General features: G+C 41.3%; 5 protein-coding genes across 11 annotated transcripts; 3 read left to right on the forward strand and 2 right to left on the reverse strand.

The window, feature by feature from the left end:
- The first annotated feature begins 24,075 nt into the window (after positions 1-24,075).
- atp11c (ATPase phospholipid transporting 11C (ATP11C blood group)) lies at positions 24,076-78,637 on the forward strand. 5 transcript variants are annotated; one of them, XM_080035002.1, is made up of 31 exons: positions 24,076-24,595; positions 46,199-46,318; positions 49,789-49,878; positions 54,822-54,902; positions 56,350-56,457; positions 57,272-57,400; positions 57,837-57,925; positions 58,590-58,640; positions 59,076-59,140; positions 59,253-59,334; positions 59,424-59,574; positions 60,360-60,557; positions 61,669-61,839; positions 62,518-62,729; positions 62,943-63,014; positions 63,132-63,205; positions 63,351-63,454; positions 63,789-63,970; positions 66,518-66,784; positions 67,379-67,556; positions 67,675-67,777; positions 67,869-68,014; positions 68,331-68,390; positions 69,341-69,468; positions 70,866-71,001; positions 71,109-71,174; positions 71,315-71,418; positions 71,538-71,694; positions 74,025-74,133; positions 75,523-75,554; positions 75,864-75,944. In XM_080035002.1, the coding sequence occupies exons 1-29, from the start codon at positions 24,569-24,571 to the stop codon at positions 74,127-74,129; spliced, it is 3,456 nt and encodes a 1,151-aa protein (XP_079891128.1). In that variant the 5' UTR covers positions 24,076-24,568; the 3' UTR covers positions 74,130-74,133; positions 75,523-75,554; positions 75,864-75,944. The 5 variants fall into 5 exon arrangements, with proteins under 5 accessions (XP_079891128.1, XP_079891130.1, XP_079891127.1 ...); XM_080035004.1 differs by having other exon boundaries at positions 74,028-74,133; XM_080035001.1 differs by lacking the exon at positions 74,025-74,133 and having other exon boundaries at positions 75,864-78,637.
- A 1,602-nt stretch (positions 78,638-80,239) lies between these two features.
- On the forward strand, positions 80,240-103,825 carry mcf2a (MCF.2 cell line derived transforming sequence a; the record flags this gene model as incomplete). Its single annotated transcript, XM_080035010.1, has 30 exons — positions 80,240-80,354; positions 85,334-85,402; positions 85,538-85,652; positions 86,011-86,101; positions 88,196-88,315; positions 88,773-88,889; positions 89,272-89,421; positions 89,559-89,674; positions 89,882-89,996; positions 90,239-90,358; positions 91,403-91,594; positions 92,105-92,296; positions 92,812-92,983; positions 94,404-94,480; positions 94,664-94,749; positions 94,916-94,982; positions 95,134-95,249; positions 96,103-96,172; positions 96,288-96,380; positions 96,580-96,672; positions 97,289-97,414; positions 97,515-97,736; positions 98,874-98,966; positions 99,445-99,523; positions 99,937-100,000; positions 101,383-101,483; positions 102,426-102,535; positions 103,015-103,127; positions 103,360-103,463; positions 103,574-103,825. The coding sequence occupies 30 exons, from the start codon at positions 80,240-80,242 to the stop codon at positions 103,612-103,614; spliced, it is 3,339 nt and encodes a 1,112-aa protein (XP_079891136.1). The 3' UTR covers positions 103,615-103,825.
- A 2,302-nt stretch (positions 103,826-106,127) lies between these two features.
- On the reverse strand, positions 106,128-112,768 carry f9a (coagulation factor IXa; the record flags this gene model as incomplete). The annotated part of the gene is made up of 8 exons (XM_080036059.1): positions 106,128-106,723; positions 107,084-107,207; positions 107,333-107,649; positions 107,740-107,874; positions 108,324-108,437; positions 108,781-108,805; positions 108,892-109,073; positions 112,711-112,768. 8 exons carry the CDS (start codon positions 112,766-112,768, stop codon positions 106,128-106,130), a joined length of 1,551 nt encoding a protein of 516 aa, XP_079892185.1.
- Positions 112,769-122,009: 9,241 nt separating this feature from the next.
- Positions 122,010-222,445, forward strand: fgf13a (fibroblast growth factor 13a; the record flags this gene model as incomplete). Of its 3 annotated transcripts, XM_080035814.1 has the most annotated exons (6): positions 122,010-122,058; positions 168,955-169,122; positions 202,819-202,929; positions 208,383-208,486; positions 219,120-219,318; positions 222,309-222,445. In XM_080035814.1, 6 exons carry the CDS (start codon positions 122,010-122,012, stop codon positions 222,443-222,445), a joined length of 768 nt encoding a protein of 255 aa, XP_079891940.1. The 3 variants fall into 3 exon arrangements, with proteins under 3 accessions (XP_079891940.1, XP_079891942.1, XP_079891941.1); XM_080035816.1 differs by lacking the exon at positions 168,955-169,122; XM_080035815.1 differs by lacking the exons at positions 122,010-122,058; positions 168,955-169,122 and adding an exon at positions 200,376-200,565.
- LOC307256729 (uncharacterized protein) lies at positions 182,515-186,965 on the reverse strand. Its single transcript, XM_080035813.1, has 10 exons — positions 186,960-186,965; positions 186,501-186,603; positions 185,952-186,092; positions 185,620-185,774; positions 185,375-185,511; positions 184,617-184,710; positions 184,164-184,499; positions 183,843-184,002; positions 183,565-183,692; positions 182,515-183,457 (listed from the first exon to the last, which is right to left on the reverse strand). Exons 2-10 carry the CDS (start codon positions 186,595-186,597, stop codon positions 183,134-183,136), a joined length of 1,572 nt encoding a protein of 523 aa, XP_079891939.1. The 5' UTR covers positions 186,598-186,603; positions 186,960-186,965; the 3' UTR covers positions 182,515-183,133.
- Positions 222,446-288,358: the final 65,913 nt, after the last annotated feature.

The raw sequence follows: 288,358 nt of genomic DNA on the forward strand, positions 1-288,358 counted from the left end.
GGACACCATAGTAGGGGACACTCTGACCTGCTGCACCCTCTATAGATACTTTAGAAGACTGCAGCTTTTGGTTCTTAAGGGTGGGGTGGTTGCACCAATATCCGTGCGTAATACTGGTTATCTGTGAGCCAGAGTCAATGAGAGCTTTGCACTTCATCCCATTGACCTCCACCTCCCCCTCGTTCCTCGGACCCACTAATGGGGTGTTCTCACCGCCAGTTTCCTTCGTCTGCTGTGGGGGGTCTTGCACCTTGCCCATGGTTGCCCCGGCGACCACAGGCTCTAGGCGTTTAAATGCTGAGCTGAGTTGGATGTGTTCTCCTCTGCAGGGGTCATAGGCTGTGGTTGGCGAGTCCAGGATGGATTTGGATTAGGGAGCACCGCTCTGCAGACACGGGCTGTATGACCTAGCTTTCCACACCGGTAGCATTCAAAACTTGAGTTCTGGTTTGCAGTGCCAGTAGGTGGCTGGACTCTTAATGGGGGAACAGTGGGTGGGGCAGCAATTTTTGATTCCAGGCGTGACAGTTTGGCCATCTGCTCTTCTTGGTTGAGAGCCAATCTCTTGACCATCTCTGTCAACTCTGACCACTCCGCATTATGCTTTGTCTTTTCTGTCCTCAGATGTGTGCCACCCTCTGGTGTAACATGCACTTGTGCATATGTTTTCTTTGCCTTTTGTTGTGACTGGAACTTATTTGTCTCTTTTGCTAGGTTTCTGAGCTCATCTTGTAGCTCTCGGAAACTGAAAAGCCTGGGCTTCATTGGTGCAATCCTTGCATAGACCACCTCATCATTAAGCCCTCTTAAAAACTGTCGGGTGAGTTTACTATCACGGTCAGGGAAAGGTTTCCCCCCTCTTTGACTTTCTTCCACAGCCCGCAGCTTTGCCTCCAGTGCAATAGCATAAGAGCAGGGGGACTCTCCTGTCCTCTGGCTACGCTCGTAGAAGTCAGCTAGTGGATCTATGGAGCCGTGTGTGTCCCCATACTCCGCCTTCAGTTCCTCAAATGCTTTCTCAGGGGTTTGGTCATTGGGATGTAGATTCAGAACCAGCTTTCTGGCCTCACCACTCAAGTGTCGCACAACAGTAGAGAATCGAAGGTGCAAGGGGAGCTCCACTGCCTCCAGGAGATACTGCATGTCACGGACCCAGTCCTCTACGAGAATCTTGCTGTCTGCATGGCCAGTGAAGGCTTGGACATTTTTCACCTGGTGAGTTTGCATGAAGCCACCATAGGCAGCCAGTGGAAGGCTCGGGTTGGTGAGAGCTCTGCTAGGAGGTCTTTGTAGTGGCTCAGAAAGACTGGGGTGCATATGTGGGGTGTAGGACGGATGTATGGGTGTGGGTTGGGGAAAGACATTTGGATATGTGCTGGCTTGAGGGTATGATGCAGACGTTGGTAGATATGCTGGGGCAGGCGCATGGGTAGGGGCTATGTGGTCAAAAGCTGCATAAATTACATCCAGTGGAGGTGGTCTGGCTGTGTTGGGGCTCCACGCACCGGTGGCAGATTGGAACATGGGGGCTCTTTCACTCCGGGCCAGGTCCTGTGGAAATTGAACAGTAGCTTGTGGTGTATGCATTTGGGGGTTTGGTCCATAATCTGACTTTGGGAGGGTCTGCCCAGCAGCATGGGGGTTACTCGGAATGTTAACTGTTTGAGGTGTTTGAAAACTTGACACAGGTACTTGGGGTGCAGGGGTGGGGAATGCATAACTGGTGTAGGCCAGCGAGTTAGGCTGAACAGTTTGGGTTGGATAAGGGGGGTTAAGTGGGAGATAAGTGGGCTGCTGTACAGTTTGCATTTCTGGGAAGGCGGGGAGTGAAAAGCTTTGAGTTGGCTGAATGGTTGTGGGTTCATGCATGCTTGCTTGGGGCTGGGGGGCGGAGGCCACCGTTGACTGGACCGCTGGCTGAGGCACTAGAGAGGTTACACTTGACAGGCTGTAATCTAACCTATTCGTTTGGTAACTTGGTCTCGCAGCAGGGCTGTTGTCAAGGCAAAATGGGGGTACCTGCATTGATGCTCCAGAGCCTGGTGGTGTGTACATATGAGCGGGAGTACTACAGTGGTCAGTATAAGGTGTTAGAATTGGGGGTTGTGGGGTAGGCTGCGAGCCTGAATCTGTGGAGTTCCAGCTGGCCTGATGGTCTGGAGTGTGAGACTGCAGTGGAACATTTGCAAACCTGATTGATCGGTTGGTAGTCTTTGGCCTCACTGATTGGTGATGGTTTGCTGGGTTCCCGTCAGCTGTTGCGCCCTGACTCAAAGGGGGGGTTGGAGGGCCATAGTCGTGGCTTGTTTCAGGCACAGTGGGAGTTTGGACACCTAATGCCATAACAGAGGGGCCCTCTGGCTTTGATAGGGAATCTACCCTAACACTCAACATTTTTTTTTTTTTTTTTTTTTTTTTTTTTTTTTTTTTTTTGAGTGTATTTCTTATTTTATTTTGCGTTATGCTTTTGTCAAAATGCTGTTTTTAGAATGTTGAAATGGAAGGGAGACTAAAAATGGTGCGACACAATTATCAAACCGTAACACACTTCAAGTCAATTCAATCAAAAACACAGCTCTATCACAGTAATAATGAAATAAATCACCAACAATTGCTCAACATCAGTCACAGAGAATTTTCACACAATATAAAAATTTACGTGGTTTGGATACCATGAATAAAAAAAGTCCTCAAATCACAGCAGACCAAGGTTCGTAACAGCCTTTAAAGGATATATTGCAGAAGGTTTGTATCCTGCCAACACAGCTTTGCAGGCGATAGTAGCTTGGTCCAACAGTGTCCACAGTGGCAAAACAGTTCAATTTTGTGGCAAAGTGGGGGGGGGTGTTGCCGTCAGTCACTTTCTTTGTAGGCTTGGGGCACCACAATCCGGGTCACGGCACCAAAGATGTAACCCAAATGTCCCGCCACCTCTCTATAACCCAGGGACTCTGCGTTGTGTTTTATTGGTTGGTGTGATGGGTAGAGAAGGACAGGACACAGAAGTTCTGGATTGTGGAAGCGACTGGCAATTTATTCCCCAACAGTGGCAATCTTCAAAAGCCGTCCTTGCATTCAGGACCTTGCATTCAGGACATAGTAAAACATTGAAACAAAGAGTTAAAAACACTCTTTTCAGCTGCTCAAATAAAATACTCTTGCTATGTAAAAATAAACCATAAACTATATAATTAAATAAATATTCTCTTTAGTAAAAAATATATTCTTGTGCAAATAAAAGAAAAGTATGAAAAGACTCAATTAAGCAGCACAGCACTGTTTTACAGTGTAATTCACGATCGCCATGCTAGCCAACACAACATATCAAAATTCTCATATAAAACGCCAACTCACACATCCCAGATAACACTCAACAGGTAACTAAACATTTCATGTACAATACGAACCAAACAAACCGACCGGATGGGTGGTTTAAACATAGATAATAATACGATTGTGCAAGACATGTAAACACTGCTCACCTTGCATTCAGGACATAGTAAAACATTGAAACAAGATGGCGCTCGCGCACAGAACAATCCTAAACTACGGTGGCTCACACAGGGCATACCATACAAATTGTGGTAAGACAGCGCCACACAGTGGCCTTTCTAGGTAACAACCTTACATTTACATTTGCAGATCCTGCAGACATTTTAGAAAATATATTTTCTCCAAATTTTATTCTTCTTCTTAAATCTTTATAAATCATGAGAAAATTATTTTGAGTCACTTGGAACCAAACGTGAGACTAGAATATGTGAGTAAACAAAACTATTTGCCCTGCTGATGTAAAAAACAGTGAATCAAGGAAATTTTATTTATTTTTTTCAAAATCCAGAAAGTGTTCCAGGGATCCAATATACCTGTGAGGAAAGTTTGTTTGTTCAGTTATAATAACAATTCTCATTTATAAGAATAGACCTTAGAAAATGTTCACTTATCGGACACACACAAAGTTACACAGTGAACCTTTAAAATGTGACTTAATATTGAACCATGCTGTAAAATTTAATAAGCTACCTCATTAAGGAACTTTTTATTTATTTTCACATTACTACAGTAAGTTAGACTTTCCTGTAAAGATAGTATTGTCTTTACGTTGTCGGTTTTTAAATTGTCTCGTAGGCAGTGGTGTGGGGTCACCGTGGCCACTTATAAACTTTTTTCCTTCCACTAGAACATTCTTTGTGTGTGCGTTCCCCCTCCGGTGCATTGACATTCTGGTCTTGCTTCTGGCTTCAGCCGAGTCCCCGGTTGCCATGCCGACTGGCAACTGGTCTCCCAAGATGAGTAATGATGTGATGTGGTTGTGCTCTAAAGTCCCAACAAAGACCTTATTACCGCTGCAGCACCTCATAACACACCATTGTTGTCAAGTGCTCCTGATATTAACCTGCCTGCACCGGGGCTACCTCCCTCCACACAGGAGATGTGAGTGTGTGAGTGCAATCCTGTAAGCATTTTGAGGGCTACCGCTGATGAGATTTGGTCAAAAAGAGCCACCTTCAGAAGTTTGCCCTGAATTTAGCTGATCGTTTTAACACAATAACAAGTCATAATTTTCTTTTCTTCAGTTTATCAATAGGGTTATTAGAATTTGGCCCCTCCTCATGCTTTAACCATCCCAATTCCAATTGCAACCTTACTTTTTGTTTAAATAGTTACCCATGATTCAAGTCTGCAGGTTCTCCTCACCTCAACGAACAGTATCCCTCCCAGGGCCCGTGAACTGTCCACAGTGGACAGGCCCCAAGCAAGTGTGAACTGCCACAAAGGAGAGCCGTGTGTGTGCATGTGTGTTTGTGTGTGTGTGTGTGTGTGTGTGTGTGTGTGTGTGTGTGGCAGGGGGTGCGGGGATGTAGGCTCTATATAGGCAGGGTGATGCCACAGGATGTTTGAGTGTTTGACTTGGTTTAACAACATCCTCTGACAGAGACACCACAGGCTGCAGATGAGGCGAGAGATAAGAAACAACTGTGATCCAGGCCTTCACCCCGGCCATTGTCCTGCTTATCTCTAATGCAGCGCTATCTGTTAATAACGGGGAGGAGAGAGGAGATAGAGGGAGGGCTTGTCATTGATAAAGAACAAAAACATAATTTTTCGGGTTAATTAAGGTGTGGGTTTTGGGGACACTTGCTTTATTAGAGCAGACCTTAACCTTCTCTGTAATGTCTAATAGGATTATGTCCAAGCAGGGAAGTTACTTTAATTATGCCAAATCAGTTATAAATATATGTTAGGACTTCAGAATGGGGAAATTAGATAGTAAATGTCCTCAAAATGGGAGCATTTTCTGCAACGCATATCTGCGCACTTACACATACATGTGCACACAAAATGGATACCTATTCATAACACTGTCACATTCAAGCACCAAAGTATTTTGATATGTGCAGATGTCTTAATGCGCTGCTTTTAGATATGCAGCCCTTTTTGTTTTAGCCTGATGAGGCGTACACTCAGGTGCTTCACACAGGATGTCTTGTCCAAGTCTTCTCCAGTCCCCCCCCTGTCCCCCCCCCCCCCCTGTCCCCCGACCCCCCCACGAGAAGGGGTGCGCCAAGCCAAGGAGGTTATCAGCACAAAATCACCACTCCAGCTCCAGACTGGGGGTTTCTGGCCATGCGTACATCACTGTCGCCGTGGGAAACCGCATCCATCAAATAAAGTCAAGCATTTACCTGGGTGGCTCAGGTGACAGTGGAGGAGGGGCAAGAGAGGGGGACTGGTTTGGAGAGAGAGGGGGGGATGTAGTCGGCCCAGGGGGGAGAGTAACCCTGACCCTGTGGAGGTAGTCGCGGTGGTGGTGGTGGTGGTAGGGGTGTTGAAGTGGGAGGGCGGGGTGGCCACCATTTGGGCCAGACCGGCAGCGACCTGTGTCCTGGAGGCAGACAGGGGGGATTGTGGGAACTTTGCCTATTTTCTAAACAGGGCCACCTGTCCCTTGGGAGACAGTCCCCTTTACGGGAGTATGAGTAGTGCCTCTCCTTCCTTCCTCCTCATCTACCAAAATAAAAACAGCAGGACTGGGAGAACAAGTTCAAACACACACTACTATGCCCTTTCTTTTTTTTTTTTTTTAAGATATTTTTTGGGTATTTTTATGCTTTATTTGATAGTGCAGAGAGACAGAGGTGAAATGGGGCAGAGAGGGGAGCGACATGCAGAGAACGACCGCGGGCGGGAACCGAACCCGGGTCCGCTGCTGGGCCCGGCCCGGGAGGGGGACGCCTTACCAACTGAGCCAAAGGCGCCCCCACTATGCCCTTTCTATCTTGTGTGCATAGGCGTAGATTTTGGGTGGGGGAACGCAGGGGATATGCCGCCCTCAATCTTTAGAAGAGGTACATTTGTCCCCCTCAAAAAATATGAAAGACAACCCCCTCCCCAAAAGAAGTCAAAATAACAATTCATTGGGTCGAAGCATTTATTATCTTACTTACTGTATGTCTATATTTCCAAACGATTCCAGACCCCCCCAAAGTGGATCATACTTTCTTAACCATCTCCACGGGCTCCGGCTGCTGTTGCACTGACTTCTGACTAACAAGCAAGGCAATGCAGACAGTGTAGTAATGTAAGTAGCTAGCTACCTAGCTTGTTTAGCCCAATACAATTCACTTTCTCATCTTCAGGGCGTTATGTCATATTCATAAGGCTAAACCCGACCATGTGCACCGTAAAATACCTGTGAAGAGTTCACAGGGAGGCGCCTAAGACCCCCCAATTATTGTCCCCCCATGTTGAAATTAAACCTACACCCATGCTTGTGTGATATATTCTGCACATTTAACTTATTGCAGCTCCATCTTTTTTTTTGTGTAAAAACGTCTTAATTTTTCTGTCCCCCTTTAATCAAGCCAATGTATAAGATATCAGTGACCACAACCATGTCCGTAAAATGCATGTCTATTGCAGTTGCGCATTCACACGGGTGTTCATGTCCATGAGGGTGCACATATCTCATCTGCAAAACGAGTGGGGAGTGGCATTTCCTTCCGCTGTGATCACTGGCTATGTCATATTTCATAGAAAAACTCTTATTTCAAAATTCTTAAGGAAGTAATTAAAAATAAATCACCAACCTCCACATTTATTAGAAAAGTCGGGCTACAGATACTGTAGAAGAATTAATTATGCTCCCAAGTCATTAAAAGTAAACTACGTCTCCATAATCATTGCTTAATGTGATCACTTTGAAAATTCATCATGTTTCTCGTTCTCTTCTAATTACAGCAACTTCCATCGCAAATAACGCGTGATTCTTGTGACACATGACATATTATTTATGTTCAGTGTGCCCCCCCCACACCCCTGAATAAATCACTCCTGTGACAATGCAAAAGAGAGCAGAAGACACCTCGGTTGATAAGAGGGATATTTGGTTTCACCTTGTGATATGAAGATAAGATAAAATTTGAGACGAAGGGATGAGGGGATGGGAGGAGGAGAGGGAGAAGGAGGAGGGGTTGAAGAGGATAAAGGTTTCCTCACTGGTGCATGAAGAACAACATCTAAGGTTGGTTTTGGGGCAGCAGCCATGGGGATGTTAGAAGACCTGGTTTGAACACACAGACTTTGGGCTGTAGAAGCTGCTTGGAGCTGGGTGTTTAAGGCTTGTGGGCGGCTGGGGCTAATCCTTGGTTTTTAAGACAGGCTTCAGGAGGTAGGGGGACAGGGGGCCACTGAGAGTGGGGCAGAGTGGATGGCCGAGGGGTCGAAGGGTCGTGTTTACCTGCGGCAGGTATTTCCTCTGGGAACTGATAAGACTCGGGGAGGGGAAGTGCTCTGTTCCAGGTGAGTGCAAAGGGGCCCGCAAAATGACACCATACACAATCCTCACCTACCTACTTCTTCCCCCCTCTCTCCCCTTCAGACTCCACCCCCACACACACACAAGCACACAAACATGCACATGCACATGCACGTGGACACAATCACACACAGACATGCATGAACACATGCACACACACGCGCACACACACACACACACACACACACACAGGCCACCTTTATGCCTCATGCTTTGACCTATTTTTCCGATGTTTGCCATTGCATGTGGGAACTGACTGGGTTGTTTCCTTACATCGCTGCTTTCACCTTCACCATGTCATACTTAATCTGTTCTCGTGCCACTCAAATTTGAAATCTTTGGAGTTTATCCTTTACTGTTAACGTGTATACCACTTCATGACCTAACATGGACTTATAGTGAAATAGTGCTGGGCGGGCCTTCGTTCAGGTCTGTCATTGGAGCAGGCAGCTGTGCTACGGCGGTAATGGAGGTGTCACCTTTTGTTTGTTTGTTTTCCCATTCTCCTTCTCTTCCACATCCTCACCTGGCTCAGCTCTAAGGCCCAACCCCTGGCTGCTGAGAGGAGTCAGTGAGCTAGAACATGTTAACAAGCACAGCCTCGACCACTGTATTGAAAGACACACACACGCTCGCTGCACAGGGAGAACAGGGCAGGGTGGGGACTGGGGAGGGTATTATTTTTTTATCAACAAAATTAAATTTTTGCAGAGTTTTAACCACTTACCTAGTCTGTTAATGTTGGATTGGAAAGTATATCTGCCAAAATGATTTGTTTCCTTCACCTCTATCCAGGTGTTTTTTTAGTTTAACCTTTTTATTGATAGTTGAGAGGAGAGACATAGTGTAAATGGGGAGAGAGAGAAGGGGGGATGACATGCAGTAAAGGTCCCCGGGTCGGATTCGAACCCGCGACCACTGCGACTAGGACTTAGCCTATATGGTACACGCTCCAGCCACTACGCCAGCCGGAGTGCCACCTTTTCAGTTGCTTTAATATGAGTTTTTATTCACTATTATTCAAGAAGCATTTACAGCATACTACAGCTGCACAGGAAAAAAGCTTCAACAATTGCAGAGAAAGATAGGAGCTTTGCTGTAAATAATGGTTTGATAAATGTTATATGGAAATATCAAGTAACCCAAAGATGTGTATCTTCAAGAGTAAGCGTTATCAGCTGAGGGGGTGAGAGTGGTGTGTGAGGTGGGTGTGTAGTGGTACACTCCTCTGTTCTCCTCTCCTCTGTCATCTCTCCATCTCTGCTGTAAGCCTCATTAGAGCCGAAGGAGCTTGCTGAGGTAGCACACGGCTGCCACTGTGGCCAATCCAAACACCAGGTCCTCTCCGATCCGAGCCCCCCACACTTCAGAACCTCGCCGACCAAATCCCATTTTCAGGCTCCGCAGCTGCCCTGCTCTGCCAGAGCACTTAGCCGTGTCATTCTATCCGGCTCTCCAGGCCTCTGAGGAAACAGGCCTGTTTTGTGCTTGGCGCTCTCTGATATGACTCCAGAAATGGAAATGAAGCCATGGATCTTCATTAGGAGAGGCAGGTGTCCGCGGAGACCCATGCAGCCCAGGTGAAGGAGCTGGGAGGGGGTGGCTCGGCAAAGCGAGGGTGAGGGGGAATTGGATTGGTGGGGGGGGGATGTGATCCTTAAAAAACCTCCAATGATGGGCCTTCCGTTAGCCCTCCATATACACTTATACGCACACACTTCCTCGCCATCAGCCTCCCCACCCCGAACCCGCTCCTCCACCCCCGGCACTTAATTGCCCATGTAATGAGCTGCAGTGAATGGGATTACTTGTGTGGAGGCACTTGAAGAACCCTGTGCATTGGGGGCACCTCCTGCAGGCCCTCATCTCCAGGGAATACATTTAGGGATGATGTTTTCTATGAAACGCAGGGGGCAAAAACCTCAGCTCTCATCGCTGCATCTGGCCTAGTTGCATTAGGGCCCTCCACAGCTTTCCCTTCCTCCCCCCACCCTCTAGCCCCCTCGGGGGCCCTTTGTTTCCTTAATTATTCATTACAGAGAGGTGGCCTTCGCTTTGAAACCTGTGGAGGTGGATGAGGCTTGGTGCTGACCCGCGAAGGACCGGAGCATCCTGGAGCCTGAGACGTGTCTTTGTGACAGGACACCTGTTATTTCTCCAGCCGCGCTCAACTTCGCCCCCTCGCCTCTAACCACACATTGAACAAATCACAAGAGGGAATTATAGCCACACATCTTTGTGTACGTTAATGCATTGCATATGACATTCAGATGATCTCCATCTGTCCTCTCCATTTATTTAATATTTGCTAAGCTGTTTTGAAACCAATACACTAAATGAACAAGGCTAGTTTTAATGTTTACTTTCTGAATTATGCTCATAGTACATGAGACAAGTGCAGCTTATTTTGAATCAGAAGCATATTTATAAGGCCTCTACTTTGGAGGTTATGCAAATGTTATTTTGTGAGCTCCATAGACAAACAGACAGTACCCTCCTGCTAATGTGTGTGTGCAAAGTGTGAAGGAACACCCTCCGTGGTGCCCGGGGCCGCTTCTCTTCTCACGCTGTTTCTGGTAAAATATTAGCCCCCGCAGCCCTGTGCGGGGCAGGCTGACAAATAGAGGGCTGTTGTCCCCCTTCTCTCACAGGGCTGAGGGTTAATGATCCCCAGTTTTTTTTGGGGGGTTAAAGCCTGCCAGTAGGCCCTTTCTCTTGCACCCCAACAGATGTTGCTAGGACTTTAATGTGGTTATCAAATCGGAGTGCCCTCTGAGCCCCGGGAGCCCATTGTGTGCTGGTGCATTCCAGGGCCTCGCCGTGGTGACGAAGCATCCCGGGGGCCAAGCTGGGCTCCCGCTGAGTCTTCCAGCAGCCCCTCAGAGCTGACAGCTAGGGCTGGTCCCCTCTCCCCACTCCAACCCTCCACCTCTCTCTCTCTCTCTCTCTGTGCCTTCCCCCTGATCCTGTCCCCTTCAGTGTCATAAAGTCATCCTCCATCTCCCCTCTATCCCACAGTGGTCCTCTCAGTCACGCTGCTCTCACAAATAAGCCCACTCACTCACTCACTCACTCTCACTAGCCCACTCACATTTTTGTTCACACATATTAAGCCCACTTACACACACAGGCCATCCCTGATCGCAAAACACTTATATATTTTCTCATAGCAAAGATCAAATGTATTTTATTATGTTTGCAGAAGTCCAGGTGAAAAACTTATTTTTTTATGTCCATGCTTGTGGAAGGATGTACAGTTTTACATTTTTCTAAATCTCAATCCCTTAAATGTCACTGCCCTACGTCCAGTCCAGCCTTTACAAAATCATTCTGTGCAGTCCAAGTTTGTTCAAGCCCCCATGATATTATTATAAAAGTAGAGCTCTCAGAGTTTTTTATTTTATTTATCAGGCTGAATTTCTGGGAAATCACAAAGTGCATTTCTAGGATTATTACTGTTGGAAGTAAAGGTGCCGCCTTGAAAACCTGTTAAACTATACGAGCAAACAATTGACAGTATAGTTAAAATGAAAAGCAAGGTGAAAAACTTAAGGTTAAGGGGCTAAATAAGCTTTTCTGGATATATCTGGGCTAAATGTTATGTTCTTGTAACCTTTTAATTAAAGAGATGCCGAATTAGATTTATGAGAGTAGAATATTTAGGCCCTTAATGATTTCTGTTACAACATTTACAAAATGTTTGTTAGCAAAACAAAGAGCACACAATGTGGTAAACATATTGCGACGGCTCATTTGAAATGGTAAACAGGTCGAGTGTCCATAGGTGTCACAAAAATCCTCCCAGAGGAATAGGTCATGGTCTAGGAGGTGATACTGGAGCCTCCGGGGTCAACCTGGGCTTTATCTACTCTTGCTCTGCATATACAGTATCAATGCCAGCAGCTGTGGGATTGTTTGTACACAGATGCAGGGGTGCTTGATGATAATTGCCTCGCAGCTGCACTCCGGGACTGGAACTGGGCCTTTTTCTTTATTCTTCTTCTTGCTTCCCTTTAGTGGCTCATATTGTGTGTGAAGCGTTAAGAGCAGGAATGTGGCAAACATTTGTAATTAAAATATTCTGTAAGTCAATTAAGAACTCTTCCTCCACACGACCCCACTGAGCCCTTGCTGTTATCCTACACCTATCCCCTGCTAGAGAAGATCCCAGTCTGTCTAAGTGTCAACTCTGCAGCCTTTAGTTGCCAGCTGGCCCCCGGGGCCTTTTGTGTTTAACTAATGTCAGGACTGGTTGCATTGAAAGAAAAGAGGGATTTGTTACGTGAAAATGTTGAAGGTAAGAAGGTATATGAGGTGGAGAGAAGACAGTGAAGTGGAATAAATGGGGAATTTCTGTTCCATGGAGGGCTGTTAGCGTGGTTACTTACCACTCAGAGGTGAGACACTCATTACAGCCATGACTCATTTTTCATAGGCTGTTATCAACTCACTGTGCACAGAAGATGGATGGATGACAATTACGATGATGAAAACCTCACATACCCCTATTGGCAGGAATAGAGCACTCCACAAAATCGTTATGGCATAATTTTTTAGCTACTTTTTCAAAATAGTAGCAATATTATGTTAAGACGCGTAAAGGAAGTTTCATTATCACTTTTAGCTTTTTTAGCATTTACAAAACATTTAGAATAGTGGTATTTATATAACAAAAAGTGTATAGGGCAAGAAAAGTCATGTCTTTTGTTCAAATTCTCCCCAAAACAGCCGCAGGCTGGCTGCGGGGCAATGTACCTGAGTACTTTGAACAATGACAGGCAACAATCAAGGTGCTCAATTAACTGTATAACGATTAAGACATCAATTACCAAATTGATTGATGAGGCCAAATGATCCGATTCATTTTCTCCATCAGGCGTAAAAATTGTGAGCAGCAATATGAGGAAAATTTGTAGATTAATGGTTCCAATGTGCAGGGAGCCCTTCACCATATTAATAAGTGCAATTAAATGTGATAGGAAATCACTGTAAACACTTTTAAATGATATGTGGAACATAATGTGCAAAAGAAAGTAAAGCAACAAAAAAAGTATTAATCAAAGAGACAATACACATAGAATTGTAGTCAGCAAAGTAAAATAGCCTAAATCTAATTACAATAAGCCATAAATATAGTTTGTATTTACTTAACTTGTTTTCACAATTAATGTTCTTATTGTATAAAAGTGGTTAATGTATCAGAAGAATGTTTTTCTTTCTCCATTGCCATTGAGGCTGACGATGTTCCTCCGCTGCGCTAACAATAGCCAAAACAATGTTTGAAGAGTGCCTTGAGACCAGCTTGGACTAAAGCTTTAGTTTTTATTCTGTTCATGTTGTCAATGTGTAGAGGGATAATTGAAGCGATCCTTGACTATGGGATCTATTTATACAGAGCATAATTCCCTCTGTATTCAGGCATTATCATGGTGTCAGAACAAGCACAATGGCACAATAAGGTCAATATAATGAAACTCCAAAACAATATGGTGTCATTCGTGTTATAAAAAAGCGAGCCACTCCCGGTTTATTTGCCCTTGTAACAGTGGTTGGGTTGTATTGAAACGACTGCAAAATTGTAATAATCACAATGTGAAAACTATTTTGTCAAATAAAAACACAGCTTACCAATAATGACTGTTTATACTTGAAAGTATAATGTCTAAAACTTCTTAAGAGAAATTATCAGTATTTTCTCACAAGTATTTTCACTTTCAGTTAACATGTGGGGAAATAATGCTTTTCTGTATTTCTTGGGGGTTTCTTCAAGGTTTAAAAAAAATGTAATTACATTTTTTACAAATACTGACATGCATTATATATATTATAATAATTTATATTATATTATATATATATAAATTAAATTATGATTCATTATTATTACATGATTATTATTATTAATGGCAGTTTTAGTAATAGTACTTTTTATTGGTGTATTGTCAAATATAATTACCATTTTACTACTAGTATAAAAACCAGTCCATAGAACCTAATTGTATTTATGCCACTATATGACTGCATTTCTTTGTTTTCAGTTTTTCAGTTATACTCAACAGCATCTGGAGCCGAAATTACATCAGTTATCCGCTTTTTCCCATTAGCAATTTGACAAAATACCCCCTTTACAACAGCCCCATATCATTCTGCTTGACTTTCCCCTGGGCCTGAATTCAATTATTGATTGCCCGTTCAGTTTCACTTGGAAAAGGTTGATAAAAGGAGGTTTTCACTTTCTCAATTTGATGTGACAGCTCCCTAACAAGAATAATGGAATGAGCCCATTCACAGGCAAATCAAGCTAATCCAGCGTGCCCCTCCACTCTCAATGGAGAAGTCACAGTCCTTCCCGACCCATTCCATCACAGGCCTCTCTCTTCAGTGAAACCTTCAGAGTAAGCCCAACTCCTCCAAAAACATCGCTCTTTGTATACTACTCTCACTCGCCATCAAATGGATAAATAGGTCAATAAATGTTTACAAAGTCAGTGGGGGAAACAAAACAGAAGCATAAAATAGTTTTTGTTTTTATGTGTAATCTGATTCCCACTTCTCGTTCTATTTGTTGTTAGCAGCTGATGGATAGATAGTATGGGACCTGTTAGTGTGAAAATACTCTTTTCTAAATGAGCAAAGTTGATTTTTCAACCACATAATAAATAAGATAAAGTGTCATATATTTTGTACTTCATTTTCATGATCATCAAGTGTTATTTTATATTCAAAAACAGAAAACTGTAGTTCGGCAAAAGTAGTGCAACATGTGTGATGCTAGGTATAGGTTCCCCCCTCCCTTCCTCATATTTGCTGTAATGAGCCACGGCTTTCCCTCTAATCCTTTTTGTGGTCAGAAACCAGGTGGCAAAGCAAAGGTGCGTGCGAGTTTGTATGAGTCACAATGAGTGAGCAAGCACGCAGGATGACTGCAAGCACGGCTTGTGTAAATACGTGCACGCCTGTATATTTGTATGTATGTATGTTGGTTGAAAAATATATATTCTTAAGCACATGTTTCGACTTATATTTTATAATGATTGATACTTTGTCATTTCAACACAGAGGCAATGTGAATCATCACATTACACTGAAAGAGACACAATGCTGCAGAACAGTTTATATTCTGTAGCTTAACCTTGCTAAGAAAAGTGCTTTTTATTATTATTATTATGATTATGTTTATCATTGTAATGGAAAGAATTATCTATATAATGTCCACAGCAGGCACAAATATAGGGTCCTTTCATAAGGTGAAAATAACATAGGGAAACACAATGTAACAGTTTGTTGCGGTGCTTATGTTTACATCCTTCGGTTTAGGGTAAAGAGACTGCAGAGGGCTCATTCACATTTGACTTAACAAGACTTAACAATGACTTTGGTTAGACCATTAAAGTGCCACAGGTTCACTCCCATTCTGCTGTTGGATGAGAGAAAAGGGAGATTACCATGATTCTGCTTTATCCACCACATACAAGCCTCCGAAACCATAAAACACAAACCCAAAGGCATCCCCGTCCTGCTCTGAATGTGCACTTGTTACCGCTCTCAATTCGGCTTTTCAGCCCCCTCTAAAGAGACAAGGCCCAATCACAATATTGTCAAGGCTCTGTTGGTTTTCTGGTTCAAATCCTTGTTCACGCTGTTTGCTGAGTACTCATCTGCTGTGACAGCCTTCAGACAAACAGTGAGTCCTGAAAGAGGTCTCCCACAACCAGATCTTTCCTGCTGGGCAGCGGCTGAAACGCTCCTTTCTCTCTCCATCAAGTGGAACCCGGGCTATTGAGTTGGCCCCTGGGATCCCTGCATTGAGGTGGGCTATGGGCCAGTGCTTTGCCCCTCCCTGCCCTGGGCCACCCTCATATACCCGGCACACCTGTACCCCCTAACACCCCTATACCGTGGGAACCACCTCGCTGACTCTTGCCACCTGAGCTGCTGCTTCACTGTGCCAGCTTGGCACATCTGACAACACCATTGGGAGTCAGAGCACACATCAGAGACCAAAGATAGTCACAGCGTGCCAGCTAGAATGAGCTCTCAGAACTTTTTTCTTACTGTCAGATTGTCGCGCTTGTCGAAGTCAGATTGAGTGAGGAACCTCAGCAGAAGAAGTTATGACTCAAATTTTGCATATCTGAAGAATACACACACACACACAAAAAAAAAAAACATTTCCAGTCTTGGATAACAGTTTTCTCTGCTTACACACACAACCTCCCCTCGTGCCCCTCGTGCCCCCTACCCTCTAAATCTCCATGGCACACTGCAAAAAAATGGCATCAATTAATCAACATTCATGAACCGTTTACTTGAGCTCCCCTTTGTGTGATGCAGGGCCTAATCCAGACAGAGACCAGGCTGTTCTGCGGCAGTGCAGACTGCGTCACTCCACCCTTTGTGGAGGAGAAACCCATCAACTGGTGTTTGAGGGAAATGTCTCCCCCCACTGAGAGCCTAACCTTCCCCCTTCTCTCACCCTCTTCCTCTTGTGCCCTTCTCAGCACTCAGGGCAGGAAGCTCTATCTCTTAGAGGAGGCCATCCATCCATCTCACCCTCTTCCAATCCAATTCACAGCCGCTCCACATGTATGAAGACATCTGTCCACATTTGATCAGATATCCCATTTTGCTGCAAATGATCCCACCCTCCATCCCCACCCGTAAGGGAAGGCAGCTATTTAAATGTGCGGATACTTTTCCCTGCATAATAACCTGCCAATTCTTTGCCGTGCAAGAAGAAGCAAATTTAATTGGGCTGCGTGCATTTAGAGCTCTTCTACAATTACACAATTACAGCGGAGATGCATTTCTGCATGTCGCGATGTTTGCCCCAATTTACTGCACTTTTCAAACAGTTTAACTCGGGTTTTCCCTTTTCAGGGGATGCAAATTTGGCTCATTTGGCTTCAAATGAAGCATAATTGCTCTGCTCATATTGAAATCTACACCTTTCTACAAGAGGTTCCTGCCAGTTAGTTCTCATTAAAACCTAAGGAGAACAAACATTTTCAATTCCATTTCAGCACACATGCCATCTGTATCATCTTGTGTAAAAAGCAAGGAAATTGGCGACAAGATGGATGCTGAGTGCATGGACGAAAAACTTCAAAATCAGTTGGTTCAAGTTAGTCAGCGGAGAATAACCTTCCCCCCACTTGCTGTTTTCAAAATTTCCCACAAGCCACATGAGTCGGTCATTAAATCTGAATGTTTTAGTTGAAAAAGATTTAAAAAAATAAAGGGACACAATGGATTTAAATTAAAGCTGTTTTCATTGCTGTCAAATACAGAATGTGTTTGCTGTGTTCAACCTGAAAAAGCATTCAATTAAGTGCAGCCTAATTAGTTCGAAGGGCATGTACGGCTGGCCTCTCTACATTCAAAAAACATAATGGTGCGTCAACCCCCGACATGTGATCGCCATCAAAGTGTTTTCCACTCCTTCCTCTTCTTTTATATCACTGTCTTAGAAGTTATAGAAAAATACTTGCTTTCTAAAAGGCCCTCTGAAGTCTGAAGTGGTGGCCTGAGCCCACTCCAAACAATGTATTACAAGATACTGTTTAAATTCATATCCGCTCTTCCTTTCTTACCGGGGGACAACACAACAAACCACTGACCCACTGATACACAATTAGAAGTGATGCGGCAGTTAAGGCTACAAGCAACTCTGTTTAACAGTCTGTCTTTGACCCTCCACCATTGAATAAATAGAATGCCCCCAGTGAGAGTAAGACACTGAGGTGGAGTGAAAAGGGAGCATGGGGAAGATTTTAAGCCACACATAAGTAGTTAAAGACCTTTATAGAGTATAACACCATTATCCCTGCTGAATAAAAATAGGATTTAGTGTTTTTTCCACTTAATTTAAATCAAAAGGAGTCCCCACCTTACATATTGCACTGGTAATGTAATGGAGAGAGACCCACAAAAAAGGCTTTGTGGCTCTGACACCTCCTATAGTGGGACCGTGTTGTCCTGTGAGCAAAAGGGAGAGAAAGGTTTTTTTTCTTCCCCAGCGTTGCTATCTGCTAACGCATTCTAATTGATGCCCGCTGCATTCCTCCACTGGATGCATTCAGTGAATAACGAGCCTTGGACTGAATGCCCCCATGAATTGGTCCCCACCAACCAAGCAAAGCAGTAAAGCCTTTGCACCCCCCCCCCCCCCCTCCATCCCTTAGCCTAGCACCATCGTAACCACCACCACCAAGCAGCCACCACCACCTCCCCTTCTAAAACTTTCCCCCAGAAAGCTCTAACTCTGGCTTCACCGCCCCATTAAAGCACGACCATTGTGCCCGAGGATGCCGTCCACAAAAGCTGTCAATCTTCGTCGGGGTCCTCCAAAAGCTTGGACTCACACAGACTAGAGTGACAGAACCCCCCCACCCTCCCACCCCTTCACCCCCAACCCACCCCTCTCCCCCCTAAAAATAAAATCCTCTCCCTGAAAACTTCTCAGCTAACTATCCAACACCAAACCTCTCTCTCTCTCTCTCTCTCTCTCTCTCTCTCCCTCTCTGGCTTTCTCCAGCCTCCAGTGCACAAAGCATCAATCTGTCTTCAGCCCCAGCACCCTTGGCCCTTTGTCCCATCTGCAGGTGCCTCTGAAAGCACCCACGGTCGCCCCAGCCTCTGCGCACGCCACGCCTAGTCCAGGGACAGGAACTGCTGACAAAGGCCCAGTGTGGGAATGAGGGATGCGTGGAGGCAGGGGGGGGGGGGGGGGGGGTTGCAGGGGGGGGGGGGGGGGGGTTTGGGGCTGCTCTAAGACAGATGGCTGGGGAAGTCTACCAACTCCTCCACAGGGGCTGTCAGTTTAAATTCACAACTACGCATGAGACACACACACACGCACGCAGGCAGGCACGCACGCACGCACGCACGCGCGCGCACACACACACACACACACACACACACACACACACACACACACACACACACACACACACACACACACACACACACACACACACACACACACACACACACACACACACACACACACACACACACACACACACACAGGGAAAGAACCAGTAAAGGAATGCCCACTAAATTCTGCAGCCATACTGTACACTTCGCTAAGGACCAGTGTGCAAGCCCCACAGTACTTTCTTGATATCAGATATATTGTTGTCTGATATAATTTGAAAAGGTTTTTTTTTTTCCTGGATTGGTTAAAAAGAATTAGCATAATAACAACAAATGCCTCATATGTTATATACAATACATTTTAAGAGCGTCTGAAATATTTTGTGTGGAATTACATTTATCAGTACAGAAAATATTCACGATTCCCTTGAGCCTTACTTTCACTTTTCAATAAAGCCATAAAGTTTTCGTGCAGTTGCATTGTGGTACTCTATTATGAGCACAGTCGACACTACTTAAATACATTATGGCATAAAGGACATCTATGTATTTAATCAAATTTTGATTTTTCATTCTTTTTTAATAAGCATTACTTTTATTGGTTGTTTATTTGTTTATTTGTTTTGTATTGTTCTTGTTTTGTGCATTCAATTAAAGATATAAATACTAAAGTCTTACCAAATGCAGCCTATGAGAGAGACCAGCCTGCAGAGATGTTTTGATGTTGTGAGGTCGCGTAACACAACTTCAATTCGACTCTTTAGCAGGACTTGTAATTATAATAGTTTCGTCCCTAAAGAAAACCCACCAACATTTCCAAAATACTGACCGCAAGGAACTTTGTGACATTTCAACTTGAGAAAACTGTGCTCTGCTCTGCAGCCTTGCTCTGATTTCTTTCCTCACTGCAACAGGTTTGTCAAATCTCATTGATGTTACTGGGCTGCCACCATGTGGACAAGCATTGAATCACAGCAACCACTTCATAAGTGAATGTCTGTACCTATTATATGCATGCAGTACTGAATGAAAGTGAAAAAGCAGCACAAAACATTCACGGCTTTCTGGTAATATCAGGCTATAGGAATCATATTTTTCTTTTTGTTTCTTTATATGTATGTATGTATTGATTGGTTGTCATATATCAGTATAAAAATCACACAAACAGCAATGCAGGAATCACCCAAGTCTCCAGAACAGCCTGTAGATTAGCTGTAGATGTGACCTGTAGATAGCACATTGCATGAATATTTTTACAACTTTGATTTAAATACATCAACATTTTTAGTCCGGGCCTGTTATATTTAACATTGTTTTTGTCAGTCACTAAAAAAGCTTTGGAAATGTGTAATGTATTAGTTATAGAATGTACATGGTATTTATCTAGGTGGAGTAAGCGATTCTGGAGGATGCATGTTGTCAAAATCATTGAATATCTCCTCATGATCTGCTACCTATCTGTGCTGTGTGTGCGCTGAAAAAATCTGTTAATAATATGCAGCTTAGGCTCTGTAAACAGGAATGTAAACAAAGGGTATGTAAACAAAGGGGCCCATAGTAGCTAGTTGCATGCTCATTTACAGAGCCTAAGCTGTGTATTAACACTGGATTTTTCTCAGCGCCCACACAGTATGGACAGGTAGCGGATCGTGAGGTGATACTGACTGATTTTGATAACAAGCTTTCTCGCTTTTTTAAAGGGTGAGAGAAAAAAGAATTGCAGCAGTCAGATAAAACCAGGCATTTCTTTATTTGGCCACAAGGTAGAGATAGAGTCCAGCTTAATGCCATGTATATTTTCATTGCCATGGCGTGGTGTGAAACATACTTCCTCAATGTAGTCATCACATTTCACAGACTCTTTTACTTTTACTTGAGTTTATTTGCCTAATTTAATACTGACATTTTAGAGAGATGTTTATCCCTTACTCTGAAATGCTGAAATGCTGTGCAAAGCAAAATGAGCATTATGTAAAAGCTAACCATGGAGACTGAGCCAGGAAATCCTTTTTAGCATTTTGACAACAATATTATAGGATCATTTACAACGGGCAAAGTGAATCTGCAAGTTTATGAACACAAACGTTGAGGAGTTCTCTCACACACACACACACACACACACACACACACACACACACACACACACACACACATACGCACGCACGCACGCACGCACGCACACACACACACACACACACACACACACACACACACACACACACATAAATATGTTGTCAAAGATGACTAACTGCAGCTGTAGAATAATTTGAATTCATTTAAAGTGTTGTTTCCGGCACCACAGCATTACATGAAACAGGTTACTTCCTGACTTAATGTCACTTTGAGGTGCATAACTCTCTGGTTTGATTGTAATACATTGTACTCAGTGTTCAGACAGTTGGAAATGTCAGAGGAAAAGTTGTTTGCCACCCTTAGCATGTTGTTATGGTAGGATGATTCAGCTTCTGAAGTGGTTGACCTACTATCCTCCATGCTAATGACACTGAACTGAAAATAAAACACCACTCACGTTGATGGTGTCTGTGTGTGTCCTCCTGTGTTTTGTGGTTCAGTACAATTCTTCACAGACAAATATGGCAATTCAGTTCACTTAACTGGCGTCCCTCAATGCTTGTGTAATCAATCTTTTGGATACACTGCACCCTGACTATACCTCCACTCTTTAAGTTCACTTGTCTCAGTTTTCAAAATGGCCACATTTCATTTTCAGCAAAGGAGGTCTCTGGGGCAAACATGCAAACAGGATGCCACATGTAAATAGCTGCCAAGGTCATGGTATGGCACATATACAAATTAGAACCTCAACGGTGTCACATTTCTATTTATGCTCTGAAAACACTCAGCGGCTTGTAGTTTGAGCATGTTTTCGGATTTCATAGTGCACCCATTGCATTTAAGGTTTAAAATCAAGACACATTCCTTTATGCAAACCTCTAGTGATTATGTCATTTCATTTATGACTCAGAATAATATCAATCAGTACTGTATTCTCATGTATTTTTTCAGAACGACACAGGACAGTAGAGTTTTACCGAAAGTTACCCATGGAACCAAACATTCCAACCACATTAAAAAGCTCTTTACAACCGTTGTATATTCTTCAGAAGCGAGCCATTAGAATAATCCATAATGTAAATTATCATGAACATACTAATCAACTATTCATACAGTCCAAAACTCTCAAATTTCCTGATCTGGTTGAATTCAAAACTGCCCAAATAATCTTCAAAGCCAGAAATTATATGCTACCAAAAAACATACAGGCAATGTTTTCTGAAAGGGAGGGACGTTATAAGTTAAGGGGACAGCTGAACTTCAAGGTCCACCACACACGCACAACAAAAAAGAGCTTCTGTATCAGCATCTACGGAGTAAAATTGTGGAATAAGTTAAGTGTGGAAGTACAGAAAAGCCAAAACATAAGACAGTTCAAAAACAGATATAAAGACATCATCTTCACAAAGTACAGAAATTTAGAAAAGCCTTTATAACATGGACATATGTAGACTGTAGTTTTGTAGAATACATGGTATTTGTATTTGTATTTATATTTGTAATATTTATATATGTATAGTAACTTACAATATACATGTATGGGTATTTATAATGTAATATAAATAGTTTATAGTATATATATATATGATTGTTTATTATATATATGTATATGTGTGTGTGTATGTATGTATGTGTATGTATATATATATATATGCACAAAATGATTCGGTACTCATGTATATATGCATTATTATAGCTTTTTATTATACTGACATGCTAATAACATAATCTATCCAAGCAAAATTGATCTGTTAAGGGGTAGGACTAGATAAGTTTTTTACTTCCTCCTACCCCCTTTCGAGCATGTCTGTTTTTCTTTTGCTTTTTTTAATTCTATTTCTTTGTTTTGCTTTTGTTTGTTTGTTATTTATTCATCTATTTTTTTTATTGCATGTTCGAAATAAAGACAATCAATCAATCAATCAATTATGCATCTAATTTAGCATCTAAATATTTAAGAGCACATGCATTAAAAAAATCCTCATTGATCTCAGCATGGCTTCTGATGACGCTTACCAAGAACTGTGATAAAGTTGACTTCAGGTCTAAGGAACATAGTTGTTTCCTTTTTCTTGTCCCGCAGGATTTCAGCTTATTCTGCATTTTTTTTTTGCTTTAAATTGTGCAACGATAGCACCAATTGTCCTTAGGTCTGCACATTGTAACCAATGACACTAATTCAGATGTATTTTTCTATATGAACCAAATTAAATCTGAATTCAAATGTTTCAGTCTCGCAAAGTTTGCATGCTATGCTTTTCTGCCAAGACAAAGCTGGTATAGCAACAACGGAGACCTTTAAGGATGGCAAAGTGGATGTCATCAATTCAATTTAAGAAGACTGACAATAGGACACTTTTTTTCCTTTGAGTGAGCCAACGACGATATTCCTGCTTAACCCCATTTACTCCAACTTTTACGAAATGCACAAGCCATGAGTATTTCCATGACAAAAGGATTGCATTTTTTTTCCAAACAAAGGTTGAGAAAGAGTCCCTTTTAGTTGTTGACAAGAGCTGACTGGACATTTGATGTTAGAGCTCATTAAGTCTAGTTAATATTTTGAGTTGCAAGCTCATTCATGTAAACTCATCTTTATGTAGGCCTAGTGATCTTTGCGAGCTGTTTTTGACCTCACTGTAATGGTTTACCTTTTATGGCCATGTTTGCCTTGGGTTTAGTAGGCTACTTTGATGATGAGAGCTCCTCCTTCAAGACAAGTCCTGGCAACACATTTCATATCCCTAAAGGCCCATGTGGCAAGAGACATTTCAAAGACATCACTTATTTAAGTAACAAAAACAATTGTTAAAGGCTGGGGTAACTATTTTATATAAGTTTGATGGACCTTCTAATTAATGGAAAACTTTATCAACCAATAATTAGGATAGGCTACCTTATTGTATACAAATCTCAATACATTTTAGATTATTTTTAAAGGATAACCTATTGCAAATGCTACAAGAACAACTGCATCTGTGGGTTCTGCTGAGATTCTCATAGGCTATATCCACTTGAAGCTTATTATCCATTATTCTATTATGAGGGTTGAGCTGTCAATATAGAAAATCCGCTCTGTATCATCTATCCAGAGGCTTCTACACAACACTCAGTGATCCTTGAAGTGCAATCACAAACTGCTATCTCTCTCCTGCTAATCTCCTGCATAAAGCATGCAGGGGGAAAAAAAATAGGAAAAGATTGTAGTTCTAATTTAGACCACGCTACCCAGAATGCAATGGGAGCGAAAGTCGCCGCACCTTCGCCGGGTGGAGCTTGTGAACGTGGGAACGCTTGTGGGTTGCTGCGGGTGGCTGGAGTAAAAATTGTTTGACAGGGAGGTGAGGCGACCTGTGCACAGGGGATAGAACGGAGAAGTTAGTTTCTCTCGAGTCGGAGGCAGTTTCCGAGTCAGCGGAGAGGCTCACTTGAGAGCGACAAATGATTCGCAGGAGTCCAAGCAACAGGGCACGGAGCGAAATGCCAGGCACTGTCTCAGCCTTGAGCAGGGGGAAGCGCGACTAGTAAGACACCGCAACGCGGAAAAAAATTCAGGGAGGTGAGAATGCGAATGGTGCGAAGAAGATACCGAAATCAAACGAAATGGGAACGATGTAGCGTCGCTGCGGCATTTCATATAGCTAGAACTCACGTTAGATAGCCAAGGAGCTAGCAGGTTAACTAACATTTTACATGTAAAGTTATCCCCCCGAAGGAGCTGGAGCAGAGCCCGGTGGCGTCTGTTGAATCACAAGAGTTCAACCACTATCAGCGAAACCCAAGAAGACAAATAGGAAGATGCTACGGAGAAGACTGAACCGCTTGGTATGTGTCTGGCATCTCTACACGCACGCACGCACCCGCACCCGCACACACCCCCCCACACACACGGTTAGCTTATGCCATCCTCCTTCTCGTGCTAGCGTTGTAATGTCTGCCGTTATTCTGCCCTGAATAATTGTTGCTGGAATTTGCACTCATTTCCCGTATTCGATGTAAATGCGTATATAAAAAAAAAACTTGGGTGACTTCACACCGCCCGACAACACAAACCAGATGTTGCCTCACTTCATTGCTCTAGTGAGCCAGTTAGCCTGACTGCTAGGCAAGTTCTTCTTGCCAAGCCAGGAAGTCACGACAGATGTTGACGTTAGCTAAACTCATAGTTATTATAGTGGGCTACACACTTTCGGGCCGCATGCGGGAAATTGTTGCTCTCCTGTGTTCTGTGTTAAACAGCCTGTGAACTACTCATGCATTATAAGTGTTTCTACCTGTCTCAAGAAACCTGGGCTGCCTTATATCTTGGGTCCCAAAATGCTAAAAATGTGCTCTATTTCTAAACGCGCTGAGACATGCATGAAGAGAATGTGTATTGGTATTTTCCTGTGCTGCCTTCCTGGTTAGCAGCAGGGTTGAAACAATTAGACCTACTTGTAAGATCGATAAAAGTATCTACAGAAAATCAATCAGCCTATCTGACACTTGATGAATTGTTTCGGCCCTTTCATTTTGCACTGGTTCTTACTACTTACGTTTGTGGAGTTGCTGTTGATTTCATTATGAATCATATGATCAAATAGAAAATCATCAATTGATCTAAACATTGTAGGGGAGCCCGGGGCTTGTTGGCACACTTTTTACTCACTGCCGTATTTCTCTGGCATAATTTTTATTTCAATATTCTAACCAGCAGAATATGAAAGGTTTAAGTCTCAGCTATACATGATTATGTTTTAATTGTTCACAAATATTTTGCAAAATAAGATGGTATATGATTAAAGCAATGTTGCGCATGTGTGCCAACCAGCCCCATCGTGGGGCTGGTTGGCACACGTTAGGGGGCTGGTTGGCACACTGTTAAAATGTGACACTTAAAAAGAATTAAACAACCAAATTAAAAGTTTGATCATTTAATTTAACCAATAAACAGTAAACATGAAGATTTAATAGATTATCAGCCCATATTTTAGAACCAAACAACAATTTGAAGCAACATATCAGTAGGATTATTGTTTCGTTTGTTTGCCCTAATGTGTCAGAAGTCTATTTATTAACAAAATACAATAATATACCTACTATGAGTGCTTTCTGTGTTTGTGAAAGGTAAAATGAGCAACCGCTAGCAGTCAAGCTAGAAAATATTAACTTGATTAGCATTTATTAACAAATATTATACAATATTATTAATTCCGATTACATTTCAAATTGCAATTTTGTCCTTATAGGGTAGGAATATTAATAAAAAAACATATATAGGCCTAGTAATAAAAATAACAAGAAGGTTTTAAAACTAAGGCCTATTTTTACCTAAGGATTACAAATCAGAAATAACAATTTTGTATGAGGTCAGGGGTCACACAATTTTTTAAAGGGACATTAACCACAAAAGCCATAGTATCCCCGAAACACATTAACAAAAACACACACAGACAGACTTGTAGCCTATACACACATAAGGAAACAAATATACCTTCATATATAATAGCCTACATGGCTTACCATCATTTTTTTACAGTTTTTGTCATGTGCCAACCAGCCCCCAAATCAGTGTGCCAACCAGCCCCGCTCACATTTTAACCAAATTTGAGATGGAATTGTATAAGCCAACTAGCATTCCTCATCACAGACTATGAAATCTTACATTAAAATGTAGCTGATTCTCATGTTTATAAACTATTTATAACACATTTACAATATCTCCAACTTTCACAGTTTTATTATATGTTTAGTCAAAAGACCACTTTTTTACTTTCGCTACTATAAAACGGAAATTTTACCCTCGCCAAAAAAGTTTGTTACTTTTACATGTTTTAACATAGTAGATGAGTGCAAGTAAAGAAAACAGACATTTTGATGTAAAAATTTTGTTTCTGTGACCTTCCAAGGACCAGAAAATAGGTGTGTGCCAACCTGCCCCGTGTGCCAACCAGCCCCGGGCTCCCCTAATGATCAAAATCATAAAAAAAAAAAAAATCAATACTGATGATGATTCTGCAGCCCTCTTCTGGATGAATAGTGGTAGTTTCTTATTGCTACAGTCCCTCCATGCTCTGATGCTATACTTTGGAGTTAGTGTTTTACCAGCGAGAACTTCTTTGACATCATATTTCATGATCTATTGCATTGCTTTCCCCTTTTTTAAAGTTATCCATTGGTTTCATTGCCCTTCTCATAAGTGTATCAGTGGGTTGGGGGTAAAGTAACTATCCCTGCAATAAGACCAGGTGACAGGTCTATATAAATGCATAACCGCATTCTCTGCTTCTTTATCATCCTCTTGTGCACCAGTAAGTAACCTGTTGTTGTTGCCTGTGGGGGCTGAATCCCCCGCTGCCAGGCTATATGAGGCAGTATAGATACTGACAGTGAATAAAGAGGAAGCAATATAATAATTATAGTGGCTGACCCCTCCTCCTGGCCTCTGCTAAGTGTTGCCAGGTCAGCTGATTTTTTCCTTGCTTCTGGGAGAGGATTGCTGCTATGATTTCTCTTGCTGTAAATAATATTTTGTGCCGGACGGCCAGCCATGGTATCCCGGGGACTCTGGTTTTCTGCCTCCTGATCCACACATCCACATCACGGGAGGTACATGTGCATCATAAGGTTGAAGAAAGATAGTAGGGAAGGTGCCTTAATGCCTGGTCTGCTCATAGCAAAAAAGGCTTTGTGTGTCTCACTTGACTCTCCCCCACCGTTTGCGCACTGTGCCACTAAACCCTTGAGTGTGTCTTTGGAAAATCATTAAAAGATGGCTGGTGGGAAACGAGTGGGGCTGGGGCTTTTCATATCAGAGAGAGGGGGGGCTCCAGCGGTTGTAATGCTCTGACAGGAATGCACAATCACACAGTTGCCTTTGATGTTGGTTCAAGCCCTTGAAGGCAGCAGCACAGCAGCATGATCTGTTAGCCTGGCGGAAATGTGATAGTACTATTCATTGTGGGGAGATCCCCTGTCTGCATGGACTGCTATAAAGGAGAGAACAGCAGCACATGCATGAAAACACCATCACCAAGGCAGCACCAACCTAGGAATCTCTTTTTTGGTACCACGGTAACATGTAACAGGCCTCCTCCCACTCACTAGCTCGGTTGAGAAACTGCATGTGTGACATTTCCTTCTTCATATTTTGACTGTGGTGGCAAATGCACCTTTTTTTTTTAACTCGGTGGCTAAGGAAACCAACGCTCCCGCAAAGTGACCCAGTCTCCTGGACACAACCCAGTTAGAGGTTGCTAGCTCGACAGGTGCTCTTACTTTGTCACGTTGACAGAAACATAATTGCTTTGAGCTTGGATTATATAGTAATATAACTTCATTCTTAAACAGTCATTCTCTAGTTCCTCCTTTCCAAGTCTGAGGACGTTTTTGTCGTGTGACATAGTAAAGTGAATATCCTTCCCATTTTATTTCCTGACAGTTTACAGTGTATATATACAAAACAGTGAATTGAAAAAATAACTGACTGGAGACGTGGGTTCACCATGTCACTTCCCATCATGCTGTTTCAAGACCTGAAGGCAATGTATTCATATTAATCATTTTCCGTAGTATACAGGGCTTCCCCCTCACCTCTCTGCCCTCCTCTCCATCGCTCTTCTTATGTCTATCCATTCTGCTGCAGGCTGCCAGTCTTAGATCTGTCTCTCGCTACTTGACTGTGACCCAGGCAGGCACCAGAGAGCATGCCCTTATACCCGACAGGAGATGTTGTTTGGTGTGAAGGATTACAAAGTCAAATGTGTTTGGAACTTGAAGCCCCAGGGCTATGCTAAAAAAACAAAACCTGTTTCTCTGGTCAGTTGAGGGCCCCCATTGTCTTGAGGTGGACAAACAAACATGTGCACACAAAACTAAGAAACTAAAACAAAACTAAGTGCCGACAATGCTGACGTGCATACAGACACACAACTGCAAGTTAAGGGGATTTTGAGTGAACATTAACCACACAATGGTTAAATATTATTAACAAAGGGGAAGTTAATATTTTGTTTAGCTACAAAAAAGGATGAGAAAGATTTTTACATGCTGCTGAAGTACAGTACAGTACTTCTGTCTGACCTAAAAGTATTATATATATATATATATATATATATATATATATATATATATATATATACACTCAACAAAATATAAACGCAACACTTTTGTTTTTGCTCCCATTTTTCATGAGATGGACTTAAAGATCTAAAATTCATTCCAGATACACAATTGTACCATTTCTCTCAAACATTGTTCACAAATCTGTCTAAATGTGTGATAGTGAGCACCTCACAGGTGTGCCACATCAAGATGCTGATCTGACATCATGATTAGTGCACAGGTGTGCCTTAGACTGTCCACAATAAAAGGCCACTCTGAAATGTGCATTTTTTTGCTTTATTGGGGGTCTGGGGACTCAGAACCAGTCAGTATCTGGTGTGACCACCATTTGCCTCATGCAGTGCAACACATCTTCTTCGCATAGAGTTTATCAGATTGTCAATTGTGGCCTGTGGAATGTTGGTCCACTCCTCTTCAATGGCTGTGCGAAGTTGCTGGAGACGGCTTATGGTGGAGAAATGAACATTCAATGCACGAGCAACAGATCTGGTTGACATTCCTGCTGTCAGCATGGCAATTGCACGCTCCCTCAATGCTTGTGGCATCTGTGGCATTTTGCTGTGAGACAAAACTGCACATTTCAGGGTGGCCTTTTATTGTGGACAGTCTAAGGCACACCTGTGCACTAATCATGATGTCAGATCAGCATCTTGATGTGGCACACCTGTGAGGTGGGATGAATTATCTCAGCAAAGCAGAAGTGCTCACTATCACACATTTAGACAGATTTGTGAACAATGTTTGAGTGAAATGGTACAATTGTGTATCTGGAATGAATTTTAGATCTTTAAGTCCATCTCATGAAAAATGGGAGCAAAAACAAAAGTGTTGCGTTTATATTTTTGTTGAGTGTATATGTACCTCATGGTTTTTTTGGTTGCATTATCTACTGTGTTTCAAAATGCTCCAACCAAAATCATTTTCCTTTTTATGCACTCAGGTCAGTCCTGCTATTAGATACTCATATGAGTGAGAAGCTAGTACAACCTGTTATGAACATAAAGGGGATTTTATACAAGGAAGAGTCAGCGATTCTGGAGAGTCCTTTTTGTCAAAATCGGTGAATATTTCCTCACGATCTGCTTACCGTCTAAAAAAAATCGAGTGTTAATACACGGCCGAAATTGTTATGTAAACAAAGGGGGCCAACCGTAGCTAGCAACATGCCTTTTTACAGAGCCGAGGCTGTGCATCAACACTATTTTTTTTCAGTTCATGCAGGAAGCAGCTGGTGAGGAGATAATCACTGATTTTGACAGAAGGTGGTTTTGACAACAAGCATTCTTTATAATCGCTGACTCCACCTTTGACTGATGAGATAAAAGGGTCCTCGGAGCAGATTTTCTTTTTTTTTAGGCGAGCGATTATTGTTAAGGGCACATCTGAAACCACTGTCCATTAAGGGTTTGGGTCATCTTAATTAGCCCATCTGTTTGATTAAGAGAGATGCGTATATCGATTAGAGCCGTGCTCAGTTTTTGTGCCGCCGTTGACTCATTGCACGGTGAACTGAGCCGGGCGAACGGAATTGCTTACTGTGATTTCCTTTTCTCTTCCTTCCTCTCTCTCTCTCTCTCCGTCTGGCCTCCTGCATTCTGCCCAGTAATGGAAACCCGGCCAAAGGAGCTCATCTGCAACACACAGCAGGATAATACATATATTCAGTGTGTGTGTGGGGAGGGAGGGAGGGAGGCAGTGTGAAAGAGTACAACGACCGGCTGTGGGAAAGAGGGCCTGGCGAAATACAGTACAGAAGTGCGGAAAAACCCTGCGTGACTCAAAAAAATTGAAAAAAAGTGGAGTGAAACCAAGAGAGGGTGGGGGTGGACCTGTACCCTCTTTGCGCCTCTCTCATCTCCTCCTCCTCCTCCTCCTCCTCCTCCACTTCTTAATGGACAGACTCTTTCATGGCTTCCTCCTGTAGTGGTTATCATCATCGGAGTGGGGGTGGACCATGTTTAGAGACGAGGGGGGGACCACGGATGTTTTTTTTTTTGTGGCAATTTTCCACTTTCCTTTTTAAAAGCTATGTTGAATTCTCAGTTTGTACCTCTAAATAATTCAGGTAGCTTCATTTATTTTTGAATTCCCCTCCACCCTATTCCTGCCTGACCCGCCCGTGTATATCTTCGCCAGGCTGCTGAAAATGCACCCTCATCATCCATATATGTATACACTAAAGGGCTCATCCAAGAGATTCTCCTTGTGCCATGCCTCAGCTCGAGCACTACACCCAGAGAGCGTTCGCAGTGAGATGTGAAGAGAATGCTGAGATGATTTTTTTTTTCTTTCTTCAGTGTGTGTGTCTGTGTGTCTATGCCTCACTCTCTGTGTCTGAGCACGTGGGGAGAAAGAGAAAACGCCAGCATCTGTGATGTTTTGTCATCCCGGTGTTTCATTGTCACCTGAAATGAAATGATAGGGTACTACCACTCGACGCGTTGACACGAGGAGAGGTATTTGCAAAAGCCCATGTTAGGAATTAACGAGTGTTGAAAAACATACCAACATGCGTGCAATGAGCCAAACCCATAGGTTAAGCAACAGCCTATGATTAGTATTTCTGCGGCACACTCTCTCTCCCCAGCCAGGCAGAAGGTATTGCTCAGTCACAGGGAGAAAAAAATTAGTATTTAATATTTTAAAAAATATATTTCCCAAATAAAACATTTACAATACCTACAAGACGAACACGAGACACCAGTACAACCCCCTCCCTCCCCAGACAGTGCTATGAAGCAAAACATACAGAACCCATATGATAACATATAGATGGATACTTTTACGTATACATACGAATATAGGTAAAAAGGGCTTTGGTTACACGTCTTCAATAAAAAATTTGTCTTTCGAAACGTGTTCACAGTTCATTGGGGAGGAAATGCTTGTTGAGAAAGCCCAAACCCACATCAACTGTGCCCTCCGTGCAGGGGAAGTGAAGAGCCACATTGATTTTCGTCATTAGTCTCGTTACACTCCTTTGCCTTGTCTATGGATAATTAATTGAATAGCAATTACGGTACAGTCAGTTAAGCCCAGTGCATTATTAAAGATAATGTCATCAGTATATGGGCTGTGGCTGAGATGGAGATTTTTTTCTTTAACGCTCGTCAGCATTGAGATGCAATGTAATGTGGTTATAGCAATGGCGCCCTGCCAGACATGTTGGGGTTGGGGTGTAGTGTTGTATAGTTTAGTTAAGTTACCAAACAGATACACCACGTCGATCAAGCACCTTCATCTTAAGAAGCTGAATGTGATTTGTTGCACACGAAAGAAGGAGCACTGAGAGTATGTGCATTTGGCTGGAAAAACCCTCATACTCCCATTTATGGCTACACCACTTTCAATTCTCTTTAATTATAGATTAAAGTGTGACTAGGCTGCCGCTTCGGAAATGTGCTCACTTTTCCTCGGTCTCAAAAACACAAAGTGTGGAAGAGGCTTTTTTCCTCCTCTCCGTAACAACCCTATTCACTTCACTTGGTTAATTTTTTCTCCAGGACTTACTGAGCTGGAGGATTTTCGCTGTGAGGACAAAGTTCAATCTGCAGAAGGTGGACTAACATGTAATCTCAAAACATGAACCACAAGCCTCCAGTAAATGAATGTTTTGAGCCTATAAGCCAGTTAAAAAATAACCTGCCAAGTGAATGTAAAAACGCGCTCCCTCAGTTTAGTTTTGTGAAGGTCGGGCTACATTCTTGTCTTCTATTTAGTCTTTGTGAGGTTCTGTTTTGAGGAACACTGTGCCTTAGATACACTCATTGAATGCTTGACTTGCTTATGCATTTCCTGTTGAGCTGTACATGGCCATCTTTTTTCCACAATATCTTTTTTTAATCATCGTCTTTGATGTCAAACAATAGCTGAGGTAAACTGTGCCCACGGTGGCAATAGCTTTCCCAACAGTGATCTACAAAGTTTGTATTCACATGAGCTATGGGACTTTCCCCATAACAGCAACTTTAGTACCAAGTCCCGAAATGTCGATGTTTTTCATAGGTTGTACATTTCAAACGTTGCCAGTAGACCTTGGGGCGTTGCACAATCGCTGTCTGTGGCTTGTTGAGGCGACCACATGAATGAGGAAGCAGCTCTAGATGAGTTCCCCCTCCTCCCCATTGTCGAGGGACACAGTGTAATGTAGGCCAGTACCAGCCCTACTATGGTACAGAGCACTCTGTGTCTCGTACAGCTGCGGGGATGCTAGTAGAACAATGGGCCTTTGCCTATCCCACAACAGCTCCTTACCATCAGCCCTCAGCTCAAGTTGGACTGTTATTTGCTCTGTGGGGCTCATTCATTGTTGTGAGCAAACAGCAGAGAATGACCTAGGATATTGGGACTGCAGACTATGCAGTAGGGCCAAGTGTTGGTCAACCCATGATGTGGGAACTTTTGTTAAAGTTTCACTGTAAAATAGTAATTAACTAGCCATATTCCATAGACAAATCAGGTTAGTCCAGGTCCCTTTTCACCACATTCTCTTGGACTTCAGTCATGCTGTTGTTTTTCTTTACAGTTGTAGCTGCTGCATTACCATACAGCCCCAGTAGATTTTTACTGTTCATACTTAAGAAGAAGCCATTATTGTTTACTTACTTGATACAATTTTACAATTTCTTTTGATATTTATTTCTCTGCACAGTTCTTGACCTTTAATTTAAAATATTCTCTTTGAAAATCTTATGAGGGAGTTGTCAATTTTGCCATCCCACTCTTTGAAACACTCTCATCATAATACTTTTCAACTAATGTACAGAAACTATTCAAAACAGCTCAAATGAATTGTTTTGGAATCCATGAGCTGGTGAAATTATACTAATAGATCCATTACACCACTTCAATAAAATATATGTTTTTTTACACTGGCATCAGCGTGTGTAAAATAGCTTTATTATTGACTTGTTTGTTGCAGAGGAAAAGCAATAAAGTGGTAAACACATTTTCAATCCACTGTAGTGACAAACATTGCAATTTGGGTTTGACGTGAATGCTTCTTTGTGCTCCATTTCCTTTAAAAAAACACGATGCAGCCTCTGTACATCTCCTGTAGCCTGGGCGATGAGCACTTGGATGTGTAATCAAAACTGAGAGAGCTACAATTAGTGAGACAGAGTGAGCACGCTGGAAAAGGACAGGTAAGTGGGCTGACCAGAAAAACAACAGAATGAAAGCGGGGCCAGATAGAGTACTGCAGCAGTGACTAACAGCATTGACTCAACACGGGCATCTTTCCCCAAACATTCATCTCTCCACTCTATCCAGCCTGTCATAACAGCAACTTTATGTCGCAAGTTAGGGTGTTTTTTTTACTGTTGACTTAACTGTTTTTTTCTTTCACTTGACCATTCCATTACTCACAGAATACCAATTGATGTTTAGGACTAGATTTGCTCTCTTGTTCTAGTTCTTCTCTTGGGGCTGTACCGCTTGCATTATGTGGTGAGAAGAAAAAAAGCTGCTAATAGCTACTGCATTCAGCTGCTGCAGATAAGGTTGACCTGTGATGAATCCACTTAAGCTGAGAGAAACATCATAAAACCTGATAGGACATGATAAGATGTTGTTAAGTAGTTGTAAAATGATGAAGGGGACTTGGGCCACTCACATGCACACAGCCCACTACTCTTCTCATGCACTGGTACAACCAATTGAGTAATTAAACAGTTGCAGTTGCTCTGTTCATTTTTTTTTTCGCTCAGCGAATTACATGAAAAGGACACAAAGGTCAAATGGCAACACGGAGTCTTAGCCACAAAGCTGTCGTTCTCTCCCCTGTGAAGCTGAGTAAGTAGCACACACACGCGCAGGACATAAAGGAGTACAAGCACAGGAGCCAAGTGCTCTCTCTCTCTCTATCTCTCTCTCTTCTTCTTCTTCACACAGCTCCCTCACACCTCATTAAGTGTCTTTAATTCGATTTTCTAAGGTTTTTTTTTTTCTTCTCAAAGCTTAATGGCATCCAGCTCCAACATTCCGTACTGAATGAGCCTGGTGATTTTGTTCCCTGGCTGCTGTATCCAAGTGTCAGTACCACAAGAGCAGACCAATCGGAAAACAAAGCCTAACCTACCGTATACGTTTGAGGCTTACTTTTATTTTATTTTTTTTCAATTTGCTTCAGCACTTTTGTGAAAAAAAAGTTATAGGGCATTGATTTAGTTTGAGCACAAAATCAATTTGTGTCAGGGTAAATAAGACATGCACTACCACCATTGGCACATCTTTTTTTTATTCTTCCCATTTAAGGTATCATCTCTATTTTCTGTTTGTTGAAGAAGAGATGCTTGTCAGATTAACTTGGCCTGCTGACACCAAACTCCCTTCCCCTGGAGAAGCACACTTGAGCTGCCGGAGAGACACACTTTAGTAATAAAGCTGAACCACTAAAGATGCCAGCAATATAACAAACGTTGCTGTCCAGAGCAGTGCTTGGAGCAAGAACTGCGTAACAGTATGCTCTGCCATTTGAAAGAGTTGCAGGCCATAAATGGCAACGTGCTTATGTTTATGAAGAGGGTCTTGGAGGCCACGTTGCGTCACGGAAACTGCATGTTCTGTTTTAGTCTTGTGTGTTCCACATGTTGGTCACCAAAGGTTCACGCATAATGACGTGTCTGACCAATGCAAAAACAGATTAAAATTCAATCAACTCCCAACCAATAAGGATACGTTAAAGATTTATTTTGGATTAGTGATCTGATCTTCAATAATAAAAAACAGTAAATTCAGTTGCCTTTAGATGCAGTGCTCGTAGATAACGTAGTTTGTTGTATGGGTGTCTTAAGGCTTGTATATCGTGCATGGAATCTGTTTGGTTTTTAGTCTGTTGTTGAAACAGATTATGTACAATCTTGCAGGTTGTTTACACTGAGTCACTACCAAACTACAAACACATGTACAATGTAGGGATGACCATGGTTAACCTGTTAACCGTTAACCGTTAAGAAGATCTTTAACCGGTTAATACTAAAGGTTAAACGGTTAAAAAATATTAAATCATCTTAATTCTCTCAAATCCGACTCTTATTTTGATATCGCTAAACCGGATGTAAGAAAGTGAACTGTGTCAAAATGCATTTACATAGGCTACTGGTCCCTGAATTGTTTTTAAATGAATATGCCGGTCCTTGGAACAAAGAAGGTCGGGAGCCCTGCTGTAATGCTTCAGGTATTTCACTATAAAGAGGCTACATTAAATCTTAACGGTTAACCGGTTAATAACCGTTAATTCTTGTGGTTAACCGGTTAAAGAAAAAATTCTAAATGGCCATCCCTAGTACAATGTTAATTGAACGCATTAATCTCACAATAAATGTTCACCTATTTAAAACGTTCGTTTAGACTTATTATACTACTTGTTTGATAGCCTTGATGAATTGTAATGCACTACAATACAGGACTACAGCAGCAGAAGTTAGTCGAATCGACACCTCTCTGATACAGTGTCAGACCTGGTTACATTTGAAAATTATACAAAATTCTAATTCAAGTTCCACAAAGGGTACACTGTTGTGTGACTGCCTTGCACTTTTCTGGTTTACCCAGTGAGTGTGTCTGATCAGCTAACAGCATGAATATTGTGACAAAGCGGCATATTCAGTGAATAGTGTTATGGTGTGACAGGACGCAATGTCATCAGACCAGAGTCATCATTGGGACTTTGGCAGTATCTGAATGCAGCCTTATATTCCCCCCTGCTCTCTGTGAAGCTCCTTACCCCTCTGTCCCATTCTGTGCTCAATTCACAATGTGTGCATACTTTAATTTAGACCAAATTTTATCTATGGTTTCAGGCCCCCTTAATTCTCTAATGCACCATTTCATTTCTGACTGAGCAATTACATCCCAGCTCAACAGAGCATGGGTTGTTATTTGCTTTATTGATCTCCGTCCACGTTTTGTATCTAACATTTTTTCCATCAAAGATGAATCTACTGTTTGGTATTGACATACTGGCACTGGAATCTTGGCCACTTTACCCGTTCACATCATTGGCATTGAGTGGTTTTGTTTGACCTTTGACAATGAGGCAAAGATAATGCAATCAGTTTTATTTTTTCCATCCATTAGCATTTCTGGTGTGGTCTTTTAGCCCACTATCTTGTAGATGAGCATGGCGATGACGTAACTGCGCAAAAATAAAGTGGGACCCCATGGTCCGACCCTCATTGTATTTAATAGTGAATCCGCTACTAAATCAATGGCCATTCAATAGTTATTTTCTTATCTTTAGGGCTCCAGGGCTTTGACCACTTCCTCCTTTTTATATAGAATCCCATTTTCAGTATGAATTATGTGTATTGTGTGGGTAGGTGCCAAAATATGTTTTTTGAGAATCATCTCTGAGGCCTAAAGCTTGCCTTAAGGCTACAGGAAAACCTGCGACCTTGAAACTATGTGCATCATTTGCATGGCTCGTGTGCACAATCATTCCTGAAGCGATGGGCTCAGGTGAAAGATTGGCACTAGCAGACGCCAGCCAACTAATACTGTTGACTTTCTGACCTGTTATCCTGAAATACAAGCTAGCAAAGACCTTTGCAGGTCCTTTGACTAAAGGCTCATTTGGTTTGTAAATAGTTCCTTACTTGCATTTTATGTTTAAGTGTGCACAGACTTTGTTGCATGATTGCTTTTTCTTGTCCTACATTGTTACTTAATGTCACGTCGGTCGTCCGCATTGTTTAATATCTGAAAATGCATTTGTAGATGATATTTTCCAGAGTAAACAGAGAAAGTATAGCTGCCAGGAACACTGCACCTGAAAAGAGAGGGTTAACAGTGTAGTCCATGGGGGTGTTCTTAACTGACCCCTCCTCCTGGGGGTTCAGTAAAGAAGAAACCTGGGCCTCCAGGTTTTTTGGATTTTAAAAAACCTCGATGTGCTTATTAAATCCTTGTATTCCGTACTTTCACACTCATTCTTCCTTCATCCCTCTCTCGCTTTCTCTCTCTCTCTCTCTCTCTCTCTCTCTCTCTCTCTCATCCATCCCTCTATCCTCTGGCAGCCAGTTCCAGCCGAGTGTCAGTGTGTGCCGAGCGGGTAGGGGATGGTGGATTTGACAGCCATACTGAGGTTTGAACATGGGCTGCTCATGCATAAGTGAGAACTATGTAAGACAGCCTTCTAAAATCCTGACCTGGAGGAGAGACAATGGTGAATTTCAAAATCGAGATGAGGATTTTTAGCCTGGTCCTACCAGACCATCATACTTCATTTCATTTGTACAGAAGGTCTGGAATCGCTCAATTGACAAACGTTAACTAATTTGAAGACGGGTGTCTGTTGAAGTTTAAAAGTACTGGATCTGCCCAGTGCCACTCTGGATCTGCCAACCAATCGCAAAAAGTTTGGTCGTGACTCCTTCTGTTCGCTGATTGGACTGGCACAAATTTGGCTGGAGAAAACCCACTAATATAGGGGAGAACAGGGTTATACGTCACACGGGTTGGTTGTCACATTTGTTATATCTCAACACCAGAAGGCACTGTCTGTGAAATTGTGGTATGGAATTGGGATCAGAGGTCACCTACATAGTCCTCCTTGGAGTTAGACAGCTGAATTTAAGGTGAGATAAAATATTTAGCTCCTAAGTATTTTTCTTCTAGGCTTTTACACAATGGATGTATGACAAAACACTTGTTACCCCTAAAAACAGTGAGGGGAAAGCTATAGTTTAGATTGTTGTTAGTTAGCTAACTAGTTGTTGGATGGTTGTAAGCCTTGATAATAGCGAGAAAATTCCAGTTTGGGTTGGTCGTCACATTTTTTGGGGGGTTGGTTGTCACATGTTATCCAAAGGCTGCAGCCAGGAAAGGAACCCAATAACGAAAGAAAATGTCAAGCTGTATCCTCACTGACACCCTAGAAAAGGAAATAATAGAGCAGGAAAAGGCAGCTAGCATGCAAAAGGAAAAAAAAGGCTAAAAAATCAAAACGACCCAGTGCATCCCAAACTAGACCAGCCCCAGTGCACTCCACCCCAACTGGGGAAGAAAAAAACGGAAGAGAAAGAGACGGGAGGAGAAGTGTTCATCAGATGAAGAGAATAGTTTGTTTGTGGTTTGTATGGAAACGTTTTCCAGCACCCGTTCAGGGGAGGTAAGGGAGAAGTGTTGTATGTGCAACCAGTGGGCACACAATCTCTGCTTAGTTGGAGTGAGCAGACCCTACATTTGCTATCACTGTAACTCAGATAGTGAATGTGTGAAGCCAAGTTGAGTAGGCTATCATTGTTAGACCTATTTTTTGTGTTCTTAATGTTGTTACCTAGGCTGGTCTTAATATGGCTTTCCTGTTTGTTTATTCCTTGCTCATTTTGTGTTAAGATGCATTAAGTTATGTAGGCCTATTTGTCAACTTGACAATGCAATTAAACTTTCAAATTTAGTTCTGCATTCTTGCCTTCTTTTTAAGATTGTTCCCATTAAGATTACATTGTGATTATTTACTATCTATGATTGTGACAAGCAACCCCATAGTGTGTGACAACCGACCCCTTGATGGGGTTGGTTGTCACAATGTGTCAGGGTGTCTTTGATGATTAATTTCTTATTTATTACAATAAGTTGGAAACTGAGAGGGATACACATTTCAAGCCAACACCTTGCTTCAATTTAATGTAGGAATGACTATTGAAAGATGCTTTGGTGATGAGCAATTCACACTAGAGTAAAAAGTGTGCCCTACCGCACCCCCAGACTGACTACTGAATGAAAATGAGTATGTAGGCGGGCTGTGCCAGGCTAGAGAATTTTGCCTATTTTTTCAGTTTTTTGTACCCTCAAAGGCGCACTATGTAACTTTGGGTCCGTCAGAGAAGTGAACATTTTCTCTTAATAACTGGATAATCAAACTTTCCTCACAAGAAAATTGGATCCCTGGAACACTGTTTGAAGTTAGAAAGAAAAAGACTCAGGAAAAGTTACTGTTTCACTGTTGTTTACATTAGCAGGGCCCACAGTTTGGTTTACAAACATATTCTAGTCTTACGTTCAAGTTCAAGTTCAAAGTTTTATTGGTCACATGTTTGCAAAAATAACATTTTACATACAGTGAAATTAAAAAGGGTTATCACTCTGTCATTGTGCAAATTACTGGAACCTGAATAAATAATAGGTAATCGTAATTTAAAAACGGACATCCCTTATAGGTCATGCCATACAAACAGTAATTTAATAAAAAAATTAAATGTTATATAAATATAAAAGTGCCTAGAAAGTGGTGCAGAAATTGCAAGACTGCCAGCTATAGTCCACCGGAGTTAAGCAGTCTAACTGCCTGCAGAAAGAAGCTCCTCCTCAGTCTCTCAGTCCAAGCTTTAAGGCAGCGTAGGCGTCTGCCTGACGGCAGCAGGGTGAAGAGGCCAGCATCTGGGTGAGAGGCGTCTTGCCTTATATTCCTGGCTCTTGCCCTCACCCTCTTGCTGTTCCAGGGTGGGAGGGGTACCCTGATGGTTCGCTCTGCTGAGCGCACCACCCTCTGCAGGGCAGCCTGGTCGCGTGCGGTGCAGCTTCCATACCAGGCTGATATGCAACCTGTGAGGATGCTCTCCACAGCCGCAGAGTAGAAGGATGAAGGAAGTACAGCTGCTGCCTTGACTTGGAAACCAAGTGTTGTGTATGGAGAGACCATGATAGATCCTGAGTGAGGTGCACCCCTAGGTATTTGAAACTGGGGACCCTCTCCACGGGCTCTCCACTGATGATGAGTGGGGTGAGCCCACTGCCCTGCTTCCTCCTGAAATCCACCACCATTTCCTTAGTTTTATTGATATTTAGGGCCAGGTTGTTGGTCTGGCACCACAGTGCCAGGTCTGCCACTTGGTCCAGGTAGCCCTGCTCGTTGTTTCCAGTGATAAGACCCAGCACCACGGTGTCATCGGCAAACTTGATGATGGAGGTTGAACTGCTGGAGGCTATGCGTGTAAATGTTGTAGAGCAGTGGACTCAGAACGCACCCCTGGGGGGTACCCGTGTTGAGGATCAGGGGTCCTGACATAACACCTCCTCCTACTCTGACCACCTGGGGGCGATCAGTGAGGAAGCTGAGCCACCAGTTACACATTTGGGTGTTGATTCCCAGCGACCTCATCTTCTGGATCAGGCGAATTATGGTATTGAATGCCAAGGTGTAATCTATAAACAGCATTCTCACATAATTCCCTCTCCCCTCATCAAGGTGGGTCAGAGAGACTGCAGATGGCATCATCCCTGCTCCTGTTTTCCCTGTATGCAAACTGGAGGGTGTCAAATGAGCTGGGCAGGGAGGAACTGATGCAATTCTTAATCAGCTTCTCAAAACATTTCATCACTGTTGATGTCAGGGCCACAGGATGATAATCATTCATGCATGATGGGTTATTTTTCTTAGCAGGCCCTTCCAGACTTGTGCAGGGTCACCCATATTGAAATCGGCTTCCACTTTGTCCTTATATCACTGCTTTGCCTCTTTCACAGTCCTTCTTAAGCCATAGGCTGCAACTTTATATCCAGTCATGTCACCTGAAATGATCCCGGCATTATAGGCGGAAGTCCGCACTGTTAATGCTGCCTTGACAGTTCCATCTACCCATGGTTTCTGATTTGGGAAGACTTTTATTTTGACAGCCTGTATGGTCTCGCAGTATAGCAGATTGACGTAACTCCCAACCACTTCTGCCATTTCACCGACGTCATCCGAGGACTTGCGGAACATTTCCCAATCCACGTTGTCTAACGCGTTTGGTTCCAGGTTCCTCAAAATAATTATTCAGTTCTAAGAATTACATGTAGAGAAAAATATGTTTTGTAAACTAACCATAGGCTCTGCAAATGCAAAAAAAAAATCCCACTCTGAAACTGCATAGTGCACCTTTTTTAAATGGGAAGCAAATTATTGCACAAACTGGAGTAATGTAGGCCGTGAGTTTGTCCCCGTATGCATACATTAGGCTTCCAAGTGTTTGAGGCTATTCTTTGATCTAACCTCCTCCTTGTCCGCAACAGCCTTTGGGGCAGCTCGCTGTCCAGGTGGCTGTAATGATCACATTCCCTGGTGTTTGCCCGCTGGATCAGATGTTCATTGTAATCTGTCCCCTTCAAGACACATGTTGCTTGCCTTAATATTAGATAAAGCAGGTCCCCTATCTGCATGGTGCAAAACCTTAACATTTACAGCCACACTGTAATAACTGCACAACCACACTGTAGAACTTGATGGATGTTACAGGAGCAGTGGGGGACAAACTCAAAAAAGGGTGATGAAGGGGCGCCCTTAGCTCAGTTAGATAGATAGATAGATAGATAGATTTATTGTCATATGCACCGTTACAGCACAATGAAATTTGCCTTTTCAGTACACACCTCTCCAAGAAACATACAAGACAGTGACAATAACATGGGTGGACAGGAGATAGTGTAACTGCAGGGTCGCAGCGGTGCCGCGCCCCTCTTAGTTGGTAGGGCGTCCCCCCTGGGCCGGGCCCAGCAGCAGACCCGGGTTCGATTCCCGCCCGCGGTCGTTCTCTGCATGTCACTCCCCTCTCTGCCCCATTTCACCTCTGTCTCTCTGCACTATCAATAAAGCATAAAAATGCCAAAAACAATCTTTAAAAAAAAAAAAGAAAAAAAAAAAGTGATGGTCAATAACAGCTTTAAAGTGCAATATCTTCAAAACCGTTTATTGAGCCATCAGTTAATTAACCCTTTAAAGAAGTGGGAATAATCTTCATCCATGGCGAGATAAGGAACATGCTCAAGGATTAGAAGGAAGATGAGGTTGAAGCAAAACAAGGCGGTAATAGCTAGCTGTTTCTGATTCAGTATATTGACTCTGTTGCTATCTGGATCCTCCAGGCCTTGTAGCTGTCTACTCCAAGCCAAAGTCAGCAAAGAAATTGAGGCCATTGAGAGTACAGTGGAGGCCACATTTTCTAGGCTATACACTTTTTCAGGACAGAGTAATTTGGTGTGTGCAGTTGGGATTCCTTCAGTATTACATTTAATGATGGTCAATCTGAACGGTAATGTCGCACTTGTTCCAGATAAACTAGACCTGTATTGGTTAAGCTACTGCTTTTATCAGAGTCTATATTGTAGAACATGACTGAGCCACATGAGCTCCTCATAACCACTGTTATTATAAAGTTGTAACACTGCAGCGCCTTGGTAACCTTTTGTAGAACAATTAATCACATATTTCACAAGCCTAAAAAGATTGTTAATGTATGAATGTGTACACTTGTAGTAATGGGTTAGATGAGGGAACCCACCCGGTCAGTGCAGGAAACTGACTTTGATGTCCTATCTGACAATTTCCTCATCATCACTTATACCAGTGATTCTTGAGAAGTGGGACAAAACAGGGTGCAATGTTGAAAAAAATACAAACCTTATGTTTAGGCAAATTAAATTACATGTATGTATCCAAAATATACTAAGCTACTAAGCTAAGGTTTGACACAACCTCACAGCTTTTGTCATTTTTATCAAAATGGGCTTTTTAGCTTGCCATTCCTTATTTTGTGTCAACTCCGTCAGACACCAAAACACACAAATTAATTTTCCCTCAATTTATGCTAGACCCAAGAGATGTATAATGATCACAAATATTCACCAAAACTGATAGAGGCCACAAAAATATTTTCGAAATGTATATGAATTAGGGCTGTCAAGCGATAACACAAATTAATCTAATTAATTACAGGCTCTGTGATTAATTAATCTAAATTAATCGCATACTTTTATGACACTTTTATACCTGTTTATAAACAGCTGTATAGCCTGCTACAGTCAGTCTCTCTCTCTCGCGCTCTCCTCCGTCTCTCGTAACTTCTGTCTCCACAACAGACAGCGCTGCACTGCCACAGATGCCTATGCCGATTCATTCACCATCGTCGTACTCATAGGCAAAAATATTGACACACACACACACACACACGGGGCGGGTGTCCGTTTATGCGGGAGACGAGACAGCTAGCAAACAAAATTGAGGCACACGGAGGAAGATTGAGAGATACTTTTGAACCTACATTGTTGCACCCGCTAAATCAATAATGCACACTGCGGAGAATAAAGTAAGATGTCTTCCTACCTTCATGCTTATTTGCCCGAAGCATCCCATAAACCGTCCATAGAGCCCTCGGCCCCGCCCTTTCCCCTGCTTCTATCTTTACTTTTCTCCCTTTTACCCGTGCGGGCTGTGTATGCAAGCTACAGGTGCAGCTCGGTGCAGCTGCGCACCACTTTTGCACTGGGTCAAAGGGCATTATAGAAGTGCGATTAATCTGCGTTAATTTATTTAATTTATTCTGACGGTGTTGACATATTTAACGTTTCTTAAACTGAACAAATAGAGTTTTTCTAGTAGCCATTTGGGGTTTCTGTTGATGATAGGTGCTAGAATGAACTACTTCAGGAAAATAAAATAATCAAAACATTTCAAATAACTTCTTCAGAAATTGTAAGTCGGTGTTGACGTATTATGGTTGTGACGCAGGACTTTCAAGATTTGTAATGTAAAATATTCTAAAACTACAACACTTATCAGAGCCTGTCTGACTCTAATGTACTCTGCAGAGGTAGAATGTGACAAGAGGTCCTTCAAAGTGACAGCTGCCCCTTATTTCGGCTGATTTTATTACATTTTAATGGATTGTCTGACGGTGGTGACAAAGTGTCCCACAACTTAGAAAACATATAAAACATGAATGTGTTGAAGAAAAACTGTTTTTATTGATATGAGAGATTATTTAGTGTTGCTTATGATGCAAAAGCACTTTTTAATCATTAAAGTACATTTTTAACAGGTTTTATTGCATATGAAAGATTGAAACCCTCTCTGTGGACACACTGTTTTGGACGTCGTGAGAAGATAACAAGTGTCATATATTTGACATAATAATGATAAAATTTTATTTAAGGGGATAATTGTGCTCCAGACATTCTATTCTTAATCCATCTACAATTTTCAATATTTTTATTTTTTAAGATAACAGCAGTTACATATGTAAGACGGCCTTTTGTCCCGGTTCTCAAGAATCACTGATACTATTGTTTGTTAGATTTTTTTATTATTTTTTTTTAAGATTATTTTTGGGCATTTTTTTTTCTTTATTAAACAGGTTTGGAGAGACAGAGTTGAAATGGGGCAAAGAGGGGAATATATTCAGAGAACTGACTTGGGTTGGATTCGAACCCTGGTCTGCTGCGAGGCCTGAGCCTCTAGTCTAGGGGGACGCTATAACCACTGTGCCACTAGCCCCCTTCCCCGTTTGTTAGATTTATGTAAGGAAAGCTCCTGTAAAATAGTTAAGAGTCCAGCTTTCACTCTACACCCTGTGTGTGTGTGTGTGTGTGTGTGTGTGTGTGTGTGTGTGTGTGTGTGTGTGTGTGTGTGTGTGTGTGTGTGTGTGTGTGTGTGTGTGTGTGTGTGTGTGTGTGTGTGTGTGTGTGTGTGTGTGTGTGTGTGTGTGTGTGTGTGTGTGTGTGTGTGTGTGTGTGTGTGTGTGTGTGTGTGTGTGTGTGTGTGTGTGTGTGTGTGTGTGTGTGTGTGTGTGTGTGTGTGTGTGTGTGTGTGTGTGTGTGTGTGTGTGTGTGTGTGTGTGTGTGTGTGTGTGTGTGTGTGTGTGTGTACACCGTCTTGGCATATGCATCCCGACAAGGTAGCTTAAACCTATATGTCTGACCACAGCATTTTTCTCCAGGCTGCCCGCATTCATTACTCGTTTATCATCGAGGAGCGACCGCCTGGGAGACAATACATTAAGTTATTGTCCTCCAGCAATCACCATTTTGACCCGTCGACCCATGTCATACTTTTTCTTTATCCCTTCTCTTGAGTTTATTGGCTTGTGCTCAACAGTTTTCCAGTACTGAGTGCTTTTTCAGGTCTTTTTTTAAGTGCCTGCACTACTGTAGAAATGTCTAATCAATCAATTCTTGACCTGTGGGTGGAATTCAGGCCTGATCAAGTTAAAAAATATATTTATGGTCACAACAACAAAACATTTTTTTTTTATCAATTTTATTTCTTATTTTCTCCTGCCCCTGAAATAACAGAGCACCATACAGCATTTTTTGTTTTTGTTTTAATGGATATAGTCTGGAAAGAACTTAAGGCCATCAAGCATTTCCACTCTGTAGACATTCCCCTGTGGAATCAAATACATTTTTTTACCTTCCAGTATTTCTAGTTTCTTGTAAATCTCCTTTTTTGTGGGATTACGCAGGGTTGATTTAATGTGTAATCTGTGTTATTAGCGAAGTTAATTGCCTAGAATTACATGTCTTCTCTGTCATTTCTCTCATTTTCTTTCTCTTCCCGTCTGCTTCCAGCTGGGCCGCGATGAGAGACGAGTAGACAGCAGGACTATCTATGTTGGTCATCGGTCAAGCTCTGTCACTGAAGCTTTCATCCCACCCAAGTTCTGTGATAACAGGATTGTGTCCTCCAAGGTAAGAAACCCAATCTCATAAATATACAGAATGTGTGTGTGTATATATACACTCAAGAAAAATATAAACGCAACACTTTTGTTTTTGCTCCCATTTTTCATGAGATGGACTTAAAGATCTAAAATTCATTCCAGATACACAATTGTACCATTTCTCTCAAACATTGTTCACAAATCTGTCTAAATGTGTGATAGTGAGCACTTCTGCTTTGCTGAGATAATCCATCCCACCTCACAGGTGTGCCACATCAAGATGCTGATCTGACATCATGATTAGTGCACAGGTGTACCTTAGACTGTCCACAATAAAAGGCCACCCTGAAATGTGCTCACTATCACACATTTAGACAGATTTGTGAACAATGTTTGAGAGAAATGGTACAATTGTGTATCTGGAATGAATTTTAGATCTTTAAGTCCATCTCATGAAAAATGGGAGCAAAAACAAAAGTGTTGCGTTTATATTTTTGTTGTGTATATATGCCACGGCTCCATATACCAAAATGAAATTCCATGCAACTCACTTCGCTTCTCCGCTCTTTTGCATTTAATGTTTCCCCTTGTCTCTGGGCATTTTCTCTTATCTAACACTCGGAATACAAAACCACCTCTCGAACAGTGCTGAGCATTCCCATGTCTTCCTTTTCTTGGTCCCTCCTCCCACTGCCTCTCCCCATGCTTGTCTTCGTTCCTTATGGAAGGCAATTATTTGTCTGTCAGGGAGCGCCGGCTGCTATTCACATAGTGGCAGTGTGGGCAATGCAGCGGTTTCCCTGTGGGCTCTGCAAAGGCCGCAGTCAACCCGCTATTTAACCTTAATCTGGCAGCATTGGGCACTGACTGACAGACCCCCACTCACTCACCTCACCTCACCTTACCTTACCTTACCTCAACCTTACCTAAACTCACCCCACTGTAGAGCGGCACAATTCTGAATGTGAATCATGATTTTTCTCCTCAAGAATCTATAACACGATTCTCTCATCCAATTATTATTATTTTTCAATAAAAACGTTTACTGCCCGTTAGAAACCCTAAAAACCTAGACTGTAAAGTAACAGATTTAGAATACATAATGTTTATTAATAAAAGCTAGAACCCAATCTGTCTGGATGACCAGCCACTGTACTAAAAGCTTCTTGGTTAAAAACTTTAGTCTACAGTTTCAACATGGTTGGGGCTTCAAAGAGGATTACTGCCAAGTTCCAACATCTGTTGAGTTGTTTGCGTGAATTATATATTAATAGCTTTTTTTTGTTTTTACATTGGGTAGCTAGCTAATTGTCACCTATCTAGCAGCTGGAATTGTTCCCAAGCAATTAAGTGAACATTCAGCATGACTTAAAGCCACTACGAGTAACTTTGTCCGTTGGCGGCCCCTTTGGACAAAAGCGTTAGTATTTTTACGATGCCAGCTGTCGTAAAGCTGTTTTCTAGCGCATGCCGGGCGTGCGATAGTCAAATGATCAGGAAGCAATATAGTGCATGTCCGTGTGTTGAAAGTGTGAGAGCACGGACTCTTTTCGGCTCCGTGAGAGTGGTGAGTGACACTGCATCAACTAATGCCAGTCAGTGCCACACACACCTGATTGCAATTGAGTTGATGCAGTGTCACCTAACTACTCTCACGGAGCTGGAATATTCCGTGTCCTCACAGAAAGCGAATGAACGAGAGACTGCAGTTAGTATGGATCACGATGAGGTAATGTACATGTTGTTGTAAATAATGACTATTTCAGATGAATAATGGTCATCTGATGATGGTGAAGCAAAGTAAACTTTGTTTTAGTACCGCTCATTCATTTAGGAGTAAACACTGCAGTCTAGTTCACTCCTGTGCAATTGTGTACACGTTGCTTGGCAACACCCTCCTCCCGCCCGTCTATCACTCTCCCTTTTAGCTATTCTTCATTGCATTTTCTTTTTTTTTCTTTGATGGTTCAGCCCCATTATCAGTCATTATGACAACAAATAACTGTCTCAAACAAGGCTCCCGCTCCCCTTCCCTCACCTGGAGGGATAGGCTTCTCAAATCGCGTTGCTGCGCTACACTGAAATCTGCGACCAATACGAATATGTGACCATAGAGCCTGCATGCTCAAACCGAAAATCGGACTGGGTGTGCGATCAGACCAAATGCAGTGATAAAAACTAAATAAAAACGTCTTTCTTTGCACTGATGGTGTTGTTTGCTGTTAAAGGTAATTTATGATTATCAGAGGAAACATGAGGCTGCTTAAAAGATATTTAAATGTTACTCGTAGCTGCTTTAAATGCATAGCGGAATATAAGCGAGATCATCATTTGCAAATTATATTGCGTAGATATATGAATTCAGATCATAGTTTTTTTTTGTTACAATGAATTATGCAGCTCTACCCCAGTCAGTGTCTGTGGCAGCAGCTGGCAGACAGGTTGGCGTATGGATATGAAGGGTGAGAGCGATGAAGAGGAGAAGGAAGGAAGCGGCAGGATGGCAGTGGGGATTTATAGTGGTGCAGAGAGAGAGAGGGTCCCAGCAGTGAGGACAGGACGGCCCAATCAATTGGCTTCAAGGGGGCCGGGTATGTCAGGGTAAACAGCCTTTAATTACCCCCGGCTGTAGTGTTTATGCTCCTCCATGCCTCTGCTCTCCATCATCCTGTTGATTTTTTTTGCACTCCGCAATGACCAATCTCCTCCTTCTTCTCCTCCCTCGCTCGCTCACTCGCTCCCGTTGCTACTGCACCACCACCACACTCAGCCTCCCTCACCCACCCTCCTCCTCCCCCTTTTTCTCATTACTTTCACTCTCTTCTCTCTCTAGCAAAATGAGATGGGTCGTTCTGCTGCCGCTGCATTTCAACACTATCCCTGTGCAGACCCCCCCGCCCCCCCCTTCATAAACACTGCCTTATCGCTGTTTTCCGTGTTGTGTTCTCCCACCCCGGTACTTTGTGTGGCATAGAGGTACCGGCGGGGGCTGTTGTTATGCTGTCTCTCAAGGGATTTAAGCAGATAAAAGTGTCACGTCTTCACCCCCACAAGGTATCGACAGTCATGGCCACTTTGAAAATAAATAAGCAACAAAACAGACCAACCAGATTTGTTTAGTGGCTTTCCTATGCAAGGGGTAGCCCAATGAAGGAGATACATTGCTAATCTCAATCAGCAGAGTACCTGTGGTCCCCCCCTCCTAAAGGCACCAGCTCCCTAGGCACTACAAAGACTCCAATCTACTGAAGCTTCCTTTACTCTTCCTCATCCCCTCAGCTCAGACATAATGCACATGCAAGAGACTGTGAATATTGATTACATCTAATCTCCCCATTTGCCAAGCCTTTCTTTAATCACCCTACATTTGGTCGAAAAACATCATGCCGGGATGGGAAAAGTACATAGAAAATAGCAGTGACAAAGCAATCAACTTTCTTTAACACCTATTCTCTGTGATATATGCATACATGTTTTTTTCCCTCTTTCTCCCCACAGTATACAGTCTGGAACTTCCTACCAAAGAACCTGTTTGAACAGTTTAGAAGAATTGCCAATTTCTACTTCCTTATCATCTTCCTGGTGCAGGTAAGGACAAGCTCTGTCGGCGCTCCAACCCAAACAGTGATAAGAGTTTGTTGTTTATACGACTCCACGGTCGGCTGCTATGACTGTGATGTTGTGAAATGAGGGCCTGTGTGTGTGTGTGTGTGTGTGTACACGTCTCAAACCACAAGGCCTTAACCCTGTTGTTGTTTGGTCGATGGGTCTCACCCAACTTAGATGCACAACCCCATGTTCTGTAGAACTAAACACTATGTGCGCGCCCTCAGAGTAAGAGATAGATTATTTGCATTTGGCCGGCGGCAGGCGTGAAACACTCGCTGGATGTGTGAACTTTACAGCCTCTTTGAGATGTGTGTGTGCACTGTGCAGTCATAGCAGGTGTCAAAATTGGTTTAGCTCCCCTTAGGGCTTGAGCAATGTGTGCGAGTGTGTTTAGGTGTCTTGAGAAAAAACGGATATAGTCCTTGACCCGTTTGTCCCACAGATTGTTTAAGATTTTGTTGTCTTTAAAGAGAAGCATTGGTTGTGTGTCTTGGTAAAAAATAAACATTAACACCGATGTTATAACCCAGGGGTCTGCAACCTGTGGACAAATTAACATGTGTTCTGATCCTCCTGCCATCCCTATGTCCAGTATAATATCCACATATATCTACAGAGTGGACCGCACAGTTAATCGTGTCTAGCTGCTCTATAGAATGAGTATACTATGTCCTCTTCTTAAAGCTTGTGCTGTGTGTGTGTGTGTGTGTGTGTGTGTCGCCCTATCCTCATAAGTGGAGACAGTGAGCTGGCCAAGAGCGCTCACTAAGATGCATTGGCTGGCATCCTTATTCCCCCTGCTCTGTGCTCTTAATTGACCTCTCTCCTCTCTCTTCTCTGACAGTCGATGATTGGAGTAGGGAACAAGAAAAAGAGATGATTTGTTGCTTGCACTCATGCTTGCTCTTCTGTCATCTCGTTCTTTTCTCTTTCTCTTTTCCCTTTTTTTCTTCTCTCTAATCTATTGGAGGTGGAAACTTAAGCGCTCTCCTTTTAGCAGCAACCTAAACTATGGAGCCAAACAGCCCTCTAGTGTAAACAGGTGCTGGTGTGTCAGGCCTGTTGCAGGAGGGGATGTGCTTTCTCTCTGGCCGCATACTCACTGCATTAGCTCACAGTACAAAGTGACTGAGACACACAGTACTGTACCAATCTCAGAATTATCTCAGCGCTTTCCCTCACAAAGTATTTCCATCATTCTCAGGTCATTCGCGTATCAATTGCTGAGTTTATTTTCCCCCCCTGGCCCCTTGTTTCTGCCTGTATTTACAGTTGACACTCCAACCTTTTATTTTCCCGTTAGTCTGCTTTTAACCACAGGATAATGGTTCCTGATTTTGAACAGCTGTGAGCTAAATATGTGGTAATGATCGTGAGCTAATGCAGCCAGCGCACTCATGTGAGAGTAAACTACCAAGCATGTTTGCATCACTCCCACATACAAGGATCATATCAGTGTGTGATGTGTGTGCAGTGTACTGTAGAGTGTTTATTAGTGTGTACATTTTATAGTATGGATGTGCTTGTGCTTGTGACTGAGTGTTATTATATGTGTGTGACTCAGTTGGTGTCCTCGGGTTAGCTGACGACTGTGTGTTTACTCCGAGCTGCGGTGTGGTTGGCGTTTCTCCACTAATCCAGCCTGTGTCTCTTGAGGGGGCTCCTTATCCTAACCACTCGCTTTTCCCCACGCATGCCTGCTATTATATCAGACGGAGAGATAGAAGGATGAGAGAGAATACAGGTACTATACGGAGCATCTTGTGGACTCATTTTGTTCGCACTCTAAATAAACCTTCTCGCTTCCCCTCATGCAAAGGCTCTTCCAAAAAAAAGAAATAAAATAAATCATTTGGTCTCCCTTCTTTCGTCTTTTGTCCCCCCCCCCCCCTCCTCACATTCATTCCACCCATCTCTCTGCAGCGCTGCACTGCTGACGTCAGCAGCAGCCCAGGAAGCCCTCTGTACTTTCGGAGTGCCACAAATAGACACGGGCTGCTGATAAAAAAGCACCAGCGGTCCTATAAATAGCCCCTGTATGTCTTTGCTCGAATTTGATCGAACGGGGAATGGAGCGCTGCGAGAGAGTGAGTGAGGGGGAATCGGGCGATGAGAGGGAATGGTGAGAGAGAGGGAGAATGAGAGGGCAAAGGGGGGTATAGGGAGGACGTGACGGCCCCACCGCCTTGTCCACCACAGACCCTGGGGGCATGCTTGTCTGTCGCTCACACTGACACACTTCTTCTAGAGCTCAGATGATGAAGGGCTTTGGGCTGCCACACTCTGATATCACACCAGCACATCAGCAGCAGCAGCAACACAGTTCATTCCTATTGCTGAGTTTTATTTATTTATTTATTTATTTTCACTTTGCATTTGGTGCAGAGGAGTAAAAGGCAATGTTTGGCCATGTTGAAGTTTTGGTGAGGATTGTTTTTTTTTTATTCATTGCAGATCAACTGAAATATGACAAGCTAAATGAGAGTTGTGTGTTGTTAGGCAGAAAGACAGTGTGAAGGGTTTTTGTCTTTTTTTTCGCTTTCTTATGAGTTTGCTGTCGCGGTATTTTCAATAATGACGCATTAAATGTGGCGTTTGTTTCCCCCCCCCCAGTGTAAACACAGTACAGACAGGTAGCCGATTGTGTGGAGGAGATATTCACTGATATTCTCAATAAGTGATCTTGACAACAGGCGCTCTTCAGAATCGCTGACTCCACCTGTTTAAAGAACAGTTTTGACCCTACCCCAATTCCAGAAGATTGCGGCCATCCTCAAACACAGCTATGTCTGTGAAGCTCGCCAAAGCCTGATTTCAAATGGCCTTGTAGTGTAAGTCGAAAGAAACCATTTCTTTTTTAGAATCTGCGGCCGATGAACTAAAAAAAGAAAGGACACCACCATTATTTGCCTCTTTTTATAGTCCTCTACTGAACAGTTGCCACCAATATTGTCATGGAAGGGCCAAAAATCAAATCAAAAATCAAACAACAGTTGGGCTTATGAAGAAGTTGGCTCTGTACAGCATTCTGCCTGCATTGCTGTGGTCACCCTTTGTAAGGCTTGGCCATCTGGCTGCTGCATCATAGGGACATGATGTCCTCCGTCCCTCCCACACTCTGCCTTTTTTGTTGTTGTTGCCATTCAGTGTTCAGCCAACCTTCAATCTACTCACATGAACAAGAGACGTGGGCTATTGACTTATTATAGGCACGAAGAAAGTGCTCCATCACGTTTCTCCAACTGTTCATCATGCAGTATCTTTGCTTAAGGACTACTGGAGGGCTCGTGTGTGACTGGAGTTAACCAAGCTTTCAATAACTCACTCGCTACATTGCCTGTAGCAATCTGTCAGGTGTGATGAGTGTTTTACACAGAGCCCCATATACCATCTACACACGCTCCACACGCTGCTCTTTTTAAAGCTTTTTTGTAGGAAAAATCATTTGGTACCCCTCACCTCTTCTTGCTCCCTACACCCCCAGGCTACTGCGGCAGAATTAATACCCGTTGCTTCTGTCTCACCGGTATCGCCAACCACTACAAATATAATGCAGACTCTCCTCTCCCAATGGTCGATGTGCACTAGTCCATCTCTGCTGGGTAATTGATTTATCCTCCAGTTAATTGTAATCACAGGAAAGCTTGTGTAGGCTAGTAACTCACTGCCCTTGTACTGTGTGTGTGTGTGTGTGTGTGTGTGTGTGTGTGTGTGTGTGTGTGTGTGTGTGTGTGTGTGTGTGTGTGTGTGTGTGTGTGTGTGTGTGTGTGTGTGTGTGTGTGTGTGTGTGTGTGTGTGTGTGTGTGTGTGTGTATACAATGTGACTGTGTGTTCACGTCTTGCTGTGATTATTGAGCGAGCAGCAGCAGGTCGTTTTCATTCTCAGACCGAGCACAGGTGAGTTTAAACACCGGAGAGACTACTTCGAAAGGAAAAGGCATCTCCCGGTCGTCTTAGGGGCTGATGTCTATCTGGCAGCTTGTAATGCTTCCTGATCAGAATAACAAGGAGCTCTGGATGTTTTGTGTCTTATGTGTGTGTGCTGGAAATACACACCCAGACTCAGGGTGGTAGAGAGGGAGACCAGCTTGCATTCTGCAGGATCAGAAATGCCAGGGGTAAATCCCGTCTTATGATGGTTTTAAGAAACATGTGAACACACACACACACACACACAAGGCCATTTGTGTTTTTAGCTGAAAGAGTGGGGGCTTGATCAGGTGCTGCTCCTGAACTGATTGTTCGGGATTACCTGATCACTGGTTCCACACTTATTCTTGAAAATGCCATACATACGCACGTACACAAACTCTGTGCATCTAGAGACCTTTGCACACAGCTCAGGCAGGTAAGGTGAGTCCAGCAATGGTTTGTGTTGGCCCGTCTCCCATGCCTTTGCAGAGACGCAGAAATGTTGGCATACCTTCAGATTAAACACTCTGTCCCTGGCCCACTTGATTAAAGGTTCTGTGGTCCAGAACATCCCTCCCCCTCGGCTTGCTTCCAAAATGTAAATGTCTCCCCCCGCGTGTTTGCTACTGATGAACACATTTCGCGGGCATAGTAGAAATGCCTCACATACTCAGACTACACCCTGCATTTAGAGGGCTAGCCCCGTCTTCTGAACCACGCTCGGCTACTGCAAGCTTCCAGCTGCAACCACAAACAGACATGTGCTGCAGGAAGACTTTGCAGTGATGTATAGTATTCAATGCATAGTGTTTCAAGGTCATTGTTCAAGCAGCCTTCAGGTATTATGCCCCCAGACTGTGGAACACCTCCCCCCCCCCAGAGAGTCTCAGAATGGCTGAAACTTGTCAGAAATGTGCTATAGAAATAAAGTTTTATTTTATTGTTATTGTTGAGGTATAACGGAATATTTCTCTAAAGTGATTTGAAATTGTTTTCTCCCCTCCCAATAGGTGATAGTGGACACCCCCACCAGCCCAGTCACCAGTGGCCTACCATTATTTTTTGTGATCACAGTAACCGCTATCAAGCAGGTAAGATGCCACCTAAAGAAGCCGATGAGTGCTACAATACAAGAACTGTTATGGGGATTTTTATTGTCCATGTCTTCATTTCACTGTATTGTCTCCTTTTGCATTACACCCTATCCTACCTTTCCATATAAGATAATGGGTCCCCCTGCATTCATAAGTCCCTTGCTGTGATTTTTGTATAAAGTATCCGGCTAATGCTCTCTTGGACTTCGTATTGATGTGCTCCGCTTGTGAATTCTGATTGGGCAGAAGACGAAATGAGCTCTGGGGGAATGTTAGCAAATGGAGAGAGAGAGAGAGAGCAAGATTAAGTCTATTACAGAGATACACATTTTAAAGGGAAGTGTCTGCTTCTTTGCCTCTGTCGCTGCCGTGTCCCAGCTTTTAGATCTTTTGTTTCATTTTGGCTTTTTAGTTAGACTACTGCTGGGTGCTTTGAAATGCACAATAGTGGGTGGTCGGGCTTCCTTCCCCGTAACAAAAATATGGAACCCTCTGATAGTGCTGGAACCGCCTTTCGGGCTAGCCTTTGAAGTGGGACAATTAGGCGCTCTGCCCGGCTCTATCATTTCAGGCTGAGGTGAACTGCATAGTTCAGCTGACCACTCCATTGAATGCCTCCCCCCCTCCCCTCTCTCGTCCACCTGGCGTTATTTCTCATCTTCACTCCACCAGTTCTTTTCTTTCTCCCCCTCTCACCTTTCCCGGTGATCCCACTCTCTGGCTGGAGCTCTGCCTTGTTGGCACGCCCTCCGGTTTCCCTCTCTCTACCCTCTGCATCTCTCCACCATCTCCTCCTCTATCTCTATTACTATCTTATCGTATATACTTATGAAGTCTGCACCAGGCTTTGTGCATCATGCTGCTGCTACCACAGGAATCATTATTATTATTTCTATTTTAACAGTCAGTATTTCATGGTATAGTGTTCCAATTCACTGCTGGACAATCCCCATCCTATTCTACTGCTGCCGGCACTCTTGTTCACATAATGATGGAATAAAAAATTTAAGCACTATTGTCGTAAACAAAAAGAAAAAAAAACTTTAGTTGGAAAGAGAGCTTTCGTACAGTCATGTAAATAATGGTTGTATTTTGACCATCCTTTTATCCCTTACATTTAACTGTATATACACCCATTGATTTGTTATGTGACCAAAGAGAAAAACTGAACAAATCAACAGTAAACAAAAAAAGACCCTGTATAGTAGCCATGAGTAAATAGCCTAGGTCACCTTATATGTACAAACATCCCAACCTACATATACTCATACATACATAAAAATAGAAAAATCTATGCACTTGCTTTAGCATGTTTGGGTCTTATACACTCCTTTACCCACCCTTCACTGTCTGTCAATAATTACTGATGTCACAACAATGTATTGGACTTTTTGTTGTGCTAAGCAAATTAACCTGTATCCGATTTTGATATTTGTTGCTGCAGGGCTATGAGGACTGGTTACGGCACAAGGCGGACAACGAGGTGAACAAGTACCCAGTGACTGTGCTAGAGGACGGCAGGAGGATACGGACCGAGAGCGAGAAGATCAAGGTAACCCCCTGTATTCCCTCAGAGGCATATCCAGAGAGAAGCCGCCGGTAGCTTGGCATGCCTGTGGTTGGAATATATGCACAAGGGAGAACATACTCCGCTGAACTGATTAGTTGTTCAAACATGGGTGTGATGGTTATTATTAATGTATCCAGGATGTTGTGTGCAGGTTAGTTATCCAATGCATTCTTATCTATTTGCTGGGCTAACTGTATTTTCAAGGATTTGTGGTTGTCTGAAAGGTTCAAATATGCATAAATCAATATTTTTCAGTGTTTCAAATTGAACCAGACGACTCCTGGTTATGCCAAAGAGCTGCTTGTGCGGCCGACACAACTGAGAATCAACACACAGATGTCAAAACCCAAAACAATGTTGCCTCAGACATGTATTAAACTGGACAGCTGCTCCCAGCACAGGAGCTCACACGAGCTGTGAGCTACCTCCAGGTGCTAAATGTACTAGAGCTAAAGTACACATTTAGTCAGCCAAAGACAAGCCTCTGCTTTTGTCAGTTGTGGCAGATCAAATATGAGCTTAATAGCTGCGAGGAAATTGACCTGTGGTTAGACAGAGGACTCTGCAGGGATGCGAAATGTCTCTCTGTTTATGCTATATGTTGAAGAAAGCACTTACTAACTTACTTAAATTAGCCACAACAACTTGATGAGAAATAAGCTGCAAGTTTAATTGGCTTGGTTCTGCTCCCTAGTGGTGAAATTGCTTAAACTTTTGATTGTTTCGTTTCACCTATGTCACTCACACTGACCCGTCTGTACAATTACCTTTTGTGTTAATTTTTTTCTTCGATCAGGTTGGCGATGTTGTGGAGGTGGAGGAAAATGAGACCTTTCCCTGTGATTTAATACTGCTGAAGTCTAGCCGAGATGATGACACATGTTTTGTTACCACTGCAAGTCTTGATGGAGAGTCCAACCATAAAGTATGATGGATTTTTTTTATTTTTATAACAGAATACTTTGGTTGTCATTTTTGGGAAGATTTTCATCAATGTTGGCTTTGAAGAATACACCTGACCTAGAAGTTGTTTCCATTAAAATATAATTATGCATAGTTATACTCGTTTTTATAACTGTAATGCTTTGCAGAAGAAGGCAAGAAAGTTAGATTATTCATTTGGAGTTGGTTTTCTCCATAATTAATCTATACTTCAGTTGTTCTTCATATATCGTGACTCATCAGCATTGCTACGGAGAAACATCCCCACGTTTCTCTTTTTGCTAGTTCCTCAGACATATGCGTTTGTGGCTTTTTGTTGTATCATTTTTCTTCCTGTTATCACATCACATCTGTGTTTGAGGATCAGGCAAAGGCTAAAAATGGTCACTCGAGCGTCTCACACTCTGCCTTCTTCACAGACACACTACACCGTGCCAGAAACAGAGAAGGATCTGGAATCTCTCAACGCCACCATCGAGTGTGAACAGCCACAGCCTGACCTTTACAAGTAGGGCCTTCATCATGCTGCCCCAACAAGTTTACACCACAAGCATGTGTCGCCCTGTGCTTTGTTTGGAGATGGATTAACTTAATGCCAGTTCAACAATGTCCTTAATGCATCTGTAAATTAACAGCTAGATTGTTAGAGGAGGTTTTTGGCAAGCTGTAGTATTACTTATGTTTGAATTGTTTCACATTAGGAATGGAGAGTGGACCTGGTATTTCCAGTTATTTTTGGTCACTCTGCACACAGCACAGAGCTGATTCTTGTAGACTTGTAGTAGCCTCATATCATTCAACAAGACAGCCTGTGGCTCCCCCATTCGGGCATGGAGTAGGGAATATTGTCATTCAGCCAGGCATCAGAATGGTGTTTGAGACGTGCTAAGTAAGCCGCGCTGCCAAACGCTTGCTATTCACAGTCAATAAAACTGACAGTGTGCTGCTGGCTAACCAACAGTAATTAACTGCCTCCAAAACTCTGCAACTGATTTTCAGCTCAGTGAGTACTCACAGGTTCATAAAGTTAATGAACTCTGCGTGGATTTGCATACTTCAAGTTCATTTCAACTCCAGTATTAACAGGTTGAAGAATATGATACTAGATGTACTTTATTTTTTTTTACGAATGATGTCGTCAGCTTCTGAGTACGTCTGTATTCTTGTTCCAGGTTTGTCGGACGTATGCACCTTTACAAAAACAATCAGGAGCCTGCAGTGAGGTGAGGGCACTCAATGTACAGCTATCTCAGCCCACTTTAAGTGAGATCAAAATCAGAACACATTTGTCTAAGCATTCATTTGTTTCCCTTTGCATTACCGAAAAATTATTATTCCCTTGGTCCTCCATTGCAGAAGAGCATTGAAAATTAAAACAGGCTGGCATGGCTTCAGCCACTGATTCCAAAGCACTCCCTCGGGCATTTATCATTGACTGTTTTATTATGGCCATACAAAACAAAATGCCAGCGTCCTTCTCAAGAACACCGGGAATGGTGCAAGCTCAGGCTGCAGTCATACTGTGTGTGTATTGTATGTGTATTTTAGAGTGGGTGCTAGCTCGCCTGCCAGGTTTCCATTTAGAAAATGGAGGAGTGTGCGGATTGCACAGCGCCCTTTGTGATTAAACTGTTTGATCTACTTATGTGACTGTGCAGGTCTTTGGGCCCAGAAAACCTTCTGCTGAAAGGAGCAACGTTAAAGAACACCCAGAAAATATTTGGTAAATCATGTGACTTTCTTTTAACTTTATTAGGATCATTTATATTGGTGACGGTCGCTCAATATCAAAAAAACAAACAAATCCTTATTCTTTAACTTTTTCCTTTCTCGAGGTGTTGCAATTTACACGGGCATGGAGACAAAGATGGCTCTTAACTACCAGGGCAAGTCTCAGAAGCGCTCTGCTGTGGAGAAGTATGCTTTTTAGACAAAATGCTGTCAAGATGGAAATGCATGCCATACCATTGGTTTCCCCTCACTAACTCTGTTTCTTTTGCTTTCAGGTCTATCAATGCCTTTCTCCTGGTTTACCTTTGCATATTGGTGAGCAAGGCCCTGGTGTGCACTACACTGAAGTATGTGTGGCAGAGCAAGCCTGGACAGGATGAGCCTTGGTACAACGAGAAAACGCAGAGAGAGAAGGATACCAATCTGGTGAGAACTGGTTTCAGCCAAGCGCCTGTCGTTGTTGTTTGAAACAGTCAACTGTGAGTTAAGTGTCTGATAGGCACCACAGCAGCCCCAAACCAAGCTTGTATCAAAAGTGGAATAGAAAATACAATCCAAAAATTGGGAACTTTCTTTGCTTGAGTGTAATAATTGGAATAATGTCTTCGTTATGGACAGGGATTACCATTGCTGGGAAAAGAGTAGCTAATAAGTCTTGATAGCATTGCAATAGTACTGTGTTATGTGTATTGCAAGTACTACTGCACCTAGAGGGACTTCGATTAATATGATGAATACTTGGGGGAGGCTTGTAGTTTTATTTCTGAGGTCAGAGTTTCTTTGTAGTAAAGCATTTTACAAGCCCCCTAGCCTCCTCTCATCCACTCTAATAAAACTCCTAGTAGCTAAATGAAATGGCCACAGCAGACCTATATTGTGATATGTCCCAGTTCATTAGTTGTTCGCCTTCTGCCCCCTAGCCCTCAAAGCACTGTGAACAATCTTATACAACCACGTGAATTTCCATCTTTGTTCCATATTTTTTTGCTTTGATAATCCAGCCCTGTTCGTCTCAATTTAAGCTCATCATGTATGTTGTGCACACAGAGTGCAATGGTGTCAGTTTATGGTAAAATCTGTCTTGCCAGCATTTTTTTCTAAGCCGGCTCATATTGCAGAGACAAGTGGTGCAATTCCCCAATGACAAGAAAACAAAAATACATTTAAATATGTGGCTCTTTTGACGTATTCAAATTTTTTCCCCCCAACAGTACCTGAAGATGTTCACTGACTTCCTGTCCTTCATGGTGCTCTTCAACTTCATCATCCCGGTGTCCATGTATGTGACGGTTGAGATGCAGAAGTTTTTGGGATCCTTTTTCATCACCTGGGACAAGGACTTCTATGATCCTGAAATCAAGGAGGGAGCACTGGTCAACACGTCAGACCTCAATGAAGAGCTGGGACAGGTCAGACAGACGGACAGACAAATAGAAGTCAGAACAACATTTTAACGGCACAAATGTTGTGTCATTTTGGGAATTTTGGAAGTGGAGTCAGCAATCCTGAAGGATGCTTTTTGTCAGAATCACCTTTTTGTCAAACTCAGTGAATATCTCCTCACAATCTGCTACCTGTCCATACTTTGTGTGCGCTGAAAACAAAATCCAGTGTTTATACATAGACATGGCTCTGTAAACTGGTATGTAAACTGAAAAAATTCATTTCTACCCATTTAACACTTTGGAAATCAATGTATAATGTTGTCTTTGGCTCTAGAAAGCTGAGAAAATCATTATCATACAAACAATAATTTGTGGACATTTTAACCTTAAAGTTAATATGCAGTGTCCATAAATAATCTGCCTGTGTAATATATGGAATTACAGCTAGCACATTACAAGTCAAACTCGGCCCAATACGGTGTGATACACAAAGAATACCAAACAGCGACTAAGTGTGTAAATGGAACACCACGCCACCGCTGTATGTCATATATGGCAAGTTGCCATTATATAACATTTACATTTTTTTTTTTGCATCTTAACCACTTAAATCTCATACTTTCAAAGGAATCTTTCACCGCTAAAAAATGAATGAAGTACATCTCTAATTCATGAAAAAAAGCTTCCTCTGTTATACTCTCTATATTGAGAAACACTGTTACAAAAAGAATATATTTTTTATCTTGATACTTGAAATGTAAAGAATAGGAAACATTACAGGTGAGATCAAGTTAAGTTAAATCAAACTGTTTTCTCCAAACTGACTTGACAGTTCAAGTGCTGCTGAAAAATAGGAGCTGCATAAAATGACACTAGATTAGCTGTGCTGTCCCGACCTTTTTTTTATGACACTTCTGGCTCAAAGGAGTGCCGCCATACATCAGTCACACTTGGTTTGCCAGATGATTACTTCAATTAAATTGATGCTTCGTTAAACTGATTAATGCGGTGTTAATTCTCTCTGGGAGTTAATTGCCTAGTCTTATTGTTAAAACCTTTTTAAATGGGCCGCTGACATTTTATGGGTTCTTGGAAGAGTCTGCCATTGTTTTTTTTTTAATCACGTTGCCTGCAGGTGGAGTATGTCTTCACGGACAAGACCGGCACCCTGACTCAAAACAGCATGGAGTTCATAGAGTGCTGCATAGACGGATACCAGTACAAGTACAGGGACGCCACCTCCGAGCTGGACGGCTTCTGTGTCACAGATGGGCCTGTGAGCAAACTGCAGGAGAAAGCTGGCAAGGTGAGTGTTGTGGTCTACCCTCCCATCTGTTGGTCAAGTCACACAAGCAGCAGCATACGGGCGATTACATAGCTCGCCTGCCCGGAAGGACCCTCCGTAGGTCACCCACATAGTATCCTTGACATGTCATGATGTCAACATAAGTACTCAACATGGAGGGGGTGGGGAGCAGAGTGGACATGTGCTCTTGACATGAGCCCTCCCCCCCTCCGGATAACACTGTTGCACTTCAGCACTCGTGTTGATAAGAAGTCAATTTAAACACAAATCAAGGGGCTAATCTCCGGCTACTGTTTATGGCTATATATGCGGCTATAAATTAATTTAGTAGTTGTAAATGGATGTTCATTAAAAATTGGTTTAAACAGTCATTAGATTTAAAGGTGCACGAGGAACTTTCAGTTTGTGTTCATTCTTGCAGCCCCTTCGGACAAAAGCGGTAGAGTTTCTAGCACGCTGTAGTTCCTGGGTGAGCGTACCCATCACGAAGGCATCAAGAAAAACCATACAAAAATAGCATTTTCTTTCACTGATGGTCTTGTTTGTTACATGTAATGTATGATCATCAGACTGTTTTTAAAAATATTTAAAAGTTCCTCGTAGCACCTTTTTAAAACAGCATTTACTGTATATATTGTTTTATTGTGTTAAGCCAATGCTCATGTTTTGTTTTCTAAGGAGAAGGAAGAGCTCTTTCTGCGCGCCCTGTGTCTGTGCCACACAGTGCAGGTGAAGGAGTCTCCGATGCCGGCTCAAGGCCAGGGGGACGGACTGACGGACCAGCTGGACGGTCTGGGGCCGGACGGAGAGGTGCTCCATCTGCAGCAGGAGCAGACAGGCTTCATCGCCTCCTCACCCGATGAGGTGGCCCTGGTCAAGGGTGCCATGAAGTAAGTTTTCTTTTGGCTCAGGGGAGATGAACTGACATTGTTAACAGCTGTTCAAACAGCAAGCAGCCCCGTAGTGTGTATGAGTATCACAGACTGTATTTAAAAAAAAAAAATCCTAGATGCTTTAGATTCCATTACTTACTACACTAATTCATATATCTCTATGAGTACACACAACTGGCTAAAGTGTAATGGTCTGACTCCATCTTGCAGGTACGGCTTCACATTCCTCGGCCTTGAAAGTAAAACCATGAAAATTCTCAACAGGAACAATGACGTTGAATTGTAAGTCATTCATTGCATAGGCCAAGTTTTTTTTAATGTATTTGTCTCGTATCCCAATTTTTCTATTTATATTTGAGCAACAGCTTTCATTTTTTGTCCATTGTCTGCTTCCCGAAGGTATGAACTGCTACACGTGTTGCACTTTGACCCCGTGAGAAGGCGAATGAGTGTAATAGTCAGATCCAAATCAGGTGAGCTTCAGTTTATTGCCAAAATGATTACATTGACCCGACTTTAGTACGTGCCCTCAACCCTTATCTTGCTGTGTGTGTGTGTGTGTGTGTGTGTGTGTGTGTGTGTGTGTGTGTGTGTGTATTTGTTTTTATTTGTGTATAGGTGATACACTGCTCTTTTGTAAGGGAGCGGACTCTTCCATCTTTCCCCGCGTCAGGCAGGAGGAGGTCGAAAGGATACGCATGCATGTGGAGCGTAATGCGACGGTGGGTGACCTACGCACATTGGCTCTCTCAATCCAGTAGCTTTTGACATATTAAAAAGTATATTATGCATGATTCTAACAATTCTAGGTTCAGACAGGTTTTGACTTAAGAGTACAGTGATGTTAAAAGTTTTTTCTTGGTTAATTTTCTTTTTTCGTTTATCTTTTCACAAAAAAACAAAATTTTTATTTTTTATTTGACTATTTTCTTTTATTTCTGTTTTTCTCACATGTTTCGAAACACACCAAACTAAACAATGATGTTACCACAGATTGTTTTGTGTTTTCTTGTGTTGTAACATTGTGTGCTGTGTGTTTGTGTGACTGTTTTTAAGGAGGGCTTCCGGACACTGTGTGTGGCCTACAAACGTCTCAGTGCAGAGGAGTACAGCCAGGCAGACGCGGGGTTGAGGGAAGCTAGGCTGGCTCTGCAGGACAGAGAGGAGAAGCTCATGGCAGTTTACAACCAAGTGGAGGCTGGCATGAGTCTGATAGGAGCCACTGCAGTAGAGGATCGGTGGGTGCACACAACCTAACCCATACAACCATATTATAAAGCTCTGGAAAAAATGAAGAGACCAGTCTGGATTTTTCTTAAATCTTCATCTCTACATTACTTAATGGAAATGCTCTTCATGACAATATTCTTATTGTGAATTTGGTAGAAATATTGTCTATAGAATAAAACCAAAATGTTCATTCTACTCAAACATATACCTCAAAATAGTAAAACGAGAGACACTAAACATTTGGAGTGGTCTCTTAATTTTTTTCCTGAGCTGTATTTTTCCATAAAGAAATCTCAAACTACACCTGAAATTGATTGTGGCAGACAGCAATCAACAATACACTATAAACCTCCTTCTCTGACTTAAAGGTGCTATGAATTTTGAAATATTTCTGAAACAGTCATTTTCCTCATGATTGTGAAGGAAGTTCTTTCAAGGTTAGAGGTCAACTCAGGTGGAAGAATATTTCAGGAGACTTGGATGAATTATGAAGCAATATTTATTACAAGCTTGGCCAAGGAGAACCGGGCCGCAACTTGGGGGACTTGCGATCCAGTTCTGCCAGACACTTCCAAAGAGCAGTGTATTACCTTGTGCTATCTCTAACATCTCCCTGGCTCGGGCACCAAGTGTACCAATGTTTTGGGTCAGAGCTGAACACAGTGAACCATAACATTCTGGGGCCGTATTCACAAAACATTTTATCTTAGCGCTAAGAGTACTCCTGAGGAGCACTAAAGTAAGTAGTAAGGAGTAATTTCTTAAAACCTATTCACAAAGCTGATAAGACCAACTTTTACTAAGGAATGGGAGGGACTCCTAAACTAAGACTAGAGGGCGGTGTTGACCCTGTTGCTATGGATGATGTCATGTTCATACCTTCTATGCCCACAGTGATTGGCTGAGAGGGAATAAGAGCTAAGAGTGAATTTATGATAGAAACACTGTGGGAGATATCCATATCGTTCCGCTGTATTAAAGTAAAGAGTTTTTTTATACAATTAATGACAAGTGACACTGATTTAACATGAAACCAAGATACTGCAAGGTTTCCCACACTTTCGTTCACAATTAACCTACAATAGCGCCACATAGGCCTATTCATTTTAAATTTTACAATGATTTGAATCAATTTAGAAACAACTCTCTCGTAAAGTGCATGCGGAAGGAAAAAGGCGAGACGCGCAACTATACAGTAGCGGACCTGTGGAACGGAGGAGATGGTGCGAAGCGCCACATATAGGTCTACTCTAGTAACAAATTAAACCCAAACGTGACACCAACAGTAACTTTCAGTGCATCGTAAACCCAAAGCAACTGCAGGAAAAGGAACTCAATAAATATTTTTCTAAATAAATATAATAAATATAAATATGTCTATACTTTCTAAACATAGCTTTACTAAGATCATTAAACCCTTACAGCTATTAAGGTACCTTTTGTAAAGCTCACTAGCATTAAATCTCTCCAAAACACCATCAAATGGCTGTCTGTGATTTACTCTTAGCGACTTAGAAGTCCTCTCGAGGACTCCTAGCTTTTCATAGATTTAGGAGCTAGTTTTAGCGCTAAAATGCTTTGTGAATTACACTTATCTTAAAAAGTGAAACGCCCCTTATTTTTGAGAGTTACTCCTAAATCAGCACATTAGGACCTACTCTTAGCCTTAAAATGTTTTGTGAATACGGCCCCTGGAGTCTAAGGAGATGAGACTATCTATACAGCTGGCCTGAGTGTCTCCTAACATGCTACAAGGCTGACATAGTGTCTGAGGTATAGACAGACACACAAGACAATCATAAATTACATGTAACAGCAAACGAGACCATGAGTGCAAAGAAAGCTATTTTTATACAGTTTTTCTTTATGCATTTGTCATGGGTACGCTCACCCAAGAACAACAGCTGATGTAATAAAAACACTACTGCTTTTTCAGATGGTGCAAGAATAAACATAAACTGATAGTTCCTCGGAGCACCTTAAATATTCTATAAATAGAAAGAGCGTCTATATTATCTGATCCATCCTTTTTCATTGATTCATAATGTTTATCTACGGTTAATGTCATCTCAACGCTTTGAGCAACACCCTTTTCCTGGTATATGCCCCTTTCTCACACTTCAACAGGTTCCTGGTAGTGTTGTATTTGGTTCCTTAAATCCTCTTAACAGACCAAAGTTCCTCTTTTTAGGAACTTTTTAATTCAAGCTCACACTGCCATCGTGTGGTTGACATTGGGTATTATCTCACAATCCAAGGTTTACAACAATTTAAAGTCAGAATGTTTTGTTTTATTATTCCTCCAAAAATGTGAAAATGCATCAGCTACCACAAAAGATATGATACAATTTATTGCATCATTTCATTTGATCTGTCATACGCAAATTAATTCCAACATGTATTTATTGTCTTTCTTAAATGATTGTAGATGAAATAATATGGATATCAAAAGATACTCATTTAAATATACTAATGCTTTTGGTTTAATTAAGTAATAGTGTTAATGTCTTAGAGTTAATTGAACACTCTTTCACCTGTCTAACTTCCCCCCCTAGGCTTCAAGAGGAAGCGGCAGAGACCATGGAGGCTCTGCAGGGGGCCGGCATGAGTGTTTGGGTTCTAACGGGGGACAAGATGGAGACGGCAAAGTCCACCTGTTACGCTTGTAGATTGTTCCAGAGGAACACGGAGCTGCTGGAGCTGACTGTGCGCACACTGGAGGATGGAGAGAGGAGGCGTGAGGAACGTCTGCACGAGCTCTTGCTGGAATACCATAAGAAAGCGGTACAGGATGCACCTCCAGTGAAGGCAGGCGTCACCAGGTCTGTACCTTGACTTACGTGATCTCAGGCTATGTGTTGAGGCGGTTATGTGATATTTATGTTCTGGTATTGTGTCGATCACAAGTAAACTTTATTGATGATTAAACTTTAACTAGGGCTGTAACGATAGACCAACTCAAGATTCGATTTGTATCATGATTTTTGACCCACGATTCGATACATACCACGATTTTTTGAATTTGAACATTAACATTTAACTTAATGTGACATTCAATAACACATAATATGAACAGATTTGAACACAAAGAACAATATAAGCAAAATTAATAAATAAATAACCAAAGATAACCCTCTTCTCTGTGACAAAATAATACTGTTGAAAATAAAAATAATTGAACTGTGCTGTAAACCAAAAATCAAGTTAGAAAACAAATGAACACTCAACAGCTTCCTTCACCAAACCTGATTGGTTTGACGACAGTTAAAAAAACGAGTGAGAAAAATAAATAATGAATGCAATTCTGCCTTCTCACGACGCGATACAGGATCGTGGCTCTGTGTATTGCGATTTTGGTTTTGATACGCATATCGTTACAGCCCTAACTGTAACCCATTCCCTGTACTGTTTGGTAGGAGTTGGTCTTCAACCAACCAGGACTTTGGTTTCATCATTGATGGAGCCACTCTGTCCATGGTGCTCAACTCCTCCTCTGAATCCAACTCTAATCGCTACAAGAACCTGTTCCTGCAGATCTGTCAAAACTGCACAGCCGTGCTCTGCTGCCGAATGGCTCCTCTTCAGAAGGCACAGGTCAGAACAACAACAGAGTAATTCAATGTGGAATATATTTATTCATTAATGGATTGGAATAATTGTTTTTATAATGGTCCGTAACTTAAAAACAACCATATCTTGCTCCGTCTTTTAGATAGTTAAAATGGTGAAGAACTCTAAAGGCAGCCCGATCACCCTTTCGATTGGAGACGGCGCCAATGATGTCAGCATGATTTTGGAAGCTCACGTTGGCATTGGTGAGAAAACAGAACTCTTAGTTATTGTTCCAAAGTGGAGGGAAAGGGGTAGATCTTTTGGTGATGGGATATTTGTTCTTTTGTCTTTCAGGTATTAAGGGTAAAGAAGGTCGGCAGGCAGTGAGGAACAGTGACTATGCCATCCCCAAACTCAAGCACCTCAAGAAGCTTTTATTGGCTCACGGGCATCTCTACTATGTTCGCATTGCACACCTGGTCCAATATTTTTTTTACAAGGTAGGTATGCCGGCACAGAGGCTACTCTCACTTTTACTTCACGCCATTCGTCTTGCTAAGAACCCTACGTTTTGGGTTTCAGCAAAGCTTGTATTCCCATAACAAAACCACACGCTAACTTGATTTGAGGATTATGAAGTGATGAGTTTGATTTCAACAGAATAAACCCGCAACAAATGATACAAATTATAATAGGGTAATATATTGCATTATTGTGACAAAATATTATAAGCCCATGGGAACATATGAATGCATTCTATGTATTGGTCCATCAGTGAGAGCCTGTTTTTTTAGTTTTTTCTCTGTTTCCCTGCAGAACCTTTGCTTCATTTTACCTCAGTTTCTGTTCCAGTTCTTCTGTGGTTATTCCCAGCAAGTGAGTATTTCCCTGAGGCCGTTTTGAGGTTCAAAGCCATGTTGAAAATGAAATGACGCAGTATTTCCTTGAATCCACACCTCCTCGTCCTCGTGAATTCCAGACTCTTTCCCTCAGATTGCTCCCCCTCCCCTCCATCACCCACCCCCTGGGATGCCTGTGCTCTGGTTCATATGTTTCTATACTGACCACACACACACAGTAATGATACAGACATGTGCCATGTTCTGCCACCATGCTACACCGTTTGTGGACATTATGTCATCATGGTGGCATGTGCCTTCGTGTCTGTGACTTTACGCTACATAATAGAAATTCAGGTATGGATTACATGACCTGATTTAAAGTTTTGAGCACATTGGATGAATTCACTTGGTTATATATAATGAGCAATATGTGGCACTTTTTTGATATAAAAACTGCTCCTGACATGGAAATATCTGTTAATAAGTGAATTAATTCATATGGATGTGGTGGAAATTATTCTAAGGTCAGAGCAAGTCAGCTCAGGTAAAAGGACATTCCAGGAGACTTATGCAGCAAAATTTATTGAAGCTGGATCGAGGAGAAAAAGACAGCTGCACAAGTACATGCAGTTCTGGCCGACACTTCCTGAAAGCAGAGTTTTCACTTGTGCTATCTCTAAAGGCACCAGGCTAGGGCGCCAAGCTAACCAATCTTTTGGGGCTAAGCTGAACACAGTGCACCCTAACAACCAAAACAAGATAGACACATACAACAGGAAATTGAGTATGTTTTGGCCACTGACATTTATCTTTCATGAGTCCATGAAAGATGTATATAAGCTTGCTTACATGACTGTATGTGTAAGTATGATGGTGTGTATGAGGTTTGTCCTCTCTCCATGATATTAACCCCTGGTTGCACCCCCCCCCCCCTCCTCCTCCTCCTCCTGACCAACCCCCGCCTCCTGCTCCCATCTTCCCCAGCCCCTGTATGACGCGGCCTATCTGACGATGTACAACATCTGCTTCACCTCTATGCCCATCCTGGCTTACAGCCTCTTGGAGCAGCACATATGCATGGAGGTTCTGCTGGACAATGCTACCCTCTACAGGTAAACCCGAGTAGTACCTTTGTTGACCTGCAATGTACCATGCTGGGCTTACACTAGAGGACTTTTAAAAGACTTTGAAAAGACTGAAGACTGAAACCCTCACACCTGAAGACAACTAGTCATTAGTTTTAAGTCACAGAGTGAGATTTTGAAAAGACAGGGGTCTCATATTGCAAGACTACAACTAGATTCCTTTTGAGATTAAAGGCCTGTGATATCACAGAAAGAGAAATGTAGGGTTAGACGGTGAGACCATAAAACACTCTTTCTGCCTTTTCTCAGGCTAGGATGATCCGATTTCAATTTTTTTTGCACATTTATACTTCATAGGATCTCCGAGTTCAATACACCTTCATATTCCAACCGGTGAAGTAGGCCTTTAATATCATTTCCGCAAACGCGATTGTGATTATTTAATTAAAAACAAGTTAATTCAATATTCCGAGCGGGGGACTTCCTTTAGTTATTTGACCAGCTTTATTTGCTGATCTCATACATACCCCAATAACTTTAACTCCTAACCCTGTATTTGACGGTAGAGGCGGCTTCTCTGAAAAAGTATCCGAAATAAGTGCCTAACTAGGCGGACACAGGTTGCGACTAATGCCGCTCCTCCTGTGTCGTGCTTGGTGCATGCGAGAGTGTGACAGTGTTTACGTCATTTCGCTTGAGCCAACCCCCTAAGACTAGCGATAATATCAAACATGTTTGATAATGTCGGAACGTCAAGACGGGAAGAAGACTGGCTGAAATCGGGACAGAAGACCACCATACACCAAACGACTGAGATTACGTGCGCGCGCCACAACTCCAGCACGACTCCCGTGATTTCTGTCCGACATTGGAAGATTGTCTGCGACTGTCAAATCGCGTGAAAAGTCGTGTAGTGTAAGCCCAGCATTAGTTGTAGATATTCTTGATAAATTGCTTGCTATTAGGTTAACATTACCAATATTTATATAAATTAAGATTTACGTCTTTAGATTAACTACATTGATTTAATGATTAATTGAAATTGGCAAATGGCAAAAATGTACCAAAGTACGGTCTCAAAATAAAGTCAAAAATAGATTATAGTGACCGAAAAGGAGCAATATCTCATTACTCTTAAGCCATAGACATTTATTTTATTTTTGTAATGATTTAATTTTAATTTTTATATCACTCTCAAGGCAAAATTTGAAATTCACTGAACAAGTTAGGTAGTTCTTCTACCAAAATCGTAGTTTACATAGGATTACAGTAATAAATTGGTTGTTTTTTATTTGTTTTTTATTTATTTGGAGCTGTTCACATTCCTCGCTCAAATATTTTCTGGCTCCCCTTTTCAGAATTGGATTATATGCACCACAGAGACATAGGAAAAATACATGTTTTTCTTTCATTACATTTTTTAGAGGGATTGCTAAGAATGCCATGTTGCGGTGGGGGCCATTCCTCTACTGGACTTTACTTGGAGTTTTCCATGGCTTGCTCTTCTTCTTTGGTGTCCGATTTTTGTTCAGTAACTCAGCACTGCAGGACAATGGCCAGGTTTGATTATATTCCCCCTTTAAATGATTTGGAATTTGGATGTTTGATTACTTGTTAAAGAATGATCTCGTAAGGGCATTTACTCATTTGTCCTATTTGAATTCCAGGTTTTTGGTAATTGGTCATATGGAACCATTGTCTTCACTGTCCTTGTCTTCACTGTCACACTAAAGGTAAATCCCTCCCCTGTTTAACGTATGAAGCGTGTATCATTATATCAACAGTTTCACATGGAGCAGATATATTGTCTTGCAGAACAGTGACTTTAGCAATGGATAATTGACATGTGTGTTTGGTGACTCTCACATTCTAGCTTGCTCTGGACACACGACACTGGACATGGATCAACCACTTTGTCATCTGGGGCTCCCTGGCTTTCTACATGTTTTTCAGTTTCTTCTGGGGAGGAATTATATGGTTAGAAAAACAAACTCTGGATGAAAATATAATCTTTATAGCCATTGTAGCTGGCCTGTTATGTTTAACCCCTGTTGCTTTTCCAGCCATTGTTAAACCAGTGTGTCCCTCTCCTGCAGGCCTTTCCTGAAGCAGCAACGCTTGTACTTTGTGTTTGCCAACATGCTGAGCTCGGTGTCGGCCTGGCTGGTTATCATCCTGCTCATTCTGCTCAGCCTACTGCCAGAGATCCTGCTGGTGGTGTTCCGCAAGCCCCTCGGACCCCACTCTCGACAGGTAGAACTGAAACACACACACACTTACACACTCTACTTCACATGTCTCTCTCTCTTTGTCTCTGTCTCTCTCTCTCTCTCTCTCTCTGTCTCTCTCTCTCTCTCTCTCTCTCTCTCTCTCTCTCTCTCTCTCTCTGTTCCAGATTAAGGAGGCTCAAACATAACATGTACAGTATTTTCTTGTGACAATTTAACAAATTGTTTTTCCCAAGGCTAATTGGCCTCCCACTCCCAAATTAATTTCCCAGAGTGGAGCCAAATATGTGGGTGCAACATAGTCCCAGTTTGATAATAGATCAAATCTGTCATATGTACGGGTCGCTTTCAAATAGCTTTGGTTTTGTTTGTACAGAGTAATGCTTCACTATTGACCGCCACCTATTGACAACTCCCTCAACTGTGTCGTTTAGATCAAGGGGAGGACGAAGAAAAAGTGAATACATTAGACATCGAACACATTTTCTGGGAAATCTAAATGTTTTTGACAGTTTTTGCTGTCCATTATTGCCCTCTGCTGGCTGCTATGAAACATGAGCCAACAGATGTATTACATGGTAGGTTGGGTTAGCTAGTCGCTGAGGAGAAATGTATCTATACACTCCCATTCAAGAGTTCAAGATGGGGCTTAACAAATATTTGTACGTTTTAAATTAAGAGAGGAGGACTGTACGATTTTCCTCCCTCTTCCTCCAGAAGACAACTCTCTCCCAGACGTATTTTGTCATTAGCTCTCCACATGAGGCTGATGTGTTTTCCAAACAGCCGGAAATGTTTTGGCTGTTCACGCTGTGCTTTTGGGTGTGTTCCACACTTGTTTTTTATATTTTATTTTATTGTGTCTAGACTTATTCTATTAGGGGAAAAGTAGTTAACCAAACCAACAGTTTCTTTTACACATATTCAAGGAGAGTTATTCTGCAACGTTGTACAATATGTACTTATTCCAGTGTTTAAAGCTTCTTGCGTGTTTAACTGTCAGTTAGCAAAGTGCCAGAATTGATACAAATTGGTACAAAATAAATAATTGGTGTAGAGCCTGTCTTACTCTGGATTCTGAAGTGTTCAGATTAAAAGGATAGTTGTTATTGTATGTGGTTTAGTGTAACTATCTACTACTTACCTTTCATTTGAAAACACACCCCCTTTTACACTTTATCTTTTTACTCGTTTTCCAACTTTGTTTCTCCTGACTAGTGCTCTGGCCTTTGAGCCTTTAACACATTCTACTTGCTCTGTCTCAACCCTTTTATTTCCTTCTTCCTCTTCATCTTACTCTCTGGAACCTGCCCTCCTTTAAAGATGAAACATCGGCTTCCTTCCTCGGGGACCTCCACTATCTTCATGTTGTCGCAGACCGCTAGCACTCACCGCTTCTCGTGGAGCGACTGAGGTCTCTATTTCTTTCTGTCCGCTCTTGTGCTTAAGTCTTTTTCACCGCAGAGTTTCTGTGTCTGCCAGCCTTGCTCGTTTCCTACCTGTTGTGTCCTTCCTCTCCCACTGTTAGAATCCTTCCCTTATCCTCTTAAAGTAACTGGGTAGGGCGCTCTGTGTGGCTTTTCACAGTCCACACTCGGTTGACAGACTAAGCCAGACAATTTAAGATGAAATATCCCATCACAAATGATATCCTCGGAGGGTTTGAGTGCTTTCCATTTTAGATATGTTTATTATTCAATTGGGGAGGAATGTTGTTCAGTGGGCCGCTGTGTTTTGCTCAACTCAACCAGCAGCAGTGTGGAGCAGAACCGGTTGTCCGTGCTTAAAGCGTGCCATGCCAGTCAGTCTTCCATTCTTGTCTGTCCAGTTGTATGAACCAATGTGTCCTCCCAGCTGCCTGTGCTGCTACAATGCCTGCTGCCTCCGCATGTCAAGTCAGGTGAATGCAGCACGTCAAAGCAAATAAAACAACAATAAAAAAACCAAATTAGCTGCATGAGGCTTGAATAAAGAAAAACTGAACCCTGGATCATCACCACAAACCTGTGGGCCACTGCATTTTGTGTGTGTGCGTGTGTGTGCGTGTGTGTGCGCGTGTTTGTGCTCATGCTTTGGAGAAATATGCAAGGATACCAGCCCTGTATTCATATGTACAAAATCATAAAGAGTCAATCCCTCTGATGATGATTGTTGCGAGGAACAGGTGTCTAAACAGGCACCTGGAATGATTTCCATTGTCCACCTGTCCAGTTTTGAAGTCTTTGTGTTTGTTCATATTTGTTCCTATGTATATGTGTGTGTCTGTGTGCAAGGGATAATACAAAATGGAGTAGGGAAGTGTGTGTTATTGTCAGCGTAGTGATGTCATTGGTGTCTCTTGCCTCACCCTTCTAGAAGACGCCTGTTCAGTCGAGCGCGGGGGGCCACCAGTCTCCCCGGTCTTCAGCCAGGCCCCTGCTCATGAGAACCTTTTCAGATGAGTCCAATACTGTCATTTAAACAGGTACCAGCCCACCCTTTAGGACATTTAAGCCACTCAAAGACCCCTGTATAGTCCCCAACTCTTGACTTCTCAGGAGATAATCAAAGGCACAATGTAATACAGGCCACATTCAACAGGACCCAGTGTGTTCTTATAGGTTGTGTAAGCTGTTGATGGCTGGCTGACAAGTTTAGTATCAACATAAAATAGTCAAACGGTGCATTTCTTTAACATTTGAATGCAACCCATGGCTAAATATTTGCAAATTTGAATGATTTTATTTTCTCTTTTGTGGGGGGAGGGGATACAGACATACTGCTCTCAGCATCCCTTTGGAAGCCAAGCTTATATTACCTTCTGCATGTACTTTAAAAAAACACAAAAAAAAGTGAATGTCCATCTCATTTTTGGAGCTAGAATGAGAGAGTGTAAGGTGTCTGTGTCAGTTTGCCTGGGTTTTCTTACTTGAAAGTGTGAACCAACAGCGCTGGTCTGTGATTGTAACTGACATCCATGTACTGTTTGTGACTTGGTGATTTGGCAGTGGTTGTGTTGTTTCGTCCTGTGTGTACGTCCAAACCTGTGTCGGTTGTCGCTGCCTGCTTATTTTCTTGGCAATTAATGGATGCAATTGTGAGTGCTGAGCTTAGCTCACTGCATGATGTGACTTTGCCTTAAACTCAGACCGGATGCTGCTGCATTACATACAGGGGGTGACAACAAAATGAACGGAAACATCACATGATATATAGGGTTAGTTATATTTAAAGAAAATGTAAGTAGGTAAATGTGCTATAAAACTGTTCAATGTTACATACATGAATACATCAATCAATAGGAGCCAGTTATGTGATTGGCTGTTAATTTGGTCCGAATAAGTTACATGATGAAAAAAAAGAAGCTAATAACATAGTGATTTATAAAGCAAAATAACACCCCCTTTTATATATATAAAAAAATGCTTGAATGATTTATTAGCCGAGTTAAAATGTGTTGTATTCTTTCACATTTCCATAGTTTACTATATAGTTTATGTTTACGTATTTATATTTATATATTAACACTTATTGGCTTCATTGGTAAATGACAAGAATACAAGTTCAATCCCCTTTTCAATTTCTACACGCTAGATGTGACTAGACATGTTTATTCATATCTAGGCAATTCGCCCATGTACTATATGGCATCAAGACCACAAGAGGTGTTCTGAGCTCAAAGTGCATCTCTACACCTTGTTGGGCACTTTGATATTGTTTTAAATGGTGTTTTCATTTATTTTCCTCACCCCCTGTAGGTAGGTCTGAATGTCTCACGTTCCCATCACTGTTGACCAGGGACCGATATCTATATAGCAGCAGGCTTTTTGCAACAGCTTTCACAGTTTAACCTGCCTTTCTATTCTCCCAATAGCTGTCAGAGGACGGCCTCCTGCAAACATCCAGGTAAAATGACAGCCAGACAAACTAAACTGCCTCTATCTGTTCAGTCAGTATCTCTGCTAAGCTTCAACAGATCTGTTGACCTGGGTGAAATTGTGAGCGTTTTCTTTACTAATTTTCTGCTTGTCTCTGGTGGCGGGGGGGAAGGTGTCTTTGAATTGTTTTTCATTGTATCGTGATATGTGGCCAATCACCGCTTATTCTCTGATGATTTTGGGTGATTTCGTTCTGCTCCTCTTTTTTTGACACATGTTCTTGAGGAAATGGGTCGGAAGTATAACAAAAAAATCTTGTCTGCTTGTGCTTATCCAGATCGCAGCTGTCACGCCACTATCCTACAAGCACATGCGGGAGCGTGAGTGAAAGTCAGCAAGGACTCGCAACAACAGTGGCGTCCGTCACTTTCAGGGTCCCGTGCCAGTCAGGCTGTCCGCAATCATGCCCGATCTGAAAAAAAGAAGAGGAAGAGGAAAAAAGAAAAGGAGAAAAAGAGAGATGTACTGACTGGGGGGGAAAAGCGATTAAAAAAAAGGGGTCTAGCAGTCTTTTGACATGCGTCTCTCTCCTCCGTCCTTCCCTGCCCCATCCAAACATCTCTTAACCCCCCACGCATGCCTGCAGAGCAGTGCCCTGCATTATTTAAAAAAACATATCTACTTGGATGACAGGCATGAGTTTTCTTTCTTTCTCTACTTTTTTTAAAAATACTAGCTTCGAAATGAATGCATACAAGTCTGCCTTGTCAGTCGCTCAACCCAACTGCTGTGTTTTAACAGGCAGTTGTATTATCCACTCCAAGAATGGTTCACCTGCATGAAAGAAGGCTTGATGGAATGCTTCACTCCACTCCTTTTCAGTCACTGTATTCTGTACAAGGGTTTTATGGCGACATAATGTTCTCTGCAGTTACACTTTAACACGTTGTTCTACTTTACAGTTATCACGCTTTTCAACGGTTATTCTTTAAGTTTTTATTTAATTTTATTTCGTTATTTAAGTAAATACACACGTCCATATTGCTCAAGATAGAAAGTTACTGAAGGGGATTTCAGTTGTCTACAGAGCAGCGAAACAGCCTGTTAGAACGGTTTTCTGGTTTACAGGCGATCATGTGATTGTTTGTTGCCAATGATGGGTCTGCATTCTCTGTCAAATACTAAAATAGTAGTGTTTAATGGAGGCCATATTACCACTCAATCCAAAAAGTGTGTATGTGTTTGTATGTAAGATTGAGAGATATAGATTAGAGATGTTATGCATATCCTGGCAGTGAAACATTGCTCAGAGCGTGACCTAAATCTTCCAGCCTCAGAAATGATTTAAGAGTCCAATTAAGATGAGAAAATTAATATATGTGCTGTACTGTATATAGCTTAGAGACGTATGATAGCATCTTGCTCAAAGCCAAAAAATATATAGAGAAAATTACGTTATCAGATTCTGTCCACACGGGTGTGACCTGAAAGTGACGAGTCAAGTGTGTGCAACTGTCCTGGACTAGAGAAAAAGCCCGAAAATGTCTGACATGAAAACCAGGATTACTTGAAACCTTGTTGATGTAGTTTAGTCAGACAATATTTTTCTGCACTATTAAGGAAACTGGTTTTCTTGATTAGCGAATGAATATATGCCTGAGCGCACGCACACACACACACACACACACACACACACACACACACACACATACACATATATTTATATCAGATATACGAGTTCCAAACGCACACAATAACCACACGCGTTGTACTAAAAAATACACACATGCACTAAAGCCCTAAATGAGGTATTTATGTTCATTATCCATTTTCTAGTTTGCAATATTAGTGTCGGGCAGGTTGAAGGAGTGTAAAGAAAGCCAACTTCAGTTCTCAACATAGTTAAGGCCACTGAGACTCTATGCTTTATTTAATTTTTTTTGTGTGAGTCAAATTTGCCAACCAACAGAATGATTGCGTGCGACTGTATGGCCATTTTTTTCTTCCTTCCTGTGTGTAGTGCTATATACATTCCATTAAAACATGCCATGAACACTTTTAGATATACTGTTTTTGAATATATTTTCCTTTTCTTATCCACAAACTTTTGTTGTCTTTTTGACATATTTATTGTTACATGTAATTTTACTCACAAATGTTATACTTTTATGATTGATTGATGATTTTTTTTTTTTTTTTGTGGAGAGTGGTCAGCTTTGTGCCAGTTGAGTGAGTCTGTGTTACTCCAGCCCTGATGTGAAACCATACCAATACCATTTGATAGTCTATGTCATAAATGCAAAAGGCAGGCAGCCCCCCAATACACTCCCAACACCCCAAAATCAACCTCTGAACCTGTTCATAACTCTTAGTTTACATTGATGAGTATCAGTCACTATTCATTTATGTTTGACTGTTTTGGAATCTGTTTGTATTTATACTTTACTAATTTACTGATCCCTGCACAAACAAGAGCTCCAGTACAGCAGTTTCTAGTACTGGCCTTGTATTTCACCTTACTGACTGTAGCCCAATATATCTGATCACCTTTGCAGAATAGCACATTCAGTCATAACGCCAAATTGAGATTTTAAAAGTTAAGTTGGTGTTGATTTGTACTTAACAAATGGTAATATTTTAATGTCTTTGAACATCATTTTCTACTAAAGACTAAAGCTTGTTTTTCTGATGGGTAGCAGGGGAAGCTGTTCTGTACTCACCTGCAGATTGAACCGTGCCTCTTGTGAGAGGGGCACACTGAGAGGGGCTGCCTGCTTCGTTAACAAATAATATCAAATAAAAAACCTTTAAGTGACATCAGAGATGCTATTTTCAGAGCTTAAAAAAATGTCTTGGAATCTAATGTTTTGCTTGTCTAAAATGAAAGTATAAAAATAATGGATTGTATTTTTAGTGCAACCTTTTTCCAGCCACTTTTTTGTAAGATAATGAAAAGGTCCAAAAAAAGCAGGAGAGGCTCTGCAGTTGTGGGCGCTGTCCCGGTCTGGGAGGGGGGGGGGGGGTGGTGGGAGGTGGACATATTCAGGCACCTCACCTCAGCAGGGACACCTCGCCACCTCCGGCCTCAACACTCCAAACCTCCAAGCTGAATGTACCTCTTTGAAACTATGTCTATTCAAAACCTGAAGATTTTCTGTAATAAAGCAGAATGTTTTGAAGATAAACCAACATCTCCGTAGTGCTTTCTTTCTCCGACAGTTAAAGGTGGAGTCAGCGAATCTGGAAAATGCCTCTTGTCAAAATCCCCCTTTTGTCAAAATATGTGAATATCTACTCACGGTCCGTACTGAGTGTGTGCTGAGAAAAAATCTGGTGTAAAAAGTAAATGCGGAAGGGGATCGTGAGGAGTTATATTTACTGAGCCCCTAGTTTCTAGTGTGCACCAGGAACTATCTAGTTTGCAGAATGTTTTTTTCTTTCTTTCTGCCATGTCACTTTAGGGGCTCCGTAGATATTCACTGATTTTGACAAAAAACTATTTTGGACAAGCATTCTCTAGAATAGCTGACTCCACCTTTAAGTCAGCATTTTTCTGTGTGATGTCAGGCTGTGTGGGCGGCTGAGAGTGTGTGTTTGTGTGCACTTGACCACACTAAGCAGATGCTGTGCAGTAATGAGATGGCAGAGAGGCTAAGCTGGATCAGCTGAGTGGCTGCTGCTCCACCATTGCAATTCAAGCCCTTTGAATCACTATTTAGAGAGATTTCCATATACTGTACATGCATATACAAGTTTCCTCCACTGTTAATGAGCACTGACCCATTCAGAGTAAAGTTGTGGGCTGAGCAGCGTTGGGAGTTGAGCTGAGAAAAGGCCCTGTGTATCAGTATGTACACAATGACACCCTTTCATATTTGCTTGAATGTGATTGTTGTGTATTAAGGGCCGTGCTTCGCATGGGGCCAAACTTGTTGGCTGAGGGTGCGGTAGATTTAGATTTTTTCACAAAAGATCTATTCTCCGTTGTGTTTGCATCTAATGTTAAAGCAAAGCTGGAGAAAGTGAGGACATGATTGTGGCAGCCAGACTGCCTAACAATCCAGCCTACTGTAGTACAGTCACCATTATACTGAAGGCATAGAAAACAGCTTTAAAAAAGGGAGCATGAAGGAGTTTAAAGTGAGAGGAAAAGTTGGGAGGGAGTGTTGGCAGTGAGTCAGGAGTAGACTTGAGCTCCACACGGTGCAGAGCTGACGCACTAAAGCTTAGAGAGAGAGAGGGAGGGAGGGAAGGAGGGAAGGAGAGAGGGAGGGGCGACAGTGGGACAGACAGCAGTGGCCAGATGGAGCACTGTTTGTTTTGAAGTAGCTGACTGCTGCTGAGAGCAGGACATTCTGCCTGCACTAGTGTATGTGTGTGTGTGTGTGTGTGTGTGAGGGGGGAAAAGCACATCACAACAGGACAGCAAACCAATGTTTTTTGTACTTATGTGGACATATCCTCTGTTCTAACTGTGTGGAGGCACCCTATGCAGCTCAAGGTCAGGAAGATCCAGCAGCCTGAGCCTGACGGAAGTGTCCCATCTGGAGCTGTGGGCCGGCAGAGGCAGGTGGTGGCTATAACTTCCCCTCTCTGTTGCTCCTAGCCTCCCCATCACAGGGACACTATGCAGGGCTATAGGACTCTACAGAGGATGTGAGGCCTGGAGCTTTTACTAGTCCCAGCCCGATCCCTTTGGAGTAGCAGAAGGGAATGGGCCCAGCCTCACTGCAGGAGGAGAGCGAGCCGGAGAAAGAGCCCAAGGAGAAGATGGAGAGCTACCGCTACCTCCTGCAGGCCGGCTCTCAGCTAGAGAGCACTCTGCAGCGTGAGTAGGCTATACACTATTCTGACAGCCATTATTTTTAACTTTTGGCAGGAGGCTTTCTGAATACTACTGTGCTGTATCTGCTCTAAAAACTGTCTCCCCATTGTTTCATGGCACAGTTCAGCAGACTGAATGGTAAAAAAGCACTGTAGCAGTGAGTCCATTAAGTTTGATAAATGGTGTTCATGTGGGACTTCTGAGAACCATTACAACTGGAGAACTGCATGAATCTCAGGCCAGTCAGTGTTATTGATGTGCCAGTTCCTGCAGCTTTTTTTTGCTCCCTTACGGTATGCCACCACTGCAGGGATTATGTCAGCTATTTTAAGCCACCACAGATGGATAGATATTTATCCATCTAACGATTTGTTACCAGAGTCTCTGCACTGACTGTTGTGTGTTGATCAGCGATGGAAGCTAAATCCACTGCTGTTGATGGCAACAAACCCCATTCCTAAGAAGATACTAAGTTTATTGCAGGTGTCATCATTTATTAGGGTGTTTTTGTGTAGTGTGTTGTTATACTGCAGCTCTAGTAAACAAAAGGAATACAAACAGGAAAGGACCATAAACGTGCCCATAACAGTGTGAATATATACATGTGTTTTTTTAAAGCACAAAAAACAATTTTATCCTCATCGGTTGGTACTCAAATTGGAGAGTGACGATAGGACGATTGACAGAATTAGTGCTGATGTGACCGACGGCTCTAAGCTAATGTAATTACTTTGGGGTCATGACAGCCTTAAGTTATTGTTTAATTGATGGGCCTTTGCCTCCTTATGTCTCGCGTGGTTTCATGACACCTGGTTCTTGTGTGTGTGTGTGTGTGTGTGTGTGTGTGTGTGTGTGTGTGTGTGTGTGTGTGTGTGTGTGTGTGTGTGTGTGTGTGTGTGTGTGTGTGTGTGTGTGTGTGTGTGTGTGTGTGGGGGGGGGTAACAGAGCCAAGCAGGGAAAAGGCCACACTGAGTTTCTATTTATAACAATTCTTTTTTATTCTCTCTACGTGTGAAACTTGAGCCTTGCCCTCTGGGTTTGTTGCTAATCTTCTTACAGGTGAGGCATTGGTGAGTGTAAAGAACACACTGCTGTATATACAATAATAACAATAGACTGATCATTTATTTCATGGGGCAATGATACATTATCCCTTCTACAGCTCACCTATTGACCTGCCGAATATCATTGTCAAAATAATATTCTAACGCTCTTGTTCCACTTATTCCCATAAGTGTGTGAGCCTTCTAATACAATCTCAAATCTGCTTTTTATGTGTGTTAAAATAATAAAAAAAAATCACTATTTTTGTGTCTTATATTTGACACTTATCTGACAGTTGAAACGCTTTATTTGGCATACAAATTGACCGACATTCAAGCTGCTTTCATCTCGTACTCTTCAGCTGATGACACTCACTGCTTTAGGGGCCTGAACTCCCACACTCGCTCACATGATGCAAATGATTGATATTTTAACCCTGAAGACAGGATTTTCACCATAAATGAGCTCATAAAATTCTCTTTATAAAAATGTACCCCGTTGTTGTTGTTGTATCTACAGCAGTAAGGTAGGTCACAAACAGCCTAATAAATAAGATACGACACAGAGCTAGGTGAATCATGATAACCACATCCCCGCATTACTGACAGACCGAATCCAAACCTCATGTCACGCATGCTGCAAAATCTGCTCATTGAAGGGCGTAAGGGCTGCTCCGGCGAAGATATGTGAAGCTATTGTGTAGGGTTTATCCATCAAGCCTTTCTGCTCTAAAACCAATCTAATTTTCATGTATCCCAGCAGGTCATCAAGCTTCTTCTACCATTTGCTATCAGAATGCAGCCACCCACCAGTCTAATCCCCTTAGCATTGGAAGCTTTGTTTAGCAAAATATCTCATGACCTAAAAGCAGGCCTCTGTGTACTATGAAAACGTTTGTATGTGTAAGAGGGGATTTCTTGCTCTGCAAAGGATTACATGTGTCCGCTTTTTGGGTCTGCAACATCCATGCTGGGTATGTGTGTACTCTGTACACTTCAAGCAGCCTCGTGTTGCTGTCATTCTGTAAGATACACTAGTTCATGGTACTATGTTGCACTGGACCATCAGTAAGTTAGCCATGATGGAAAATAAGTATTCCCTAAGAAAAGACTGATTGCTGATTTTCTGCATAGACCACTTTAGTTAATATACACTGTATATTCAAATAGCCTTAACATGTTTGGGTTTATTGTTTTGCCAGCCTATTTATATTGACGTCTTACTGTTTGAATGGCCTACAACACGTTTAAATAACAGGTTGACATCTTAGACACACTTCAAATTGAGAGATTTAATTTTTTTTTACTTTGACATAAAGTCCATTTCTGCTGTTCAATGCTGATGAAGTCTTGAAAAGCCCCTGTGATTCAAAGTACAGGAGGGTGAATGTTTTTTTTTTCATGAGCTGTATGTAAAGAAAGCAGTGTCGATGGTTATCACTGTTTGGACAACAGAGATGAGCTCCCTGCCTTCAGCTTTGTATGCAGACTTTAAGGATTGGCCTGGCTCGGGGTCTGTTTGACTGGCAGTAAAACCCTGTTTCCATTCCACAGCGGAAAAGATTTCCCCTTTCTCCCGCCTGCAAGAGCAGAAGAGCAAACAGAGGTTATTTGACATTGGCCCATGTGCACACTATGCTGCACGTCACCCGGAAAGGTCATGACGCAAACTCAACGGAAGCCAGATCGTTTCCTGTATGACATATATTAAGCACACTGGGATCGGTTTGTTTCTGAATATATTATGAGTATTACATGAGCTTTGATTACATGTAACTGCTTCAAATGCGTCTGTATTAAGTGAGTTAATCATGCTAAACACTGTCGGGGCACAGGGCATGCTTGACAAGGCATTTCATTTGGCAGTGTCGTATAAAAACAAATTCAGTCATGTGATGGGCTTGCAGTTGGGCAGAGTGGGTGAAGGGGAGAGTGCGGTTTCTCCACAAACTGACGAGTTTATTAACAGCGTTGCAGTTTGCTGCACAGACTGTTTCTGGGATCAGACACAGTGGAGGGCTGCAGTGTGCATGCTTTTTTCTTCCTTTGCCTGTTTTTTTTTCAAACTCCCAATTTAAATCCACTCAAAATTAGATTAAGTTTTTTTTGATAATCCCTATCAGTCATATACTGTGTATTATACAAATTTCACAATTTAAAAAAATGCCTGTTTAATGTAAAACACTCAATCATGGCATCTTCGGCATAACATTATATCACTTAATTTATGACCTGTTTCCACTTGCTGAAGGTATTGCAGCATGGGGTATTACTGGTTATATAACCATTCCAGTGTGATGGTAACTTTACCCTGCCTCTATATTGGTGCACAGTTCAGCCTTTGGTGCTGCTCTGGCCCGGCATGGCTCAGCTCCTCTCTGTTACAGACATGCATCAAATATTCAGCAGGTACCGGGAGAGTTCATTACCTGCTCCCTGATACGCCTGACAGACACTATTACTGCAGTGGGATGCATGGAAAAGTAACACTGGCTCCTCCCTTCCTCCCGCTCTCTCTCTACTTCTCTGTTTTGCCTGTTGTCATCATTTTCTGACTTAATTTTTTATGTCTCTATCCATTATGGATGAGGACGCGATGAATTGTGATCTTATTTACTGCCTTTTTGCAAAATCACTGAATATCTCCTCACAATCCACAACCTGTCTGTACTGTGTGCGCTCTGAAAAGAAATCCAGTGTTAATACACATCCTCCTCGTCCCCGTGAGTTTTGACAACAAGTGCTCTCCAGAATGGCTGGCTCTTTGACAGCCTCAACACTGTCTTTATTTTTGTTCCGATGCTTGTTTAGAGAAAGTTCCAGTTATAAGATCATCCACATCCTCTTCATGCATTACATATACTGCCAATGCAATGTGAGCATACAGTATGTAAATAGCCCAAACTACTCTGTGAGACACTGTGCACATCTACTATCCACTTAGAACAGAGCAGCAATGGCACCAAGCCTGAGACACAGGGCCCTCTGCCAGTAAACGTAATGCTTTAACAACATCAATTCATATGCTTCATAGTAAACGAGCTAATGCATTTTCCTGATGTCACTGCAGATGCAGGATTTGCTCTTGCCACAGTATGGCAGCACATACAGCCACAGCATCTGCTTTACTGCTATCATGAAACAACAGTTAAGAATGGCAGGAAGCAGAGAAGTATATTTTCAGATTAAAGCTGCTATTTTAAAATGTGGGCACTTTCATGTGGAAACTTCAGTGGCAAAGGCTTCAGGGTGGTTGTCACATTGGAAAAAGACTTTGAATTATTATTATTTTTTTATCAGGTTACTTTGTTTAAAGCCATACAACTCTAAGAGTATTGTTTAGCTGGAGTTTTGAGAATATTAAAGTTCTTATGAAGGATAAAAATAAACGGTGATGTCAGATTTATAATTATTCTTTTATTTTACAGTGTGTGGACAATATTGCCAATCTTTTGAGCTGTGATGGCTTTCTTCAGGAGCGTTAGGATTTTGCAGATTTCCATCTTTAGAGAAGTCCACAATATCTGCATGGTCTGATTATTTTTATTTAAACCTCCTACTAGGATCATTTAAATGTTTATGAAATAGTAAAATTTTTCATATATGACCTGAAGCAACAAACAACACCATCAGCAAAAACAACGCTATTTTCATATAGTTATTATTAATGCCTTTGCACGGGTACGATTTACCAGAAATGAGTTCTGGCAGCCAGACCGGAACATCCTGTGTTTATGAAAGGCACTAAATCAAAGTCAACTGGGGCGCTGGTGCCGTATAAACACTACTGCTTTTGCCCAAAGGTGCCGCTAGAATCAACAAAAACTAAGAGCTCCACACAGCTTATATAAATCTGTTTTCAGATTTACAGTGGAGGGCCTCAGTTTCTCCTGTACACCACTTCACTCTATTATTAATCATTTGTGTATCCTCTTCCAGAGGTGACTGTCCCTGTGAGCCTGAAGGAGGTGGGAGGCTACATAGAGAAGCAGGTAGCATACCTGTCAGGTGAGGCCTTGTTTAGTTATTTCCTAAGAGTTCAACTACTTTTTGTTTGGCGCCATGTTTACTCTCTTAAAGCATATCTGAACATATTTGTAATTTATTGCTTTTTTAATTCTTATTTTTTTTTCTCGCAACAAGGGGGCCGTGGGGATGACTCCAGTGTAATCATAACCATCCCAGAATGCTCAGCTTTCAGTGACATTCCAGAGGAAGCGTTAGCCAAAGTCTTCACCTACCTCACTCTCATCCCTCGGTGCGTCCTCCTTAATCTATTCCTGTTCCGACTCTCTCCCTCTCCCTTTCTGCAGTGCACCAAAAGCCCGGCACTTGTATTCTGAGCACAGCTGGCCTTCACTGCTCGCTGTGTCAAAATGTCCTACCAATGCCCTCTATGTCATAACAAACCTCACTCGCTGTAGGGATTAGGAAAGGTCTGATTGGACCCAGGGCTTCCCGCTTCATATGCCGTTGTATTGAACTTTAAATAACAAAGAACTTATGTATGTTAGTTGCAAAGCGCCTAGTAATGACATTAATTCAGATCTTGGCATGACCACAATGGCAGAGAATGACATTGCACATCAATACGATTGCCTAATTTTTTCTTGCAGAACAAGGCAACCCGGAGTCAAATTTATCATCATTTTGGACCGACGACTGGATACATGGGCCTCTATCAAAACTGCACTTGCAAGGATAGCAGTGAGTCTTATTCTTGATACGTCTTTTGAACTGGGCTTCTTGTACACAATCAATACTCCTTTCTAGACAATTTAGACATGCTGCAAAGTGGCTGTGCCGCCCATAAACTGCTGTTTAATGCATGAGCTGCTGTCCATGGTGCTGAAAACATGAGCACCACCCTCACAACACCCATAAGAGCAAACTTTCCCTGCATTCCAATTCCCATACTTCCATACTATCAAGTATGTCAGAAAAAGATTTAGGATGTCCCAATACGTGCACATCAATTGTAGTATGCTGAAAATACATAAATGCCCCACTAACTCCAATAGCATTTTAGAGTATTCGTCTTTATTCTTGACATTTCTCGACATAATGAAAGAAAAAACTTCCTCATCTGATTTTGTTTTCTCTCCTGTGGCTCTAAAACTCTTCTGTTCTTTAGTATGTAGTGTAGTAAAAATAAAGAGTATGTGATTTGGAAAGCAGGGTATGATTTTCTCTTAAATTCCAAGGGGTTTTCAGCTAGGTGTATGTAGGCTATGTGGTGGTAAGAGTAGATTTACATTGTGCCTGCACTAAAATGCCCCATGGCATGCTGCTGCAAAAGTATGAGTAAGCGAAAAACTGTGTGATGACGCGGGGCGGTGAGGAGAGGACAGGATGAGGAGGGAGACAGGGCGGGAGGGAAAACATTGCAGTCAGCGCTGCCACCCTCCGTCTGAGAGGCAGCAGCGCTGCGGCCCGGAGGAAGCTGCATAACTCAACTTGGCACCGATTTCAATTGGACTGGCTGGGACTAACGTTTCACCGAGATGGCTTCTAACACCATGGCTGATTGCTTTTACCGGCTGGAAACACCGAAGATGCGCCGGAGCCCGGTAACTGGCTTTCTGATTAGCTTCCTTCAACGTCCGAAGAGTTTAGGCGGAAGTTTTTTTGGGGGGGCTGGGTGGTGAATGCGGCATTGGCACTGCGGTGCAGCGCACGCTTCTGCTTCGTCATGCGATCAGCTGCGTGCGAAACCTGAACAGGAACCTAATCAGATAGATGTGTGGCTTTTATGAATGCATGTTTTACTGAAATCACAAGCTTGAGCTATCGACCCCCTGCGATGCAGTCAGGACCATTGAATGTCAGAAGTTGCGTCAAATGCAAATATATACATTGGGATATGTTTGAAGAAATTACAAATATATATGAGGCAATGTTGTGCATTGCCTGCAGACTCGAGCTGGCTTTTGCATTACTTAATACCTAAATCTTGTGATTGTGCTAAATCGAATTTAGATTATTATGGATAGGATTTCACTTCAAATGATTATTATACATTTTTACAACAGTTCCTACCAATAGTTATTTACAGTTCTCGTCGCACCCGCAGTAGTCTTTCCTTGACTAAAAATATGCTTCGTGTTGTGTATACTGAGCAGAAATATCAACACTGTCAGACAACGACCTCAAACGACCTAAAGATGAAACGCAGCATGAATCTATTAGGCTGACAGTCATCGCCTGAGTGACAGAAAGGTTGAGAGCGGAAGTCTCTCTTGTCAGACGTGAAGATGAGAGCTTGTTATTGTTTCTTTATCTCTTTCAGTGTCAGTATGCTTATAGGTCTGTCTGTGTTGCACTGTGTGAGAGTGCAGAGGTTGGAAAAGCTGACACGTTTGATGAGTGCGTGCCACAGCGAACTTAGATAAAAGTTTTAGTTTTATATCGAATCCGGTAACACTTTACAATAAGGGTAACTTAATAAACTGGTAGGTGATGCTTATTTAAAGCTTTATAAACATAAATTAAGCATTACCTAACCGTTAATTATTGCTTAGTTTCTGCTTGATAAGCATTAATTAAGCATTAACTAACTGTTGTGCGTAGTTAATGCTTAACATAGCATTAGTTAGCTAAGCATAGTTAATGCTTCACCAAGTATTGACTCAATGTTAATCACCAAGCATCAACAGTTAAATAATGCTTAATAAGCATTAAGTATACATTAACTTACGGTTAATGGCATTAACTAAGCATTAACTCACAGTTAAATAATGCATCCTTATTGTTAAGTGTCAGCAGTCAAGTTAACGTCTTCTACCCCTCTTTGTCAATTAGGCTTCCTTTCCCGGGAACCTCCACTTGGTCCTGGTACTCCGACCCACCAGCTTCTTCCACCGCACTGTCACTGACATTGGCTTTCGCTTCAGCCAAGAGGACTTCATGCTCAAGATGCCAGTAAGGCAGCTCCCCCCTCAGTTACCAAACATGTCCCACATCACATCAAGGTACACCCGCTTCTTGTCACAGCAACCCCTGATCTCCATGAGTCAAATGTTCCGTGTGGGAGGGACGCAGCTAAGAGTCAACGCATGTCGATTTCACTTTTGAACTTTTGAAAACAAATCCAATTCCACTCACAATAAAGCAAAGATGTTTCGTAATGTTTCTGCTATTCTTTAATTTGTGAAGCATAAGAGGTAAAAAAAAAAAAAAATCTTATGTTTGTCAGGCCATTTTCCACAGACTGATTATTATGGAAAGCCTTGTGAATATGATAATCAATTATGTATTTTATAAAAACACTCCTTATTGATATAGATGAAATTCATGGAAAACGGAACATGCCACACTCGGTAAACACTCCTTAAAATACAAAGTGTTCTTTATGAGTGTTCTTTGTCTGCACCTTTAGGTGGTGATGCTGAGCTCTGTCACAGACCTGCTGCGCTACATAGATGAGAACCAGCTGACTTCAGAGTTTGGAGGCACTTTGGACTACTGTCACAGTGACTGGATTGTATTACGAACAGTAAGCTCAATTCTAAAACATACCGGACCAAACAATTAACTCTATCTTTTTTATTTTAACTTTCTAAGGTTCAACCCAATAACTTTTACTTACCAATTTGATAACACTGCTGCTTAAAATCTATCCATATGGTAAATGAAATATACAATCACAAGTAAATGCACCTTCTCCACCAAACATAGTGAACATGCATGTAGATAGAAGTGCAGTGTCTTACTGAGAGGTGGTTGGTGTCTTGTTGCTGATGGAAATCCCCTAAGGGCTCAATGTATCTTAGTGATACTTTAAAAACACAAACAGTTTCATACGTCATCTACTAAACACCGGTGTTACAGTGCTTTCTGTATTTTTACGTGTCTTGTCCTTTACTTCCGCTGTACAGGCTATTGAAAGTTTTGCTGTAACGGTCAAAGACATTGCACAAATGCTCCAGGGCTTTGGCACCGAGCTGGCAGAGGCAGAGCTGCCCGATGACGGCAAAGCCATCGAGTATCTCCTGGAGTCTCACACCGACAAGTACAGGAAACTCAAAGTAAGGATTCAAAAACATGACACGCCACGGTTTTAGTAGTACATTCTTTGGGGCAAAATATATATGTATAGTATTTTACACAGTGCTATGTTGAATCTTACTCATGTATGATGTCGATTGTCCTTGTGTTTTTACAGGATGCTATCAGGTCTGTGTCGAAGGAAGGGCGCCATCTTCTCCTAAGCCTGGAGACGTCTGGGAAGGAGGATGACTCCCAGTGGGATGTGAAGCTTGACTGGGAGACGGTGCAGAGGTCAGACAGTCTTCAAGCAGCCCCTTCTTCTCCATTGTTCTTCACTATGTAGGAATTTGAATCTGTTACAGTAGGGGCTGTCCTCTATGGTTCAATAAAATACTTACATTTCTTCTATTTATACTTCAAGTATAAACCTCCTGAATACTTTACAGAGTGCTTTACAGCTGCAACACATTCGATCTATATGGTCCCTCTGCTTCTTAGGCTTCTTGCCCAGCTCAGAGACATGGAGTCGGCCTTCGATGGCTTCTTTGAGAAGCATCATCTGAAACTCCATCAGTACATGCAGTTGCTCAGATATGAGCAAAGCTTTCAGGAGGTGAGGACTGCATACATTTGCCATGTATCTATGTCTTGGTGGCTTTATAGCTGCATGAATGCTTGTATTCTCGTCATACCCCCAAGAGGATAACATATTTTCATTTTTAAGCACCTCACACAAGATATTTTCTAGTACAATGCACAGTTTCAAGTTTAAATGTGGGAGCCACCAGGTTGGCATTAGACTGGTCTTGTTTTTGTCAGTGTTCATCTAATGGTGTGTGTGTTTTTTTTGTTCAGATGGAGTTGTGTCTGGAGCATCTCACGGCTCAGGAGAAGGAGTTGTCGGGATCTGTCGAAACTCTGGCTCAAACAGAACAGGCTCTCAAAAGGTTGGAAGGTCTGGAATCAAATGCACAGGTCAGTGTTTCTTAGAGAAATCCTTATACATACAGTGGTTATAAGAAGACTGGAAGGTCTCAGTGACCACAGTGTGCCACCCCCCCCCCCCCAAAAAAAAACATTGGACTCATCCTTTGTGTGTCTTTATTGCAATGGTGGAGGAAGTATTCAGATCATCTACTTAGGTTAAAGTGGAAATATTATAAATTTTTCGACTTTTATGACCTATAAACGTTGTTATAATGATTTATAGTCATGCTTAACCATACTAGCGTATCAAATAATTATGTATATGCATTGCGGAGAAGCACAAAGCAGTGTGTGGAGAGTTACTGCTGTGCGCACATGGTTTTTTGTGATGTGATTCGAGTCAGGTTGCTCTATAGCAGTTTTTAACAAGAAATTAAGACCAGAAAAGTAGTATAATAGGAGATCTTTAAAGTTACTTAACTGTAAAAATACTCTGGAACAAGTAAAAATCCTGAATTGAAAACAAAGAATGAAAGTATAATATGGAAAATGTACTTGAAGTATTAAAAGTGAAAGGATTCAATGCAGAAGTGACTGTTCTACTTTTGTAATATTATAAATCATGCATTAATGTTCAGTAAAAGCAGGGGTTGTAGCTGGATAAGGTGGTGCTCATTTTGTATGGCCCTGTAAATAGTTTTATTTTCAATGTCGATATAAGTATTTTTTAAATAGATTGATTGTTTCCTTGAAAATGAAGATATTCAATAGCCAATGAATTTTTTGCCCAATCACATTATAGATTACTTAACTAATGTTTAATATATGCTTGTAGGCCTCGTGTATATAATGTTCGGGAAGTATACAATATTGTATAAACTCTTTTTATGTTCTGCAAAAATCTCATGTTACAAAGTAAGTAGTAACTTCAGTTATCAAATAGATATAATGGAGTTAAATGAACAATATTTCCCACTAAATTGTAGTGGAGTAGAAGTACAGTATATAAAGCAGCATGAAAAGAAAATTCAATGAAGTAAAGTGCTTGAGTTAATGTCCTTATCTCCATTCCACTTCTTGTTTCATTGGCAGGAGGTGATGGCTCGAGCCCAGATCCTCATCCTTCACGGTCACCAGCTATCAGCTGGTCACCACTACGCCATGGCTCTCATTATGCAGCGCTGCAACGAGCTGCGCCACCACTGTGACACACTCAATGCTGCTCTCAAGAACAAACACGCTCGTCTCCGGCAAACACACCAGCTGCTGCTATGTCTCAGACAGGTATGGACACACACTAGGGGTGTAACAATTCGTACCATACGAATACGTTATTATGGTGTAAATAGCTTCAAGATGCCTTTAATATGCCAAATGTTTTGATTGCAGTGCGGAACTTGTTCTATTTGAGAAGTATTTTATTCATTGGAGACATTGGTTGTTTGCAGCAATATTTTATTTTTTATACTTAAAAAAACCTATAAGCTGCGATTGTAGTAAATGCTGCATGCAGTTTTTTTTTTTGCATTTTTCCTCTTAACTGAGAACCGTACCTTGAAGGACCGAACTGTGACTTTTATGTACCGTTACACCCCTAACAGTGCTCACACACACACACACACACACACACACACACACACACACACACACACACACACACACACACACACACACACACACACACACACACACACACACACACACACACACACACACACACACACACATGCATCTACCTACGCACATAGCCTAAAAACATGTAAGGTTGATAGACATTTGGTGTTCATACTTCAGGCCCAAACATGGTGTGACGATGGAGCATATCTGCTGGCCAATCAGCTTGTAGATAGGTTCCAGTCTAAAGAGGGGGCCCAGGCTGCTCTGAAGGACATTGAGAGGTTCCTGGAGGGGGCGCCGTCTACGCTGAGCTCGGGACAGGACATCCTGGCCATGGAGTACGAGGCGGTCATCACTCCTCAGCTGCAGGTCAGTGACCACAGTTCCATTCATTTGTTTTTGGATAACAATTCAATACATTTTAGATTCAATATATACAATACATTCAATATATGTGGGCGGCTGTAGCGAAGCGGGTATGGCGGTCGTCCACTGGGTTTCAGGGTCAGTGGTTCGATCCCCCGTAACCCCGCCACATGTGGAAGTGTCCACGGGCAAGACACTGAACCCCAAATTGCGCCCAATAGTTAGCTTGCACCCTGCTTGGTAGCTGCATCTATCGATGTATGAATGTGTGTGAGATTGTGTACCAAACAATGTAAAGCGCTTTGGGTCTGTGAATAACAAGAGAAAAGCACTATATAAGTGGAGTCCATTTACCATTTACATCCAGCATCATCATTATCAGCATATTCAGACCACCAGCTGAAGCAGTAAAACTTGCGATGTCATCAAATTCTGTGATTATGTGTTGCACAATATTAGTAATATTTCTGCACAATTGATTATCCCATCCCTGTGTCCTCTCTCTCTCTCTCTGTTAGGTTCATGTAGAAGAAACGTTTGAGAAGCATGCGACAGTGCAGCAGATGATTCAGAACCGACAGGCTTGTCTCCGGAAGTTGGCGGATAAACACGTGCGACCCATCCAACTGGTGGCCCCTAGGCCGGAGAACCCGCCACGCTCCAAGTCCCCAATCTTCTCCCCAAAGCATGGTACAGCACACTAAAACACACACACACACACACACACACACACGCATACATGCATACACACACACACGCACGCACGCACGCACGCACGCACGCACACACACACACACACACACACACACACACACACACACACACGGATAATTATACCTCCAAACAAAAAAAGAAATAGAGATATTGTTGTATCAAAGAAAGAACGATCTTTGATACAACTGACTAATTAAACAGCATTCATCTTTAGTAAGCCACCCTAGTTTGCAGCAGGTACAGTAGGGTTTTCTACAAAGGAACTACCTCTCCACCACCCCTGCCCTGTTTTCCAGGCCCAGTACGTGGTCTCGTCTCAGCCCTCATGGCCTGCCACCAATCCCTCTCCGCCTTGCATCTTTCCTTTCGGCACCATGGCTAAATTAACACATCACAGAGCCCCACTGGTGTTCCTGAATGGGCTTCGGGGTTAGCGGGCCACCTTTACAAACAAGCTGTAACAGGGCTAGAAAGTATAATCAGTCCACAGGGAGACACCTGACTGCTCTATTAGTCAGGGGCTAGCCTATAGAACCATATGTGGTTCATATACATTAAAGAACCTTTTCATCTCCATGTGTTTTCTCGAGGGAGATTTCACAAAGCTAACACTATACAGTGATACCCAATTAGTATCTGGTGTATGGTTTTTTCCCCCATTCGAATGTATCATTGTGCCACTGAATGTGTCGCCATCCTTTGATTGAGTGACAGTAAAATAAAATAGATGGGCTTTTTTTTTCAATGTTCATTGCGTGGTTGAAGGTTTTGTTGGCCATGATATGAAGCTATACTACTAATGAGAGTAATAACGTGAAAGAGAACGAGAGTGAGTATGAATCCTCTGAGGCTCCCATCATATCTGGGAGAGCAGCCATTTAAGAGAGGATATGAAGGGGAAAGAGGCTAGCTTTGATTGATTTGATCCATGCATACATACATGCATACATACACACACACACACATGGATGAGAATACATACCACTGATGAATGCAACATGGCACATGCAAGGGGCACAAGACTCAGTTTGAGCTTGGACTTTCATGTAAGGATTCAGCTGCTTGGATCAAAAGCACACTGACAGCCTTGCCAAACACGGCTTCAGATCTGTACAACACTGATTCCAGGGCCTCACCTCTAAAGGCAACCTATCTTGATTGATTACCTCCAATGTCGATTTATGGCTCATTAATGAGTTTCAAATTCACAGTGGTAGATAAAAAAGGTCCCAGGCAGGACAAGCAAATCCCTTTGAGGACAATGTGTTCACGTGGTTAATAAAAACAGAGAGATGTCATTTGATTTAGTGCGGGTGCTGACGTGAACCGCTTTCCTCAGTACATCTAATCAGAGAATGTGGTAGAATACAGTTATGTGAAGGAATTTTTTTTACAGGTGATGGTTTGAAGTTCACGTTCGACCTCTCGCTGCCTGGGAAGAGATCGTCGCGAAAAAGCCCCAACTCTAGAAAAGTGAGGAACATATTTATTGCTATCCACTTTAAGACCAGCATTGCAAAAAAATGCATAATTTTCTTACCTAACTCTTCCTGTTTGGTCCAATTTTTTGGTTCACATTTGGCATCATTACATTTTTCTCTAATTCTAAATGGAAGAGTTAGTGTTGCCCATCTGTGTGTGTGTGTGTGTGTTCAGATAGAGGTCATTCACGACTACCAGGAGAGCCGGAGCTGTGTGTCGTACGGTCTGGAGGGAGAGGACAGCCCAGATCTCTTGAAGCGGTGGGGAGGAGGCATCTGGCCACACATCTGTCTATCCTCACTACTGCTCTTGATGCTGTTTACTCTTTGATTCTCTTTGTTCAGTAATAATGATGCCCCCTGGCACTCTCTTTCTCTCTCTCTCTCTCTCTGTCTACTTGTGTGTTTTTATATGTTTCTGTGACAGTCATGTCATGAGGGAACTCATAGAGACTGAGAGAATCTATGTGGAAGAGCTGCTATCAGTTCTGCTGGTGAGAAAACACACTTTCCCCCCACTTTCTTTCATGTCATACCAAAATAACAAAAACGTCATGGCTACCTACTATGTATTCTTTAATGACTCCTTGTGATATTGCATAAATCACATTCCCTTAATTGCGTTGGTATGATTCAATATTGCAGGGTTACAGGGCTGAGATGGACAACGCTTCTCTGTCAGGACTTCTGCCCCCGATCCTGCGCAGCAAGAGAGACATCCTCTTTGGAAACATGCCAGAGATCTACAATTTTCACAGCGGGCAAGTGAAGAACGAGTCACAAGACACTGTTCAACCCTCATCCTACCCAACCTATTTTACATACCTGGAGACTCCAAGAATAAACTAGCGGAAGAAACAACTATCATAGCAAATTGTTATCTTATTTATTCTCAAAACATTAGTCGTTTTGTAATTAATATCATCTGACTAAAACTAGTATGATATATTGCATGAGATGAATATATACTTTAATGCAAATTGCAGCTTTTATCCCTAGTAAAATTCACATTAGAAATTAAAAAGCTTGGGACACTTGGGGGCGCCCTTAGCTCAGTTGGTAGGGCGTCCCCCCCATGGGCCTCGGCCAGCAGCGGACCCGGGTTCGATTCCAGCCCGCTGTCGTTCTCTGCATGTCACTCCCCTCTCTGCCCCATTTCAAATCTGTCTCTACACTATCAATAAAGCATAAAAATGCCCAAAACACTCGTGGTGTATTGGTGAGAGCCTCCCCCCCATGAGGCTTAGTCTTCTTCGCAGCCGACTCGGTCTTCGTATAAAACCCCTATCAAAATGAAGACTGAATTAATCTCAATCTATCGATTTTTTATTTGTACTATAACGTTAAAAAAAATAATAAATGTAAAGTGTTTATATAGTACTATAAAGACCAAATGATTACAGGCAGTTATAGCATACAGTGTGGTTCATGATTTGCACAGTTCATACTGTCATGTGACAGGAGGAGCAAACATTGCACTGTCTATGGCGTCCGTATCTGTCTACTTCAAAATGACTACTACTACTGCTAGTTCCCTTACCTTGTGTTTTTTATGGTCCCTTTAAATTGGTTTCTGAGATCTCATTTTGGTCCAATTTTTTTCTGGGATTCCAGGATTTTCCTCCAGGAGCTGGAAGGATGCCTGGATGCTCCTGAAGGAGTGGGAGCTTGTTTTCTTGAGCGGGTGAGATCATAACTGTTCATATCGTGTACTGTAGCTTCATTGTATTTTCATCATTTGTACATCCTTTAGATTTTTGACCTTTTTCAAACCGATTTGTCTTTCTCTGTGTCCTCAGAAAGAGAGTTTCCAAATGTATGAATGCTACTGTCAGAACAAGCCAGGCTCTGATGCACTGTGGAGACAATTCTCAGACTGTGCCTTCTTTCAGGTCAGCTTTGACATGATTTCACTTTCAATCAGCGTTTACTGTTTTTCGGTGTCATGCATTATAGATTGATGAAATGTCAGTGTTTGAATATTTGTATTAGTGTTCTACCATTCTTAAATGAGTATCACCTCTACGTTAAAACAACTGTAGTCTCCACATTGACATACATTGCATTCACTGTGGTTTATTATTTGTGAAGGAGTGTCAAAAAAAGCTGGAGCACAAACTGGGCCTGGATTCCTACCTGTTGAAACCAGTCCAACGCCTCACCAAATATCAGCTGCTGCTTAAGGTGAGACAGAGATCGGTGTATTACCACAAACATACACACAAAGGAACTCAAGGCAAGCTATCTTATGCTACATTTTCAATGCAAACAGAGAGATAATCCAGCAAGCCAACACTGTGGCAGATGAACATTGACCCCATCAAATTAACCCTCTTATCAAAAACACATTAAACCAAAACATAGCGTTCAAAGTTTTTACCATCAATAAATACAGGAGAAAAATCTATATAATTATACTTTACTCTCTGTATTATTAAAATCCAAATTTGCATAATTTGGAAAATATGCAACAGATAAAACAGTTGCCATAAATATATTAACCATGACCATCTAGTCTGCTGAGTAAGCTAATGACCATGCATATCATACAGTTTTTGAAACCACAGTCAGAACTAAAATTTTAGAAATTCAGATGCATACAGTCCAAATGTGAGTTTGGGATAATGGAGCAGTTGATCCCAACTTCCCACCTTCACTTCCCTTCCTGTGGTTTAATACAAGTCTTTACCACTAGAGTGCACTGTTTTGGCCACTGTGTCTATCTCTTGTTTTTGCAAATGCGAGTGCATGCAGTTGACTATATGGATTATTTTGTTTGTTTGTGTGTGTGTGTATTCAGGAACTTCTGAAATACAGTCCAGATTGTGAGGGGACTTCTGAACTGCAGGGGGCACTAACGGCAATGCTGGACCTGCTCAAATCAGTCAATGACTCCATGCATCAGATAGCCATCACAGGATATGAGGTGAACCAAATCTGATCTAATCTCTGTTTGCTCTATTATGCATTTTCCAGATAAAACATGTATAACAAAGGCTCATACCTCAAATCCTCTTTATAAACAGGGTGAAATTTGTGAGCTGGGCCGTGTGTTGATGCAGGGTTCCTTCAGTGTGTGGATCAGCCATAAGAAAGGTCCCACGCGCATGAAGGAGCTGGCTCGCTTCAAGCCCATGCAGAGGCACCTCTTCTTGTATGAGAGGGCGCTGCTCTTCTGCAAGCGCAGGGAGGAGCACGGAGACGGCTGCGACAAGACTGCCTCATACAGCTTCAAGCACTGTCTCAAGGTGGGTCTCTCTCTCTCTCTCTCTCTCTCTCTCTCTCTCTCTCTCTCTCTCTCTCTCTCTCTCTCTCTCTCTCTCTCTGTCTTTGTCTGTGTGCACCTGGGAGGAATATACCTGCCTTGTTGGACCACTGGTTAAAATATACAGCAAAAAATGTATTCAGGAATATCATAATCATACACTCTATTAATGGATCACGTATTCCAGTACTCTTTGCTACTTTGACATCCTGTGGCAACTCCAAAGCTTAAATTTTGAGCCTTTTTAAAATGTAGCTATGCTTGTGAGTTTTTATGTAGGACGTTGGTAAAAGTATTCATATAAAATAACATGAGAACCATTATCTACAGACTACTTTTATGGGGAATAGTCTCTCCTCTGCATAAACACAGACTTGATTTGGTCACAGAAGAGCATGGATGGTAATGCTGTGCCCGAAACCACTCTTTATTTGCTACCAAGAGAATTACGCTGTATTTAGTGCCTTCAGCCTCAGTCGATTGCCAGAATAGTAAAATACTTCATTGCTTAGATGCTTAGATGCTGTTATGCAGCGCTATACCTGTTAAAGGTATGACCAAAAACTCAATTTACTACTCACCATTATTACAGAAGTCATTTATTATGTAGATCAGGGGTGTCAAACTCATTTTCACAAAGGGCCACTCTATGACATGATGATTGCACTATGGGCCAGACATGTCGTTTACTGACATGCCTTTTTTTTAATCCAAAAATAAAACAACATAACTGAAATAACCGAATTGAATGGAATTGCCGAATTGACTCGCGGGCCGGATCAACAATTTAAATGGGGTGGATTTGGCCCGCGAGCCTTGAGTGTTATGATATTTGGGGGGGTTTCACAGCTTGTGACTCACCAGCAGCTGCTGCTCTTGATTTATTATTGAGGTTGTGGGGAGGAAGCAGTCACACAGCGGAGGTCTGTATGTGAGTGTGTGTGTGTGTGTGTGTGTGTGTGTGTGTGTGTGTGTGTGTGTGTGTGTGTGTGTGTGTGAGTGTGTGTTCTGACAGGACAGAGGTGTTCCATGATATAAGTCTGATGTATGATTTTCTGTTTGTGCTGCTCATTCTAATGCTGTGCGTGTATCGGTGTAAACAGTGTATGTCTCTTGTCAGATGACTGCAGTGGGGATCACAGAGAATGTCAAGGGAGATGTGAAGAAGTTTGAGATCTGGTACAGTGGCAGGGAGGAAGTGTATGTGGTACAGGTAAGGAGTCTTAAACAAGTTAATGGTAGTATTTTCAGGCACTTTCTTACTTTTACTGAAATGATTACTCAATGAGTTGATCGGCAAAACAAAAATTGGCTCAACTTTGATATTCAAATTTTATTTTTATGTTTTATTTAAAGCTAAGATTGCAAGAATATGTACCAGTTGCATGTTCTCAATTGTGTTTCTTTGCTGTTTTTCTGAATAAAAAACCTGAAATAAAACTGAATATGTTTGGGGTTCTAGGCTGTTGTTCGGACAAAATAAGACACTATAAAACATCCCCTTGGGCTCTGGGAAGTTTAGATTGATATTAGTTCCATTGAAGTGCAAATGTAATTGTGCAAACTGCAAATACAGGCTTAACAGAAACAAATGGCATCAATGTAGCTGGGCATACAGTATACGTATGAAAATATATACAGATCATTTTAATCGACTGACCGTGTGTTGTAATGTTTCTGTTGCCTCTCAGGCTCCTACAGTGGAAGTGAAGATGGCCTGGCTCAATGAGCTTCGCAGAATCTTGACAAACCAGCAGAAGCTGCTTAGAGGTTTGGGAAGTTTTGGATTGACATGGTGATCTGTAATATAGTAAAGAATGAACGTTCCTGCTCAAAAGTAAAGTCAATATTCACTTTAAAGGTTCTACGAGGAACTTTTAAATATTTCTGAATCAGTCTTACTTTTCCTCTGATGATCATAAATTAAATGTAACAGCAAACGAGACCATCAGTGCGAAGAATGCTATTTCTATATAGGTTTTCTTAATGCCTTTGTCCGGGTACACTGACCCAGGAACTACAGCTGGCGCAGTAAAAACACTACCGCTTTTGTCCAAAGGGGGTGCAAGAATTCAAACAAACTGAAAGTTCCTCAAAGCACCTTTTAAGATAAACTGAAAAGCTGCACTAAACAAATGAATAGTCATTTTTCCATCCTCTTTATTTGACCTCCTTTGTTTCAGATGAAGCATATCAACATGGCCAAACGATTGGAAACATGCCGCTTTCTCCACCACTTTCTGAGAGGTCAGTGCCTAATGGTTGTGCCTACGTACACAGTATTGACAGTTAAGTGTGTTAAGCGCATGACAGTAGTTGGCTATAGTTGCAATAAAGTATATAAAAACACAGCCATATGCAGTCGCAGCACCTGCATTTGCTGAGTTGTCATATCTGATCACAGCTTGAGTAAATGTGATGATATCATCATTCCACGACGTTGCCCCGGTGGAAGCTTTTTGTGTGTTGTTAAGCGGTGTGTGTGAGTGAACGAGTGCAGGCCCCACTCTGTCCACTGCTGTCTGGTTGCCTATCCCCACTCCTACCCCCCCTTACCTGCAGGGGCATGCGGCCGTCCAGAGGGGTTCCCAGGGGCTGTCTGCCGGGGCTGGACTTTGTCTCGCTGTCGGCTGACGTGTTTCTCTGCCTGCGTTCCCGGAGCCCCCGTCCGCGAAGCCCCCGGCAACGGCCCCGGCCGCGCCCCAAACGTCACTGAACCTGCTCCCCCCCTAACGCTCAGTGGTAAAACTCTAAGCCTGGCTCACCTACTGGCCTTGCGCTGGCATGATGACACCCGACTTGGAGACCAAAAAAAAACAAAACAGGGCTGCTGTGTTTGCATACTGATCATCACTTGTTGCACCCACTGTTTTTATTATTATAGCCTCCTCCATTCTGGTTCATAACTGACAACCACACTCACTTTGCGGGGGGGATTGAGAGTCCTGTGCCTTGGCAAGCTCCTCCATGGCTATTTCCCAACATGATATCTAAAAGAAAATCTTATTTCTGCATCTCAGATTTGCTAATTTGCATGTCATGCAAAAAGCAAACAACAACAACAAGAGTTTTCAGTTTTCAATTTCATCCCATGAATTTTCCTTAATTTCCTCATGACAGCTGGTTTCAAAGATGGGGCTCGTTTTTCTGAGATCTAGTCAAGCTAACTGTAGAATCTGCTTTCCAAAAACATTCTTACTCAGCAGTATCTCATAATAGAGCAACCTAATCTCTAAAAAATTAGGATCTTGACAAATCGAGACCAGATCTTCCCTTGTGTTGACACATCTAAACCCTGTGTGAACTTCAGCAACCCTGTGCGTCCTACTTACCTTCCCACTTCAACAGAGAAGCTTACACACAGCTGCTGCGTGTGTACAGTCTTGGTGTCTGGCTTGTGCTCTTGAATGGTCATGGCTGTTTGAAGAAGTGGCAGGACAGAATTGTTCCTTGACACTGATCTGGGGCCAGCTCTATATGTTGGAGGCACGGATGAGATTCAGGCAGTGAATGACAAGAGCTGACCCTAGATTGTGTGACTGGGAGTAACGTCTATCCTGAGCGTAGTGTGCTGACTGTGTGCAGCATTTGGTGACATGCTTTGTTGTTTTGCGTGGTTTTCCCCCCAGCAAGCAGCAGAGGGCGTCAGTGAGCTCAGAGGACACAGAGTCGGGCAGGAGCAGTCCAGACCCCCAGCCTCACTCCCCTAAACACCAGCAAAACCGCAGGAGTGAGTCAATCCTGTCAACGCATCTTTCATGCTACACTCACCGCCGGCCACTTTATTAGGTACACCTGTTCGATTTCTTTTGAACACATATAGCTAATCAGCCAATCACATGGCAGCAACTCAATGCATCTAGGCATGTAGACGTGGTCAAGACAACCTGCTGAAGTTCAAACCGAGCATCAGAATGGGGAAGAACAGGGATTTAAGTGACTTTGAACGTGGCATGGTTGTTCATAAACTGCTGACCTTCTGGGATTATAACAAACAATCATCTCTAGGGTTTACAGAGAATGGTCATAAAAAGATAAAATATCCAGCGAGTGGCAGTTGTGTGGACAAAAATGCCTTGTTGATGTCAGAGGTCAGAGAAGAATGGGCAGACTGGTTCGAGATGATAGAAAGGCAACAGTAACTTACATAACCACTCAGTAGAATACCATCTCTGAATGCATAACACAAAGGAATTAAGGCAGTTCTGAAGGCCAAATGTGTTCCCACCTGATGTACCTAATAAAGTGGCCGGTGAGTGTATAATCATGTAGATACTTAGGAACTAAATCAAAGAAAATTTTATGGGAATTGATGCAAATCAAACTTGCTGAATTGTCTAAATAATCTCTATAACTGATTTAGATATTTGACTTCCCCCCTACCTCAGCAGTTCAGGTGTATTTTGACCTGAAGGACCAGGTACATCGAGGGATTTTGGGAAAAAAGCTCCAACTACTGAGATTAGCTTTTGATTCTCCGTTCTTTTTAATTTCCCAGTAAGTGACAAGGGGGTCTTTTTAATATTAATATAGTTACTAAGTATCTACACAGTGCCATTTTGAGGTGTAATGTTTGATAAATGCATCATCAACACCTGTCAACGGCCTAAGCAATGTGTGTGTGTGTGTGTGTGTGTGTGTGTGTGTGTGTGTGTGTGTGTGTGTGTGTCAGGTTGGCCCGGAGCTCATCATTCGGTAGACATCTGCGAGGGTCTGGAGGAGTGGCCTGGAGGTCGGGACGCCTTCCACCCATCTGACACAGAGGAGGTCGTGTTGCCACTGGTGAGACCTAATGCAGTCACATACTGTATGATGCAATGCTTTTTTTTTTTACTCTTGCATGAGCCAAGCAGCTGTATCTTGATTGAGTTGGTTCAAAATGCTGCAGCCTTCTCAGTCTTCTCACAAAGATTAGAGCAGGGAGGGAGGGAGCACATTCATTCAGTGTTGGCCTCTCCTTCTTCTGTTCATTTCTGAGTTGTTGTGTCTCAAGTAAACAAACTAAGGTTGGATGTCCCCCAGATTCAAATACAAAAAAAAAAAAAAACAGAATGTATTTGCTGTCTTCTAATCTAAACCTTGGTTTCTCTCTTACAACCAGGTAATCCATATTAATTAAAATACTACCGGTATATTGAAGGCACTTTGCTGAACAGATAGTTGTGTCCTTTTGTTTTTATGAGATTTGTGTCTAAATTCTATTTTGTGCTTCCTGTGCCTGTTACTAGTTTGACTTACTTTTTCTTCTTCCTCTGCATTAGTCTCCGGGCAGATACAAGGCTTTGGCTGACTGTCCCCAAAATGGACCCGACAGCATCAACATCAAATGTGGAGACGTGATCCAACTGCAGTGTGAGGACAACAAGGGCCGATGGTGAGTCTTTTTGGACTGTCTGAAAAACTCATGATGTAAGGTGAAGCAGACTGTCAGGGTGGCTTGGAGACCTGCCAAACCATCCCATATGTAAAAGGGTGAATGACGGAGGTAGCAACAAGAGGTGTGTTTGAACCTTCTTTGCTTATTGCAAAAGAAATGTCACGTTAAACCAGGTAACATAGTTTATTTATGAAAGTTCTCCCTCTCTCTTTTTCTCTTCATCCCAAAGGCTTGTGAAAAATCTGAGTCGGCGACAGGAGGGCTTCATTGCGACTGCCAGTCTGCAGCTGATTCTAGTAGACAGCGGCCGAGGACACTCTTCCAGACTAGGGGGTAAGGAAAAAGACTTGTGCTTGAATCCAAGATGACAACATAAAGTTGAGCCTTAGTATTTATGTACTTTCATTTTCCTTTTTTTAAAAGTCTGTATATTTTTCTTTTAGAGCAATGGAAATTGAAGGCGAGAAAGCTCAGCAACCCGTAAGAGAAGAAAGCACAACATGTGAAATCAAATATTAACCACCTGGATGGTTAACGGTCAGGAGGAACCGATCGAGCCATACTGTAGCTGTCCTACTCCTCACGCTTCCGTTGCCGTCCGATTTTCATCAGCACAATTCAATCATTAACGGGGGAAAACGTGGGAAACTACAGACCTGATTTTTTCCCAGGTTTTTTGGATTAACGACATTCTGGTCTGGTCCAGTGTTGTCCTCAAAGTGAAGGCATGCTGCATCACAAGCGCAAACAAAAGGCTCAGGAACTGTTTAGCCCTCTTGGACAATCAACAGCGGATCTCTGGAACATGATTGGTCTTCCTGTTTTCTGATTGGTGATGAGTATCTTGTCCTTCTGGCGCTCCATCCGCAACATGCATATACTCAGAGATGTGAGGTTGCTGGACTGTGAAAACATTTTCAACCCTTCCTCATTCCAGCAAGTATTTAAGATTGTAGCTTCACTGTGTGCGTGTGTGTGTGTTCCTGTTTGGTTTCGTTTTGGGAACCCAGGATTTGCCTGAAACATTTCTTAAAACAGAGACTTTTGTACATATGCGGTATCGTTTTTAACATTTATCGTACCTCAGTGTTTCAGCTTTGCGTGGTTTGTTGACATATTTCCATTGTACATTGTATTTTTCTTACATCTCATTCCTCAAGGCACTGTTCTTCTGTAAAGTCTAGGAGTCAAAATGCCAAATTGTGCCATGCCATAATGCCTTTTTTTTATTCCTGCTCTTTCCAAATCTCTTGTTTGTACTGTTTGCGAAAATCAAATTCTCTGTTATTGCTTCGACCTGACCTCACGAATATTCAACAGGCACTTTAATAAGGTGGATGGACAATAGAGACAGAAAATAAAAATCCACCTTTTGTCAACTGAATGTGTGCTTTGCTTGCCGCTCTAGCTCTCGCACTGTGTATTCCCCCTTAATCCTTCTGTTATTATTTCCCTTGTTTATCCTTGGATGTATGATGTGTCAGGGAGGCAGGGGAGACAAATACCCCCTGCATGTTGACATGTCAGTGACAGTAAGGTAAGACACCGTCAGACATGATGAAGATTGATGACAGCTCATTCCTCAGTGTGCGCCGTAGAGTCTAGACGAATGGGGCACTAGTGTCACCGAGCACCAAACACTGTAGTTCTCCTCTGGATCTTTAGGGAGCGCACCGTCAGTCACGGTGTACAGAAGGCAGACTAGAGCAGAGTAAAATAAACTGAGAGAATGAGAGATTAATCCGTATGTACCCCTCCATGGTGGAGGCCAATTGTTTCCTCCTTACCATTACATCTCTGTTAATCTTGGGTTGCCCATTAGAAGGGATCATACAGCCGACATGAAATATACCCTCTGTGTCGAACGCTTAATTAAATATTGATTGCAGTCTTATATGAATTTACTGCATCAAATTGAGGCCCCAGTCGGAGGGCTGCCTTTGATATGCTGTGTTTGATATGGAAATTAGCCTAGAAAGCAGCGGGGGCTGCCGCTGCACTACACATTTCCTATGTTGTTAATTTATTTATTTTGCTGTCATGTTGTTCCTTCATATTGTGAGGTAGCTGTGCAGCCCCCAATGAAATGTACATCTTTATTCATTTACTGGAGCTATGATTGACTGCACATCAACTCCCAATTTTATTATTATTTATTTTTTTAACTTCAGATAAAATCAGATAGTTTTTGTCATTTTAATCCAAAATGCTGCAGAGTTTGCACAGCTTTTCCAGCTTGGAAAATAAAAATTGCTTGAAATGTTTTGTGTCCGAAAAAGCTAAGTAGCCTACACTTGTTGCTGAATGTTTCTTTATTATGAAAATGCATGGCAATTGAACAATAAGCAGTGAGCAGGTTTATATTGTAAGACATTCACTGTTTTAAACTGGCCTCTTTTCTTACAGCTTCCGTTCTTTAAAATCAATTATCAAAAAAATAACTATGTATGGCAATAATCATTTTGTTTTGGTAGTTAAGATACTTTAATACTTGTTTTGACACGTTAATATGTTTGCCTGGAAACAAAGGATGCCCTTTTACATACACCCTGAATTAATTTAGTTATGTATTCTTATTTTAATGGAAGGCATCTTGTATAATAAAAGTGTGAAGATTTTTCTCCTTTTGTGAGAGGATTTTTGGTTTCTCTGACACTGAATACCACTACTTGTGATACATTTGTTTACCAGCAGATGGGAGCGATGTGTTTGGTTGTAACTTACAGTAGCACCGTCAAATTTGATGTAAGTATAAGTAACTTACGAGTAGCCTACAAGTTTTACAGTAAACAAGTATTACTTTTAAAAAATAGTGTTATATCGGTCTTTTCTGATACAATTGTTATAATTAAACGTAATCATACAGTCATACTTTGACAATTCATTTTAACAACATAACATTCAAAGCATCTTGTGTTTTTGTTAAATATACTGTGATTTTTATTTGACATGCAACACATGTGTTAAACCCAGTTTGAAAAATAATTGAATCTATCTTTACATTTCAGGGTCAGGGTCTTCCACATCCAATGTCAGCCTCTTTTTAGTTAATCCCATAACATGTTTTATCCAGCGATAATAAAGGGCCACCCTGGTGTAGACGCCATATTTGCCTTCCCTTGCGCATTCTTCCCCCCAGCTCACTATACCGGTGAGAAACCACGTGTCATGAATGCTGTTTGTGTGAGGGCCGCCACTGTCTCCCTGACAGGCGTCTTTAGCCTCGTCGTAGTATCCCGCACAAAACATGACCGGAGTGATCCTGGCGCTGCTGCTGCGCTTACACTCTGTCCGGTCAGTGAAGGGAACCTGCACCTGCTGCAGAGTAACAGCTGTTAATCCCAGGAAGCGTGTTCGGCCCCAGCCGCTGACCGTAGCCGGGGACGACTCCTTGACCAGGGCCTCGGTGAAAGCCTTGGGGCCCACACAGATGGGTCTGACTGCTGTGGAGAAGGTGATGGGGCTTTTGAGGTACAGCAGGGCAATGTCATGGTTGTACAAGCTCACAGTCTTGTTATAGCGCGGGTGGATGTGTTGCTCCAACACCTCGTGATCCTGCTCTGTGCCGTCCTTGATGTGGATGTTATACTCCCCTGCAGGCAAGGATAGTAATTGAAATATTTCCAGGTATTTTGGGAGAGGATGAAAGAAAATACAACATACAAGGATGATATGACACGGATGTTCATTTGGTGCATTTGAACTAGTCTTGAGTATTTTGCTTGTTCACATTTACCCTTTTTTCACGTTTTTCCCCTGCCCCTTTGAGAGTCTGTGCTCCACACTGACAAAAAGAAAGACCCTATACAAAAAAGTGACGTCTTCGAAATTGCTATTTTTTACCTGCCAAAAGACTGCAGTAAAAAATTGGCCAGCAGGATAACTACTTTACAAAGATCTACTACAGGTCATGCTTTAGCAAAGGCAAGACTATAGTTGGCTTTGAAACTTACCCACTCTAATGAAGAAGGGGCCTTGTGCCTCCACCAGGCAATGAGCAGCAGTGATAACCCACCGCTCGCCGAGAATGGTGCCCCCACAGAATAACTGACCGCTGGGACGCGCTATCAAGGCTGCCTGGATAAAAGAGGAAAGAAAAAAAAACTGAATAGCTACGTTCTGCAACTGCTGTTTTTTCCCCTCTGGAACCTCCGGTAACAAAGCCCTTATATGCATCAAGTACTTCCACTTCCATACAATACCTGCCATGGGATCTCTCCTGGCATTACCAACGTGCCACCGACAATGCGTTTATTAGCACTTGGTGGCTCCTCGCTTGGGATCTCAGCATCACTGTACTCCCACGGGGAAAATCTTCTTCTGGTTCTGTATCCTACAGAGTCAGTACTGGCAGAAGAAGACACTGTGGCAGTGGCTGAAGTGGAGGGAGGGGATGTGTTGCTGTTGACGAGGCTCAGTGAAGTGTTGTTCTGAAGGCTGGCCTCTTCACGGCCGAACAGAGACCTTGTGGATGCTGCACTCACCTCTGTCAGGACAGTTCTGCCACATGGGAATTCGTCTGGGAATATGAGAAAAGAAAAGCATTGTGGAATGGAGAGGGATTATGGAGATATTTAGCAGAGAGATCATCTTTAGAGCATGTGGTTACCTTGCGGTTCACAGCTAACACTGTCCTGCATCAGCCTGTACCCTGTAGCACAAAGGCACTTTGCTCCAAAGGTTGTCATTGATTCACAAAAGTGCATACAGTCTCCGTTGTTCACGTCACATCTTCTTGTTAAAACTGAGGGGGAAGATAAAGACAAATTATTAATTTGAACCCATCCTCTTATTATATATGTATATGTATACAGTATAAACATACTGTATATATATTATTGTTTTATTATTATTGTTTCAATGTTCATACAGGCACATAACTATGGCCTTGAGACGGACTTGAACATTGGTGGACTTCTCTCCACTGTCAGATAAACGTGTGATTCAGGTAAATCACAGGCCATTTCTCACAGAGATGGCACTTTGGCTGCTGTTTTTAGAATATCCCAAAATACCAAAAATCTTATTTTGGGACCTAAAAGCAGGCTGACTCTGGGTTGAACCCATTAAATTAGATTTAGAAAGAAGGTCGAGCGTCTATCTTTTTACCTTTGAGAGTGAGATCTGATCACAGATCATTTGGATCATGTGGCACACAAATCACATTTCTTTTGATCAGGGGCTTTTACTTACCAATCCCACAGTCCCTGCCGGTGGAGCTGGGGGGGCATGTGCACGTGTAGTAGCCAAGGTGGTCTTGGCATGACCCCTGATTCAGACACGGGCTTGTTTTACACTGATTGCCATCTGAAGAAATCCAGCACACAGTCATCTAATGACCTCATTTGGTTGTTTCGTCAAAGCAATATTTACTCGGGGAAAAAGGGTAGAAAGGGGAAAATCTTCACATGAAAGAAACGTTCTGATTTATAAGGTGGAACGAGTACTCTAGAAGCAGATGTATTTTCTCTTTGAATGATCACAAGCATTCCTTAGACAAGGAAGATAATATAAAAGGTTCATAATCGAAGAAGTCAGAGAGGAAAAAATGGCAAGAAACACCTTAAACAAACACACAGTAATCACTGCAACATTTAAAAAATGTTCTGTTTATGTTGGGAGAAGACTCACTGTATTAAAAAACTCTTACCTACATATCCAGCCCAGAACGCCATCTAAAATGCAGGTTAAAGTATTTGAGTATAGCCAGGCAAAAACAAAGAAAACATGTAAAATAAAAACTAAATTAATGAACACCCACTGTCTGTTCATCGTTCTCAAAGGTCTCCCTGGCCTCTTCCAGGTCACATACTTCCTCGATACACTCCCTCTCCAAGTTGCCTTCCAGCAACTCCTCAAAGAAACCAGTGTTAGAACGTTTGTGTCTTCTCAGGACGCTGTCGGCTGCCTGACCGGACAGAAACACTGGGCCTGTAGCTGGAGCTGGGTGAAAGGTGAGTAAAAGGAAAACATATTGTACACAGACTGTTTTTGAGTGAACCTATCCCTGCTGGCAACAGTCTCAAAGTAAGCCTCAAGTCAGAAATAGACAACAAAGCATATAATACCTCCAAAGCATTGCTGAATGTCCAAGAGCAGCAAACATAAAAAGAAAGAGAAATAAAATAGTGCCATTCCCAGCAGTTTTGATTTCATCCTGACGGGGACACACTCCAAAGTACAGAGCTCTGTTTGCACATGTACACTCACAATTAGTTGCATATTTGCTCAAAGAAAAAAAATACATCCTGACTCGGTCTGAAAAAAATCCAGTATGTCTACATCCACATGCACTCAAACAATCTAATTTTGTATTATTAATTATTATTTATTACTCATATTATTATTATTATTATTATTATTATTATTATTATTATTATTATTATTATTATTATTATTATTATTATTATTATTATTATTATTATTATTATTATTATTGTTGTTGTTGTTATTATTATTTATCTGTAAATTTAAATAGGGGAGCGATATTATTTTTTAATAATAAAATGAAACTCATGCATTGATTTTCACCTCCGGTACTAGGCCTGTTTTTACACTCCAGATCTTCACTATTAGCTTCAGCTAAGGTTACTAATCTTACCATCTTCTGAAAAAAACAAACAAAAAGTTTATCTTACCCAACCCAGGTTCAATGTTTCATTACACAGGTGGCCATGAATCTGATAAATGGATCATTTATATTTAGACAAACAATTGGATTTTCTTTTTACATATGGAGCTCATGGGTTTTTGAAAGTACTATAATCAACAAAGTTAATATAATATAATGTAGTATAATACAATGTGTGATGTTTTAAGTCACATTTTCCATGATAAATCCAGCTTTTCCTACCCTTTCCTGGGCCCGCATGTAGAAAAGCGAGAAGAAAAGCATTTTGATCTTTTCACCACAAGATGGCGGACTTACACCTTAAATGTAAAGCAACCTTTTATATACTGTATATCTATGAACCAACAAGACAGTAATATATATTGATGACATGCTCATGTACCTGGGGGGTTAAGGCCGGGTGATATGATGCCTGTGATGATTCAGTGTGTGTGAGCTAAAGATTGAACTCTGGTGTTATTTTTCTGGTCTGGCGTATAAGATGCAAGCCATCACTGGCTCTGAAATACCCGCCCCAGAGGGAGTCCAAAGTCTTCTCGGGTGTTGGCAGCTATTGACCGGAGGCATTAATATCTTATTGAGTCATTCAGAGGCTGAATAATTCATACATGAGTAATTAACACTGTCTGCTCAATAAGAGAGCTTCTCAATCATTTCCAGCCTGATTGAATATCAGAGTAGAGAAGTTACGGTGTGTTTAATCACACCATCATGATTTAGTCTAGTGACCGAGAAAAGGTATTCACCCTGGCTAAACATCGTCACAGGTATTCCAACTATAGTCCAGCACATTACTGTGTAAGTATACACTGCACTGTCCTCGTTGAGTCATCTTTCTAAATGTGAGTCTGCTGCTGAGCCTTGCGGAGAGCCTTACGTGATAAAATAGCACTGATGGTTTTTGCTATGCTGAGCATGCTAACAATGCTGAATTAAATGGACGGTGTGGATGCATGGATGGGAACTTCAAATAGTCTGTGACTGACTATTGATCTATAAAGATCTCCCTGACATCTCCGTCTTCTCTCTTCTTTGGCAGCACCAAACAGCCAGGGAGTCTGTGTCGGCTCCAATTAGATTAGTCACTACAGAGCAGGGCTCGAGTCAAGGCCTCACAGATAATACAAACTCTGATGCTGGTTCAGTGCTATTGATCGCTATACTGTACCCAAGTCTTTCACCAAGGACACTGTGTCATTTGCAGAGGCTTATGTCCGGCTGTGGTAAAACAATAGTGTAGTTGTGGAAGTGTGGATTTGTTATTACACAGATGCAAGCGAGGATAAGAAAGCTCTCTCATGCTATCTGTACACAGGCTTGGTGACTTGCAAGCACTTTTCCCCATTTACCGCCACCAGCAGTTTGAGGAAGATGAGCTGCTGTCGAGAATATTCCAGGAGGTGAAGACTGAACGAGCAGAGATAGACTTTGGATTTATCACAGCTTGTATGTGCTTCTAAATGGAGTCTGACGTTTCATCAGCAGGTGCATCAAATGAGACTTTTGTTTTATGTGAAATCCTCACAAGACACAGACAGAATAAACTCTATTTGAGGTCACAGGGGAGATGGTGTAATTATATGTATTCAGTGTGGAGAAAAAGAAAACCTTCAGGATAAAACAACAACAATGAAATGAAAAGTATCTTTAAGGGATAGAAGTGTAAGATGTGTGTGTCGTGTCTCTCCGTTACATCTGAAGCTACAGCCAGGAGATGGTTCGCTTAGCTAGCTTAGCATTAAGAATGGAAAACAGAAGAAACAGCTAGACTTACTCTTCAAATGGTAGAAACACCTAATGTTCTTCCCCTGGGATCAAAAGTTAAAAGTTCCATGTTGTTTATAATGTGTGTAGTACAGGAGCGAGTACCTTTAGGAAGTAATGCTGGTAGGGAGGGGCAGATGGTCAGGTGACAGGAAGTGTCACGACTCACAAGCACATGTTGTAGGCATCAGAGCATAGAAGGCATGCTAGATTAGCAGTTTAATTAGCTCTCCAATTATGATGCTGTTCATTCATCACCATCACCATCATCATCATCATCATCATCATCATCATCATCATCATCATCATCATCATCATCATCATCATCATCATCATCATTTTGTTTGTTAAAACAATGTCTGTAAGTATCATCAATGCACTGTGGAGTTTTTTGGAAACGTTTAACTGGTTAGAGTAGAGAGCTAGCTGGTTCAGTTAGTGAGCCCAATACACCTACCTAGTTATGTGTTTTGATTAAATGTTTTTGTCTGGGCACGGTGATGGCTAAGTAACTTTTTCCCTCTGTTTGTCTTTGTGCTAAACTTAGGCTTACCATCTCATAGCTGCAAATTTATATTTACCAGACAGACCTGAGAGTGGCATCAATCTTCTTCTCTAATGTCTGGCAAGAAAGCAAATGAGCGTGGTTCTTGAAATGTTTGAAGAAAGGAATTTAAAGCAACACTGATACTTCAGATTTTTCATTTAATCAAATATCGGGAAGTAGAAGTGTTTCATCTGCCTTAGAACAGTCTATGTTACAACCTTTTTCAAAGGGCACTTCTTGTTGATGACTCTTGGTACATCTATGAAACAATGGCTGACATTATCATTTGCATGGTCTACTTCAGTATGTTTGGAACCTTGGGAAGGGAGCTACACTGTAGCCTACCGGTATATAAAGAAAACTATTATATTTTTTGATGCTGTATGACTGAATTAAATCTTGAGTTTCTGGGCGTTTCTCAATACACTTAAGTCTTGCAAGCTTGTACAGTAATATCCGAAGGGAGCTCCTATGATGTGAGCTGTAAAAAATCAGCACTGCAGGCCTCAAAGCCCCTACCCCGCTGCATCTCCCCCTCCGCTAGATGAAGTCATTGACATTAATGTGATATTTGAGAGAGACTTGCTGTGTTAATTAGTATAGCCATTTCTGTAATTCGAAAGACTTGTGTATCGCACCCGTGACCCGTTCCCCCTGCTTCCCCACGTGCATCCACACAATTCCAAACACTGACATTTTAACAATTGGCTTTATATTTGCTGGAGACGGAGAGGTAGTGTTTGGATTTACAGGCTAACAACACCAGTAACAGTCCAACACTCATAAATAGGCTGTTGGAGGCCTTCCAGGTGAAATTGTGCCAGTGAAATACAAGAAAGAAAATATATTAAAACCCCAGATGCAGTTGTAGTTGTACAGGAAATCATTACTGATGTAAACCAACATATACGTATATATATGTATATATATTTCCATTTTTGTTTAATCAGTATCACTTTCTGCATGAGGTGGAACTGGAATATAAGGAACATATTTTGATTGATTGATAAAAGTCACTAATATCAAGTTAAATGAAGTACTCTCATGGCAACAAAATGCCCTTATACTGTATTTCTACACTGTTATCGATACAATCTGACATTTATAAAACCTGGTAGAATAAGTGGGTCCGTGACCCAATAATGCCTAACCTAGTTGGATCCTAGGTTTACCTACATTTGTAAATGCATCACATATGGCTGCAAGTTTTATAGTCCAAAACAGTTTTCTTTAAAGTAACTATGTGTGCAGGTGTGGGACAAATAAAGATGATTTAAAATAAATAATTTAAATCCTGGGTTTTGCACGAGTATATGCAATCCATGCATGCTTTGTCCTGCCAGTGGTGACACAGTAATACGGTATGTGAGCTCCTGAGAAATGAGAGCTCAAATCCACTGCTGGTTCTGTGAGTCGTGATGCAGCCGAGCTGACAGACGCTGCCGGCTCTGTGATGTTCAACCACCGTTAATGAAAAGTGGAGATCCAATCCCTCCTGGTCAGGAAGTGCCCGACAAGCTCACTGTTTTGAATTCTGAATGTCAAAAAATGATATCCTAATAATAATATATAAAATCCAACTTAGCACTCTTGATGTGAGGCATTCTTCAGGTGCTAATAACTCGTCCGCCAATGAAGACTTCATCACCAGAGGTATATGTGTGTAGTGTCAGATGCATGTAAATCATTTGTCCAGCAGCTGAAATAAACCCTGTGACATCAGAGTGATAAAAATGCAATCTGAGGAGAGGCCAAGTCAATTATGTGTTGTGTTATTGGGAGCGAGACAGAAATACAACATCAAGCCCTCCCTTTTGACCCTGACCTCTTTAGCTTTGAAATAACTTGCTGACCCCATTTTGACCTTTGGGACTGAGGTCAATTCTCAGAGATTAATAAGCAGGTGCAACAACGGTGGTGTTTGCAGAAATCCATTTTTTATGTGCGAACTCATAGAAATCCATTAAGATGCACACACGAATGCACAAACCCTTGGATGACCTTTATTTTCATTACACGTCTTCGGCTTTTCTTATCCTGCATTTGCTACTGTGCAATAATATTATTTATTATATTCATGTATGACAACCAAATACTGTATAAAATAGAGATCATGTGAATATTTTATATGACTCGCGCATGACGCTGACCTCTCCTGCATAATGCCGCATACTCTTCTCCCTACAGTGACAACTCCCGTGATTGAGTAAGTAAATCTACAATCGCTCAACCTGCTATTCTCTGATAAGTGTCACTGTCATAGGACGCAGTGATTCATGTAACTTTTTGTGCATTTTGAGTGAGACAGAAGATGGGTTGTGATAAGCCCCACCTGTTCTGCACAAAATACAAACACAAATAGTACAGTGACTAACAACACTCCTCGACCTCCAGCATGTATCCACTGTCATTAGCAACCCTGTAACAGAACCGTCTGATTACCTTATCTGCCGCACTCAGTGGTTAAATCAGACTAACATCTACAGTATCTCACAAAAGTGAGTACACCCCTAACATTTCTTCAAATATTTCATTAGATCTTTCCATGCGACAACACTGAATAAATGACACTTTGATACAATGTCAAGTAGTCAGTGTATAGCTTGTATAACAGTGTAAATTTACTGTCCCCTCAAAATAACTCGACACACAGCCATTAATGTCTAAACTGCTGGCAACAAAAGTGAGTACACCCCTAAGAAAAAATTTCCAAATTGGGCCCAAAGTGTCAATATTTTGTTTTGCCATCATTATTTTCTAGCACTGCCTTAACCCTCTTAGGCATGTAGTTCACTAGAGCTTCACAGGTTGCAACTGGACCCCTCTTCTACCCATTCATGACGACATCAAGGAGCTGGTGGATATTAGAGTCCTTGCGCTCCTCCATCTCCCGTTTTAGGATGCCCCAAAGATGCTCAATAGGGTTTAAGACTGGAGACATGCTTGGCCAGTCCATAACCTTTACCCTCAGCTTCTTTAGCAAGCCAGTGGTCGTTCGGAGGGGTGTTTGGGGTCGTTATCATGTTGCAGTACTGCCCTGCGGCCCAGTTTATGAAGGGAGGGGATCATGCTCTGCTTCAGTATGTCACAGTACATGTTAGAATTCAATGAACTGTAGATCCCCAGTGCTGGCAGCACTCATGCAGCCCCAGACCATGACACTCCAACCACCATGCTTGACTCTAGGGAAGACACACTTGTCTTTGTACTCCTCACCTGGTTGCCGCTCCACACTCTTAACACCATCTGAACCAAATAAATGTATTTTGGTCTCATCAGACCACAGGACATGGTTGCAGTAATCCATGTCCGTAGTCTGTTTGTCTTCAGCAAACTTTTTGTGGGGTTTCTTGTGCATCATCTTTAGAAGAGGCTTCCTTCTGGTATGACAGCCATGCAGACCAGTATGATGCAGAGTGCGCCGTATGGTATGAGCACTGACAGGTTGACCCCCCACCCCTTCAAGCCCTTCAGCAATGCTGGCAGCACTCATACGTCTATTTTCCAAAGCCAACCTCTGTGTACGACGCTGACCATGTGCACTCAAACTTCGTAAACTGGGCCGCAGGGTGGTATTGCAACATGATAACGACCCCAAACACACCTCCAAGACGACCAGTGGCTTGCTAAAAAAGCTGAGGGTAAAGGTTATGGCCTGGCCAAGCATGTCTCCAGACCTAAACCCTATTGAGCATCTTTGGGGCATCCTCAAACGGAAGGTGGAGGAGCGCAAGGTCTTTAATATCCACCAGCTCTGTGATGCTGTCATAAATGGATGGAAGAGGGTTCCAGTTGCAACCTGTGAAGCTCTAGTGAACTCCATGCCCAAGAGGGTTAAGGCAGTGCTGGAAAATAATGTTGGCCACACAAAATATTGACACTTTGGGCCCAATTTGTAAATTTTTTCTAAGGGGTGTACTCACTTTTGTTGCCAGCAGTTTAGACATTAATGGCTGTGGGTCGAGTTATTTTGAGGGGACAGTAAATTTACACTGTTATACAAGCTATACACTGACTACTTGACATTGTATCAAAGTGTCATTTATTCAGTGTTGTCCCATGGAAAGATATAAAGAAAAATGTGAAGAAATGTGAGGGGTGTACTCACTTTTGTGAGATACTGTATAATCAGAGGCAGACTTCTAACCCTGCTGCACAATAATGGAGCATTAATCACCCTCCAACACCTCACCGCCTGTCCCAGAGAATTATTTTTAGGAGCAATTTCTCTGTACAAACCATGCACGCTCCTCCGCAAATATCACCTTGGGTGATTTTCAGTCCAGCCAAGTTACAAATCAAGCGGCTCCTTCGCCATTGGTCCAGTGTTAGTCTCTCTCACCCCGTGCAACTGATTTACAAGTCAGCTCGGTGTGCAGATTGGATGAATGGCTGTTACCCACGCGATTGGGAATTGATTTAATCAACTGCCATGGTGAATATACACTGCACAGCAAAATAATTGGGCTGTAGGTCCCACACGCTTATGGAAAATATCTAAAGGAAGAGCTCTATGAACATATCCCATTAAAGAAATGTATAAATAGCAAAACAACATGGCCACAGTAAAATCTGATCTAGTTCAAAACTATCGCAAGAAGCTTTAACTTTTGTCATTTTTGTGTATGCATCAGAGAAAAAACTAATTTGATTCAGTTGACTATGATAATTCATCAGTTCATTCATTAACCTTTCAGTCATTTGTTCATTCTTCCATTCGTTCACTTTGATCACAATACTGCTTGTGCATCAGCTGCCTTTTCCTTTGGGATACTAAGATGTTGTCAAAAGGTCAGGTAAAAGTAGTTAAAAAAGTTGTAAAATATTGGAAGAAAGCACTTTGCCTGGGATAAAGCCATGCAAGCAAAGAGAACGTGATCCGTTGTCTTTTTGTGACTGGAATACCATAACATCATCTTTGCAACAATTGCCAACAACTATGACAAAGTATCCTATCCAAGCACAAAATGAACTGCAATCGTCACACAATCGAAACCTCTAATGGACAATCTACATTGGTATATTATCGTATCCTGTGGAGCTGTTTGAGCCTGGCGAGACCAACTGGATGTCCGAGGAGCTCCACATTCGTTTCTTTCCTGCGGATCTGTCTGGCCTTTCTCCAATATAATATTCACCAAGCAGGGCTGTTATCGTCACTCTAGCCTCCAGTCAGACTGGGCCCTTAGTGGAAGGCAGCCCCTGATTAGTGAATGTTATTGTTGACGTCAAAGTGGGTTGACGAATAAGCTTGTGAGATATGGCTGAAGTCACGAGGCTAGTTTGATGACTACACTACAACCAATCAGAAGCTGCCTTCCACTATAAGGGTCAAAGGTGAGGTCAGAACGCTAGTCCTAGCCTGGTAATTTTTTGTACGGGCTCCTCCGGAAATTTGAGAAAGGCCAGACTGATCTACGGGACAAAAACGATTGTGTGCATTTATGAATGCGGGGATCTTTTTGTCTTAATTTCCTACAAATATCTGTCTCACACTCATTACCAATCAAAGGTACAAAACTCAATTTAAAGTTCATGTTCAAAATATCCCATATGTTTGAATATGTCACCCTAAGAACTATTAAGACACAAACATGCCTCTCATAACAACATTTTAATAAATGTTACATAAAGCATTAATTAAGTATTAACAAAACATTAATTTATGCTGCCCACTGTATTTCTGTTTATTGAAAGATAACAAAATATGATGATCAGTTTTAGTCACATCTCCTGAGCATGTTAGGTCTATGTATTACATTTACCGTAAGGAATGATCGTATATGACAAGAGACAAGAACAAAAACAGATCTGTTTGCTGAGTGTGCGCGCACGTGTGGGAGGCAGCGTGAGCATCAGGTGATGCATTTTTTCCAGCAAAAATCCAGCAATCAGCGGCAAACACTAGCAAATCAGGGTTATTCCGTGGCAGCGGTGGACACAGCCTGTGATATAACATCAGAAGTGACAGAGTGTGAGTCAGGAGTTTGTTTTATGCTTTACCAACTGGGCTGCAGGGCTTTGCTTTTAACAGTCTGGGGGTGAATGTAGCACTTTGCTGCAATGCCCTGTCGGAAAGGTCATAGGGGGCTATGGACACAGTGGGAACACAACCCACTGACATTTACACTCTCTCTAACCCTTGCTCTTTATGCGTCAACATACATGCACATGTGCTGCTCTTGAGTCAGAGCTCCACCTCATTCTACGCACGCTTGTATGACTCATTAGGTAATGTATGACGTCACCAGCACCTTCTGGGATCTGATGATGTTGATAACCTGCAAACATTTCAAAAAGCTCAAACACTTAAAATACTTCTTAACACATTTGGTAAGATTTTCAATGTATTTTCATAACTTAAAATATATCCTGACCACAACTATCAAGTATCCCTTCTGCCTTCATGGTGTAGCATTTGCTCAGTTGATATTCAGTAAATACCCCACTGAAGGACTTGTGGCACATCTTTTCATAGTATGTTTCCTTCAAAACCATTAAAAAGTCTGCATAAGTTTGGATAAATGTAAATTAATTATCTTTGCAAGGGCTACAATTAATGCAATACAAATCACTGAAAGAGTTTTATTATATTTAACGATTAAAACATTTCAATAATTTCAATATTAATGTACACATAATGTCCTTCAGATGTGGTTCATTGCTCTTTCGCAAGGGTTGTGTCTGTGTGTTTGAGATAATGCTATTTTGGTATCAGAATCATAATAAAATATTTTGTGTGCTAAATTAATATTGTAACACACTTTTTTAATAGGCAAATTATATCTGTGTACTTGCGCGTAATACATCTTTAACCTTGACGACAACTATTCACATGGAATAAATCTTAATTTTTTTAAAATAGAACTGGTTATTCCGAAAATAACATTTATGTTTAAAGAAAATTAGACATTTATAACTGCAATGCAGAAACTTTCGGGGCTGAAAGGGATAATATATCCACTCTATATGTGCATTAAGGTTGTTCAACTGATTAGAGTAAAGTTACATTGTAAAGATTTTAATAGACAATTTTATGCAACAATGTTAAGTATGTCACCCACTGCTCACAGCATGGCTAATGAATTACCTGCCAAAACACAAAAGAATAAAAAGATGAATAGATAATAGATAGATAAGAAAATTCAGTGTGCTTGAGTAAGCCTTCACAGTATATTATGTTCAAACACCTGGAAGCCTGGTTGCAGTACATTAACCTTACATTGAGTTCATTAAGTCATCAAGAAAATTATGTACAGTAACTGAACTGTTTTTAAAACTGTATTGATTTGTCCATTTGAGGCAGAGCGACAGTGTGCCTGAGATGTCTCGGGGAGATTTGAGCATGCGAAGAAAGTTTAAAAGGGGTCCTGTTTCTTTCTAAAAATAGCAGCCATATAGATCTCGTAACCCTCAACCCGCAGCTCTTTTTGCTCCGCTGCCACTGAGTGTTAACAGACCTGCAGGGCTGAGAAATGTGACTTAAAGCCTGAACCTGGGCCAGCAACTATGAATGAAAGCTGATAAAAAAAGAAATAGCAATAATCATAATTATTGTAGAAACCTCCAAAGTGGATTAAGAGGCCTGAACAACAATTTGGATTTTTGGCTGCAAGCGCCGTTCACTCACCATTTGGACCAGGAACATTTTAAAGTGAAGGATGACGTGTGACTTTTAGAGTGCAGGTTTGAAAGGTAAGGACCCCCGCATGCTCTTAGCTCTAAAATCCATTTATTTCTGAACACCAGCATGCTGTATAACCTTCATTATTAGTCAATAGAGATGTCATAGTGTAAGCTGCAACAAACAACAGAGGATGGACAGTATTTCCTCAGTGTGACGCAACATAAAGGAGTCAATGTTTTTTCTGTTATTATAAAACTCAGCTTTGGAGTTTAGTTTCGTAAAGTGTCTCTTGATAAGCTACAGAAAGGGCTGTCGAAGGTTTTCATAAGAAAATAATATTTATTTGGTGAGTAGATGCAATGATAACTGTTCACAGATCTATTGAAAGTCCTTGGCACCCAACACATTGTTTCTGGAAATACAAATGTCTATTGACTGTCAAGGGTCACACAGAAAATCAACTTCACCTCCAATGCACTGCTTCAATGACACTAATCTTGAGGACAGATATTGCAAGACCTGGGGAAAAGAAGTTGTTGCACTGATGGATCTTTTGTATGTTCGATGATCCTAAAAGAGTGGGCCGGTGACAAACTTGAACCTCGTAATGTTGTGGAATACACAGTCCAGATTTGTCCTTGTGACAGAATGAAAATTATGCCAGAACTTTCTGTAAGTGGCATGACAAGAACACTTGTCAATTTACATTTTATTTTTAAAAATCAAGCAATATTATGTCATAGTTGTTCCTGTTTATTTGAGATATTTAGCCAACAGGGGCTCTATTTTATGTTTACAAGCTTAAGCTGAAGTAACTTTTATTAAATTTGGTATATTAGTCTAAACCCAATCTGCTGTCCCACAAAGTTTATAAAAAAACTTCCCAGCACCTGTTTACTGCGCAGTCAGGGAACTCAACTTTGAAGATACTTGATCTTGTTTTACAAAACACTAGTAGTAGTCCATATCAGATGTGTGGATACATAGACTCACTGGGCAACATATGTTTTTCACAGGCTGGGCCTGGAGATCATAACCTATTTACTGTTTGAAATGTCTCTAAATCCATACTCGGAACCACAAAATGAACGTCTTTGATTTATATTATACTTTTATCTTCAAGGGAGCCGTTAGTTGCACATTTAAATTTGTTATGCTTTTTTTCATGTTCCTAGATAACACTTCTGATCATACAAGAGAATGCGCAGGCATGTGAATGAGATGACGCATAGCTCTGCAAAGGCAAGTGAATGAGAGCAACAGCAAGATGGTGTGTGCACCATGCTGCACAACGTCCTGCTTTGATTCTTTTCTACCCCCCCCCCCCCACACACGTCAACATCACAGCTCACACACTGACGCCGTGTTGCCCACTTATGGAGCACGCTCGTTTTCACCTCGGCTGTGACACAGAAGTAAAAACAAACAAACCCAAATGTCCACGGTGTGAATTGGCGCTGTTATTGGGAGGTGTGAGTTTATGTTGTGGGGGGTGCGCTCTCACGTTGTGTAGGCTATCCTGTTGATTCTGGTCACCGCGCGTTTAGAGGAAGCCGAGCTCGTCAGTGGGAAGAGCTTCAGACAAGAAAACCTGGTCGCACCAGCTACAGTGGATGTCATAGGCTATCTCCCGGGGTTTGTGTGTACGTTGGACGTCGGTTCTGTGTTTTGACCTCTAGTTTTTCCTTTTTTTATTCTTCAACCCAACGCTGATTGAACCCCTCCGAAGAAAAAAATAAAACTGAGCTCCGTTTCGCAGCTTTTTGCTCCTCTCCTTTGTCACAGCAGAGCAGGTCGTGATTTTTCTTTTTTTTATATGCAACACAACGGGATTCGTGGTGGGAGCGTTTCCTTTCATCAATGTGCATTGATGTAGCAGAACATGTGGAGGAGATAAGGTAGGTTCACACGTGTTTGGTTTTGGAAACACTGGGGAGGCTGAGCAAAGATAGACTTGCGCCACCGGGTGATTCCTGGTGTTTACTGAATCCATATGGACTCTTTGTCGTTTGGCGTGTGAGTGCGCCCAGAGAGCATCACTAGTTGGACGTTTTCATTGATCTCCGATTGATAAAACACCTTGCTTCCCCCACGTTCCCATTGTCTCGCTATAGGCTATGGCCCCGCTTTGACAACAACACGCTGCTGTTGCTGTTGTATAGAGAAGATCTTGATGAATAATTTCTCTCTTCACAGAACCCTTATCTCAGCACCTGGAACCGTTGGCAAGGATTTCATTGAGGACGGTCGGCATCTCAAAGGATTTCGATTCTTGTCTAAATCGGGAATTACACATCCAAACTGGGATCTATGAGCGGAAAAGTGGCGAAGCCTAAAGAAGACAAGGATGCTTCCAAGGGTAAGAGGCGAGCCTTAATTGTCTCGCGCGCACCGCTTTAACCCCTTCAAAGGTTTTTTGAACGCGAACCATTCATCTCCACTACATGGTGCTACCATCACCCTTTGGGGTTAGACTGGAGACAATATAGCAGCCAACGGATAGTGAGCTATTCCCAGCATGGTGCATGTTTACAGGGTTCGACATAACGTATAGCCCGATGGCCCGGGGCCAGTAAAATCATATGCAGGGCAAGTTGATTGGCCAGTCACTGTCCCGCCCGGGCCAGTGACTGGCCAATCACAGTTCAGTATCTTTTTGTAGACTACATCATGGTTCATTGAAATGCGCGTTCAGAGTCGTAATGAAAGCAGTGTTTATTTAAGACTCAATATAATAAACCTAATATAAAATATATTTTTTAATGAAAGGCCAGTGGACAACCGATGCGTGGGCATTTTGACAGGCGCAGCAACAAGCGGGCGCACTCTCGCTCCGTTGGCAGAGCTGCCTACCGTCCGCCTGCGAGTCGACAAATCAATCGACTTAATCTGCCCCCTTTCTTTCTTCCCACCACAGCAGAGGTTGAGGTGCAGAAAATGATAACTGCGCTTTTCCTTTATCTGCCGCCGTAATGTTACAGTATTTGCATGCAAGCCCCAATGGTAATGAGAGGCGTTATTTAAACGCTGTGAATGCGTCTCCGGTGATTGTGTCGGTTGTAGACAGAAACGAACGGAGGGACTCCGCTCACTGTACAGTTCCTATAGTCGCGCAGTTTGGCACTGTGTTTTCAGGCTCGAGACATTCAATCAGATCGCGGAAGTCTTTCCCATTTAAATCGCTAACGGGGAGAATATCCCCGGTTATTATTTTAGCCACAAACCACAGTTCATCTGCGCGGCGGCTCACTCGCTGGCGAGATCACACGGTGAAACGCTGCTGTGATCGGATGAAGGCATTGTGTGTTTCTAAGGTGATTTAACGTCATAGTCTTAGACGAGCGTTTAACTTATGCTGCATATTTTGCACTGCATTGTTTTTTATCAATAGTTTGAAAAAATGGTCCCACACCGGACTCTTATGTGAAGCTGACACTTCATGGAGAAGTGACACTCCTGCAGCGCGCTCACGACCAGACGTGAACTCACATACACGGTGAAATCTCCCATTAAAAAAACGGCATAACCCACTGATTTTCGGATTTCTATTCTATTTTTAAAGTCAACTTGAGCGCAAGTGGAAAACCGGTCATTCGGTCGACACATTCACATCCCTAATGCATATAGAGAAAGTAATAAAAACAGCCTACCACACCACAAAGAATGATCAGACCTTCATCTCTTATTTTTTTTATGTTTGAACATGACTTCTGCAGGTGAACTATTCATTAAACTGCCCAAATTCAAGAATAAAAACAACCATCAAACTACTGGACTTTAAAATACTGGCCGACTCTTTCAACATACTTTCAGTTGTAGGCTTCTAATTCAATATGTTTGCCTGGTTTTATATTATGTGTATGAGCAATATCAACATTTTATATAATTAACTAAAAGAAAAATAACCAAATCTAAAGGGAATATCTATACTGTTACAGTATAGATATTCCCTTTAGATCTGGTTATCTTTCTTTATTTTTCTAATACAGGTATTATAATTATTGAAACTAAATTATGAAGAAAAAAAAGTGTGTGCAGGGCCAGTGAAAATATACAAGGGGCCAGTAAAACCCGGATCCACTGGCCCGGCGGGCCAGTAGGAAAAAAAAGTTATGTTGAACCCTGGTTTATATTTGCTGGTTTGAGATACGCTGCACGGTGTGTTGCTTTTAGATCACATGCTTTACTTGCATCGACTTGGTGATCGTCACAAAAACAGACAATCAATCAGGCAAAAAAGAAGGACCACAATGCTGCATGCCAGTGGGTTACAGTGTCACACAGAATTAAAAGATTTTTACACTAGAAGTAAACATTTAACACCGCTGAAATGATGACACTGATTGGCTATTCTTTTTTCGTCGTCGGTATCCTGTTGAGCTGTCCCTTTGTGTTTCTCGCGCGCGTCTTATCCGCATAGCCTCCTGGTTCGCTCATTGTCATCACATCTGTATACAGTCGTGAAGCGCGGAGCTTTTCTCGGTCTCGCAGCCTGAGCTTATGACCTTTGGCGTAAAACACAGAAAAAAAAAGAAAACAAAAACCACAGGTCTTTTAACAGTCAAGCGAAAGCATAGTAAACTGCTTATTGCCATGGACACAGAGCGGAGACAGGGTTGCCAGAGAAACCCTGGTGGGACTAATCATCGTAAGGCTCCATCCTCACCGGGGATGTGCACGGCAATTTACGCACTGGCACACGCATTACTCCCCCTTTGTCTGGATGCTATATATATATAGGCTATATTTAAATAATCCATTTAGCAATTAGAAAAGCTGTTAAACCACGTGCCTGTCTAGAATGACGCAGTTTTATTGCGTCAGTAAATATGATTCCAGATGTAAATATGCAACGATTTCCCTCTCTTCAAAAGTCAGACTGCGGTCCTTTGTCTTGTTGAGCCTTTATTGGACTCACTATTCATGGCTTTTAAGATCGTTCTGAGTGTAATACAATTACAACCTTTGCATTTACACCGTGGCAGGCTGCCAGTTGCAGCATCCTTGTTTATGTACAGTATAGAGCAATTCAATTGGATGTTCCCTGTTGTCAGTTTCTGACTCTGTTTAAGGTGCTCACAACAAATCAATGAACCTAATTGGCTTATTTTGGCAGCAATGCTACACGTGATGACCTGGCCGTTTGATATTACTGGAAGTGGACTATACAGTAGTATTATTAATAGAGCTTTGCTCTCAAAGTAGCCAGTGTGCTGCAGATACCTTTCTTTAGTTGGTGATTTATTTCAATGAATTTAGAGGACATGTAAGCAATTGTCCTGAAGAATTTCAAGCAGCTTAAAGGGCACAATGATTAATGAATACTGAATTATTGGGATATGAGTGTTGTCTATTTTATATAATTGGCTATACTGAAGAGACTGCACTTACTCACACATTACGGTATGTTCAAAAATGATAAAGTTTCAAGTGTCTTGTTGAAGAACAGAGTGAAACTACTAATTTGTTTGTTAATAATAATATATCATTATCGGACTGTGGAGCCAGTATGTTGCTATTTTTTTCTATTGGGTGCCTGACATACTTATAAAGCTAAAACAAAACATAGCATCAGTTACTCTGTAGAGATAGCCGGGCATGTTGTGCTGACAACGCAGCAAGCAAAATATGCTCAAAATAATTGATTTTAAGATAAGCCTCCATAGCAACGGTCCCTCTCATCTCAGTATGGGAATCAATGGCATGATTTAAGACATATCGCGCTGCACTCATCTCCAAAACTCTACAAGATGAGATAAACACATATTCAGCCTAACAAAGAATGCTCAACAAAGCATAGTCTATTTTTTATTTATTATTTTTTCAGATATACAGCTGACTGCAGTTCACCATCTGCATCACCCTGAGCGTCACTTGGTGTCAGCTGCCCTCTGTCACAGGCTTGGATAGCAAGCCTCTGACATACACGCAAGCTGCCGGCATACAGAATCTCTGACAGCCAGGCTTTCCCATGTTCTCTCAACTAATCTCATCATTTTGAACGGAAGCTTTTTTGGGTCTCAGTCCAGAGTGTCTCAGTCCCTGATTTACGACGCTGCTATAATTATCTATAGTGTTATCAGAGCCGGCCCGAGGCATAAGCGAACTAAGCGGTCGCTTAGGGCCCCCGACCGCCAGGGGGGCCCCCTCTTTTTGTGTGTTTGATTTTAACATCATATTGTGCAAAAAAGGAATAACATTTTTTGGTCTAGATAATTAATAGCCTAAAAATCTGTGAGGTAATCCGAAATTATCTGATCATGTCACGTTCACATTCATGCACAGTGTGTATTGAGTTTATTTAAAAACAATTGGAAATGGGGCTGCCCTCAGTTTCCCATGCACTGTGTATAGTCTATAGCCTACTTCAGCCTCGTCTGTGGAAAAAAAGATAGCTGGACAAGAGTTCTTCTGCTTCGTTCCTCTCACTGCATTTAAATGCATTCATTATATTACAGAGAAATATGTCCCGTAAAAGAAAAAGAGCTCCAAGCCCAACCCAGAGGACCCTCCATAATATTTTATTTTATATTAATATTTTTATGGAAAATCCATGTGTCCTTCTTCAATAGCTTCTAATTCATCTGACCCAGTGTCTCCAAATAATTTGTTCACACTAAATTTCTCAGATTTAGCCTCTTAATTTTCCTCTCAAAGTGCACCAGATTCATGCATTTCACTTTAAAAAGGTTAAAAAAATCTCCCGGGGGGGATACCCCCGGACCCCCCTAGGAGGTTCTTAATCTCAGCTTTCTAATATTTTCGCAGAGCTGCACAGTGGAGGCACTGGCGGGAAACACTGGGTGTGTGAATGATATTTAACAAAGATCTATAATTTCAGCAGCGCTAACATTGGAGAGGGCCCCCCTAATCATATTTCGCTTAGGGCCCCATGAAGGCTTGGGCCGGCTCTGAGTGTTATCATCATTATATTACTCTTTGTCTACTCGCTAATTTGGCTTGCAGTTTCAGTTACCTAATATAGATTTCTGTAAACATGAACAACCAATTAAAGAATCATTTGTTATTTGACCTCATTTCTAACCCTGAAAAAAGAGAAGATTTGAATTCATCGAATTGACAGGTTTAAAAACTCAGAGAGGAGAGAGAGAGAGAGAGAGAGAGAGAGAGAGAGAGCGCGAGAGAGAGAGAGAGAGACTCTGAGACTTGCGGAGCTCTGATATCAACCCCAGTGAATCAGGTTGTGTTAGTTTCCCACTGTCATTGTGAAGCTAAGTTTCGCAGACAAAGTGATGTGTCAAATCATGACATACGCACTCTCGGCTTTACAACCTTCCCGAAGCCTGAGAACTCAGCTATATGTATATACTATACTAGACAAATTCCTCTTTATGCACTGTGCATCAATCATGCCGACGTGTCCACGCTAACTACCTCACAACAGCAATACGATCTAATCTATAGATTGAGTTAATGTATAGTTTCTGATGACTGCTCCTGTATGCGTTTCTTGCAGATAACTCATAAATGCCACAATAATGTGAGCATGTGGCTGCATGTTTCTCACTCTCCTTACACTTCATCTCAGTGTAGAGCATTGATAGACTCTCCTCTCTGGGTGTGAGTGTCAGTCAGCGGATTCATGTCCTTATCCATTATCCATTATACATATATCCAATATATCATAACTCTTGCATATATGCAGGCAGACTAATTCAGTGCCAGGCCCAGCCACAGGACTGGATCAATAGATGCTCAGAGATGAGTTTGGAGCGGCTTCATTAATCACCATGCATGGAGTCCGGCCCCCTTCACAACACCGACACCTGCTCTTATATAGGGCTGCAACTACGAATCGATAAAATCGATTAAAATCGATAACTAAAAGCGTTGCCAACGAATTTGGTCATCGATTCGTTGAGTATTTTTTTTATCCGATTCATCGATTCATCGAAAAAATAATCGACCGATTAATCGATTATTAAAATAATCGTTAGTTGCAGCCCTACTCTTATATCTTATTGGCAGAACCACACACTGTCTTACAGGGTCATTAAAGTCTTTAGATGTTCAGTGGGATCTCAGAGAAGCCTCTTTGAATAGAAGCTGGTTAAAAGGAGGATTTGTCCATTGCTTGTTGAATTGTTACAACATCATTTCAAATGCAGTCAATATCTGCACTTGCACTGAATTTTTATAGGGTCAACAGTGGCGGAAAGACAAACCCTATTGGCCTTAAAATGTTTTATATATACTGGGTGTCAGCGAGAAATGTACCTGTTGGAAGACCAAGAAGAAGTACTATAGAATAAATTGCTATAACACATCTTCACCGCATCACATGACAATTGTGGGAAGACTTAAGGCAGTTGTAGACGATGCCATCTTTAGTAACTAGCTTTTTGTCCTCGAAGGCCACCATAGCTTCTGTACATTTTCTGTAACGGGAGGTGTAGAGACAGAGTGTTGCAATCTAGGACTTTCACCACTAGATGATGCCAACATACACTTTTATTTGACACTGTGCCTTTAAGCAAAACTAAAGTAACTTGTGTACAATATTGAAATACATTGAAGAGAAGGAGCTAAATCTGTTTTTAGCTGTGGCAAGCACTAAATGTGTGCATCCCACAGCGGTTACAGCAATACACCACAGTTTAATTTGCTGTCACATTAGTGCTTGAGCTCAACTAGTAGTGATTTTCATGTGGGGGTCCTCAAATTCTAATCCCAGGGTTTTAGAAAATTATTCCAAAATTAATCTTGAACCTAGCATACTCACAGGATTTTTGGTTATTTAACAGGGTCAGCTTAAAATATTATTTTCTCTCTAGGATAGGTATGTGTGAAATGTGTTATGTTCTCTTTCTCTTTTAAAGGTGCACTATGCAGTGTCAGCCTATGGGAATTTGTTTACATTGGCAGAGCCTGAAGTTATTTCACAAAATATATTTTCACCACGTGTAATTCTTATAATTGAATAACTCTATCATAATAAATCAAAACAAGATGATTTGGTGGCACCTGGAACCAAACAAAACTGTGGGCCCTGCTGCTGTAAACAACACTGAAACAGTAACTTTTCACGTAGCTTTCTAACGTCAAACAGTGTTCCAAGGATCCAATTTTCATGTGAGCAAAGTGTTTAATCAGTTATGAGAATATACCTTAGGAAATGTTCACTTCTCTGACACACCCAAAGTTACATAGTGCACCTTTTAAAGAGGACCTATGATGCTTTTTGACTTTTATGACCTATAAACGTTGTTATGATGATTCATAGTCATGCTTAACCATACTAAATTATCAAATAATGACTTACATGCATTTCGACGTATTCCCTGCTGACCGTCTGGGGTGTCTGTGCAGAGCACTAAACACTATTCTAGCCAGTCGAGAAGTCACGTCTTCAAAGCGGTCTACCCTTTCATAATTGGTGACGTCGCATAAAAATTGGTGATGTGACCACGCGGATGTTTCCATGTATGGTAATGCTGTCACTTCCCTGTTCGCGTCTGCCTCGCGCCCTTATAGGTCCATGCTCGCGCTTCCCGCCACTGAAAGTGTTTCGGAAGGAAGGTAACCAATCACAACGGAGTGGGGTTTGCAGGAGGGGGGGGAGGGTAGCGGAGATGGCCGATGCACAGGCGGAGGGAGCGGAGATTGCCGAAGCACACACACTCAAGTGTTGACAGGATGTGCTGGATCGCCAAAATAAGAGAAAGAGCTTCCCGAAAATCTACATAGTTTTTTGTGATGTGATTCGTGTCAGGTTGCTCTATAGCAGTGTAAAACAAGAAATTAAGACCAGAAAAGTAGTATAATAGGTCCTCTTTAAGTTAAAAATTAAGACAATATCAGGCTTTATGTACAAATCTTAACATGCAATTCAGAAAAATATACATCAAAAACGTGGCAGAAAGGAGTATGCCACACGGAGTATCTGAGGACATGTTGTTGTGGAAGCATTGGTGGGGCCAGGGTGCCTGGACTCGTATGCTGTCAGATGTTTTTTCTATCACTGACGCAGATCCGGTCACACAGCCCCGAGGAAACGGGTTTGTCAGAGATCTGCCACTCTCCATCGCGGACTCACACGCTGAGCGCTGTTTGGGAATGTTGAGAGCCCCTCTCTTCAATTCCTCTGTCAGCTTAGGTTTCTGACTGACACAGAGTTGCCCCCATGACTTGTGCATTGCCTTCCTACTCCTCCCGGTCCTCCTTTTGTTCTCTGGGAGGCTGCCTGCCTGCCTGCCTGTGCAATTTGTTTATTTGAGAATAGAGTTGTGTTCCATTTAAGTGTGCCAACCACATCGCTGTAATTGGTCGTGCCAAAGTTCAAAGGGGTTCGTTACTGATCAATTAGCGGTAAAGTATATTTGCAGACGTGTCCCGGGAAAACAAATTTCTTTCATCCTATTATTATTTTCTCCTTCCCTTTGAAATGGAATGGAGCTCTGTCTGTGCGTCATCACTGCCAGAAGTGGCCCTAAAATCTCTAAATACCTAGCTGTTTTTGTGCATTAATCAACTTTGTGTGCAATCCACAGATCTGCAAGTCTTCTCATGCGAATGGCATTGTGATCCCACCCCCTCAGTGCCAAATGGTACATGCCTGCTTCTGGTTGTGGTTTTCCATGTCAGAAATGTCAAAATATTGTTCTTCCTCTGTGTTGTTCTCTGTCACTCTTTAGTAGTTCTTCGTATTTCTTAATGTTGTTAATTATACTCCTCTAAATTGGCTGTGTCGTTTGGCTTCCGCTCTAAATATTGTCACTCTGTTCACTTAACAAAATGGCCTTGAACATCTGGCTCTCTGTTGACGGACGTGGTGGTTAGCCTATGTGTTAGTGAAATCTCAAAAAGCCGCCCATCGAAAGAGTGTATTTGTGACACCCGAGCTGTGAGGGACAATAGACAGTATTTTTTTTGTTAAGAGCAGTAACACATATTCTACTCCTTATTATAGCCTGCTTCAGATTTATCCGTGGCCAACTGATGTCAAACATTGCTCGTGATAATAGTCTAATTTATACACCTGAATTATTTAATTAAAAGTTGCGGTGAAGATCAGAACTCCGACAAATAGGTGGGATTATCTCCTACCTGTGGATTTTGGATTACTGCAATTTCACTCCGAAATGCACTCCATGCTGCAAGTAGTTAATCCCATCTCAAGATAATCCCCTTGTAATTGTGGTTATGTGTGTCGAACTGTCCTGATAACAATACATTATGTCCCTCCGCAGGGTCAGACCAATGAAATAGTTCAGAGTGGGAGGACTGTGTTTTTCAAGGCATATTCAAAACTACGTCACATAAGTCTGTACACTGACGTCAGCAATATGGGACATACTAAATTATACCTCGAAGCAAAACTGAGGTTATCAGTCTTCATCTGGTGGACGGATGAGGGAGCAGAGGATGTGACAGTTTTTCCAATGGCTTATTATGTGCCAAATTGGACAGAGATGTCATCGGTAGAAAATGGTCCTCGAGTGTCTTTATCTGATCTGCTGCTCTGTACGAGGGAGCACATTTTAATGACACTGTGTAGCTTCTACTTTTTCCACAATTTTTTCGTTAGGGGATATGACAAATGGCAATCAGAATCAATCCGTCTCCATAAAATGCCATTGCCAGGCGTGTCACAATCCAGCCCTATAAGTGCTAATGGGCTCGCCGCAGATCAAATGCTGTTAGCAGATCTGAGATGAACCAAAGATCTCATCTGTTTCGGCTGAGCATGCTGCAGCACTGACTCATTTGTCTGTAAGCTTTTACACCCGCCCTGAGCATTTTTGCCTGCTAATATATATTATATACATATTTACATATTGCAAAAAACAAAACTGACCTTTACTTAAGGTTAAGTTTTTCGTAAATACAACTGCAACAGACTATGTGTGGTGCTGTGGAGGGCTATCAGGGGATTTTAGGGCAGAAAGAGGTCACAGAAGCAATTACAGTATTACAAGGTCACTGTAGAAGCCATGAGTTGCCGTCATCCAAGACAACCTACGCATAGGGACTTACGCAACCTATAGTGTGGAATTCCTATGAGCTAGAGAGATTGAGGGGAAGGGTGTTCATCATGTCATGTCGTGTACAAAGGATTAATAGTCACTCTTGACTAGGGTTGTGCCAATGGCCCATGGAGTCATCTATCGGCGATTGATGGCACTATGGGCAATGTTTTCTTTAAGCCGATGCCATCGGGAACTTTTTTTTTGCCAATGCTGTTGGAGTGTGCAGAGAGAAAAAGACAGGCAGAAATATATATAGAGAGATCGCTATTTTATAATTTTGCTTTTTGACTTAGAGTGATGATCATCTGACCTTAGACTGACTCCTGCTGTCGCCCACTGTAGGACCGAGCTGATCAGCTGAGCGGATCAGCTGTTGACACAGAGATGAAACGAAATTGAAACTTAAACTTAATTTACCTGAACTGGCTAGGCTAGCTTAAAGTGGAGCATCCGAATATAAATTAAGAAATATAATTACTAAACACAATTAGTGTTGTGTGACTCTACCTATAAGTGCCCACGCCTCCAACCTCCCCTCCCCCGCCATCGCAGATGGCATCAGGCATTGGTGATCGGACTAGGTGGCGATAGGAAGATGTGGCTCAGGGCAACATCGACCCTACTGTGGACATGAACTAATAAAGTTCAAATATGATAAAGGGCATTAAAGGTGGAGTCAGCGATTCTCGATAACGCTTGTTGTCAAAATCCCTTTTTGTCAAAACACCAGCGGATGGTGAGGAGATTATGTGTGAAAAACTGGTTTTAATACATAACCTAGGTTCTCTAAACTGGTATGTAAACAATGTGTATGTAAACAAAGGGGACCCACCATAGCTAGCAACATGCCTGTTTACAGAACACATGGATATTTTTTTCAGCGTACATACAGTGAATCGTGAAGAGATATTCACTGATTTTGACAACAAAGCGCTCTCCAGAATCTCTTAATCCACCTTTAGGGTGAGGTAAGAAAGGAAGGCGATAAGGGTGGAACATGGAGCTACAGGCTGGAACAGAGTAGGCCATTTGTCCAACTGGCCAGCTGGCGTCTGTAAGGGCCGATGGTGAGGGGCAAATGATTGTCTCTGAGTGGTGCAGGCTGTGGTCTCTGTAGCGATGATTCACCAGAACAGCACAACCACCATCATCTCTGCACTGCACACATGCTGAGAACAGTTAACAGGATTACCCGCTTCTTGCTCTTCCCCAATCCTGCAGCCTCATTTCGCAAGCAAGTTACAAACAAGACCTCACATCAGCACGCATCAAATATTCCACCGCAGCAAGTCTCACCGCCTATATGAGAAGAAAACACAAGTGTGAAAAGCAAAAGGGTGAGCCCTGAGCTGACCCATTGGACTGGTAGATTGAGGAAGACAGGTTTCTTTAAGAGGCTTATAATGGTTGATTCATTGTTTCTTTTCAACCCTCTCTGGGTATTAGCCTGGAAATCCAGACCCTGATATCTTGAACGATAGAGGGTCTGGCCACGATCAATAGTAATTTCCAACTCAAGGGGCGGCTCCTACTCGTGCATTTCAAATGCCACTGCACGCAGTTGGATAGCACTACAACCAATCAGAGCGATGCACAAGGTGATGTATTAAGCCCCTGTTAAACTGTTAAATTAAACTTTTGCCGTGGTTGATCGGCAAAACAGAACATTCCACTTACTTGCTAATGAAAGATTTGAGTGCCGTCTTCCAAATCGTAAAGGGTCGAGGCCAAAGCAGTCTCAAACTCAGACAACATATCCGCAGCCATCTTTGATGTTTACTATCACGGCTTCGACGGCGCTTGCACGTCACTGTCGTCATCCGGTTACGTCCGCCCCAGAGCACCATACAAAGGGCTCTGGCCCGCCCATATTAGATAGAACCAATTGAAACGTGAGTCAGGATTTCTGGGCTTTTTCAAAAAGCTTCAATGGAGAGTGTCCAGACCAACAGGCCCAGCAAATTTAATTTGCCAGCGCCTAGTGGCAGGTCTGGAAATGCCAGGCTATCTGGGTATGCCAAATGTCGAAAACGCCCAACTGAACTTCTTAAAAACCCTGGAAACAGTTTCATATGTATTTTAGATGTAATTTAATGGACAATTACATTTTCTTATGTTATCTTTTCACAGCCTTTTGTGTGAGTGTGGCAGCAGAAACAAAATAACTGCTGACAGTGTGTCAGTTATTGTATCCACAATGACCCTGAGAAGTGAGCCTAGCAGGTTCGTGTTTTAAGATATACTGTTGTGGCTTCGCATTTACTTTAATGGTGTTGTGTAGCTGTTGGCTGCAAACTGAATTTGAACTTCTGCATTCTGTGTGTGTTTCAGGTAAAAAGATAAACTGTCCAAATCCTGTCTCCATGCATATTATGCAAAACACAATGGGATTCTGTGCAGTATATTATAGGAAAGCATTAAACGAAAGTTCTGGAGAAAGCTTCTTTCTTAAAGAAGAGCTTTTCACTTGTGAGGCATATTTCATATAAACTAGAATGGCTTGGACTCATTATCAGCACTAGCTGATTGGTGGATGGATGAAGGAGCCCCAGTCGCATATCATTGTAAATTACAATCATATGCAACAATTTTCGATTAAAAAAAGTGTTTTTTTGTGTTAATTTGTTCCTCGAACAAGTTCGCTAATCAATGATTTAAGGTGGAGTCAATGATTCGGGTGAATGCTTGTTGATAAATTCACTTTTTATCAAACTCAGTTCATATCTCCTCACAATCTGCTACCTCTTCATACTGTGTTCGCACTGGAAAAAAAATCCATCGTTAATTAACAGCCTAGACTCTGTAAACGTCATGTTGCTGGCTACTGTAGGTCACCTTTGTTTACATACCAGTTGTTTACATACCAGCTTACAGAGCCTATGCCGTGTATTAACAACATTGAATTTTTTTCAGCACACACAGTACGGACAGGTAGCAGATCCTTCTCCAGAATCGCTGACTCCTGACACCTTTTAAGGAGCAGTGGTATGTTTTGAGTGTTTTAACCAGGACCATAGTCCTTTTTTATACAGTGGCGCTGAGCATTCACCAAATAAAAAAAAATTTCACACCTAAGGTAGCCGTAAGCACACCAGGATCTCGTAATTACGACATCAAGATATTTTCTTCTTGTAATTATGAGAAAATATCTCGTAATTACGATAGGTTTCGTATTTACGACATCAGGATCTCGTAATTACGAGATCAGGATCGCCCCTCTCATTCATCAATAACGTGGCTGGCTCCGATCCGACGTTATCGATTTGTATTTCCTGCTCGGATTGAGGCATTAGGAAATATTGATGTTTCTTAGAAGTGAGGAGGGCATTACAATGAGTAGTAGCTATGTACACATTGCGCAGACATGCAGTCATTGGGACTGTTCAGGAGAAAAGCCCAGTCGGACCTCAGCAGCTGATCATGGGCATAACATGGGCATAAACAGTAGCCTAACGTGTGCCCATGAGTTCCCGGTGCGATCACTGATTAATGAATGAACAGTAAAAATCTTTAAAATAATTGTAATGATGATTATGGGGCCCATTGTAGTCCGGAAACCAAGGCAATTGCCTATGTTTGCCTAATGGCTAAGTTCACCTCTGCACACACACACACACACGCACACACACGCACACACACACACACACACACACACACACACACACACACACACACACACACACACACACACACACACACACACACACACACACACACACACACACACACACACACACACACACACACACACACACACACACACACACACACACACACACACACACACTATAGGGGATAAGTTTGGCACGACACCGGAACCCCGACCACTAAATTGCTAATTCAACATTTAGGCCATTATTCTCATACTTGATATTCTGGTCATGAATTGTGTGTAAAAATAGAGAAAAGTGTGCTTTTAGGACAGGAATAAAAGACGATAAGGTTGGATAGCGTCATCGTTGCCGTCCTGCAGCCAGCCAGACACGTTACTGAAGAATGAGAGGGGCGTTCCTGATCTCGTAATTACGAGATCTTTTCTCATAATTACGAGATCCTGGTGTGCTAAGGTGGGAAACTTTTTTTTATTTGGTGAATGCTCAGCGCCACCGTACTTTTCCAACTTTAACCAACTGTTTTAGTTTCCAAAATTCAACCTTACCATTGCCATATTAAAGCTGAAACATGCGAAATTGCAGAGATATCTTGCTAAAACAACACTAGTACTGATCATTTTCGCAACTAATGCCAAGTAGTGTTTATGAAAGTAATTTGTACAGGAGATCAAATTTAGCGTTGCTTTGTAACCACCTGGCACATTGGGTGGCCAAGAGAACGTTGTTTCTGTTCAGCAGGAGTTGGAAGTTGCTCATTAAATAAGGTTGTGACAGATCCCCCGCCCCCCACCTTCACCACGCTGCATGGACTCTAGATGTTAATACTATTGACCATATTGATCTGTAGGTCACTCACTCAAAATATCTGTTTCATTAGATCAAATATATGGACACAGTCTTTAGATAGAAGGCTGAGGATGCAGGAAATACAGTGTGTTTGTTCAGATTTCCAGGTGTTTTGACTAACGGTTTCGAGGGCTCAGCACACACTGTATAAACTGGTGTGCATTAGAAAATGGATGTAATCACTAACATAATGAGAGGAAGCTGAAAGACAATTGTGAACATTACGTACCGCGAAGGGGAGGGGACAAAATTAAATAACCGCCTGATTAAAAGTCATATGTACACACTGTATAGATTGACGTCCTTGGGCCAGGTTTAATGTCTGGAATGACCGAGGCACTTAGCATTGGCTTCTCTTGAGCTGGAATATGAAAGATGATATATAGCAAAAAGCCATTAGTAACATTCCTCAGAGAAGGCTTATTCATTCAGCATTGATGAGGACAGAGGATGGAAGGGTCACACGTTCTTAGCGGGAATATTCAACAGGGAGAAAAAGATAAAAGATATTCAGATAAAATGTTGGACGGTTAAAATCGCAGTACGCCAAGCATTGAAGTAGTAATGTCAACCTCTTAAATTAAATGTGTGTGTGTGTGTGATTTTACATGCGCCAGTGTGTTAATTTCAATAATATTGCAGTATACTCACTGTGTGAAAATTATGAAGCAAGTGTTAAATGTGAGTGGGCCTTTTGTTTTGAGGATGTGTGAAAGAATGGGTCAGAAAGACATTGTTAAGATGAGTGCTAAATATAGCAACGATTCCTCACTGGTCCCTGAAGCCAGTTTTACACAGTCTGGAGCAGCGAACATCATGGCTGTGCCTGCCTCTCTCTCATCGCGGAGACATCATTTACATAATGAGAAGCTGCCACGGCAACAAAGCCCCAAATAAGCATGGGAGGCTTCAGTCATAGGGGGGTGGGATACCCAGGTGCCTGCCTAAGACACGCTCCTAATGCACTGTGTTCCGCACAATTGTGAACGCCGACAAACATGCACTCACACACGCACGGGCACGCACACACACACACACACGCACGCACGCATGCACACACACACACACACACACATACACACACACACACACACACACACACACACACACACACACACACACACACACACACACACACACACACACACACATAAACATACGCTATGAGCCAGAGAGAGAGAGTAACCCGTGGAGGGACAAGCATGATTAGAAAATAGAGGGTGGAAGGCAACAGTAAATGGGTTGTCCTCTGGGGTTATGATGGCGGAGGTGTGTGTGTGTTTTAGGGGGTGGGCATTGTAAACGTGTAGTTTGCACATTACCCATAGTTCACCTGAGGTGGTTTGGTGTTTATGTGAATATAATTGTGTTGAGTTTCCTACCAGATGTATGTAAGGTGTATGACACAGTTAGTCACCAGTATTTGTATTTTTGGTATTTATTTATTGAGGTTTGCTTACAAGGTCTTACAACTTTATTGTATATGTACACATTTTTATGTGATCACTTTGAAAACCCACATCCATTCCTTTACTCATATTTCATACTTGTACCAGATTGGTTTCCAACAAGAGTTATGCTACTGTTTGAAATGTGTGTGGAGAAACTAACAGCAAATAGATGCCACTGCAAAAGCAAAAGGAGCTTAGCAGCTCTGCATTCGGATCTATTGATGCTGCTGTCAGCATGAAATTTGTATTTCTGCCAACCAGAAATAAAACTTTAGTATTTATTCTTCATATCTGATGTTTATACAAAGCCTTAAAAGCTGTATTTATACTCCTCAGTTGTAACTAAAGATAGCAATTCCATGGATCGGAACTAGATGCTAGAAGTTTTTTTAAATTGATGATGCCATTGTGTTGTTTGGTCAGTTTTCTATGTGATTAAACATGCAAACACAACAGTAGAGGGACCAATGTCACCACCATTTTTTGCATTATTTATTTATGAAAGTCTGTCATAGATTTCTTCGAATAAACAAAAGTTTATCACCTAAATTATATAGACGAAAGTATCACTGACCACAGAACTAAAGCTATATCTGTTTGATTGTGATGCACGGAGTAGTATGTAAAAAATGTCCACAATTTGCCTCTGAAAACTCTATCTACTATCCACCAAATTACACAATATGTTTATCCAGTAATTAGTTCTAGCAGGGTAAACATACTGTCGCTCTTATGGGCACAAGCACTCAGTCTCACAGCGAAATGTGAAAGAGCATCAAAACTTCGCTGAGTGAGGTGTTATGAGTAACCGTAGGTTACACCATAAATCTCAAAGTGTTGAGTGATGATTGATCTAACAGAATAACAAAGAATAAGTTTTTTACTAGTTGTGTTTGCAGTTCATACTTTTGTATATATACTGTATATTGTAGGAATAGTTAGACATACTTGAATCATACAGTGGTGCTGTAGGTTCACAAACCTTACCTAAGACGACAATGGACTTTCAGTTTTTGTTGATTCTAGGGGCACCTTTGGACAAAAGCAGTAGTGTTTTTACGGCACCAGCGCCTGCGGTGCCAAAGATCTTTGCTTGCCGACAGCACGTGCATTAGTTATGGAAGCAAATTAAAAAGAGACCAGAGGATACATCGCGATGAGGTAATGGTTTTGTATGTGAATATTAATGACTAGTAATGGTAATATGACGATGGCGAAGCAAAGTTAACCTTGATACCATTTGGGAAACGTGGGCTTCTCTGGTCTGCCTGCTGTAAATCGTTTTGTCTTAGTTGGCTGGGATTCGGACCCGAGCAAAGGAATGAATAATGCCTGTATAAAAAAGCTATATTTTCTCTGATGGTCTCGGATACTGTTTGAGGTCATTCAGGATCATCTTAGAACAAATGAGAGTGTTTCATGAACATTTAAAAGTTCCATGTAGTCTCTTTAACCTTAGTAGACCTCTAGCTGGACTGCAGTGTGATTCAGTTTCCAGCCTGACCAACTTTCCCTTTTGTTTTGTCAGATGTCATCAGAGGTTCTCTGTGGTGAATGATCACATCATTTTCAAAGTAATTAGAGGAGACAAGTCTCTGCCTACACTGCACTACATAGAGAGAAAGATAACGACATGGAGAGAGAAGCAGAGAGAGAGAGAGAGAGAGAGAGAGAGAGAGAGAGAGAGAGAGGGAGAGAGAGAGAGAGAGAGAGAGAGAGAGAAGTCAGTGATCTACCAGTAATCCATAACAGCGGAACCGGCTACCATAAAGAAGATGAACAGTGCTGTGGGCGAGATGAAAAGGTTACACGCAATGACGACAAAGCGCTTCAGTTTTGCTTAAAGGTTACGGTGGGAAATGTAGACAGGGACAATGTTAAATTGCTCCAGTTCCTCGACTAATACCCTCTAGTGTAATCCTAGCAGCGTTTTGTCCCCCTAATTCCAGTTTGATTTTTATTACACTCATCAGCAAGTAGTCCATGTCATTAAAAAAGAGCCGCTGAGCTTCAAATGAAAACAATAGCTCTAAATAAAGTCCTGCTTAATAGCACTAGTTTTGAGCAGCCATTTCTTATACTGTTGGCCTTTATGTCGTGTCCCTGCTCATTCAAGTGGTCAGTTGTTCTCCCATGACTTTGCATGGCAAGTACATTATTCATTATCTCTTTTACTAAATATTTGTACTATTCATAGCTCAAATATATTTAGCAACTTTTAAAACATAGAACAGGAAATACACTGCAAATGAGAAGTCTCTTGACTTCACACGATGGTAAATGTGTGTCTGTTCTGTCTCTTTGAATTTGGCCGTACCCTGTCGATCTGAATGGGAGGCATCTGGTGTTGGGTTGTTGCCCAGATTGTTGCCAACTTTTGTGTGATGCCACTTAAAAAAAATCCATGATGGGTTGAATTGAATATCTTGGTTTGTGGGGTTTTGATTTGATAGGCTAAGCAATTTGTCACGTTGAACACTGGGAAACTGTGCTTTAAATAAAAAATAAGTATCAACCTATTAATTGGAAAAAGAATTGATAGTTTAATCAACAATGACAAACAAACTTTGTAGCCGCCCTTTAAGTTTGTGGCTCTACAAAATAATGAGCCATTTTATAAATATCTAGTCTTCACCATGGTGAACTACATATACAGTAGCATAGTGTTTGTTAGAGCTTCCTGATGCATCTCTTGTCTTTCTTCTCACACTCCTGTCATATCTAATTGGGCTGAACCTGCACAGAGCAGAAAGGACATTGGAGGAAGGACACTCTATTGTGTACTTTGCTGCAGTATATCATTTGTGTATGAATCTACAAAATAAGGTGGCATAATCTTAGCCACATCTGCTTTCATGCACTTCAAATGAAACACGTTTACACTGGAGCATGAATAATTTAGGGAGTGTGAACATCTGTAGACATTTGAAGGTGCTCACATATTTCTATGTTATTACAGCCTGTGCCTTCATGCTCATTGTCACCAGTGAAAAGGAGCACATCCGCGTACAAGTTAGACATTTGATACTTCACTGTGGTGTTTGATAACAAGATCAACAATATCAATCCAGTGAACGTTATTACTTCTACACATTCATGCTGCTCAAACAGCTTTATAATTGCACGTATTGTCTAAGTTAATGTAATGTCTCTGCTAAGATATAGAACCCTGTGGGCATTTTGGTAGGATGAACAGAATGTGTTTTGTTAACACTGTGTGGAGGCAGTCCTCACACTTGCTCTAAAATCAGTCATCACACCCTTTATAACAAACTAGTGCATGTGTCCTTGGCTTTGAGACACAGGAAAGGGAAAAACACCAAAACAATCACATTTTTTAAACTTTATTCATTGTGTATTTTCTCAAAATGATTGGGTGTTTTGAAACCATGAGCTTGTGGTGCAAAATCATATCCTGTAACCATCCCCTGACCAATCCTGTTTTGTCTGGATGAAATTTTTTTTTATTTGGTAGTCGACCAGGAATAGTTCTTCTCATTCAACCAGAACATGGCATTGGGTTTTAGCCAGATGTATCTATTCATTCTTGCTTATGTTCATATAAATATTAGGAGAATTCTGAAGATTCAGAAAATGTTGGAGCCAGCATGTTTACGAAATCTTACTCTACAAATCATCTGAATATGTGGGGATTGTATATATAGTACTGTATGTATTGGTAGGGTGTGTTTGGTTGAGTGGGTGTTCAGCACTCCTCGCTGCAAAGCTCTATAGGGACAGATGGCTGCTCAGTCTCACTGCGAAATGCTCTTGTCTTTGGCTCCGGGTCTCTGTCCTGTCTTGGCTGCCTGCGCCATCGCCCCTCCAATAAAACACACAGATACACAAACACAGACAGACAGACAGACAGACAGACAGACAGATGGACACACACGCACGCACGCACGCACGCATGCACGCACGCACGCACGCACACACACACACACACACACACACACACACACACACACATTTGGAAGTATATCTGAGTTCCTTTTACCCTGCAGGCTAACCAAGCTGCCTACTCTGCGTAACCACTAACCCCGCTGCTTCAAGTGACCTGACCCATGCTGGAATCCAAGCCAACACGCTTATTGCTGCGACAGGCTACTGCCTCAGCGTGTTTTTTCATTAAACTTAATGACAGCAAAACACTTTAGAAGCCCATGAAAGCCTATGGGATTTACATGAAAAATAATTTTACTTAAATTGCTACTACTTTTTAATTTCCGGTATAGTTAGTTTATACCTAGTTTGCACTTCTCAGACATATTCAGTCCAGGGACCTGCATGTTAGAAGGAAGTCTCAGTCTCTAATTTCGCAATCATCCCCTACTTGAATAATAACACAGCAATTACCAGCAGATTGCGGTGCAATTTTTGTCCTTGCTAAATTTGGCCCTGTTGATCTACAGTTTACTGTATGGAGAGAGTGGAATAATGGGAAATGGTTTGATATGTCCCCATCTCGTGATAGATTTTATTAAGACCACTCCGGCTGTGCTCAACCTGCTCTGAATAAAAGTGAAAATCCCTGGTGGACTGGGTATATAGTATTAGCATGTGTGTGTGAAGGGTGCAAGAGGGTTTTTCTTCAATCCTTTCTGTGTTTGCTCTCCTTTTTTCAGCAGCTTTTGAGACATATTAAACAGCTGGGAGTGCACATGAAGCTCGGTATCTTTCTGTCTTTGCTCCTAGCAGCCTGAGCGAGCATAACACATAGGTACGCACACAAATACACACACAGGCTGTAACACACAAGAAAAACCCAGCAGAGCCATATGTGTTATCACTGCAGGTGAATACAACTTCTCAGTCCCTCAGATTTACAATCTACACATAAGGGCTGTCTGTGTGTACACATGCTCGTGAAATAATGAACGCTACAATATTGAAAGCTCATGCACATCAAATTATCATAATATAAACAGTTGCATCACCCGTTGGCTTGTTGACACCACATCCAGGAGCATCAACAACATATTGAAGGCTTCAGTAATCCCAGTGCCCTCCCCTTTAAATGTGAAATCTAAATCTAGCCCAGACATAATTGCAGTGCTGGTGATGTTATATATTTTTTTCTCGGCCGCTCTCCCGAACTATTTTGAGCTAGAACTTATTAAAGCTGTGCTGCCACTAATTAAGTTGTTTGTCTTTGCAAAGTGATCTCCGCCTGCTTACTGCTGCTTACTAATGCGTAGTTGTGTCACGGCACCCTGCCTGCTGATTGAGGGAAAGATGAAAGCGGAGGAAAGAAAGAAAAACGACCCCAATGCTGGACGATTTGGTTGCAGGCAGTGGGGAGGATGTTGTTTACGTTGCTGAATTTGACCAGTTTCGGGCTTGTTAACAGGCAGTTGTGTGGGTGCTCTAAAGGTTCCTGTGTCTGTTTTGACAACATTGTTTCTTTCGATTTTAAAGCAATGATATTTGATTAAAAAAAATTGCAATGCTGCCGTTGCACAGTGCAATCTTATTCAATAGTATTATACCATTTCAATTAAGAAAGCATCCTGATATGGAAGCTGAGAAGCCCTGCATGCAATTATTTTTTAATGCCATTATCTTTAAAAACAAAAAAGGTTGTTTTCTTCTAATTGCTAAGATAATTTTGGGGAACTCAAATATTTTAGGTAATAAGAACACCCTTTTGTTTTTCTTCTTTTGTCAAGAAAACATTTTTTTGCAGGATATCAAAAGGTTATGAACATAAGGGGATATTACTTTTTGTGATAATGGGTTGATTATTATTATATCACAATGCTTGTGTTCTCGAGATAACAAGGTAATTCACTCATGAACTCCTGATAACAGCCTTTTATTATTATAAGTAATAAGTGGATTTTTTCTCATTATGTCACTAGCTAACTTTTTATCACAAAATACTGCCATAATGCAAGCATGGCTGTTCTCGGCTTCCATAAATATCAGTGCCACTCTACTCAAAATATTTCTATTCACAGTTCAACACTCAACTTTGGAAATGCTTTTGATAAGCTAATAGTCTATGACAAGTTTGAGTTAATGTTTGTTAGAATGCATTCCCATGGCATTCCCATAGAAAAAGGATCAAAACATGATAAAATGTTGATAAAGCCTCGCAGTAACACTCCTGCAGCTTCTTCTTCAGTGTCCATCTGTATGCTCAGTATGTTGCAAGGCTTATTGTATTGCCAAAAATGGATAAAACTGGTGGGGCTTGAGAGGGCCAATAAAGTGACACTAAAGCAGTATATTTACTCATATTTTGCCAACATAATGGCTGGAACATACGGACCACACAGATGGACAATGGAATAGTGGATTATCTTGCAGTCTTTCTTTCATTCCCTAAAACAACTTTGGAAGCCGATCAACTGCATTTAAACTGACCACAGCTACAACTCTCAGCATTAGATTCTCAAATCTATCAAGGATTTGGGTGGACTAACACTTTCAAGAACAAGAACTGCACCAGAACCTATAGCTAGATCACAATGTGCAATGGCTACTTTGCACATGTCCACTTACCTGGCATATAAATTAATTGAGGAGTTTGCCATTGTTTGGTGTGGTAAAAAATGACAAGGAGTGGATGGAAATAAGAGATAGTCAGCTAATAGGTGGCTTATCCCTGCTAAAAACATGTGTTGATCCGGACTATAGCAGTGGAAGTCCTAGCTTTTATTTTACAGGATTGATGGTTTGAACGCTTACCTCAGACAGGGTTAAAGCAAACCCTGCAGACAGGGGTTGAGTGTGCCAGTGTAGACCAAATGGCTTTCCCATCTGCTGTGTCTGAGTAGTGCTGGGCTGTTTAGGGGGCCCCATCCTCTTGCATGCCATCTAATACACAACATGGAGGCAGAAGGAGTGCAGTCAGGTAATTTTATCTTATTCTGAAGACATTTCTGGAAACAACGTGTGAGTGTGTGCGTGTCTGGCTTTGTCAATGATCACGATATGCAAAAAAGTGTGTTGTATGCAAGTGTGTGTGTGAATATATAAATGCCCAATTGCATGCAGATGCAGTTATGTGTTGTAGCGTGAATATTGTAGCATGAACGAAGTCACAGCGTGTGGTTACACGCAGAATAATCTACACACGCTCATTCTCATTCAAGGCAAAGCATCATCTTTCAGATTACTACAAATGAAAAGTAACAGGACAAGTACATCTGACATAATCATCATTCACTGATTTTGGAGATTTCATATTTTTAACAACTTTTCCAAGCAAAAGATTCAACCTGTAAGGTTCTCAAGGAGACTTTCAGCAACATTCCCTTTGAAGACTGTATAATGTGTGTAGAAGGCCTAAGCTTCAGTCTTCTCCACATAAAATGCAGAGATAGAATGCTCGCTGTTCACGGCTGTATGATTATCCTCATTTGTTAGCCGTGTGGCTGCTAATGTGTGAATGTGTTTATAGAGAGCTTGCCTGGCAGGGGTTGGTGCATGTGGTCTTACAAGGTTACTTCATGTGACTCTTCTGGCTGCAGGGTTTCTCTCTGTCTTGCCCTCGCTCTTCTCTCTCTCTCTGTGTCTCTCCCAGTCTGAAGCGTGTGATGCTGTAGGATGCTGTCTGAGCCAGCAACAGACAGAATGCTGATTAATGTCTGCACAGATAACCTGCAACTTATCTCACTGTCTTGTTTCCCCTCAAAAAGAACCCTTGTTAAGCAAGGTAAAAATGAATGAATACATCTTTATTAATACCATTAGCCAGGTGACTGAATGTTACAAAACTTCTACTTAGCTCCTCGGGCCTGTGTGGAGCTAAAAAAAGTCTTGCAGTTTTGGCACAAATATTCCAATGGTAGTTTATTGACAGAACATGAACATAAGTGCTCCGTTTTTGTTAAGGGCTTGAATCTTACTGCCTGTCTACTTCCTCTCTTTCACTTCCACTTCAAGTTACATTCTTAACATTGGACTGAGAATAACATGCCGCTCAGCTCCTCCTCTTCCTCCCTCAGCGACACTTAGATTTCATGTCGTCAAGTTTTATGTTGCTCTGCTGGCCAACGAGCTTGTAATATCCCAGGCCAGACATTTTACAGTGGCCGTCTTTGCAGTTTGCAATCGGGGTTGGTTGTATGAGTGAGCACAGGCTGTGCTGTAATAACTGCAGTTAGGACTTCAAGAAATGCATGGAGAGATAAACAAAAAGTTGTGTGATTAGTTTTTTTTGTACCTTTTTTACCCAATACTATAAACAACTGTCCTTCTATGTATCCTGCCAATGTACTCTACAGCATGGATCAATTACAAACACTCATCACCCCTCTTCTGGGTTTCCGTTTCCCGCCGAGCCCTCAAGCTTCACTGACTTACTTGCACTCAGTTCTATGCACACACATTCAGCAGGTAGTGTGATATCACTCCAAATGATTGATGCCCGAACCAGATTTTTTTTAAAATTATTTGTGCGCCTGTGTAGATTGGAATGCTCGGCGTGCATGCATGCCACACAGTGCCTGTTAACATGTGATCGGTGCATGGGGAGCAGCGGTGAAATTTGCAACACAAGGTTGTAGATCTCAGGGCGCACTGGGGGTGCTTGAGGAAATGTAAGCAGCTTAAGCAGCCCATGATGTTGTCATCTCTTTCTCAGCTGAGCTCCCAAAATAACAGGCCCTCTGGGCACAGACTGGCAGAGCTTTGAGCAGGAGACAGTCAACGGACACATCCAGAACAACCCGGCCCAGTTTAGACCAGATCATCAGACTACCCCAGTTACTCAGTCCACTAGAGCGCACACTGGTCAATTCGACCTTGCAAAATTAAGAGGTTATCCCAAATAACTGGGCCTTTACGACAAGCATTAGCATTTCTAGAAAACCTGCATAGCTCAGCCCATTTTATGAAAGCCTGAATATATAGCAGGGATTTCCCATGAAGCCCAGCCTTTTGCCAAACCACTGGCTCACCTGTAGGTCAATTGACTGTAATGAGCATGCTCTCTGCCTGAGTCTAGTATGGCTGGTGAGGTGGGCATGGCGCTGCCGACAGTGGAGGTAAGATTAATGTCTTTCTCTCTCACACACAAACACAGCGTCTAGGCCACATTAAGTGGCTAAGTGTGTCGTAGAAGGAGGGCCTTGTACTTGTGAGATGGTCGACCGAGAAAAGTGTTTAAGACTCCTCACTGCTCCCCTTTCTGCCATTTAGGTCACAATGTAGGCTATATGCTAGGCTATGTATAGTATATTCTTAGTATGTCTGTAAATGTGTAAAATGTCCCACTCTCTGTGTGTCACCAGAATATGGTGTGTTGTTGTTGTTGTTGTTGTTTTTTTTTAGCATTTTTGTCGCCTATGATGCAGCCCTGTAGACATATTCGGATGAGCTCATTCTCACCTGTAAAGTATTGAGCTGAATTATTAATGAGTGAGAGCTAAACAGGATGCAGCTGACAAGAAGCTATTTTTGGAAAGTCTCATTTGAATATAACAAAGCAAACAGAAATTCCTTCTAAAATACATTGCCATGTATTGTCTCTCTGTGCCTTTTGTTTTTTATTTTACTAGTTTAAAAACACATGGCATGTAAGCAGGAAGATAAAATATTTTAACACTCAGATTTTGAAAAACAACATTTTGCTTGTTTTTTTATGCAACCTTTTTGATGTTCAGAGGTTACCTGCACATACCCCTATCCTTCTTCAATATACAGTGAAACATACATACAGTGTGTGATCATGGATTCAGATGAGGACTGGAGGCCTGCTCATATCACCTTCTCTACATTTCTGTGTTGCATGGAGAAAGACCTTTTGTGTTTTGTTGTGAGAAAGCAATTGATGCACTCATAAAACCTGAATGGCTGTCATGCACAAAGCCATTTGTTGTTATTGCTGTCTTACTGACAGGCTTAAGGGACATGTTTATATCTATATTGCAAAAAAAGGATGGTTCAACATTAAAATCTCTCATCCTCACTGATAGAGGTTAAATTCACAGAAAGATTAGTTTCCAGCTTGGCCAGGGTATGCAACTGGCAGTGCTAGCAGATGGGAAGATGTTGAGGGATGAAATGTGTGTCCATATGTATCGTAGGAGATGCTTTTGGTAGTTTATGATAAGGTCTGTGTTGCAGGTAGGGTTAGTTAAAGGTGGGGTCAGCAATTCTGGAGAACGCTTTTTAGTCAAAATCAGTGGATGTCAGTGAATACGATCCGCTATCTGTCCATACTGTGTGCGCAATGAAATTGAATCTGGTGTTTATACACAACCGAGGCTCTGTAAACTGGCATGTAATCAAAGGGTTTGTAAACCAAGGGGGCCCACAATGGCTAGCAAAATTCCATTTTAACTGAGCCTATAGGCTGTGATTAACAATAGATTGTTTTTCACCCACACAGTGCATACATAGTGGATCGTGAGGAGATATTCACTGATTTTGTCAAAGTGATTTTGACAACAAGTGCTCTCCAGATTCGCTGGTTCCTTTTTTTAAATTATTCTAATTGGACAAAAATGGAAAAATTAAAAAAACAATGAAAATACATATTACAAACTTAATATAACTTTGACTCCATGAGGCAGTGATTTTTCCCCCCAACACTTTCCCAAGGTCAGAACCTTAATTGCAGCAATCTCATCAGCTCACATTGTCCCTCTGGCCTGTTGTAAACCAAAAAACTCAGCGCTCTTGATGCCACCAGTCAAAGTCATCCATCCATTGTAGTTGTCAAACCCAAGGTTGTGGTCACCATGTTGTATGGCAGAAGCAGATTTATTTAAGGCATTGATTGGTCGCTAAACTGTAATCGGGCCCCTCAGCCTTGGAGCGCCATGTTCACAGTTTGGCTCCTCGGTAGTGTCATATCATTTGATGATGGATGGAATGACGCGGTGTTGATTGCGCCCCCTCATAATTTACCTTATCTTGTGGTTATGGTGCCTTTTTCAGGGTGGACCCCTTAGGCACCGGGGTTTGACAGGTGGAGGGATAAAGAAGTCAGTTCTATGACTTGTCACAAAGGGAATTAAGTTATTGGGGAAAAAAGTAAGACTATGCTATATGTAGACCTCCTGAACTGCCAAAGGTCTTTTCTTTGTAAATAAGTAAGACCTTTATGAATATTTTCCAATAACAGGTTCCTAAAATCTGGATATGGGATTAATATATACAGCAATGGTACTTTTTGTCTTTTAAATCTGTTTCTCGTTCCCTGTTTCCCTTACGACAATAACTTGTACGGATCTCCTCACTTTTGGCTCTGTCCATATATGTCTGTCTGTCTGTCTGTCTGTCCGACTTTCCCTTCTCAGAATCACACTATCAAGAAAGACACCTCACATTATCTCGTGCTGCTTTACCCCCAATCCCCTATGGATAGTGACATTGCATCGCCAGCAGCAGCCAAAGGTCATGGAAAACGACCACTACTGCTCCCTTTGTTGATTAGTTTTCCTAACCTACATTATTAACCTGCTATGTGGAACACTTTACATAATAGTAAATATCAAATTGACCTCAGTTTTCCTTTCATCACCTTTCCGATTCTATTGTGAAAGCCTAGTGATTGACATTGAAGAAGAGGTACACTGCCCAGAATGGCTGCTTGACCCGAAGGCTTTTTGACATACGCTGGTTATCAGAGTTACACTGGGAAAGTACAGCTAAGGGAATTGTGCTGGACCAGAGGTGCTTTATGTACTCAACCACAGTCCCTCTGGGTTTTATGGCCTCAAGCCATAATGGAGTAGTTGTGTTAAGGTCATATGAAGGACTAAGGCTAATCCAGTCTTCATTGGATTTAAAGCTGATAGGCTGTGGATAAAAGCCCTGAATGTAAGTCTAGCAGTGTGATGTATACAGTTGTAAGCTCCTCCATACATCTGGCCAGCTGTGGCGTCTTCATGTTTGCTTGCAAAGGTCAACTGCTCGGACATTAATAAGGGCTGTGATGTAAAGCCTCAACATACGGAACAGCAGAAATAAAACCCAAACCAAAACAATGTAATGGATCTGTGAGCCCACATAGCCAGCAAGCACCTTGGATGTGGAGGTGGGACACCTGACCTTTTCTCTTTTCTTTTTAAATTATATAATTGAGTTTCTAGGATTGAAATGTCTTGTGACACTTGTGGGTAATAACTATGACCTTGAGTACACGTTCCCTTCACCAAATACCTAACGTACTGTAGTTTAATATAAGCAAATTCTTACTTTTGAAAACACAGTTGTCAAAAGTCTGACATTGTTGCTTTAAAAATGTATTTGATAGGTTAACATTGCCAACAGGTTCCGATTGAATCGATTAATTTGCTAATCATTGCATTTCTAATGAAAGGGCTAAACTAAATTGCTGGAGTAGGGGAGAACGGGGTAATTTGTCACACGGGTTGGTTGTCACAATCGTTATATCTCGGAACCAGAGTCTGTGAAATGTTGGTATGTAAATATCCAGAATTGGGATAAGAGGTCACCTACATAGCCTTCCTTGGAGTTAGACTGCTGAATTTGAGGTGAGAGGACTGTTTGTGTTTTTCACGTCAAATTGAAAATATTTAGCTCCTCAGTATTTTTCTTCTAGGCTTTTACAGAATGGGTTTATAACAAAACACTTGTTACCCATAAAAAGTGTGAAGGGTTAACTATAGTTTAGATTGTGGTTAGCAAGCTAATTAGTTGTCAGATGGTTGTTGGCCTTGATGCTAGCAAAAAATTCAAGTTGGGGTTGGTCGTCACATTTTTGGGGGGGTTGGTTGTCACAAGTTATCCAAAGGCTACAGCCAGAAAAGGAACCCAATAACGAAATACATTGTCAAGCTGTATACTCACTGACACCCCAGAGAAGGAAAGAATAGAGCAGGAAAAGGCAGCTAGCATGCAAAGGAAAAAAGGGCAACACAATTAAAACAACCCAGTGCATCCCAAACTAGACAAGCTGCCAAGGCTACAGTAAGTTGTATAGGCCTATTTGTCAACTTGACAATGCAATTGCATTTTCAAATTTAGTTCTACTTTCTTTCCTTCTTTTCAAGATTATTCCCATTAAGATAACATTGTGACAAACAACCCCATAGTGTATGACAACCGACCCCTTGATGGGGTTGATTGTCACAATGTGTAAGGGTGTCTTTGATGATTAATTTCTTCTTTATTACAATAAGATAGAACAGGTTAAAGGTACACATTTCAAGCCAACACTTTAAGCTTCAATGTAATGTAGGAATGACTATCGAAAGATGTTTAGGTGATGAGCAATTCTCAGTAGAGTAAAAAGTGTGCCTACTTACCCCGTTCTCCCCTATCCCTTTAAGTATATTTCAAATACATTGTGCAAAGAATAAAAAACCCTATTTGTATTTTTTCTCATGACAAAGACACCCTCTTGGATGTACACTATATAGCCAAAAGTATTGGCTCACCTGCCTTGACTCGCATATGAACTTGAGTGACATCATATTGTTAATCCATAGGGTTTAATATGACGCCGGTCCACCCTTTGCATCTATAACAGCTTCAACTCCTCTGGGAAGGTTTCCCCTAGGTTTAGGAGTGTGTTTATGGGACCATTCTTCAAGAAGCGCATTTGTGAGGTTGAAGCTGTTATAGCTGCAAAGGGTGGATCGACGATATATCAAACCCTATGGAATAAGAATGGGATGTCACTTAAGTTCATATGCGAGTCTAGGCAGTTGAGCCAATACTTTTGGCAATATAGTGTATGTCATTGATTTTGTACACTGAGGTTACAATTGATATTACAACCTACAGTCACATCATAATAGTAAACAAATAAAAAAATCTTAATATTAATTTTTATAAGACCATTGTATGAGACCATGAAGGTTTCTCTTGAAGTAATAACAAGAAAGAGGCAAAGCCCGATCATGACGGACCTAGATGTGATATTGACTTCCATTGTTTTGCATTATAGGTGAGGTCATAATGAGGTCAAATTCCAGCTATGAATCAAGACATGAACTGCTGTTTGTATTGATCATCACATGTGATGTGATCCATGCTGCATGATTTTCAAATGCATTCCTTATGTACGTGGGTGCTGTAATATTATGGCACACTAAGGATATTGAGTTTATTCTTAGTATCTTCATCTCCGTTTTAATGGGACATCTGGCCCTGTAGCAATACAATCATACTCATATAAGGAAATGGATGCTGTATGAAGGATCTCTTCTTCCGACTGGTCTAGTGCAGCAGTGTGGCTTTTGTTTCTAGAGTGTGCTGCTTAGTTTTGTTTTGAAGCCAAAGGGAAGGGCATGGAGAACAAACCGGCCTATGAAACTGGCGAGCAAGCTCATTATCTCCACCACATGGCTGCTTAGATACAGTATGTAATAAAGTGTATTCATTTTAAACTGAGCAGTAAATGTAAATGTGTATTTAAAATAAGGAAACAGAGGGACATAAAGAGGTCCTTTGACGCTTAGCAACATTTGTTTAAAAATAGCAATGACACAATTACATTTCTGCTGTCATTGCTCTTAATCTGTAGCAAATAACGCACAGCACAAATGTACTCAGCCAGCCAAATAATCCTTCGCTGCACATACAGGGCCATCAAATATTTAACATACCATTGTACAGTACAGTGCTGTACGCAAACAGGTCTTTTATTTCGAAAGTGTTTGCTGAACTCACGGCTTCAAATTGTGCTGGTCACAACAGTCAAAGTCAGCAGTATAGACGAGGACCCAGGCACTCAGCGCATGTTGACAGCATATGAATCCTGACATGCATACTTATTCACCGCTGCTTGTTTTGAACGATGGCCTGCTTTCTTTTCTTTTTTTTTTAAAGATCTCCTATTATACTACTTTTCTGGTCTTAATTTATTGTTAAAAACTGCTATAGAGCAACCTGACACGAATCACATCACAAAAAACTATGTAGATTTTCGGGAAACGCTTCCTCTCATCTGGGCGATTCAGCATGCTCTGTCAACACTGCACTTCGGCCATCTCCCCCACCCCCCCCCTCCTGCAAACCCCACTCCGTTGTGATTGGTTACCTTCCTTCCGGAACACTTTCGGCAGCACGGGGGCAGATTTGAGAGCAGGAAGGTGGGGGCATGCCCGGAGCGCGCTACCACGTTGCAGCATTACCATACAAGGAAAAATCCGGGAACGTGACGACACGATGGAAGGAAATTTGAACCGATTTGAACAAGTGAATTCTCGACTGGCTGCCCTAGTGTTTAGCGCTCTGCACAGCCACCCCAGACGGTCAGCAGGGAATACGTCTAAATGCATGTACGTAATTATTTGATACACTAGTATGGTTAAACATGACTATAAATCATTATAACAACGTTTATAGGTCATAAAAGTTGAAAAAGTATAATAGGTCCCCTTTAAATCAACTCTGACACATATCGGCAGGTGAGACCCACTCACAGTTTAATCAACATTGTAGGCATCAGGGCAGATAACTGTGATGTAGCAATTAATTCTTAATTGTTGCAATTGTTCCTCATTAAAGAGGTATTGACAATACTAACAGCCTATATATCCCATGGGAGAAGTGGCCTCATTTGATAGATTCATGTATCACTGCTGTGTTTCTTTACTCCCTGCCATTCTGTCTCGTTTCTGCTTTCAAGCCGTGGATGTTGTCATGGTAATTTTCTGCAATATTGTGAGGCAGTTTGGTGTTTTATGGCCTTGGCTCCTGCTAAACAGTGTTTGGCTGTTCAAATACACACAAACACCCAAACAGCTGTGGGACCATTACTGAGGAAAGAACACAATAATCTCTTGGTGCAGGTGGAAGAGAACGCAAACACTGGCTTAGTGTTTGATTGTTCTAGCCATTCATTCATCCACCAGCAATCAAACAATGTCTGAACAAATCCACGAACAGCCCCGTCCGTTAGTTGAAAGCAGACCTTATTGGTTCATGTTTTCAATCTAGCCTCCAGTCAGACCAGGCCCTCCCCACTTTCCATCCGTTAGTGGAAGGATGCCCCTGATTGGGTCGTTGATGCGCAAGGTTAGATTGACAACTACACAAAGCAATCAGTAGCTGCTTTTCACTATAGAAGGGACACACGTTTGGTCAGAACAGACTCCTGATAGGCCCAGTCTCCCCAAGGAGATTGGAGAAAGGCCAGTCTGATTTGCTGGAGATAAATGAATGTCAAGCTTGCGCGAGATCAGGGCTGGTCTCACCGGGCTGGGCTCTCCTGGCTTTGCAGTGTAGAGTCTTCTGGAAAAGAGTGGCAGGGTAACAAGCGGTTTTCGGTTACAGTTCCATTTTCACACAAGGATCATCTGCCACCGGCCCTTTCCTTCACCTCACTCGGCCCTCCCTGTGGCTGTTGTTCACTTTCACAAGATATATCAACAGACATTTTGGCAGCTCTTCTGGGTCTAAAGGATTATGTTTGTGTTGTGTTAGAGATAGTTGCTGGGACAGCGGTAAACCCCACACATGTAGGTTTATTCTGCTGTGCCTCAATATATCAACAACTTTTCTCCAGTGCTTTTTGCTGCAGCTTTAAGCAACATTTCCTTCTCTCAGCCAGAACAGACCAAAATATTCTGTCGGTATTGAAGTGATGGTTGTAGAGCTTACCCATGTCTGACTAAAATTCAAATGTTTTGCATAGAGCAATTAAGTGCTTTACTGGTTTTCAGACTGAATTAGTGGGTTTTGGAAATTGAAGGACTGTTTGAGAACCTAGACTTCAGCCCAGCAAAGAGCCTAAACAATGCTGCCAAAGAATGGCTGCACAGTTTTTCAGAAGCCAGGCCAGACGGGTTACGGCATAGCTGTGGTGCCTGCAGTATGCACACACAGCTGCCAAACCTTCTGCTCACCTTGACCGATATTCTTTATCAAGTAAGTCAAAGAACCTAATGTAGACAGGGATTGCATAAACACTTAAGACACTACTGTATATGGCCTGATCATATGCATTCCATCCTTTTAGTTCCTAATCCTTCCATCCATTTAGTGGTGCTATCAATGGATGTTGCTGAACTAAAAATGAAAACCTGCATCAACCTGCTCTTTAACCCTCATCCTATTTCTCTCATTATTTACATAACTAATAATGTTTATAGGAGACAAATAATGTATTATTCTCTTTGATGGTGCTTTCTTCCAGCAATGTTAGCTTGCGGTCTCTAGTGACCTCATCGGTAGTCCATGTTTGTAAAATGTGTCGGTAGGATGAGGGTTAAACTAATGTTTCATTTTAAACCATACCTCATATATTTAATTGATTGGCCATGTCATAGAGTATACTATTCATGCCTAAAGTTTGAACATTGACTGGAAATTGTCTGATACATATGGTACTGTCTGATCGGTCCTTTTGGCACATCACAGAGAATGAAAAATAATGCTATTTTAAGGCCCTGATTTACTTGTCTGTTGTCAAAAATATCTTGTTGTCAGTTATCCCTGGAGAAATAGTGTCAATAAAACTACCAGCACCCTGGATAGTCAACTGTTGCTAGTGCAAGTGCTCGTAAATACCGTGAAGGGTGTAGATTCCCATTTACCAATGGTGTGTGTGTGTGTGTGTTGCTGGGTGTCAGCGAATGGCGAGTGTGGGTGGTTTGCTAACGCTGAGTAAAGCAGCTGTCTTAAACAGTTCCTGTGTAATTGTAATCCCTCTGATCGTTCGCTCTGTAAACACCAGATAGTAAACCTAGCCTGGAGGTCGAATCGAGCCTCAGACACACAAATGCACACTCATTCCTGTTTACCTCCATATAACATACACCTACTTGCTTGGCAGTACAACGGAACTTGGACCCATATATGCGTTCACACATGCAGAAGCATCCTGGCCCTTTTGTGGAGATCTCGAATGTCAACTGTCCTTAAACTCACAGGGTATAATGCTTGAAAAATGAGTGGCCACTTACGGCACTTGTGTTTTTCATTGGTCACCATCTGCTTGGCTTAACATGATGACCGGCTCATCCATTCCAAATTCGCACAGATGGTGCTCCCTGGCCTATGTATGCCTATGAGTGCAATTCGTGTAAAAACCTCAATCGGGATCAGAGAGAGAGAGGGGAAGAACTCTACTCATCTTTCACTGTATCACTTTTAAATCCTTCAAGTGCAGTGTCCGTGTAAGACGGATAGAATGAACACTTTTTGCTGCATCGCTCTCCAATGTCAGTTTTTATCACGGATGGTGCCAGAAGCTTCTGCTGAGATATGCTCCCCTCCCTTTTTCTTCTTTCTTTCTCTGTCCCTCACACACACCCTCTCATGGCAAAGAATGTTAGCTAAACTTGCTTTGCCTGTGCAGGCATTTATAAAAAATACACCGTTACATGTCTGGATGGCCCGGTTGCATAAAACATGTCTTGGTATAGAGCAGGGGTGTCAAACTCATTTTGGTTCGAGGGCCACATACAGCCTCTCTGATCTCAAGTGGGCCGGACCAGTACAATAATGGCAAAATAACGTACATCAACTCCAAATCTCTAGCTTTGTTTTTCAGTAATATGCTTCATCACTCAGTCTACATTTGTAACCTACATTATCACGGATCACAAGGGATCTCTGTACCCCCCAGGAAATGTCTTAGTAAAGGTTGCTGCTGGCCATGGGAATAGGAGGTGCGGCGCGCAGCGCCACAGCAAAAATTTGGGGGGTATTTTGCTCAAAGATGCCAATACGCACTAATGAAATAAACAACTGTTTATTTGAATACACAAATACAACAGGCACTGACGTTACAGTTGTCCAATTTTGTTTACTATATGTACAGGGACACATTTTGTGCAAACATGCAGACAGTACAAAATAAAATTTAATAAAAGTGCAACTTCTACTGTTTTGATTTATTTTTAAATACAGAGGTTATTGGTTGTTTTGGAATTCGTTTTTCCCAATTTAAAACATAAAAATAAAGCAGCATGGAAAATTAGGAAATAAATCTTGTAGGCCTACACTAGCATGCTCCTGCTCGTTTCGCACGTGCAGAGCCGCGGACACATCGCGCTTGCTAGTACATTAATTGTTCAGCACTAAAAATAAAAATTGTTTTATTTATTTTTTAGGTTTTTACTTTGCCATAAAGCACTGGAGGAAACATTAATAGCGGTGAAGCAAGATTGCCATTTACCATTTCCCACGTTGCTAAAATGTGCTTTTTTTTTATTTAGGCTGCCCCCTAGCGGCTGGAGTGAGCATTTTGGTTATTTCTTTAAAAATTCATATCTCCTCACAGGAATGGGCTAGAGACTTACTTTTTTTTTTTAAATGCTCATAAATGTGTGCTCTACAAGTCGCGGGCCGGATTAAATCATCTCGCGGGCCGCATCCGGCCCGCGGGCCGTATGTTTGACACCACTGGTATAGAGCTTAAACCTATACTTGCCCCTCTTTCAATGTTCTACTCTTCAACTGTGTAATGGGTTCTGTGTAGTCGTAAAGAAAAAACTTAACTGGTAGCATCAACTAATGCCCACCCTACCCCTCTAAAACCAGAACCGCACTCCATTCAGAATTGCAACTCTTTGTAGCCAACCTTTAATTACCACACCGTCTTTCACTCCAATAATTTTTTTTTGCTCTTAAGATTTAAATTAAACATTCTGCTTGGAACACACTTCATATGATGATTTACAGGGACAGACTGTCTTTTGTATTTTCAGTATGCTCTTTTCCAATTTTCTTTTTATTTCATCGTTTCAAATTAATTTATCTATTTTTCACCTGCTTTTCCTAGTTATTTTTGTAGTTAATCTACAGTCATGCCTTTATGAAAGCTGCTGGTGTATATCCTAAACAATGTATAAAGAAGGCTACAGAATTCATCAGTCACCATTTCCGCTGCGCTTCTTGAGGATTGTGTTAATTGATTCACCTTCTGTTCTACATTTCAGTTATATTGAAGGTACACATAATCAATTAAGATCCAGAGCTATTAGTTGAAGCCAGCTATTTAAGAAGTGAGATTCCTGCCTTTAATATGGTGGTGTAAAGGTTGGAGTCTGCATATGTTTGGACAGCGAGTAGAGTGCTACTTGAGATAAGACCATTGCAGACTAGATGTCTCACAGGGGGCTCATGGGTAACGGCAGGTTAAACATACACAATCACACAAACACACACACATGCATGTGCATGCACAAGAAACAGTTTGACCTTTGAAATAAAACACGTAAATTATGTTTTCTTTTTTTTCTTTTTTTTCATAATGTCAGCATTTTGTCTGAAATCAAAATGCTGACATTATGATTTGAATCTTAAACCCTAGACCAGCAGTACTCCTAGGTGTTTTAGTGTAATGCAAAAACAGCGTTATCAGGCATCGGATTTTCCCAGGCTAAATGTCTAACACTCACCAGTAAGTGACTTACTGGTGAGTTTTAAAATCTATACACAGGCTGACAGGTTATACATCAATGAGTGAAAGTGTAAATTACCATGGGTAATCAATGTTTCTATTGATGAATGGAAACACAAGTAAGATTATCATATATAATAGGCTATTTCTGTTTTAAGCATCAAATCACTGGAGGTCCAAGATACGATTACCTCTCTGCATGGAACTGTCAATTCTTCAAACAAGAATTATCATTATTTTGCTTTTATTGAGTAGACACATTAGCATCCAGCAGCTGAAAATAAAGGTATTACTACATCATCAATGATTGTGTGTGTACAGTAAAACAGGTCAGATTTCCTGTTTTTTTGTGGGTCTTTTTGTATGCTGCACACATGAATTTACATGCACACGCAGGCACATACATGTGCATGCGCAAGGTCTCCATGGGGCCCTGAGGCCCCTTGGGCAGATGGACTCTGCAGACATGGCCGCCTACGCACAGCGCTGTATGCAGTGTGATATTTGTCATACAAGCATATTAGACACACTGTCCACACACACACAAACACGCATAGACACGTGCATTTGTGTGAGTTTGTGCAAGAACCCTGAAAAGCATGATGACCATTGTGGTCACTGCTGCCTGCTGTCACGTGGGTGTTACATGCTACAGCTCTGCTTTGATTCTCTTCCAAGGTGACAGAGCTCAGAACATGTTGTTGTTGTTGTGGTGCTGGCAGACTGTCTTGAGAGGTTGTGTAGCAATTGGACAGAAATACAAAATCACCTCTGCTATTGTAATCCTCTATTCGGCATTGAAGGATTTGTGCAAACAAAACTCCTCAACAAGTCACAGGAGTTTGACAGAAACAACCACTGAGCAAACTATTCAAGACACAAATCTCAGTGTGGAACATAGTGTGACTGGATCTGTGCCTCACTCTACACAGATCTACTTAGAGAATCAAAACCACACACGCACAAGTGATAAAAAGACTGTGGGGATCATGCTACTGGATAATGTGGTGTAGCAAACCGAAAAGAAAATAGTGAGATTCCTCTGTGTATACTGATCAGAGACATGGTGGCTGTCGTGGCCTGTACTCAGTAATGCATCTCGCCTTACTCCCACCTGGGCTGGTTCCAAGTGCTAAATCTCCCACTGTTGGGCCACTGTTTAGCACGAGAACTATTCTGGCATGGCCAGCACTGATGGCTGCCACCGGCACCACCCCCTTCATTGTCCCTGTGGATCAGCTTTCTTCTGGTTCCCGGTTGGACTATGTGACTGTGTGTGTTTAGGAGAATGTGTTGAGCACATGATAGGTTAACAGCTGGGATGACTTGGCTAAAGTGCTGGGAAATGTTCAGGCATGGGGAACAGCTGCGAGTGAAGAGGATTAGACTTTGAAAATGTTCTATGTTCATATTCTCAATGGCGGGCTACAGCGACACCCGTGCAGCCGTTGTACTATGGTTTGTCGTTCTATGAGATAGGAAGGGAATTCCACGAAACATGTGTTAACACATGTTAGCTTTATATCTTGGCAGCTGCTACAGAGAGGGTCAAATATACAAATCTGCGAAAAACAAATATCACTGAATAATCTCCATTTCTATCAGCCAAACTTTCCACAGTGCAGCATGTATCTATTTATACAGCTTTCTGGGTCAGATTAAATGTGCTACTGAGTTGTTCTGCTTTAAAATCAGCCAATTTGCAATGTTACAGTTAATGGAAATTTGTAAAATGTAAAACGGATTAGCATTTTCATTTATAAAAAAAAGTTTTTGCGAAAGACTACAGCCAAGTAGAATGAATGAGAACCATTTAATGACAAAGTTGCTGCACACCAGGATCGGGTTGGCTCTGATTGGTAAGCCTTCCTGTCACATAGTTTCAAGAGGACCACTGTCTCAGACAATTACTATTGTTGTGGAATAACGTTATTTGTTCCAGTTCAGGTCGCCTCAGAGCTCGCTGAGACGCGAAGACAGTATTGCTTTTGAGGTCTCTTTTTTGTGGTTCCCTTCACAAAGCATCACAAATGGCCGGATGTTTTTCCAACTTGACACAAGAAAAACAATGATGGGATGTGTGTGTGTGTGTGTGTGTGTGTGTGTGTGTGTGTGTGTGTGTGTGTGTGTGTGTGTGTGTGTGTGTGTGTGTGTGTGTGTGTGTGTGTGTGTGTGTGTGTGTGTGTGTGTGTGTGTGTGTGTGTGTGTGTGTGTGTGTGTGTGTGTGTGTGTGTGTGTGTGTGTGTGTGTGTGTGTGTGTGTGTGTGTGTGTGTGTGTGTGTGTGTGTGTGTGTGTGTGTGTGTGTGTGTGGATTTTGTCCCTCTAGAAATGCATCATGATGAAACTGAGCCATCAAGCGCTAATCCCATTTTTTTTTTGATGATTCAGATAGCGTTGGCGTTAGCTTTTCCTAAATCTCCCCTCTCTGAATGCCTGGCTTTGTATGCTTTATGTAATCCTGCATCAAGGCCCGGCTAGTTGGGACTGTTTGGTCATTTTGAGTCAACTGTGTATTTATTCCTTGTTAGCCATAATACCAGCATAAATATTTTCTTGATGGTGTATTTTCACTTTATCAACTTGTGCAGTAGACTAAGAAGCTAGTGTTCAATGCTCCCAGTCGTGTTATCATGTTTTGTTTGTGCCAGTCCTCTGTTTTCTGTGGCAATTTTTCCCTCATTTTGGTTTGACCTCTATGCTGTGTATGTCCGACACAGGGACACGGTTACTTGCAAAGATATTGTTCGAGTAAGCCTTCTACAGCTTGCTACTCTTCATAAAGTCAGAGTCTCTGGTTTTGTTGGTGGTTATTGGTGGTTCATCACAGGTTTTATTGTTTATTGAAATTTAATGTCATCTGGCAGCCAAGATAATTTACAACATCCTTACACAAGCATACATAAAACAGAAACTGATTGACACAAACACACACACACTTGAAACTAATTTGATAAGTCCCAGGCTTAGATTCTACAATAGGATTAAATACGAAGCACAATTATGAGGACTAAAGGCTTTATAGCAAAATGCTGTAAGACGAAACAAACATAAAATCAACACATACTTTCAAAGTTTTCAAAGTTTGTCAAATAAACACATTTCATTAAGAGGATGCTGAGTAATGCACCCTTGTTTTATAATTTTAATCACAATCAATTCAACAATCAAAAAATTAATTGTCAGCTTCAACTTTGAAAATGAATAGTGCAACTGTCTCTCATTTCCCCCCGCCCTGCTGTTGATCTGTAAAATATTGATCTGTAATTAATGCTAAGACAGGTGTGCAGGGTTTTCACTTGCTTCTAATGTTTAAACACCTCTGTAGTGCTGAGACTCAAGGTGTTTTGAGGTCAACCTTTTTTTCTCTGCTCTGCCTTTCTCTCCTGTTCTTTAAAACTGTACACATGGCCTGGCTCATCCTCACAGAACAGGAACGGCTGTAAACCTGCTTCACTAAACCGCTCACTGCGTGTGTTTAGGATGCCCACCTGGGATCTGATCTGGTTGGCACAGGGCAGAGGAAGATGCTGTCCGTCATATCTGCTCTGCCAAAAGGCCTGCATTCTTGGCAGTCAACCTTGGATCGAGGAGTTTCTTTATTTATTTTTTATTTATTTTTTGGTAAAGCAATTCCTAAAGAGCCCTGTCAGAACTTGTGAAGGCTTGCTGATGATATGATCGTATGGTGCCCGCAACAATTACATAACTGCTCAAAATTCTGGATTTGATTTAGTGATGTAATGTTTTAAATTGCTGTATTCTTTGCGGCTGCATTTTACTTACCTCAATTAGACTGTGTGCATGGCGGTGTTTTGGTCAAAGCAGGCTGAGATCTGGAAGTAGAGTATGTAGAGACAGAGGGGTGCTGTTGTACATGTTTTTCAGTGCACTGGGGGGGGGGGGGGGGTTGAAGGTTGAGGACAGTCCCTGCTGCCCCTGCTAAATAAAATATAATGTTATTTATTCAGGCGAGAACAAAGTCCATGTTTAAGGCAGCGTTCAGAGGGTTCAAATAACTGCTTTCACAGTTTTTGGATGTCAAATTGATACTAGTCCATCCATATAGCTTGTTAAATGTCAACAGACTGTATTTCTGATCAGATATCTGTGTTTTGATTGAAGATTGGGTTTGTTAGGTTTGCAGACAGTAATAGTTGACTCCATGATCCTACAGCTCGGTCTCTCTTGCTCTAAGTGTCAGGTCTCACACTGAGATTGACTGAGCATTCTGTATTAGAACAATCTGCAAACATTTTAATTTTTATTTCTTTCATTTACTACTGGAACAATAGGGAACATGCAACTTTAATAGTGGTCTGTACATTACTAGGCTGAATTTCAATTATACTGCCTTTTTCTCTCCCTTTGGTGTCTAAGGTGGCATACTGTAAATATATGCTAATGTATGCCCACCGTGGTTGAGTGTGCTTTCATAAAGGCAGGAGCAAGTTTGTTTCAATACATAGATCAACACTTTTCTATAGTAACACAATGTGTCAAAGTTATTCATAGTGTATAAATCACTTTTTATACCTTGGCTGAGACGTTAATTTACATCTATATAGCTGTTAATATGGTATTATTATTTTTCAGTGTGAGGCAACACATGTGCTGCTTGGAGCCAAGTTTACATCTGTTACCAAAGGACATTTAACTTTTTATAAATAAATAAAATAGATCTTGAAATTTGAAAGCAACTGATTGGCATCCTTTATTGTAAGCTTGTGAATACAACTTCTTTACAGATAATATAAGCTGTATCTTGGCTTTTGGTACTTCTCTTGGGTAAATGAATGCTTAAAAATTGATAAATGTTTGAATAATTATGTAATGTTCAACAACGTAATGTATGAGGGAATATTTAAGCATAGCTTTCCTTCTGTGTATTTTTGTACACAGTTTGTTGGCACATGTGGGTTAGCCATTTGACTTATTTTGCACGGTTAACCGGACACACACTTTGATACGCAGCTGTGAGTTGAGCACCGGTGCGTTTAGTTCACTAGTTCACTGTAGGACAAACTAGTGGAAGAGGTGTTCAACACTCTGCCCACGGTCTTCTGCATAAAAGACCACAGATGTTTCTTATTAATATCCCTGACCGGAGACGAACCGCGCCTCATAAAGCACACTGTCAGCTGCCGGCAAATCATAGTGAGATGGACAGGGCGACACGTCCTTTCCAGTGGGCACGGAGTCAACGTGAATAGAACACACATGAATCATATGTGACTGTGGTGCAGATTTGACATATCATATATCATAAACTACTTGGCATCACTTACCGCTCAGGCTTTGTTGATCCTATTACCTCCTCCCATATGTTTGGGTCCTCCCAATCTCAAAGACCTAATGATCTAATGATCATCACGCACACAGCAGTATTTGTTATACTATCCTATTTGCACTTGTCAGCTGTTAATTGCAGTGAAAAGGATCCTCTGCATTAATCCGCCTTAGCAGGAATGGCTGTTTGATCCCTGTCTGTTGACACAATATCTGTGAAACATTTGAATTTGAGTCTGTGTAAATGTGTAGGGCTGTTGGTCTTTAGCAGGATATGCATTACAACACACAGGCCACAATATCTGTGTGAACGTTTAATTGACCTGCAGGAGCTCTCCATGGAAACACTAAAAAAAACAGTGGAAATGTATTGAATGTGTACAAGACAGAGAGACAGAGGGAGCGACTGAGTGAGTGAGTTTGGACCCAAATAGTCTCTTCATATTGATTTTTTCTCAACTTGGCATATTTTCAAGCCAACTGATGTATTCGAGGGATTTAAACTTCCATTAAAAACCTATTGGGACTGAGAAATAGTTGTCAAGGGGATAAGGCAAAACAAGTATAGATCTTGATAAAACTGTGCTCAGTCTTAAATGGGACTTGGAAGAGCAAAGCAGGTGTCATTTAATAATTTAGTAGAGTCATTTGAGGATTCCCAGCCTGTTGGGAAGACAAGATAAATGTGAGGGTTTGTAAGATTATTGATGAGATAGTTTAGTAGAAAGATACTTGCTCTTATGTGCTTGTTACGTGGTTTAACAGTTGTTTAGAAGAAACAGGTTCAGAGGGTATAACCGCTAAAGTGATAGGGTGTCCAAAGACACTGCTGCTTTTTCAACAACTCCCAGGCTAAAAAAACGTTAAAGAACTGAAACTTCTTAGCCATTTGGGAAACGTCAACCGGCCATTGTTTTAAGATATGTCACTGGGTATTATGAAAGCCTGTGTGTGTGACCCCTCTCCCCACCTCACAACACAACCTCATAAACACATAGCCTACGACATATACAGTATACTCTGACTCACCAAGTGGAAGTCGCATGAGTGTGTGTGTGTGTGCATGGACCTCTCTACCTAAGGCTAGGAAGCTGTCAGAATATGGTAGAATTGTATATACTCTCTATGGGTTGAGTGGGCTCCCTGCAAGGCCACATATTTGACGCTGGATCAATACTTTTCTTCACATGAGCACCAATGCGTATGTCCATCATTGGGCCTTCACCAACAGTTTCGTCACATCTATCTTCTCTGCAGACATGCATTATTGGCAGGCAGCAGTAGCACTGTATTCCACTTGCTATCATCCACTTGACTCATCCTACTCACACACACACACCTACTCACAAACACCAACCTCTGATGATGGGCCTATACTGTAGCCTGTGTGACAGTCTGTCAGAGTCAAAGTGCCTCCATATCCTCTATATGGCTGTGTGCTTCGTGCCCATAGGTTCCTCTGATCATACACCCTGCAAGTACAGTTGACCACCCCTTGTGTGTGTGTGTGTGTGTGTGTGTGTGTGTGTGTGTGTGTGTGTGTGTGTGGTTTACAGTGTCATGGTGCACGTTGGGTACAGATATGAGAGGCAGATAAAACAAATGGTTTTATATATTACAAATGAGGCATGCACACATTTATTTGAAACAATAAATGCTATTTATGAAGTGTTATATAGTTAAGCTGTCACAATGAAATATAACAATGTAAGTATACTAAAGTCTTGACTATGATGTGGTTATGGATCCATTTATACCTGAAATGGATTTCATCTTTGCATTTTCACATTATATAAATTGCCGAGGAACAAAGAACAAGGGAAAAAGAAACAGAGAGAAGGAGACAAACAATGAGCTCGGGGGATGAAAGCGCATGCAAAAATGCAACCTCGAGTTCAACTCGACTCGCTTTCTCCCTGCCTGCAAGGTGACTTACAACCAAAATAAAACTATTCTTTCTCCAGATGGAGCGACACTGAAACAAAGGCATCCCAAAAGACAATGTGCTAGATTCCGCTTCTTGTAAAAAAAAAAACACACATTGAGGCCAGGCTATTTTCGAAACTCAAACCTCAGACCTGTTTCTGTACTTAATTCTGATTCTAATTCAGTGAGTATGCCATTCGCCAAGTCCTGATGTATGTGTCACACCTTCTTGACGGATCTGAGCCGTGACTTGAGTAGATTGTGCAGATTGCACCTCATTTACGGGAGTGTAGTTCATCTCTCTGAACCTGTCAGTGCTTCAGTTGATTACACACGTCCTTGAACCCTATTCGAACACGAGGTGGGTGGCATTTGCGAGGGCCCGATGTGTCGCTGATGATGCTCGTCACATTAAGGCCGCCTTTCTGTACTATAGAGGCATTCACACTCGAACATACACACATTGTCATTGCACATCGCTTGCTTTATTCTTCATACGATAAATACCGCCCACGCAGATACTACCCAGGTACTACCCAGGTATACCATACTGTTGCCATAAAGACCTGAATATGCCCTGTCATTTCATGAGGGTCCTTAAATATGTGAGCAACTAACCGTATAGCGAGATACATCTCATCACCCCCTTGTCCCATTTGTACCCATGACTCTTTAAGGTGAGATTTATGGCTGTCAGAGGGGCAAGGACATCTATTGCAGCCCGCTGAAGGTCCAGTGTGGCAACAGCGGTGCCTGTAGATCACCGACTATCTTGAACCTGGGTGACAGCTCACTCCTGAGTGGCTGGTCTGATAGAGCGCGAGGTCCCAGGCCCCCTCTTGCTGTGTCATTCATCACACAATCCTTCAATCCACAATATGCGCGCTCCATCAAGGTTTGTGGTAAGGATGTAGTAGACAGGCTGTAAAAGATGGTACTGTCCACCCCCCCTCCTGTTTCCATCCTCCCTGCCCGACCATCACTCATTTTTTTATTACCTCGGATGAGCCGGCAGTTAGCGGCCGGGCTCATTAAGAAACGGCAGGCTGGAATTAGAAATTTTGTTTAAGTTTTCTCGAGAGTCAGTGTGTGTGTTTTAACCCGTCCTTCGCACAGACACTCACACACAGGTTCTACCTCAGCTGTATGGGCTCAGTGAGGGGTGCTTAAATGTGAGCAGACACAGAGAGTGGCGATGGGTGATGGAGAGAAAACAAACGGCTGAGTGCATTCATGTTTGTGTTCAGTAAGCAGTTTGTAGTTTGACCCTTTGCCAACTAGCCTGTGGATGTGTCTCCATGCTCCTTAACACCCTTCAGTCTTTGTTTACTTTGTCTGGGCGAGAAAAACTTCAATCTCTTCTACTCATCAATGTCTATCCCGGTGTGCCGTTTTTTTTTAAATATTATCATAAATATAGTGTATTTTAAAAGCTAAGCTCAATTGATATGGGGTCAAGTACAATAGCAGGGCCTCAGGAGCAGAGGATGGCATCATATTGATGGAACGAGTCCTCTCTATCACTCAAAAGCACCATTAAAGTTTCAGTGGTGCTATGGCTTTCTTGGCTAGGGGGCGGCAATGGATATTATCAGCTGTTTTCAGGACCTTTTGCTGCAGAGCTGTAACAGTGTAGCAGGCCATCCAGCCTGAAGGAAGCCAGAGATACTGATAAGTCCTGTAGGAGAAAAGGCATGTGGTGATTAATTGCACAGGGTGTGGAGTGTGGAACCCTGATTATCTGTTGTCGGTGAGTGTGTGTGTGTGTGTGTGTGTGTGTGTGTGTGTGTGTGTGTTTTATGGAGTAAACACACAAGGAGGCTTGTGTCAGGAAATTGCTGGCCTACTATATACTAGTGGACCTGCTCTTCTGGACTGTCATCAGGTACTACATTTAAGTGATAAGGTCAAGTGCGGCTCTCAACATCTTTGAAAGAAATACAACATATTTAATAAAACAACTGCAGACATATCATTGAAAAAATACTTACTTTGAGTCAGTTTAAATTTTAATGACAAAATATAGCTGTCCATCATCTTTTACAGGGTCTACTATCTTTATCAATGGCCATCTTTTTCAAGTAGATTCATCAACAGCTTGGCCAAACCATAATAAAATGACTCTTTCATGACCTTTCTCCCTAATTTATTTGTATTTTAATGAGCCAGACATTCCACTGTTTTATTGAGGCAGGGCAATTGTTAGAAGTTGTTCTATTACCTTAGGTTGTACAATTTATTTCTGATGCAATGTTTTTCCGAAAAGCGTCTCTCTCCTGATAATGCCGTGGCTGCACTGCGCATACAGCACATACATCTTCCGTTAACATTCTCTCACAGTTTGAAGTTCTGTGTGTTTCATCACTGTGCTCCTCCATTCTAATTAGTATTTTTCACCACACAACTCTTCCTGAAATATTGTATTGTTTACACCGTGTCCAATTCTGACTGTCCTTCTAAAGGACAATTTAAAACAATACTAATTGGACCCATGTGCCTCAAAACATGCGCCATTGTTCTTTTGTGGGCTATGTTTCTGTTTGTGTTTGAGACACAAAGGGAGAGAAATGTGTGCGGATGCTTCTAGATCTTATTTTTTATGAGGAATTCGCTCTGCATACTACTTGGAAGGCAGTGCGTGGGAATCTGTCCTCGTAATGTTTTAGTGTATATTTAGTAGTTTGGTGTATTCATAGTGGGTGAAGAAACCGAGGGCGGTACAGTAGTCCATTCAGCTTTCTGAATAAAGCTGGCTGAAGTTTACATGCAGAACAGAACTGTGGTAATATATCATCACAGCATAAGAAAGAAGAGTGTTTAATAGGTAACCGAGAACAACGCCCTGTGTAAAAATGATTCGAACATTGACAATTATCATTATTTGTCAAACATGTCATAAATGGAAGGGGGAGGCTCGATAGTGGCCACTTACTAATAGATTTCTCCGTTAGTCATTTTCATTAAGTCGTAAATGTCAGAGACAGGCATGACACTCAAATCCAGAAAAAGAAACAATTCATTTAGGCTGATTCGCTTGTAGCTTGTCCATCAACACAGACAAAAAATAGGTCACTGATCAAGTGCCCAGGAGATAACAGGCGCAATAGAGAATGCACATACACACAGACAGAAACACAGGGCTTTTCACAGGATCTACGTGCAGAATTCCCCTTAGACACGTATACAGACTGAGACAGCATGACTTAATGGAAGCAAATCTGGCCACACCAGTGTGACCTAGTGCATGCCTTTGCATCTGCTTGCCTATACTCATACAGAAAACGGGATGGATATGCGGTGAACGGGGGGGGGGGGGGGCATGATAACCGACCTTTTGACTTGGTACATACAGTAGTTAGTAGACTGCCTGCTTGCCTTGCTATCCCACACGCTGTCAAACCTCTAGCGGCCCGACCATCACCTCATTCAAATGCGGCAGCTCATGCTTCTGTGCCCTGCTCAAAGCTTGCCATAACAGTGATTTTGAACATTGAACTGTTATTGTTTCCTTTTACCCTTCCCTTTGTGTTCGTTTGTCACTCTTCATTTCCACAACCAAGGGTATATTTAACACAACCCCACTGTTGTTGGTTGTCTTTAATTTGAGTTGTTTTGTGAGCTTGATGTTCTTTCTATCTTCTGCCTAACTTCTCTCTAACTCTCTTCTGTCCCCCTCTCTCCACTCTCTGTCAGTCTACGTGTTAATTGCAACTATTGCTGTTGCTATTGGTAGATTCCAGTCTTAATTTGCCTGTGTTTCTTCCCTGTGTTTTTGCTACCGTTGTTGTTGACTTTTATTTTCCGTGTTTGTGGTGAGCTTTCTAACCCCAGTTCATTCTGTTATGGCACCACCGCAGTCCAGGATGACGCTGCCCCAGGTACCCAGGAGTACATTATGTTACGGCAAGACTCCATCCACTCAGCGGATATAAGGAGTAAAGGGTCCCCCTTTCGTGCTAAGTGTCACGAAATCTTCTGCTGCCCTCTGAAGCAAGCCGTCAACAGAGAGAGCTCAGAGCCCGAAGGTTTGTACGCACCCCCTTTCCTTTCCTTTCCTTGCTTTGATTTGCTGATGCTCCTCGTACCCACACCCATCCCCCCTCCGCCTTTTCCCCCATCTTGTCTTTCCCTCTCTCTTTCATATTCTGTGTGAACTGATAGTTCTCCGCCCCTCCAAACTAAGCTTCCTTTCATTCCTGTTCCAATTTCTTAAAAGAGCATCTGGTGTGTTTCTGACCCGTTCTGTGTGTTTGTGCACGTAGGTGTGTGTGCGTATGTTTATGTTTATGTTTGTGTGTGTGTGTGTGTGCATGTGTGCGCGCGTGCGTGAGCGCTTCTATGTGCTTGCTTGCAGAGAACCCATAGAAGAGCATATTTCCCTGCCCCCCCCCTATCCCTGTCCGCTGTGGTGTGTTTGTATGAGTGTGTGTACGCATGTGTGTAGTATGGACACATCTAATGTTGGACTGAGGAACATAGCGTCTGTGGCTCCTGCTGTACTCCTCCCTTCCGCAAACCATTAACTCGGTCATTGCCACCCTGAGGCGCACGCACAGACAAAAACAAAGTGCAAAATAAAGGGGTTATAGATGGAGGCAGCTGCCGCCCCGATAACTTCAATGACTAGGCAATTTCAGTCTGGCTTCCCCTCCCGAACTGGCAACATAGAAATAACGAAGGTGAAACCCTTATCTTTTTCTGTACCTGAAGACTATATGTGGAATTGAAATGTAAATGTTACATATTCATGACTAAACAGTGGTATACTCAGTCATAGACTGCCAGTCAGCAATTCTTCCCCTCCTTCTTGTCCCCTGTGCTTCCTATATGCTTCTGTCTGTGGCTGGTGGCTGCAGCCTATACCTTATCAGTGCATTTATTCCTTCCGTTTCCCCCCTCCCTCCCTAACCTTGCATTCCCCCACTTATGTAAACCTTGTTTCACCTTTTCCCCTACATTTATTTCCTCTTCCTTCTTTAGTGCTTGCAGCAGCATGAGGAAATGTCTGCACTCTGTATTTGTTATCAGCCTTTGTACAGTTAGGACACGGTAGTAGAGCAAAACATTTAAGAATCCAAGCATGCTACCATATACCCTTCACCGTCCGGCACTCCCGTGGCCTTTGACTGCCTCATTTATCATACAACCATAAATAGAGTGCTAAGATTATAGAAATTGTTTTCCCTTGCAGACTTCCTGATAGGTAAGATATGAATGATCTCACTATTGATGTGTTTTCTGCAATGTGTTGCTGTGCCTTTTGTATCTGAATAAGGTTCAGGTCTGGTACAGTATTGTTACACTTGGATATTGGTTCACCTGTTGATGGGTGTCTGTCTAACCACTGAAGGACTCAAGCACATGCACATATCTGTGTGTGTGTGTGTGTGTGTGTGTGTGTGTGTGTGTGTGTGTGTGTGTGTGTGTGTGTGAGAGAGAGAAAGAGAAAGAGAGAGACAGAGAGAGAGAAGGGAGGGTGAGGGTGAGGGTGAGGGGGTTGGGAGTGATAAAGAGGTGCAATACTAGCAAAGGTCTGGCTAGAGAAGTACAGATGTATTATTCAGTTTGGCTGCAGCTCCAGTTGGACGTGACTGAATTAACAAAGGAAGGAGGGGAGACTACAGCTGTTACGTAAGCTGTTCGCGAGGACGTCGTTAATGTTGATGCCTGACGCCGATGGAAACTTTGTTAAACCTTGTGTGGAGCAGACACACAATAGACAGCTGTCTGCTAATGATCTTGCCCAAAGGTATACATATCAAATAACCATCCAAAATACTATGCTGAAAGATGGCAGATTCTGAAATATATTTGCTTAAACTTTGTTGAAAAGAAAAAGTATTTGATTTGACAGAGAAAATATTTATTTTGTTGAGATCTGAGCAGGAAAGTCAACCCTTTTCACATTGTTACCATGGCAACAACGGCTTTGTGCTGCACTTATTAATCATTTTTCATAGGTTATAGATTCTACAACACTCAGCTACATGTACATTGAATTTCTAAGTGGAAGTGAGAGTAGATGGCAGCACAGAGCGTTCACTATGGAAGAATGGTCTGTGTCCCTATATGCTCAGATTATATTAAATGCAAGGACGTTAGCAATACAATTATCCAACTGTGGGGTTGAAAATTGAACTGAAAGGCCATGTTTCTAAGGTTGTATTGATGTTTTGTGCAGTTGATACACTGGAGTGTGTCACTGACAGAGCTCTGAGCGCTACAAACATTCATTTAAAGCTCTTGCGAGGCTTTGACAGAGTATAATTTTCCATCCAAGTCTAATGCTTCTGATGCATATCCCAGCACTACACTGAGGTGGCTTATACAGAGAGCAGGATAGTGGTTTCACAAGTCACAGGAGATATGGTTGACAGAACAAGCCATCGGTCGCCCAGGGCCAGAGGTGGGTCGTAACGCGCTACATTTACTCCGTTACAAATACTTGAGTAACTTTTTGAATAAATTGTAATTTTAGGAGTAGTTTTATTGCAACATACTTTTACTTTTACTTGAGTAAATATTTGAAGAAAGAACGGTACTTTTACGCCGTTCCATTTGGCTACGTGACGATCGTTACCTTGTTTTTTTATATATTTTATTTATTACATGCGAGAGCTATTTCTATCATGATTTCTCTCCCCGGGGACGTCTTCAGCCAACATCTCTATCACGTGACTATTTCAACCAATAAAAACCACATTACAAAAGCTTGCCAATCAAATGCAGCCACTTCAGTCACATGACAAGTGTTGTCATGTTGTCATAGGGCTCAACAATGTCCGCGGACTTTTTTAAAGGCTGCGGTTCTGCACCGATGTTGTGTCCGTGGCCGTGCGATGTAGGTTAAACGCATATTTTACCGACTATCTGGGTGAGTCGAGAAAATGGAAGAAACCGCTGATCTCCCTGTAGCACTCACTTCGCATGCCCCAGTCTGGCTGTGTGAGAGTCTGTGAGTGGTCTCTTTGTTCAGCCACTCTGTAGTTTCATAGGCTACGTTAAGTGAGTGTGCCAGCAGGTTTTGATGTGTAACGAAGTTTAATTTTGTGTTTTATATTTTTGGGGCTAAACACAACCTAGATAATTTTCTCAGGGCCAGTGACATATTGTAGGAATTTGTTTTAAAATGTGTATGTGCAAAACAATTGCAACAGTGTTATAAGTGTATTGGTTTTAATTAATATAATTTTGGACAAGCCTAATTTATTATCATTTTATTTGAAGGGTGATGTATTTAATTTGGCAGATAATGAATGTATTATTGTTTGAGTTCAAGGGTTATTAATTTGATTTTTAAAAACCTTATTTATTGTTTTATTTAAAATTATGTTATTTAACATATCTTTATTTGAACATTGTTGTTTTATATTATGTTCGTGTCTATTCTGTACCGTTTGTGTTACTCTGTATATTTCAAAAATAAATCTGGAGTAATTCAGTAGGCCTACTTGTACTCTTGAGTACTTGAGTAGTCTTTTCACTGCATACTTTTTTACTCTTACTCGAGTAATAATTTTTATAACTACTTTTACTTCTACTTGAGTAGTTATAATCTTAAAGTAACTTACTTTTACTTGAGTAAATTTTTTGGCTACTCTGCCCACCTCTGCCCAGGGCTTGGACAGTAGCACCCCAGGAGGATGAGTTTGAATCATATCAGTTCATCCATGCACACCAGGGAACGTATCTTCAGTAACCCATGGCTACGTGTGTGTGTGTGTGTGTGTGTGTGTGTGCACCCGAAATGTGTAGATAGAACAACTGATAGATGTAGTACTTTCCATTTGATATAATTACATCTGACGCGGTGGAAAAGATACAGCACCGCCATTCTACATCACCTGCTAATAGGTTCATCACTTTAGAGCTGCAGGGAGCATCAGAACACAGAGACACAAGAGCACCTGACCTGCTACCTCCATCTTTAGGCTAGTGCGTGCTTCCTGCCTGTCAGTTCCTTCTCTCTCTCGAATTCCTTTTCATTCTCAAATCCCTCTCTCTGGTGTCCCCTCTCGCCCCCCCCCCCCCCCCCCCCCCGCGCCTCTGTTTCTCTGTACAATGTTTCGCAACAGCATAAAAAAAAACAAAGCTGGTGCCCGAGGGGGCCGTTCTGGGTAAATATCCCATTCATAATTTAGACGACTACAAGACTTTGTATTTATAGTTCGAGGCTATGCAATATATACACAGACGGACAGATATCCATTAAGAGAGATAAACGTTGAGGTAAAATGTGGGAGTAGTTGATATGTTTTTCCTTTGTGTGAGATAAACTCAAGGAATGAGTGTTGAATTAAGAAGTGTTGCCTCATGTTAACTGGATTTACAAATGTTGAACTGCTTAGAAATTTGACTGCATTCAAGAAAAAGGCTGAAAAGACCACCACACGTTTACAGTACACAGCAGAGGGACAGTTACAGCTTGAAGGGATAAATTCATAACTTTTTAAGTCATAAAATTATTGTGGGTAGCTTCCAGACTCAAATTTTTTTTAAATACTGGTCGTGCCCTGGTGTGTAATTTTGTGTTTCCGCCGACAGTGTTTGGTTGTTGTGTTGTGCTGTAATGGAAGGATAATAACTGAAAAGGATTTGGTTGCCTCAGAGGGCTGATGCCTCATATTAGTCTCAAATAAACTTGTAGGACCGCATTTCGTCCCCAATCACTCACATTGAAAGCCCTTCAGAAATGGACCTCTTAAAATTCCTCCACTGTAAGCACTGCAAAAATGCTTACAGCAAGCAAAAACCGCTTGCACGTACATATGGACCCTTGACTATTGCTTTAAGAAACACGCCTTGACAAACTGTGAACCTATCCTTAAAAGGACCCCGGTAGAGGTTTTGCGTTTCTGTTCACTTTTCGCTATTGCTTGCATATATTCGTAATTTGCTCGAGACTGGTAATCCACCTTTATTACTTTATGATGTTGTTTTTTTATGGTAATGGAAGTTGTGAGAAAGGACTGGACGATTGGCACAGCAGGAAATAGCATGTACATTTTGAGGAGTAGTGGTTCAACTATACAAGCATAACTAGGTCCATATGAAGGTTTGTTTAAAATTAGCTACATCAACTTGAGGTAATCACAGCCATCAGTTAAGCTATTAGAGTGTTAACCAACTGTCAGCTCTGGGGTGCACTCTCTTAAGCAATGTAATGACATCAGTAATGTGATAAGTCTCTCACACAGACAGAATGAGGTCCAGCACCTTGTGTTGCTCAACATTCAGGCCACTCTCGCTATCGTCTCTTTCGGCCCTATTGACAGAATAACTCATCTGCTGCCCACTCAGCCGAGAAAATATAATCAGCAGTATGGGAATGAATGAGGGATGGTTAGCGGTCCTTTCCCATTTCCCACACCCAGTGTAGAATGCATGGCGGTGATGATTCACCACAAAGTCGACACGACGCAATTACATTTCACGGGGGCCAGTGTTGCTCCTTATAGCAGAGTATCCAATTGCAGTAATTCACAGAGTCCCGAACGCCACGGCAATGTTGACAAGAGACAAACACGTGGCCTCAGGATGCACTCTTGCTTCGATAGCAGCTTGTTTAATTGTCTCGCTTTCCCTCGCACGAAAAAACAAGTCAATGTATAAATAGACGATGCATGAATAAATAATCCGTATGATAATGTAATTGGCTGCCTGGGGAGAGTAAAGGCTGTGCAGGAGAGTGTCAATGTCACACAAGCACTGGAAGTTCTGCTCTGCTTATCTGACCTCTCCGGTTGCCTGGTGAAATCATAAGTGATTTTTGATTTTTTTGCATAAAGTTTGCATAAAGCATAAACTCATAAAGTTTAAGCATGTACCTTGGCTTTTATACAAATGGACAGTTATAGCACGCGTGAAAAATGAGCTGTAATTCTTTTGAACAGCTTATGAAGACAATATTGACACAATAGCTATGTCAAATAATCCCTCATTTATGAATGAGTGGTGTTTTATTAGCCCAGTTTACATTGCAAGTTAAATTTGAGCCTTTTCTTAAGCAGAACGTGACACCAACAAAATGTGAATTAGAAGAGGTTAGAGTACGTGTTCCATTGGCGTGGTGTATAATCTCCACCCTCGCATGCAATTTTCCTTCATTTGTATCTGCCCAAGTGAGCATGCACTTTTAACATACAGTAGGAAATGTTTGACTTACTTATTGCCTCAGGTTCAGGCAGAAATGCTGATGCCGTGTTCATTTCAGTCTTGTCTGGGGCTTAAACTACAGGCATTAACAAACAGCTGGAGTGGGCGTGTGCATGGCAAAATTAATGAGAAACTGCTCTGGGGACAGGCAAGACAAAGTGAGGCAGAGTAAAGTTGCCAGGCCTATGACATTCCATCATTGTCTATTTAATAAGCACTTCTTCTCCCTTACGCCTCCGCATCCCAGTTCCTCTCCTCAGGTCCTCTGGCACATTCAGCAGCAGCTGCATAGCATAGAATAAAGGATTCTGTTCAGCAATACAGTGAATTGGTTTGTTATGAATGACTGTGTTATGAATGTTCATTCTAAATGTGCACTGTGCCAGCCACAGCATGAACACTATCTTTAACCAATCACAACTGTGAATGCAAAGGCCTTAATTTGGCAAAGTATCTGCTTTTGTCGCAACTTATTTTGAAACTTTTACACCATTAGCATTTAGCGGTAATCATCCAGTGGAAGGTTTTTATCTCAAAAGTTCCATGTCTAATGAATCAGAATGTATTATATGAAGTATTTTTTTATATTGCAAGCTTTAAGGGCTAACTTTTATTTATTGTAACATTGGTCTGCTGTTACTTTACTGAGAAATAATTCATAGCTTATCTATTTTATACCAAGAGTACACAAAGATGCAGGTGCACTACAGTAGCAAAATGCTCTTTTATATTCCACATAGCTACATGCAGCATGTGTATTTATCCTCCATTTCCACAATAGCAGTGGTACACTGGATTCAAACTTGCCCCATCACTCGCGCTGCTTCACTCAATTATGACAAACCTTCACAGCTTGACACTAAAGTCACAGTGTACTGTATGCGACGGATGACGGATATGCTTGTGGTTGTTTGTTCATATTCAGTAGAATTTCTGTTGAACCACGGGCCGGCTCAAAAGTAGAGGTACGCAGGCACAAACAGTAGAGCAGTCAGGTTATAGCAACTGTGACACAAGCAGGGTGTAAGTTTTCCCCAGAGTAAACACGCGTTAAGCTTTTTAATTGGGGCAATGAGGCGAACTGCTGAGTCGGCACCACAGTAATGGGCTGTTGCCAGCTGCCAGGATGGAGATTACAGATACACACACAAATTAGTGTCACTTATTTGGCAGAAGAAGAAGAAGCTTAGTAGAGTTCATAAATTAACATTGATCACAAACTGAATGCTATTTTTGAGTAGTTGAGGGTTCTATAGTAAAAATCCATAGAATTCACATGTTAGGACATGCAGCCCTTATCTCTATTCACTTTAAACAGCACAGTTCAGACAGTGGCACTGAATAACACAACTGAACAGAAAGTTTTGATCTGTACTTTTTTTTGTTTGTGGGTAATCCTGGGTGCTTGCGGGGTTATTTAAGGACCATGCCTGTTTTATCTCAAGGAGCACCAAGTTATGTGCCAGTCTAAAGCCGGGGCTTATAGTGGCCACAGGATTCATACGGGTACTCAATTTGTCACACCATGTCGCCTGCCAGCCCCGGGAAAAAAACTTGTCTCTTCAAGGGAGCAGAAGAGTTGTACCGTCCTTCACATACAGAGGATATACTGTATAGTGATATTGGCAAGCTTTTTTTTAAAGTTGGTTAGTCAAAAATGAGATCAGATTCAGAACAAAAAGCTGTGTTAAATGCTGTGCCAGCCGGGGGGTCTTTCTTCCTCCCCAGTCTCTCTTGCTTGGATGTACTTGTGTGCGCTGCACTTGAGAAAGATTGTTTGTTTACTTCCTTCTCAGTGGTGGTTAAATGTCAGGAAATTGTCCAGGGTATTCCTAAACTGCCTTATCCAATTTAATTCCGACTCAGTGATCTGTGTGATCCCTTCCACAAGTTAAGAACAGCAGCTTCTGTAAAAGAAAACAACAACAAAAACAACAAACAGCTAGATATATAATGTATATTGAATACTTTTGCTTAAAGGATAGTTTGCCTCACCCCTGATCTGTTTGCCTGACCTTACTTCTCCAAAGATTTGTACATCTGAGTGAGTGAGTTGTAATATAATATGTGCATGTATATGCCATGGCTCATAAACTCAGACCTCTTACACTCGCTACAATTAAGAATTAAGAGTTTGCAAGTATCATCACATCGAATCATCCCAAAAAAATGTTTTCTTTGAAATCAAATCAAATCTATGTCAGAAAAGATAGGTACCAAACAGGAAAAGCTCCTATTTAATGACAGCACTTAATATTTAAATGCAGAGCGGTCTCCTCGGACATTAAATCATATTCTGTCCACCATGAATAGCCCGGTGTGATTGCTCAAGGTCCTTGTAAATGTATGTGCCAGGGCAATGGATGGGATGGACATAAATAATGCATACTGTTAATGAAATGGTAATTCTTCAACTGTCAAAGAGTGTGCTCTCCAAGTTGGCAGTCCCCCCTCCCTAGGTCGTACATTGCCCCTCCATTACCCTCTGCAGGTGTTTGTCAAATGTGCCCCCATGTAAGTAACTGGATTGGCCTCAATGACGTGCCTTTAACCTCCAACAAGCTGCGACTCCTGTGTCGTACAGTGTTGTTATTACAAGCGACTCAGTCAGGTGTCTTGCATCAGTATGCTGTGAACATGAGGCCCGCGAGTCATTATCTTAGTACCCAAATCTAATTTTACAGCGCGCATACGAGCGCCCAAGCGGGACAGGGCGACTCAGTGAACTGATTATACAACATAGAGGTGTTGCATTTGTGTGGCTACGCTGAACCTCGGCTGTCAGGCGCGGGTGAGACACGGCATGGATGCATGCACACATACTAACACATACAAACACACATGCACAGGACTGCAGCAATTAAGGCAGACTACGCAAACTTCAACCACTCCTCAGTCAACCATACATTGTCCAAACCTGGCAAAGCCCACAGAACCCCCCACCCACCCAAAAAAACAAAGTGCTCCAAAAAGCTTCTTCCTGGTTTCAGTGCCTTTTCTCATCTCATTTTCCCTTTTTTTACTCTGTGTGTGTGTGTGTGTGTGTGTGTTTGTGTGTGTGTGCGTGCATGCGCGCTTGTGTGTGCTCTCCGGGATGTACGGCCTTATGGCAGCCATTAGTGTTAGCTTGCTAATCCACTGGCTGGAGAGATAATTAGACTTTGCACATCTCATCAGGCCCTGCCAGCATCCATTGACAGCTGTCTCTCTTTTCCTCCCTCTCTCTCGCTCTCTCTCTCACACTCACACTCACACACACACACAAACACACACACACACACACACACACACACACACACACACACACACACACACACACACACACACACACACACACACACACACACACACACACACACAGTGTTTGTTAAAATAGGTCAGAGTGCTAAGATGTGAACTAAAATAAAGGGAAAGCGGGATGTAACAGGCTTCAGAATCATGTTCAGTATGACATAATGGATAGCAATCAGCATTACAGATGATCACATGTAAACCAGTATAGCAACAGGCCAGGGTCACTCAGCCTCCCATCCCTAATCTGTGTCTTCTTATTGTCAAAGCACTCGTTAATATGTCCTAATCTCTTCATGTTATCGCCTCGGTTGCAAACACTCAGGCCCATGATGATGGTGGGTATCACTGGCTATGCCTAGACATTCAAGAAGGGTTATTTTCCTACCGTCTCTCTGGTACAAATCTGATCCAGCAGTGCTGAGACAAACCTATTCTGACTTGTTGAATGTCTGTGAATGTTTTTGGCGGCTACTTTTGTAAACTGCCACAGCTTCGGACACTGAAATACCACAGCAGCTGTGCTGCTTTGGGAACTTAGCCCTCGTAATATGATATGGACTCCAGTCATTTGCCCTGATCCTTCAATCGGTAGCAGAGGGCTCAGTGCAATCATTGAATTCTGTTAAAGCATGACCTCTGACTTATTGTACAACACATGGATCAAACTGGTTGTAGTGGAGAGAAGGAGAGACATTGTGTAACTATTCCCCCATCACATTAAACTTTTTATTCCACAGTAGCAAGTTCTTATTCTTTCGTCAAGTAATAGTAAGGATTTATGAGGTTGTTGAATTTCCCTAATGTGTGATTTCAAAACCCTTAAAGACCAGCTGGTTGCCCACGTCACTTGTTAATTTTGTTTAAGAATGTCCACCTGATTCAGTCCATACTGAATTATACTTCATAATAATTCAAAACTACCACCAAACACACAAATTCTATCTTTTTAGAATGTATGAATTAACAATCGTTTGCATTAGGCAGTAATAGAATCCATTAGGTCTGGGTGACAACTGTAGACAACTGTTCTCCGTGCACATCCATATACACACCCACATACATACGCATGTACTGCAGCAAGGAATATGCTGTGTTGCATATGGATTTCTTTGGATCCCTCTTCATAATTTTTAATGGGTTGATAAATACAGCAGGATTTAAGAATGCATCAATGCATTGCACACAGTTAATTCCTTTTTAACTGTTTAAAGTTCAAACCAAAGGAAGAATAAATACAAGATGCTGCACTGGTTTTGAGAAAAGTATGATTTCTGATTTGAGGAATCACCTAGCCACAGTGGGAGGTGTAAACATAACACTAAATGGTCAATCGTCTTGCAATATAGTGTGCGTTTGCCAACAACTGTAAGACGGATAGATTTCTTGCTTAACTTATCGGACAGTATTTTAACTATTTTTCTTTTGATCTCCATTTGTCATGATTATACACTGGGTTCGATTTCAAAAAGCATACCGAAGCTCGTGAATGAAATACTGCTCTGCAGCTGACTCTCGGCTATCAAACGTCAACATCATCTTGAATGTGGAGCATGCAAATGCCACTTGAATTTACCACTCAACCTATTCAAAATAATCTACACTTTTCATTGCATTTCCACACAATGACACCATAACTAACAAAAAGGCAATATGACCATCTAATGGGCTCCACTGTCATTTCAACTGAACATGAGGTCCATTATAAGCAAAAATGAGTGCCAGCTAAACATGATTTGCCTACTCAAATTCTGTCATTTTCGTCATGAGCATTTTATTAGTTCATAACACTTGTTTACACAAGCAAATGGCCTGACTGAATGGCCTGAAGTGTGTATACTGACACTCAAAATGATTATATGACAATAATTAAGTAGTAGCTTGACATTAGCACCAACACTGAACTCTTGCTCTGTCTTTGAGTATGTGTTAATATCTGTGAGGCCTTTAGTTTAGTTTGTCACAAAGTCGTTTTATTAAAGTCATTAAAAAAACACTATCAACAAACACAGTACTGTGGTTACCAGTATATTTGCCAAGCATTTTAGCTAGTGGCATGGCATGGGGTTCATTTTGTAGCATGATGTAGTGTTGGCAAAGGGATAAGATTACATTTTATTAAGCTTCATTATGCTTTTACAAGTCCAGGGCATTTTTTGTAATAGTGTTGCATTTTCATATTACACGCCTACTATGGACCACAGAGAGCGATTACTGCTTCACTGCTGTGCTCTGGCCTACTTTTTGGCCATACCTCTGTTGGGCTCTATATCAGCTGTGCACAGCTCCTCCCACCTGTTATATTCCGCACACTGGTCCCCTACCATCCATCCATTGTCATTATGTTCTCATTGATTTTGTCTGTGTGCTGACTTCGCCCAACAAGCACGGGGACTGAAAGTGAAAAGTGGGATCGGGATTCGCTGTGGTGGGTAGAGAACATGACCTATTTACCCGCCCACTCTCACCAGTTGAGTCATGCCTCCTGTCGTGTCATTTCCAGCTCAGACGATCGGTTTCAGCGAACGCGTTGGGCTTTTAAGTGTACTGAAATAAGCCGTTCCGATCTGAGCTGTGCAATCATATTGGCATGTTTACCTATATAGTCATGAAAAGATCTGAAAGTGTCTAATCATTTTAATAGGGCCCGACCGATATGGATTTTTGGGTGCCGATGCCGATTGTTTTCTGAGAAAAATTACGATAACGATTTTTTTGAACCCTTAAATATATATAAATACTTGTTACTGTCAATGGGTGTACACACAGCAAAATCGGCAGTGTTAATTCAACACCTATAGAGTTAAATTCAACACTTTGAAAGTGTGTATATAGGTCCACACCAGATCGAGTAAAAATAACACTTTTAAAAGTGTTAAATACTTTACACTGTGATTGAGTTGAATCAACTCTCTCGATAGTTGAAATTTAACACTGGTCAACACTCACCAGGGTTAAATTTACACAACACTAGTGTGCAGTGTTAAAATCTAACACCCATCAGTGTATTATTTTTTAACACTGAATAGAGTTGCTCCCATTTAACACCACATCAGATTTAAAATTTAACTCGATATCTAACCCTCTAAAGAGTTGATTTATATATTTTTAAAAACACTGTGGGGAGTTATAATCCCTAATGCTATACATGGTCAAATATTTAGCTTATATTATTACTTCTAAATCATATTCCTACAGTACGGTATTATTATAAGGAAGAAAAAGACAATGCAAAAAGTTTGTATTTCAAAATAAATTGTATTTTCAAGTACACCATTTAACACAGCATTGGCTTTAACATGTTTCACAGCTGCCAGCCTCAATAGCACAGGTCACAATATGGCAATATGTACATTTTTTCATCCATCTCATTAGAGTACTGTTTCTCCCAGGGTCACACAATATGGCAATGTGGCACAATGTATACTTTTTCATCCATCCCATTAGAAAACTGTTTATCATAGGGTCTATAATAAATTAACTTATCAACAGAAATAACAGAAAATTAATCATTCCTCTCCTGGATACAGTAGGCATTAAGGTGCTCATCACAATAAAGAGTATCAACTGTGCCAGTCAAAATGAAAGCTTGATCGTCATTTATAATGATACGGTTGATCTTTCCAAAAACAGGCATTTCTATATTTGTTGAAATACAAACAAACATACTAGTTTGATACTCAGTTCCATAGTTCTTCACCCACTTGGTAGTTGACACATCAGAGTATGCATTCAAGTTTAACATTGCAAGTAAAGTCTCACCACCTTCCAAATTATCAATTGTTTCCTTCCTTACTGGACCAAACTCAAACCTCTGAAAATTAAAATTCTCCCAGTGATAAGCTAACTGTCTCTGGTGTTGTTTTACCAATGCTTTTGTGATATTTTTGAAATTCTTGACAGATCTTTTAAAGAAGTTATGTTTGGCTTCAAACCTCATACACCATACATGAAGGAGTGGGCCTATTTTACGAATACACCTGGGGTAATGTATCATAAAATGATGCTTCGGAAATAAGTCTTCTCTCAGGAAACAAAGATTTGAACAGCTTGTGATGATCATTAATTAAATGCTTCAGATAATATGTCATACCGTTAGTAACAACTGGTGAAAACACTATATTCACAATTTGAATCAAGAGGAGGAGCAAGTTCCAAAAACTGTTATTTCTTTGACCCTACCATTGCTTGGACAGTGCTCTCAGCAACACCCGATGATTGCAACTGTGCTACAACAGAACCACACGTTTAACAAATGATGCTTATCAACAGAGACCTGGGTGGCTACTGGAGTTACTGTACAGACTGAATGAGAAGTTGAAGGCACATCATCTTCTATGTGCATGTCCACATTGTCAGTAGTATTTGTTGAAACAGTGTCCCGGTGCAAACGAATAAGGTGTTTCTTGAACCCTGAATAAGTGCAAAATAATGAAGAACACCCCGGCTGTCCACATTTCAAACGTAACGTCTTTCCTGGATATAATCCATGGTGAAATCTCAAATGCTGACAAAGCAATACAGAACTTCTGTGGTGTACCTTACAGATAAAACAAATCAACATATTTGCACCCAAGGATGTGTATCACCTCAAATCTGTGTATTCAGCAGTCTTGCTCTGAGCTCCTTCACACGGGGAGTTTCCTTGGTACTTCCCACATCAATGTTGAACACAGTGGTTTGGATGAAGGTATAGAAGCTGTTGAGGGATTCATGGTAGTTCACGCTGAAGATGAAGTGTGCCTTGAAGAGTTCATCGAAAGCTGCCAGGGATGTCTGCGCCTTGCATGGGATGGCCTTGTGGTCAACAATGACATAGAATCTTTGGATGATGTTCTTCTGTTCACCGACACACAGGAGGAAAGGCTGTCCTGGTTCCAAACTCCCAAGGAAGGTCTCAACACTGACTCCAATCTGCAAAAACAAAGAGGAACAAGGAAACATTTTAATGACCTGCTACATTGCTAAAAACATATGCAGCCCATGCACAAGTGGCACAGAAGAACTTAAACATTGCTTACCGTCAGATATCTCACAAGATGTTCGACAGCTTGATATGAGCTTATTCTAGGACCCTTCTTGTGTCCTTTTGCAGTGGGGGGAAGTAGGTGAAGCAGCAGTAGTATGCTTGACAGGTCACTGTCCCAGTCTAGGGGGAAAGCAGAAGAAAGTAGAAGATTGTCAGAAAGATTTAAATCTGAAAACAATCTTAAATAAAACCAGATTATGCAAAATACATAATTTGGAGCATTCAGGTAAGTAATTAAATGTTTTAAAAGAGATAATGAACCATGCTTACCAGACCCATCGGAGCTTTGATTTCCAGACAAGAGGTCTTTGACAAACTCTTTAGAATTCTTGGAGTCTGCCAGGATCCTAGGTTTGAAGTAGGTGGGCCATTTTGCCAAAAATCTGCCAGAAGCATCCTCTCCAAACATCATGGTGAAGTCTTTGTCAATCTACAGAAGAAACACTTTAAGTCCTTGCAACCTCTCATAGACATAGGAAACCATCCACAAACTAAATGTCAGTATTTTTACGCTTGTTTAAATAAAAGTGTAATCCTCCAGTTATCATTGTTCACTTTAAAATGAATTAAACAATGGTATGTCTTTCCTACCAAGCCAGGGCTATCGAGGAAACGTGGGAAAACATCCAGGACTGTGGAGGAGTTTTGATGGTCTCGAACCAGTTTCTGGCGGTATTGAAAGGTTGCCCTCATCTTCTCTTTGACAATTGTTGCATCAGTCGTGTGCTTCAATAAAGAAATCGCCTCGCGGCATTCCTCGCCAAACAGTTGCTTGTCAGTTAGTAGAAAATCCCTCTTGCTCTTTGGACCATCTTGATATGTAGCGGTGGTTGAGCATCTCCGGGACTGGACTGCAGAGCTGCGTTGGACTGTCTTTATCCTCCATGCCAAATAGCCAGACCCGCTGTCTGCATCATAGTAGTGCTCCTGTAAAATCCCAAAAGAACAAAGATAAACATAACTGATGTATCACAGCATTACAGGGCAAATTCAGAATAACCTCCCTATATCAATTTATCATACGCCATTGATTTACAAATTTACATATCCATTTTTTGAGTAAGGATCCTTGAGGTACGGAAAAAGAGTAATGATGCCAAGAGCATATTTAGTTCGCACATAGGTTGGTGGGAGCCTCCTTTAAAAGAAGAAAATATATAATTTTTCAAGCTTTAAATTAGTAGTTAAGTATTGAATCAGTGTTAGTGTCATTATAATTAATCAAAATATCTTAAATGTCAAACTAAAATAAGAATATGAGAGAACAAAGCACATTAAAGCAGAGGTTAAACTCAAAAGTAGACTTTCAATACAAACAAATGATGTGTGTAATCATGTCAACTGTTAGTCCTGTGCTTATTTCTTTTTGATACCATGTCCTTTTGTTTACAGCTCCCTTTTGTTACTATCTCACTGATCATATTTACGCCCGTCAGTCCTGCGATTGAACTACCAGCTATTAACAACCTCTAACATGCAGTTTTATTTGTTCAGGGATGTGTTCCCATTGAATACGTTTTGCTGTAGAGATTACTTTTTGTAATATTTTGCTTCAGTTTTATTTTCTATCACAATGTTTTTGTTTGTTTGATTATTCTGACACAAATTTGTTTTGTACAGAAAAGCCAACTTTATTATATTACTGAAATAGGAGACCACAATAATTAAATACCTTTTAACTATGGAACAAGGTTATTTGAGGAAAACATCCCTTATTGTTTCTAAAATGTACACCTACATCCTCTATACATATATTATTTGTAGAGACATGATGAGCACTAGAGAGAACATGACATGCTTACCCATGAACTTCAACCATGTCAGCCACCAGTAGGTTTACCATCTGTCGCCGTGTACCTTCCGTCAATGTCTTTGTTTTGTTATATTCATGCAACACCTTTTCTCCCCCTGGCTTGGACTGAAGTATATCTCTCACCATCTAAAGACAAAGAAACAAATACATTTTAATTTTAACCTCCCCTGCAACAAGACCACAGTACAATGTCTATGATTAGTTAATACATAAAAAAAAAATTAATTTATATACCGCCTCTGCTGATTCCTGATCGGCGTGGGTCCTTTTCACTCCACTACCTTTCTCAAGAATGATTGTTGCATCAGATGAATCTGAAGGCACAGAGGATGAGGTGTCTGACACAAGCGACTCCGATGAAACATCTAATTGATCTTGATGAAGCACAACTGCAAGACAGTTAAAAGAAATACACACAACTGAATAAAAATATTGTTTGAGGCCCCCTAACAAATTATTTGGCTTTTCAGGTTAGTTGACTCAAACAAACATGCCTTCACAATACATACTATTACAGTACATCTGGTTAATGATCCTTATTTCTCCCTAACAAGACTAAATCTTACCTGTAGACTTTTCTGTAGAAACAATGATTGTAAGGTCCCCTGCTTGTAAAAGGTCCTCAAATACATCTGCATCCACCTCTGTCCCTGATTCATCTGTCAAGTATAACTCAGTCTGCAGAGGAAGACCTAACTTTCCTATTACTGAGAGAATATCAGATTTAGAAAAATGGTCCTTTGTATGCTTCTTTTATTGACACTTTTTTATCATTAATTATTAATCAATAATTAAATGGCTTTTAACTATGGAACAAGGGTCTATGACATGTACACAACTTACTCCTTGTTGTTTCTAAAATGGACACCAACAGTCTCAAAATATATTAGTAGAGAAATTAGTTTTTTCTTATTCTACATTTTAGATATATTACCAATTGCATTTTAACTTGTCCATAATACATGATTACAATTGGTCAGCATAATAAACAACAATTGATGGATGGGGCAATGTAACCGTATTAAAATCAAATCACATTATAGCATGAACTAACATTTTAGCAAATTATTAGTTTACACCAACAATCAGGGCTGTGTGAAAAAAGTAGTACCAACCTTTCTGAAGAAACGAGCTGAAGTCTGCATAGCCTTCTTCAGTCTCTGCCACCTTAACGTACTTCTGACTGCCACCAAATCTCACCTTGACCAACATTATGTCCTTAAAAACAAAGTACATTCATGAATAGTCCACACCTGTTTCAGTAAAATTTTCTTCTTTGTTGCCTTTATTATGCCACTGGGTAGCAACAGTCAATGTCGTTTTTCTAGCTTAGCCAGTAAACAGACTTGACTGTGCACACGCTAGCTTGTATGGCCACATGGCGGCCCTGCTAACAGTCCTCGATGCACGTATTCTCTAATTAGCATATTTATACATGGAAATTGATTAAATCACTAACCCAGTACATAACAATGTCAATAAACTCACTGTACATGTGTTTTTAAATACCTTGACTTCATAGTTTGAACAGAAAACAACTAAAGTGCAGAGAGCAGAGTGGAAACGTAGCTTACCGCGAGGAGTCCCGACCCAAAGAGGAAGTAAAGCTCACGGAAGCGCAACAAGTGCGGTAAAATAAAAGGCGCTCGATACTTAAGCGATAACCCCCATCATTTTCCTGTATGTAAAAGTATCTAACCTTTACATGAACCCCAATATACTTAATTAAACAATTTAATACAAACGTTCGGTCGACATATCAGCAAAAATAAGAAGAATATGGAGGAAATATGATAGCGGAAATCCTAACCAGCCACCTTCAAAATAAAGGTCTGAGCTACCAGAGTACATAATCCTTCCAAAATGTAGGTTACATGCCGGTTCGTAAACTAAATAATACAATAAATAAAGCGCAACGAGTCACAACATCACATTACTGTACTAAACTTATTGTTGAGGATAGTTTAAGTGGTCAGTGATACCAATCCAATACCATGGAGCCAAATAGGCCTACAGCATGAAGTGGCAAACAAGCATATAACTTGCTCTAAAACCAAATTGACTGTTGTGCGCATTGTTATTAAGCTTGGGTTGCCATGCCGAATCAGTGTGTTGCTTATACTTTTCTTAATAAGAAAAGGGGCCGTGTCCACCTAACGCCTTTCTCCGACCACACAAGCCTTTTTTCAATAGATTCCCAATGAGACGCGCTGCCTCACTGTATAATGTTACTGCCTTGTTAGCTAAGCATGGTTTGCTGATGCTAGCTAAACAATACTGATGGTTAACCTTAGCTTCTTGTAAAAAATAGTAATACACATGATTGGCTATACATTTGAATTAAATATACATATTTGCTTAGACATACTTACACATGGATGTTCCTAGCCACAGTTTGAGGGATGTCTGATCATTTTCCAGTCCAAAGAAAAGAGTGTCTGGCTAGACTCCCGCCTCTTTCAAACAACCACCAACGGTTTGACTTCTGAGTATATTTGAAATCAACACTGTAGAGTGTTTTGCAGAATATGAAATTTGACTCCCTGTATTAACACCAACTCTTTTAGAAGAATAACTCTCATGTAGTTAAATTACACTAAACCAGTGTTGAAACAACTCTATATGTTTTACACTCCACTCCAACACTGAATATCTAACACTTTGGATTTTGCTGTGCAGGAACTTTTTATTTATTGAAATATGCATTATCTAAAAAAAAATAAAGTGTGTCTCAAATATGTCTCAAGTGACATGACTCATTTTTAAACTCAGACATTAAGCATTTTATGTAACTGCACCCAACCCTCTGGAACTCCCTCCCTCCACACATCAGCATCTCAGACTAAATAAACTCATTCAAAAGTCAACTCAAAACTCACCTCTTTCAGAAAGCATAATTACACCGGACTCCACTCCAAACCTTATCTTTAATTTGTCTGTATTTTGTTTTCTTTTTCTATAAGTATGATTTTCTATATGTTTGATGTAAAGTGTCTTTGAATGACCTCCAATAAAGCACTATATAAATTCTATATAATAACTATTGTAATATCAACTACTATTAACGGTCAAGAGATGACCAATGACTCTGCTATTGGTGTCAGGGGGAACTGTCAAGTGTGAATCAATCCACACCTGCTGCTGCTGTTAATATGCTATAAGGCTACCTCCGGGGCAGCAATGCATCTCACTCAACATGATTGCTGGAATTTATAAAAAAATCGGCAAAAAATTGGCGGCCATTTTGCCGATGCCGCTTTTTCGGAGATGTGCTATAATCGGCCGATTAAATTGGCCGGCCGATATATCGGTCGGGCCCACATTTTAACCTTAAGTGACGTAGCAGGAGCTCTGTGGTAGCCAAGTGGTTACAGCTCATGACACTGAACACTGCTGGTTTCGATTCCAGATGCTAATCTATGTTGCATATTATTCTTACCTCTGTCTCCCCATATTTTGTGTCACTTCTCCAGCTATAGCTGTGCAATAAGAAAAGTGACATTATGCCAAAGATGTAATACTTCCCTGCTATTTAGTATAGTAGAACAAGATTTAGGATGTCCCAATTCTTGTGATGCAGCATGCTTGAGAATACCCGGATGCCCTACATCCAGTCGGAATTTTTGGTGTTGAAGTCAACATGCTTTTTGGGCGGTTCTGTCCCACAATCCAGTGCGCACCGGCAGTGATGTCACATCGACGGAGCCTCAGAGTGAAATCAACCGGCAGCAACGTGACAGATATATAAGCAAGATGCACGTTCAAAGTGCAATGATATGATGAAATAAATAAGTAAAAGTATGTCCCAATTGTATGCCTTCTGCATGCTAAGGAGATACTTGTTATATGATCAGTTGTAGTATCTAGAATAGAATAAAGAAACAGTATGCGAATTGGAACGCAGCCTTAGAACCTGTATATGACCTTTCATTACTTAATGTTTCGAGAACCATTCTCTTCCATGCAGCTTCTCTGTCGCTCAGATCTGAATTCAGATATAAATGTGACCTCACTGTGCCCTACTTGTCCACCAGGGGAATGAAACCCCCGATATTATCCTGGAGGAAATGCGTCAGTGGCAGGGGAAATCCAGAGTGTGCTACCGGACTAAAATGAGCTTCATTAATGTTCACACCCTGTATGCTGCGCTGAACATTTGACCTTGTTGCATAATATTCACAGTTATTCTCGAGGCCAGACAAGGGATGTGCCAGGGTTGTTCTGAGGACACAGACCTGGTTAATGTCCAAGATCGTGGTCTAAAATGACAAAAAAAAAATTGGATGGAAGCAAATGACAAACACCTCTACAGGTGTCGGGGTTTCTCCTCACCGAGTGAGCACGAGAGAGGAGAAATGTTTACTCTGCCGTTTCTCAAGCAGGACACCATGTTAGTAAAAGTTTTAATTTCAAGATGAGAAAAGTTTGTGCTTACATCATCATAATTAAGAAGTGCCCATCACCTAAAATAATAATTTGTCCAAAGTTAGCAACTCTTAAAAGTGGAGCAGGCATGACCTTGTATACTCTAGTGCTTGACTCAGAGTTTTCTTTAGTGTCTCGGTCAGTAAGAAGACATTTTAAGCTAGCTGCTGGTGTCTGGGATGATGCCTTTAATCTCACTCCATTCCCTTCTTTGATGTGTCATACTGGAGGGGATATGTAGGACAACATCCCTTCACTCACTGTATTCTGGGACTAAGACGGCTCTTGCCAGACAGGTTATAATTAGCATTGCGTTATTAATACAAACTTTCAGAAAGGCTGAGCTTCTTTGTTTTGGCTGCATCACACTTCCTTGATTTCTCTTTGATACCAGATGTCCCTCAATGTTGGGACAAGAGTCCATTTCCTGGGTGTGTTCTGGTAAGAGGAGGAGGGATGACTTGTAAGAGAATAACAGTGAATGTTGTTGTTTAGGGTCTTTTTAACTCCTAAATGCTATCTCTTGGTAGCTTTTCCACAATGATGGATATTGCCAAAGGGCTGCCATCGACTTACCATCTATGATTCACACAAGTGACAGTGTTCAGTCATCCATTTTGGCAAGGGAGGATCTCCCACACTTGATTTCCTCCTCCGGCTACCTCCTGTTTTGATGCTAGCAATGACAGATACTGGATGTTGGTCTGATAATAGGCATTTAGAGGCTCCTATTGGACTGGGCTGACTGGCTGCCTGTGGGTGCATGTGTTGTAATGCATGTGTGTGTGTGTGTGTGTGTGTGTGTGTGTGTGTGTGTGTGTGTGTGTGTGTGTGTGTGTGTGTGTGTGCTTGTTAAATATTGCATGTGTGTATACATCATGCTGTATGATCTTATCTTCCATTCACTCTGTTGGCTGAAAGTAATGCAGTATTATAGACTGTGCTGGAGCTAACCTAGAAACAGACATCATCTGCACCAAGCTGACGCACATTGCACAAATACCCATCCACGGACACACGCAGAAATTACATTTCAATTTCCATTAGTGGCCTAAACAAAACAGTAGCCTGCTGACATCATCCCACTGATGTTTCATAACCAGTCCCGAGTGTTAAATAAATCAGCCTCTTTTTCGTATTTCTGTGTCAGGCCAACTGACTACAGAGATCTCATACCAGTCTTTTTTTAGAGAGAATCAGATTCAGGTGCCAATCATCCAAATCTTTGTTTGAAGTACGAGAAGAAATATGTATTAGTTGGTTCGAGGACAAGGGAAATGGGGAGCTGCTGTGGCCAGTAGTTTTACACTCTTGTATGTGTCGGGGGAATGAGAGCACATGGCTCGTACAGCATTAGTCATGCCATGCGGGTTGCTGTCTGAACTCTGGCCATTTCGTACACGGTTTGGTGCCTATGATTGAGATTTCTCCACTTCATTACAGCCTTACACACACACACACACACACACACACACACACACACACACATTCAGAATACAGATACAAAGAACATAGAGGTCGTAGTGAAAGCCCCTAGTATGCTTCCAAGCTAAATGATGTACTGCACTTAACATGCAGTCAAATCAAGAAGTGGCAGCTTGTAGATTCAAGCTTGTGTACATATATTCACTAGTGTATTTGCTGTGTTTTATTCAGGGATTTTTGTTAAAAATGTATGCAAAGTCAGGATGCTCCGGTGGCGTAGTGGGTTGAGCGCGTACCAAATAGGCTCAGTCCTTGGTGCAGTGGTTGTGGGTTTGAATCCGACCTGTGGACCTTTACTGCATGTCATCCCCCCTGCCTTTCCCCATCTCACATTGTCCACTATCTACTTCAAACTGTCAAATAAAGACACCGAAAAAATATCTTGACATTTTTTTCTTATTCCAAGTACCTGCGAGGAACAAACAGCACATTTGAATTGTTCATTTCTAGTTGACAGCACAGGTTGAATTGAATAGGAACAATGTCACTCTCGTGATGACCATAACCTTTCTTTCACTTTATGACTCCTGTATTAGCTGTGAAGGTGCAGATTTCAAATAGACTTCTAAAGGGTGGATAATTATTCATCATCTATTTGGGTATCATTGTCAAGCAAACTTTAAAAAATAATCTGGCAGATGCTCAACTCCTGATATATTTTCAGTTCTATGATTCAGTGCCATATTTAGCTTTGTTGATGCATAAAATAGAATGTTGTTCCTTTTGCTTGAGCAACAAACTTATCTGCGCTTATCTAGTCTGTGTGAGAGAAAAACAATATGGCAGTGCTGATCAGTGGACAGATACTTTGAAGCCAGTTGTTATACAAAAGGTGAGTTAGGTTAGATGACAAACGCCAGGCATTCTGTCTGCACCTAATTGCTTTCAGTGTGATGGTGATAAAACTAGTGGTGGTTTAATGATGAGCAGACCAGACACACAACTCAGACATCCTCTTTGAAATACAGTATTTGATGTTTAAAAATATATATGTTTTATGGTAATGTCCCTGTGACTAACAATAAGGCAAATGTACCCTGTTAAGAAATGACATTGCTTGAAGGCAGAACTGTCTGACAGATAAAACACAGTTAATGACCCATCGTTAAGAAATGTAAGACTTACAGCTTATTTATTTTTTTACATGCTGTGACATACATTATAATCGTTCCTCAGTGACGCTGGGAGAAATAATGGGACTCGTGTCCTCCAGTTTCATTCTACAGACTCCTTTGCTTTCATGTCCTGAACAAAACCCTCCGGTTCCAAAGAGGTGGGATAGATCACACAGTCATTGCCATGATTCTCCCCGCCAGGCATTACTGAATTGTAGCCTCCCCTCCCCCCTCTCTACTGGAACCTTGAGTGATTGATGGTTTCTTGTTCGGTAATATCCAACCCCCATTCTCAGCACACTCACAAACACACACACGCACACACACACACACACACACACACACACACACACACACACACACACACACACACACACACACACACACACACACTCACACACTCACTCACACACACACACACACACACACACACACACACACACACACACATACACACACACACACACTCACACCCTTTTACGTATGTGCAGTCTCCATGGTAACGTGTGGTATCATCACTATGACACTGGCGTCCTAGCATGCTTGCTTGGTGCTGCTGCTATAGTGGATTTACTGTACCAGCACACGCACAAAGAGCAAACAGCCAGCACACCGCTGCCAAAGGGCTGCAGGCTTTGAGCAGCAACCCCCTTTGAGTTGATCAGAGACCATTCCTCTTCCCCCTGAAATACAGTATACTGTATATCATTTCTCACTTCATCCTCTCACTCCGTTCAAAGAGTGCTACTGCATTTTCAAATAGTATTATTAAGTGGGGCATTTAATATCTCAATATAATTAAGGGCACTTTGATAGTATGCAACTTTGCCCCCTGTAACACACCACGAGCAAGGTTAACCTCGCACTTTATTCCATGTTTGCCCTTGAATGGCACTTTACTCTGCAAATTTAAAAATTAATTAAACATTCAGTGTTATCATGACAGCCTGGGGTTATTAATAATAAGGGATAGGTTTAATTGTTTGGTTATATTTGATAATAGAAAAAGGTCAACACAGTGCTCAACCTTGGTAGCACACAGCACAGGCCTATCACCCACTTTTATGCTGGAGCCCTGCCCTCTAGTGGTCAGAGATGGCAAGGGCGGCAGGGTGCTGGAACCTTTTGTGTATGTGTGAAGTCATGCGCTCCATGCACAGTTTAGGTGTGTATACGCAAAACTGAATGGTGCTATGCTTTGGACATTGTTTGGGCCGTTACACTTTCTGCAGCACTTGTCGCCTTAAACACGTTTCAAATCTAAATTGTATCTTGTCCTGTTTATATCTCTGTTTGAGTATGATGCAAAAACAAACTAACAAAAAAGATTAAAGTATGTTCTGGATACAGTATTGTGTTTATATTATGATCACATAATGATAGAAGCTGACAGAACTATGCTTTCAGCGGTTCCCAGTTATTTTCACTCTCCTTTTTGTATGTGTGTGTGTGTGTGTGTGTGTGTGTGTGTGTGTGTGTGTCTGTGTGTGTCTCTGTGAAGGTGCCCTCGGGAGGCCACAGTAGACTGGCATTCTGGGGCACCACAGTAATGAATGTACCCACAAGCAACCAGAGCACATAAACCAGAGAGACAGGAAGGCAGTCTCTTTGAGTGTGTGTTTGTTTGTGTGTGTGTGAATGTCCTTGTGTCTTTCTGGGTTGTCTCATTTACAGCCTCTACAGTTGTGGGTTACAGAGGTCACTTGTGTCTGTTTTTATTTCTGCATTCGGATGGACCAAGACGCTGGTGCTTTAGCTCTTCTGCTGGGTTTGATTATCTGAGAGAATAGTTTATGAATGTTATGCTCATCAATGCCAAGCTTTCACTTGTGGTAGACTTTAAATGAGTCAAATATAGCTGTAGTTGGCAAAAGAAAAAGAAAATATAGGGACGAGAGCTATTCTTTCTTCAAAGACTTCTGAATGACTGTTTAAAATATGGTTCTCATTTTTACTTATCTCCCCCCCCAGTTCCATGTGTGTCATTGCATTTTCTATTTTGTAATTTTTTCCACCTTCATCATAGCTCACCCTTCTGCTCAGAAGGCACTAACAGCGCAATGGACATTATCAGGGCCTATACACATTTGCACTTTCTTTAGTATCATCTTAGGTGTTTGATTAGTGTCGCAGTGGTACAATGCAGCCCAACTCTTATCTCTGCTCTTCTAATAGTCAGTGATAAACACAGACATCCTCCTGAAGGGCCGCACTGTCCGCCTGAGTGATGGATGGCCCAGGTTTATCAGTGGCTGGGTGACTGAAACAAAACCCACAGTCTGCTTATGGTGCTATTCAGATCTGTGTTTGCTCATGGTAGAATTAGAGGTATCAGATAGTAGGCAGGCAGGGATACTCTATGCTGCAGTGTAAAACAAGGTTGTACAGAGGTTAGATATTTCCCAGATTGCAGTAGTAACACCATATACATACATATCAGATGAGAGTGCAAAACCACAGTATGCCTAATGTATGGCAACATCCTCAACTACTTGAAGGAAAGTGTTTTGCCCGTGCATTTTTCACGTATCTAAACAATGTCATATTCTTAACATTTCAATTTAGTGACACCCTGTATTAAAGCTTCCCTTTGACAGTAGTGTAGTTTGTAGTTTATTTCGATCACTGAAGGTAGATACATCAGTGATTCTTGAGAAGTGGGACAAAACAGGGTGCAATGTTGAAAAAATACAAACCCTATGTTTCGGCAAATTAAATTACATGTATGTATCAAACATATACTAAGCTACTGAGCTAAGCTTTGACACAACCTCACAGCTTTTGTTTTTTTTACCATCATTGGCCTATCACCACCGTCAGATATCAACTTCCTGTCTGACAGTGTTGACAAATTTAACGTTTCTTAAACATAACAAATGGAATTTATCTAGTAGCCATTTGGTTTTTCTGTTTATGTTAGGTGCCAATATGAACTACTTCAGGAAAATTAAATTATCAAAACATTTCAAGTAACTTCTTCAGAAATTGTAAGTCGGTGTTGACGTATCATGTTTGTGATGCAGGACTTTAAAGATTTGGAATGTAAAATATTCTAAAACTACACAACACTTATCAGAGCCTGTCTGACTCTAATGTACTCTGCTGAGGTAGACTTTGACAAGAGGTCCTTCAAAGTGACACCTGCCCCTTATTTCGCCTGATTTTATTACATTTTACATAATGAAATGTCTGACGGTGTTGACTTACAGTAAAGTGGTCCCACCAATTAAGATCCTTATAAAACATGAATGTGTTGTAGAAAAACTGTTTTTTATTGATATGAGGGATTATTTAGTGTTGCTTTTGATGAAAAAAAACTATTTTTAATCATTAAAGTACATTTTTAATAGGTTTTATTGCATATGAAAGATTGAAACCTTCTCTGAGGACACACTGTTTTGGACGTCATGAGAAGAAACAAGTGTCATATATTTGACATAATATAATGATACAATTAAATTTAAGGGGATAATTGTGCTCCAGACATTCTATTCTTAATCCCTAATAACATTTACAATTTTAAATGTTTTTAGTTTTAAACATAACAGCAGTTACATATGGAAGACGGCCTTTTGTCCCGGTTCTCAAGAATCACTGACATAACATTACATACATATTATAACATAAAAAAGAACACCCAAAAGAAACCCAAAGGTGTCATCTTGATTTATATACATTGTCATTTTTTTGTGGGTCCTACAGGATCGTATCATCTTTTTTTTAAATGCATTTTGTTTTTTATTATAATAATTATTGCTATTATTAATTCCTGTATATTTTGTTCCATACAAAGTTATGAATTAAAAATAATAATATCTGCATTCATATCAACAGTGCCAAACATGCCTCACTTTTATATTTGTTAAGCATCTTCTTTTTCAGTTTAAAAATAAATTAATATGTGTAGCGTGTTACCAAAAAGGTTAATCAGATCAACTAGCCTACCATGTTAAAGACATACAGCTCATCTACCTGATGAATTGGATATCTGAACTAAAACTGTCTAAGTTTTCTTGATAGGGATTCTGGCGGGAAATGTTCAACATGAAATACTAGATTGACAACTCTTTTATTGGGACATAAAAATAACATTTGAAGTAAGCTCAGAAGGGGATTGAAAGGAAATGAGGAAATTGTGTGATATTGATTTCAGCAGCATTACAACATGCTTGGCTGAACCAACTAACAGTGTTAGAGGAAGTCATATAAGGTTATCACTGGCTAAAAGAAAACACCCTAAGGATATAGTTGTCACTACATATCAAGGTGCGGGCTGTGTCCAACCTTCAAACAACTTTGCCGACCATCTTTTCTTGTACTAAGTGCGTTCAGAGGTTAGATTCCCTCGCGTCATTAAGGAGAGCCATCAATGGAGAAAACATCACTGAAAACCAATGCTTTTATCTATTTGGTGCCTTATGTCTCATGTCATTTGAACCACATCCTCAGGAAATCAATATATTGGTAACCTGTTTCCGCTGAACGTTTCAAATCTTGGGTTATCACTGAATTATTAAATATTTATTTTTATGGCAGTGGTGACTTGACTTCATTGATTTGTTGTTTCACTCTGATGTGAAGTCATTTGTACATATATTGCAGGGTAGCCTATATAAATGACATAATTCCACACTGCTTTATGTTCCAAACTCAAATGATTAAATCAGTTCATGACGCTCTGTGTAGAAATGTACATAACTGATATAATGTACATTGACTTTCTTTAGGTGGATTTCCCCAACATGGTCTTGATAGCCAATCCACGTGCGCCATCTAGTGTTCAGAGCTGCGCATGGTCAGTGGATAGACGGTACATATCAGAGCTCATCGTTTAAGGCCATCAGAGTGCCTCAATAAAGTTCACTTCTGCAATCACGTCTATATAGAGCAACATATCATACTCACACAGTGTTTGCGCTTTTCATAATTGGACTCATATGGCAGAGCTGTGCAAGCAAAGCAAGAGAGCACATTGTATGCATTTTATTTACAGCTTGTTATGTCCTGATGATAAATAATCCTGGCTGGGCATTTTTTTCTGCCTCTACAGTTTCAGAGAACAGAGCATTGTCTTTGTAAAAAAAAACACTTTCCCTAATGCATGTTGGCTCCGTTGGTTGTACATCGATTTTCTTTCTTTTTTTTCAGTCGAAAGTGGACAGGCCTGTATAACCGGTTTAGTCAACGCATTATCGGATCATTTTACATGATTTTTTGTAATATGAGAGCGAAGTCTTCTCTGCCCCAAGAAGGAAGTCCAGCCTCAGCCTCCGTTTTCGATCACTTTTTCTTCGCAGCAATACAGCAAGAGGAGCACACGCCCCGTGTTTGCCGGATCAACAATAACCTCTAAATGAATGTTTAATGAGCATTGCAGAAGTCATAATGGCACGTCGCTAATGTCCTGTAATGATCTTCCCCGTTTGTGGCCACGCCTCGCTTCGTTCTTCTCCGCTGCGCCTCTTTTGACAGTTGTCTGACAATGGTTTGAACTTATTTTTTGCACAACCCTAAGACTACTCGCCTCACTTCACCACCCAGGGACGGCACGTAGCCGAGTCACCGCTCCAGATGAATAGGACTTTTCCCTTGAGAAAATGTGTTTCAGGTAGGCTGCTGGGCTTGTTTTCTAAATGTATGCTGCACTTTCATTTATTTTACTTAACTTTATCTTTGTAATTTCTCATTGACAGATATACTGCCTAGTTGTTCTGAGTTAAACAGTTTATGGCTTTAAGTAATGTAGTGTTTAAATAGTGTTGTATTCTATTGATCAGTGCTTTATTGGTGTTCTAGTTGTTAAACGGACCTGGAGCTGTCCGTGGTGCTGAAGGGCTTCCGTCGATAAACACTTTGGTTGGAGCTTTTCCAATTTGTTTAGTCACAACACGCACACAACGTGTGGGACGTTTATGATTTATCTGTTAAATAGCTGCTTGATTAGTTTGGTAAAGATCTATTTGGCTAAATTTTGGACTCAACTTTTTGACGACTCATATTCAATCAACGCAAAATAGTACATACTGGGTGTGTAGAAAAAAAAAAGTCTATCCGGCATTTTTGTTTGAGGACTGCAGATGGCACCATTGGTTAAGCTGTTAACTGTGCTCAGTCCAGGGTTGAGGGGAAAAGTGTTGTGGATGGAAGTCAGGGGTGACAGAGAGAACGGTGTAAGCACGTAACCTCTGGTCTGGGGTTTACAGTGGCAAATATGGTACGCAGCACACAGTAGCAGCTGAAGTCATATGCTGATGGGCGTCTTTAAGGGATAGTTCAGTATTTTTGAAGTGGGGTCGTATAAAGTACTTATGCGTAGTTAGTCTGTTACCTTAAGTTTTGGAGAAACTACGCTTTAGCAGAAGTCGGCCTGATCGCCATCCCCATAAAGTCACAGATTAACTATGCATACGTTCTTCAGACAACCCCCCGTGACAACATACTGAACTATGCACCAAAGGTGGAATGTCAGGCATTCATGTTTTTTTTTTTTTTTTTTTCCAAATGGAATTCAAGTTACTAATAATTGCATGGGGACTATACGATGCATTATCATCCACCGGCTTTAGGTTAATAAAAATCATTTCCCATTCCACTATAATCCTGCTTTAACATCATTGCTGACTAGTGATGATGGCTTCCCGCTGCTTCATCCCTCACGGTCATCTTCACGCTAAATCAGACAATTGTATTAGTTAATTAAGTACATTGTTTAATTAATATCATTACAATGTAGGCCTAGTTAATCACTTTTTTTTTCTTTTTTTTTATACGACATGAAATTCCCGCCTAGTCTTTGGTTGGACGCTATCCTCACATCAATATTTGAAATATTTATTTTCCACTGTTCCTCGCAGCCTGATTAACCGAGTGGCGTCATTTGTTCGTAACCTTTAGTTTGTGACTTTCTGTGCTTGTTTACTCGAAAGTGTCTGGTATTCCCTCCTCTCTTCCGTCTGTATGTCTCCTATTTGCCACCTCCCCGCCCCCACTTCGCTCCTCTCTCTTGATATGTAGCATTATATGTATCCCATATGACTGCCTGTTCGGGAGATATTAATCTTGTGTGCACACTGCCTGGGATCGTTTCTCACTAGTGAGTCCTCTCCCTCCTCCCCACTGTTAACTGTCCAGGTATAGTCTGTGGTATGCTCTCAGCAGCACAGCTGAGTGTGTGCTTTGCGCCGGGGCTCGGATACTGCATCCAGAATGGCGCGACTCCTATCACCTTCCTTTACCTCGCTGCTTCAGCAAAAAAGAGAAAAACAAATGGAATCTCCACAGTGATTCGCCTACATTACATGTCTTTCTAAAACAGAGTGTAGTTTTTTTTTTCTTTCTCTCTCTCTCTCTCTCTCTCACACACAGCAGCAGCTTCATGAAGGGGATTAGGGAAACCAGATAAAGGGCATTGCCAAACACTCCCCCGGCGACTGCAAACAGGTGTTTCCATCCTTTGGCTGCGCACTGAGGTTCATTCACGTCTCTGTGGCGACTCGAATACCATGTGTGCGGCAATGTAGTTCAGTGGGATGATGCAAAAGCGCTTCCAGAGACTGGGTTTGTGCGTATTTTTTGTGATGCCGAGACATTGATACAGTTGGAGGAACACGTAACGTGCAGCGGTGGAAGTCTTTGTACTGCTTCACGTTGGAACGTCAGCTTTTTTATTTTTGGTTAATTTCACTTTTTTTTTCGGAAATGCAACGGACAATTATTGAATAACGCCCAAATAAAAGAAAAACATATTAATTTGGACATTATCTAACAGCCACTACCGGGACTTTTACTCTCAACTCTTTATAGCCCATTTGACTGACTCTTTATTAAACCGATCACTGTATTTGCCTCCGATTGTTACCAGTTCACCTGAACGTTTTTCTTCGGAATTCAGTTTTCTGGATTCAAGGAGGGTGAATATTTTCACGCGTCCCCGGAAGTTTTTTGCGGAGCGCTGCCACACTGGCCATGGCTGCGGCTATTGCCAGCTCCCTCATAAGGGCGAAGAGGCAGGCGAGGGAGCGGGAGAAATCTAATGCCTGCCGCTGCGTTAGCAGCCCCAGTAAAGCCAAAGGAACCTGTGAAAAACCCAGTAAACTCAATGTTTTCTCCCGGGTCAAACTCTTTGGGTCCAAGAAGAGGCGAAGGAGACGACCAGGTCTGTTGTGCAATTCCATCAGGATATTATCCTCATGATCACTTATTCTTCATCTATGGTAGGGTGCTATTATATTTTCAAAAAATGTCCTAAACAAAACAAGAACTGCGACATTTCTGTCTTGGATTCAAACGATTGATGAAAGAGTGAGGGGGTTCCCCCATGGAGATAGTCCACAGAGAGGTCACTTTGGGCATCTCAGACTGTTCTGAGGGATATATTTAACTGCTACTTCATCCCCCACTTTCTTATTTGATCCACTTTTTATTTACCATTATTTAATATATGGTACCCTTGGGTGAGCTATAACTTAAACATGATTTCAAAATGTCTCAAATTATTTGAAACCCAGTGTTAAATAGGCATTTCATCATCATTTTGTTTTGGCTCCCATTTGGATCAAACATTATGTTTCCCCAAGTTATTTGGTGCTTAAATACATCTGAAAAAAATACTTGGCTGATAAAAAATAAGTGGTACCTGGTTATCATAACTCAAAATAAATGCACAAATACTATAAGTAATTCCTCATATGATTATAATAAGTATTGTTTCTGTATCCCCCAACATGTGAGCCAAGGTCCACGGTGGCTCTTGAAGCACTCATATTATCGCAGTGACAGAAGTGTCTCTCTGTAGCCTAAAGAAAAAAACAATCCTTGATAAATAATTGAAGTGAACACAGCTGCAGTTCTGATCGGATCACATTTTACTCAGGCCCTATAGCACACCTTTCATCAGTTGTGTCAGTTTCTTGATGTGACAACGGCTCAGACTTACAAGATTCGGCTCTGTCCCCCCCTCCCCCCCAAGCTTTAGTCTGTCCCATCAACTTCATTCATCTCTGAGCAGTTTTATAACTCTGTATCACTAACTCTGTGATGCACGCTTATGTAACAGCGCAACTCTCTTGACAGTTTTTTGCACCCTTCTCTTACTTCCATTTTCCGTTTCTACCTTGTGGAGGAAGCGATGAGGGCTCACCTAACAAAAAGAACATAGCATGGTGTGGACTATGTGTAGTTTCATGGATTGTTTGGTAATGCAGTGTGCACATGGTCATGCTCTACTGTATTTGCAGCACATTTGTAAATTTCTTAATGCATGTCCATATTTTAGAAGCGTCCGTCTGATGCATATCTATAGGCTACCCCTATAGGCATCATAACCCAATGATGAAATGTAAAACGTTTTACAATACAATATTTCTGGTCTAAACTTCTCTTTAGCAAAAGTCACCTCTGTAAGTAAAGAAATGGCAGTAGGCTACTGCAATATGAGAGAGATGAAAGGATAGAAGAAAGGTGTGGTAAACCACAGCATAGAACACTCCACTAGGCACAGTAACCAGGGAATGGAGAGCACTTAGCTGTTATCAGACATTACACTGATGTTACACAGACAGGCTAACCAGCCACTTCAAAATGAAATGCTTTGCCTCTTAAGTCTATTGTATTTTAGACCTATTGAAGCTTGTTTTATTCATTGCTACACTATATTCTCCATTTTTAAAATCTTCTAACAGATATTTGAAAAATATTTCTCCTTCTTGTCAAAAATGTGTTGAAAAGTTAAGCACTATATTTATCACAAATACTACAATTTGCTGGTGAGTTTCAATGCACTTGACGACTCAATTGTATTATGTGCTAAATTTCACAATATGATTCTTTTGGGAGTCTGCACAGTGAGTGGTGGCAAGCATGGAGGGAGAAAGAAGGGGATGACAAGCAGGGAAAGTCCTCAGCCATCTTAGACCACTGAGTCACCACGGGCCCCAAAGCCATTGTTTAAATTTGATACAATTTGCTCTTGTTGTCCATCTGTGGTCTTATTTCTTTGTTGTGAAAGTGGCCTTTATAAAGCGTCTGGAGGATTAGTGGAAACCTGTACTGTACTGTACTGTAGGATATCAGCCAGCCCAGAGCCCTTATCAGGCCTGAATGAAGTGGCAACCGCCTTGACTGAGTGGTCACACCAATGTGAAAGTATCTTCAACTGAAGCTGTTCTAGTGGCCGCCAGATTCTAACTCCAACACTATTTAAACATCACAGGATTGTCATCGAGGAAAAAGGGATTTTGTGACTCTGGAAACTTCCAAAATGGTGGCGAGCAGTGCAATGAAAGTTTAGCTTCAAAATGTCCCTTCAGAAGGCTACGAGTGACATAACGCTGCTACATTTAAGTTCCTGTATGATCTGGGGTTTTCATGCTGGCGTCTTCCTGTCTGTGTGTCTCTTGTGCCTCCACAGAGCCCCAGCTGAAGGGGATTGTGACCAAGCTGTACAGTCGACAAGGTTTCCACCTGCAGCTGCAGGCAGATGGAACCATTGATGGAACGAAGGAGGAGGACAGTGGTTACAGTAAGTTTCACTCCAATACTTTTTTTTCAACACTTCTCTTACTCAATACTTCCACTGCCATGGTTTTGTCGTTGTTAAGAGGGACCTTTTAACCCGCTACTGTCAATTACATTCACTACAAACAAACCTGCATTAGCTATACAGTATATCACAATTTCCGGTTGTAGTTTTTCTTAGCTTAGATTTGATTATAAAAGCTGAATTAGCCAACTGCATTGCTACATTTTAATTATTGACAACATTCAAACTCCACTGTTCTTGTAGTATCGGTTCACTGTACTGAAAAAATCATGGCGTTCTTCTCTTCCAGTACATTGAAGACAACGTGTAGCTGTTTTAATTGAATCTAATCAATCTCTGAACACAGAACACACATGATGATGATTGGCTTTCTCCTCTGCTACACACTGCCTCTGTGACAGGAGCCAGTTTTGTCTCATTCTATGTATTGATGCATCCCCATCACTGCCATTACACCCACCAGCTTGTTGTTTTCCAATAGACAGATTAAAGCGGAGATCAATGGAAGTGTAACAGCACAGCCTCTTGTCTGGCAACAATATAGAAGAAGTAGACCACCTCATAATTAAACGGTACATTCAACACTACATGCTTTTCAAGATTAGAACAGTACAACGGTTGCTGACATATGCTCAATCCGCTTTGCCACCAAAGCGAAACAATATTGTTTAGGGAGAGATCTGTAGGGCACACATTGAAACAGCTTCGATGTCATACTTACTGTGTAATCCTGACACTAAGCAGATGTAAACATTTCAAGAGGCCCTGAATAAGTACCCCTGCATTCATTTACTTCTCTTGGTTTGAGATGGCTTTTGTATTTTACATATAACTAGAAGCAGCTCTCTGCAATTGGGATGTTGCCTAAGCAGAAATTCACCACTGATGTGTCTGGTATTTGCTTCCTTATACAATGATAGCAACCTTAAGTTGCTACACATAGGAGACAACGGCTCAAGAGTTCAAACGAAGATAAAGTAATCATCTTGTGCTGATACAATATTATGCTTCACCTAAAATAATGACCACCCAACCCACTATGTCTGCAAGGATGCACATTTCTGTTCACTTATATAACAACTGGCCTGCATTGGAACCAAAATAGTTTTTGAAGAGAAAATTAAAGAGTGCTGCTGAATAGGAAAAATAAGGAAAAAAAAGAGAGAAGCTCTTTGCACTGCTCCAAAAATAGCGTTGTTAGGCGCTGGGTGCGCTTGTCTCCATGGTGACGAGAGCGCAGTCCTCTTGGAGCTTCTGGTGTCTTGTGATGGTGGGAGAGGACCTACTCAAAATGCTCGCGAGGATGCACACACACACACACACACACACACACACACACACACACACACACACACACACACATACACATACACATACACATACACATGCACGCACAGACAAGGATTTGATCTTTGCTCCTGTAGCTTGCTGAGAGAACACACACTTGGCGATGTGGCTGTGCTAATAAAGAAGTTTGATATTGCGGTGACATTTTCATTAGGAAGGCACACAATGTCAGAAATAACAAATCCAAGTCTCATAAATCCTAGTGATTTCTCTCTCTGTGTTGTATCAAAAGCAAATCCACTGGGTATCTAGAGAGAGAGAGAGAAAAAGACAGAACTGTATGTCAACTATCTTTTTCTTGAAAGAAGGAGGGTACTGTTTAAATGTTCAATATGCACTCCATTGGTATCCTAGATGTCACACTTTACAGTTAACCTTCATCCTTGTATAAATTGTCTCAAAAGAAGGTTTTAACTTTAGGAAATTAAAGCAAACTATTCTATAACAGTGCATCCATGTCTTGTGTCTTACTAAGGAACAACTCATATAAGTGTTAAACTTCCTCTGCAGACAGTCAGCAGACTGTTAAAAACAGTGCCATCCTTCTTGCAACTGTGCTATAATCAAAACAAATGTCTAGATAAATACAAGAGTTGTACAACATGTTTCTGAACTAACCCAATTTTCCTCTATCAGTGCTGTGACAAGTGACAAGTACTGTGTAATGTTGTCACAACAGCTTTCTTTTATAGCGACAAAACAATGTTGTGTTGACATATTTAGGCTGCTCCAATAATTGCAGGCATGCTGCTCCCAAAATGAGTTGCGGAGAGGATGAATGTCACTAAAATATGTTTAGTGATTGCCTATAGAACCTTCAGGTTTATTTTCATGAATCCAAGTGTGTAAGCTGAGCGAAACACAGAGACAGCCTGAAAGCAATTGCGAGAAGTGTCCCTCCGGCCCCGTCAACCCTTCTTAATGCCTATGACACTAGGAAAGGTCTGCAAGTGGGTGGCAGGACCTGTCATCCTCTTCAGTGTGCTCAGGTGTTTCTAGTAGCCAGAATGTAATTGGGTTTCCCCTCTTGAAAATCTCCATCAGTGCGCCGGCTGGTAATCCTTGTGAAATGAAGTGGGACTGCAGATGTGTTCGTTTTTTTTCCATGGTAGGATAAGAAAGGGATACAACTCAGTGGGCGACGCAGAGCAAGATGGGTGCAGTTATAAAGAACGGCTCATGTAGCAAGCTGTTTCAGCAGCAGCAGAAGAATTCCATCCAACACCAATACATTTAATACAATACTGTGCTACATACAAATAAAAATGACAATAAATGTATTTCCACAGAGCCAAATGGGTAATATCCTCTTGATTTGACAAAGTAGTGAAGAGCGTATTATTTAATGAAAACATTACCTCACAAAAAAGCAGAAAGACTAAGGAAGACTGTTAAAATAAATAAATAAAAAACGCCATACTTACACTCGTAAAATAATAACCCTAGCCCTTTTTGGGGAATTAGTTAAGTAAAATGTACTTACACCAACTATAGTGTATGTTTGGGTTGAGCGAGGATTTTCATCTGTGTAACCCATAATTGCTAAATTAATATTTTCATAGTTCCTTTGACTTTGTTTGACAGTCCCAATAAATACTAATTTGGCAAGTAGATCTATAATTAGTTTGATAGCTTGATACAGCGACTGTACACTGCACACAGTAACAATAATAAGGTTATAAGTAGTTCATATCTGTTCTAAATATACATGTTACTGGCAGCATCTGCTGTAAAGCACACAGTTGCCAAAGAAAGCATCAGCAAAGATACACCAGTCTGTCCCCTGAAAGCTTCAAGATAGACAGTGCTGTATCTTTCTCATGGGAGCCTTCTTCTGAGTGCTGTTTTATTTTGGCCTTATCAGGGCTGTGGTGTCATGTTTGTATTAGCTGAAGTTATTTAACAAAGTCAATAAACCATATTGTAACCTTATAATATAAATAAGAAAGGGTTCTCCACCAAAAAATAAAATTGAAAAATCTAACCATGATGATTAAGGAGAAGCCCTTATTGGAGAAATGGATATAAAAAACTACTGGTGGAAAAACCAGGTCAAGCCATCCAAACTTTGGTGCCAGATTTCTGCAGCAAGGGCACGTGGAAAGGACAACTGTAGGTGTATTAATGAGGACCCGAAGGGATTGCCGTTCAGAGTGTGACATTGTGTGGATCAGATGTTCTGTAGGAAAAGACCAAAAAGCTTGGAGTGGCCGAAAAGAATGAGTCTGCACTGCTACCGTAACAGATCCTTTGTGAAGTACATCACAATACAATTAGTGGTACGGGAATGTCCTGAACAGGCCCCCCTACTGAAGGGGTACTGCTGCACTAATTAGTATCATTATTTGAAATACAATCATTGAGGATATGAAAGCAGAAAAGAGTGTACTGTAAGGTAAACACTTTTATTTTGGTATATCAAGAATCCAAAATTGAAGGTAAAGACAGACTGAGAGAGAGATAGCAAGATGGAGAGGGAGAGAAACCGGGAAGACAGGTCGTTCTGGGACCTAACTGCCCTTCTACTGAATCAAGAATATGCTGGCCATGCCCGTTTACTCTACCTGGCAGATACATTATGCATTTCTAGGGCTGTTGTTTGCAATGCAAGCCCAGAGAGAAACATCTCCTCAGACTCCACTCATCCACTATCCTCTGAATATGAGCTTCTTCCATCAGGAAGAAGGTTTCGTATGTCAAGATGGAAAACGAACCGTTTTAAATTATCGTTTGTACCAGCGTCTATTAAGCTTCTGAACAATCATAAAAACTAGTGCAATAGCCCATAGGGCAATGGACACAAGCACTCAGCACTTTACTGTACAGCATTTTAAATGCATTAATGTCCATAGGCCTGGTTAACTAGTGCAATAGACCACGTGCAATAGAGCAGTGTGCAATAAACTCAAGCACTTTTTCTTTTTCTCGCACTTTCCTCGCACTTTAAATTGTCTGAATGTTTTTATGTCCTAGAATTACCGTGTGATGTTCTCGTTGTTTTAGCTTTGTCCAATGTGTAGGCCAAGGTTTTACTGTGTTTTTACTGTGTCATATTGTTGTTGTCTACTGGTTAAGCAAAATGTAGCACAATGCCCAAGACAAATTTCCTTAACAGGACAATAAAGTTTACCCTGACCCTGACCTGAAGGAGGTCTGCAGTGTTAAAGCGATTAGGGCAGCCCATCAAATAGCACAGTATAGTGCACTTTGCTTAAAAGAGACTGGAGATAGGGGTATATTAATTGGTTGACAAGAAGCCCCCTTTAATAAGCTCACAGCTTAACCGATTTGAGAAGGAAGCTTTATTTCTCCTCTCACACATGACTAAAACTCTGAGTCGGTGTCCTAATGTGACAATTTGCAGTCTAAAAAAACTTGAGATGAATGTTGTGATTCTTCCATGGACATTACTTAATTGTATTTGTTACGGTGAAAGGGATCAAACAACAAATCTACATAATTGCTGATGGCTCCCCTGTTTGTGAGAATGTCAACAATAGTCAGAAGAAAAAAAGTGATAAGTTTCCTTTTAATGGATAGAAGCAAGACTACATATTTACAGCTGGATGTTTATGTGCTTTCCTCTATCCATCCCATGGGCTCCCCTCCCAGTGTCTTATGACACAAGACACACTCAGTAAACAGTGCAGGCAGACTTTCATTAGGAACAGGTTTACCTTATGGACCAGCTGGGCAAGTGCAGTCATATACTATAATGCTCCGTCGCAACTTGCCCATAGTTTCTGCTGGTAGATGACATGATGGAGAGACGAGCATTGTCAGACCATAGCACTGTCAACTAATTTAAGATGTATTGTGTTTGCAAGCCTTACATTTATACATAATACAATTCCAGTTAATGTGCATGCATACACAACATTGTGAGCTGCTTTGTCTGTTTTTCTGCTTTTGTTTCTGATTTAGATCATTTGCTTCATAAAACACCCTTGGGAGAGCGCGGCTGAGTCCCTGAACTTATGTCTTATGTCTCTATTTTTGGTTTTGACAATGTAATAAGTGTGTTAGATGGAAACGCATATTTACACTATGTTAATCCTGTGTTTCGGCTGTCCGTCTCCTTCCAGGCACGTTCAACCTTATTCCAGTGGGGCTGCGAGTGGTGGCCATCCAGGGGGTGCAGACCAAACTCTATCTGGCTATGAACAGTGATGGCTTCCTGTACACATCCGTAAGTGCCTCATTTGTATGTACACAATGTATGTGCAAGTGCTTGCATGCGTATGTGTCTCTATCCCAGTAGTGGTTGACTTAGTCCAGCTGTGCAAAAAAATTCAAAATGTTAGGACTCTGGCAGACATTGGAGCTACTATGGTGTCATGAGCGACTGGCTGGAAAGAATACAACAGAAAACTTAAGAGGGAGAATATACTTTTTTTACTTAAAGGGTTCATAATTAAGCAGAAATAATGTGTTTTCTTTCCTTATATATTATTTCTTGAAATAGGGGTGACTCACTCTCATCGTATACCCACCAAGACAAATCATCATCCTTAAACTGATGAGAAAGTAGCATCATTTTGTGATCTAATTCTGTGTCAATAAAAAGTTCAAGGATTCTGTTAACAGGCAGAGCACTGACATATCTGATCGTGGCAGCTGGCTTTTCATCTTTGATTAAAGGTTATACATAATTCAGTTGCAGGCCGAACAATGTCCCTTAGAAATGCCACCATCGCCATTGTGGCATCACAGAGGAGACTGACTGGATGCATGGGTGCCTACCCAGAGGGTGTGCAGACAAACACATTGAATGTTAACAGTGTTAATCCTCATAGTCAAATTAGTAAAGATGTTTCTGTATTTTAAAGGTCTGTTCTGCCACTGACAAATTACTTTTGTCATTCTTAGACACTAATGTGATGAAGGAAGAAGGAAAATTGGCCCCTTTCTCTCTCCCCATGATTTCACTCTCTCATACACACAAATACACAAATGCATTACTAAACAGGGTTAATGTGATAGCTCTCAGCGAAACATTAGTTCAGTCAGAGACACTTACGTCAATGAATTGCAAATGGTTGTGCAGTTAGCTGGTGGAAAGAGGCGCTGCTCTTTGACGGAGCTCCCCAGAGATTTAAGAAACAACAATGGTATTGCTGAAAGGAATAAATAATAAACGTATGCTACCACCACTACAATAGAAAGCTGCTATTTAAAATATATTAGCAAATTTATAGTGAGAACTGTCTGGAAGCAAAGGCTGACCTGTAAACCTGTTTAAATATGAATAGATCATACTGGAAACCTGGTTGCGGATCAGCTGATGTATGAGCCACAGATAGTGACGCATACATGAAACACCTGATAGCTGATAAAGAAAAATGTTAGTAATTCATTGCAATTAAAACCATTAAATAGATCGATTAGATAGAATAACATGTCAGAAAGAAAGACTGCAATCACAATCACTGAACAAATGTCAAAACAACAACACTTATATTTCATCTCAGCCTCCACTGTAACACAAGCTCGGCGTGAGAATGTCAATGCTCACTGATTCTATGTATCTCTATTCTATCTTAGGCTGAGTGTGCAAACCCCCAACTGAATCTCTATTAGCTTGGAGAGTACTGTTCTGTTGAAAATGGTATTCTCTTTGTAGGAAGAAATTATTATTTCTGTAAGGGATCAATAGAAAAACACTAATAATTTTTCTGTCAACATTTACTTATATTCATGATACATGTTGCATTCAAGAACTGGAACAAAGTGTTTGACATATCCAGCAGAGTTTATGTCTTTGATATGATGGATAATGCACAGTTGTAATTATACCTGTCATTGAGCATTTAATATTAAATACATCCAATTGAGCAAAGTTGATTGTCTTGCCAAATTTAGTTTAATATTTTCATCAATTGAAAAAAAAGGTTGTGTTTTCGAAAACAAAGATCTCATTCAATCCAGTATTTGTAAGACCAAAAGAATGACAACAAAATCACTGTAGCGAGCGATTGTGTGGTTTGCCTATAATTACATTTTAATGAGCTGTAGCATTTGTTTGACAACTTGTCCACGGGGGTTGGCTCAGCTAAGCATGCCTAGGGGGAAAATACAGGAATAAAAAATTAGAAAAACATACTCCTTCAACTGTCTATCTGTCGCTCGCTCACTCGCTCACTTGCACACACACACACACACACACACACACACACACACACACACACACACACACACACACACACACACACACACAGACAGACAGACGCATGCACATACGCACATACACACATACACACATACACACACACACACAGAGACTTTCATGCACTGTATTTAACATGGCTCCCAGCAGCCCACAGCTCCCAGTGTGTGTTTTCAATAATTTGAATTAGGCTGTCTTGAGCATATGCAGCAAGCTGAAAGATTAATTTACTAAAGATTGATCTAGCTAGCCAAGGATTTAAAAGCATAGAGAAGCAGCAGTAAAGGTTTGAACTGCCTTTGAATGAAACAGTTATAAGAAAAGCCGGGATGCCAAGCAACTAATATCCTGCTAGAATTCTTGACTGAAACAACGGTACTCATACTAAAATGCAATCTTAATACACAGCGATGAAGGAGTATAATGTCCTTTGGACCTTTTGATCAAATATCCTAAATAAGAAGACAGCTCTGTCTTGTGGTGTGCCCCAGGGTTCTGTACTGGATCATATTTGGTTTGCATTGTATATGTTTTCCTTATAACACATAATAAGTTGCTATGGAGAGGATATTCAATTGTATATTGTACACCCCTCTTGACCTTAGATATAGGGTCAATGTATCTCAAGATGTGAACATTCACACATTGAGGTTTCATGAAAACATTTCCCCCTCCAAAAAGGTGTGATTTGACATATCTTGATTTCTTTTAAATGTGTCTTCTTAATCAAGATGAGGACCATGTTCAAGGCCCATGCGATAACATTTTTGCGTTGATCTTTGATTTTGAAGGATTTTCTGAGATCTGTTCTAGAAAATGCCATACATGACACAATGAAGATAACCCATGGTTCCTACTTGCTCTTTTAAATGAGTGTATCTGATTAAAAAAAGGTGTATTTTAGCATTTTGGTTTAATAAATTGGACTTAAACAAAAGGAAACAGGATTCTGAAGTAACTTTAACTTACACAATTTGAATGACAATCAATACTGTAAAAACAAGACAATACTTAAATCTTCACTGAATTTGTAATTTATTTAATTAGGATATGTTTTTTTATGTAGGCCTACACATGTTAAACAATAGTAAAATAGTGAAGTACCTAAAAGCTACACAGTCGAAAACGAGTGCTGGCTACATAAAGTATATCAATATACTGTTCTGAATACCAGCTCTTGTGGAAAAACAGTGCATATTGTGTGTTAAATTGGAAGAATGTAGTTGGGGGATGGATTGTAGAGCTTCTCTGTTTCAACTAAATTAGAGAGACTTGCTGCAAGATCGCTGCAATGCTAATGAGATCTGCATGCCTCTTATTATTGCACCTATTTGCATCGCATGTGCCTAAGTGCATACATAAATGGAAACGTGACTGAATGGTGAGTAAATGTGTGTAGTATACTGTAATAAATAGGATTCATGTGATTTATGGCTATAGTTTATTTCCATTTTTTAAACAAATTCAAATGCATATTGAATTTTAAATGTATATGCATGTTTTTGGTTTAACCGTCATGTTTTGCGTTTCCATTTATTGCTTTCATTTTTGTCACTTTAAGAGCATAGACTGAGTTGCGTCACATATACATCAGGTTTACATGCATCTCTTTGTACATAGTCCTGTAGTTCTAAGAGTAAAAAAAGAGTGTGTGTGATCAGTAGTGAGAAAGAGCGTACACATGTGTGGGTGAAGCAGAATGCACCAGTGAAAATATATTCATCGATCGCCATTAATGTGTGGGAGTGGAAGAACCAATTAATATGTACTTTACTTTGATGTCTTTTCTTTTCCTGTTTTTTTTCCCTGCAAAAGTATATGATCAAGTCCTGCATCAGAACTACAGCAGTATTAAACACGATACACACAAATATTGTCATCATAATCCACCATGACCCGCAAAAACACAGTTACCAACCCAATACGCTCTCATATATCTGTAGAAATGCAGTGAATACTGAATCTGCAATCTTTATATATGTATACAATACTTATACTCAGGGCCGACGGACTGGGTAGAAAAGTGATACAGTCGTGGGGGGGCCCAAGGCAGAGGGGGGCCCATAAAAAAAAAAAATGTTTTTTTTTTTTTTTTTTTTTTAACAAGCTAAATGTGTGGCCCCGATATTTGAAGGCCCTGAACAATGCCATTCCAAAAAAAGAAATAATTGACTGGCTCGTGATAGGCCCCTGACCCTTGCAAGGAGATCAGGGGCCTGCGCATGACTAAGCCATGTATGCGGGAGAGTAAGCAGGAGCAAGCCAACATTGAATTGAACTGGTGGCGAAAATAAACGCAGCGATGTTTCTATGGGGATATTTAGCTGTACAGAAATAAGTGCTGGCAAAGCTAGGACAGTTTAAGACTCCACATCACTGTGGCAACACAACCTATCTATCAGCTCAGACAGCGCAAAGAAAAGTCTGATGAATACATGAGAGTGATGGCCCCTGCAAGTTTCAGTAAGTTTAAAGAAGTGCCACACTGTTACTGCCTTTGAAATGCATTTCGACATTTTAAGGGGAAAACACATTGTATTTATTATTTCAACTATTGAGTTATTTGTAGAACAGCATGCTAGTGTAGGCCAACAAGATTGATTTTCTGAATTTTCAATGCTGCTTTATTTTTATGTTTTAAATTGGGAAAGACATGTTCCAAAACAACCTGTATTTAAAAAGAAATCAAGCAAGTAGGCTAATAATAACCATTAATTAATTATAGGCTATCGCATCACAGTAGGCCTATTGTCCACAATAATCACAGCCCCCTATCCATAAAGGAACTTTAAAAAGTTTAATTTGCACTTGATGTGCCTACACAAGTGTATGGTCTATTATTTGTATTTAGTGTGTCTGCATAGTATTGCACAAAAACAGTAGAAGTTTTCTTTAATTGTGTTTTGTACTGTCTGTAAAATTATACTTGCACATAGCAAACAAAATTGCACATCTGTATTCAAATAAACAGTTGTTTATTTCTATGCGCATTGGCATCTTTGAGCAAAATACCCCCAAAATGTTCGCGCTTTGCGCCACGCCTCCTGTGACCCTGTCCAGTGACCACCTTGACTAAGACATATTATGGGGGAAACACTGGTAAAAGTAATGATTTGGACATTCATCAGATGAAATATTGTGGAGTTGTCTGGCTCAGAGAGACATGTGTATTGTAAGACCGCTTTTCAGGGGGCCCATCAGGACTTTTTGTATAGGGGCCCAGAATTTGGTGCTACGCCCCTGCTTATACTCATATTTGAATTAGTGTGAGTCCCTTAGGCTCTATGTGAGTCTCGTCTAGACTAACTCTGTGTTGAGTGTGCGTTAATGTAGGGTTCAGGGCTCTCACACTGGAGATATTATCAGGTTAGCGTTGTTAACGGACTCTTTTGACCTAACTCCTATGGGGCAAGTTAAGTCTCTGCATGCATCCTGTGAAAAAGTTCCTGCATAAGAAATGAAACCCAATCACATTCTTACTCATTTATAAAGGAACCCTGGATATTTATTAGAGGCCAGCTAAACATCGATGATGATGACAGCGATGATGATGATGATGATGATGATGATGATGAAGATGACGACGATGATGACGTAAATAGAAAATAAAGACTGCTAGACAAATGTGTCACCAGCATTACATTTTCACTTCTAGCATTTTCCTTCCATCTTTGTTCTACGACTAGGTTTAGATTTTAATTCTAACTTCAAAAGAGTGATTCAGATGACTTTCTGAAAACTTGTATATAAGGTATGCAGATGTTGTGTAAGAGCACATTATAGAATCATATTCATGTGCATGTAATAAAGAAATATGGCCCGCAAAACAGCCAAGAAGTTTGTATATCGTTGCACTTGAACCTATATGTATTTAGATTAACATTCTTGTTGGCTCGCACCCAAACCTTTTCAATCATAAAGCCAGCGCCGTGCCTTTGGTAAATAACCACTGCTGTAAGGTTTCACTCCATTGAGCTGTGTCATTAACTAGTTTGTGTGGTGTGCTAATGTGTGTGTGTGTGTGTGTGTGTGTGCTACTGGATTGAATGTGTAGCCTGCGTGGGTGTGTCTTATTTGTTTTTGGTATTTGCAAGGGTCTTTTCCACTAGCTTTAAGCTCTCCAATTTATTCCCAAACAAATGAACACTATGAGGGTACTTTATCTAAAGATAAAGGTGCTATTAAATCCACTTCCGCTCGACTGAAAAGACTGGGACATTGAAAAGCAGGATTAGGAAGATTTGTCTTCACTTCCCAGCCGTAGCATTGGCTTGTGTGAGTCTCACAAGCACTTGCCTGCGGAGAAACTAAAATAGCACTCTGATTCCACTGTCATAATTGGTGTCGTCTACATTTCGATATGGCAGCTGAAGACACAAGGGGAACTGTGCTGCATTGATTTGGCTTGTCCTGTGAAAAATTGGGACGATCTCTTTTACAGAAGAGATTGATTATGATAGTATTTCTCCTCCAGCCAATTCGATCAGAAAAAAACCTATTGGGCTACAAGTACCATAGGGATACACAGAACCTCAGGAACGGAATTTGTATGATACTTGCCAAAATCACTGGATCGGATATCGGAGGGTAAACAAGTATAAACTGATCCGATCCATGAGCCTTAACTGTGCTAATGATCTGATGGGGACGCTACTGGAGCCCATTCACAAATAATCCAACAGTCTATTACAGTCCTGTTAGAATAGAACTTGGGGTTCCCTACCATTTTGGCAGCCTGTCCTGCATCTTGGCTCTGAATAAAGCCTGTATCTATATGTGTGAGTCTGTTTATCAATGGACTATTAGACCCTTTTCCAGGGCGAGTGTAACCAGCCAAATCCACATAAGCTCAGTAATAGAGCTAGAGCAGAACTCCTGGCTTGACAGCTGAGCAGCCCATTGTTCAGCACTCAATTGCTGCTCACGCCGAGATGGCCGCTGACAAGCCTTTCTGAGACTGCTGCTGCTAATCAGTCAGACAGCAAGAAAGAAGGAAGATATTGAGGTAATGAGTGGTGAAAAGTCGAGAAATTAACTATGTGTGAGAAGGTTTTGTGTTCATTTTGTTTGCACAAAGATATTGTAGAATACAATAAAAGACAAGATTATATGTCCAATATTTAAAAATTATTCTACGTTACAGTAGTTTCCCACTCAATAACTCATAGACAGGGTTAATCTATGACAGTCTAATGACTTTGATGACTTAAATAATGCCAACATTTTAGGGTTACAAATGTCTTAGAAGTCTACTTATGAGTCTACACAACATACTAGACTCGAAGGTCAATGCTGAGTTCACTATGGGAAGGACCAAGGCTGCCTTTACATTTTTAAAGAAAGCTTGGTTACTTTAATATGAGACGAGACGGATGCACATAACAAATTGGTTCACATTGGTTTAAAGTCTATTTTAAACAGTGCTATGCTATCCACTTGATTTGGCGTACTCCTTGTTGCCTAATAGCTCCAGTTGAGCTGAAGAGTGCATTTTACGCAGAATAAAGACGTTGTATTTTGTACTCCAAACAGGCATCTCTGTGCATCCTATGGACAGGAGAAACAATTGCAATAACCACTACATTAACATGTTTAATGAACGCATGCAAATGAAAATATTGTTTAATAAAGAAAATTGAAATGGAAGATACAGGAAAGACACAGTAATCCACTGTAGATCACCATCTTGTAGGGAACTGAGGCTGAGATCGAAGGGAAAACTATGTGCAGACATGGCCCCTCACAGATATTGATTTCTATGGAACCAGCTCAGAATCTCAACTACTGAAAACCGTGTAGTAGTGACTACAAATGTGTGGTTTGAGTTGTAGTAGAGCTTGTGCTCCCCCCCCCACATATCTAATTGTAATGTATACACTATATGCATTGGTAACCTTAAAGAATATCTTATTTTGAAAAATAAATTAGTATAATTCACTTTGTAGACTTTCACATACCATTCTGTTGGTTAATCAAATATAGTATACTCTATACAGTTATATACAGCATGTCAATATGTTACTATTGATTAATATTCCAATTGGCATGGAATGTTATTCCGAAGCAAATTTCTATTTACACTTTGACTCCAGAGTGGAGGGTAACAGCTGGTCATGCGTGTCTTGGTACAATGATGAGAAACGTATGACCATGAGAGACAATTAAAGACATACACTATGTTCAGCTTGTAGAATCTTTTTTTTTACTTTGGAGTTGCATTCATTGCAGTTTTGTTTCATTCCTGCTTGGACATTCATCTAACAGACAAGTAGTTTGAGTATCCAAAGATTTGCTTGTGGAATGCCCAGTTTGTGGCCTCTGATTTTTACAGCACATACATCTTAACATGATAGAAATTTGACATTAGCTACTACATCACTTTGATTAATAGAATGTGTTGTGGTATTAATGTGTTAAATAAAAACATTTAGGAATTTAGGAAGCTACCAGATATCTGATATATCAATATCAGAATATTGAGTGTTAAACAAAGACTTTATTGGCAATGGGCATAGACAGAGGTATACATTGTTCCATTTTACTTGAGCTTGTCTGAGCGGTTTAAACAAACTCTGGGCTGAAATAAGAAACGGAGACTTACTTCTTACTGCACTGTTACACTAAAAGCTCCCAGCTGGTTTTGGCAGCCCTCCTGTTGTGCTTAGCATTTTTGTCAACTAGAGTGTTTGGTAGTAGCCCTGTGATGTTGCAGCTTAACTGAGAAACCACGGCGCAGCCAACAGGATTTTATCCCATTGAGGTGACATGTCACAAGCTTCCTGTGACTTCAACTCTGTTCCTGTCAGAGATTTGTGTCTGTTGTGGTCTGTGAACGCGAGATCAGTGAAAGGGTATGAAGAATGAGTCTGCTTGTCAGTGACTGTAGGTGGGTCTGGGTACAATGACTGCAATGGGCTCTGTAACTGGGTGTAACCGAAGACAAACAATACAATGTGGATGTATGCTAGGTTGCTCTTTTAACAGTTCACTGCTTTTAAGTTCCATTGCGCTTGTGGGTTTTAGCTGTATTGTCTACACAGTTATTATATTATTTATTAGTGTTAGTCTTCTGAAGTCCTGTAAGCGTCGCACATGAAGAGTGAGTGATGCTGTCGAGCCGTTAAAAAAACATAAATAAATACAGGAGATGTAATAGATGACTAAATGTCTGGTAGTGACATGTTGTTTATCATGATCTCACAGCAGGTATTTGGCCCTGTGGACACATCATCACTCTCACTGACACCCACCGAAGCAATATTTTTTTAAAGTGGCATAGGACTGATCAGAAGTTGACTTGGTTCTGTCTGAAAGAAGCATCCATCATTCTATTTCTAGGAATGCTCTTTTTGAATTACCTGCCGTTTTGAGTTTGAATTGTTTATTCCAATTGTGTGTACCTGTGTGTTGTGGTGGTTATTACATTTCCATTGTCAGAGCGATATACAGTAAGTAGAGAATTTAAATGCATGGCAAGATCAATTCACTGCTGACTATCTTCACTTATCTTTAGTTGCTTTCTTTCGCCTCACACACTGTGTGTCTCTCTCGGGGGAAATTGTCTTCAAACTGATGAGGCTGTCTTGTAAACTCGCTGCCCAAACGGTTCAACAAATTGGACTAACACACTCATCGAAGCGCATGCACACAAATTCCTGCCTCTTAGGACCTAAACTTCCGCCACACTGTTTTAAGCATTAATGGCCTTATCCTATAATAGCAACCAGATTCTCAGTCAGACAGAAAGGTGGAGTGAAGTCTTGCACAGTATGGAAGTCCAGAAGATGAACAGCAAAGTCGCATCTCTCTGAGGAGTTTTACCCGCGGCCAAGTCATTTGTGGAAGAAATAAGGAAGTGACGCAATTACATAAAATGTTAGATGGAGAATCCACACATAATTTATCCACTAGCCAAATGCGCAAATATTTCATATACAAATATTAAAGCCAATTTCGTAAAGCATTGTTATATCATTTTTGTGTGGCTTAGATCGCTGCCTGCATTTATGCCCCACCACCACCCAAACAATCCACCTTTAGGCTATGGGGTGGATATATTGAATCATCACTCCTCAATATTATTTAATACAAGCAAGTCTACAGGTCAAACTCTGAATACATTTAGCAAAATAAAAAAATTCAAGTCGAGTTAAATAAGTCAATGGCAATAATTAATTATAATACACATAAACAACAAAATCCTCCTAAATACAGTGTGCAATAATCTGCAATACTGAAAGATAATGAACTGCCCATGTATAATTAAAAGCTAGTGAGAGAAATGAGAACATACACTTCATTCTTGCTTGTATGTTTTATTAATGCTCCTCTGCATCTGTCACATCACTGTTATATTGCTTATGAAGAGCTACATTATTCACTAGATTAAATGGAATGAATAGATCTAGAAGATTCTCCAGAGACAAAAACTTTTTTAAAAGGCACGGGGATGGCCATGAGATGGTATCTTCCCCTCTTCTTATCATGGCCGATTCTGTGTTGGAATGGACGTGTGGTGCAATGTACTGTTATTAACACTTCCAAGTATAATGAACTATCGCATTTCAGCTGCTTCTGTTCATACTATTGTTACCATGTGAATCCCTGTCCAACAACTGTTATACACTATCTGCTTATTCCCTTTTTTTCCCTTTAGGAACATTTTACGCCAGAGTGCAAATTCAAGGAGTCGGTGTTCGAGAACTATTATGTGACATACTCCTCCATGATATACCGACAGCAGCAGTCGGGCAGGGGCTGGTACCTCGGCCTGAACAAAGAAGGGGAAATTATGAAGGGGAACCATGTCAAAAAGAACAAGCCAGCAGCCCACTTCCTTCCCAAACCTCTCAAAGGTAAGACTGTCTGCCAAGATCCTCTTCCGCATTTAACTGATACAAACTAGTTCATACAATGAGTGATATGATGAAATTGGAATTTCAAATAGTGTTTAGTTGTTCCTATAGGGGCTAACACTCAAAGGCCAGGTGAAAAAAACGTCTGTCATAATGAATGGATGGGCAGCCATTCCTGAAAACCACAATTTTTTCTCCGATTTTCTTTATACTTTTCAGTCAATGTGGATATTTCTTTTTCCCAAAAGACAAATGAGTTGCTTTCCACCTGACCCCTTTGCCATTAACTTTTTCCTCAGGGATTCCAGCATGCACCTTATTCAGTAGCTTCTCTGGCTGGTCGCACAAAGCTTTAGACAATAGAAGTGCAATAGAAGGCTGAACAATTGCCTGTGAACAGAAGCAGCAGAAACTCACTTTTGAATGCTTTGAATGCTTTATTTTCAGTACAGCAAAACGCACAGAGAAACCCCACCCATCCAGTCTTCTATGTGTGTTAAAGTGTGGCTGTGGAAAAACGAGGAAACAGGGGGAGTAGAGCGGGAGGAATCGCTCGCTCTGTTCTCTCGCTTGAAAAGGCCACGGTCCTTTCATCTTCAACAAAACACAGATTTACCTGTCAACAGAGGGAGATGGAGCGAGTCTGTTTCTCACTTCAGCAGGATGCAAAGCAAAGCAGTGCTTGAGAACGTTTTTGTCCCCTCTCAGTATGAAGCAAAAGGTTCGCTGTGCAAAATAATCAAAAAATGATGAGAAGAGGGCAGTTTATTTTGATTGCTGACGATAGTTCACAGTTTGGATCCGTCACATGCAGCTCTTTTTATAGGTTTGCTACATTCCGATGTGTGCGTTCACATTAACCTGCCGACAAGCACTGTAGAGTTATTACTGGTATGTATCCATAGTAACTAAGTGAGAAGATAATGAAGTGGTGAGTTAACCCAGGGGAGGAGCAGGTAGTGACATACACACGCTTCCCACTTCATTAGGTTTTTCTTTACAATCCAATGCAAACACATAATGTTTTTTTGTTTTTTATGTTATTGCATATTTGACAATGTGATGCTGCTCCTTCTTGCATCTTTGGCAAAGCTCCTCCAGCCATCATCTTAAAATAATCTACTGCAGTGGCGTGAGTTGTCAGGGGAGGGGGGGGGGGGGGGGGCGCGGGTGGCCTTGATTTCCAGCTGACCAAAAAAAACTAAATCAAAAAACTTTTCTTTTTTTTTGTGCTAGCGAGCGATGTGTGCTTGTGTATGGTCATAACCGCGCGAAAGGCCGCGCTTTGCAGTAAATAAATGTCCACATGTGTCTCCAAGTGTCTCTGTAGGCTATTTAAAAATAAATCAAGCAAGTAGACTAATAAAAACATAGGTTATCGCATCACAGAAGGCATATTGGCCTATAATAATACAAAAACACCACAACTCTACACAACTCATACAGTGGTTTTGTACAGATAAATAAATAAATATTTAGCAGGTTATCAACAGTATTTCAATTTAGGGGGGGCGCGAAAACAATTCTATCCCCTAGGGGGGGCATGACAGAAAATAATTGAGAACCACTGATCTACTGTATGTGTCTGCCCTCTGAGATCATTATAATAGCTTTTCAAATCTATTTAACCAGCCATCCGGGGGGGTCTGAAACACACTTAAGAGCAATAGTCAGAGAATGATAGAAGATGGCTTTATTTTGATGGAAAAATTCTGGTTAAAAAAAAGTGGTAGAAACAGTTCCCAAAAACCATGTAGTACACTAAAATGAATATAATTAATTCAATACATGATGTAACACTCAAAGATGTAAGACATTCCACGGGGTCACTTTTGCAAACTTTGAATTGTCCCAGAAAACGCAATATTTACAAAAAATCGTTTACATAATTTAAATTCCAGGTGTAGCAAGTGGTCTGGAAAGAGCTGTTCAAGGGGAAGAGGGAGAGGGGGAGGAAGGGAACTAAAAGGAGAATGTGTTCCAACAGCAGCTTATAAAGATTCAGAGGGCAGCGGTGTAACAGGGCACCAATTAAGAAGCTGTCTATGCGTTGGCAAGGCTATCTCTTCCAGCCATTACTTGCTACTCGTGAGGTTCCAGTGTGTAAGTCTCAGCCCACAGCCTCTCATTCCCTCTCCCTTTTGGAGGAAGCAATTTCAGCTCCTATCACGCAAAAAAAAACATAGCAGGAAAATCATCTTACAATTCTTCCTTAAAGTGTTGATGCAACCCCCAAAGAGCTGCCTCTATCACCAAAGTCTGTCGTCTGTCTAGTGGCAACTGTCACTGAAATGGGGGAGTAATGTTAAAGAAAATAGTTAGCAGCAGTGGTGTTAGAAGTGTTGCCTTGAGCCTGAGGTCGCCCACCATTAGAATCATGTAACCAATACTGTAAGTAAGGAGACTGGAACCAATCATCAGCAGTTTCCTAGCCATTGATTGATGTGTCTGAAGATGGTCTCTGGATTGCTGATGTACATGTTACAAACAAAAATGCTGGGCTAAGGGAAGTGTCTGAAGTACTGGCTTTGCTGTTTCAGCGACACACTCCCTTTTGGAATGAACATCAAATAGCATTCTAGGCAGAAGGACATTGACAACATCCTGAAACCAAAGACCGTGAACCTCAGATTACTGATATTTCTTCTGAAAAAACAGCTGCTGCTGCAGATGCAGATTGGGACCAGTGCTGCATAAACAGCGAAGCGAAAAAGCACTAGCAACTCCTGAATTTATAATGCCATGCATGCTTTGAATATAGGATTTTTTTTCCATTACCAATCTCGTTTGCTGTGATGTCAGCATTTTGCATGTGGCCATAAGATCTCATGTGATACCATCAAAGGACCTAGTCCCTCTAAACAGTTTTTCTTAATTGCTATCCGTTTTCTATCGAACACAGTTCTTGTTTTTCTGTTCTTGCTTGTCTATGTACATGCAAAATGTCAGTATACGTCTAATTGTGATTTATTGTTTTGTGTTTCCTATAGTGGCAATGTACAGAGAGCCATCCCTCCACGACTTGACAGAGTTCTCCCGCTCCGGCAGCGGCACGCCCACCAAGAGTCGGAGTGCCTCTGCTATGCTCAACGGAGGCAAACCAGTGAGCCAGAACGAGTCGACGTAGCCCGTCAGCCCAAGCCAGGCCTGGGGCCGAAACCACCAAAACCTTACCTCCAGCAGAGCGTGAATCCAAGCAGACTACTCCCAACCCAAAACAGCGGTTCAGGACTAGCTGAGACAACAAACCACACACAAACACCCAGGCACCATCAATAAATAAATAAAGATTTAGGTACCATTCTGGTTCTAGCATCATCTACACAGCATATATAGTAACACACTTTATGGCACATGAACCATTCTGGACTCAAAAAAAGCTAATGAAAAGTTTTGTTTTTGGCTTGAGATTTATCTTATTACCTTGATCACTCTCTTTTAGCGAAGATCACACACCAGTTAGCTCATCTTTATCTTATTTTATATTCTTTGGTCATGTAGACACCAAGCACTCGTCCATCTGTCAGACAGGGACAGTACGTTAGACATGTAAGCATTCAGGGGCAGCCAGTAATGGTGCCGGTCTACAAGGGTGCAGTGGTAAAGTTACGAGCCCTGATCTCTGTCTAATCCATGCTTCTGTGAATACAAAGCCTATAAACTCCCTGGTGTGGCACAGCCTAGTGCTGCTGGGACTGTGGCCAGCCAGACGGTAGCTCTCCTGCATCCTAGTGCACACGCTCAGAGACTGAGCTCTCTAAGCATGGGAAAATGAAGCCTATGTTCAGCTGACCTGAAATTTAAAGGGACAGTGTGGCTATCTTGCAGTTGTTTTTTTGTTTACTTTCGGAAATGCCACAGCGCTGCACCTTGGTTTTCGCTAATTTTTCTGAATTAGCTGAGAGCTGTTTATTTGATAACTGGTTTGTTGTTTTATGTCCCCCCCCCTCCATTGTTCTCTTTCCCTACCATTGTTCAGTATTTGTATTTTTTGTTGCTGTTTCATCGTTGAAAGTGGTTCCAGCAAACCAAAGACAGAACAAAAAAGAGTGTCCCTTTAAGCTGCTGAAAACAAAGCCAGTATAAAGGCAAAGCTGGATATTGTTTTTTTATTGTACATTTTTGGGGAAAGAGGAAAAAGATATTTTGGGGGAAAAAAGAGTATGTACTTAGGAAGTGATTCTAAACACTTTGAAGTGGGCAGCGTGCTCAATGTTGTGATTTTTTTTGCTGAAATGCTCGATGACGGAGATATGAAACGACTATTCTGTGTCCCCATTCCCTTCTGTTACCACTGTGTCACAATGTCTCCGTCTCTTGTCCTAGTGATCTGTTTCTTACCTTTTGTGATTGTGTCATACTTCGACCCCCCCCCCATCCTTTTTTGTCAACTTCTACAGACACAGTTCACCATAGGAATATGGTGCAAGCCCCCTTCCCAGGATGATTGTTATGTGTTTGAGTAACTTATTGTGGTGACAATATTTTCTATATTTAAAAAAGAATACTGTGGTCTTTTAGGTGGCTTAACATTTTATAGGACACGTCATATTTGTAAAAGTGGAAAAAAGGAGAAAAAAAACGTACAAAAATGGAAAATCTTCCCTTTCAAACACAATTATGTACAAAAAGGACCCTTTTTGTGGGCTAGGTAGTCTTTCCTTCAGCTACATAACCTTTTTCTGGTACATGCTTCTGGGAGGGTTTATTTTATTGGTTTCTTCCAGGAGTTGTATTAGATAAATCTATCTGTTGCATGGGAGAAAGCAGGGAAATTCTGGTCTAGAGATGCATGATGTAGGCTATATGTATTAACCCCATGTTGGATCATGTGTTCCAAACTACCATGCTAAATCTGATAAAACAACATATACAGGCAGACATTGTTGCTGCCTGATAACTTCCAGTTGTTTATTATTTGTTGTATACACAAAAATGCACTGAATAAAATATTTATATCAAGATTTACTTTTAAAATGTGTCAGACTTCCTTCTTTGTCCTACGAATTGCCTTACTTGTGTGTTAACCATAATCTAGGCATTCCATCCACCAGCCATTGCAATTACAGAGGAGATCATGTTATGGGAATTAGATTTTAGTTAGTGAGATTTTTTATTTATTTATTTATTTTTACCTTTATTTAACCAGGAAAAACAGTCTCATTGAGATAACAAATCTGGTCCTGGCCAAGACAGGCAGAAGCACAGTTACGCATTTACAGACAACAAGATCTGTAATGATTGGTGGTGTACAATTGGGAGCCAGTTATGCTCTGCATTCAAGCTTGAAAAGCTTTCTCCCTTGGAACACACACCCCTACCCGGCGTATTTCCTATCTGCAGACACCAATGTATCAGAGGTTAGATATGTCTTTGATTGCCTCAGAGTTGAGGTGAACAGGTGTATAAATCTAGCCTGGAAATCCAGACCCTGATATCTTGAACGATAGAGGGTCTGGCGACGATCAATAGTAATTTCCAACTCAAGGGGCGGCTCCTACTCGTGCATTTCAAATGCCACTGCACGCAGTTGGATAGCACTACAACCAATCAGAGCGATGCACAAGCCCCTTTCGTTTAGCGAACAGCTGTTAAACTGTTAAATTAAACGTTTGCCGTTGTCGGTCGGCAAAATAGAACATTCCACTTACTTGCTAATGAAAGATTTGAGTGCCGTCTTCCAAATCGTTAAGGGTCGAGGCCAAAGCAGTCTCAAACTCACACAACATATCCGCAGCCATCTCTGATGTTTACTATCACGGCTTCGACGTCGCATGCACGTCACTGTCGTCATCCGGTTACGTCCTCCCCAGAGTACCATATAAGGGGCTCTGGCGCGCCCGCCAGATTTCTGGCTTTCTTGATAAGCTTCAACGGAGCGTGTCCAGACCAACACGTGCAGCAAATTTAATTTGCCAGCGCCTAGTGGCAGGTCTGGGAATGCCAGGCTAGTATAAATCAATATCTCTTATTGATTTGAAAAAGCTGAAGACAGGCTACCTTGAAACTGCTCCACTGCTGGGGCTTTTCCCAGTGTCTGTATGGGTGCTCTTTCGGCTCAGTAATGTAAGCAAGACAACTTTTATCTTGAGATTTTGGTTTTGGTAAAAGTGATCAAACATCTTCTCTTGCCTATGATACATCATGTTTGGGTTGATGTACAAGATGGCACCAATCTGCCTCAGAGAGAATTACAGGCGGTGAATGATCAAACAAGGCTTAACATAATAAAGCCAGTACAATATATAGGGTCCTCTCTTCATATGTGCAGAGAGGACGTGATGCAAGGAAATAATTACCTTCAGTTGCTCACGCCAGACATATGTGAATAATGGCATGACACTGTGTTGACCAACCAGGCTCTATTAATGAGCTCATCTCTCTCCTTCACCATCTCTGATTAGGTTCACAGCTGGGTGGTTTGGGTTATGTTAAGGGAGAGGTTAGAGTAGGAGTGAGACATATACATACACACACCCACACTAAGACAGAATATTCTCAATTATATAGTTAGATTCATCAGAAAAGTGGGAACATAGAGCTGTGGGAATATAGACATGTTCCTGCCAACATACATCCTTATTAACACTCATCCTATCGACTGGGCTCAATTTGACCCGGAGGTAGCCTTTTTGTCATATCTCAAAGGTGCTTTACTCTATCGTTCCAGTTTTTCTTGACTTTGTCAATCAATTTGTCCCCAATGACCTCATATTATTGTTTTCTGATTCCCTTTTAATTAGTGCTTTAACAAAAACAAATGTAATCGAACAAATTGGAAGTCTTTATTTGATTTAAATGTATTCAGTCTTTATATTGACAGGGGGTTATACTAATACCAGGCTCGTTCTGTACTTTTGCATTGAAAAAACATACAATTTTGACATTTTGGAAGTGTGAATGATGGCGGGTTGATTATCATTCTATATTGGATTCAAAATGACTTTGGATGATCTCAACATATAAATGTGATACAAATATTGTTTACTTCAATAACTCAAAAGTACATGAAACCAGATTAAAACAAGGGTACATAGTAATAAGGTTTTGAGAAGAAAAAAGTACATTTTTTTGCTATGATGGTTGTTTCTTTTACTACTTTATGCCTGGGGACCCCAGGTGATAAATGAATGTATCACCAGGGACCCTGTCGGTAGTTCATGTATGTAAACTAGGTTGGTATGATTAGGGTTAAGGCTGCTAATGGGTTCTTAAACATTTGAAAAAAAGCTGAGATGGACAGCAGAACAGTCTACACAGCATTCTTATAAAAAAGCTCTGACATGCAAACCAGGTTGTGTATGCTGATATTGCAAATATCAATTTTGAAGGGAACACATGGAGAATGCTAAGACTAGATTAAATGCTGAAAAATAAATAAGGCATTTGACTAAAACTCAATGTGACAACTATTTCAAGTAAATATATATTTTTTGTATATTTTGTATATTACATAATAACCAGTGTTGTAGTTACCTCTATATGTTTTGAAAGTAGTGCTTAAGTGTTCTTAAGACAACACAACTCTGATGTACATTAGGTGACTGTTTACAATGAACAACAATTTGTGAAATTATGTTACAAGTGTAGGTGCTTTGTGTATGTGCTTCCTTGTCAAAACCAAACACCCAATTATTCTGCAAGACCCACGCAATCTGAATTGGACAAATAGGCACACTCAGAGTCAAGACGTATGAAATGAAAGGATTATTTTATGGATAGATACTGTATGTCTGATACAGGTGTGGGTGCAATTGTATAATAGACGTTTGTTGGTTACTACAGCCTATTGTACAACTCCACAATAGGCTTGGTCCTCATCCTCACAATGTGGGATAAATGAGGCATCTATTTAGTCTTGGCAGACTGCCTCATTACGCCCATGGCCAGCAGAGACTGGAGAACTTATATGCCTTCGTAATATGGGCCCTGATATGAGCTACTTCATTGTTCATGTAGTTTGACATCCCCCTACTCCCTTCATTTCCTCTTGCCTATCTCTGGACTCCATTCATTAGCGTGGGGCAGTCCAATTCATTAACAGAGGCTGTACAGAGATGGTGATGTGTGGAGCAGCCCCTTATACCCTGCTGTGTCTCTTTTTCTCTTTCCCTCTTTCTGCCTCTTTATTTTGCTCACTGGCAATTCAGTTATTCCATCCTTCACTTGGGAGGACTAACAAGTCTTAACGGAGCCCCAAAAAGGAGCAGATGCAGATACTGAGGGTGTCTCTCATGCACAAGGCCACACAAACACAGATCAAACAAAGCTATTGCCACTCTAGGGTTAAAAGGTTTCAAATCTTGAGTGAGATTTTCCTGCAATAATCGGTCACAAATCAGACAGAGCTGATGAGCTGTGAGAAATGTGAGCACTATGTACCTGTGAAAGCTGTAACTCGTCACCATTTATCACTGCCAGCACGGGCTGAAAGGCTTCTGTTCGCTGTTTAACCAAGAATCCTTTTATATCTGTCTCTGTCATCTTCTTCAGAAATGCACATTTTCTTTTTGTCATTTACTTAGTGCAACCTTATTTCCATGTATAATTGTTTTATGGAAATGGCTTACGGCATGATATCTTTTCTTTACGTGTCAGTGCCACATTACAATTGCAATTGAACGTACGAATGGCTCCTAATTTATTGATCAATTCTTAACAAATTAAACAATTCAATATTGAGTTACAATAAGCCAAGCATTTATGAACAGCAACAAAGTCAAAAATGAAGTGTTCAGCAGCTTCGTAATGTTTGATTGTATGCGGTACAAAAAAGAAAAAGATCACATTTACCAGTTTTAAAGTCAAAGGTGTAAGATAGATATTTTTCATAATGTATTTACTGTTATCTTCCTTTATATTTAATTGGGATTTGTTTTTGTTTTCTTCACATATAAGAGCGATGTTACCGATGTGTCATGTTGCCTTATATCATCCTTTTCTTACAGTGTTGTCACAAGGTGTGTTATACAGAAAACCATTTTCCACCCGCCAGTCAAGAAGTCAATGCATGAAATTACTCTAATTATGAAACAAGCTGGAATGATTGGTTCCTTGCTTTTTGCGTTCAATCTACTGTACAGCAAACTGAGTTAATGGCAGCTTCCCAGAAATATTGATGCTTTTACAACCTTCGGAAAGGACAAAGACAACTGAATTTAATTGACTGGCTGACGCAGAAACCTCCCACGAGGGGCAGCTGCTGCTGTCGCTTACGCATCTTCCTCTGCTCTTTCTCAATCTCCTTCTTTATCCGTCTGTTGTTGACAATTTGGAAATCATTTGCTCCATTCATTGATATGTTATTTGCAAATGAATGCATGAATGAAGGTTATGTGTTGTCCAGAATTGGTATATTTGAATAGGAAGCTCAAATGCCATTCACACAAAATGGACTATACATAATATAATGATAATATGGGGACAAATGGAAGCTATAACAGACTATGAATACTGCCGAGCTAGCTACAGTATATGACTCTTAATCCTCGAGACATACAAAGAGTAAATAGGCATGAGTGAGCAAGAACAGAGAAAATGTCATATAGGAAAAAAAATATATATTAAAAATGAACTGTGAGATGAATAAAGGCCAGCTAGCATTTGGAAAACAAAGTTGTGAATATCCTCTTGAGGAAAAAACATCTGAAAAGGATTGTCTTGGCTGCATGCTTTGGGTAAACTGTCGCCTGAGTCTGAGGTTGCGTGTTCATCAAGGATAGCTCTGTATTCGGCTGCATTCATCCTTGCATCATTTACTGGTCCCCTGTCACTGCCACGGAGAAGCACCCTATTGCATGATGTTGAAACTGAAATTCTTCACCATAGCCTTTTTTTTGCCAGGTGATGGTTGATGGTGATGGTTGTGCCTGGTTTTCGCCAGAATACGGCTTACAGTATTACCTGGAGCTTTTAAGCCCTTAATGCAGTTAATTTGGGTTGGTTTCAACATAGTCCGAGCCTCTGATGCGCATTAAACAACCGGACTCCGCAGGATACAATATGCGCTCCACATTAGACATGAAAATAACCAGGCAATGCTCTGTGATGTAGCTGACTGTAGAAATTTTGAGCGATTAGCTGACAGTATTTTGTGACTTTTGTGTGTATAGTCCGTTTGACTTTTGCCTTTGTGAACGCTAACCGAAACATCTAAAAACCGAAAAAACATATCTGCTCTCAACTGGTGCGCACCAAAGAAGCAAACCATTAAGTCCTTTAAATTTTGTTTGGCAAACTCCAAGCGGGCAGTCACATGCCTTTTACTACAGAAAGGCTTCCCACTCTGACTCTACCATAAAGGCCTGATTGATGTTGTGCTGTTAAAATGGTCCTCAATCCAGCAGGATCTCCCATCTCTGCAGAGAACTTCAAATTTATTTTAGATTGACCATTGGGTTCTTGAGCATCTCACTGATCAAGTATCTTCTTGCCCGGTTACTCTGTGTTTGCGGACAGCCAACACTAGACAAAGTAAGTAAAAGTGATTCCAAACTTCCTATTTTCTCAATTATTGGGGCCACTGTGCTCAAAGGAATACTCAAAGCTTTATAAATGGTCTTATACACGTGTCTTGATCTATGCCTCACAATGTTATGGGGGAAGTCTTCAGAGAGTTCCTTCTTGGATTGGTTTTTATCCTGAAAGTAAAGAGATCTGAATACTTTCTGAAGGATGCCAATTCAAGGCTGGGATTTCAAATGAAAAATAATAACAACCCCAAATAAAATAAGCTGGTGAAGGGAATCAATACATGCTGATATTCTGCCGGTCATCAGCTCACAAAAAGAAAAACTTGTCAGGTTGAGAAACTGACGAGACTGAATCCAATGCACCAATGCTAACCTACAAGGAGCCAGGCCTTTCAGTCCCTAAACTCCCTGCCCTTTGAGATCTGAAAATCCAACTAGAGTCTGCTGCTATTTGTCCCTCTAACAAGCTCTCTTCCATCATCCTCTCCCATATGCCCCTGGTTGGGACTAAGAGTTGGTAACGCCATTCTCAACAGATTACCCTGAGCAGAGAGTATCTCGCACCTCTCCTTATCAGCGCTACCAGCACATCAGAGCACCGGGGACAGCCTGAAACCATGGGTAAGACACACTTCCCAGAGAATGCACCTTGATAACATCCACCACAAATAGCACAAGACATCACTGCTAACCCCATTAGAGGGACAGCACAGCCGGGCTGTCACCTCCTGCGTGTTCTTCAGGCTATGGTTGGGTTTAATGGCGATTGTTTATCAGAGATGGGAGCTCGACCCACTTGTGAAACTAAAAGGAAATACATAACACATAAGTCTGCTGCCTAGCTAATGCCTCTGTGAAGCTTTACTTAGGCACGGTGGGGGTTTGCACTAGATGCAAACGCAAGCATGCTAATAAATTGATGTATAGCAGGATTGATGTTTACCATGTTAACCATCCTTACTTTTAGTTTCTGCCACAACCTGTCTTCAAACGTAATACAATGTTTACCTGGTTACAGCACACAATGAAAATTGAAGGGATCATCAAAGTGAATACAGCTGACCCTGAGGCTGACATAAATGGCAACAAAGTTCAACAACTTGTCAATGAACCACTTTTTTTCAAAGAAAATCCGGCCCTCATTGTTGAGCAACCATGAATGTCTTTAGAATATGTTGTTCCAATCCATCTAGTAGATGTCAAAATACTTCAGAGAAAAGGTGACAACTTTGACCTGCTGATGGAACTAGATTCAATTCACCAACGTTGGTGGAATATAAATTCCAGGAACCCAGTTGTTGAGATAGGTTAAGGTTGGTTATGGTTATTCAACAAATTTGATGGAACTGAAAGCTTTGTGTATTCAGACAACATAGCAATGCTGTGGGCAGGTTGACTCTATACTGACTATGTGTGTGGAAATGTATGTTGAATGTATATTGTAGTAAGGTATCATTGTGGGAGCTCTATGTGACAGCAAGGTTATTTCTGTGTATTAGGTAACAGCTTTAGACCACACGGTTAAGCAAATCAACAAAAGCTGACAGTAAATCAATTAGTTAAATCCCTTTGTCTGGTTTGAGCAACTTTTTGCAAATTCTGGTAATGACATTTTGGCACACCTGTCATAGAGGGCTGCTGTACATCTGGACCTTCTGGATGTTTCATCTGGGATCATGTATGCGGTGACAGTCCTGCACAAGACGCATCATGTCAGAGGTTATATAAATACACAGTGAGTTATTGGACTGAATGGAGAAACATAATTGGTTGATGCCTCACCACGAAAGCCTGAAAGGGTTTTCACCAACCACATATCCCATTCGAAGCCAGGAGAGACAGATTAACATCATTATAATCCAGACAAAGAGAACAACCCATTACTTTAATGAATAATCCCCAGTTAATAACAGGGAAGAGCAGCTTTGCTTGTGAATTATGGATCATGTAAGGAGAAAAGGTTTTTTCTCTGTTGTGTATGCCAGCTTTTTTTATTACAGTTTTTATTATATATTCACGCCAAAAACATCCAAGGGGCCCCCACCAGCTATTGTTATTGTTTCAAAATTGCCAGTCTCTCTAATCACTTGGGCAGGGGAATGCCACAGTAACATTAATATTTAGATGTACATGTGATTTAAGTGTTTAGATCCTGATGTTGTCTGCTCAAGGCACTGTATATAAGATACATTTAGTTTAAGTGCAAATTAGCTCTAAAGAATAAAAACATGTATCTGCAGACACATGCACTACAGAAACTATGTAGACACACATTGGGCTGCCCTTAATCTGATTATGACATTGATTAGATGGGACTCCAAAATAATTGTTTTAACAAATACAGAATAACAAGCACATTTTAAGAGGGTGTATTATCAGTGAATGCATGATTTAGTTATTTTGCACAAAACCAACAAAATCAAAGTGAATTACAATATTTCCTTGTGGCTGTATATCGCAGTCTGGTCTATCGGGGTTTATGTCTAGAGAGAGAGTTTTATATCTGGTTCATTAATGATGCATTTCTCCCTGAAGGATTATTAAATGTCAGTGGAAACTGTTATCTGGCAAGAAGCTCTGCCTCTTTGAATCTAAGGGACTCACACCAAAGCCTGATGTTTACTTTCAGACATCTTGGATCAACTTTTCTGCGCAACCAATCAATGTTGTCACTCTCCCAAAATGTCATGCAAGGATATGACACAATAGGATGGTTTTTCATGTGTCTGTATTATCATGTGTCTGTTATATCTAGAAGTATAGCTTTCAATATAAGAAATGTACTGTTTACAGTATATCCCTGAAATCCCTATATGGGCCTATCACTGGAAAAAAATTGTCCTACGAATGTAAATGTGGAGCTTTTCATTCACTAGTCTTGGGTGACAATTTTCTGTAAAGAATTGAGAAGAAATAAAGCTTGATACTTGGTACAGGGTAAACGCCTAGGCTTAATTAGATATACACTTCTACATTCAAGGTTAAATGCCATTTTACTTACAGAAGAAAAACATTAGGTGGTACATTGAGTTTGTGACCCTATGGCCGTCAGTCCTACGTGAGAGAATGAGAAACATTTCATCTACTTTAATATTGGGCGCTCACATACAAAACCACTGTCTGAGGTCCTAACCTCAGCTCTCCTGTCTTTTCAGTCACTCTCCTCCATACCAATGAACAGAAGAACGATGTCACATAATTCTACTTTTTAGTTTTAGTTTTCAAAATAGGAGATCAATTTATTGATACTATCACCTTTTGTGAGGTTTATGCAGACACAATATTATAAATTGATCTTGAGTTGGACCCAACAATTATACTCTATTGTCAGTTGTGTATGTTCTCTGCAGTTTCCAAAATCTGTCAACTACATAGCCATATACTGTACGTAAATACTGTAATCGATTTTTAAACACATGGACCAATTCACTTTGAAATTACTGTATCACATTTTGCATTCAAGATATGTACAAAGAACCAGCATTGTGTGTTATGCAACTACAGTACATTTCAATAAGTAATCCGTTATTCCTTCCACTGCTTATTTAAAAGTTCCAACTGGATTTACATTTAACCTAAACAAAAATAATACTTGGTACACTACTCATTTCCCCGACTGACTAACATTCTCTATAAGTCCTCTCCAGCACTGTGAATCCCACACTCCTATTTACCATAAACAGCTACTTAATAGGGGAACAACAGATATGTGTGCTGCATGCTCTCCTCCCTCCCCTCTCTCTCCCTCATCCCTTCTCCCCACTGCTTGTCTTTATGTGCAGGAGGGAATCCCAGCTCTTGCCTCACACTGCAGTGGATGAAATCAGGCATTACGTAATGAAGCAGCCAGACAACCAGCACTCACACCTATGTTAGCATGCAGTCGAGGGCTGGCAGCCGGAGAGGCAGGTAGGGGCCACATCCAATATTTATGACACCTCTTCTGCACCATAAATTCTTCCCGTGCTCTATGCTACAGTACAGCAGACAGCACTTGGTAAATGGCCGTGTGGAAAACATTTAGCTTCCAGCCCTCAAATCTTACATAATTCACTGCTGTATCTTACAACCTCCCCCCCCCCCCCACTCCCAAAATCAGAAGGTGGACCAGACAGTGCAGTGTACTAACTGGGATCAAGACAGAAAACAGCCTAAAGGGAAATATTTATGAGAACTCGGGTCTCTGCCCAAGACAAGCCCAGAATATGTGTACAACTATACACTGTCTACAGAAAATCTGATATAAAAGTGATATAAAAGTGACTGAGATCACCCAAGGAAATGAGTGATCCTCATAAGGTGTTGATATTACACTGAATATGAATCACTGATAAACAGCAAAACTCCAAAATAATTTTTTATAGAAGATGTAGCCTATGATGTATGATGTCCCTGGCCTGTTCCAAACAACAAGAACAGCTTTAATATCCTGCTGGATTGATTGCCACAAGCCGAGGTCTGGGAATGAATCGATATGCCTTGTCTTTATCATATTGATGGGTTGGCGTGATGTACTGACCCGATAATGAGGGAAGAAATTTGTTCTGAACAGAAAACATAACAATTTGTCAAGGCTGCTTCCTCTTCTGCATATACAAGAACAGACCACAACAACTGCACACAAAGAACTGGCCTTGCCATTTAACATGTGACGGGAGAATGGAGTGAGGGAATAGAAGATAAAGAAAAGGGACTCAATACATTGTGTGAGCAAGTGGAGACACGAGAGAGTGAAGGAAGAACATGCAGATTTTGAAATAAACAGAAGAGCAAAATATAATTCTGCATACAGGGAAAGCCGTCTATTTGATCATAAAAGATTCAAGACTCAAGATGGTTTTATTGTCATATGCACAACAATTACAGAGCAGTCCAATACTGTGGTTTGACTGCTATAGCAATAATTGAACGTTCTGGGAAGGAAGTGAGGATGTGGCAGTCTACTACACAGCCGCCTGCCAAAACATAATAATTCGACTGTAACTGCGCAATCTTTTTTTTCTCTTGTGGTACTGTGTGGCTCCATCCAAATGTCGTGTACATGTGAATTGTCTAACCATTTCAAATAAACCTCAGCAAGAGGAAATGTAAATCAGCATCTCTTCCAATCTAGGGAAGGACAAGACAAGATGATTACAGTTTTATGTTATTTTTTTGCAGTGAAAATTCCATGGTAAAAAAAACATTCTGATAAGCCCTAGTACTTCTTCACACATGGACATGCATTGCTGTTTTCCAGTTTATTAGAATATTAATTATTATATTTTAAATGTAATTAAGATTTGTATTTGATTAATTTATTTGTCAACGGTGAAAACACCATTTTAAACATGATCATATTAATTGTAATGGTGGGGATAGAATCGATCAGGACTGTAAACTGGAAATAGCTACTATCCCAGATTGGACTCAGTTCAACTTGGTCCAATTAGTCCTTACGCCATGATTATCAGTATAAGCAGACAGTTAAAATGTGTGTAGGCTTCCTTTCAGATCTCTCACACTTTGTCATATATATCTTTCTAACTCTCTCTCTCTCCCCCTCTATCAGACAACTCCACTCTCCCATGTCCTTACACACCATTGCACTTTCTTTTCTCAGTTTCACTAATGGCTCTCTGTTCTGCTATCTACTAGTCTCATCTTCTGTGCACACCATGACTTGTATTTGCTCTCCCTTCTGCTGTACTTGATCCTTGTGTGTCAAATCTTGAGTCTATATCTCAATGATTGTTGTCTCTGTGCATCACACAGGCAGTTTAATGTTTTAGAGATTGCTTTCATCTAGTGCACCCACCCCTTCCTCTTTGACTGATAATTTGGTGTTGATTCCACTTGTCAATAGTGGGACTTGGTGGTTAGGATGAATATTGCACATGCTCGGAGATCTGCGGCTCAAATCCCCATTAACAGCTCAGTCTCTGAGCTCAAATGAACCAGGATGTCGATACCTTGGCTAACTGTCAATCTAAGCGTCTAAGTGGAGCTGGAGCCAGCAGCCCCGGGAGACCTATAAACCTGGTGGGCGTAAGGTACCAGCATTTAATGAAGCTCACAGAATATAATATCATCTCATGCTGGGGAACAACCAGTTCCACTTGGCCATGCCATTTTAGAACTTCTGTCTATTATTGTAGAATAGGATCAAATTAGAATTTACACAAAAGTGTTTATTGTTTGTTGGTTTTTTATACTCAGAGGTAAATATTTTCTGCTAAGAGAGGAAGAAATGAATTAAGCATTCCATGAAACATAACTTAATTCAGGGTTTACTGATATAATACATGGTTTATTATTATATATTATTAACCCTTGGGTATCCTTAACTTTTTAGTTACACTCGGTACCCTAGAGGACAAAAACGTCCTCTCCCTATACACTGCCATAAAAACAGTATACAGTAATATTTTTTTCTACTTTTTTTTTTACAAACCTTTTATCCCACTTGACCTCTTTACATACATATCAAATATTCATTAATTTGTAATTGCTTTTAACCCTTTACATGCAAGGTTATGTGATGACGTGAGCCATTTTTATTTTAAAAAAACACAATAATTTAAACATTTCTCATATAATAGATGCAAAGTGGATTTTTTTGAGTGGGATAATCAGACTCTAGGATATGTTAATGATTTGCAATAAAACTGCTTTTGATACATGTTTAGTATTTGTGCAGTCACAGATGCAAATAAATAATCACACTCGTGACCCTAGAGGACAAAAACGTCCTCTCCCTATAAACTGCCCTAAAAACATTATACAGTAATATTTTTTTCTACTTTTTTTTTACAAACCTTTTATCCCACTTGACCTCTTTACATACATATCAAATATTTATTCATTTGTAATTGCTTTTAACCCTTTACATGCAAGCTTATGTGATGACGTGAGCCATTTTTATTTTAAAAAAACACAATAACTGAAACATTTCTCATATAATAGATGCAAAGTGGATTTTTTTGAGTGGGATAATCAGACTCTAGGATGTGTTAATGATTTGCAATAAAACTGCTTTTGATACATGTTTAGTATTTGTGCAGTCACAGATGCAAATAAATACTCACACTCATCCTCTCCCTATAAACTGCCCTAAAAACATTATACAGTAATATTTTTTTCTACTTTTTTTTTGAAAACCTTTCAACCCACTTGACCTCTTTACATATATATCAAATATTAATTAATTGTCAGTTGCTTTTGACCTTTTCATTCCAGTTTCTTTGATGATGTCAACAAAGTACTAAAGTAACAAAGTGAACCTGCGCAGCCACCTGAAAACCCACAAATTGCACCTTACAGCTGCACACATATGCATGCACACAAAGACACACACACATACACACACAGTAATTTCACAACACACACACAGACACAACCCTAAGGTATCCATATGAATCCACACTTTCCATTAATTTCTCATATTTATTATGTTTAGGCCTGCAACTCTAAAAATTACAAAAAAGTACAAAAATGGTTTTAGGGAGCATATTTGATCCTCAAAAAAACCAGGAGGAAATAAATGATTGAGCTAGATAGGGCTAAAAAAAGCAATTTTGGTGTCTTAAGTGTTGGATTATTGCCTAATATCATCAAATTTACATGTGTTTGTCATCGTGGCTATGGTTTGAGAAAATAAAGTTTAAATTGGGCCATTTTTTCCATACACGTTTGAGTTTGTAAAGTTTGGCTGTGTGTACACAAACATACACACTATATTTTCTCAATACACACATATGCACCACACACTAGCATCCCTACCAACACACTCACACCATTTAGGTTGAATTTTTTTTTCTATTGCACTGTGGGGGGCAGGACCGACAACCTGGAAAATTGCTTGTAATTGAACCCTATGCCAAATATAGGGAAATGGTTCAAAATTGTGAAGGTGTTGAAAATGATAAATTTTGATGCTTTATGTTGAGGATGAAAGCATAAAATCATTGAAAAAAATATTTTATGCTGTAATGACAGCAGGATCAAATTGGTAAAAAAAGGCCATTTTGAATGGGAGTCAATAGGGGACAAAAAGGTCCTTAGGGAGCTGAGTGTAATAAAAAAGTGTACAGCCTTTATAATAGATGGTACAAAGTTGCTGAGTAGAAATTCACAAAATATTTGAAAAAAAAAAATCCCTGGCCAAAAATATTTCAGTTAACATAAGCACAGCCAAAGTTATACACAAAAAAGAGCGTAAAAAAAGTGCGAAAGGACAAAAACGTCCCCAAGAACACCTAAGGGTTAAAGAAAAATCTTACTGACTTTCACCCCTGAACACGCCAAGTTGTGTATGCGTTACGAAGCTGCAGTACCACTTTATTGGTTTACCTTAAATGGCATCATCTTAAGTAATACTGTAAAAGCTGCTATTAATATATATACACATATGTATCTGAATAGTACAAGAGCAAGTCATTTCAGTTACAGTTTCTAAGCAAGATATGGCCAGAGAAGATTAGTTGGTGAATTAGCTGATCTTGTATTAGCATAATGCCTTTGAGTGTTTACATTGGGAAGCTGAGAGTTGAGCTTGTTTTTACCAAGAGGCAGAACTGTCTGCCAGCTTAACTGGGTGAGCTGGCAAGAAGAAGGCATCTCCTCGCCCACTGTTAGTCAGGAACACATAAGCACGTTTGCGCACAAAGATTTCCAGATAAAGGCCCATACAGAAATACCAGTGACATTATTTGTTATTTAGCTAAATCCCTTTCATGAGACATAAGGCCACAGGAACAAATACTGAAAGCAAACACACACAAACCCCACTGCTTTAAACATACTGTGTACAGTAAAAACATATAGTTCTATATACATGTTCGAGTTTGTGCATATGCGTCAAGTTCCACAATTATTGAAATTCATAAAACAGAATCAGGTGTATGAATAGCTCTATAAACCTTACACAGGAATGCATATGTCTGTTCTTGTGCTGTTCTGTTCATTCTGGACCAAAGTAAAAAAAAAAAAAAAAAAAAAGACAAAGATAGCTGTCGATAACATTTGGTACTTTGTTCTTTGACATAATTGAAATGTTGCATCTCCTTCTCAAGCAAATAACACAGAGAGCAGGTTCAGTTCCCATTAATCATCACATTATTCAAATGAGTGTGTGTGTTTGCTTAGTGTTAGGAGGACTGTACTGAGGCCATTTGATTATTTTCACTAGAAATACACAAAAGTGTCAAGCAAAAGCATTAAAAAAATGTGCTGAGAAAGGCGAATAGGCATATGTTAGGAGTGGGTGTTGTTGGTTGCATGTGTGCATACTTTATGTCTTCTTTCACATTTCTTATGGATTGGTTGGTCTTTATGTGGTGGAAAAACAAGAGTGTGTGTGTGAGCATTGTGTTGTTGCATCTGTCATTTCCTATTATAACTTACTGCTTCCTATTGGGTATATGTTAAATGAACACACTGCCACAAGGCTCTGTATAGTCACTTAAAATGAAAAATTATCAACCTGTCACTTTGCTCTTGATGTTAAATACATGTTATTAAATGCACCTTAATCATGTGCATGTCAACAATGCTGATTTACTGTAATAAGCGAGAGCATTTGTATTGCATATGTCTTAGTCATAAGGTTTTATCACTTCCCTGTGCAATCCTTTTAATAATACACACATACTCCATAACATATATGATATTATTATTCTGTAATAACCAACAGTAGTATATACGTCTATGATGTTTTTAATTATCTGTATACTATATTATAATAGACTAGAATTAAACATACACATGTATACACACAGGCAGGGTGTTGTCTGCTGATTATCAATCTCACAGGAGACGGAGGGCCTGACTCAAAGGATTGATTGGGATCCCCTCTGGTTGTGTTTACATGAAGCCGACGGAGGGAGGAGGGTGACAGTTTGGGTCAAAGTGAATGTGTCTGTCTGCATGGTTGGAATTTATACGTCTGCAAATGAGTGGTCCTGTGAGCAAGCAGGGCACAGTGATGTGTGGGTGTGTATGTGCAATCTGGGTACGCTTGGTGAGCGACTGTTCATTTCCCACAGTGACGCAGTGCATACGCTTCACACTGAATTACATTTATTGTCCTCGCAACATATTTCTAACATTTAAAAAGCAACTAGAAGAGGAGTTCATGATTCCTCTTCGAGAAAGACGTTATTTACAAAAACAGAATTTGAAAAGCAGGGAGGGAGAAAGAGAGAGATGGGCGGGGGGGCGGGGGGGGAGCTGGTTGCCATGGTTTCAGAGTAGTTGTGGCTGGCTTGGGTGGGCCGATTGGGAGGCAAGGCAGCTGGTTGCCGAACAGCAGCAGATGGAGCAATGCAGGTTTCCAAGAACACACAGGCACTGTCCCTCGCCTACACGTGTCATAACATTCCCATCATAATTTTTCATACCTGCACACGCGCACGTGCACACACACACACACACACACACACACACACACACACACACACACACACACAAACACCAGACTACTCAGTGGGGAGTCATGACTGGGCTTTTATGTGGCAGCATCTTCAGCACCAGAATACACAGAACGGAGCACAATGTCCTCAGCTGTCTTTACGGTAAGAAGCATAGAGCTCTGCTACTGCATTTTTAACATGTCAAAGAAATAGTGTTTTATCTTAAGCGATCAAAATGTAACGAATAACCGACAAACAAAAGAGACTTAAACATGGTTGGATTAAGAAAAGTATAAATATCAATCCTTTTTGTCAAAGAGAACTTTGGAACCCATTTAAATGTGAAGTTACAAATCATCTTCTGTATTATTTTGTATGGATGCTGCTTACAAAGGGCCCTGTCTCTTTCTGATAATTTTACAGGAAAATACCATGGTTGGTTCTATCTCTTAAGCTAATTAAGGTCACACGTATACAGTATAAAGATATGCTTCTGCTGTGCTTCAAGGTTGGCTAGCAGCAGTAGGTTTTTTGCCGTTGCGCTGTATATGTCCACAAACGCATGTGTGTCTGTGATCACATGGTCTTTGTGCACGGTGGTATTGTAAAGTTAAGAAAGGTGGATAAGAAGAGAAGGCAGTTAAGAATAGTAACCAGCATATCAATAAACCCACGACTCTGAACTTTAATATAGCTTCACAGACCTGGGTGAGATTAGTCTAATAGTATCTGGGCAGCATGATATATTACAATGTACATAAACAGAGGAACTCATATCATCCTACATTAACTCTAAGTCTTTGCTTCCATGCTTCTAGGCAGGATGGCTTCAAATCATATAGATGAGATGTTAACTCACCAGGTGTCATACTGAAACTTGATTAAAGCATGCCATAAACCATAACTCTGCATAGATCTTTTTTCAAATCTATCACGACACTACAGAGGTAACTTTTTTTCATCCGGTTGCTATGGAGAGCCTAATTAAAGTCCAGCATGATGGCACTGGCTCCAATTAGAGCATGGCTCTGCACCAGATCAGGAAGTGCCAACGGGTTGTCGCTGGAAACATCATTGACAGCGTATTCGTTAAAGTTGGGTGTAGAAGAGTACAGAAATCCTATGCAGAAAAAGACTGGCTGGAGCAACACAGAGTGAGAGCAATACAGAGACAGACAAACAGAGAGAGAGAGAGAGAGAGAGAGAGAGAGAGAGAGAGAGAGAGAGAGAGAGAGAAAGAGGAAGAGGAAGAGGAAGAGAGAAAGAGAGAGAGAGATGGCCAAACAAGTCATCGCAGTAAACAAACAGCTTCCTTCTGGTTTGGCTGCCCTCCCACAGACAAGTGAACAGTCGAAAGATGGTTTGGCCTAAGGAATCCCCGTTAATATCAGCTAATTAATATTCATTACATCATGACATGATTACTCAATGAACCTGCCCCCCCCCCTACCCCCCCCCCCCCCAACCGCTCTCTAGAATTAATCTCCTGTGAGAGGATTTTCCCGCTCAGCAAAAAATACAGACCTCCTCTGTCATGCTCACGGCTTAAAAACATTTAATGGCTGCATCCATGTCACTGTTCCACTCGATCACACATCTCATTCATCTTGCCCCACATGCTAAAGCAGAGGGGGAATCAGAGCGACAGAGGAATTATGCCCATTAGAATAATTCATTTTCCCCTGGCGAGCCAAATGAGAAAGTATCTAGCATTATTAATAATGTGGTAGCCAGGTCCAAAAAAAGCCCTCCGATGACAGAGATGGAGGAGGCCAGTCAAATTAAGCTGAAAAACTCACCACGGGCCTCAGGGTGCTGCTAGGCTACGCTGAACTGCACTTTACCAATGAGCAGTCCCAAAGATGTTGTCTATGGAGATGGGGCTATGCATATTTACTTGTACTTGATACGTGTAGTGCACTATGACGCGGATATCCTTCCAAGGGTATAGCAGGCTATACATTATTTCTATAGAGCACTGTATGTTTAGTCATAGTCTGTAATTGCCTACAGCAGGATATATTTCACATCATGCAGAATACTTGCAGACACAATATGTTCATAACTATTTATTCACAATTGTGTTTTTCTTTTTGTGTGACAAAGAAAAAATACCCCCTGATTTTTACAATATAGGGTATCTTTTATTACCACTCACAATTTCAAAAGCCCCCTTGGCGGTTTAAATACCAATTGAAAAAGACACATCTGAATGGATGACCCTTATGTGTGATGCGTTTTCACCTGAAAACTATGAGTTTTAAGTGACTTGACCTGGGTCGTTTCCGCAAATATAATCAAGTAATATTTCTTCATTGAAATGGAAATAAAAAAGTCACAAGTCACAAGAGTCACACATTTTACACAAATGCAAAGCCTGTATCACACAAGTGACAATGCAAAATAAGGCAATGAAGCACTTGCGTGTTGGCAGTTAAAACTAACCTGATTTGTGATGAGCTAGTTATTGCAGTATATGACTGACCACACCCATGACGTGTGTGAACACATTGCCTTCGCTGTGACAGATGCAGGAAAACAAACGCTTATTGGCTGACAGATGTTCACTTCTGCCGTAAATACACAACAACACAAGTCTGTCCAACACATGATGTCATCATCCATGGCTGTTTGCATCAGCACGGATGTGTTACAAAACAAAAAATCTGACATTTGAAAAAGGTCACAATCACTCTTACTCTGACTAATCACACCACTTTCACAAATGGAACAATTATGCCCATTTTCAGTGCTGGAATTAATTGGTGCCAATTTAAAAGCCAACATAAGAGGACATGGATGCAACAATAATAGGTGTATGACAGCCTGTTTTCAGAGATTGCTTCTTGATTTTCTTGTGTGTGTCAGAAGACAGACGGAACACAGCATTATCGATTCACTGACATGAAAACACTCATCTCAGGCACAAAACACATCTCTAAAACAGTGATTCAATCAAGTAAGTATGTACTTGATTGAGTCACTGTGTATTCTTGTGTATTTGGATGGTTTAGTCAACTTGGCCAGCTTTGACTTTTCTTCTCAGTTCCTTTGGCAGAGTCCTTGAATGAAAATCCTTCATCTTCTAAACCCAGTGTAAACATCTATTCCTAATTTTCTCACAACAGCATATGTAGTATTTCTTGATACTTTCACACAGAAATCAAATACATGAGCACAGTTATCCTCAATTGTCCTAGTGAGTGAGTCAGAATGTGTGATATAAATAGTGTACAGGCCATTTTTATTTTTTATTTTAAATAAGTGTGTTTCTCTGGTGTAGACATCTGCATGAATTGTGTAAATAATCACATGCACAATATTCCAGACAAAAGTTATATCCTGTCAAACATTAACATAATTTTTTTTAACTTATCTGTTATTTTGACAATACCATAGTACTTGATAAAAGTCCATTTTGAAATTCAATTGGTAATACATTCTCTCAACTATACTTTAAAATGTTCTCCAACTTATCACATGTTGGCATTCAGATGACCTCTATCAGCTTTTTAATCCCCAACATATTGACCCCACAGATGATGTAATTGTGTCACTCACATGCAATGTCTCTTTATAGCTAATCCAGCAAATGAAGTGCCTTGCATTTAAATGCTCCATTACATTGATGTTGTTATTAAAAAATCCACTTAAGCAATATACAAAAAAAATGTTAGCGAAAAAACCCTGTCAGAGGAGACATTTATATGGTCTCGCGGTGCATGTACTCATATTCAAACCGGACATGTGTCAGATGAATGTGCCTTAAGTGCAGGTTGCTCAGCTCTGGTAAAACATTATCCTTTCAGCCTGAAACAGCTTTCCAAAAACAAATGTCCTATCTAACTCAAACACACAGCTTAGTGGCTTTCATAATGCATTTCTTTAAGCTTCACATACAGCTGTCTGTTTGACCCTTACCAAAACCTGGTAGTCACTAGAGGGATACTGAGTAAAGGGTGTGTACAACTTAAGTAAATAGACAATATACTGTAGGTATTGGGGAGATAGAGAGAGGGATAGCAGTCGCTTTTCAACACTGATAAGAGAGTGAGAGTTAGTTCTAAAGTCTCTAGCTGTGAAACTTAATGGGTATTGCGTGCTGATACAATATTTCATAATTCATGACTTCAGCAGAGCCACTTTTTCCACTTTTTATTACCCTTTTTGCTATTGTTTTTTTTTTTGTGTAGCTCAACTTACACATTTTGCTAGAAGGCAAGTCCCAACTTGCTTTAAACTTGATGTTATTCAATGCCAAACTGAGGTAGAAACCAATACACCATTTCAACTAAGAACGTTAACTGTCAAGTATCCTACTGGACAAAAAAAAAGACTGAGTGAACGATGTTGAAAGATGCAGTGAAAAGCTTTTGAAACGTTAAGCCATGCAATTTTAATTACAGTCAAAGCTGCTTCCCCCTTCATTCTTATGTTTTGTGCACTTTTCTTCTTGACGGGCCTCATAAACATGACAGAAAGGGAATGGAATATTTACCACCCATATATACATACTGTATATATGATTTAAATGTAAGACCAAGATCCGATGACCAGCACATAGCTCATGGAGGCAAAGGTTAACTTGATCTGCAAACATAAAAACACAGACGTGTGCATTATTATATTCATTTAGTTCTTTAGTTATCATTGGACATTTTTTTTTGCATTGGTCACTGTCATCTTCAATGCCAGAGTAGCACAGCTACTGAAACCTACTGGCTAAATAATGCAGGTCTATGCCACTGTCCCTGGCACAACAAACATGGTGACTAAAAATTGAGGTGAAAGGTTTGTCTTTTTCTGCCCAATCTCTGACAAACCTCAGTGAGTCTGACAGACATACAGTTACAAGCATGTGTACAAATGGAATGGCTGCCAAAATTATTCTACTGTAAACATCCCAAGTATTTATCAGTGTAGTGTAGTGAGTGAGTGAGTGAGTGAGTGAGTGAGTGAGTGAGTGAGTGAGTGAGTGAGTGAGTGAGTGAGTGAGTGAGTGAGTGAGTGAGTGAGTGAGTGAGTGAGCGAGCGAGTGAGTGAGTGAGTGAGTGAGTGACTGAGTGAGTGAGTGACTGAGTGAGTGACTGAGGACATTAACAATGTACACAATGATACTTTAATATTTGACTTCAGGTTCTCAGCTAATAGCATCGACCAGCCCGGGTTGATGGAAGAAGTCAGTTTGCTTTGTAGGTAGAATAACAACGCCTTTAGAACAGTGCCAGTGAGTAGTACAAACTTCTGAGCTATGAATTTCAAAAGGATGTGAAAAAAAAACTAAAGCTTGCTACAAAGACAATTTCGAGACTACGCCACAGGGCAAAAGATGTCAAGGATGTCGAGGATTGCAGACATCCCAGAGCACAGAACCATGCACTATCGCCTAGTTTCAACTGCTTCTTTGCCCGACAGTTTTAATGGATCCTATCGCTTGTTTATGGCAACCTATACCTAGAACATGAAGCCAAAACCATGCTCTTTCTAATGAAGACCATGGCTACAAGGCCGGTGTGTTACAGCCACCCTCGAGCAATGTGCTGACGAATTCGCCCTTGCACTCTGTACCATTTTTAATTGGTTACTACAACCCTCCAAGGATCCTGCTTGTTCTAAAGTACAGGTAATCACCCGTTACTACCATGACTACAGGCAAATTGGTTAGTGCAGTAAACATCTCTCTGAATCTCACTGGAAAGGACCTTTAGAAGTGCTCTTCACTTCAATGCTGGTTTGATACAGACACATGGCCACAAGATCAAAACAGTGGTACCTATGATAACCAACTTTATAGGTTTCCATTCACCATTTATTAATTTACATCAGATTTTGTGGTAGCATGAAATGCACAACTTCTCACTGTAGAGACAGCACCTAATAACTAGGAAGCAATATAGGCTTTAAATTTGACACTTGGCCAAGTATTAACAATAAAATGTCTTGAATAGTCTGTTCAAGATTGTATCAGTGTTGCACGTTAGCACAGACTGAAGCCCAGTACTGCTTTGTTATTGTGTTATGAATTAATGATTGAATTAATCTTTATTGCCATTATATAGGGTGTACAACAAAACTTCGACCGGCTTCTCTTGGTGTACACATACAATAAGTTACAGAATCAATAAAAACAAGACAAGAGCAGCAGCAATGAATAAGAGAGAGCCGAGCCGCTGCTGCTACTGCAAGCTCAGTTGCACGAAGACAAATCTCAGTCAACTTGGGTGACATGGCAATAAACTATTGAACTTGAACTGTAAGTCAGTCACTGAGGGAGCGAGAGAGTCAATGAGAGATTAGCTAGCAACAGACTGAGCAAATAGAAATGACAGATTGTTCTGCCTTTCAAGCTCTAAATGGCTGACAGCAATGTTAAGTGAACAATACTCTGCTTTTGTCATCGCAGGGCATTTGTGTACTTACAGTACATGTGAAGGTTTCCAATGCTTGTGTGTATTTTTATGTGAGTGTGTGCGTGTGTGTGTACGTATTTGTGTATCAGGCTGTCAGGGCTGTCCTCCACTCTTCTAATGGTTTAATGGGCACCCTGTGGTGCCTCTCAAGCCCCCTGGAGTGGGACACTCTCAGAGTGTGAGGGAGCACAAAGGCGCAGCCATGTCTCCGGAGGGCAGTGTCTTTGTGACGAGGGGCCACTGCTGTGCTGACGGTTGCTGGCCTCATGGTGATTACCCTCCCCGGGGGGTCTGCTTTGTGGGCCCGGAGACCCACAACTTCACCTTTACATACCCTCCTGCTGCGTCTTAACAGGGGGCCGTAACGCACCCCTTTCCATCACCCCACCTTGGCAGAACAGCCCGCCCACCAAGCAATCCATCCAACATTCTCCTCACTTTTCCCGGTCATTTTCGTTTAACCTTTATTTATAGTCGAGAGATCAATTGAGGAGGTGACCCTCATTTATAATGATGTTGAGTCAAACAAATGCATAGCAAAAACAACAACACAAACACGATGTACAATGCAAATACATCAAATACACAAATAGCTGTTAAAGAGCCAAACACATTGAAACATTCAGCGATGTAGAATGGCTGCAATTGAAATGAAATGGGTGAAAGTACAATATAGCCTAATTAAAATAGTAACAGGTAGACTTCGGCAGATTTAAGACAATGTCTACATTTGTTTGAGGATATGAAGGTATTTATTTTAATGCATTACTGTAAGTTGTTCCAGGAGCTAAAAGACATCTTTCAAAGGTGCAGGACCATGCTTCACAACCATCGTAATCCCTGCAGTAAATGTATGCAAATATATCAAATCTATAATTAATGTATAAATAAACCCATTTGGACATGTTACTGCATAATCAACATTCTGATGGTAAATATATGCATTCATGCAAAGTCATATGTACAACCCTCATAGCAGTGTTTTGAACCATTTTCTAACAAAACCCTAAAAACAGCAGACAGATGCAAAATCAGAAAGATAGACAAATACATAGATCTTTACAGTACAAACCTACATACACAGACCCATTCGGTGCATGCAAACAGTAAATACATCAAACACAAACCCATCAAACCTTCTCTCATTTCATGACCTACTTATGAACAAATTCCTTCCTTTTTTTATATGTCGAAAATAATTTCAACCATATCATGCTCACACACTGAATGCCGAGCACAGTATGCAGATCAAAAACCCACACATTCTGCCCACTGGCTTTTTCTGCATTCCACACCAAACACCATTGCAGGAAGCTGTAATTGTGTGTTGAATGTGGTCCTTTAATAAAGCAAACCCAAGAAGACTTAATACGACTTTGAGAAGGCTGTAGCCTGGAGCAGGAGAGCACCTATCCCAGAGCTTGGCTTCAGGTCCAAGGCAAACAGAGGCGAGTAGCTTTACCTCCTCTGATTCTAATGATCAGGGTCACACTGCGGGGGCTGGGTCCCTGGCCAACTTTTTCGACACCCACTTTCGGATTCTCGCTGTCATGGAGACTGGATGTCTCCTCACATTTCTTATTTTTAATCTTGATATGCTGTATCTTGTAAAGAATGTGTATGTCTGAACACCTATGTATGTACGTTTTCTTTTTTCTTTTTACTTACCTTTGTTTCGGGTGATTTATCCTAATTAATAAACAAAAAATACACAAAGCATGTCAGTCTGCTCTTCTAAGTTAAAAGCTTATGATATATATATTAATATTAATTAAGCAAACATAGCAAACATCAACATCTTTGAATTTACACCGTGTAACTACATGGGGAAGATTAAAAAATGGAAAAGTAATGTTAAGGATGATAGCCTTTCAAATGAAATCAGGTCCCTAAGGAATATGGCTGACTTCATTTGAGTGGTTCCGGTTGGAGAATAACCAGGTTGTATGGGAAATGTGGAAATTACTAAATCCCAAGCATCATAATTCTTGATATAAATGTTATACCATCCTGATAGTGGATACTCCCAACCCCTCTCTTTCTCTCTCTCTGTCTTTTTCTCTCTCTCTGTATTTCTCTCCCTCTCCCTCTCTCTCTCTCTCTCTCTCTCTCTCTCTCTCTCTCTCTCTCTCTCTCAGTAAGGCTCATACATCTTTCAAACGAGAACGAGAACGAATTAGATACCCTGCGATCGTAAGGACATGTTTAATTTTGCTATTGGTGATTGAGGATGCTTCTGTGGTGTCTTGCTGTCCACCACAATCGATATGCACTCTGAGCAGCATCTGGGAACAATTCTAGTGTAAAGGTCTGCCTAATGTGGAAATCAATGCCTTGTTTAGGGGGGAGAATGGGGACATGTGGAAGTGTGCAATTATTTTGTATGTATCAGGCAACGTGTCCCTCTCTATGTCTAGCCTCAGTAACTGTGTAGTGACAGCCATCATCCTTTAAAATCAGGTCTAAAAACCCGAAAACAAATGTAGGCAATTCATTTTTTTCTTTGAATGTTTACGGTACAGTGTGCATTGTTTTGTTCAGGTTTGCTCTTGAACCATGGGTCCAGTTACAAATCTGTTGAAATCAGGGTAAACATTGTTTAAATTCCTGACCAAGTTTTATTAGTGTGGGATATAATGTATTATCTTTAAATTGTTATGGTTGATTACTGTCCATCTGATAATAGCTGTCGAGCTCTTTCTGTTGTCTCTACTGCAGATATAATCGTGGAGCAGTTCAAGAGATACTTAAACTGCTTTCATCACCAGTCTGCTCCTATGCAAAACAGGGATAATCCACAGAGCATCATTACTGCAGACTTGAAGGTCATAGCTTAAAAAAGACAGCAGAAAATACATATTGGGCCGATTGGTCACTTTAAATCAGGTTGGATTGAGCTCTACTCGACTGGTTTCATGTTCTCCTCATTTCCAGCATCTCTGCAGCATCTCATGGGTAGTTTATTGCCATTCAGATCTGCCAGCAAAAACAAGAGGGGGAAGCATTGACTCGAGACAGAGGCAATGTGGTCTATTTCCCCAACAACCCTCTCCTTTTCAATTAACTTCTTTCACACTCTCACTTTGATTTAACTCTGGAATAAGCATGCAGGCAAACATTGAAAGGCACCTGCCCAAGTGATTTCTATATTAGGTCTTGTTCAATGGAGATGTGTCGATAGGGGATTTAAGGTAACATGCTCACTTGCTTGTGCTTGTTCTGCTCAGCCTCCATTTGAGCTCCCGACTACATCCGAGGCTGTTGTCTACAGCATAATCCGCTTAGTAAGCAGGGAGATGGAATTTACAGTGAAGTGGGCACTTCAGCTGGGATCATATACAAATATCTATTTCACAAATCGGGATTTATCGGATAGATGCATGAAAATAATTGTCTTTTATCGTCGCACAGACATATGTTTTTTTTGTTGGGGGTGGGGGGGCGGGTTCAACACGGGGGACAGAAGGACTCAGCAGCGGTTGGAAGGTGATATTGCTGCAAGGAAATAACCCTTACAGTTTAAATGGGATTAAAGAAAAGGGGAATGAGACATTTCGTCATTTTAACTCTCTCTAAATGTGTGTAGAAATTGTATGTGTTTCTGTGTATAAGTAAGAGCGAGAGATCGAGCGCATTCATTTCATGGAATGCGGGCATTGCTTGCAATATGTGCCAGCATATGGGCAAACAAACTCCACTTCTGTTGCATTATGTAATCCTGGAGGAGTTCCCACTGTAAAACCAAGCAGCAATTCAGAGGCTGGAAGGTGTGCTGCTGCCTGCTGGAAAAAAATGGCTATGAACTATTTATGACACTTCCATTACAGCCACAGTGTTCCTCCATGCTTTTCCGACTTTTTTTCAAAACCCGTGCAAACCTGGCATCATGGGAGAAGTCGAAAGGTATTAGGGTCTTTTTTGGCATTAGTGGTGTGTGTGTGTGTGTGTGTGTGTGTGTGTGTGTGTGTGTGTGTGTGTGTCTGCATTAAAAGCTAAGCCTTCTAGATTTAGGTTATATCTCACAGTGTATGTGCACTATCATCCCTGAGTCCTTATGGAAATAAACATAAAATAGAAAGAGAAAAATTAAGATAAGGTCAATACCTTCTTCCATTCCACTTAGCATTCTATGCATTCCATGCACTTTAAGTATTGTAACAGTATACAGTAGGCAGTTACAGTTACCTGAGTATAACATTGTAATCGTCTCACACCTTTTCAGTTGTGTAAATTGAAATCAGTTGATTCACTCGAGCCCTTTGTCCCTGATTCAAACAGCCTATAATTAGAGGTGGAGCATTTGACTGTGCGATAAGTACACACATGGAGAGTGGAAATGGAATTGTTATGGCTACTCCATTGTTAATGGCCTATCAAACGCTTTCCACAGCTTTAACTGCTGTCTTTAACTGTGAAGCTGGATAAGGAGAGGGATGAAGGGAGAGAGAGAGAGAGGGAGAGAGAAAGAGAGAAATAGGGAGAGAGGGAGATGGAGACGGCCGAAGCTAGAGGCAAAAACAGTAAGACTATGTCAAGAAGACAGACGCGAGGCAGACAGAGAATGGAGTCGGTGAAAAATGTACGTTCTTGCAAACAAAGACACAAGGCAGAGAACATTTTGAAACAATGACACATGTATGCATTAGGATGGTTTTTCGCTCCCATTGATCATCTATTAGAAGTTGGGCTTGCAATGTCCTCACTCTCATGAAATGGCACATAGAAATCATACATAACGATGAAAAGGTATAATTCTAGATGTTGATACTTTCTTCTCTTTTCACACATCATTCTTTCCTGAAGGATCATCAGTGGGGCAACCATTTCTATCGATCCCTGTCTCCTGCCACATGTCGCAGTGTCCCTGGGCAAGACACTGAACCCCAAATTGCTCCCCGATGGTTAGCTTGCAGCCTGCGTGGTAGCTGCTGCTATCGGCGCATGAGTGTGTCTGCGAATTGGTGACTGTGAGAGGCAAACAATTTAAAGTGCTTTGGGAAAAAAAGCGCTACATAAGTGCACCGCAGTCCAGTCCAACAAGGAAAGCGTGCAAACAAAACAAAGACAGGATGAAAGTAGGTTTGTTATTCTGCAAGGAGTTCACTCAATATTTCATTAGCTTGTTGTGCAGATTGCCCAAGCGGGATGAACAGGAATAACCTTTATGGTAAAAAAAAAAACCTCACAAAGAGTGTTTTAGAAAAGAGTGTCTTCTCAGTACATCATGTCAGACATCTTATCGAGTACTCTGTGAGGAGTTCAAGACTTCTATTATCGAGGGGAAAGCAAAGTTCTGAGAACTCTGATCTCACCTGGCCTTGCACATTCTGTCTCCTCTGAAAAACACATTGAGAATTTCCCTTGGTCTTTTATTAAAGGGCTTCCTAACAAAAGAGTGTCTAGTTACCATCTCCTGTGTGGCTTGGCAGAAAATATGTAACGAGGTGGATCCAGGTGCAGAGGGGACCCATGGCATGCAGGCCTCCCTGAGGGTGTTGAGGCAGAGGACATTCTATTAATGATCACATAACATGCTGCCTAGAATCACTGGCGCTGCAAATTTGCACCACTCTAATTGGTAGCTTAACTGAATCTACCTCTCTTTAAGAAATAGTATATTCCTGTCTGTGTGACTAATTGTGAGAGTTTTGCTTATTACAAAGTTGGCGTGGGAAAAACAACTCTAAAGTCAATTCAGGTTATCTGTTTTTTCTGTACCGCAGTGCTCCACTGGCCAAGTTTTGTGTTCTTAAAATATAACTTCCGCTGCACAAGTTATGGATAAATAATTTTGACACTCGCCATATGGCTGCATACCCGCTGCGCCATATGTTGTTTGCAGAGGCAAAAGCAGAAGGGATTAGAAAAAAAAGGGGGGGGGGGTGAAAAGGGTCAGCTGAGGGAAGTGCTGTACAGTGTTACGTGTCGAAAACAGTATGGATCTGCAGCAGACCTACCTGGGGTTATGTAATGGATGAGCCCGGTCTGAGAAGCCTCTGGTGCTGTTATCATTAATTCATGTCGCCCAGGACAACTTGCACAGGAGGCGTGGAGACACTGTGGGAGACACTGAGAAGGAGGCTGATCCTATGGGAGGATCGGGAAGCACAGAGGATGCTGGGGATGGAGGGGAGATTGAGGCTAGGGCGTGGCCAGACAGAGAAAGTATACTCAAAGAGAGAACAAGCCAGGCACACATAAGACATACACAAGGATGCTATTATCAAAACTGTGGGGTGAAAGTATTGTTTTTGAGACATTATGATACCTAAATGTGTTCATGGTGTTTAGTATTCGTGTTAGTGTTTTTTTTGTAGTAAATTAAACTGAGAGTTTACCTCTGCCCTTTATGGATTAGTCACACTGTTAATAACCAGCCCATGCGACAGAATAACATGACATCATCGGGATGACCTGAAACCTTTTGTTCTGCTCTAGAACTGCAGTGCGCTAAATCTCTAATAGCAGGTCAAATGTTCTGTGTCAAATTGGTGAACACACTACGATATTTCTTTCAGTGGTCTAGGGGCTTTTGTTAAGTGAGGCTTTTTTCAGACTTACAGTATCAAGAAATGCATGATTTTCTTTTAAATGAAACCTCTGATACCCTTTTACAAAGTATCCATTTTATCTAGAAACAATTGGGGTGTCTAAGAGTTTATTTCGGTCATGAAGACATCTATACCCATATAGTCCATGTCGCCACTACTGCATCCTCAACATGTTTAAGTGCAAGCTCAGGCACATGCTACATTTAACAGCTTAATAAGGAGGTCAAGCACTTTTAACCCGGATTCTTGCAAGGCAGCGTAAACATCAATGGGGTTTTTATTGTTACCCAGAACCCGTGATGATCACCATAGCCTTGAACGTTTTAACAGTTTGTATTTTCACAAGCATTGTATCCGTTTTTTTTCTGCACAACATATATCTGTGCAGTATTTTACATTTTCAATTGTGATTGGTCTTACTTAACCGACTGTAGCTGCAGCTTTATGGTTGGAGATTAATGGCCGTGTAGCTGGGAGACCTTTTAAGTTCCACAGGGGAACTGAGGATCCATGTCAGTGTTGTCTGTTCATGGCTGACACATCAGAGGGCAGTCGTTCTCTTCTCTCTCCCTCCATCTGGCCCACTTTGCTGTTTTAGCCCCGGTAAGCCTTTGGTCGCAGGGTTTTTACACTTAGCAGGGGAGGCATAAAATGCTTGACTTCCTTCCTCACAGAGCGGTATTCACTTTCTATCTTTCTGTCGCATTGCTTCCTTCATGTGAGTTACAAGCCGGCCATGTCAACCGTGGCCTCAACCCTAACCTAACCTCTGACTGCACTTAACCCCGACCCCAGTGCGCCAAGGAGGGCGCAACGTCGTAATGAGACACAGTGATGCCTATAAACACGGCTCCTGTAGGAGCAAATGTGTCATTAACTCAGCCACGGCGTAAAAGTTTAAAGTCGCGAAGTTTATCTTCTATCTGCTCCAGAGCGTGGTAAAATAACTCAGTTTAAGTAGCTTGTATTCACATTTGTTCTCTCACTATATAAACGTTTAGGAATCTTCACAAATGGCACAGAGGAATTATCTCCCACATCAGTATCACAAGCTCATTTTTACTTCAGCCAGATGGCAGGTGGCGAAGCTAGATGGGAAACGTGATAATGTCATCAATCAATCGAGAGTAAACAAAAATGCACCACTGCTCCTCAAAGAAATGAGAAAACTCAGGCCAGAAAATCAATACAGAGCCACCTTATCTCTTTTTAAAGGTTTTTAAATACACATATCTGGGCTTGATTAGATATGCACGATTCATCAAGATACTCACATTTTTTACTATGTCCAGGTCACATCTGAGCCATGCCTTTGTTTTTAATTTAGGTACATCTGCGTGCATCTTAATCGACACTGAGGTCTTTTGGCACAAATTGAGACATATCTCTGTATTCTAATTTGAATTGTCTATTGTTGTTATATTAACTGCACCTGACATATGAACTGATTGTGCAGTCAGATAACAGAATGATCCTCATTAGATCAGCCATTGTTAAAAAATGGTCATTACAAATACAAATGCTGAACAGGTGCCAGCTACATTGCATTGGTTTGGAGTCTGAAGAATTTGAAGAAATCTTAATTTGAAGTTGATGTCCCTGTTGTTCCATTGTACAACCAGTCCTATCATTCAGTCTGGATAATTATCATCAGTACAGGATGCCTGTTCCTTCCTATCTTCTCTCCCATATTCATATTTCTGATTATGTAATCACAGCATGCCAGGTCTGTTGGATGTCGGGCTGCGGATATACTGTAGATCTCTTTTATAAACCTGAAAGTCCTTTGTGAGCTCTAAAGAGCAGTCTACGCCTTCTAAATGAGGTTGAACGTTTGGATCCATCAGGAATATCGTTTGGGTCATAGCTCGCAGGGCAAAAGGGAATATATCCTGCCATGTCTTGTACAAAGGAATTTTCTTTGACAGCTCAGTAACAAGAGAAAGCAATCTGGCAATCTAAAGGAAGCAGGCCAAGGCCGGGGGAGAGGGGTCAAAACAACTTCCTCTCACAGTGACAGTGAAAGAGAAAGATCAGGAGTGAATCAACGATGTCTTCCGGATTTCTGCACAGTTTTTTTCAGAGAAGATAGAAGTTCTGTAGGGACCGTGTGGGCAGATGTCTTTGTAAAGGAGTGCGGTACAATAATCTGCGATGGGTGGGCGGCTATGGCTGGTGAGGGGCGAAGTGTTTGATGCTGTAGTGCTTTTCATCTCGACTCCCAGGCCAAAATGAATAGTGACACAGGGAGAAATGAAGGTAGTAGTACTTTTAGGGTTACATTTTTACTTACACATACCAGATATATCTTGCCTTAAAGTTTTTAATTATTACATTTTTTTGATAATTATCTCAATCTAGTAAAGTAGATTTCAACTATATCTATATATCTATCTATCTATCTATCTATCTATCTATCTATCTATCTATCTATCTATCTATCTATCTATCTATCTATCTATCTATCTATCTATCTATCTATCTATCTATCTATCTATCTATCTATCTATCTATCTATCTATCTATCTATCTATCTATCTATCTATCTATCTATCTATTTTTCTAGCCTTGATCTGTATTGCAGGCCATTATACAGTAAAAGGCCACCAGAGATACTACCTGTCTCTTTCTAATTGATTGATTGATTTTGTTCGAGCAAGACTCCACAAATGAAGAAGAAACAAGCCGCTCACTCATTTTCAAAGAGCCTGCACTCCCAAATAAACAATTATTTTTTTCATATTACAGTAAGAATTAACCAGGAAGAATTGGAAAGCTATATTACTGTAAAGGTTATCCGAGACGACCCATGTCTGTTTAGTTGCATCCATAACTCACACTCCCCTTGTTTTAGCCTGTGATATTCTCTAGGCTTAACCCTGGCCAATCAACCACCGACGCCAGAAACTGCAGCGTTAATGCCCCCTGTGGTCCAGCTAATCTCACTTTAGACTCGCCTTTGCAGTGGGTAAAATGCCCTGGGGGTCATGTTTCTCCTTACAGCTCCATACATCCTCCACTTGCTCAGTCCTTATCCCCCTCTTTCTACCCCTCCTCCTTAGCCACATCACATCATCTCATGTTTTTGCACCAACTTCCTGATTTTGCCCGGCCGCCTATTTCCTTTTCAATGCATTAGTTTGCCCACAGCCTGTATTAGCACTTTCCCAAAGTGGCTCCTGGTTAGCCCTCACAAGTGAACAAACATGTTCCCTACGGCCTGATTCCAGTTCACATGGGAGGGTCAATTATCAACCCTGTATTACAGTTTTTCTCAGTCGCTTTGGTGCTTTTCTCACATCACTATTAACATTTGCACAGCAGTTAGTGCATTTATCAAAACAATTAGTGCAAACTGCAAAACCTAGTGCATAACCTGCAAAAGTACGTCACTTGCTCAAAATGGATAGTCTATTCCTCAAAAGCAAGTATTCAATTCAATGAAACTGCCAGTGTCATCAAAATGAGAAGTCTTGACACCATCGTTTATGAACAAGATAGTCAAATGGCTTTGTCATGTTTTCATTATGACAGTTTATTCTCTCAGTGTTTTCCAATGCAAAAAAAAGGTCAGAACTCGGTGACACTACATGAAAATGCTCAAGACAGCACTATACACTACTTGTACAGCCATTTGAAAACTACAGTAAAGTTACACATTGCTGTAGTTAGGGGAGCAAGTGAGTACAAGACACTGAATACGTATGTTTCACATTTTTACTGTATATGCTCTTTGCAATTCTATAGCATTGTGCAAAAGAAAAATACACTTCAGTCACTTATTTAGAACAAACATAAAAAACACCCTTTTGGTAGAGCTGTGCACAAATGTGAACAATATAACAAGACATATTGTAACTGAACATATATAGGTAAATCATGGCACATCCAGACGTTCCTGTCTGGTCACATATTTTCATTTACATCACAACGGATATTATCCCTTGCAATGCAGCGAGGAAAGTGTCTATAATAAAGAAAAGGTATAACATTTTCTTGACAGAATTTGATAACTAGTTCAACAATTTTGTATGTAATGACTCAAGCAATGAATGAAATTAAGACTATTAGTTTTATTGGGAACGACTCTTCAGCATCCATAAGTATAGTTCATTTTGACTGACATGACATAAGCAAATGACAATGTTATAAAACAGCAGAGAATTGTATGAAAGCAACTGATACATGTCCAAAAGCATTTGCAATTTGTTCAGAGGAAGGAGAAATTGCTACTATGATGTGCTCAAATGACTAAATGTTGCGGAGGTTGAACTAATAGTTATGAGCATTTTCATTCTGATCTGAGAAAAGCACCAAAGCAACTGAGAAAAACTGTATTAGAGTGATGGCTCTCCAGGACATGGAGACAACATGGATTTAGGCCTCCGTGCTGAAGGTTCAAGCCACAATATACAAGTGTGCTGTATGTAGTTTTCTGAGCAGTATTGGACCTCAAAACACGTCTGCACTTCTTCTTGAGACATATTTTGAATACATACATGTATTAGTATATTTAAGAGGTGTTACTGGCTGTCTATTTTTGTTCAGATAGATATTAGCAACGACTGTGATGACAAGGGGACGGAGGTGCACGTTGTAACGGTCCCACGAGACTTCTGTCAAAATATGTTCACTTGCATGCTGTCATACCTGCGCCTTTTAAAATAAACCGTCGGTCTGAAATGCGGTGGATATAAATACATCAAGGCGATAGTAGGAATTTATAATTGCCCCTGTGACATGCTCCTGATTTTTTTCCCACCCTCTTTTTCCGTGGATTGCATTTTATGTGCAATGCTGCCATCTGCTGTAAAAAACAAGGAACCAATTCATTTCAAAACACCCTTTGAGATGCATACAAAAGAGAAGTGCAACATTTTCTGTGAATTTAAAGAAAAGGTGCTGAGAAACAGAAATTCAGAAAATATAACTAAATATAAATATAGTTTTATAAACACAAGAGTATATGTGAGATTGTCTTATCTCACCTGGTGAAGATGTTATTTGCACTTAGTAAAACCATACAGTCAGTCTATGTATGTAGTAAGACATAGGATCAAAGCAGGGTTGGCGTCACGTCTCACTAGGATCAAAACAAACAGGAAGACATGTTGTGCTAGTGAGTACTCCAATTTCGGTCGTTTTAAAGCTTTTATGCTGCAGTTTATTTTCTATTTGACAAGTGTCAAGTGCCAGGGAAATTTTGAAATGCTTAATTACAGCCCCTCACAGGCAGGCTTTGAACGGTCTAAGCTAAAAATACGGCCTGTCCAAAAAAGGTGGCACCTCCTCTCCTCTCCTCTCCTCTCCTCTCCTCTCCTCTCCTCTCCTCTCCTCTCCTCTCCTCTCCTCTCCTCTCCTCTCCTCTCCTCTCCTCTCCTCTCCTCTCCTCTCCTCTCCTCTCCTCTCCTCTCCTCTCCTCTCCTCTCCTCTCCTCTCCTCTCCTCTCCTCTATACTCTACCCCTCTAACCCCTCCAAAGTCTACGGCACTAACCTCATTTTCCCATGCTCCCCAGTGAGAACTAAACTCCGTATTGGAATAGCTTTGCTCTGGGATAAGCGCGGCGAAAGTAAGGCTCTTTGATGTATCAAATTCAATCCAGCAAAGGGCAGCGAGACACACCCTACTGGCCACACCGAGGCCCAGGTTATTTCCCTCCATCACTCAGACCTGGAGGCTGCACCCACAGACCCATGAACAGGCAGTGTAATCCACCAGGGTCCCACATGTCCGTTTTACGTAGGCGTAAACAAAGGGCATTTCAGACACAGCAATGTTCTTAGACATTTGACAGTTTGTAAGCAGGCTAGACTAAGAGTTTGCGCCAAGATTAGTCATGTCTTAAACCAGCATCCTCTTTTCTGGCTGGGCCTGGGTTTTCAATGGGATGCTGAGGAAAGGGTTGGGAGTGGGGTGGAGGGGGGGGGGGGCAGGACAGCTTAACTGTCCTGCCTCTTATCCTCTCTTTTAACCTACATTAAATTAAATGAGCACAGGGCCAGTTCTTGATATCTGTGAAAACCCTGGGAGATTACACAGTGGTGATTAATAGGAGGAGCAACTGAGATTACAGAATGTGTGTATCCCTGTGTTTGTGTGTGTGTGTGTGTGTGTGTGTGTGTGTGTGTTTGTGTGTGTGTGTGTGTGTGTGTGTGTGTGTGTGTGTGTGTGACGTGTGTGTGTGTGTGTGTGTGTGTGTGTGTGTGTGTGTGTGTGTGTGTGTGTGTGTGTGTGTGTGTGTGACCCCCAAGCTCACAGTAGGTCATCAACAGGTCATACCCCCCACTGACCGTGCTCCCTGAATGTCTAAGTCCCTATTTGAGAGGGTTTTCTTTTGCTATTCTGTATTCTTTGCAGCTTGAGCCACATTACAGTAAGACAGTGTCACTTGTAGATGTAGATAACCTGATGTTAACTGTATAGGAATGGATTCAATCGGAAGGACGCGCACAGCTTGGTGTTTGTGTGAGTGTGCAGTGCGTGTCTCTGCTCATAAAAAGATTGTGTTCTGTTTGAAAATGAACTGTTGTGAGTGACACAGAGCCGCGACAGATAAGCTTTTTATTCTCTCTCCGTGAATGTTATCGCCCTTCTTTCGCTTTCATCACTCATGTTCAGAACACATGTTGTTAAGGGGCTTTCATCACAAGCCAGAAGTAAGGTTTATAATTGAAACATGAGGTAAAGTGGGGACAGCATATAAGATCACATCTATTGAGCCTGACAGGGAATCATTCACATGGACTATTTCAGTGGTGATAGTCATCATAGATTCCTTTCCAGATGAGCAAATACCCCATTCATTATACAATCATGCAAATGTAAAAAAAAAAGGGTGCAGGACACACTTTGCACGCACTTCAAAAAGGGCAATTGCGACGACACAGGAAGCCACATAATGAAGATTACTTCATTCTGTCTGAATCCAGATGTAACGCATGTGCTGCTCACAGATCTCGGGGAAGGAAGGGAAGGACGTGAAACAGTAAGATGTCAACACTTTCATGTCGGCCCCCTTTCTCAATCTGAAGAGATATTTCATCAGCTGTGCCCTCACAACACTGTTTTTTCACCTCAGATCCACCGTGCACCTCACATCAAGTCACAGTGCATATATGGGGAGCGGATCACTGCAGAGTTGACCAGGAGCCCCCTCTAGAGGAGAAACTTGGCTCAGTGCAGAATAGGGCAGCTGTGATTATGATTGATTTATTTTACTTAATCCTATTTACTTTGTAGGATATGAGGTAATTCATTGATTGAGATGCAAACATATAGCAAAACAGTGCACTTTTCTGTTGTCTGTTTTTTTTCTTATTCTTCAGAACTAAAACATTTGACCCCCACTACTTCTAAAACTACTTACCATGACACCCTGCTTCAGCATCTAATATGAGGCAGGGTTTGAAAACAAAGTCCATGGCTAGGGGCAAGGTAGCAGGGGGTCCACTGTGAGGGTAAAGAAAGGCACCAAGAGCTTACGTCTGTCTCAAGTGACTTTGTTATTTATTTTAGGACTGGACGTTCCATCTTTGACGACAGATTTAGTGGGAAAAAACACTTTTTGAACAATTGTTTTCCATACTCTCGAGCTATTTGATAGATCACTGGCGTCTGCTTTTTTTAGGAGACAAATCGGATACTTAACATCTTAGGAACGCCAAGCTTGGCCCCTCTCTGCTCATCAGAACTCCTTGCTTAATTACATAATGGGATGAATTAATTGACTCCATTAATCCAGGTGACCATCTGTTGGCCAGTCTCAATCCAGACAGTGTCCGGTGATAGTGTGTAAGCCAGTCCTCAACCCAGCCTTTCGTGCCAAGCATCGTGGCCAATCCATTACCCTGTAGTAGACCTGTAGTGGAGCTTTTGACATGACCTGATTTTCTTTGTCTCCTTTGGCTGATTTGAATGAAACTAAAAGGGGTATAAACGTGTTTCGCCAGGGTATATTTTGACATGGGTGTCATTAAAAAATGTATAAAATGGTGTGAGTGTATGCATATGTACTCCCCCGTACACATTTCGTATCGCACCTCAGCTGTCACACCTTAAAAGGCAAGGCAACAAAGCAGCAGCTTTCTGTCATGTCATTTCTGAATAGACAAAGCAGAGACTTTTTTCTTTCTTTCTGGAAACTCTTTATTTCATTTCTATCCGCTCACTCCGGGGGCTTCGAGCTGCTATAAAATGTAATACAGTGTTCAAATAGGTGCAGCTTAGAGCTCTGCATGCACACACAAACACACAAACACACACACTCACACACACACACACACACACACACACACAAACACACAAATACACACACAAATACACACACACAAACACACACACACGGCAAGCTGGGAACAAAGATCTACCTCCACCTCAAAATCAGCCACCTTATCACTTACTAACAAAAGAACAAAATATATATTTTATTTTATGTCTTCCTCTTTATTCGTTGAATCCAAAATGGTCTGATAATTGAAATGGAAAATGTATATTGTTGAGCAAAAACATGGCAGTGGATGTCCATTGTTGTAGGAGAACAACAAGATGCAGCTCCCTAATAGCTGTTATTTGAAGGCGCTACTTGCCAGGACCACTATGGTCCCTGATTATGGTCTGATGAGTATACATATAACACACTTCCTGTTTACTCTTGAGCACAGGTTACTTGAGCCTGTCTCAACCTTCATAATGTCTCAGTGAGGATGAAAAATACCTGACACAACAGAGATGCTGCCTTCATCATCATCTGAAACCGACCTGTTTTAAAATGATCCTCTCAATGATATTCAGTTTGAATTAAATATAAAGCGTGGAAGAACTTTCTTAAATGACTACATTAAAGTAACTCAGTTGAATAACCAGAACTATCTGCTCGTGAACGCAAATCTCCCCCAGAGGAAAAACTGAATTTCAATTGTTGCCCAGCAGAGGGCGGCACACTGCCTCTTTGAAAAGTCTTCCTAGTCCTAGCGGTCTCGGCTGGCAGACTGTGCACAGTTTAAGATAACTGAAAAGCTGCTTATACTATGTGTTATCGGGCTATCAACCTACGATTTGAAAATAACCTCTTCTGACTTTTTTTCCTCTGTAGGCCACACATATCACACTACTCGAAATATACCGCTATCCTCTTTATGTTGTGCTTTCAGGGTTACATAATAAGGACATGGTTACGGAAACCAGTTAAGTAAACTTGACATTTTGTAGTTCATTTTGTCACCTTTACGGGTCTGTAGCCTAAGTTGCAGGCAGCGCGGCGTGTGAAAGTTCAGGCACCAAACACAATATGCTAAGGCCTTTGCTATGCTGAGTGTTTTATATATATATATATATATTTTTTTTTTGCACTAAATAAATCCCTTTCATTTAGGGCCATAGTAACAGTAAGCTTATAAAACTATAAAGACAAGGGAGAATAGAGACGTGAAGAGACGAGATGCGGACAGAGAGACTTGATGGTCTGGGCCAGTTCTATACAGGCAGAGGGAAAGAGGGAGCAAGTGCTCTTCTAGTCTTAGCCCTATTTGAAACAGATGCTGTTTATAACCCAAAACCTTAATGGGGAGCTCTCTGGTCTGGTGCTGGCCTATGATCACGTTCCAGCCGAGCTCCAGTGCCCATCTTTTCTTCTTGTATGAGGAAAAATGCCACAGGAAAATAAATAAATAAATATATATATATACAGTATATCTACTCTCCCCCTCCTGTACCAGGGCAGCTCCTCTGTGAAGCTCTAGATTTACCCAATCAAACCAAGCTCTCTGCGCTCACTTCAAATAGCCACCCACCTGACTGAAGCCTTGCACTAAAAGGAGCCCTCATCTTTCCTCTGACCACACAGCAATATGACCAAAGACATGCTTATTTTGTATTAGACTGTGATCTCTGAGCACATGTAAAAAGCATAACCTAAAAGTGTGGATTTTCCAGGTTACACGTCGGCTGGCTGGCACTGCATTTCAAATGAGGACATCAGAAATTAAAGCAGGTTATAAGGACTAGGACACAGGTGTTTCCATCATGTGTACATTGCCCTGATGTTTTGCATAAAGCTCATTTAGAAAAAAAAGAAAGAATAAAACTCAGAACCAATCCCAAGATTTATTCTTTATTTCATGAACCTTTTAATCTACTTCTTCCTGGTGAGTGCACAAGATCAAAGCGGGAGCCGACCACATATCATCATGCAAGACATAACATAATATCTATTCCATTACTGAGAAACACTGCAGAGATTACGACAGATGATTACTCATGCTATTTCAAGCAGAGAATTAACTGGTATTTAGTTTTTGCCCACTAGTCGCACGGTGACAAAGTGGAATACCAATTTTCAGAAGGCACGCGTGAAGCACACAAGGAGGATGGGAATCAAAATAGGCTCATTGCGGGTGTAAACGCATCCTTGTTTGTCTTCATTATGGCTTCTCTCTCTTGATAGAATAAATAGACTTTTTTGCTGTAAGTCTTCGCATGAGGCTATTCTCAGTCTTGTGCTTTATTTCGTTACATTGTATCGTGATGGTTTTCATCCTGCAATGCATCATTTTATATTACATTTTGATTATCACTATCTTGGCTTGGAATCCCTGACATTGACCTCCGACAATGGAAGCTGCAGCACCACACTGTTTCATTCACAATACCCATCAATAACTCAGGGAGATTGATTGATAACTGTTTTGCTTGAATCACATATATGTCTCACAAACTATGAGTGCTAAAATAAAATATCCTGTCCAACAGTATATTGAGGAAGTCTTGTGGTTACGTAGAGTTGTAATCCTACAGCAGATATGATGCCTCAGTCTGGATTAGAGGTCTGACTATGCAGATCAAAACAGTGTAGAGGCCTGCAGACATGGTTTACAGCAGAAGGAGCAACAATAGGTTAATATTTGTGATATACAGGATATCTGCCGGGGTGAGATTGAACATAGGGTTACAGACTATATATTTTAGCCTGACACGCAGTGCAAAATGCTCTCCACACAGCCCAAGGGCACACGCACAGACACACACTGTGGTTTATTGCAAACACTGAGAGGGAAATGGGGCATTTGGGAAATTATACACTTATTCCTTGGGTTGAACATGAGAAACTCCTCCCGTTCAATTGCAAGAGTAAACTTTGCAATTGTTGTTATTTTGCATGCTGTGAAATCTTTGCTTGCAGTTGCAGGGGGACTTGAATTCTTCTGGGGCTCTGTTATGGGGTGGTGGTGGTGGTGGGGAGGGGGGGGGGACTACTTGACTGGGATTGAAAAATAACAAAGAAAAAATCTGAGACGAAAGAAAAAGAGACAAAAAAATTGTAGCAGATGGTATAAGTATTGATGAAAACGTCTCCCTTTGTGGCCCCCGGAAGAATTCCAATGTCATTGTTGCGTGCTCCGCAAAGTTACAGAGGTGTTTTTGAGGTCATTTCATTAGTTCTTGTTTGTCTGCTTGAGCAGAGCGGCACCGCTGCACATGCACCGTGTGATTTCCTCCCTATAATTTAACGTCAGTGTTGTTTATGAACCTGATTATCCAAACGCTCGCTGATCCAACCCGTTTATTTTCGGCATTTTTATTTTTTTGTATTACGCAGATTTTTTTATTTTAATCTCAAAAACAGAAGAAAAAAAAATAGCTCTGTTCAAACATTTTGACGCCCCTCTCCCCATAATTTACACTATAATTGACTGTTTTTGCCCATGCATTAGCCTGGGATCACAGGCCCCCGAGGTTCAGACATCTCTTTTCTCTGCACAGATCAAATGGAGCCAGCTAACCAACACATTGAATTCCCTCGCAAGGAAAATTGGGGCTGCATAAATATGGATTTTAATCACTGCCCAGTATTTATCTTTCTTCTCCACTCATCTTTTGATGTTTGCCATATTTTCAGGCTAAAATATATGAGTTACATCTTAATCAGGGCATGACAAGAATATCAGTGTATTTTCTACTATTCCCTTTAATTGTTGTTTGGCGGGAAACAGAGATTCCCATCTTTAATTAGTTACATAAGCATAGAGAGTGTCTTAATGTGGAGCTCCATACCGGGGAGAACTTTCTGCACGAAGGGAAGGAAAACAACCAAGAAAACATGCAGCCAAGTGTCTGTGATTGACTTTTCTCATGGACCCAGAGCACAGACAAAGACTCTAAAGGGGGTCCAAGTGGGAAAGACCTAAAAAATGTGCCCAGCCAAGCTCCCTTCAGTATTTTCCAGCCGCCCTTTTGTGACCACGGCCACATTTCTTGAATTGTCAGTGACTCTCCGGCACCATCTATACACATCAGTCACAGGGGCTGTCTTATTTATTTTATCTGTTGTTCCCCGCTCTTTCTCTTTGTTTTTGTCTCTTTTCTTACTGTCAGGTATTTAAGCAGGCCTGCCGGTTTTATAGAGCCCGCTGAATGGTCTTGATGGACCCCAGACTCAATGGACAGCATGTGACCCATCTGACCGAAAGCTCTTTTATGTACCGCCTTCTCTTTGTTGTTTTTGTTTTTGTTTGTCTGTGAGAAAAGGGAGAGAAAAGACCACTTCATTGGGTAGGAGGTTACCGACTTGCTCCGTTCAGGCATTGGGGATTTCATTAGCCACAGTCAAACAAGGCAATAAATAATAACTTGTGACCTTTGAAGTCTTACAGGCTGAGAGGAGTGGGTAGAGAGAGCATCACTCTGGCAAGTCTAAACTGAAAGCTGACAAAGACACAGTGCCTGTTGAAACCGGTGTGCCCAGTAAAGGGCCTGTTATTCTCTCTTTTTTTTGTGTCATAAAAAAATGTCCTCAGATTATTGCAAGCGATCGCCGAAAAAAACATCTCTGGTTTGTGCTGTGTTGGACAGTGTGGCATGGAGTGGAGCAACAGCGTAAAACAAGGGTCATTGTGAAGTGTGCGAGAAATGCATGGCTTCACGCTCCAGTGCACACGTTTGCTCAGGGGGTGATTAACTGGCCCCCAAAGAGGAAATGCTGCATTACTCTAGCTACTGTGTTTTCCGAAAGAGGAGTGTTGTAGACTAAAAGAAGTTTTTACCTGAGACTGTTTCATTCAAATGCCCCCAAAATGGCAGCGTCACCCCTACTTGTGCACTTGCTTACCATTTACAAAAATAAAAGCCCACTGATGTGTTTTTGTTGTTGCTTGTTTTTAAATCTGCTGAGGCAAAGTGTGAGGGGGCTGTTTAATTAAAGATTAAGAGAGCCCCCCCCCACTCCAAGCCATCAGACCTTAATTTCATTGGGTCCTAAATTTGCGTGACCTGGCCGGGATGGGGTCTACTTTTGCTGAGTTGCCCCCATACAATGGCCTCTGGGAATTCACTGCCTCTGTGTCCCCCACACCCACCAACCAAAGTCCCAAGATGGTCCCCTGCAACTTCTGCACTACTTCCTGTAATCATCCCCACATGTGGTGGTGGCATTTAGCCTCCTCTTGCATGGCACACGTCATTAAGGGTTGAGCTTTAAGCAGGTCTACCTAGCTCCAGGCCAAAAGGGGAAACTTTCTTTATGGAGGTATATGGGGAGGTAGGAGGGGGGTTAATGAAGCACTGACTGAATCCTACCACCTAGAGAGGTTTTGACATGCTGAGGTAGCAGTACACGTCGGGCCTGCCACTGGCTGTCTTGTCCAGTAGCTCTCTCTGGGGTTTGATTCACGTGAAGGGAGTGTCTGTAGGAGTGTTGTGAGGCAGAGGTCAAGCCAGTGAAAGCTTTAAATCCCAGAAGGGAACGGCCTTAAGGTCAACCAGTCATGGCGATTAGGGGAGCCATCTACATGATGCGAGAGAATCGGGGGTGGCACTGAAAAAAAAAACATAGAACCCTGCATTCGAGGACAGACACAATTGTCCCCTCCACCCCCAACCTCCCCCCTAAAAAAAAGTCACATTGATGACAAACATGGTTTATATTTCAGGATAATAGGGAGAGCTTCCTCAAAAGAGAATGGAGTACTTTAACAAACATATAATTAATATATTCTGTGTGTGTGTGTGTGTGTGTGTGTGTGTGTGTGTGTGTGTGTGTGTGTGTGTGTGTGTGTGTGTGTGTGTGTGTGTGTGTGTGTGTTTGTGTGTATTAGTCAGTGTATTGTTTGCTGATTAATTAATGATGGGAGCTAAGTGTTGTTTCTAGTTTATTTCAGTGACATGTGATTATGCATTTAAATGTGATCTCATTCTGTATTTTGTATGACACTAAGATGCTATCTAGTTTTGTCTTAGTCCCTTTCGAGTCGATCACTACCTAAATAATGTAGTGTTGTCCTACACCATCAGCACAAATTGTTTTGTTAAGACAGAAAAATAAGCAGGAATACTCACTTCTTTAGTGGTTATTGTCCAATTATGTTTGTTAACAAATAATCCAACACATTAATGGGACAATATGCTCATTAAGCAGTTCAATTATTTAACAGGTGCAGAAGTTTTTGAAAGAAACTAAACAAAAATCACAAGGTACAGTACAATACTGTATGTAGATACAAAACCACAAAACGATTTTTATACTTCTGTGTGTATTTTTGGCTGTTGCATGCACAGCTGGCCAGTGAGAAAGACTTTTTTCCCTCAACCACCACTTACAAAACTCATCTCTCATTTATGCTGAACTGTATTTCTTGGATATCTATTATCTCCAGAGACTCACTAGTATGGTGCTGCACACAATCTATCAAACTGGCTTGTAGTGCACTGCTGTTGTTGGCTTTTTCCTCATCCATCAAAGATAAGAGGAGAAAACTGAACCAACAGTTCTGTATTTATTAACAGTTCTTTGAACCTAGGCCTTGTTTTCCTGTATCTTAAGTAATCCACTCAATACTTTTTTCAATAAATTAAAGAAAGAGAGACAGTCTGGATTGTGAAATGCTCCATGCTGCTGTTTATGATTGAGCCCAAGTACAGGACCCATACTTACCTCATCAATAACCCAAATCCACGCAGTGTCAATAATCTGAGCCCAGTGTTTCTCACACTGCAGTTACATGATGTTAATTAACGGTTGTACTTAATCTGGTATTTGGGGTCCTGGATACCCCGGGCCTGGTGTCTCAGCTAAAATATCATAATGAAAATTGCTTTATCTGCCTGATAATTCATTCCCCTTTCTGAGAATAGTTTATAAAACCGACCAACATGCTTCAGAAGATTACTACAGAAAAATAATGCATTATCTCTGTTTGGGGCATTCTAGTGTTTATTGCTTACTCAAGGACGTGCAGAGAGAAGGATCATTCAAGTTTTATAAAAGTATTAATAAAGGTTTGAACAAGTGTTTACAGAGGGACTGTATGCATTGAGGAGCTAAAGCCAAACCTTGTCTTTTAAAATAAACTTAAAGGACTCTTGCATTCAATTAGATTCTTGGAAATGGTGAAGTACTTCAATAACGGGGGTAGATGTGTCTGACGTAGTTTGAGTATGCTAGAGTGCATTTAAACCCAATTACTTTGGATGCAAACATGTCACTGAATGGAACCCAAACACTTTGAGGAGTTCAGCTGTGAGTTAAGTCTCAGCTTGTGTCTACACACAATAGCTTTAAATTCTTCATCCCCTATCTAGAAAGCCTGTGCTCCTCTTCCCACTCACACCGTGACCTCGTTCACCTCCAGACAAGTTAACTATGCCCCCCCCTACACCATCCACCCACTCAACCTTGATCCAAACTGAGGGAGGATGAGGGTTGCGCCACTTAAAACGAGCCGTACGAAAATAGAGGCGTAGCCAATACCTCTCCACATTCACAACTGCCCTCATTGAATGACGAGAAGTCAAAAACAGAAATTCTAATCACTTGCCTTCCCCTCATGTTTTGTTTGGGGAGATAAATAAAGAATTGAATACAATTTGAACTGAGGCCAAAGGCAGGGGAGGCACTCCAGAGTATTGTTGGATGCTCTCCACTTAGTGGAGGCAGGGGCTGAAAAGAGCGCTGTCTTGTTAGTTAGTTTGTAATGAACACCTTTCACCAGCCAGTGGGTCAATGGGAATCGCAATGTTCCATTCTTGTGCTCGTGGAAATTCACATTGAAGATGGCTAAAGGGCGACTGCCTTGCCTTTAAACAAACGATGAATTAATTAATACTGATCTCTTGATACACAATTCATTTTTATCTGGTATGTGCGTCTCACATACTGGTCACCAGGGACATGAGCTTCATCTTTCATGTAGCCCGGTTAAAAGGAAAGAGAATGGAAGCATACAGAGGCTAAAAAAAAGGACCGCCCCTGTTTGGTAATCGTTCTCTCTCTCTATCTTTTCATATGAGCAGACCTTTCATTCCATCCTTTTTCACCACAAAAGAAGAAGAAAAAAGTTTGTCAGTCCCCTGTTCCTTTTGTTGTGTGCTTTCTTCCCCATGCTCTTTCTACTTTTATCCTAATCCCAGCCATGCATGAGTGATCAGTTGTGTCCTGTTGTTTCACTGTTCTGCTAGTTTTCAATCAGTAGGGTTCCTCCTTTGTTCCTTTTCTTCGCCAAACACAGAAAAGGTAAGGAGAAGGAACGAGTAATGAAATCTCTTCTGTAGACTTAGGCCTTTGTATCCCTCATCAGGATTTTTTTTTTTTTAAAGATATAGCTCTGACTGTAATTAGGAGGGATTTTTTGCTGTGTTGTGCTCTCTGCTGCCTTTCCTGTTGTTCTTTGGAGAGTTAGAGGAAGGATGCATCAAAGCAAATATCTGGAGTCCAACCATCGCGAAGACCGCAGTGTTTTGATGTATGATTCCAATTAAAAGATCAGCGGACATCAGAACTCGTCAGAAACCAGCGCCTGACAGGCCGAGACGTGGCATGTTTTTGTCTGCAAGACACAAACAAGACGGCTGAGCATCTGAAAATCCACCTGAAAACAGAAACTATTGAATTATGAACAGACTTCTGCAGGAAACCACTCGGGGTTGTCCTCTAGACACCACAGTAGCAGCTTCCATCCTCCTTTGAAAGTCATGTTGATTTAAGAAACAAACTAAATTGTTATTTTTCATTTTAAGTTCTACCCAAATGAGACTTCGCTGGAGTGAGATTGAATCTGGTTGCCGACATAACTATGTTTTTCCAGTAGTCACGTTTGCACACAGAAGGGAACTGCAGAACATGCGGTCCAGTGTGGTTGACTGACTGCTGTGTGCTATTGCCGAGGTGATTGTTATTAGCGTGATCATGGCACTTTGCTCTCCATATGGGCTCGGTGGGGACAGAGGCTGAGGCCCGTTCAGAGGGACAGTCATTGTTACAGGCTGATCTCTAATCTCTGTGGTTGTCTGCCCTAATTAAAAGTCTTGTGGGTGTGTAGGGTGCCTGGGCCTCTGCTCTGCAGGAAATTATGATCGCAAACGTCTTCCTGTCGAGTCTTGCACTTGGCACTACAAAGTGATGCGCGTCGCCGTTACCTGAATGGGCTGGAATCAGAGCAGACAGCCGCATCATCCCAGCTCTTAGTCTATCAGGCCGTGCACAAGTGGCCATTGTTGACGCCAAAAACAGGATTAAGGAGGGTCTTCAAGGGAATTGATTTTCATGTGAGAACAATGGTGGGGCGCAGAACACTGGGGCCTGGGTCTGAATCACACGGCCAAAGAGCTTTATGAAAAGGGGTGCGCCGCGAGCGCTGAGATTAAAGCAATCAGGTTCTTTTTACCCCCACTCTTTTTTTGGATAACCCTCCTCCTCCCTCCTTCTGTCCTCGTCCCCTCGGCGGCACAGTAATTCTTGCCCAAATAATGACCACAGAGGAAAAGCCTGTTCAAAAAGTGTGGAGAGAGAGAGAGAGAGAGAGAGAGAGAGAGAGAGAGAAGACACAAGTTGTTTACCTTTCTCCACATTTCCTTTTCCACTTTGGTCTCACAAAGGTTCAAGAGCCATCGACTATGGGGGCGGAGGTATGGGGAATCAGGTTGGACTAAGGAGTTTCCAGAGTCTGCTCAGACATTCTAAAAACATCCTGAGAGCCAGGCCAAAAGAAGGCTCATCTCTGTGTATAGAGCAAAGCTACAGGGAGTGTGGGCTATCTGGGGCTTTGAGGGCGACATGGTTCTTTTGGCGGGGACCAGAGTTGGGGTGAACATGACGTGTCACTGAGAAGGGGATCAGGGGTTACGGATGAAAGGGGGCGGCGGCCTTGTCCCTCTGTCTTTGGCCGACTGCGTGCAGCTGTGGGCACCATTGTGGACCATGCTCATTTGCATACGTTTGGCAGGAGCTCCGGGGGAGGCAGCACAGGCCAAGAGGAACAGCCCCTGTTTAAAATGGAGGCGCAAAAGGGCGGGCAAGTATAGACCCCCGGTGTATGCAGATACATACCCATACATTATCTGCACTACAGTAAACACACTACAGAGCAGCACAGGCCAAGAGAGAGAAGAAAAAGGCTGGTTGCTATTCCAGTGTCAACATGTAAATACAAAACAGAAGTGAAGGAGAGTGTAAGTTTGTACTTCAGCTGCGGGTGATAAGGCCGTGTCACCCTGATGTCATAATGACAAGAGTGAGCTACTGAAGGAGTGTGCTGTGTGCAGGGCTCTTGGCTGGCGGCGAAAAGGGGTGTGTCCTCAGCCTGACTAGAGACAGGTTTATTGGGCCTGATGAGTGCTAAGCTCCTGTGCCTAGCCACAATGGAGCCTGTGATCTCCCTTTGTGGCTCATTGGGAAGCACTGGTGCGCTCGGCAGCCCCCACTCTGTCATTAGACAGATTGTGAACAGGCTGCACAAGGCCCAGCCAGGGATGACGAAGCCACCAGCCACTTCATTAGGGGCATTATGAAGAGGACCGCAGCTTTCTTCCCCTCCGCCTGTGTCCAGAATTCACAGGTCTGTTTAATCACATAATTCTCCTCAAGTGCCCCAAGGAGGCCGCAGCACAGCACGGGCCCCCTTTAGACCCATGACAACTCGGAGAGATTAATTATATTCATCTTTTTGGAAATATCGGCAGAATAAGAGGGAATTTGACATTGGCTTGCTTTTCTTTTTTTTCTTCTTTTTTTCCCTTTCTCTCGTCTTTTTCCAATCAGCGCTTTGATGTCCTCCTGTTATTGTTGGGGGAAGTCTGTGCAACCCTCCGCTGCCAAAGCTTTGATATGTTGCAGCAGGGGTGAAGGGTTAGCGTCCAGAGGTCCGGGGCCAGCACGTCCTAACGTCTGTCTTGAGAGGGCTGACCTCTGGACCCGAGGGTTGGTCAGAGAGACTCCAGATTCCCGCCTCCCTTTGATGCACGTTCTTTCACGGTGGTTAATTAGCCAGGGTGGCTAAACGTTTAGCCTGGGCGTGAAAGAGTCTGGGATAGCATGTGTGTCCAAAGACACTGGGCGCTTTTTTTTGTTGTTGTGTGTGTCACAGGGTCCTTTTGAAACAATGTGGTTCTTGGACAACTTGTTTGCATAGGATAGTGGCTTGAATGCTACAGTCTATTCATGAGAGCTCATTCACCATGGGAGAGTTCTGAGAAGGCCTTTGGGGTAATGAGCAGAAGTCCTTGACATTTCACTCATTTCCTCTAATCAACGACATGATTTTGGTGTCTTTGTTTGCTATGTTACAGGAATCCAGCCGGAGGAGAAGTGAAATAGAAGAACCCCTCTTATCTGGCGAGTGGCAGATGCAGCCTGTGAATCATTTCAAGACACTGCTACATATCTTCCCCTAATCTTCATTCAGTCTTTGGGGGGCATTAGAAAACATTTCTGAGGATATGGCTTTCATCAGCTTCAGGGTTTTGTAGGAATTTCCAACATATGTATATTGTCATTTTGAAAGAAGTTAATACAGAACTTTGAGTCAAGCAGAAAAACCACACAGGTCATAATGACCTTACACAAACTGCAACAACAACAGGTGTGCAGACACAGCAGAAAGATAGGAACACTATTGCAATGTCTTGCTGCAAATAGCCTAGATCTGACATTAGATCTGTTACACACACACACATACACACATTCACTCACATGCACACTCTCACTCACACACAGACAGATACACGCACACAGACACAAACACCCAACTTGGCTGTTATAAGGCCTAGTGCCTTGCCACAAAGGCGCGCTCACTCGCCCGAGGAAGATGACATGGGTGTGTCTCGGTTTCCCTTTCCCAAGTTCGGTTGAGAATAGGTTAGGTCCAGTAAGATCTGAACAAGAGGATATGATTGTAATGTATAGGTAACATCTGTATTGATAGTAGGAGCTGTGTCTCCTCGCTTGTAACTTTGAGTCTGATGTCAACCTTTAATAAAGTAAACCTGTTAAGACCTGAACCTCCACTCTCCGCGTTTCCCTTGCCTGGTGCCGTCTCTCCTTCTAGTATCATATGTCGTGGACTCAAGGCCCACTCGGCCACGGTAATATCCTATTTCACTACAGTTTTCAAGCAGGATCCAATCTTCCCTTCCTTTTCGAGTCGTGAGCCAGACTGGTAGCCTCAGCTGTGACATACTGAATTCATCAGCGCTTAAATATCAGTTCTTTACTGCTGCACGTCAGGGATAATAATTTCCCTGTGTGTCAGTAGGAAAAGGGCAAATAAAGCTTGTTTGTTCGATTTCAGAAAGGCAGTAAAACTCCCTGTTGCCTCCTGGCCTTGAGCGCCCACTCCCATAATAATAAGGATATACTGTATATTGATATTGAGGCCGAACAGCAATAGATCTGAATTAAGATGAATACAGTTGTGCTTTCCGCTGCAGTACGTCTTAATACAGTAAGTCAAGCAATAAGCACCAATGAGGAATTGTTTTCTTTTCCTACCAAATCTTCCTTAGCCTAGGGCAACCTTCAATCATTCTTCGCACAGAACAACATCAAATACAATTTCATTTCATGTTGTTTGCACTGGTGATAGTGGGAGGAGGGAGCCAGGTTGGGTCTGGTTGACATTGTAGAGATATTGATCTGCTATTGATTGCACATACTGTACTGTAGTGTCCAGAGAGTGCCCATCCCAAAGGACGCAAACACTAAACCATTCTCTTATTTTTAAGCTAACTTGTACGCCTGCAGAGCTGCCAAAAGCTCTCCGGGTAGAAAAAAAACTAAAATAAAATAGTAAAATACTCTCATTCTTCCTGTCCGACTCTCCTGTGTTCTTTCTTCAACTTTGCCTCCATCTCTTACACCATGGCACATTGTATTGATTCAGACGTAGCGTCCATCACTTTAAACTATGATCTTAGACTTAGAAGACTTCTTCCCAAAACAAGAATCTTTTGTCTTTACAAGCATGAAAGGACTTTAGGAGATTTATACTCTTCCTGTGATTTAAACATCAGGGTCTTAACCTATTTCTTCATAAATAAGAGGTAGAAGGGGATTGGGCTGCTCTCACTGTGTAACGATTGATGATTATTCACTCATGTGTGGATACGTGGAGATAAATAGCATTGTTCTTTGTTACTTGAATATGTATCTTGGAGGGGGTAGTGTGAGTTCAATCTGGCAACACAATGTTCATCCATTATGGGAAGAAGGTTATTCACTGAGCCCTTAATGATTCATTAAAGGTAGAGTCAGTGATTTTAGAGAATGCTTATATGCTTATCGCCAGTGTTGTGCCTGAACACGTTCAGTGAACGATAGTTCATGAACTTGTTCATATTTGGGGCAAACGTGAACTGAACGTAGTGTTTTCTGCCTGATGAACGTAATTGTGAACACGATTATTCTGGCGTTTGTGATTTCCAGTATTGCTTTCTTTAAGTTCCTTTTTAGTATGGACTGAAATGGAATTTGATGTGAATTGTTTCCAGGTTTGGAAAATTATAAACATGTAAAAACATTTTCACCTTAAGGACTACTGTCCTGTTTTTGTTTGAATAATTCCTCATTAAGAAGACCATTCAATCAGTACGTTTTTCCTCATGTTTTTGAGTATATACTGTAGTGGTGAAGGCTTCTAGTGTGGACTGAATGGGCGGCAACAAAGCGTTAAAGCATGGGGAAATGCCAGTATACTGAGGGCTGTCCCCTCAATGCTAATCCCTGGTTGGATAAGGATACAAAATTGGATACAAAGATGAAATCTGATGCATAGTTTCAGTGTTAAAACTGATACAATAATTGCTGTCTGTTGTTCTATATGGGCTGTGGCAATCATATTGAAAAATAATCTTGCAGCAACATTTTGAAAAAAAAGAACTACAAACTAGTTCAGTTTGAACTGTGAACTTAGTTCAACATTCTTAATTATGAACTATGAACTGAACTAGTTCATTTTAAAGTGTGTGGACTGAACTTTGAACTAGTTCACGTAGAAAGTGAACTCGCTATGAAAATGCAGATAGCATGTGTTTTTAGTGGCACTGTAGCAAGTGTGAGAATAAGCAAATCGATATTTATATACATTTTTATGCCAAATACTTGCTAAACCTATCAGTAGCTTAACCTATATTAAAAGCATTGTTGCTAGCAAATTAGGGTCAGTCCAAGACCCTTATTTACATACCAGTTAACATATAATTTTTTTCAACAGTATGGACAGGTAGCAGATCATGAGGACCACTAATTTTGCTGAAAAGTGATTTTGACAACAAGCGTTCTCGAGAATCACTGTCTCCTCTTTTAGCAAACAGCATGGAGTCTTAGTAGGCTATACACCATGGATCAAAGGCAAAGCCAACCCATCACATTTTCACGGAAATTATGTTTTATTTCAAATTGTAAGTACATTTTTAAATCATTTGTGATCAATCTGAACATCATTTTCAAAGAAACTCCACACATCCCTTTTTTCTTTTTTTTTGACTAGAGACTATAGTAGCCTATCAACTGTTCCTTGCAGCTGTTGCTCTGTGATCATGTATAAGGCAATGCAATTATCAGGCATTCTGTATGCATTGTGCAGTCTCAGACTCAAAATGATTAGCTTGAGCCAGTACATCTGTCTTATTGGATGACTGTTGGACCGTATAGTCCCTTTATATATGTGCTGTTTGGTTTGTGTATGCAGTTTGCTTGGTAGTCAGGACAGGCTCCGGAGTGCTCCGGCTGACCTGCTCTTTAGCTCGGCCACCTGCGGCTGAGGATCGATGGGGCTCTCTGGCGCCCCGACATAACCCCCCACCTCCACAATCCCATCCCATCCCTGGCTGTATCAACCAGACCAAACAGGGTTCTTGCTTTGTTTCTTAATTTTTCTGTGGTGTGAGTGAAGTTCACATTCGTACAATGTCATGGCTGCACAGAGGACACTAGTACCAACATGAGCTGACACCTTTTCACAAAGTATAAAACACTGTCCTCTTCATCACATAGGACAGATGTAATGTGTCATGTAGAAAATACACCAGAAGAGATATTTACAGGCATGTTTGTTCAAAGAGGACCTATGATGCTTTTTGACTTTTATGACCTATAAACGTTGTTATGATGATTCATAGTCATGCTTAACCATACTAAATTATCAAATAATGACTTACATGCATTTCGACGTATTCCCTGCTGACCGTCTGGGGTGTCTGTGCAGAGCACTAAACACTATTCTAGCCAGTCGAGAAGTCACGTGTTCAAAGCGGTCTACCCTTTGTAACTTCGTGACGTTGCATGTAACTTCGTGAAGTCACCACGCGGATGTTTCCATGTATGGTAATGCTGTCAGTTCCCTGTTTGCGTCTGCCTCGCGCCCTTATAGGTCCATGCTCGCGCTTCCCGCCACTGAAAGTGTTCCGGAAGGAAGGTAACCAATCACAACGGAGTGGGGTTTGCAGGAGGGGGGAGGGGAGCGGAGATTGCCGAAGCACAGGCGGAGGGAGTGGAGATGGCCGATGCACACACACTCAAGTGTTGACAGGACGTGCTGGATCGCCAAAATAAGAGAAAGAGCTTCCCGAAAATCTACATAGTTTTTTGTGATGTGATTCGTGTCAGGTTGCTCTATAGCAGTGTAAAACAAGAAATTAAGACCAGAAAAGTAGTATAATAGGTCCTCTTTAAAGCTCACATATTATATACTTTTCTGTCAATATTATATGGTCTTAGAGGTCCCTAATACATTTTTCTTTAGTTGTTTGCTGAAAAAACCGTTCAGATAATTTATTGTAGTATGCTACCCTGATGTTCAGCTAATCTCACGATGGCCTATTTTTTAAACCGAGCTGCAGCTCCCCTCGTAAATATACAATCTTTGAGCTGCCCCCGCCCCTCTCTGGAAGCGACGGGTCCATAGCCTGTAGTAGTAGCATGTCCACAGTGCCTGTACTGACTGTTAGCACGGAAGCTAACGGCTAAAAATATCACGAAAATCAGTGAAAAAATTAGCTTCAAAGTTAAACTTAAACTCTATTGCCTTCCTATGCTTTGTCTGGCTAAAAACGAGGCATTTTCAGACTGCTGTGGAGAATATAAAGAGCTTGTTATGGGCAAAATATCAATGCTTTTCCCGAAGCTAGCTCGGAAGCTAACGGCTAAAAATATCACGAAAATCAGTGAAAAAATTAGCTTCAAAGCTAGACTTCGACTCTATTACCTTCCTATGCTTTGTCTTGCTAAAAACGAGGCTTTGTCAGACTGCTGTGGGGAATATAAACGGCGTGTTATGAGCAAAAGCTGGTTGCTTGTCCCAAAGCTAATAGCTATACACCAGGCAGTCAAAAATACCAATAAAAACTATTATTTTAGTTTCAACGTTTAAAAAAAAGCACAAGTAGCTTCCTATCCGTTGTGTTATTAAAAACGAGGCATTAATAGACTGCTGTGGTTAAGATAAATTAGTGGAGTATGAGCAAAAGCATGCTGTGTTGGTGTATGTAACATTCAGGCTGTACTATGGGCATCTTGCCGCTTAGCGGGGAAAGCAACATGGCTGTCGCTCGGAAAATTTTCCATCGGATCTCGGGGCCGTGGACCAATAAGAAATGGGGGGGGGGGGGGGGGTTATCATACGGTGGACGTTTCTGGTTACTAATGTGGGGGAAGCATGGACATATAAAGAAAATATGGGGATGTGGCTGTGCCGACTGTGACGTAATAGTCGGCGAGAATTCTGACTCGAGTATATTGGGGGGGAGGGGTGGGGATTTCAGAAAGGGGGAGAGTGAGAAAAGGAGAGATTGTTATTTTTTTTGATATTTTGGCAGTCTCTAGGCACGCCGTGGACCCATGGATATGTTAGAACACATTTAAAAACTGCATTTAGCATAATATGTGACCTTTAAAGTATTGTCTTTTGTATTTGTTATTATTTATAAGAAAACATTAATTATTGCACCACCCTGCATATGACACAGTCGCACCAGTCTAAAGAAAAGCTGATCGAAACAACTTCCCACTCTGCACCATATTAAATATGGAAGAATTATTATTTTTTATCAATTTTATTATTGTATTTATTTATTTAATTTGTATTTAACCTTTATTCGACCAGGAGAAGTCTCATATTTGACAGTTGATGTACTGAGTGACAGAGTGCACATGGGGAGAGAGAGGGGGATGACATGCAGTAAACGGCTGCGGTCTGCTGTAACAAGGTCTTATGTGGTACACGCTCTACCCACTACGCCACAGAGCGCCCCATGGAAGAATTATTAGAAGAAAAAATTATGCACGTTAATACAGTTGAAAATGTCCTTTTTTATTGTGTATGACTCCAGTACATTACAGTTTCTTATAAACCATTATGACAAACTGTTATGGGGGACATATTAAAATGAAATACACGAGCTTACTAAAGTGCACAAATATATAGGCTACATAAAGGCATCCATATAGACTTCAACTCAACCCTGCCCACCCTTATTCATTCCAAACGCTTAAGCTAAGAAGGAGATTTCGAAGGTCGGTGATTCACACACATCTTTATTAACAACTCCTACACCTTGTCAGCCTCATCATTGCGCATGGCTTTTGACAAGAACTAACCGGTCCTGCTGGAGAAGTGCCAGGCCCTTACTCCCCGCTGCAGATCCGGAGGAGAGAAGTTTTTCTATTGTCAAGGACTCTCCCTTAATGATGAAAGTAAACAACATGAACAAGAGTGTTTAATATTTCATAGCCCACCCACAGGTGTATCAGTGTGCAGGGAATAACACATGCATCCACGCATACCAATGCGGGTCTGATTAAGCAGAGGGTACTGTCCCTGTTGCAATGGGCCAGGTCCCCTGTGTGTGTGTGTGTGTGTGTGTGTGTGTGTGTGTGCGTGTGTGTGAATGCATGATTGTGTGAGTGCATGTGTGTACATATGTGTGTGTGTAGGGCCTTGATCATATTCGCTGCCTCAGTCTTTTTTTCTCTCTCCCTCACTCCTCCGCCCTCTCTCTCGCTCTGTGGTGATATATGGAACATATGGGAAATTATCGTGGGGTTATAAAGGGCTGTTGACTTCAGCAGACATGCAATAAATTAAGCTGTTTGTGCAGGGGAGGAAAAACACGAGCTCTTTAGGAACACTTACAGCAGATTTCCGGTACAGACTTAACTCTCCTTCTCTTTCTCTCTTTTTTTCTCCCTCTCTCTTCCCCTCCAGCTCCTCCTCTTACCCTCCAGCCCGTTCCCTCCGTCTCCGCCTGACTCCCTCTCACTATTGTAACACAGGCCACAGCAGAATCTCATTCTGTTCTCCTAGTTGGTGGTAACACAGTGGGGTGTATCCACACAAATTACACACATAAAACTCGTAAAGCCTGGAAAATATTTTAATAGTTTCCGCACCCCCTTAGTGGCAATGAGCTGCATGTGCAAAGCTGGGCGAGCACCAGCAACATTATTGGTGCAATTAAATGTGAAACACGGGAGAGGAACATGGGGGAGTGGGTTCCCAAAATGGCTGTAAACAAGGAAAATGACACTTGACAAGTTGTAATTTATGGGCGTCGTTTCAAAGGCAAGAGACTCACCGTTCCTACACCGGCAGAGAGGAGAAAGAATAAGGCACGAGGATCCAGGCATTAGAGGAACTATGCACAGAATGTTAGTGCATCAAAGACACAAAGAGACACAAAAGAAAGGGAAAGAGAAAGCTGGGACTTCAAAGTGGAAAGCATGATGAGCAATGCACAGACAGACAGAGAGAAACCAAGGGAGAGACAGGAAGTAAATTGTGTGTGTGTGTGTGTGTGTGTGTGTGTGTGTGTGTGTGTGTGTGTGTGTGTGTGTGTGTGTGTGTGTGTGTGTGTGTGTGTGTGTGTGTGTGTGTGTGTGTGTGTCAGGGAGAGAGAGAGAAAGAGAGACAGAGAGACACAGAGAAAGAGTGAGCTTTGCAGGATGATAGTACCCAAAGCAAGCACGGGATGGGGGAGGCCCCTGGATGCAGACGTACTCTTCTCATCTCAAAGAATGCTAAATCTCTCTCACACACACACACACACACACACACAGAGTGAGATACACACGCACGCTGTCTGGGGAAGGCAATCCATTAAACAGAATAGAATACGACTCCAGCTCTCATACTCCAAATCCATCTAGAAACAAATCAGCGTCACCATTTAGGTCTTTATTCTCCTTCCAGAGTGAGGACAAAACTGAACCCAAAACAGTCACTGAAAATAAGCATCCTCAGGAATCTGAAGACATCGTCACGCTTGATGAAAGCCTCCAACGCATCCGTCAGCAGCAGAGGCCAGATGTTTACTGTGATATAGTTACACTTTGTTTTCACTGCAAATGCACCCTGCCTAACTATCTCATTACAGAGTTTACTGGTGTGATTTTAGATTACACTTCCAACACAGTTATTTGAAACAGTCTTTGTTTATTTTCAAAACAGTTTTATACGTAAGAAAGTCCCCAGGTAAATGACATGGTCTTCGAAAGGGGTACATCTGAATACATTTGCACCTTACCTATAGGGGCAAAACCCCTTTTTTTGGAAAAACAGACATGGAGCGTTGTAAAAGGTTGTTCACCAGAAATGATATCCAGGACCTTCCAGGATCCCAACCTGGGTGGACAACCTGGTCAACTAGCTGCTGGAAAGCTACAGGGGGCCGACATAGAGCAAATCAGAACCACTGTTTAAGTGAATGGGGATGGGCTAATGGGGAATTTTTTAAACTTATAGATATCATTATGAAACTTTGCAAGTTGATTACTGACATTAAAAAGGACTTGAGCTGTGTATTTTATTCATTTTTAGATATTTTTTTCCCTTCAAGATGAATGATACACTTCACCTAACAACACCAACTTGTAGTGTAGGGCTTGGACATGACTCTGTACTGAGTGCAAAGGAACCTGAAGAAGGCGCAATGCTTTTTTGGTTGTACAGTCAAGTAATACTTGAACAATGAGGCATGCAAAACAACTTTTTTTATTACAGTATTTTCCAAAAAGTTTGAATACATATGAAAAATCATCAATATCTTACTAATGATGCGTAAATTTGCATATCTGCAAAGCCCCAAAATCTAGATGTTGGACAAAAGCAGAGTCAATTTGTTTTTAAATTTTGAAAAACAAAACAAGTGTCCAACTGCCTGAAGCCTTTCCTAATCACAGTTCAAATTTGATCAATAACCCATAGAAAATAATTTTTTTACACTGTTTTTTCCAAGGGAATGTCTAGCCGTTTCCTAAAATACCAGCTGGAGACTCCAAAAGGACGCTTTTGGTCCATAGCACATGAAATGTAACTGTGTAAAAAATTTATTTTCAATGGGTTATTGATCAAATTTGAACTGTGATTAGGAAAGGCTTCAGGCAGTTGGACACTTGTTTTGTTTTCAAAATTTAAAAACAAATTGACTTAGACATCTAGATTTTGGGGCTTTGCAGATATGCAAATGTACGCATCATTAGTAAGATATTGATGATTTTTCATATTTATTTAAACGTTTTCGAAAATACTGTAATAGAAAAAGTTTTTGTTTTAATGTCAGTAATCAACTGGCAAAATTTCATAATGATATCTATAAGTTCAAAAAATTCCCCATTAGCCCATCCCCATTCACTCCCATTCACTTAAACAGTGGTTCTGATTTGCTATGTCGGCCCGCTGTAGCTTTCCAGCAGCTTATTGACAAGGTTGTCCACCCAGGTTGTGATCGTGGAAGGTCCTAGATGTCATTTTTGGTGAACAACCTTTTACAACGCTCCATGTCCATAAAATCACTTTGCCCCCTGGGTACCTCTTTTAAAGTTTTTACAGGGCAAAAAGCTTCTTAAAACCTCATCTAAACTAATTTATCAGTCACTTCATCGTGGATGAGGATAATTTCCCACAGAGCACCCAACCCTTCTATTTAACAGCTCTCCAGCTTCTTATCTGCTTTTCAAGGATTAAAAACCAAATGAATGGAAGGATCTGAAGTTGTTGGACCTGTTAAAAGCATAGAACAGTGAAAAGCGTTTAATTTGAGCAAACTGCTATATTACTTTGCTGTGAAACCCTGCTTCTCTCAAGTCTGATCCATTTGTTTGCACCAATGTCCTGAGTGTGTGTGTGTGTGTGTGTGTGTGTGTGTGTGTGTGTGTGTGTGTGTGTGTGTGTGTGTGTGTGTGTGTGTGTGTGTGTGTGTGTGTGTGTGTGTGTATGGACCTAAGGAAGCAATGCAGATTAACCAACATTTGAAAGTCTTACCCGGCAGATACGGAAAGCCCTTTGCCACATAAACATACAAGTTAAATTCACAGTGTAGATATCCTGTAATTTGCAAAATGACAAGATGCTTTGGCGGATGCACCAAGCACCTCCAATTTCAGCTCATTAACTCAGCCAGGGGGAAGCGTTCTAAAAGCACGGGAGAGAAACTATTAAAATACTTCCATTAACTGGAAGAATGAATATCCTGGTCACAGCCCAAAGTGTCTTCATTTGGGCTCAAATGTGAGATATGCCGTTGCCATGGTAATATGGCAATGGCTGTAGACCTCCTCCCAGCTGTTGGTGGGTTTTTTTTGTGTGTGTGTGTGTGTGTGTATGTGTGTGTGTGTGTGTGTGAGAGAGAGAGAGAGAGAGAGAGAGAGAGAGAGAGAGAGAGAGAGAGAGAGAGAGAGAGAGAGAAAGAAACAGAGAGAGCGAGAGACTGTTTGACTGTTGTGTTTGTGTGCGTGCACGCATGCATTGATGCTGCCTCCGTGCTGTGTTCCCCCTTTCAGTCCTCAGAATAGTGTCTCTACTAATCCGTGAAAGTTGCGGCGCTCTGAACCAGTGGCCAAGCCTTTTCCCACTGAACCAGGGCCCATGGTCTGCGCTGGGCTTTACACTTGATTGGTCCCTCCCGTGGCAGGACTCCCCTCCCTGCTGGGCGTGGGGCTGGGCTGCTCAGCGCTGCCTAATCGCCTTCTCCCCACCATAATTACCAGCGCTGAGCCGGGGACTCACCAACACACACCATTAAAGTCTGGGCCAGCCCAGTCTTCAGAAGCCCTCACACATCCAGCACTCAGCTATAGGCCCAGATACAGGCCTAAATAAGACCAACAGGCCCAACACTCGAGCAAACAGAGCACCTGTTCATGCCTGGGATGCCCTGCAGCACGGCATGTGGACTTGGCCCTGGTGCTGCTGCTGCTGCTGGGTTTGGAAAGAGTGAGGGGGTCGGCAGCTGTGCTGTTGTCCTCCTCCCCCTGCAGAGGAGGTGATGTGTTTATTTGGGCTGGGATGCTGCAGTGAGAAGCTGTGAGAGGTAACTATCTCCTTGTTGTGCCGCACAGAGTACCAGAGAATCCACCCTGCAGAGACAGAGCCCTTTGATATGTGACCACTTCAAAACCCACACATACAATGGGGGCAGTCAGTTGTGGAAATAGCCCAAGTTGATGTTTTGTGGGCAAGGTGACACAAATTTGCTTTGCTCAAAACCAGCCTGGCACATTATTTAATCCACCCCTGTTTATTTTCAGCAAAGCAAATTCAAAGCATATTCTGAGAGAGTCTTGCAATTTGAGAAAAGTCTTAAGTAGAAATACTCCCACTTTCAATTTTTGTTGTGCCCACAAGCTTCTTAAAATTTCAGACTATTGCAGCATTGGTGAGAGCATATGGGACAGGCCAGGTGAAACGCAGTGACCTGGCAAACAGTCCAAAGGCTGATGAGAGTCGGGTACACGTCAGAAGGCACTGGGTGTGCTGGCACAAACAGTGCCCAGAATGTGGATCAGACAGACACCCAGCACTCGTTAGCTTATTACTCTCTTATTAGGAACATTTTTGCCTTGCATGGATTGGCAGAGTCCCGCTAGCCACTCTCTTCACATGGCCCAGGCTCTGTCAGAGCTGATCAAAAGACATTTCTTCACATCTCCAGACGCCAGGGAAAAAAAGAGAAGAAAAGAGGGATAGAAGAAAAGAGCCAGAAGGGGGCATACTGCTCTCTCTTTACTCTGGTCTTTTGGTGAATGAAGACTTTTTCACAATGCCCTCTCCTTTTGCTTTATTTTTTTTTCATTCTTCTAATGGCAAAAAAAAAAAAAAAAAAGAAAGGAAAATGAAAAACCTGTATTTCACATCGCGTTTCGGCAAATAGTTTTTTGACCATATCAAAAACAATTGTCCCTCAGGTGAAGAATGTGCCTGCAGAATTACAACCATTCCAGGGGGTGGGGTGGGGGGGGGGTTGAGGTCTTCACAAATCTGAGTGGCTTCCAGGCAGCCAAGACCCCCTCGAAGTGCTAATGAAAAGTGTAACTTTAGCCTCCCAGCTGTACGTCTCAATCCATAATCCTTCCCCAAAAAACCTGACCGTAGAGCCGCCTACCACTCCCATGGCGTTCCCAGCCTGTGTGTGCCGGGTTGGGCCTGCACTGATTTATGTGGCAGTCCCGTGTCATACTGTCGACCTGAAAAGGATTTGCACTCCTATATTTACCAGGGTGGTCAGGGCAGCTCTCTGGAAAACACAGAAAGCCCAGTCCTTGGGCCTAACTCCCAGAGTTAGCTCTCTCTGTGCCAATAACATGGACATTTTGGACCTTACCAGAATCAGACGGAGGCTCCAGTGATTCCATAGTGGTGTGTTGCAGCAGTACAGAGGTGAGTGTTTGTATGGGCGTGTGTGTTTGTGGCCGTGTGTGTTTGTGTGTGTGTGTGTGTGTGTGTGTGTGTGTGTGCAGAACAACATACACTAGATGGAGTAGCACCTGGTACGTGAAAATGTGTCATGGTATATGTAGGATTGGTGGCTCAACCTGTCAAATGACAAGTGGCCCATGAACCCTGAAATGCAGAGGCAGTTAACACTTCAGCGTGTTTGTGTTGTTAAAAGTGTTTTATTTCCGTGATCTTTGCATGGCCATTTTCAGTAACTCTTTCGTAAAGGTTGCAGTAATTTGAAGATGATCTCTTGCGTGTATGATTCATTTTATATACATATCATGGTCATTTTCTATTTCAGGCTCAGTAAAGTGTTGGTAGCCTAGGCCAACTATACTACTGTGAACCACAAGATTAAAAATGCATTGATTTCCCATAGATTATTCTGGCACAGTTGAAAATGAAGATGCTAATTGGTAGAACCATAATTAATTGATGACGTGTACGTGTGTAAATTACAGATTTTCAAAGAGTTGAAATTCATGACAGAGAGAGTGAGGGAGAGAGAGAGAAAGAGAGATAGATAGAAAGAGGATAAAGAGAGAGAGAGAGAGAGAGAGAGAGAGAGCTTTCTTTCAGTAGGTCTGTCCATCACAGCATACATATTAAGCTATACTCACCAATACAGCGAGACTTGGGATCCTACAAGAGTTGAAAGGCTGAGTACGTGTGTAGGTGGGCTGTTGTGGATGGTGGTGGTGGTCCACTCTGCCACTGTGCATCCACTCCAGTCAAGTAAACTAGCCAAGGTGACCTCTAGACTGCTAGGTTGATACATCCTGTGGTTGCCTGTCTACGTAGTGTGGCAGTGGGAGCAGCGGGTGGTTGACGCAGCCTCCATGGAAGGGATCAGCTCATCCTACTTTATGTGTACGTGTGTGTACGAGTGTGTGTGTGTGTGTGTGTGTGTGTGTGTGTGTGTGTGTGTGTGTGCACTCATACCGCACACATACACACAAATGTGTCTTGTATGCATGTGCATTTGTGTGATATCCATGTGGTTAGTGCTAAACACCGTCTAGTACATTCATAGCAGGAAATGAAAGCATTACTGCTCGGAACATGCACCAACAGCCACCTTTTCCACCATAGTTTAAACTGGGAGGAATTAATATAGAGATACCGTTCCTTCAACATGCCTTGAAATTTGCGCTAGGACCTCTCGAGCAGAATTTCAAAGAAATGTGGGCATGACCTGAGAAAGACGTTGAAACCGATGCAAATACAGACAAAATGGCCGCTGTTGCTAAGCTAACAGGGGAAGAAGGAAGATGGAGCTGAAAGTCTTTGAACGCAGCACGTTCGTTTCACAATATTAAAGCGCACAACACACAGCATCATGAGTTTTCACTTCTGTCCAGTTTGTTTGAACCACTGAATATCCGTCCACTTGCTCTAGTACATTTTGATTCAGACAGATACGAGTCATAATATACAAGCGATTCACGCTCTACCGACATTACAAGTTTCGCTTAACATTAAAACGTGTAATTTATTATCACTACATTTTTTCAAGCATGAGACTGTTTTCAATTAACACCATTTAGAGAAAATTATGGAAAAAAATAGCAGCAAATACTTCAACAGACCTCAGCATTAGAATGAGTGACTACGTTGATATTTTCAGCCCCGAATTGCGAGTTATGAGATGAGTCAAATGTGACAGCTTCATATGAAAGCCTCTGCAGTTGAAAGTCTTCATAGCATGACAGTAGAAAAAAGACTTTTTTTCTCTCACCCACGTTAACTTTGGGGAAATCATGAGAGATAGACAAGACTGTTAACTTTCCCTCCCAGTATACTTTGGCACTGATGTCGGATTTTAAAGTCTAGATTATGGAGATGAATATTTTTTGGGGGGTTTTATGAGCAGCGTCTTCCATAATATTAAAAGTTTTTATTGCAAATTCTTAATAAAGAAAGAAAGAGTGAAAGAAAGAAAGAAATTAGTTTTAAATTCGAATTAATATTTAAATTTATATTTTATCTGTTTAATCCACGACTTTATATCAATTTTGTAATCAAATTGTGTCCGTTAAATGAAGTGTCACTGTGACATTACAGCAGATTTATTTAAAAAGTGATTGATATAAACACCATTTTCATTAACAAACAAATGTTTATTGTTCACACTTTTAATATGTTCAAAAAACTGATGTAAATGCAATAGAACATTTTGGGATGTGTTAGTGTCCTGATACGAAGGAGGGACTCTGCTGACGTTCAATGTCTGCTCTACATGAACAAACCAAAAACAGATGGTTGCTTTTCATTCCGCTAACAGAGAGAAGTTCCACATTTCAATCTGAGAGAAACATCTGATTTTACTCACAGTTTCTGATCAAAAACTCTGGTTCTCATTCATCATTGCATATTATTAGATTATGAGAGCCTCCAATCCTAGACAATGCCCCTTGAAGAAGTAAAAAGACTTGAAATAAAAGAATATTCTGCCAGCTAGATACCACCTTGAAATGTGGAGCTAATGAATTGCATTGTCTTTTGATGCCGCACATGAAGTTTTGCAATTGTACAAACAATTGAAAAGAATTACAAAGCAACTTACAAACAGATGGCTTCTTCAGCAAACAGCTAAATGAACACGAAGCAGGCCTAATCACTTACCGAATGTGCTTTCAAATACCATTTGTCTGACATAAGCTAGAAAAACTTTCACAATGCTCGCATAACTTCATTTTCTCCATCTGCTGAAAATAGGATGGAAATCATAATGTCCATTTGCAACTGTTTCTTTCTAGTAAAATTGTATTTGAGTACAAGAGGTCAAAGCCAAGTTCATGCAGACTAAATGAAAATGTGTTTTTTCCTCAAAACACCTGTTCTCGTTAATAGGGAGATTGTTGAATATAAATTTCAATTGAACAGAAGTTTTTACCGTTAATTATTTTAAAATGAGCCCTGGTATTCAATGTATCAATGTGCAAATTAATTTTTAAAATATATCAATAAAAACAATGAAAGTATATATTTATATTAAGAAATATTTAGCTTTTTATTGTCGTAATTTTTTATCAATATTTTTGACATGATTAATTTAAGTTTATGTTTGACAAAAAACTAAATTAAATAAAATGTAAAATACATACTCTGCAATAATAGCTTTAAATTACAGCAGCCCTATCACAAAATAATTATTATGTGTCTTTATTGAATTTAACAAATATTTTAAAACAAATCTGCAGTTTTGGACTACAACTTATTCTGAAATTAAAAGTTCACAATC

The sequence above is a fragment of the Ammodytes marinus genome, assembly GCF_949987685.1.
Source record: "Ammodytes marinus genome assembly, chromosome: 10".
Taxonomy (NCBI): domain Eukaryota; kingdom Metazoa; phylum Chordata; class Actinopteri; order Uranoscopiformes; family Ammodytidae; genus Ammodytes; species Ammodytes marinus.

Bases quoted from the DNA above. Each gene is read 5' to 3' on its own strand.
- atp11c (XM_080035001.1), top strand. From the start codon at position 24,569: ATGCTACGGAGAAGACTGAACCGCTTG. The intron at 46,319-49,788 runs GTAAGAAACCCA...TTCTCCCCACAG, and splicing joins ACAGGATTGTGTCCTCCAAG to TATACAGTCTGGAACTTCCT. The intron at 63,206-63,350 runs GTGAGCTTCAGT...ATTTGTGTATAG, and splicing joins AATAGTCAGATCCAAATCAG to GTGATACACTGCTCTTTTGT.
- LOC307256729 (XM_080035813.1), bottom strand. From the start codon at position 186,597: ATGTTGGTCAAGGTGAGATTTGGTGGCAGTCAGAAGTACGTTAAGGTG. The intron at 186,093-186,500 runs GTTGGTACTACT...ATATTCTCTCAG, and splicing joins CAGCTCGTTTCTTCAGAAAG to TAATAGGAAAGTTAGGTCTT. The intron at 185,512-185,619 runs GTATATAAATTA...CTTTGTCTTTAG, and splicing joins ATCAGGAATCAGCAGAGGCG to ATGGTGAGAGATATACTTCA.